Source organism: Rhinatrema bivittatum, chromosome 2 (genome assembly GCF_901001135.1).
Source record: "Rhinatrema bivittatum chromosome 2, aRhiBiv1.1, whole genome shotgun sequence".
Classification (NCBI taxonomy): domain Eukaryota; kingdom Metazoa; phylum Chordata; class Amphibia; order Gymnophiona; family Rhinatrematidae; genus Rhinatrema; species Rhinatrema bivittatum.
This window is the reverse complement of record NC_042616.1, coordinates 427,171,407-427,436,024: the sequence shown is the minus strand read 5'-3', so window position 1 is coordinate 427,436,024 and position 264,618 is coordinate 427,171,407. Positions and strand designations below refer to the sequence as shown.

Genomic DNA, 264,618 nt, shown 5'->3' with positions numbered 1-264,618 from the left:
CTGACAACAGCCTGCCAGTATTTCTGTACCAAGCTAACTGCGGACAACTTTAATTCAAACCAGTGAACAATAGAATATCAAAATCTTTTTTAAACCAGTGGACTATCAGAGGAAAATGGAAGGTGGACTATCAGAGGAAAAAGATAAGGTTTCAGCTAAAATAAAATTAGAAACTGGAGTCCCCCAGGGTTCTGCGCTTTCGGCTACCCTTTTTAATATTTATTTATTGCCCCTCTGCCATCTTTTAACGGGTCTTAATTTAATTTATTATGTCTATGCAGATGATATCCAGATTTTATTTCCAATTGAAGGGAGCCTAGAAGATACTTTTAAAACCGTTAAGATGTACTTGAATATTATTAGTCAATTATTAACCCAAATGAAATTAATTTTAAATTTAGAAAAATCAGTATTTATAGTTTTAGACAGAAAAAATGTATTTTCAGTACAAAAAAACTGTAGTGTTGGATGATGAAACCTGTTTTAAATTAGTTGATGTGGCAAGAAACTTAGGATTAATTATAGATTTTGAATTAAATCTAAAGACCCATATCAAAAAGAAAGTTAATGAAGGCTTCATGAAATTGAGGATGCTTAAACGTTTGAAACCGTTACTTTCCAGAGACAATTTTAGATATGTATTGCAGGTGATCCTATTTATAGGTACTGATTATTGCAATTCTACCATGTTGGGATTACCTAAATCATCAATTCACCCATTACAGATACTACAGAACGCTGCGGCACGGGTGTTGACAAACACCCGTGTTCTAAGAGAACATATCTCTCCTGTCCTACAAAGGTTACATTGGTTACCTATTGAATTTAAAATAAAACATAAAATGCTGTGTATTATTCATAAAATTTTATACGGTGAAAGGACTGATTGGCTAAATTCAGTTATAAGACTACATGTCCCACAGCGTGAATTAAGATCTGCAAATAAAGGGCTGCTTACTGTTCCTACAGTAAAATCTGCACATCTTAGCAAGGTTAGAGACCGTGCAATTTCTATCACTGGTCCAAAATTGTAGAACACCTTACCACCAGATCTGAGGACTACAGTCAAATCTGAAAATTTTCAAAAGGGAATTAAAAACCTGGTGTTTCCGGCAAGCTTTTTCATGAGAACTGCAGAGGGTGCGGTATGATTCCTGGACAGCGAGTTAATAATTCGGATCTAACACTTTTATCATTTTTATTCTGTCTTTTACAATTTTATTAATGATGCACTTTTAGTTATTTTTACCTTGTTTTATTTATATTGATTGATTAATGTAAGTTTTATTCTACACTGTGAAATTTAATTTATTGTTTTTTATATGTTTGTAAACCGTAGAGATAGAGACATAGTTCTCTCCACAACGGTATAGAAAAGCTACATAAATAAATAAATAAATAAGTTAAGGTAAAGCATCCTTACAATAAAAAATTACTCACCTACAGCGACAATTCTCAACATATGAGATTTCGCTCATTGTCCCCTAGGGAGACTCCTAGACTGGTCCAACTGGACTCCAGGAAAGGAAATTATCAGTAAGAAGTAATTTCACCTTCCTTTCTTCATCCAGTCAGACCAGTCCAGATAAGTGCAATGTACCCACAAGCTACTTCAGAATAGGGCAGGATGCTGCCCAAGCCCTCTCAAAATCTCCAAAGCAAAGGAGGCTTTCTCTCTGCACTGACATCAAAGCGGTAATGCTTAAAAGAGGTATACAAGGAAGACCATATTGCTGCCTTACAGATCTCAAAAGGGTAATACCATATGCAATTCTGCCAAAAGCGGTAGCCCAAGGTCACACTCACTGCCCTGCGGTAAAAAGATGGTCACCAGAGCCTCCTGTCGCTGAAAACTCAGCATTCCCAAGCTCCCCTCTGACTCCGGAAACCCTTGTGGCACTCCCAGCCTGGACCTTCCTAGAGTTGCAGGCCAAGCAAATGTGGCCTTTTTATAGTGCTCCCCTACTGACGCCATCTTATCACTCCAGCCCCTGCTATAAACTAACACATAGTCGTCCCCCCCCCCCCCCCCAAAAAAAAGACTGGTGACTCACTTGCACTGCCTCGCCAAGTATTAAACCTCTCCAAAAATCCCTAACTTAATCCTGTGATCACTGCAACAGTTCCTACTGTGCAAACTCTGCTGTCTTGTACTGTCAGTAGTAATAAAGTTTTTATATATATATATATATATATATATATATATATAAAAGTCTAATAATCTTGGCACTTATATTAATATATTACAAATGGGGAAACTGAAACAGATACACTCCCAATATATGGTGATTGAACCCTACTAAGTGTTTTTACAATATAACCTTTATTTCACCTTCAACAAAATCCTCGCATTATAAACGTGCCATATCTACAGCAGGCCCCATTCAATGGAATGCGCTCCCACCAGACATACGGCTTGAGCTCTGCCACTCTTCATTCAAAAAAAAACTTAAAACCTGGATCTTTAGCCAAGCTTTTCCAGGACCATGATCATCATTTTTTCCCCTCCAACCAGCAAGAGCATATCTTCTTCACAAACCCCCATTTTCCATACCACTACCTACTTCGGTATCTAATCTCTTGCTGCAGGACACTTGAGACTTTCTCACTTATACGTTATAATTTTTATGCTCAATAAGACCTGTCAACTTAATTGTTTAAGTCTTTTTCTTTTCTTTCCTTTATCTTTTGGTCATCAATGTTACAACGTTATTGTTAAATTTTGAACTTATGTACTCTGTTCCAAGTTTCATAACCTTGTTCTATGTAATGCCTTTTGGCAATTTTCATGTTCTGTTTCAATGTAAACCGATGTGATCTTTATTTCATATAGGAACACCGGTATATAAAAATCTAAAAATAAATAAATAAATAAATAAATAAATTTCAACATTCCTTATCTAAATCACTAACCACACATAAGCGCGGCTCCTGCACACGCACCTAAGGAGACGGCGTCCCAGAAGGGTTTCTCGGCGGCGTCCCTCCCATTGGGATGCCGCGAAACAGGCCACAGGCTCTCGGAGATGGAACGGGACCAAGGAGGTGAGGGCCGAGTCGCGACCGTCGCGACCGGGACCATAACAATTAAGTCAGAGAGTATACAGAAAAGCAGTTTTCTGTATACTTGCCCGGTGCCGTCTGAAATTAACTCTTGCCTTTGGCAGGAGTTAATTTCTGAAAGTAAAATGTGCGGCTTGGCCGCACATTTTGATTTCTGTATTGCGGGTGAATACTAATAGGCTCATTAACATGCATTTGCATGTGATGAGCGCTATTATTTTCGGGGGGGGGGGGGGGTTGGCTGCACATTTTCCATGTGCTATTACCCTTTACTGAATAAGGGGTAAAAATAGTGCTTCGACAACGCGCGGCCAAACGGGGGCTAACAGTGCACTCGGCCGAGTGCACCATACTGTATTGGCCTGAAAGGCAGGCTTAAAAAACAAAAAATGTGTGGTCCCTTGACACAGACCGGGTTTCGAGAACTGCAGTGGAAGGGACCAAGACATATCTAAAGTTTAGAAAAATATAAGACCTAAATAGTGGACAAATAAAGGCAAAGACAAGAAAGCAGCAGATAAGTTAGCAAAAATAGCTGGAGAAATAAAAAACAAAGAAAGTAATAAAGTATAAATTTATTTATTTATTTATTTTTAATTTTTATATACCGGAATTCCTGTATGCAATACAAATCAATCCGGTTTACAAGTAACGAAAAGGTTGCCCTGGTGGTTAGACCGGGGTTTTTTACATAGAACATTGAACAATAACAATCAACCATTAAACATTAATACAAGGAACATTGAAGGTAAAAACAACATTTAGCAAATAGCAATTAACATTATTTGTGTTTTGAAATAGAATGTGTGTGTACAACTTTTTACAAGGAACTTTAGTAGTGAAGATATTCTGCAAATGAACTGTTATATAGTATGTAAATAATGACAGTTAAATAAACATAACGAATAAGCAAGTATATATATGTAATTAAGTGTAAGGTGTTAGTGACATCCTGCAATGGTTGCAAAAAAAAAAAAAAAAATGAAGCAAAAGGAAAAACATAGGTCTCCCCACAGTTGAGAGGGGAACCTCACAGAACTCTAAATGAGAATAAGAACAGTAAAGGAAAATTTTTTTATTTGGAAAAAGATTTGTTAAAGGGTTTGGGAAATAAAGCTGAGGGGTTTAAAAAGAATATATGGCAAATGTTAAAAGCCTAAAAATGTAGAGTGCAGGAAGACTGAGGGTTAGAAAGGGAAAATATTAATGCAAAGAAAGGTCACCACAGTTTAAATAAGAAGAGTCTTGTATGGCACTTATCTGTAAAGAAAAGGGGTGGGGATACAGAGAAATAAAATTAATAATGGGATGATAAAAAAAAAATGTATTAGTAGAATAGTATCGCATAGACAGAAGGACTTGCCTCAGTGGAAGATGACAGTAACAATGAACAGCAAACGGAGAAGAAAAGGAATGGGGAAATTTAAACACTGAAAAAAGGCACCAAAAAAGGGGGCAACCTCTGTCAAAGGGACGATGTCATAAAGACCTAGAGGAGGTGTGGATAAAAAGTAAACATGAAAAAAGAAAGAAAGAAAGGGCACAATAAACCCCTTTGCTTTATTTCCCCAAACCCTTTAACAAATCCTTATGAACCAGATGATTCCCACACTCCTATAACACGCTAGAGAGCGACCCAGGCCAGGAGGCACAGTCATTCACCTGGGGGGAAGGGGGGGGGGGGGCGCAAAACAACATGGTCTCCATATAATGATCACTAGGATGCTAACGTCATCACAAAGAGTGGAGAAAAGGAAGCTTAACATGGAAGTGGCTGTTTTTGTGGAATGCTAGGAGGTATGCAGCAAAAATACAAAGATATCTCTCCAGATTGCTTGAGCCTTTATTGGGCAGATGGAATTCTTTTGTCTGATGTGGGCTTGGATATGTTCCTGTTAGCAATGTAAACGGCCATTTAAACTCTTATAGCTGCCTAAGAAAGATAAGGAACAAACTTTACGGGGGGGGGGGGGGGGGGGGGGGGGGGGGGGGGGGGGGGGTTTCAGGACCAAGAATCGGTTTACTGGCTCTTCCCATTGCATCTCCTTCCCAGCATAAGAAGGGGTGCAGCTTGAACAATTATGCTCAGGTGCCATTGGATAGGGAAGCACCTGGGTTGGTTATGGCCATGGGCAATTTAGCATCCCAGTTCCCTGATAAAAGGGGGAGAGGGGGGGCCTATGCAGTTAATGACAAGATTATAGGGTTTTCTCAGACCAGGGTAGGTGTGGTTTGGGGAAAGTTGTAAGGAGGCAAACAGCATAGAGCAACTGTTGTCGCAGGGCCTTAGCGGCAGAATTCACAGAACAGGATGCTGCTGGGCCACCCTCTTAATAGTTGAGGGTTGAGTTAGTAGGTTTCCAGTTGCACAAGGTATGTTCCCTATCCCTTACTGGAGGGGCTAGAATAAAGGGTTAGAGCATGTGCATGTTAAGAACATAAGAACATAAGAAAATGCCATACTGTGTCAGACCAAGGGTCCATCAAGCCCAGCATCCTGTTTCCAACAGTGGCCAATCCAGGCCATAAGAACCTGGCAAGTACCCAAAAACTAAGGGGTAGATTTTATAATTTAGCGCGAACGCGAACTTTTGTTTGTGCACCAGGCGAGAACAAGAGTACGCAGGATTTCAATAGATACGCGCGTATCCATTAAAATCCGGGATCGGCACGCGCAAGGCTGCCAATTCTGGGCAGCCTGTGCGTGTCGAGCCGCGCAGCCTGCCTCCGTTCCCTCCGAGGCCGCTCCGAAATCGGAGCGGCCTCGGAGGGAACTTTCTTTCGCCCTCCCCTCATCTTCCCCTGCCTAACCCACCCCCCTGGCCCTATCTAAACCCCCCCTACCTTTATCGCCGGATATACGCCTGCCAGAGGCAGACGTAAATCTGCGTGCGCCAGCGGGCTGCTGGCGCGCCATCACCCGACTCGGGGGCTGTTCCGGAGGGCGCTGCCATGCCCCCGGAACGCCCCCGGGCCGAAACCACGCCCGCAGTGCCGCCCCGAAACGTCGCGTCACCAGTGCCAAGCCCCCGAAACACCTCTCACAACCGCCACGCCGCCCGCCACGCCCCCGGCATGCCTCTCCATGCAAGCCCCGGGACTTACGTGCGTCCCGGGGCTTGCGCGCGCCGCCGAGCCTTTGCAAAATAGGCTCGGCGCGTGCAGGGGGGGTTTTGGGTAGGTTTTCGGGGGGTACGCGCATATCCTACGTGCGTACCCCTTTGAAAATCTACCCCTAAGTCTATTCCATGTTACCATTGCTAATGGCAGTGGCTATTCTCTAAGTGAACTTAATAGCAGGTAATGGACTTCTCCTCCAAGAACTTATCCAATCCTTTTTTAAACACAGCTATACTAACTGCACTAACCACATCCTCTGGCAACAAATTCCAGAGTTTAATTGTGCGTTGAGTAAAAAAGAACTTTCTCTGATTAGTTTTAAATGTGCCCCATGCTAACTTCATGGAGTGCCCCCTAGTCTTTCTACTATCCGAAAGAGTAAATAACCGATTCACATCTACCCGTTCTAGACCTCTCATGATTTTAAACACCTCTATCGTATCCCCCCTCAGTCGTCTCTTCTCCAAGCTGAAAAGTCCTAACCTCTTTAGTCTTTCCTCATAGGGGAGCTGTTCCATTCCCCTTATCATTTTGGTAGCCCTTCTCTGTACCTTCTCCATCGCAATTATATCTTTTTTGAGATGCGGCGACCAGAATTGTACACAGTATTCAAGGTGCGGTCTCACCATGGAGCGATACAGAGGCATTATGACATTTTCCGTTTTATTCACCATTCTCTTTCTAATAATTCCCAACATTCTGTTTGCTTTTTTGACTGCCGCAGCACACTCTTCGGACGATTTCAATGTGTTACCACTATGACACCTAGATCTCTTTCTTGGGTTGTAGCACCTAATATGGAACCCAACTTTGTGTAATTATAGCATGGGTTGTTTTTCCCAATATGCATCACCTTGCACTTATCCACATTAAATTTCATCTGCCATTTGGATGCCCAATTTTCCAGTCTCACAAGGTCTTCCTGCAATTTATCACAATCTGCTTGTGATTTAACTACTCTGAACAATTTTGTGTCATCTGCAAATTTGATTATCTCACTCGTCGTATTTCTTTCCAGATCATTTATAAATATATTGAAAAGTAAGAGTCCCAATACAGATCCCTGAGGCACTCCACTGTCCACTCCCTGCCACTGAGAAAATTGTCCATTTAATCCTACTCTCTCCTGTCTTTTAGCCAGTTTGCAATCCACGAAAGGACATCGCCACCTATCCCATGACGTTTTACTTTTCCTAGAAGCCTCTCATGAGGAACTTTGTCAAACGCCTTCTGAAAATCCAAGTATACTATATCTACCGATTCACCTTTATCCACATGTTTATTAACTCCTTCAAAAAAGTGAAGCAGATTTGTGAGGCAAGACTTGCCCTGGGTAAAGCCATGCTGACTTTGTTCCATTAAACCATGTCTTTCTATATGTTCTGTGATTTTGATGTTTAGAATACTTTCCATTATTTTTCCTGGCACTGAAGTCAGGCTAACCGGTCTGTAGTTTCCCGGATCGCCCCTGGAGCCCTTTTTAAATATTGGGGTTACATTTGCTATCCTCCAGTCTTCAGGTACAATGGATGATTTTAATGATAAGTTACAAATTTTTACTAATAGGTCTGAAATTTCATTTTTTAGTTCCTTCAGAACTCTGGAGTGTATACCATCCGGTCCGGGTGATTTACTACTCTTCAGTTTGTCAATCAGGCCTACCACATCTTCTAGGTTCACCGTGATTTGATTCAGTCCATCTGAATCATTACCCATGAAAACCTTCTCCATTACAGGTACCTCCCCAACATCCTCTTCAGTAAACACCAAAGCAAAGAAATCATTTAATCTTTCCGCGATGGCCTTATCTTCTCTAAGTGCCCCTTTAACCCCTCGATCATCTAACGGTCCAACTGACTCCCTCACAGGCTTTCTGCTTTGGATATATTTTTAAAAGTTTTTACTGTGAGTTTTTGCCTCTACAGCCAACTTCTTTTCAAATTCTCTCTTAGCCTGTCTTATCAATGTCTTACATTTAACTTGCCAATGTTTATGCTTTATCCTATTTTCTTCTGTTGGATCCTTCTTCCAATTTTTGAATGAAGATCTTTTGGCTAAAATAGCTTCTTTCACCTCCCATTTTAACCATGCCGGTAATCGTTTTGCCTTCTTTCCACCTTTCTTAATGTGTGGAATACATCTGGACTGTGCTTCTAGAATGGTATTTTTTAACAATGACCACGCCTCTTGGACATTTTTTACTTTTGTAGCTGCTTCTTTTAGTTTTTTTCTAACAATTTTTCTCATTTTATCAAAGTTTCCCTTTTGAAAGTTTAGCATGAGAGTCTTGGATTTGCACACTGTTCCTCTTCCAGTCATTAAATCAAATTTGATCATATTATGATTACTATTGCCAAGCGGCCCCACCACCATTACCTCTCTCACCAAGTCCTGTTCTCCACTGAGAATTAGATCTAAAATTGCTCCCTCTCTCGTCGGTTCCTGAACCAATTGCTCCATAAAGCTATCATTTATTCCATCCATGAATGTTATCTCTCTAGCGTGACCCGATGATACATTTACCCAGTCAATATTGGGGTAATTGAAGTCTCCCATTATTACCGCACTACCAATTTGGTTAGCGTCCCTAATTTCTCTTAGCATTTCACTGTCCGTCTCACCATCTTGACCAGGTGGACGGTAGTATACCCCTATCACTATAGTCTTCCCCGACACACAAGGGATTTCTACCCATAAAGATTCAATTTTGTATTTAGTCTCATGCAGGATGTTTATCCTATTGGACTCTATGCCATCCCGGACATAAAGCGCCACACCTCCTCCCGAGTGCTCCTCTCTGTCATTGCGATATAATTTGTACCCCGGTATAGCACTGTCCCATTGGTTATCCTCTTTCCACCATGTCTCTGAGATGCCAATTAAGTCTATGTCATCATTCACTGCTATACATTCTAATTCTCCCATCTTACTTCTTAGACTTCTGACATTAGCATACAAACATTTCAAAGTTTGTTTTTTGTTTGTATTTTCATTCTGCTTGTTAATTGATAGGGATAAGTTAGAATTTTTTTAGCTCAGGTGAGTTTTTAGTTACAGGCACTTGGACTACTTTTCTAATTATTGGAACCTCACTGTCGGAATGCCCTAATTCTAATGCATCATTAGTATCCTTTAAAGATACCTCTCTCCGAACCATGCGCTGCTGAGTGACTGTTGGCTTTCCCCTTTGTTCTAGTTTAAAAGCTGCTCTATCTCCTTTTTAAAGGTTAGCGCCAGCAGACTGGTTCCACCCTGGATAAGTTGGAGCCCATCCCTTCGGAAGAGACTCCCCCTTCCCCAAAAGGTTCCCCAGTTCCTAACAAAACTGAATCCCTCTTCCTTGCACCATCGTCTCATCCACGCATTGAGACTCCGGAGCCCTGCCTGCCTCTGGTGATCTGCGTGTGGAACAGTGTGCATTTCAGTGAATGCTACCCTAGAGGTTCTGGATTTAAGCTTTCTACCTAACAGCCTAAATTTGGCTTCCGGAACCTCCCTCCCACATTTTCCTTTGTCGTTGGTGCCCACATGTACCACGACAGCCGGCTCCTCCCCAGCACTGTCTAAAATCCTATTTAGGTGACGTGTGAGGTCCGCCACCTTCGCACCAGATAGGCATGTTACCAGGCGATCCTCACGCCCACCAGCCACCCAGCTATCTACATTCCTAATAATCGAATCACCAACTATGACGACCGACCTAACCCTTCCCTCCTGGGCAGTAGGCCTTGGGGAGATATCCTCAGTGCGAAAGGACAATGCATCACCTGGAGAGCAGGTCCTTGCTACAGGATTCTTTCCTGCTGCACCTGGTTGGTGCTCTCCCATCATGAGACCTTCTTCCTCCAAGGCAGCACCAGGGCTGCCAGTCTGAAATTGGGACTTGACTACTATGTCCCTGAAGGTCTCATCTATATACCTCTCTGTCTGCCTCAGCTCCTCCAGGTCTGCCACTCTAGCCTCCAGAGATCGGACTCGTTCTCTGAGAGCCAGGAGCTCTTTGCATCGCATGCACATGTACAACTTCTCACCGGTGGGTAAAAAATCATACATGTGACACTCGATGCAAAAGACTGAGAAGCCCCCCTCTTGCTGCTGGACTGCTGCCTTCATCTCAATTTTGATCAGTTCCTAGTTGTTTTAGGTTGCTATGGGAGTAGGAATGTGTCTAACGTCCTTTAAATGTATTAGTGAATTCACTATATGTCTGGTAGTGGCCTACCGGGGTCTGATCAAATTCTCAATAAAGTTTTTGTTGATTTTTTTTTTTTTTTTGTGAAAGTGGCACCTGCCTATAAATTAAGGGATGAGCGAGGGGTGGGTTGGGAAATACAAACAGTCTAACTTCAGTTAGTCAGCCTGAGTGACTCACTGCTCTCTTGATCAACAAATGTTGGTCCTATTCAAACCCAATCACACTACCTCAATTCCCGTCCAAGGTGAGTAACTGAGCTGAACTATTCAACTTTTTTACTTAGGTATACACTGCTCTTAGCTTATTTATATAGAAACATAGAAATTTCTAGCTTCTGGCTACTTTTTGGATTGGGGTTTGGGGTTTTTTTTTTGTGTTTTGTTTTTTTTCAATACAAGCCCTCAGTTAGTATTAAATACAAACACTCAGTTCTTTAAAAGTTTGGAGAACACTCAGTTCTGCAGACTTTTAAAAATAAACACACTACCTACTGCTACCTTATTGACTGACTAAAAATACAAACAGTCTAACTTGTTTATTCACTGCCTTTCTGACTATTAAAGGCACAAACACACTAAATAATATTCCCAAATAGTTAACTTTGCCCCAATACTTTTAAAAAGACAATGTCCCAAGCAAAAATTTACTGATTCCTTTCAGCCACCAGCAAGGTGATCCTCTCCTCTCAGTGTTCCCACTGGAATGTTGTTGGTTATTATGTTGTTCTTCTTCTTACATTTGCATTTTATGAATGTTAAACAAAGCTGCTGTGACAGTTTCATCTACTGAATAAAGAAATGAAAGAGGCTTAATCTGGATATGGAATGATGTGATTAATATGAAGGGGAAGGGGGGAGGGAGGGAGTTGTTCAGCCATACCGGGCAGATGGTACAGCATGCCCAGGTTATGGGGCTTATTGGGGCATGGAGAGGGGAGCAGCCGACTGAATCATCCCCACTGCACTCACTTTCCCCATTTAGATTCAAAGGGACAAGTGGGAAAATTAGTTTTTTTCAAGGGTGTTTCCTTCTATCCCTTGGACCCAATGATACATTTATTCAGAGTGTGGGGGATCACGTGGGTGTCTCTGTGGGTGAGAAGGAGAGAAGTGAGAGAGTGATTGGGCATGACAATTTAAGGAGGAGTGGAAATCACAAGTTCCCAGATATGCTAAGCATACCCTCAGGCACTGGTTGATGTAAACCAGGTCAGTAGCAAATAAATAACATACAGGTCAATACAGTAAAGTGTGGCCGCGGTTACCCTGCTCCTAACCCGCTTTCTACACACTTTTCGGCCGCGTTAGTCCAACCCGCGATACACTATCCCCTTTAACCCATTCTTACCGCCTCTTAAAATCACCGGGTAACCCCTTCCGCCCGCGACATGTATATGAGATGTAAACGATCGAATTAGCTATTCCCTCCCATACAGTAACGCGGGCCCCGACTATCGCTTTTTTAACCTGCCGTTTTGCCGCGCATTTAACCTGCTAACTTACGTCACATGCCGTCACGACGTTTGGCGTCATGGCACGCATAGGGGCCGCTTTCGCCCGTGCAGGCATCCATCTTCGCCGGCAGCTGCCTCCAGGAGGCAGGGGAGCCGCGGTCCGTCTCCACCGATATCCGTTTCTGGAGGGGGCTGCAACAAGAGTAAGTCGCTTCGTTGCTTTACACTGCCAGTCCTCTCTCCCCTCCTCCCGAAGCAAGGCTGCTTTACGCGCCTTGCTTCGGGAGGAGGGGAGAGAGGACTATCGAGTGGTAGGTGAGCCGGACTGTGCGTGCGGCAACCGCAGGTGCGCCCGGCACTAACGCAGCTCTTCCTACCGCTCCTTACTGTATCGGCCTGATAGTAATGACAGTAGAAAAAGACCAAATAATCCATCCAGTCTGCCCAGCAAGTTTCTTATGGTAGTAAGTGCCACTCCGTGCAGGATACCCCCAAGCCTTATCTTAAGGGTAGCAATATTCAACCCAAAAAAGATAGCTGGGGAAACTTTTACAAATGTACTGGATATATGCTGGTATCATTAATGTCTGCACATTGACACTCAACTGGTTGGGATTACCACCCTTAACCAATTAGCTTTGATGATTGTGACACAAGTGCAAAATCACTCTCTGCTTGGACAGTAGGGGAAGAAAGGGAAATTGGATTAAGAAGTTAAATCAATGCTGGGCCCTGACTTTTACAGTCCAGGATACTGATATGCAAACATTAGGGACAAAGCACAGGACTGCTTCTATGGCTAAGTCCAAACACAAAGAACGTTTAAGCAATATTGTCTGAATCATCATGAAGGCTGCTCACCCTATAAAAACTTTTCTAGCAATAATTTTGTAATGGGTTTGACAGTTGTTTGGTTTGAATTGTAAATATTTCTACCCTTAATATAAGACTTGGGAGTAACTGCACATAGTGGTAGTTACTACCTTGAGAAACATGCTGGGCAGATTGGTTGGATCATTTGTTTTTGGGGTTTTTTCTGCTATCATTAATATGGTACTATGTTTTCAACGAGGCTACAAGTTTCAAAACAAGTGAAAAGACAGGACCTCATGTACCAATTTAAATACAGAATTATTTTTTTTAATATTTTAGTTGTGGAATTAAAACATGGAACAGTCTTAGCCCAATGAACCCAGTGTAATTTCTCCACTTTGTTATGTATTTAATACTTAGCTTATCATCACTTCTGGAGTCTTCAATGTGGAAGAAAAAATGACTTGCAAAGTAATTCCAATGTCTTAAGAGACAATTTAATTCATAGGACCCCCAAAAATGATGACCAATGTCCACACCACCAAAAATCTTTTGCACCCATGTCTACTGCGCCCAACACTGACAGTGTTTTGGCAGATACTGCCTGCTTCAGAGGCTACGTTAATGTTCCAGTGGGCTTGTGCCTCAATCGATTTTGCCAGTGTTTCGGTACCTGGCAAGGGCTAACATATACTCCTTCCCACCATAGCCATTCCCACTTTTTATTTATAATTATTTTTTATTTAAAAAAATGTATATACTGCCCAACCAGTAAAATGTAAAATAGAAGTGGTTTACAGATTTAACAGACATAATACAATCCAATATAAAACCTACAATACAGCATTACATATACAAACTACCTTTGGCTGAACTTGTCCAGGCAACATGATTTTAGTGACATTTAGAGTTATGGCACCATCCAGTGGCAGCTGTCGCCGCATCTCATAAAAGATATAGTTGCGATGGAGAAGGTACAGAGAAGGGCAAACAAAATGATAAAGGGGATGGAACAGCTCCCCTATGAGGAAAGACTAAAGAGGTTAGGGTTGTTCAGCTTGGAGAAGAGACGGCTGAGGGGGGATATGATGATATGATAGAGGTCTTTAAGAGGTCTTGAAAGAGTAGATGTGAATTGGTTATTTACTCTTTCGGATAATAGAAGAACTAGGGGGCATTCCATGAAGTTAGCAAGTAGCACATTTAAGACTAATCGTAGAAAATATTTTTCACTCAACGCACAATTAAGCTCTGGAATTTGCTGCCAGAGGATGTGGTTAGTGCAGTTAGTGTAGCTAGGTTCAAAAAAGGTTTGGATATGTTCTTGGAGGAGAATTCCATTAACTGCTATTAATCAAGTTTACTTAGGGAACAGCCACTGCTATTAATTGCATCAGTAGCATGGGATCTTCTTGGTGTTTGGGTACTTGCCAGGTTCTTATGGCATGGATTGGTCACAGGAACCATCCTGGAAACAGGATGCTGGGCTTGATGGACCCTTGGTCTGACCCAGCATGGCAATTTCTTATGTTCTTAAGATATAGGCCCTTACAACTGCAAAGGTTTACTGACTCATCACATCTCTCATTCCCTCTTCCCTGCTTCCCTTTACTGAGCTATAATGGCACATGCAAGCAGCCGAAGTACAGATATGACTCTGTACTATTTAAACCTGGTATAACTGTGCTATTTTCTTGATGATTTATGTATTTAAAAGCTCTTCTCTATCGCTTTCCACCTCAACTCAGGCCACCTAAAGCAGGGTACAGTAATTGAAAATACTATCAATATCATAGCAAAATCAAAGCATTTATTTACTTCTGAAAGCTAATCACAGATGTATTGTTAGTACTTTCTTCCTCTCAAGCCTCTCCTCTTCCATGGACTGAGGTAATCAAATTTGCAGATGATACAAAATTGTTCGAATAGTTAAATTAGAAGCAGATTGTGATAAATTATAGGAAGACCTTGTGAGACTGAAAAATTGGGCATCAAAATGGCAGATGAAATTTAATGTGGATAAGTGCAAGGTGATGCATATAGGGAAAAATAACCCATGCTATAGTTACACAATGTTAGGTTCCATATTAGGTGCTACCACCCAAGAAAGAGATCTAGGCATCATAGTGGATAACACATTGAAATCGTCGGTTCGGTGTGCTGCGGCAGTCAAAAAGCAAACAGAAGGTTGGGAATTATTAGAAAGGAATGGTGAATAAAACGGAAAATGCCTCTGTATCGCTCTATGGTGAGACCGTACCTTGAATACTGAGTACATTTCTGGTCACTGCATCTCAAAAAGACATAATTGCGATGGAGAAGGTACAGAGAAGAGCGACCAAAATGATAAAGGGAATGGAACAGCTCCCCTATGAGGAAAGATTAAAGAGGTTAGGACTCTTCAGCTTGGAGAAGAGACGGCTGAGGGGGGATATGATAGAGGTGTTTAAAATCATGAGAGGTCTAGAACAGGTAGATGTGAATCGGTTATTTACTCTTTCAGATAATAGAAAGACTAGGGGGCACTCCATGAAGTTAGCATGTGGCACATTTAAAACTAATTGGAGAAAGTTCTTTTTCACTCAACGCACAAACTCTGGAATTTGTTGCCAGAGGATGTGGTTAGTGTAGTTAGTATAGCTGTGTTTAAAAAAGGACTGGATAAGTAAGTTCTTGGAAGAGAAGTCCATTACCTGCTATTAATTAAGTTGACTTAGAAATAGCCACTGCTATTACTAGCAACGGTAACATGGAATAGACTTAGTTTTTGGGTACTTTCCAGGTTCTTAAAGCCTGGATTGGCCACTGTTGGAAACAGGATGCTGGGCTTGATGGACCCTTGGTCTGACCCAGTATGGCATGTTCTTATGTTCTTATGGCCTTCCACAGCAGCCACTCTCCAACCTGCCTCTTTTCTCAATAGCTACTGCTACTCCTTTGTATAATGCGGATTGAATAAGTTGTTTTTCCATTTGTCTGAAAATTACTGTAATTACGTTTCCAGGCAATTAACAGAATTCTGATAAATGATGCGGACATGCCCATCAGCTAGAGTATAGTACAGGCAGACTGTGGATGACCCTATGCTAAAGTAAAAGAAGAAACAGGAGAAGGTCAACAGTTTGCTGTCCACAGTTCTGTGCTGTTCACAAGTAGTGTTTAATAAAGGGTAAGCAAATAAACCCAGGCTTACAGGAGCAAAAAATTAGCAGACCCTCAACATGGACCGTGTCTCGAGAACTGCATCAGGAGGGACCAAGTAATATCTAAAATTAGAAATGGGACGTAATAAAGACCAATGACGTCTTATGATGTTACTGATAGTACCGCAGGCAGGGGAGAAAGGAAGTACACAGGTAAAGGTATCAGAATCATCAGAGGAAGATCTGAGAAAAAGAAAATGCTGATTAATAAAAAGAGCAAATGTGAACGCACATTTAACAAATTTATATGGATAGTCTCAGGAGAGAAAATTGGTGAACGGAGCTCACCTGGGTAAGAAAATTATCTCAAGGAGATCAGAATCTGTGAAGTCTAAAAAACGCCAACTGGAATGTTATCTCTGAGGAAATGAGGGTGACAACTATGATAAGAGAGAAGCGTTTTTGTATCAATATTTTTTTATAGCGAAGTATGAAAACCATCAGAAGAAAGAGAAACAATGTCAAGAAATGATGGACTCTGGCACGTCCAGGTTAAAGCACCTTAAGCTTTAACCCATATTCTTTATTGTATTATGTTATAATTACCTCCTGCCTTTACCTTTCTTCCAGCTATTTAAGCTTCCAAGTTTTTACTCCTTGTTAAATGTAACTTTGCCTTATTCACCTCTATTGTTAATTACTTTATTTATTGCTTCAGTTATACCCTTGTTCTATGTAAACCGATCCGATATGGTTATTACTATGAAGGTTGGTATAAAAAAGTGTTAAATAAAATAAATAAATAAAATAAATAAATAAATGATACTTGATGAAAGTCAAAATAGGCAGAAAATTTAAGATTCACATTGTGGGTGTTCAGCCCATCCACAAAAGAAAAATGTTGTCTATGTAACGGTTGTTGCGGGCAGGCTCTTACCCCATGCGGCCAGTCGGGCCGCTAACACTGTTTTCTTCGCGGCAGGCCTGCCACCGCCGCCGGGTCCCTTCCTGGCTGCCTCCAGCCCTGCGCGGCAGGGTCGGGCCACCGGGAGCTCCTTTGGGCGGCTGGGCCAGCTGCCACCGCTCCGGTGTTCCCCGACGCGCTGCAGGCTTCCCGGGGTCTTCAGCCGGCAGGGAGGGCGTCCCTGCCGGTGCCTGCAGTCTCTCCGCTTCAGCCTACAGCCAGCCTCTGACTCCGGCCTGCTTCCGACTCCGCTTTAGCCTACAGCCTGCTTCAGACTCCGGTTTGCTTCTGACCCCGCTTCACCCACTGCCTGCCTCTGTCTCAGGTTGCTACAGACTCCTCAGCTGCCCGCTGCCCTGCCTTCAGCCGGCCCTCGGCCCTGTGCAGCCGGTTCCCTGCCTTCCTGCTTCAGTCTTCGTGGCTGGGAGCCGCTAGCAGCCTGCCTGACTCCCTTGGATTGTCCATGTGGTCGGGAGGACGCCGTCAGCTTCCAGCCTGTCTCTTCAGCTTCTTAGGGCGCGGGCGCGCGCCCCTCTACTCCACTTCAAGGGCCAGCTAGGTGTGGCCCCCTGCTGGCTCCTCCCAGGGCGTTGTCATCATCAGCCCTACTAAAGGGCCCAGCTTCCAGTCTAAAGTTGCCTTCGCAAGGAGTTGGTCACTCCTGAGATCCTCGTTCCAGGAGCTGCCTTGAGTTCCAGCCTTCTGCAATCTCCAGTGTTACTCGTTCTCTGTTGGAGCTCCTCGTCTCGTCTGATGTTTACCTGCTGTTCCAGTCCTGATGTCTGCTTGATGTACCAGCCCTGATGTTTGTCTGTTCCTGTTCCTGCCCTTGGTCTGTCTTCCAATCCGATCCCGTGTTCCAGTCCAGTTGATGCCTTGGCCTTGCCTTCGGCTGCCGGTGTGCAGCAATCCCTGCTTCAGGCTGCCGGTGTGCAGCATACTCTGCTTCAGGCTGCCGGTGTGCAGCAATCCCTGCTTCAGGCTGCCGGTGTGCAGCAAACCCTGCTATAGACTGCCTGGTGTGCAGCTACCTGCCTTACCCTGTTCCTGAATCTCCTGAAAGCTAGCACCTCGTTCCTGTTCTTCAAGATGTCCTGGTGCCTCGCGGCAAGCCATGTTGTGGTCCGTGACCAGCCCCATGGGTGGGCTGAGTAGGGCGCTTCGTGATGCAAGCCTTGCACATCGTTCCTGAGTCTGTGGGAAAGCCTTACCCTATTCCTGAACTCTCTGAAAGCCTGGTATCCTGCGGCAACCTCTGTCGTGGTCCGTGACCAGCCCCACGAGCGGGCTGTGTAGGGTGCTCCATGTTGCCAGTCTCGTACCTCGCCCTAGAGTCTCCTGTATGCATCATACCTCGTTCCTGACTCCACGTCTTCACCTTCAGTACCTTGCTTCTGAGTCTACGTCAGCTTGTCCAGTACCTTGTCTCTGAGTCCACGTCTACACTTCCAGTACCTTGCTCCTGAGTCTACGTCAGCACGTCCAGTACCTTGTCTCCGAGTCCACATCTGCACTTCCAGTACCTTGCTTCTGAGTCTACGTCAGCTCGTCCAGAACCTTGTCTCTGAGTCCATGTCTGCACTTCCAGTACCTTGCTTCTGAGTCTACGTCAGCTCGTCCAGTACCTTGTCTCTGAGTCCACGTCTACACTTCCAGTACCTTGCTCCTGAGTCTACGTCAGCACGTCCAGTACCTGTGCCTGAGTCTACGTCTGCACTTCCAGTATCTCGTTTCTGAGTCTTGTCTGCATCCATGTTCCAGTCCTCGCTGCCCTGGCCTCCATCCGGCCTGCCGCTTCATGTCGTACCCCTGCGGCAGGTCCGAAAGGGCTGGGGACGGTCGGAGGACTGTTCACAAGACCAACATAGTGTTGTTGGGTCTTCCGAAGCGTGCAGGCTCGGAGGAGGGCCTGTCTTCCAGTCTTCTCTCCAGCTTGATCCCGTCTAGCCCATGCTCGGGCATGCCACGCCTCCCACGGCACCTCTTCAGACTCTCTGGCGTCGAGCCGCGGCCCAAGGGCACACACCTCTCCCAGGAGTGGGATCGCTCTCCGAGCGCTCCGCAACAGTGGTGCCAGCAAAGAATAAAGGAAAGAAAGAGAAAGGATAAAGATAGATACATTCAAAATTGGATACATAGAGACATGTAATGTCGGGAGCTATAGTGGCCCCCTTTGCAGTACTTTTTATTTGTTGGACAAAATGGCCACTGAAAGAAAAAAAGTTCTTAGTTATAGTTAAAGCAATGCACGCAAGAGAGACCAAAAAATGAGTGAGAACCCAAAGGTGGTCCTGGCAATGTAGCAAAGCCTCTTGGACAATTTCAATTGCTTCAGATTGAGGAATGTTAAAATAAGGGATTTAATATCCAAAGTGACTAAGCGAATAGAGGTACAAGGGAGAATGACCTGTTGGAGAAGGGATAAAAAGTGGCTATGGTTGTATACATAAGAAGGAGCTAAAGGTATAAGAGGTTTAAGAAAACAATAAACAAAGCGAGAAAGGGGTTCAAGAAGAGAGCCAAGGCCAGAAACAATAGGTTTACCAGGTGGATTAATGAGGGTTTTATGAATCTTAGGAAGAATGTAGAAGATTGGAATATGCGGAAAAGATTCAAGGAGAAAATCTGCTTCACCTGGAGTAATGTACTGGGAGGTAAGGGCCTCTTCAACTAACAAGGAAATGGAAGTATGGAGTGAAGGAATAGGATCAGATGATAGGGGAATGTAGTACAAACAGTCAGATAATTGGCTCTCCACTTCTGAAACATAGACATGGCCGTCAAGGATGACAAGACCACTTCCTTTATCAGCAGGTTTGATAATGATTGAAGGGTCAGATTGAAAAAAAGAGAGCAAGATGATCAGTTTTAAAAAAAATGTAAAAAGAGGAATGGTGGGAGTCGAAAGAAACCATGTCAAAGAGAACCAAGTGTTCAAAAGAAAAAAGAAGGTCAATTGGGCCAGGAGGGACCCATGTAGATTTCCTACTAATAATAGAGGAACCAGACGAGGAGTTAGAAGAGGAAAAGAACATTTGATAAAAGTGGACAAAAAAGGGAGGGAACAAAAGAGAGACCTTGTTGAAGTACAGCTAGCTCAGAAGGGGAAAGGGAACGTGATGAGAGACTGACAATCTGAGAAGAAATTTGTTACATCCATGGATCCTTCGGTTCTTGATGGTGATGTGATCATGTCATTCTGGTAGAGCATGGTGGGTCTCTGTCTCAAGGATGGCTGGATGAGCATAATGTGCTCAGCTGCGGGTTGGGACATGAAGAAGTAGAGATAGAAGAACCAGTAGATGTGGAGATGGAGGGTGGTGCTGCTTGATTTTCATCCCCAGATGAGTTGTCAGAAGAAAAAGAAGAGGAGGCTGTTGCATCCATCAGGCTCAGATGACTTCGCCCAACATGCCTCACCTTTCTTTCAGCTTTATCCACCAGCCTCAAGAGTGTGGCATCTGTAGCATCTCCCTGCCGCACCCTCCGGCATCCCCAGAGCGGCTCTGGTGTGGTGTTCGGCCATCTTGACCCGAGGCCTCCTAGGGTGCATGCACGTGCGTGTCCCTACCTAAGTAGCAGTGTTGGCATGAACCTCGGGGACATCCCCCTCGAGTGACATCACTGCTTCCGCATATTTAAGGTTGCCCATTTGCTGACTCTCGCCGAGTTAGCAAGGATCAGAATGCCCTGGTCTGAAGCTACTCTGTCGCTTCTATCCACTGGAAGCTATCTCTACCCTTCAGGGTTCTCTAACCTGGGTACCTGCTCCTCGAGGGCCCTCTGCTTATTTACAGGTGCCTATCCGCTTACAGGTACTTGCTCCTCGAGCGCCTGTGTGTCTTTCCTGGTGCCTGCTCCATTCTTCAACCTGCTGGAAATCCATCTATCAGCAATAGAGAGTGAGTACAACTTCTACCAGTCTGTCTCTCATCAAACTCCTCGCTACCTCTCTGCATCAGGCCCCACACCACCATTGTGGAATGGGTCTCCTCTGCCGAGGATCACGAACTGCTAACACCTATTCTCTCTACTCTGCTATGGGAGTGTGTTTAACATCTGACAGTCTGTCTCTCCTACAGTGCCTTATTGGACGTCTGCATCGGGGCCTTACACCACCATTGTGGAATGGGTCTCTCTCGCCAAGGAGTACAGACTGCTACCAGCTAACCTGCTCTCTACTGCCACCTCTGGTGGTCATCCTAGCTGTACAATAAAAGAAACTATCTCTGTGTTTGTGCTATTGAGTCTAGCCCAGTGCATCAGTCTCCCTACGGGGCTCCTCCCCATAGGAGATAACATCACTGTTGCCCTTGAGAATCCAACAAACACCTCGATATCATAACAGATTGTTAACTCCATGGATTCGGCTCAGCTCACTGCATTACAAGCCATTCCGGACCTGGCCCAGTGTTATAATTAGTGAGGTTTGGGTGGACCCTTGAACACTGTGGCAGCTGACCATCCCCACAGGCAGCAGTCCCGTGAGGGGCCACAGGTCAGGCTCAGCTAAGGACACACAAACACAGAGATTGATCTTTTATTAAATAATGTGGTGTAGCCACCAGAGGTGGCAGTGGTGAGTAGTTGAAGTAGCTCGCTGAGCTAGTATCCCTCAGGCACTGGAACATCGACTCCTCTGGTAGCAGTACTGTAGTGGAAAGAACTGAGAATAATGAGTACAGTGGAGTATGCACAAGCCCCAATATGGAGAACCCCAGGAAAGGGAGAGCAGGTCCTCGAGGAGCGAGTACCGGATCCCTGAGAGCTGAGAGGCTTGAAGGTGATGCACTCACACAGTGGTTCCACGTAGAAGATGGCACCAGGGCTGGAACGAAGGCAGGCCCTCGAGGAGCGAGTACCTGGTTCCAGGGAACAGCTCTGAGGTGAAGATGGTAGTACTCACTGGTGTTGAAGATAGCGAATCCTTCCAGGCAGAAAAGAAGGTAGGGGCAGGCAGCGAGTCAGGGAACATGGACCCTCGTGGAGCGAGTACCGGTTTTCTGATAGCGGCCTGAAAAGCAAGTGAGGCCCCCGAGGAGCGGGTACCCCATTAGTGTTAAGAGTCCAATAGTAGATTGGAGGCAGAGTAGCTGGGTACGGAGAGCGAATCCTATCCGTAAGGATTTCCCAACCTTGCTAGCTCAAAGGCTAGGAAACAAAGTAGGCTTTAAATATCCGGGCAGCGTGACGTCATCACAGGGGGACGTCCCTGAGGTTCGCGCCAAGTAGGAAATAAGAGTGAGGGCCACGCAGCATGCACACCCTAAGGTACAGACGGAGCATGGCGGGAGGCAGCGCCCAAGCCGGTCCGGGGACACCGGAGAGGACGGCAGGCAGACGCCACGGCAGCGAGGCGTCAATCAACAGCAAGAGGAGGTGCAAGGAAAGAAAGGTAGGCAGAGTGAAGCTGTCGGAAAGGGACGGTTGCAACACCCAGCGAATTACTGAACAACAGAGTATGCTGGAAAGCTTGACTGTGGCCTTTAATCTACTGAACTCACAGATGAACGCTTCTACTACCTCAGGTAAAGAAGAAGAAAGACCGTCAGAGGTCACGATAAAAACTGTTGTACCCCTTTCCGCTCCTATTCGCTTCTCTGAAGAGGCATGGAAATGTAGGGGATTTCTCAATCAATGCTGTATGCATTTTGCACTTCAGCCTAACAATTTTCCCACAGTCTACGCCAAGACAACATACATTCTGTAGTATCTGGACGGAAGAGCACTAACTTGGGCTTCTCCGCTGTGAGAGCATGTTGACCCTATTTTGAAGGACCTTACTGGATTTTTGGAACTGTTCAAATCCGTATTCGATGATCCTGCCAGATACACAGTTACAAGATCTGCATTGGTCCATTTACAGCAAGGTAATAAGCCCTTGCCTGACTTCGCCATTGAGTTTAAGATGTTGGCTTCAGAGTTGAACTGGGACTCGAGATGCCTGAAGACCCTTTCTTTGAAGGCCTGCCCTCCCGATTGAAAGATGAGTTGGCGGCTTGAGAAATGCCTGAGACCTTAGAGGACCTGATGAAGTTAACCGCAAGAATTGATAAGCGGCTTCGGGACAAGGTTCAAGAGGTTAAAGGTTCCAAGAGGCCTTGCCAAGGAGTGATCCGACTCAAGACTCCACCCAAGCCTATTCCGTCTAAAGTGGTGTCGGGTGAAGAGGAACCTATGCAACTAGGCCGTAGTCACCTGACTTCAAAGGAGAGAAGAACACGAAGAAGATTAGGCCTTTGCATGTATTGTGGCCAAGCCGGCCATGTAGTACAAACATGCCCTATCTGTCTGGGAAAATGGGCAGACCTAAGTCCTGTGGAAGGACTCTTCTTAGGTCTAACTGCTCCTTCTCCTCCACTCTCTCTACCAGTCTCCTTGATTAACGGACCACTTGAATTCCAGATTCTTGCCCTTGTGGACTCCAGGGCAGGAGGGAATTTTATCCTGAGACGCCTAGTGGAACACCTTCGTATCCCCACTATGACTATGAAGCCACCGCTTCTGTTATCCTCTATTCATGGGGAGCCCTTACTGGGTGAAGTAACTCTACAAATGGAACCAGGCAGCTTAAGGACTGGAGCTCTTCATACGGAATCATTTTCTTCTTCGTGCTCGAGAAAGCTATGCATCCCTTAGTCCTCGGGTTACCATGGCTGCAAGAGCACATGCCTCAATTCAACTGGACTACACTGGAGCTGTCATGCTGGGGTCCAGATTGCCATGGCAAGTGTTTGAAGGAAGTCTCACCATTGCCCTGTATGCCTACAATTCCGTTGATGCCTGGGTTACCACCGCAATACGCGTCATTTCAAGACATATTTTCTAAGGAAGTTGCTGACATACTTCCTCCACATCGATCTTATGACTGCATGATTAACTTGAAACCAAACACTGAACCACCTAAGGGAAGAGTATACCCCCTCTCGGTGGTGGAAAATAAAGCAATGTCAGAATACATTCAAGAGAATCTACAAAAAGGTTTTTTAAGGGCATCCAAGTCCCCTGTGGGAGCAGGATTTTTCTTTGTAGGGAAGAAGGACGGAACCCTATGTCTATGCATTGATTATCGTGATCTAAATGAGATCACAGTCAAAGACCGCTACCCCTTACCACTCATATCTGAACTGTTTGATGACCATTTACAAGGGGCTAAGATTTTCTCCAAGCTGGATCTTAAAGGAGTGTATAACCTTATCCGCATTCGTTCAGGAGACGAATGGAAGATAGCTTTCAATACCAGGGATGGACACTTTGAGTATTTGGTGATGCCCTTCGGCTTATGCAACGCCCCAGCTGTCTTCCAGAACATGATGAACAACATCTTCGTGACCTACTCTACCAATGTGTCGTTGTCTATATGGATGATATCTTGATCTTTTCTCAGGATCTGAACACCCACATCATGAATGTCAAGAGAGTGTTACAAAGACTGCGGGAGAACCACCTGTATGCTAAACTGTCCAAATGTGAATTCCACAAGGAGTCTGTACTGTTTCTAGGGTACACTGTGTCTAACAAGGGGTTCCAAATGGACTCACAAAAGCTGGAGAGAATTCAGAAATGGTCCCAACCTACTGGTCTAAAAGCTCTCAGAAGGTTCCTGGGATTTACAAATTACTATAGGATCTTCATCAAAAATTACTCTTCACTAACTGTGCCTTTAACAGCTCTGACAAAGAAAGGTGCAAATGTTGCCAACTGGCCTACTGAGGCTGTGACCGCTTTTCAAAAGCTAAAGGATGCTTTTTCCAGCAAGCCATGTCTCCATCACCCGGATCCTACCTGCCCCTTTATTGTCGAGGTGGATGCCTCTGATGTCGGAGTGGGGGCTGTATTGAGTCAAACCAGCGACTCTAAGATCCTGCGGCCATGTTCCTTTTCTCCAGAAGATTCACACCGGCTAAAAGGAACTATGGAATCGGAGATAAAGAATTGTTGGCGATAAACATGGCATTTGAAGAGTGGAGACCCTGGCTTGAGGGTGCTCAACACCAAATTACGGTTTTTACTGACCATAAATACCTAGAATACCTTCATCACACCTAAGCCTCAACCACATATAGGCCAGGTGGTCCCTGTTTTTCAACAGGTTTGATTTCATCTTAAAGTACAGACCTGGAGACAAGAATGTCAGAGCAGATGCCCTTTCATGCTCATTTGTATCTGAAGATGTGCCTGACACTCCTCAACATATCATTGAACCTGAGAGAGTCATTCTATCCGCCATGCACCCAGTACCTGCGGGCAAGACGATAGTGCCTGCCAATCTCCAGAAGAAAGTACTAGCATGGGCTCATGACTCCAAGCTGTCTGGACATCCTGGTCAAAGGAGAACTCTAGCTAAGCTGCAAAAATTCTACTGGTGGCCGTCTATGAGAGAAGACGCCTTCACTTATGTTGCAGCCTATACCAACTGTGCTAAGCAAAAGTCTCCGCCCGGTCATCCTTGGGGTCAACTACAACCTCTGCCCATACCAGAAGAGCCCTGGACTCACATCGCCACAGATTTCGTGGTGGACTTACCCCTATCCGGGGGCAATAACACTATCTGGGTAACAGTGGACAGATTGTAAAAAATGGCTCACTTTGTGGCACTTCCTGGCTTACCAACTGCCAGTGAAGTTGCAAAGCTCTTCATCGGCCACATATTCCAGTTGTTCGGAGTACCCAAGCACATAGTCTCAGACAGAGGCGTACAGTTTACAGCCAGATTCTGGAAGGCTCTTTGCAAGAAGTTTGATATCACTCTCGACTTCACATCATCGTATCATCCGCAATCCAACGGACAAACAGAGCGGATGAACCGCCCCCTCAAACAGTTCCTCAGAGCCTATGTATCTTGTCGCCAGAATGATTGGTCTGAACTTCTACCGTGGGCCGAGTTTTCCATCAACTCTCATCCAGCAACATCTACTGGATCGTCACCATTCGAAATGGTATATGGACGATTACCTTCACCACCTTTGCCACTTCCGCTATCCGTGTCGTCCCTGGCAGCTCAAGCCACTGCTGATGAAATTCACACTCTTTGGAAGAAGACAAAGGAGATGCTCATCAAGACTGGAAAAATGAGACTATGGCATGCATCACAGCAAGGCTCCTGAACTAGCCTGGTGATAAGGTCTGGTTATCCAAATTTTGTAGGTGATATGGTGTGTGATTGGAAGCCAGTGTAGTTGTTGCAATATAGGTGTTATGTGTTCTGATCTTGGTAAGTTGAAGAGGGTTCTTGCTGTAGCATTTTGAACAAGCTGCAGTGGGTGTATTGTTGACAAAGGTAAGCCTAGGTATAAGGCCTAGGTATATTTAAATTAGGTCCTCCTTGCTAAAGAGAGCCGAGTGCATTGGCCGTCCGCCGGTTAGGAAAACTGATGCCGAGTTTATCGGCGTCAGTTTTCCTAAACGCCGCACAGCCAGGGGTTCAGGAAACAGACACTTGTCAATTGAGCATCCGTTTCCTGCACCCAACTGCCAGCGCTTTTTTAAAAACTTTTTTTATTGGTTAATTTACTTTAGTTTTCCTCCTGCTTAATATCAAAATGATATTAAGTAGGAGGCAGTACAGAAAAGCAGTTTTTTCTGCTTTTCTATACTAGCTCTTTGAGCGCATTGGGAGTGAATACCTAATAGCCTCATTCACATGCATTTGCATATGATGAGCACTATTAGATTCACTCTGCGTTGGACGCACGTTGTAGAGGCACTAATTCTTTTATTGCATAAGGGGATTAATTAGCGGTTATATAATCCGCGTCCAGCTGTGGGTTTATACAGTGCACATGGCGGAGTGTACTGTATTGCATTGGCCCCAAAATGTCTCTAGGGTAATCTACCTGTGCACATCACAGTGCAGCCCCCTGAGTTTCAGTCTCTTTAGTACATTACCTTGTCTCCAGACATTTGGGTTGCTCAATCATTTCACTGTAGCACTTTGAGTCCACACACTCAGGACGTGATGCCAGAAAGTTGTATCTCATTCTGGATTGTGTGATATTCTCATTTCATCACAATCTCATGCTATGCCTCTGATGCAAATCTTTGGTGCACAGCAGGACCCGCTACCTCATCCTGTTTTGTGCATTGAAATAAGTTGTATGTCTGGTCACAGCTGAAGTTTCCAGAATATTTTTTCACCTTTTTAGTGAAGGGGTCATCTTCTGACTCCTCTATCGGTTTGGTGGAATGGGGACCTTGAGAATATCATTGGGCTCCTATAACAGGAGTACTCAGACAGAGAGCCTCTTCAATGGGTTCCTGAATAAATTTAGTGCTGCCACTTTAAGAGAAGCTCCAAATAGTTGCTGCTGCCGGTCATATTACGAACTGCCTCTTTAAAAGGAAAACGTTTGAGTAAGTACCTGCTCCTTAGCACAAAAGTAGGGCTTGTTTCCCTAGCACGACTGAGTCCTGAGTTGCAGTCTTTCTTCTTTTAAATCCTGGCTCCTGACTGCTTCACTTCAGCAGCTCCAAGAATGAATCTCTGGAACTAGCAGACAGCTGCTCCTCCAACTCGGCAGAAACAGTGAAACAGCAGTTCAGGTGAGAAATGCTGGCTTCAGTTCTCTCAGCAGCGGTGCTGCTTTTCCCCTTTGACAGATTTTTTGCAGTCCCAGCTCTCTCCTGCTTCCACAGTAGACGATTTCTTGATGCTTTGGGGGTTTATTTTATTTGTGGGTTGAACACGCTCTGGGCTACAGAAAACCCCACAGTTCTCTTTCTCCTGCTGCAGTTGGTTTCGTTTTCTCAGCAGATGGGAAATTTTGTTGTGTATAGTAGTGGAGCAGATTCTGCCCATTTGCAGGGGCTCAGTTAAATGCAGGGAGGAAAAGGCAGCAGAAATTATGACGCGCAGACCCGGCACAGATGCCTCGGGCTATCCCCCCGATGTCACCCTGAGTTAAAGAAATTATTACTCATACAAATTAAATGGATGAAGAAGGTCCCAGCTTTATTGTTATTAACAGATTAATCAACCCTTGTGCGAGCCAAATACACTCCCGGCACCAAACCGGTGCCCCTCTGGGCTGCCAACCGTGTTTCCTAGCAAGGCAGCCCCCCCATCATGATTTCCAAGCAGGGGGGCCCCACCTGGCACGACAAGGTCACCTACCGGCTCGTTCACCCGCATAAATAGCTGCGACGATGTAATCGATGTACATTATTAACATAACTCCAACTAACATAACTCTGCTAACTGGGCCATATAAACATAAGAGTTCAATTAAAAGAACAAGATGCATTTGACTTCGTCGATGCTAACATGCAGAGGCATTAAACTCGCCTTGGGTAGAGTGGGTGGGAAATGCGCCCGCCGGGGAGGGGAAAAGGGCCAGCAAGCGTGTGCTGGTCATTTAAATCGTGCCGGCGATGACATCACCATGCGCCCGTCCCCGGCCGATGATTTCACTGCGCGATCGTGCACGGAGGGGGTTGGGGGTTGAGCGCACATTGTGCGTTGCTCTTCCCCTCCGGCACATCCTCCATTGCAAGGTCGGGAGGGGTCGGGTTTCCAAGCCCGGGTTGTCACATATGTCGGTGCGTGGCCCTGGGACTTCTCTGTAGTGGTAAGTTAAGGTCAGGGCAGTCTCCAGCAGCAAGTCACATCATCTCTGAGGATTCAGGCAGACAAAACTCCCTGGCAAACAAATAGAAACTTTATTCCCACTCCACTGAGTAATGAGGAAGAAAAGTTTCCTAATGCAATGGAAAAAGTCTTTTTTTCCACATATTTTATCCCATTTTTGTTTGTTATAATTAACACTGATAAATTCACAGTAAAAATAAACTAAACTGAAAATGAAGGTCCTAAACATAGTCAATATAACCAATAGTTCATCCTATCATGAAGAGTCATGCAGAAAATATCTACTTATAAGCAACTGAGACTTATGAAATTCTTAGAAATCTTTTTCCTTTTATTTTTATTTTTTTACCAGGGTATTAGGAAACTGCTAGGATTTAATCCATAGTTTAGTTATTTCTTAACTGTTGCTGTATCGTGTTAATCATTGAAGAACATTTTGGCATAGTGTTTCTTTTGTGAGGTCAGGAAGGTTTCTGGAAAAAGAGATCAGGTAGCATTATATATTCCAGGGTCTGGGCACAAGTGAGATGATCACTGCAGGCTACTGCTTTCTGTTTAACAGTTTTTGAAATTTGATAGAAATTACTTAGTGTAGAGGGAGCAGAAAGGGGACAGCATAGAAAACTTTCTATGACCAAAGCCCAATGCAGTAGCAACATTAATAACTTTTGCAGTGCCTAATCTTTTTTGATAGCCCATAGGTAAATCATTAGCATACAGTGTTAACATGAGATAATTTATTGCATTGAAATATATATTTCAATATAGTTTAGGATTCTATTGGCTGTCAGTTCTGTTTCCTTTTTCTGTATGCAGAATTGAAACAGGCAGCACAGTTCTAGACTGGATGACACTACCAAGCAGAGCCAAAATAACTCATTTTGTATGCTCCAAACAAAGCTGAGGGAATCTAACTTTCTCCAGGTAAAGTCAGACATTTGTATATGGATGACCTGTACAGAAGCTGGCTCACCATTCTTTATTCTAAAATTCTGTAACAAAGAGTAAATAGAAATCATCATCCATGGAACCTAGAGGTTCAAATTATTCTTTATAATTGCTACTTTGTAGTGCTGATGAAGACTGAACATTTTGGTTGGAAATTCTAAAAGAAAGCTTATGCTCCCTTGTCTGTCTTCATTGCCTTGTGATATAGCCATGATCACAGTTATAGGGAGAACAGTGCTATATGGTGGAAGACACTGCTGAAGAAAGTTACCAGCAATTTGTAGTTTTCCAAAAAGGTCTTATTTTCCTAATCTTGGTATGATGATGACTGCAGTATCTAGACCCATGTGGTTTCCAGTGTTCCAGTGCAATATATAAGGAGTGGATTAGAGTAAAATTACCTACAATAATTATAAAAGAAAACCTAACAAAGCGTCTGCATTTAAAAATGATTTGGAGCCAACCTTGCAGGAGATGGCCTCTCCATTTCTTCTCTTTCGGACTACTTTTGTTTTCTGTCGCAATGCTAAAATATGTTTTTCAACCCAGTGATCAGGTTGAATTACAAAATAAGGAAAATAATCTATGGAGTAGCTACAATAAAACTCAGTTCTTCACCGCAATGCAATTACCTTCCAGAGGTGAGATTAATTGCTCCAAAATTATAAAAGGAGATCAGCAAGAAGTGAAATGGGCACTTTTGCACCAATCAAATGCTAAGAATAAGAGGTTTCCTTCAAATGAAATGGACTACTTGAAGTTTACTAAAGATTGTAACCTTTACAAGAAAATCAGGAGGTTTATTCCTATTCCACTCAGTAAAGAGGAAGAGAATTTTCCCATTGCATATTCCATGGTCATCCATGAACAAATTGAAATGTTTGAAAGACTTTTAAGGGCAATTTACAACCCTCAGAATATATACTGTGTCCATATGGATGAAAAATCTCCTGAGAATTATAAGGAGGCTGTGCGAGCCATTATTTCCTGTTTTGAAAATGTATTTTTGGCATCTAAGCTAGAAAAAGTGGTTTACACATCCTGGTTTAGGCTTAAAGCTGATCTGAACTGCATGGAGGATCTGCTGAAAAGTAAAGTGCCCTGGAGATATCTGGTAAACACTTGTGGCACCGACTTACCAATAAAGACCAATGCTGAGATAGAGCCCTGAAGGTACTGAATGGCAAAAACAGTCTGGAGTCTAAAAAGCCACCAAAATATAAAACAAACCGCTAGCTGTTTTCTTATAAAACAGATACAATTATTCAGAGAACTAATATTAGGAAAATTCCACCACCAATCAGATCTCCAATGTTTACTGGAAGTGCTTACTTTGTGGTCACAAGAGAATTTGTGACATATGTCTTAGAAAATCCTGAAGTGCAGAAACTAATAGAATGGATAAAGGATCTAGGTCTTACTCCTTTTACTCCCACCCCCATGACAGCTACTCTCGAATCGACTTTTTTCTGGTGGATAAGCATCTGGGCAATCGGGTACGTAATGTTGACCTGGATGCTATCTCCTGGTCTGACCATGCACCTGTGGTTTTGGACTTGGACGTGAGTGATGGCGATAAGGGGGAATGCTTTTGGAGATTAAACGAGTCTCTCCTCCAGGATACTCCCTTTGTACAGACCCTTGAATCGCAGCTTTCTGAATACTTTAGGCTTAATGATACTCCTGATATTATCCCAGGTATTGTGTGGGATTGTTCCAAGGCGTTTGCCCGGGGCCTGCTCATCTCTAGGGCGGCAGCGTGTAAACGCCGTAAGCAGAAAGCCAGGGAGGATCTTATGCATACCATCCGCCTCCTCTCCAGGGAACATATGAGAACCCTCTCAGGCCGATGTTATCAAAAATTATTAGCTGCCAAATCTGAATTGTATAAATTAGATAATGCCCAGCTGCTCTACGCTCTGGAAATTACTAAACAAGCTTTTTATGAGGGAGGGGACAAAGCTGGGAGATTGCTGGCCCGCAGCTTGAAAGCTAAAATGGCTCGTAACAACATTTCCAAAATTAAAGGAGGGCAGGGTACAATGTTGACTGGCTCCAAGGAGATACGGGAAGCATTCTCTCAATTTTATGGCCAACTGTACCAACCGGACGATTAGATCTGTCCGGACAGTATTGTCAGGTATTTACAAGGGGTGTCTCTACCGAGCCTTACCTCGGCTCAACTGCAGGCCTTGGACGCTCCCATTCTGGAAGCGGAAATATTAGCCGTCATCAAGAATCTTAAAGCGGGTAAGGCCCCGGGGTTGGATGGCCTATCGGGTACTTACTACAAGAAGTGCGCTACTACTATAGTGGGCCCGTTGGCGCAATTCTTTAATAGCTTGCGAGCAGAGGGTTCCATTACCACTCAGGCCAATGTGGCCGGTATTACGATTCTACCCAAGCCAGAGCGGGATCCCACGCAATGCGCTTCGTATAGGCCAATATCCCTCATAAATGTCGATCTTAAGATTTTAGCCCGTATCCTGGCACTCCGCCTGAATAAATTCCTCCCCGCCCTTATCCATAATGACCAAGTGGGGTTTGTGCCACACCGCATGGCTGCGGATAATATTCGTAAGGTGCTGGATCTCCTGTGGTGGGCCCATAAGACCAAGACACCTGCAGTGTTGCTCTCACTAGACGCTGAGAAAGCGTTCGATTTGGTACATTGGCCCTTTCTATTCGCTACCTTACAAAATATGGCGTTTGGCCCTCATTTCCTACAATGGATACAAAAGTTATATGATCATCCTCATGCGAGGGTCAAGGTAAACAATGGGTATGGCCCCGCCTTTAGTATCGGTAGAGGTACCCGTCAGGGGTGCCCTCTGTCACCTTTATTATTTGCTTTGTACCTGGAGCCTCTTACTATTAGGATTCGCGAATCCCTGACAATTAAGGGGGTGGATCTTGGGGGAACCAGGTACAAATTGTCGTTATTTGCAGACGATATTCTGTTGTTCCTGACTGATCCTCTGTCGTCCCTTAGTGGGGTCAAGCAGGAGCTGGATGCTTATAGCGCTGTGTCCGGACTTAGGGTCAATCTTGACAAGTCCGAGTTGCTGAATATTAATTTGTCTCCAGAGGTTGTGCTACAGATCAAGGGTCGCTTCTCTTTCAAATGGGCTAAGTCACATATTAAATACTTAGGTGTGCGTATCTCTCCCCTAATTTCTGACTTATTTCGCCTGAATTACTTGCCATTGGTGGATAAAATTACTATTGATATGAGCCGATGGAATCGCGGCTCCTACTCCTGGTTAGGCAGAATTGCTATTGCAAAAATGAGTATTTTACCGAAATTTCTATACCTGTTCTCCTCGCTCCCTGTGTACATACCGGTGCACACCCTCCACCAGTGGCAACGCAAGATTTTTGACTTTATCTGGCGCAGGCGACCTCCCAGATTTTCTCGTAGTCTCCTTTTTTTACCTAAGCAACAGGGAGGTATGGGTGTACCCAATATTGCACATTACTACCACGCTGCCCAACTCCGAGCCCTACTAGATGTCCATCGCACTATTTCTCCTAAACAGTGGGTACAACTTGAGCAGGCAATGGTGGGCCCGATGGTGATCTCGGCTATGCCTTGACAGCCACGCGCTGTCTGGAGCCCTGTACACTGCATTCCATGGGCCCTGGAGACCACGTTACGCGTATGGGGGCTGACTCGTAAACACCTCCTAGGGGATTTTAAATATTTTTATCAATCCTCCCTGGCTTTCAATACCTGTTTTCCCCCTGGCAGGGATTCCCCTCAATTCCACTGTTGGAGGGCAAAGGGGATTTTCACCATTGGGCATTTCCTCTCCCAGGGGTCCATACTTCCTATGGATCAGATGGCGCTTAAATATAACTTACCTCCCCTCAGTTTTCTTGCCTATGCCCAGGTTACCCATTTTATTCATTCCTTGCAAAGGGGGTCTTTGCTTCGCCCAGGCAGGTCTATTCTAGAGTCCTACTTTCTATACAGCGATATTCTCAAGGGCGCCATCTCCAAGATTTACCAACTTTTTTTCCAACAGGGTATTGAGCAGTGCACCTTTGTTAAACAATGGGAGGCGGATTTACAATCCAAGTTAGGGACTCGCACATGGAGTGCTATTTTGAAACTGGCCGGTCAGTGCTCGATCTCTGCTAAAATCCAGGAAAACTGTTACAAAATGGTATATAGGTGGTATCTCACCCCTGACAAATTACATAAATTTTACCCCCAAATAGACGAGGGGTGCTGGCGTGACTGCGGAGCTGTGGGCACTTACCTGCATATTTGGTGGCACTGTCCTAAGCTGGTACCTCTCTGGCAGGAACTTTTTACCTGGCTGGGTGGCTTGCTGGCGATTGACCTTAGTCCCGATGTTACCATAGCGCTGTTACAGGCCTTTCCTGATACTGTGCCCAGTAAGTATCATCGAGTATGTGCCCAGGTGTTTGTAGCTACTCGAAGCCTTATAGCGACCCACTGGAAAACCGGGAATATCCCATCCCTCACAGAGATTAAGGGGAAACTTCATCTATATTATCGATTAGCCTATTTGACGGCCTCCAGGCATCACCGCCTCCCCTCCTTTATAGCTTCCTGGAAACCTGTTGTTGCTGCCTTGGGTATCACCTGAAGGTTTCTTAGTCTTTGGTGGCTTTATGGGGGGTTCTCATGCCCGTCCAGAGTTGGATAGCTTCCTATAATGCATATGTGTTTTGTTTCCATACCTGTATCCTGTGCCTGATGCTCTGTACCATTTCTGATTGTTGCTCTATACTTGAGCATAAGTTGGTGGTTGGCTAGGTATATCGTCTTCACGAACTGTGTTTGGTGATCTGTCGGACATTCTGTTGTTATATGCCATTCTGTCGGGGGGAAAGGGGGGGGTGGGGGGGTTTCTAAGGGACTGCCGAAGGGGTCGGCGTCAAAATCAGCTTTTGGATGGCTTTTCTGTATGCTTATGATGTTTGTTTACTCTGTTGCACAGTGATATATGTTATAAAATGAATAAAATTTGTCAAATTCAAGAATGGATAAAGGATACCATCATATCAGAAGAACAACTGTGGGCAACAATAAATCGAATGCCCGGAATACCTGGATCTTCTCCATATCATGCTAAGTATGAATTCTCAGACATGAATGTAATTGCAAGGTTGATGAAATGGGCCTGGAATGATGGAAATATAGATAAAGGGGCTGCTTATCCTTCATGCACAGGTATTTTTCGACGGTCTTAATGGAGCTGGAGATCTGCACTGGATGCACCAGCAGCATCATTTGTTTGCCAATAAGTTTGATCCTACTGTGGATGATTACGCCATTCAGTGCCTGGAGGAGTATCTGAGGCACAAAGCTCTTTATAAAAAAGAACCGTAAGACTTTTTCCTTTCCATCGTTTGCAATTATAAAAAGAAAATGCTATAATAGTAGTAGCATAGCCTACTGGTTAGAGCAGAGGCTGAAGGTTTGAATTCTGCTTCTCTCACAGATGTGCCTTTTGACCTTGGGCAAGTCACTTCATCCTCCATTCCCTCAGGTACAACTTAGATTGTAAATCCACTTGGATAGGGAAGTAACTAAAATACCTGAATTGTAACTTGCCTTGAGCTTGGAATTAGGAAAAGCAGGTAATGAAATCTAAAATCCAATTAAAGTTCAGGTTGCCTTTTCTTGATTATAATAACTTAATAGGTATAAACTTTTTCATGTGGCTTTTTTTTTTTAAATCTACTACTAAAATTTTGAAGCAGAAGAAAGAACTGAATTCATCACAGAGGCCTCCGACAGAGAGGCCATTGCCGCTGTGTCGGAAGATTGTATGCTGGCAGGCTACCGGCAGGCGCAAAAGTTAAAATAAAAATTTTGGGAGGTGTCAAAGTAGGGCTAAGGGGAGGAAAGGATAGGGGAAGGGGTGGGAAAGTCAGGTTAGAGGGGAGGGAACGGGCGAAGGCAGCGCGGCTCGGCGTGCCCAAGGTGCACAATTGTGTACCCTTTTGTTCGCGCCAACCCCTGATTTTATAACTTGCTCGCGCCTGAGTGCGCAAGTTATAAAATTGGGTGTACATGTGCGCGCGCATGCTCCTTTTAAAATCTACCCCTATATGCAGTAATGCTCATACTCTGGGAAATAAAGTCCCAGGCCTGGAGGCTATCATGGAAGAGGCCTACTTGGATATAATATTGGTTACAGAAATGTGATACATGGCGAAACATGACTGGGATATTAGGGATGTACATTCATTAGGAACAGATGGCTAAAATGGGATTAAGGAGCCCAGTCTTTTTTTTGCTTCAAACAAATGAGAAATAAGGAATACAAACACAAAAAAAGTTTGTTTACTCATTTTCAGCAAATAGTGACTGCTATTTGAATAAATGGATAGAGATTTAATTTAAGACTTTAACAAAATTACTATGAAAAGGAAGGTGCTATTTCTAGGTGATTTTCAATCTTCCAGAGGCTGATTGGGACATCCTGGTTGTGGTATTGTGTAAGAGCAAGGAGATCCTAGATTATATGTAGGAAGAATTTTTCCAGCAGCTGATAACAGAACCGATGTGTGAGGGGGTGATACTAGATCTGGTACTTACTAATGAGGAGAGGGTTTCTGATGTCATAGTGGGGGATCACTTGGCATCCAGTGATCACCGGATGGGTGTGATTCAGCAGTAGAACACAGAAAGTGGTGGTTCATTCCAAAGTGAGGGTCCTCAACTTCAGGAAAACTAATTTTGTTAAAATGGAGGCATGCATCAAGGAGTCAGTAACTGAATGGAATTAGCTGGGGGAAATAGAAGAGCAGTAGCCAAAACTGCAAGGAGAAATTGTAAGTAAAGTAAATAAAGGAAAGAGGAAAAAGAGGCCATTGTGATTTTCTTAAGTAACTGGAAAGATAAGAGAAAAAGGGTTAGCAACCAAAAGTAATCAGAAAAGTAAAGCACCAAATGGCAGAAAAACTATCAAATAGGATAAAAGGGGACGATGACTTTTTAGTTTTTAATAGATATTATGGTGACAGGAGATTGTAAGACTCAAAATGTAAAGGGAGGAATATGTAAAGGCTGACAAGGAGAAAATGGAATTGTGGGGAATCTGCTGATGCCTGCAAGAGCACAGACCAGGCCCTTGCAGGCATCAGCTGATACCCCACAACGCAGATACAGAAGTCAGGCAATGGTCAGGGCTGACAGAGAACTAGAAGAGTCAGAGTTTAGGCTGAAGTGGAAGCAGGCGAAGATCAAACAAGGTCAGCAATGAGGTCTGGGCAGGTGGAGAAATGGAACAGCAAGGGCAGACGCTGTTCTACTTGTAATCAGAAATTACATCCAGAATGTAAATGCCATGATGGTATCGGAAAAAGTTTCCTCTTTGAGAAGACTTGAGTCAATTGAAAATTATATGAGGCATTTAAATTTAAGATTTCTTAATTTCCCCATTGTTATGGGAGAAATACCCTTGTTAACTTTTAAGAAATATGTTTCGGAGACTTAAAAAATTCCCCAGGAGGAGATACCAGCAGTTAAGAAACTTTTTTTCTTCCTAAAAGAATCAACACTTCTTCTGGGTTTCCTAGTGTTCAAGGTGTAGACTTTCAAAATCTCACTGAATATTTAGAAAATTCTAATACAGAGGTTATAGATCGTGCTGTGCTCTTTGTAACTTTTTTTGATGAATCTGATGTCTCCAAAATTATGAAGAATTACTTCAACTATATAAATGTACTGTATTGTGGTGGTCTTGTACGCATATACCCTGATTTAGCTAAATCTACACAACAGCGCAGAAAAGAATTCTTACAGATGAGATCTGAGACCATAGCACAAGGGGGTAGCTTTGTATTGCGCTACCCATGTAAGTGCATTGTAAAACTGGCCAGGAATACTTATATTTTCTTTTTACCAGACCAGTTGAAGGGTTTTCTCTCTGGGAGGAGACTACCTAGAGAGGCTATACGGGAAGAAATAAATTAAATTTGGTGGGCAATTGGGTGCCAAATGTGTTTCTGTTTCTATTAATATACTCCGCTTATGTTTCCTTTCTCTCCTAAGTTTCCTATGTATTAAGAGTAATAAGGGGTATCAAATATAAACTCTTTAGGGTATAAAGGGTTATTTACTTATGTTTAAAATGTTTCCTTTTTTTGTGTCTCTGAAATTTCCAATGCAAAGTTTATTTTGTATATATGTTAAAAGATGATAAACAAATTAAAAAAAAAGTTTATTTTTCTTGATTGACTGCCATTTTAATTATTGGGTATTATGTGATGTGTCTGCTGTTTTGAAACATTTTATTGATATTTGGACAATTTTTAATAATTTGGATGTTATTCTGTTCATCAGCTGTTTTGTAACATTTTATTAGTATATAGTTTTACAATTATTTCTGGGTGGGGATCTATCTATAGCAGCTTGGCTTGCTTTGTTTTCCTAATAGGAGGTGTATTAGTGTTTACTTAGGGCCTAGTTAAATATTTGTAGTGGTAAATTACTGTATTTTCATAAGGAGTGGTATTGTGCCTGCCACTAAAGAGAGTTTGTTTTGCTTTTACTGAGATGTCATCAGAACCAGAATATCTTTTTTGTATGGCGAGTTGTACAGGATAATGCCCTAGTTCTGCTCTGCACCCATTTTTGGGGGTCAAGGGGGTTCCTGAGGATGCAGAATGTATATTTACATTTTGCCCCGTGATGGTCACATGTTTAGTGTGTCACACGTGTGAGAACCATCTGTCAGGTGTGTCCCGGCCGAAAAAAGATTGAGAACCACTGCTCTAGAATGTTATAAGAGTGTGGGAATCATCTGGTTTCAGTAATGTGTGTTTATATTTGTGAATGCTGCACTGGTAGGTTATCCTCATGCCTTCTTCTTTTAGGGTTGTCACCCTGCTCCTTGCAGGTTACCCCGGAGCTTTCTGTAAAAGTTTGCAACTGCTGCTTTGTGCAGTTAACCCTCATGCCAAAATATTACACCACAATGAGCACTTGTCATTTCTGTTCTTCATTCCTTTCTCCAGTCACTAAGGAGGGATACCCAAAGCTTCTCCCCCAGCTCCAGTTGGTGCTCTTTTCTTGGCCCATAATATAAAGGAATGACTCGCAGTCCACACCCTTCTTTGTCCCACACCATTTTCATTGATGTTCACATTCTGTCCTCTTTCCTGCTGTAATAAAAGAATACAGTTATTGCTCTATTGTTTGAAAGAGCCCTGCACTTATGGCCTTTCCTGAATGTGTAATTCCACTAGGGATGTGAATCGTTTTTTAACGATTTAAATGATCGTCAGATAATTTTAAAATCATCATTAATCCGTAAGGGACTCGATACAATAGGAATTCCACCGATTTATCGTGAAAAATCGGGTTTTTTGGTTAGTGCGCACTAACAGGCGTTAGTGCGCACTAACAGAAAATGATACAATTTGACACTTCAGGTCAAGTTCAGGTCAGTTAAGTCAGTTAGGAATGACTATGTATTCCTATGGGCTGGCTGCCCTCTTATTTATTGATGTTACCAAGGTTCCCACTGAGGTGATGGTTTAATATATGGGGGATGGGTGGAAACGGTTGGTAGCTTGACAAAAAAAGTAATGTGATCACTGATCAGTCAATGTGACTAGAACTTGTGCCCTATCCCTGATACAGGGAGTGTTGTGATCTTCCTGCACACAGTGCCCTATCCTGGTTACTGGGGGTTTTGTGATCTTCCTGCACGCAGTGCCCTATCCCTGATACCGGGAGTGTTGTGATCTTCCTGCACGCAGTGCCCTATCCCTGATACCGGGAGTGTTGTGATCTTCCTGCACGCAGTGCCCTATCCGTGATACTGGGATGTGTGCAGGAAGATCACAACACATCTTTCTCCCATTGCTCTCTTATGAAAAGTAATTAAGACTTTGTTTTTAAACATGCATCTATCCCATACCCAAATGGTGCTGCCTCCCCCCACCTTCCTGACCTTTTCTATGTCTCCAAGGACATCAGGGGTTTGGTCATCAGGGGTTGCTCATCAGGGGTTTGGTCAGTTCAAACTGCACAAGAGCCAGGATACTTGCTAGCCCTGCCCTAGTCCCCTGCCCTCCCCCTCCTCTCCCTTCTCACCTCTGCCCAGGACTACACTCCCGGCTAGCAGCCCTGGCCACATAGCCCATGTCCCTACAGAGGCTGGGCCTTCTCAATCTTTGGCCCTCCATCCTGGACACCCACTGAGACAGAGGTAGAAATAAAGCACAACAGTAGAATAAAAATGGGATTTACTAGATTAAACATCAACAGGGTTGACTACCTTTTCTACTTAATAATTACTTGATAACTCAGAAGGATAAATCACAATAGCATAAACTCTTAAAAAGGTAAGTAACTGACCTCAGATTATAGATACAATGAGGAAACTATAAGAGAGAAAACAGTAGAAGTCATTTATTCAAAACAGTCCAATAGGAGTTGTTAAATTATTAAAAAAAAAAAAACCCCCAAGAACTTTATTCTTCAGAATATTGCAAGGATAAAATTGCTCAAATTAATATTGTACAACACTCATTCATTGGGGGCCTATCTTAAAGACTATGGTCAATGGCATGAGCTGACTAAATCCTTGTAGAACTCAGATGGGCAGCAGTATTCATATCTCTGGGGAATAAAACAGTCAGTAGATGTTTAGGTTTCTGACTAATCTTTGAGCGGCTGGAACTGTTTCATTTTTTGGCCATAAAGTTTAACAAGAACACAACTGGCACACAAACTCACTGTACCCTGGATGAAAGATTTACATAAACCCAAGGTTTCTTCCTGCAGGTGGCAATACTGCATCTGTTCCTACACAGCCTGGTTCAGCTGCAACAGTTCTCACAGCAAAGAAGGGGGCAGGGAAATGTTCTTCTCCAGCTCCAACCCAAAACTGTCCCTCAGAGTCTGCTCTCCTCAGCCTCTCTCTTATTCTGTGTCCCAACAGCTTCTCCTGCAGGCTTCATGGTCTCTCTCCAAAACAGCTGAGCTCTGGATCTTTTTTGTCCCCATGAAATCATGCTTTGCCAACCAGTTCAGTGGGACAAGTTAAAAATAAAACAGGAAGTGCAGATTCCATTGTCTCTGCTGCCTACTTCCAAGCTTGACTGGCACAATGCAGGCTGAACATGCTTGCTGTCTTTCAATAGGTCACGTTCAGCCTGAAGATTTAACCCCGTAATTGCAGGACTGCAGCTATCTTAGTACTGTCTACTAATTTCAACCTCTGATTTTGAATGCAAGGCACAACATCAACAATTAGGTAATCTGAAATCCAAAAAATACTTTCCCACTAACAGTCATCACTTAACCAGTTAACTGTTCATATTGCAAAACCTGAGCATGGGTTAAAGTCCAGAGAGAGGTTAAGGGTGGATCAGTAATTTACACCGACCTCACGATCTCTCATTCTCCCTGTTTCAAACCCACCAGTTGCAGCAGCCTCCTTCTTCAGGCCTGCATGGGCCTTTGGGACTTCTCTTCCTTCTTTTGCCAATGTGAGATGATGGAACTCCTTCTTCTTACGACCTATGTGGGCTCATGGGATCTCCTTTTCCAAGGTCACTTCAGCGGCAACACTGCATCTAGAGTTTTCTGGTGTGTGCCCAAAGACCTGGCAATTCCTTTAGAATTCTGGAGTCTGGTCAAAAGCCAGAGCGTTCCCAGGTATGATGCTTAGTACAGGGCTTATTTAATTAATATATATTCCACCTTTCACCTTCGTGTCCATCCCTAATAACCTTGCCTTTGGTTCTATGCTAAGGGATTGCTATCAAGTTTTGTAGTCCAATTACCAACCTGTCCTCACAACTAACTTTGTCACCACAAGTCAGAAATCTAGGAGTTATACTAGATAACCAAATGAATTACAGATCTCTCATCAAGAACATCATAAAGGATGGATTCTTCAAATTACAAGTCTTAAAAAGACTGAGACCACTCCTCCACTTTCAAGACTTCCGATTAGTTCTACAAGCAATCATTCTCACAAAAATAGATTACTGCAACGCACTTCTACTAGGCCTCCCTGCTAACGCCTTAAAACCTCTTCAGATGTTGGAAAATGCTGCTGCAAGGATCCTAACCAAGACTAACAAAAGAGAACACATCTCACCCATCTTAAAAAGTCCACACTGGCTTCCCGTCAAATTCAGAATACTATTCAAAGTGCTTTCATCAATCCACAAGGCACTACATAACTTTGCCCCACTCGAGCTCAAAATCCCTCTCAAACTCCACACCTCTACCAGACCAGTGAGACAAGCCTACAGAAACAACCTTCAGATCCCACCGATTGGATCAACATTAAGTAAAAGAGCCTTCTCTACAGCCGGTCCCAAACTCTGGAACGCTCTCCCGTCAGACCTCAGATTAGTGCAATGCCCCATTATATTTAAAAAAAGACTTAAGACTTGGTTATTCAACCAAGCGTTCTCATAAGCACCAGCCTGCTGAACTATCCCTGCCAAGGACCCCTTCTTTGGTAACCCCCCCAGAGAACTATATAGATCATCTCCAGAACCCTCAGGCCTTATATGAATCCTTGGCAGACTACAATCTATTACCCAGCTTTATACCTTTCACCTTGGTTTTTAGCCTACATTAGGCTCTGTAGCATTTATATTTATGTTATGTTATTTACCCCATATATCTGTATCCAAGTTACATCTACCTGTTCATTGTAAGACATGAACTTGTCATTGTTTCTGTTGAGAATGTAAACCGAATTGATCAGTAACTCTGTTATTGGAAAGTCGGTATATAAAAGTGCTAAATAAATAAAAATAAATAAGGATTTTTCACCCATGGGTGCTGGGTTGGTCCACCTCAGGCCCTTGGAACTTGGTTTCTGAGCATGAGGAGCAGGAGTAGTTCTAAAATGAGGTAGGAAAGGTGGGGGCGACAGAAAGTTGCCCCTTCCCTAAAAAAAAAAAAACCCTTACAGTGGCTGCCTCACTAGGCCTTTTAGACTTCTAATGCCAGTGTCACACACACATTCTCCCACCATTCACAAGTCTCCCATATCCCCAGGGGGCAGATGCTGGAGAAGGGTGGGATAGGGTGTGAAGGAGTAGCCTACGGGTTAGACCAGCAAGCTGTAAACCAGGGAAGCCACTGCTACACCTTGTGACCTTGGGTAAGTCTCTTTGCCCTTCATTGCCTCAGGTACAAACTATTGTGAGCCCTTTGAGGACAGGGAGATATCTACAGTACCTGAATAATCAAAGTTGAAGGGCCTGAAAAGCAGAACAGAAATAAAACTAAATGTGGCAGACCCTCCCAGTCTGGCCACTAGATGCCACTATCCCTATACTTAGAACATACTTAGATAGGAGTTACCTATAACCTTCAGGCCCAACCATCAGGAGGCCCAACCATCTATAATCTTCAGGCCCAATCATCAGGAGGCTTTGGATTGGGTGACTCAATGTTATTTAGCCCAGTCTTACTCATGGGTTTCAGTTAGAGAGAGCAGTTGTAGAGTAAACATTTATTTTTTCCACAGTCTGGTAGGGCTTCCCGGCCTTGCCCAAAGGAATTTTCTTTTAGAAGACGTACTGCACGATGCACTCCCTGCCAGAGGGCAGAGGGTCCTTCTTTTAATTTACAGTGAGATAGACTTTTAAGCCTGATACCCTTTGGGGCCAGGGGCTCTCTTCATTGGACCAAAAACCTGTGAGCCTTCTGTACTCAATAGGTGGGCAAGTACCAGTGATGGATCCTGCTGCGAGAGACAGTGAGGGCAGAGAAGATTTCCAGATTAAGACAAAATATTTTTTTTTGGAACTTAAGAGTAGTGGGGAGTTTTTTGGATCCCCCTTCCTCATCGGGATTTCGGTGCTGTGAATAGCCTGGTCCCCAGATTTTTCCACAAGAGAAATCACCAGGATTAACAGCTATGGAAAATGAACAACTGAACCAAAGGAAGACAGTACAAGAGAAGGAGATCCCATCTGAATTTCCACCCAAGAAATCAGGACAGGCTGGGTGTCCATGGGAAAGAAGATCTCTAAAGGTGGCATTTTTACAGTTAAAAGAGAACCCTCTCAGTAGGATTCCCACAGCACAGCCGCTGGGAGACTATGCACTTTTAAAATCATCTTGGGCTTTCCCCAGAGGTCTGTAATAAGGACACCTACCTACACCGATGATGTACATCTGCCTGTATTACAGGCAGATGTACATCATCATTTTGGATAATGGACTTTATTTTGACTTTAGGAATCAGTAAACTTTATTTTGACACCCAGTCCTGGTCCTGTCTGAGTTCTTACAGCCTCTCACGCATGAGAAGCGCTTGAAGTACAGAACACACATTGGTGACCTTCTTTTATCATCTGGGACATAAGCAAGAGCTTCCCCCATAAAAAGGATTCCCCCCCCCCCAGGTATTAAGAGTCAGGGTGGGAGTGAATGGTTAGCCGGAACAGCCCCAGAAGATATAAATAAGATTGTGTGCCCTTGGGACTTAAAACACCCCACTAAGCATTACATAAATAAATAAAATAGGGTTCACAGGAGTGTGGCAAGATTGCTAGCTGCCCAGAAAGAGTGCCAGTTATAATATATCTGCCACTCCTTTGGGAACCCCGACTCCTGACCCCCCTTCCCCAGCATTACAAATCACCAAAAGGGCTAGATTCTAAGAGAGAGCCCCTCCCTGGCCCTCTCTGGTGATGACACCAGCACCGCACTATGGAGAAGGGGGGGCATCATTTCATTCCTTGCCTCAGAAGGTGCCCTTGAGCTGCCCCTGATTAGCAGTGTGGTTGGAGTAGTTTTATTTCAAGAAAGGAAGGAGGCTCGCTATTGGAGAGCCCAAATAAGCTCCCCTGCCTGCTATAGTGGGACATTTGAGATGATTTGGCCCTGTCAGTGCCCTCCTTATTTTGAGGGGTCACAGTCTGAGCAAGGAGAATCTGAAGTGTGGGTTTGTGTTTTGAAAAAAGAGTGGGTTCTGTGTTTGGTCTGCTCCCATTCTGGAGGAGCTCCCACGCCTGCCAATGAGGAGTGGGACGAGGTTGCTGGGCTTTGCACCCAGACAAGGCAGAGCTTCAGCTGCCTGTCGCTCTCTTTTCTCTATGCCCTAGGAAAGTGGGGTTAGCAGTGTCCCACACGTAGGAACTGCTTTTGGAGCACAGTTTTTTGGGGGTTTGCACCTGTGAGAGGAGGGAGATCTTTCCCACTCTTGGAGAAGTGTTTTCTTTTTTTTTCTTCCCCCCACCCCACTGGGATAAGATTCTGAACCCTGACTCGGAAGCTGAAGAAAAGGAACTTCCATCACACTGAGTTTTCATTACCCTTTCTGTTTTGATGCTTTTGTTATTTTTTGACCGTTCCTATTTTTTTTAAGGTACAGTAAATTTTGCTTGGATCATCCCTCCAAGCCTTCATTTATTTTTCCATTGTGAGATCCAGCTATCTGAGAACAACTTCCATGAATACTCTGGGAAAGGTTGACTGAGTGGTGAGACTGAAAGTGGCTTTCCCATCCCCTTACACCGTGTGGCCCAGGAGGTTAACCCTTCCCCCCATTAGACATGAACCCATAACCCGGGGCAAAAGGGCTGGCAACTGTACAACTGGACTTAGCACTGGCACTGAGTGTGGCCCAAGCAAAATTCAGCAAACAATTTTTTTTCCCATAGACAAAGAATGGGAGAACATATTTAGTAAAGAGACCCCCTACCTTTGTACCTGAGGCAATGAAGGGTGAAGTAACATGCCCAAGGTCACAAGGAACGGCTGTGAGAGCTGATCTCTGGCTTCCCTGGTTTGCAGCTCTCTGCTCTAACCATTAGGCTGCTCCTCCCTCCACACCCAACAGCCACTGTTGAGGGATGGAGCCAAAGAACAGTTTTAGAAACCGATGCTTTACTCAAGTGCTACACAGCAGAGAGGGTCCCCACAGTTGGCTAGCAGTGCCATTTTGATAATAAGGCCTCACAGAAGGAGCCACGCAGTTTACAGTGGTGGCAGTGGCAGTGCGGCATCTTCCCCCAGATCTGGCATCCTGGGATTCTGCCCTTCTTGCCTGAGCCTATAAAACTTTATTTAGGTATGTGGTAGTGGATTTTCCTTCTCTTGAAGATAAGAGCAGATTAGATAACTATCGGAAAAAACTTATATACAACAGCCTTATGTCAGGGAGTCAAAATTGAGATCCGAATAAGCTCTGACTTTCTACAATTCCATAATTTGTTATGAATGTTGTGCATAATATAGTCATAATTTTTAATTTTGTATCAACTTTATGCTCATATATGTAAACCCCCACCCCCCTCGAAGGGGGTACATGGAAATCAGGGGGGTCACATAGCTCTAGGACACTTCTTCTATATCGCGGCCGTCTCCTCGTCTTCAACAAACTGTACAGTAGGACAGCCACTGGGAGTGCCGGGTTCATCTGGCAGGGGTGGGGGGATGAACCTCCTGGGCCCCTGGTGCTGTTGTGGGCACAGTCCTGCTCGACTCAGTCACCCCACATTTCTCTTGCACTGGTTAAAACATTTGCACTCAACCCAGGCATCTGCTAGGCCGGGATATGGCTTGTATGGCATCACGGAGTCCCAAAAATGGTGTTCAAATAAAAGGTAACTTAGTGTTTGAAAAGTAGGATTCAAGCCAGTATGGTGAAAATTAAATATAACATCTGAAAAATCATAATCAAAAAAAGCAAGAGTTTCTTTATTCATGGCTCATCCTCAAGTTGTTGTTCTTGCAACAGAACCAGTGTCCAGCTCAAAAATACCTTCCCCCTGGAGGGAAGGGTAATCTTCTGTTGCAGCCAACATAGCCAAAGAGCTGTAATGAAAATAACCCCTTGCTTCAGGGGGGAAAACCCCTCCAAAACAGATATTGTGTGTCTCAAAAAATCACCACAGTTCTCACTCGTAGCTGTAAACTGAGAGCCAAGGAGAAAAACCCCCCCCCAAACAGGAACCCATCCTTTCAAGATACCAGGGGTTTGCCCTTCTCTCAAGTAACTGGCCCAAAATGTCAAAAAGGCAATAACTTCCAAAATCACTCTTCCAAACTCCTTGCTCCAAAAACGTTCACTCTCCTTGGGCATAATCCAGCAGGGAAGCAGAAAGAGCCCTCTGGTCAACTCTTTGAAAGAAGGAAAATGCCTCGTGCACAGGCTCAGGGAGAAATTGATATCACTGAGCCTTGGCTGACAAAAAGCAAGGGGAGGACCCCAAAATGCAGAACCCCTATATTTCAGGTATTCCTTCAGAGCAGAAGCAAGGCCCTGATGGATTATGTAGTAGTACATATGTAAAGCAAAGCAGGACAGACTACAAATCCTATGATGCTGTGAGGCAGGAATTTAAAAAGGAGGTCCAAAATCCTACAAGTGATTCAGTAGCATCTAGCACATATTTTTTATTCTCCAGAACCTGAAAGTAAATATAACTTTTTATTAAGGATCCTATCTAAAGCATAAAACAATAGTGAATAACCTATCCTGGTTTGTCTAAAGGATGTATACATATCTCTTAGGTTTTGCCTGCAGGCTTTTAAAGTAGTTGCAACTTGACAAGTGCTATTATAGAGTCATCAGTCTTCAGGTTAACCAGTCACAAAAGGAAATAATTAACCCAGAGTACTCAGAAACACCTTCGGGCCGATACAGTAAAAATCACTGGAGAGCGGGCAAGCGCTCGCTCTCCCGGCACGCACACAGGCCACTCTCCTGTGCACGCGATTCAGTAGATAGATTTATTTAAATTAGACCCAACGGTAAAAAGAGGCGCTAGGGACACTAGCGCATCCTTAGCGCCTTTTTTCGGACAGGAGTGGTGGCTGTCAGCGGGTTTGACAACTGACGCTCAATTTTGCCGGCGTCGGTTCTCGAGCCCGCTGACAGCCATGGATTCGGACACCGGACGCAGGCAAAATTGAGCGTCCGGTTTTCAACCCGCGAGCCGCAGGCCTATTTCAATTTTTTTTTTTTTTTTTTTTTACTTTTTTAAATTTTGGGGATCTCCAACTTAATATCGCCATGATATTGAGTCGGAGGGTGCACAGAAAAGCAGTTTTTACTGCTTTTCTGTGCACTTTCCCGGTGCCCGGAGAAATTAGCGCCTACCTTTGGGTAGGCGCTAATTTCTGAAAGTAAAATGTGCTGCTTGACTGCACATTTTACTTACTGAATCGCGCGGGAATACCTAATAGGGCCATCAACATGCATTTGCATGTTGCGGGTGCTATTAGGTTCGGGGGGGGGGGGGGTTTGAATGCGCATTTTGGATGCGCTATTACCCCTTACTGAATAAGGTGTAAAGCTAGCACGTCGAAAACGCGCGTCCAATTGCCGGCTAGTAGTGCGCTCCATCGGCCTGCTTGAAAGTAAAAAAAAAGAAAGAAAGAAAAGCTCAAGGGGCTGATCATTGTCAAAGATAAGTTAAACTTTAAGATAATCAATGAAACAAAATATATTCTGTGGCTGGCTGTGTAGACCTGTTGGAAAATAGTTGGAAGTGAGGAATGCAAAATTCAGTCTTCTTGGAAGATGGACAAAACAACTGCAATTTATCCATTAATTCTTATCAGGAAGCTTGGCTGGTTCTCACTAGAAAATAGTGCAAAAGAGCTTTGTTCTTTGCATAGACGCACAATAAAGGAGGAGTACATAGCTAGTTACTTGAGTATAAATGAATTGTAGACAGGGCCACAATGAAAACCTAAATTAGCTTTAGCTAATACAGTGGCCAAATTACCTAGCTCTAGGAGGGAGATTTTATGTCAGTCCTGGATTTCCAAGAACTCCATCCTGGTGTATTCTGGGATGTACAATGCTGATTTCGAAAAGCAAATTACCCTGATCTCCATTCAAAACTCAGGACTGGGCAAAAAAATCTCCCTCCTGGAATTTAACTTGGCAGGGCTGAGGTAAATTTTGGAAAAGCGGCCCACTTAAGTCTGCCTGATTCCTCTGGTTCCCTTTCCCTTCCCCTCTGTAACTTCTCCTATCTTCCTCAGCTCTGCTTGTCCTCCTGTTTCTTGCTCCTTTCTGCAGCTTCTCCTCCCAGCAGCCACAATGTCAGCATTTCTCCTACACAATCAGGGGCCAGATTTAAGTTTATGGTGTCCATAGGCAGAGGGCCGGAGTTGAGGTTTGCTCCCCAGAAATAAGAGAAGCAGCAGGAGATTCCCAGTTTGTGGGTGCCTTCAGAGGTTTGCACCTTTGGCACGCACCTATGTTGCCTGTGCTTAGCTGTGGCCTTGCAAATCCTTTTCAACTTTTCCCTCTCTTTCCCTAACCTTCCCCCTTTTTGCTCTCTTTTGAGAAATGCCTTGCAGTACTCTTAAAGAATGAATGCTAGAAGGAGATTTATGGAGTAACATGTAACCTGCAGTGTTAATCCTTATTGTGAAGATGGCATATTGTCATCGCCCTAGCTGGGGGCGACATTGGGAACATGTGCCAGCTGAATCACCTGTGAGAGTCAGACTTGAAAACTTGGGTTCATTTGATCTTTTTTCTCCTGTGTGGGAGTAGCCTTTAGAAGAAGCTTTCATGTGAGCGGAGCTCGCTAGCTCTATTTGTATATTTATGTCCAATGTCTTGAGAGAAAGCATGCACAACTGGAGAATTTTCAGATGCCTTACCTGTGTGACTTCTGTCATGGACCCTGCCCGCGGGTCCCCCCGCAAGCAGGCACTGCTCTCCTCTCTGCTGCTCCCGCTTCCCGGTGTGGCTGGACGCTGCTATCGGGCCTTCTGGTGCGGCCGGAGCCGCAGACTTTCCTGCTTCTGAGGCCCGGAAGCCGCCCCTTGTGCCTGCTCTTCACCGCGACCGAGCCGCGGACTCTATTTCCTTTTGCGACCTGGAAGCTGCGCTTCATGTCACTCTTCACGGCCGGAGCCGCCCCTGACGTCCACAACATCTTCGCGGCCGGAAGCTGCAAGCCCTGGCCTGGATTAGCGGCTGGAGCTGCCCCCCGGGGCCTCCTGCAGCAGCTGGAGCCGCTGCCGTCAGGGGCCTGCTTCACAGGCCCAGCCCTGCGTCTGTGTCTGAACGTCTGTGCAGGCCGCTATCCACGGTCCTGCACAGCCCTGCTTCCTTCTTCCTAGGTGCACGGCCGCGCCTCTCTTCTGAATTTAAAGGGCCAGACACAGGAAGTGTGCTGGCCCCACCTATGGACTGATTTCCTGTGCTAGCCCTATAAAAGGGCTGTCTTCACATTATGTCTTCACCTTGCATCGGAGTTACTTCACTCTGGAGGCTCCTGCCTGCCAGAGCTCCGTCAGGTCTTCTTCATGGAGCTCCTCATCGTTTCGTCTTCTCGTCATGTCATGTCTTAATGCCTGAGGTCCTTGTCCAGGTGTCCTGGTGTTTCGTCTCCTGGTGTTTCGCCTCCTGGTGTCCTGCCCTTCTTGGTGTTCGCTTCAGCACTCCTGAGCCTTCTGGTCCTGTCAGGTAACTCAGTCATATTTAGATTAGAATTTCTCTTAGGCAGAAAATAACAGAAACTTATTACAGGCAAATCCGTTTCAGAAAAACCCAGTATTTCCTTAAGAAATTTTTGAAGAGTTTCCATCGGTACATCCCCAGCAACTCTAGGGAAGTTAAGAAAACATAGGTTTAAATGTTTAGAATTATTCTCAAAAGTCTCAATATGCCTTAATAATAATTCTCTATCTTTCACCACTGCCGCATGAAATTCCAAGTTCCTTTTTCCCATTTCTTCTAGGGTGGAGTTGACTATTTTTTAAAAAATTAGCCGTGGTGATCTAAAAATGTTCTTACTGCACTTATGCAAACCATTCAAAGTACTATTAAATGCACATGTGGAAATCAAACCAGGAGCAAGAATCGATTATCTAAATAAAAAACATTATTTAAATAAACTTGTAGTGAGTATTATGACCAATTTGTGTGATCTCACTGGATGAAAATTATCAATTGAAAAAGCCAAATAAAGGAATAAAGTCAACAAAAAATGACTGTTCACAAGACTTTTAGTGGGTGTTAAAAAAGAAAATGCCCAATTTCTATATTCCATATATCAACATAATGGATAAAAATAAACAGATTAAAAATATTAAATATATATTAATTAAAATCTGTATATTCTAATTCCATTGTGATTCACAGAAAATAAATAAAAATAAAATTACGAAAATATAAAAATATAAAAAATAAAAATGATACAGGGGGATATATATAAAATATATAGCTGACAATTAACTGCATTAACCATGATATACTATAAAAAAACAGACAGATCAGTTTCATTGTTCAGAACATCAGGTGTCAACGTCTTAAAATCAAAAATGTATCTTTGTTCAAGTTGTAATAATAATAGATCAAAGTCACCTCCTCTTTGATTGTGTAATGGTTGTTGAACAACACAGAATTTATAATCGTCAAATCTGTGATTTTTCAGAATAGAATGCTCAACTAAAGGTTTGGCAGCAACTAATCGATTGATGTTACTCCTATGTTCAATTACTCTTTTATTCAATGCTCTCACAGTTTTCCCTATATATATCAGATTGCATGGACAGAATACAGCGTATATTACTCCTTTACTTTTGCAATTTGTAAATGAAGTTAATCTGAAATCCTTTTCTCTACCCGGTATTTTCAAAACAGAAGTTTTCATGTTTACATTACACACTGAGCACATTCCACAAGGGCGATGGCCCGGTGGTCTGATGTCTTTTTTATTTTTGACCGGTAGAGCCGACGGAGCTAGCATATCCTTCAGGTTCTTATCTCTTTTGTTTGTAATCAATAGATCTTTGTCTTTAAAAGCAGTTAAAACCTGTAATATGGGCCAATGTTTTCTTAAAATCGTGATGATTTTATGAGACATGGTGGTGTGAATCATAGGAAAGACAATAAGTGACACAGATTTTTTCTCCTTTTTCTTTAACAATTCTAAACGATCTTGACTGCGTGCCTTCAAATAATCTTTCTGAATGAATTTCTCTGGGTACTCCCTCTTGCTAAATCTTGTTGCCATCTCTGATGCTCTTTTTTCAAATGTAATGTTATCAGTGCACAATCTACGTAGTCTCAAAAATTGAGAATATGGAAGGTTCTTTCACAGAGATCTATTATGGCAACTATTAAAATGCAAAAGTTTATTGGAATCTGTCGGCTTCCTAAAAATATCTGTGATAAAAATCCCATCTTGCAATGTTATTTGGATGTCTAGGAACGAAATACTTCGTTTGTCATAAATAATTGTAAATTTCAGATTGGGGTCTAAAAGGTTCAACCACGTATAAAAATTTAAAAGGTTATTTGAAGGCACGCAGTCAAGATCGTTTAGAATTGTTAAAGAAAAAGGAGAAAAAATCTGTGTCACTTATTGTCTGTTCTATGATTCACACCACCATGTCTCATAAAATCATCACGATTTTAAGAAAACATTGGCCCATATTACAGGTTTTAACTGCTTTTAAAGACAAAGATCTATTGATTACAAACAAAAGAGATAAGAACCTGAAGGATATGCTAGCTCCGTCGGCTCTACCGGTCAAAAATAAAAAAGACATCAGACCACCGGGCCATCGCCCTTGTGGAATGTGATCAGTGTGTAATGTAAACATGAAAACTTCTGTTTTGAAAATACCGGGTAGAGAAAAGGATTTCAGATTAACTTCATTTACAAATAGCAAAAGTAAAGGAGTAATATACGCTGTATTCTGTCCATGCAATCTGATATATATAGGGAAAACTGTGAGAGCATTGAATAAAAGAGTAATTGAACATAGGAGTAACATCAATCGATTAGTTGCTGCCAAACCTTTAGTTGAGCATTCTATTCTGAAAAATCACAGATTTGACGATTATAAATTCTGTGTTGTTCAACAACCATTACACAATCAAAGAGGAGGTGACTTTGATCTATTATTATTACAACTTGAACAAAGATACATTTTTTATTTTAAGACGTTGACACCTGATGGTCTGAACAATGAAACTGATGTCTGTTTTTTTTATAGTATATCATGGTTAATGCAGTTAATGGTCAGCTATATATTTTATATATATCCCCCTGTATCATTTTTATTTTTTATATTTTTGCAATTTTATTTTTATTTTCTGTGAATCACAATGGAATTAGAATATACAGATTTTAATTAATATATATTTAATATGTTTATTTTTATCCATTATGTTGATATATGGAATATAGAAATTGGGCATTTTCTTTTTTAACACCCACTAAGGGGGTCATTTTCCAAGGTGTTATTGCGGGAGATAAATTCGCAAATCGCGCTAACAGCTGGTAACGCGATTTGCGAATGCAAATTCGTCATTTTATAGTCAGGGGCGGAGCAAATGTAAAACGGGAGAGAGAGAGAGAGAGAGAGAGAGAGGGAGGGCCACCTAGTAACTCGAGGTGGGGATTAGGTATGAGCGTAGGGGGTTGGGGGCCACTTTCACATTCAACATAAGAAAATGTTGCCCAAATCTCTTCTTGGAGTGAGTTTCCTCACTCCGACGGCCAGCAAATCTTCACTAGAGACCACTATTCTTTCCGTACATCTCATGTTGAATGTGAAAGTGTCCCCCAACCCCCTACGCTCATACCTAATCCCCACCTCGAGTTACTAGGTGGCCCTCCCATAGGGATACAAATACCTGTCTAGGGCATAGGCACTATAGCAAGTCTCTCTCTCTCTCTCTCTCTCTCTCTCTCTCTCTCTCCCTCCCCCCCCCCCCCCCCCCCCCCCGGTTCAGAATTGTCTTCAACACTTTTGTGTACTGCAAAGATTCCAGTTCCGCAAATGGCGAAAACATCGCGTGACGCGATGTTTCCCCGCTGCACAAAAAATGCCTTATTTGCATGGGACACGCCCCCTCATGCGTTACCACTGCGATATTGGAAAATGAGGCCCTAAAAGTCTTGTGAACAGTCATTTTTTGTTGACTTTATTCCTTTATTTGGCTTTTTCAATTGATAATTTTCATCCAGTGAGATCACACAAATTGGTCATAATACTCACTACAAGTTTATTTAAATAATGTTTTTTATTTAGATAATCGATTCTTGCTCCTGGTTTGATTTCCACATGTGCATTTAATAGTACTTTGAATGGTTTGCATAAGTGCAGTAAGAACATTTTTAGATCACCACGGCTAATTTTTTTAAAAATAGTCAACTCCACCCGGTATCCATGTCAATCATGGAACCCCCGCCTTCATGACACTTTTTTGGCGCCAATTTAGTTTTAAAGAGCGCTGTGCTTGGCATCTCCATTCTTTTGTTATTCGCTGAAAGGAGACGAACCGCATCGGCATACGTAGAATTGGTAAGTTGCTTTCATTCATTTGCATAGGCATCCACTATATGAAGATTTGCACGGCACTATATGTATACATAAACAACTCTTTTAATAGTTATACTTTGTAAGGCAGGTAAGCCGTTTTTCTAATCCTGCCCTGATCTAAGCTGCTGCGCTAAAATCAGAATGAAAGGGCGTTTTGGTTGGCGTCTACGTTCTCACCGATTTATTGATACGAGACATTCTGCATTTTAACTTATAGTATTTACAACCATAACACTCGCTGGCATGATTTGCTAAAGAAAATACATTTTCTATTTACCATTTTTCTATAGAACTATTATATAGTAGAGAGTTGCTCTGGAGTTGGCATGGCTATGCCGCTATTGTCTCTGAAATACAAATAATACCATGAGTGGGCACTTTTGAAAGCATAAATTAATGAGATATATATATATATAGTTGTTCTTGTTTTTATTTTCGCTTTTTTCTTAGTGTTCACCACTTCTAAAATTCAGATAGATACAGTTGAGTGGGGACAATCTGTCACCTGCACCACAATGGGAAGTTTTTCATTTAAATGTTGGTTTAAACATAAATTGCCTTTCAAGGGTTGAGTTATACAGTACATGGCAAGAATGTTCACATTGCTGCATAGCCCATTTATCAGATATATTTTTTCGCGTGGTATTTAATAATTAATGTTTCATCTATTCACCTAATTAATCATTTTTGAATTATCATTGACTTATTTTGGGTGTCTTTTGAGATGTGTTATTTAGAGTTTGATCAGGGTATTGTTCAAAAATCGATTTTATTTTGAAATGCTCGTTTCATACAAGCACATAAATAATTAAACAATTCATTTATCTTATTTTTTTCTTTTCTTTCTTTTTTTCATTCTGTTTTTTCTTATTTACAACATTAGAAAATTATTTGAAACATATTACCCTATATAGTTCATTACCAAATTTTCAATAGAAGGGGATTTTAAGGCATGAATACACTTGGTTTGTTTATTTATATATAGCTGACTATGATCTACTTGCTTTAAATAGATGTAGGTATACGATTGATCTTATCCGAACCATCACCTGAACACTGCTTTGTGATTTAAAAGGTATTTTTCTTTTTACTGTAATCTGTATGAAGTTCAAGTTAACTTGATGTTTTTAAAAACTTTTCCATTTTATCCTTTTGATGTTCATATTCCATTGTCATTATTATAGTTTTTATAATGTGTATGTTTTTGATGAGAGATCATGAAAAAATAATTTTTTATAATTTATGTTTTTAATTATTATGTTTTAATATTATTTATGATTTATTAAATATTTATATATGTTTGTTTGTAGCCCCTGAGGCAGCCACCCTTGGTGGCGAAACTCGGCCAGAGTCGGGCATATACATAAGATTTTGTACGTCTCCCTGAATAAATATTGAAAAAGACTATTGTGTGGCATCCACCATTTTGTCTTTTCCATAAAGCCTGGACAGACAGGTAGGCACAGCATTCGAGGATAGAGGTCAAGCCTCGTAGGGACGTAAAGCCTGGACGGACAGGCAGGCACAGCATCCATCCACATTGCTCACCTGTTCTTGTCTCTTACCTGGCCACCCCCACCCCCCCCCCCACCCATCCCTCTTCTCCACCCTCAGATAGATACCTGGTTTGACCTTGGCCTGGATCTCAGATACGCATGACTGCAGCCTGCCTCTGACCATTGCCTGGACCTTGAATTCAACTGACCACTGCCTGCTTCTGACCATTGCCTGGATCTTAGATACAAATGACCACCGTCTGCCTCTGAGCATTGCATGGACCTTGGATACGACCGATTGCCACCTGCCTACAACCCAGCTTACCATGGGTCTTCAGCAGAGACCCCAGCTGTCCTGCTGACCCCAGCACCCATAGGGTCAACCCAGAGGGAATGTGGGCTGGTATAGGTAAAGATCCTGACTGGTCTCTGCTTCACTTGGGTCTACCTGCCGATGGTGGAAACTTGCAGGGCTCCTCCTTGCAGGTAAAGCCAATCCTGCCTCAGCCCAAGGGTCCACAGATACGTGGTAAATATAGTGTAGTATCCAGCTCTTAAGTCCAGTTTAATCTCTACTGTCTCCACTCACATGGAACCTCAACCTGGACACAGGATCCTGGGTACAAGTCTCCCACATGCTGTACCTGGAAGAACACATGACCAAATAACACAGAAAGGGGCCAATGCAATAATTATGTGCAGAAAGCAGGTGCTGAACAATCAGTGCACGCTTTTTTAACATGATCCCAGCTCAAGTTTCCAGAATATTTTTTCACCTTTTTAGTGAAGGGGTCATCTTCTGACTCCTCTATCAGTTTGGTGGAATGGGGACCTTGAGAATATCATTGGGCTCCTATAACAGGAGTACTCAGACAGAGAGCCTCTTCAATGGGTTCCTGAATAAATTTAGTGCTGCCACTTTAAGAGAAGCTCCAAATAGTTGCTGCTGCCGGTCATATTACGAACTGCCTCTTTAAAAGGAAAACGTTTGAGTAAGTACCTGCTCCTTAGCACAAAAGTAGGGCTTGTTTCCCTAGCACGACTGAGTCCTGAGTTGCAGTCTTTCTTCTTTTAAATCCTGGCTCCTGACTGCTTCACTTCAGCAGCTCCAAGAATGAATCTCTGGAACTAGCAGACAGCTGCTCCTCCAACTCTGCAGAAACAGTGAAACAGCAGTTCAGGTGAGAAATGCTGGCTTCAGTTCTCTCAGCAGCGGTGCTGCTTTTCCCCTTTGACAGATTTTTGCAGTCCCAACTCTCTCCTGCTTCCACAGTAGACGATTTCTTGATGCTTTGGGGGTTTATTTTATTTGTGGGTTGAACACGCTCTAGGATACAGAAAACCCCACAGTTCTCTTTCTCCTGCTGCAGTTGGTTTCGTTTTCTCAGCAGATGGGAAATTTTGTTTTGTATAGTAGTGGAGCAGATTCTGCCCATTTGCAGGGGCTCAGTTAAATGCAGGGAGGAAAAGGCAGCAGAAATTATGACGCGCAGACCCGGCACAGATGCCTCGGGCTACCCCCCCTCCCCCCCCCCGATGTCACCCTGAGTTAAAGAAATTAATACTCATACAAATTAAATGGATGAAGAAGGTCCCAGCTTTATTGTTATTAACAGATTAATCAACCCTTGTGCGAGCCAAATACACTCCCGGCACCAAACCGGTGCCCCTCTGGGCTGCCAACCGTGTTTCCTAGCAAGGCAGCCCCTTTTGCTCGGCCCCCCGCGTGATTTCCAAGCAGGGGACCCCACTTGGGACAACAAGGTCACCTACTGGCTCGTTCACCCGCATAAATAGCTGCGACGATGTAATCGATGTACATTATTAACATAACTCCAACTAACATAACTCTGCTAACTGGGCCATATAAACATAAGAGTAAATTTAAAAGAACAAGATGCATTTGACTTCGTCGATGCTAACAAGCAGAGGCGTTAAACTCGCCTTGGGTAGAGTGGGTGGGAAATGCGCCCGCCGGGGAGGGGAAAAGGGCCAGCAAGCGTGTGCTGGTCATTTAAATCATGCCGGCGATGACATCACCATGCGCCCGTCCCCGGCCGATGATTTCACTGCGCGGTCGTGTGCAGAGGGAGTTAGGGGTTGAGTGCCCATCACGTGTCGCTCTTCCCCTCCCCTCCGGCACGTCCTCCATTGCAAGGTCGGGAGGGGTCGGGTTTCCAAGCCTGGGCCATCACGCGGCCCTGGGACTTCTCTGTAGTGGTAAGTTAAGGTCAGGGCAGTCCCCAGCAGCAAGTCACATCATCTCTGAGGATTCAGGCAGACAAAACTCCCTGGCAAACAAATAGAAACTTTATTCCCACTCCACTGAGCAAAGAGGAAGAAAAGTTTCCTAATGCAATGGAAAGATTCTTTTTTCAAAAAGCAAGAAGGGAGCACTACTGCATGCAAACCAATCAAATAAAGCAAGCAAATGTGCAGAAAATTATTCAATGTCCACACATCATTTTAAGTGAAAGAATTATATTTTTGTGATGGCAACTCCACAGGACGTTCAAAAATATAATTCTTTCACTTAAAATGATGTGTGGACATTGAATAATTTTCTGCACATTTGCTTGCTTTATTTGAAAGATTCTTTTTTCCATATATTTTATCCCATTTTTTGTTTGTTATAATTAACTGATAAATTTACAGTAAAAATAAACTAAACTGAAAATGAAGGTCCTAAACATAGTCAATATAACCAAGAGTTCATCCTATCATGAAGAGTCATGCAGAAAATATCTACATATAAGCAACTGAGACTTATGAAATTCTTAGAAATCTTTTTCCTTTTATTTTTTTTTTTACCAGGGTATTAGGAAACTGCTAGGATTTAATCCATAGTTTAGTTATTTCTTAAGTGTTGCTGTATCGTGTTAATCATTGAACAACATTTTGGCATAGTGTTTCTTTTGTGAGGTCAGGAAGGTTTCTGGAAAAAGAGATCAGGTAGCATTATATATTCCAGGGTCTGGGCACAAGCGAGATGATCCCTGCAAGCTACTGCTTTCTGTTTCACAGTTTTTGAAATTTGGTAGAAATTACTTTGTGCAGAGGGATCAAAAAGGAGACAGCATAGAAAACTTTCTATGACCAAAGATCACTTTTGCAGTGCTTAATCTTTTTTTTTATAGCCCATAGGTAAATCATTACCATACAGTGTTAACATGAGAATTTATTGCATTGAAATTTCAGTATAGTTTAGGATTCTGTTGACTGGCAGTTCTGTTTCCTTTTTCTGTATGCAGAATTGAAACAGGCAACACAGTTCTACACTGGACGACACTGCCAAGCAGAGCCAAAATAACTCATTTTGTATGCTCCAGAACAAAGCTGAGGGAATCTAACTTTCTCCAGGTGAAGTCAGACATTTGTATATGGATGACCTTTACTGAAGCTGGCTCACCATTCTTTATTCTACAATTCTGTAACAAAGAGTAAAAATAATTCATCATCCATGGAACAAAAAGGTTCAAATGGTTCTTTATAATTGCTGCTTTATAGTGCTGTAGAAGACTGAACATTTTGGTTGGATATTCTAAGAGAAAGCTTATGCTCCCTTGTCTGACTTCATTGCCTTGTGATATAGATATGATCACCGTTATAGGGAGAACAGTGCTATATGGTGGAAGGTATTGCTGAAGAAAGTTACCAGCAACTTGTGGTTTGCCAAAAAGGTCTTATTTTCCTAATCTTGGTATGATGATGACTGCAGTATCTAGACCCATGTGGTTTCCAGTGTTCCAGTGCAATATATAAGGAGTGGATTAGAGTAAAATTACCTACAATAAATATAAAACAAAACCTGATAAAGCATCTACATTTAAAAATGATTTGGAGCCAACTTTGCAGGAGATGGCCTCTCCAATTTTTGTATTTTGGACTCCTTTTGTTTTCTGTCGCAATGCTAAAATATGTTTTTCAACGCAGTGATCAGGTTGAATTACAAAATAAAGAAAATAATCTACGGAGTAGCTACAATAAAACTCAGTTCTTCACCATAATGCAATTTCCTTCCAGAGATGAGATTAATTGCTCCAAAATTATAAAAGGAGATCAGCAAGAAGTGAAAAGGGCACTTTTGCACCAATCAAATGCTAAGAATAAGAGGTTGCCTGCAAATGAAATGGACTACTTGAAGTTTACTAAAGATTGTAACCTTTACAAGAAAATCAGGAGGTTTATTTCTATTCCACTCAGTAAAGAGGAAGAGAATTTTCCCATTGCATATTCCATGGTCATCCATGAACAAATTGAAATGTTTGAAAGACTTTTAAGAGCAATTTATAACCCTCAGAATATATACTGTGTCCACGTGGATGAAAAATCTCCTGAGAGTTATAAGGAGGCTGTGAGAGCCATTATTTCCTGTTTTGAAAATGTATTTTTGGCATCTAAACTAGAAAAAGTAGTTTACACATCCTGGTTTAGGCTTAAAGCTGATCTGAACTGCATGGAAGATCTGCTGAAAAGTAACGTGCCCTGGAGATATCTTTTAAACACTTGTGGCACCGACTTACCAATAAAGACTAACGCTGAGATAGTCAGAGCCCTGAAGGTACTGAATGGCAAAAACAGTCTGGAGTCTAAAAAGCCACCAAAACATAAAAAAGTCCGCTGGTGGTTTTCTTATAAAACAGATACAACTATTCGGAGAACTTTTATTATGAAAGGTCCACCACCAATCAGTTCTCCAGTGTTTACTGGAAGTGCTTACTTTGTGGTCACAAGAGAATTTGTGACATATGTCTTAGAAAATCCTGACGTGCAGAAACTAATAGAATGGATAAAGGATACCCTCATACCAGAAGAACAACTGTGGGCAACAATAAATCGAATGCCCGGAGTACCTGGATCTTCTCCATACCATGATAAATATGAACTCTCAGACATGAATGCAATTGCAAGGTTGATGAAATGGGATGGACTTGGTGGAAATATAGATAAAGGGGCTGCTTATCCTTCATGCACAGGTATTTTTCGACGGTCTATCTGTATTAATGGAGCTGGAGATCTCCACTGGATGCTCCAGCAGCATCATCTGTTTGCCAATAAGTTTGATCCTACTGTGGATGATTACGCCATTCAGTGCCTGGAGGAGTATCTGAGACACAAAGCTCTTAATGAAAAAGAACCGTAAGACTTTTTCCATCGTTTGCAATTATAAAAAGGAAATGCTATACTAGTAGCAGTATAGTCTACTGGTTAGAGCAGCAGGCTGTAGGTTTGAATTCTGCTTCTCTCACAGATGTGCCTTTTGACCTTGGGCAAGTCACTTCATCCTCCATTCCCTCAGGTACAACTTAGATTGTAAATCCACTTGGATAGGGAAGTATCTAGGAGTACCTGAATTGTAACTTGCCTTGAGCTTGGAATTAGGAAAAGCAGGTAATGAAATCTAAAATCCAATTAAAGTTCAGGTTGCTTTTTCTTGATTATAATAACTTAATAGGTATAAACTTTTTCATGTGGCGTATTTAAAAATATACTACTAAAATTTAGAAGCAGAAGAAAGAACTGAATTAATCACATTAGGGTGGAAGAAAGCTGAATAATATCCAGTATCAGGAAAGACAAATTCCCTATGCACAGCTTTTTTGTCTGGCTCCTGCCCAGCATCACATCTTCATTACATGATCCTCATTATCCCTTAGCAAATTTCATAGCCGAATGCTCTTAGACCTTCTGTAACAGGGATGGCCAACTCCAGTCCTCAAGACCCACAAACAGACCTCATGCATATTCACTGTGAATATCCTGAGAACCTGACCTGTTTGTGGCATTATGGACCACAGTTGGATACCCCTATAAGGTAAAACTTTTTTTTTTCTATGAATATTCTGCAATAAGCTGGGTAACAATTAGGTTTTTGAAAATCTAATTGAGATTGAAAGAACCAAATTCACTCCCATTATCCATGTGTGAGAACATTTGCGCAAGCAGAAGTTTATTAAGCAAGGAGAACTTTAAGGGGATACATTTCAAAGCCATTTACTTGCATAAATCTTGGTTTTATGCACCTAAATGACTTACATATTTGGCCAGGCTCTGATTATATAAAAGTGATCGTGTAACCCAGTTTCACAAGTACATTTATACAAACTAAGCAGAGGTGTCCAAGGGGTGGAGTTGGCACTTGCATGCATACTTTGTAAATTTAGAAAGTAGAGGGGAAATATTCAGTCACCGACTGGATTGCAAAGTTAGCCAGAGAAAGTTATCTGGCTAACTTTGGAGGGATATTCAGTGGTGCTGCTGCACTACTGAACGTAGCTGGCTATCTTTAGGACTATTCTACGGCACGACTAGAATTAGCCAGATAAATATGAGAAAACTCCTTGATGAATCAGGCCCTTAGCCGGCTAACTTAACTCTGCCCCAGAATGCCCCCAGAACTCCTTTATGTAATCCAGCTAAATTTTATCTGGATAATGAGTTTAGCCAGATAAGGAAGGTGGGGGGAATTGAAATGTCAGCACCTAGCTGGATAAATTGTGAGTTAAATAAATATTGACCCCTATAGATGTAAAGGTACATGCATAAGTTATGTCTTCCAAAGAGGAGTTTAAATTTATTTGAGCGAACCTCTGCATAAAATCTGGGCTTTACGTGCATCGCTGGGCCTTGAGCCCGCTAAGCAAATTTTTGAAGGGGCCTGGCCACACACCTACAACCCGGTACGTGTACAAGGGCAGAGCTGCCTGGAAAGGATGGGCAGGGCTGTGTTCTGTATGGGGCGGAGGGCGGGCTGGGACAGCACCATTGAATGTTGTTCCGAAGACTGGCGCCCGCAACTTACTTCAGGTCGGGCCCTGAAGTAAGTTGTAAAACAAAGAAAAAATCCCTAAAAAGCTAGTGTGAGGGGATGGGGAGGAGAAGGGAAGAGGGATGGGGGGGGGGAGGAAACTGGGAAAGGCCAGAATGCATTGCTGCACATTTGCACATGGATTCTAAAATCCGGCATACATGTTTGCGCTGCCCATGGATTTTATAACATGCATGCTGAAGTGCACATGTTATAAAATCGGCACGTCCATTGTGCATGCCGGGTAGCATGGGCACAACATAATGTGCAGGCACGTGCACATTATAAAATCTACCCCAAAGTTTATTATACCTCCTCTCAGAATCAACTGTCTGGTGTTCAAAAAGGTGGTATTGATTTACTGGTTTCTTCTATAGATTAGATGAATCAGTGTTACTCAAATTCTCAAGAAGATATAGCAGCTAGAAAGACTCTGGGGCTGATGCACTACAGTGCGCTCAGCCGAGTACACTTTTTAACTGGCAGTTGGATGCGGGTTGTATAGGCGATGCCTAATCCCCTTAAGCAATAAAAGGATTAGCACCTCCACAATGCGTGTCCAATGTAGGACGAAACTAATAGCACTCATCATATGCAAATGCATGTGAAAGAGGCTATTTATTCACTCTGAATACAAAAAAGTCTAAGACTCACAGTTTTTGCGCTCCGAAAAGTACATCCTCCTACTTAACATTGTTGCAATATTAACTAGGAGAACAAATCTTTAAAAAAACTAAAAAAAAAAAAAAAAAAAAAGCGCCGGTGTTCAGGTTTAGTAAATGGACACTCAGTTAACAAGCGTTCATTTCCTGAAGCCCTGGCTGTGCGCCAATTAGGAAAATGGAAGCCGATAAATTTGGCAGCTGTTTCCTAACCAACAGCTCATGGGCTCCCATTCTCAAGGTGGCGCTAGGGGCATGCAAGTGACCCTAGCACCTCCTGTCTAATGTGACCCCTAATTTAAATATTGCATGGTGCCCCCAGGAGGGTTACCTGGGGGTCCTTTCACCTTTGTTTTGAAAATGGATAGGAATTTGGTTTTGAAACTTTTCTTTAGGAATCAATCTTTCCTCCTTAGACAGGAAAGTGAGTGTTTTTCCAGATCTTTACAGAGGAAATCTTTTTTGCAGTTAAGATCTCAAGTTTTGGGTTTGGGGGCTCATCTTTTTCTTTTTTTATGTATCTGAAAAAGTGTAGTGATATACCAAGGGAACAAGTTTATTTTCTATGATCCTATGTAGTTGACAAGGTTTCTTGATAAAGCTGTACTTAGGGCTTTTCTTAATCTATTCATATATGATTGGAGATAATCCGATGTCAATTTTGAATATTGCCAATCCTGTCTTCTGTCCCTCCATTTATGGACTTGACATTATCTTATGATATTATTACAATATAGATTATATTTCCTATTTTTTTTGCTATTTACTATTCATTTTGTATACTGCAATATGGTGGTTGTACGTATGAAAATTCTAAATAAAAAATTTAAAAAATAATGAATCTAATCAATTCTTTGATTGGGTGGCCAGAGAGTTAGATCAGGGAGAGCACTTGATTCAGTGTCCTAAGATTTCAGCAACACTTTTGACATGGTTCTGCATAAACAATTTAAAAACAGAGTGCCCTAGAAATGGGCCCTAACGTGATTGATTGGGTTTGAAACTGAGTGGGAGGCGACAAACGATAATGGTAAATGGAGGGGATTTTCAGTGGTGTGCCTCAAGGATTGGTCTTCATTCCAGTTCTCTTCAACACTTACATCAGCGATATTGTGTTAGGGCTGTTAAAGAAAGGTTTGCCTTTTTGCAAATGATACCAAAATCTTTAACAGGGTAGACACCCTGCAGGCTGTGGAATACATAAAGATGGATCTAGTGAAGTCTGATGAATGGTCTAGCTTTTGGCAATTAAAATTTAATGTTAAAAATGCAGCGCTATACATTTGATTGCAAAAACCGAAGGAAGCAGTACAATATAGAGTGTTCTTCATTGTACAAAAACATGCACAGACTCTGTGAGTGATCATATCTGATATCTGTTAGGGTGGCCTACAAGGTATCTGTGACAATGCACCTGTAAAAGATAGGTAAGAACAAAAGAACATAAGAAATTGCCATGCTGGGTCAGACCAAGGGTCCATCAAGCCCAGCATCCTGTTTCCAACAGAGGCCACACCACGCCACAAGAACCTGGCAATTACCCAAACACTAAGAAGATCCCATGCCACTGATGCAATTAATAGCAGTGGCTATTCCCTAAGGGGCGGATTTTAAAAGCCCTGCGAGCGTAAATCCTTCCGGATTTATGCACGCCGGCACACCTATTTTGCATAGGCCGCTGGCGCGCGTAAAGCCCCAGCACACGCGTAAGTCCCGGGCTTTCGAAAAGGGGCGGGAGGGGGCGTGTCCGGGGGCGTTCCTGAAAAGATGCGGCGTTTCGGGGGCGGGTCCTGGGGCGTGGCGCCGGCCCGGGGGCGTGGTTGAGGCCTCCGGACCAGCCCCCGGGACCGGAGGACGGAGCGGGGCTGCCGGCCGATGCGCGCAAAGTTACGCCTGCTTTCAGCGGGGTAGATTTTAAAAAATAGCGCGATCGCGTACTTTTGTTCGCGCACCAGGTGCAAACAAAAGTACGCTGGATTTTATAAGATACGCGTGTAGCCGCGCGTTTCTTATAAAATCCGGGATCGGCGCGCACAAGGCTGCCGATTTTGGGCAGCCTGCGCGCGCCAAGCCATGCAGCCTCCGAAATCGGAGCGGCCTCGGAGGGAATTCTCTTTCGCCCTCCCCTCACCTTCCCCTCCCTTCCCCTACCTAACCCACCCCCCTGGCCCTATCTAAACCCCCCCTACCTTTATCCATGGATTTACGCCTACCGGAGGCAGACGTAAATCCGTGCGCCAGCAGGCTGCTGACGCGCCAAGACCGACCCGGGGGCTGTTCCGGAGGGCGCGGCCATGTCGGGGGCGTCATTTGGCGACGCCCCCGACATGCCCATTTTTAAAAACCCCAGGACTTACGCACGTCCTGGGGCTCTGCGCGAGCCGGCGGCCTATGCAAAATAGGCGCTCAAGGGCCCTGCTCGCGTAAATCCGCCGGATTTACGCAGGCAGGGCATTTAAAATCCGCCCGAGCAGGCGTAACTTTGCCCACAAAGGTAGGGGTGGGGGTTTAGATAGGGCCGGGGGGTGGGTTAGGGAGGGGAAGGTGGGGGGAGGGCGAAGGAAAGTTCCCTCCGAGGCCGCTCCGAAATTGGAGCGGCCTCGGAGGGAACAGGCAGCGTGTGCTGGGCTCGGCGCGCGCAGGTTGCACAAATGTGCACCCCCTTGCGCGCGCCGACCCCGGATTTTATAAGATACGCGCGGCTACGCACGTATCTTATAAAATCCAGCGTACTCTCGGGCCATGGCTGTCATATGACAGGGCAAAGGTAGCGCCGGCGCCATTTTGCAATACGGCCAGCGCCAATACAGCAGGAGGTCGCTCCCGGACCCCCGCTGGACTTTTGGCAAGTCTTGTGGGGGTCAGGAGGCCCCCCCAAGCTGGCCAAAAGTCCCTGGGGGTCCAGCGGGGGTCCGGGAGTGATCTCCTCCGCTCCTGATGTCGGGACAGGAACCAAAATGGTGCCGGCGTTACCTTTGCCCTGTCATATGACAGGGCAAAGGTAACGCCAGCGCCATTTCTATTAACGCAGCCGTGGCCCGAGAGTGGAAGATCACACCGGGACCCCCCCACTGGACCCCAGGTAATTTAAAACATTTTGGGGGGGCTCGGAAGCGTGGGGGATTTATTTTAAAGGGTCAGGGTGGGTTTTAGGGTTGTTTTAGTGTGCCGGTTTTCCCGCCCTCCCCCGATTTACGATTTACACGATTTAAAAAAAAAAACCAAAACAAAACCGCGACGATCCGATTCCCTCCCCCCCCAGCCAAAATCGATCGTTAAGACGATCGATCACACGATTCACATCTCTATAGAGTAGGCAGAGTTCATGAATAGAACTAGATGACAAAACTCACGTAAGGACTCAAGGAAGCTCAGGAGCTGGAAAGGAATAGGCCCTCGAGGAGCGAGTACCTGGTCCCAGGGAAAGCTCTGAGAGAGTGATGGTCACTCACATTTGTTTGTAGCAGTGATAGCTTCCAGGCAGTAGAGAATCTTCAGAGTGTTCAGGAACATGGGCCCTCGAGGAGCGAATACCGGTTCCTATCTGTAATCTGAAAATAAAGAAAAGAGCGAGGCCCCCGAGGAGCGGGTACCTCTGGTAAGTCCGAGGAGGCAGAGTAGCTTGTGAGGTGTAGCCGAAGCAATCCCCTTACCCTTGCTAACTCAGTTTTTAGTGTTTTCAAAGACCTTTAAATATTGGAAGCAGATGACGTCATCTCAGGGGGACGCCCCCATGGTTCTCGTCCTTGCTGGTACAAGACTCGGGACACGCACGCGCGCGCCCTAGGCATCAGGACAAGATGGTGGAGTTGCAGCATCTTGCCAGTCTGGGGACGCCGGAGAGAGACGGCATGGAGACGCCGTGGTAGCCAGCCGTCCATCAGACCCGGAGGGAGTCGCCACAGAGGTAAAGGGGGCAGAGTGAGGGCATTGAGCAGCGACGGACGCAACACATGCGTCTCAGATGCAATTATCTTAAAGGCTATGGTCAATGACATGAGCTGACTAAATCCTTGTAGAATTCAGATGGGCAGCAGTATTCATATCTCTGGGGAATAAAACCGTCAGTAGATGTTTAGGTTTCTGACTAATCTTTGAGCGGCTGGAACTGTTTCATTTTTTTGGCCATAAAGTTTAACAAGAAACCAGCTGGCACACAAACTCACTGTATCCTGGATGAAAGATTTACATAAACCCAAGGTTTCTTCCTGCAGGTGGCAATACTGCATCTGTTCCTACACAGCCTGGTTCAGTTGCAACAGTTCTCACAGCAAAGAAGGGGGCAGGGAAAAGTTCTTCTCCAGTGTGAGAAATGACTTTAAATGTTGCCATCTCAGTAATTAAGCCAGATATTAAAAATCTTTTTCTTTAAAATGACCTTTAAACATTGCTAAAGAAAACGTCCCTTTCCAAATGCCTTTTGCCCAGAATATGCTGGAGAGCAGTTAGGGGCCTCTTCCTGACAAAGCATAAAGTGAAGGCCTGAGGTTAGAAGTAACATCCCTTCTCCCTTTAAAGTTCTGCTTCTGTGCAAATTGGCTTCTTGCAAGATAAGATATTGTAGCCCTGCCATTTAGCATGTACAAAGACCTGCCAGACACTGATAAGCATTAGGGGATGGAGGTAAGGGGCCCCCTCCCAGTTGCAAAGGAAGAGATAACTAAAAGGGGTGGAATAAGCAAGAAGGTGCTATCAGTGTGCTTCAGCCAGCAAAAAAGAGTATAAATAATACTCCACCCCATTTGCAAGAGGTCATATAAAGATCTTGTATATTTATTTATTTATTTATTTTTTTTTTTATTTATAACTTTTATATACCGGCATTCGTAAAAAAAACATCATGTCGGTTTACAGACAACTGAGAAAGGAAATTACAATGATAGATGGAGGAAGGATAGGAAGTTAAAAGGTGACAACTTTACTGTAGAGCCAACGGGCGCCACAGTTATTAAATGAGATTACATGTGGTTAACCAGGTTGGACATAAATTAATTATATACAAGAGGCGACAAAAGTGGGGGGTAGCGTGGGGGTGGGGGATGAAGCGCATAGGGGAGGCGGGGTGGGGTAGGAACTGTACAAGGGGGCAGGTGGAGGCGATGGGAAGGAGAGGTGGTGACTGAATATCAGGAAGCCATAAAAGTATAATGATTTCACTGAATTGTGCTCGTTAATAAATAACTATTCCGGGAAGGGAGTTGTTTCATTTTTGTTTTCCACATCCAGCACCAATCCGAAACTGTCCCTCAGGGTCTGCTCCCCTCAGCCTCTCCCTTATTCTGTGTCCCCTGCAGGCTTCCATGGTCTCTCTCCAGCTGAGCTCTGGATCTTTTTTGTCCCCATGAAATCATGCTTTGCCAACCAGTTCAGTGGGACAAGTTAAAAATAAAACAGGAAGTGCAGATTCCATTGTCTCTGCTGCCTACTTCCAAGCTTGACTGGCACAATGCAGGCTGAACATGCTTGCTGTCTTTCAATAGGTCACGTTCAGCCTGAAGATTTAACCCCGTAATTGCAGGGCTGCAGCTATCTTAGTACTGTCTACTAATTTCAACAAACAAACCACAGTACCTCTGCTTTTGAAGCAAGGCACATACATCATCAACAATTAGGTCATCTCAAATCCAAAAAATACTTTCCCACTAACAATCATCACTTAACCAGTTAACTGTTCATATTGCAAAACCTGAGCATGGATTAAAGTCCAGAGAGAGGTTAAGGGTGGATCAGTAATTTACACCGACCTCACGATCTCTCACATGCTCCCTCATTCTCCCTGTTTCAAACCCACCAGTTGCAGCAGCCTCCTTCTTCAGGCCTGCATGGGCCTATGGGACTTCTCTTCCTTCTTTTGCCAATGTGAGATGATGGAACTCCTTCTTCTTATGACCTATGTGGGCTCATGGGATCTCCTTTTCCAAGGTCACTTCAGCGGCAACACTGCATCTAGAGTTTTCTGGTGTGTGCCCAAAGACCTGGCAACTCCTTTAGAATTCTGGAGTCTGGTCAAAAGATACAGCGTTCCCAGGTATGATGCTTAGTACAGGGCTTATTTAATAAATATATTTTCCACCTTTCACCTTTGTGTCCATCCCTAATAACCTTGCCTTTGGTTCTACGCTAAGGGATAGCTATCAAGTTTTGGAGTCCATCACTAAGGATTTCCCACCCATGGGTGCTGAGATTGGTCCACCTCAGGCCCTTTGGACCTGGTTTCTGTAATGAGGTAGGGTGAGGTGGCCACTTAAGGTGGGAGCTACAGAAAGTTGCCCCTTCCCTCAAAAAAACCATTACAGTGGCCGCCTCACTAAGCCTTTAGAATTCTAATGCCAGTGTGGTTCCCACACTCCTAGGAATGTGTCACACACACAGCCTCCCACCATTCACAAATCTCCCATATCCCCAGGGGGCAGATGCTGGAGAAGGGTGGGATAGGGTGTGAAGGAGTAGCCTACTGGTTAGACCAGCAAGCTGTAAACCAGGGAAGCCACTGCTATACCTTGTGACCTTGGGTAAGTCTCTTTGCCCTTCATTGCCTCAGGTACAAACTATTGTGAGCCCTTTGAGGACAGGGAGATATCTACAGTACCTGAATAATCAACTTTGAAGGGCCTGAAAAGCAGAACAGAAATAAAACTAAATGTGGCAGCCCCTCCCAGTCTGGCCACTAGATGCCACTATCCCTATACTTAGAACATACTTAGATGGGAGTCATCTATAACCTTCCAGCCCAACAACCAGGAGGCTTTGGATCGGGTGACTCTGTGTTATTTAGCCCAGCCATTTTAAGACTCATGGGGTTCAGTTAGAGAGAGCTCCCCCCGTAAAAAGGATTCCTCCCCAGGGATTAAGAGTCAGAGCGGGAGTGAATGATTAGCTGGAGCAGCCCCAGAAGATATAAGTAAGATTATGTGCCCTTGGGACTTAAAACACCCCACTAAGGATTACACAAATAAATAAAATAGTGTTCACAGGAGTGTTGCAAGATTACCAGCTACCCAGAAAGAGTGCCAGTGATAATATATTGTTACGACTGTCGCTGCACGATGTCTCCACTCCGCCCACCTTACATTTTTTGTGACTCCTCCCGCGGTTGATGGACATCTGGCTGCCGCGGCGTCTGCCTGCCGTCTTCTCCAGTGTCCCCGGTCTGGCGTGGGCGCTGTATCCCACCATGTTGTCCAGGTACCATAGGATGCGCGCGCCGCTTGACCCTGCTTCTTATTCTGTCTTTGGCGTGAACCTCAGGGGCGCCCCCCTGTGATGACATCACGCATCCCGGATACAAAAGCCTACACTTTTTGCTAGCTAATCGAGTTAGCAAGGGATCTCCTTACGGATGGGATTCACTCTCCGTACCTAGCTACTCTGCCTCTCCAACTTTTGGAATTTATCCAAACGGGGTACCCGCTCCTCGGGGGCCTCTCTCATTTCTTTCAGGTCGCTATCAGGAACCGGTACTCGCTCCTCGAGGACCCATGTTCCCTGTCTCGCTGCCTGAACTTCTCGCTTCTGCTTGGAAGAAACCACTGCCTACATCATCAGTGAGTTACCAACTTTATTTCCTCAGAGCCGTTCCCTGGAACCAGGTACTTGCTTCTCGAGGGCCTGCCTCTATTCCAGCTTCTGTGTCACCTTCCGGGAGAAACTGCTGTGTGAGTAACTTTACCAACGAGGCTCTATACCAGAACTCTGTGTATGCTCCACTGTACTCACTATCTCCGTTTTCTCCACTACAGCACTACAGCATAGAGGGAATCGCTGTTCCAGTATCCTGAGGAACTCTAAGCCCAGCCGGGCTTCATCTCTACTCACTACTGCCACCTCTGGTGGCTTCTCAACTCTGTCTAATAAAAGATATAACTCTGTGTTGTGTGTCCCAAAGCTGAGCCTGACCTGTGGCCCCTCATGGGACTCCCCCCGTGGATGTGGTCAGCTGGGTCCACCCAAAACCTTACAAACAATAACAGTTTGCTAACTCCATGGATCCGGCACAGCTTAATGCCCTGCAGGCCATTCTGGGCCTGGCCCTGCGCATTTCTGAACAGCAAGAAGCATTGGAGAAGCTCACTTCAGCGTTCCATCAGCTGCACACACAGAAGACCCAAGGCGCTACTTCCAGTAATGAAGGTCAGTTACCTGAAGTAACTTTAAAGACTACTGTACCACTGGCTGCTCCAGTTCGTTTCTCGGGAGAGATCCAGAGAACCAGGGGCTTTCTAAACCAGTGCTGCATGCATTTTGCATTACAGCCGTCTCACTTCCCCACAGCTTTTACATTCTATCTTATCTTGATGGAAGGGCCTTGTCTTGGGCCTCTACACTGTGGGAATGCAAGGATCCTATTTTGCAGGATATTGAGGATTTTTGGACTTATTTAAATCCGTTTTTGACGACTCTGCCTGAGTGACCATTGCCAGTTCTGCACTGGTGGACCTGAAGCAAGGCATCCGACCACTGGCTGATTTTGCAATAGAGTTCAAGACTCTTGCTACAGAACTCTGCTGGGACCCCAAATGCCTGAAAACTCTCTTCTTCAGATGCCTGGATAATCGCTTGAAAGACAAGCTGGCCACTCGTGAAACACCTGACTCGCTGGATGAACTAGTGGCTTTGGCTACTAGAATCGATCACCAGCTTCGTGATAAGGTGAAAGAACTCTGGCCTAATAGAGGACCAGGTCAGAAGGAGGCTAGTGCTAAACCTGCATCTCGGATGGTTCCAGTAATTCCTGTTGCCAGTGGAGATGAACTGATGCAACTTGGTTGCAGCCATTTGACTTCTAAAGAGAGAAGATTTCGGAAGAGGCATTGTCTGTGTATGTATTGTGGACAGGCTGGTTACAATGTCCCAACAAGCCCAATTCGTCCGGGAAACGGACGGGCCTACGTCCTGCAGGAGGACTGTTCTTAGGCCTTACTACGCCCTCTCCTCCACTCTCTCTCCCAGTCTCCTTGATCTGCGGACCGTCTGAGTTTCAAACTCTTGCCCTGGTGGATTCAGGGGCAGGAGGAAAATGTATTCTTCGACGCCTAGTGGAACATTTGAGGATTCCCCTCTCATCACTTTGAAGGTTCCACTACTCCTATCTTCCATCCATGGGGAGCCCTTACCGTGACTTGCCAAACTGAACCGGTAACTCTTTGCACTGGAACTCTCCATACAGAGTCAATTCCCTTCTTTGTGTTAGAGAAGGCCATGCACCCTATCATCCTGGGATTACCCTGGTTGCAGTCGCACCAACCCCAATATGACTGGGCTTCCTTGGAACTCTCCCGCTGGGGCCCAGGTTGTCATGGAAAGTACCTTAAGGAGATTGCTCCTGTCATCTGCATGCCTACAACTCTAACGATGCCAGGACTGCCGCCTCAATTCGCATCTTTTCGTGATGTGCTTTCCAAAGAAGCTGCTGGCATTCTTCCTCCGCATAGGTCCTATGACTGTGCCATAAGACTGAAATCCAATACTGAATCTCCTAAAGGACGGGTCTATCCACTCTCAGTGATTGAGAACAAGGCTATGTCTGAATACATCGAGGAGAATTTACAGAAGGGGTTTATTAGACCATCGAAGTCTCCAGCCGGGGCAGGCTTCTTCTTTGTGGGGAAGAAGGACGGTACCTTACATCCTTGTATCGATTACTGAGGTCTGAACGAGATCACGATTAAAGACCGCTACTCCCTGCCTTTAATCTCGGAGTTGTTTGACCGGCTTCAGGGGGCCAAAATATTCTCAAAACTTGACCTTAAGGGGGTCTACAACTTAGTTCACATTCGCAGTGGTGACGAATGGAAAACAGCCTTCAACACTCGAGACGGCCATTTTGAGTACTTAGTAATGCCCTTCGGCCTGTGCAATGCACCCGCTGTATTTCAGAACATGATGAATGACATCTTGTGGGACCTGTTGTACAAGAGGGTCGTGGTATACCTGGATGATATCCTGATATTTTCTCAGGATTTGCCCACTCATCTAGAGGATGTCAAGCAAGTACTTCGCCGACTCCATGAGCACCGGCTCTACGCCAAACTATCCAAGTGTGAATTTCATAAAGACTCTGTGCCTTTTCATGGCTATATCGTGTCTAAAGATGGCTTCCAGATGGACCATCAAAAACTAGAGAGTATTAAGAATTGGTCCCAACCTACCAGCCTGAAGGCCCTGAGATGATTTTTGGGCACAAACTATTATAGAAGCTTTATAAAGAACTACTCTTCTTTAATAGTGCCCTTGACCGCAATGACCTGCAAGGGTGCAAACGCTTCAAAATGGTCTGTGGAGGCCATTTCCGCTTTTGAGAAATTAAAGACTGCCTTTTCACGGAACCATGCTTGCATTCATCCTGACCCCATAAGCCATTCATCATAGAAGTTAATAGGGATGTGAATCGTTTTTGAACGATTAAAATTATAGTCAGATAATTATCGTCAGATAATCGTCAGATAATTTTCGTCAGATTATCGTCAAATAATTTTAAAATAGTCACTCTTGTAAATACCTTTACGTTCCTTTACTTTCTCAGCTGCTATCCCTTCCTCCTTTTAACTTTCTCCCTCTCTCCCCCCCTTTTTTTTCGCTCCTGCTCCATCACCCGCTCCCTGTTTTTTGTAACCTTCCTCCTTTCTCAAGTTTATTGTAAACCAGCGCGATGTGCTCGCACGAACACCGGTATATTAAAAGCTGTTAAATAAATAAATAAATAAATCAATCGTTTGAGTGCACGATACAATACAAATGCCCCCGATTTATTGTCAGGGGCATTTGTATTGTATCGTTAAATAGGGCATGGGAATTATTTGGGGGAGGGCGGGAAAACCGGCACACCAAAACAACCCCTAAACCCACCCAGACCCTTTAAAACCAATTCCTTACCCTCCCCCACCCTCCCGAACCCCCCCCAAAATGTTAAAGTACCTGGTGGTTCAGTGGGGGGGGGGGGGGGGGGGGTCCAGGTGCAATCTCCCGCTCTCGGGCCATCGGCGCCATTTTGGCTGCCACTAATTAAAATGGCGCCGATGACCCAATAAAAAAAAAAACCAACCGACCCTTTAAATCGACCCCCCTTAGCCTCCCCCACCCTCCCGACCCTTTTTTTTAGGGAGGTCCGCGCCGCTAAAAAAACCCCAAAACACCCGACCCTTTAAATCGATCCCACCCTCCCGACCCCCCTAAAACCTTTTAAAATTACCTGGTGGTCCAGGGGGGCCTCGGGGAGAGATCCAGGGGGGCCTCGAGGAGAGATTTCCCATTCCCAGGCATCAGCTGTTCTAAAAAAAAATAGCGCCGATGCCCCTTTGCCCTTACCATGTGACAGGGTATCCATGCCATTGGCCAGCCCCTGTCACATGGTAGGAGCACTGGATGGCCGGCGCCATCTTTAAAGATGGCGCCGGCCATCTTTACTCATCAGCCCCTATTATACTATACTCTATAATTGGAAACGATTCCAATTCACATATCTTAACGATCAGATTTCCCCCCCCCCCCAGCCGAATCTGATCATTAAGACAATCTGGCACATGATTCACATCTCTAGAAGTTAACACTTCGGATGTCGGTGTGGGGGGCTGTATTGAGCCAAACTGGAGACTCCAAATCCCTACATCCCTGCTCTTTCTTCTCATGACGTTTCTCCCTGGAAGAGAAGTACTATGGGATCGGAAATAAAGAGCTCTTGGCTATTAAGCTAGCATCCGAGGAGTGGAGACCTTGGCTCGAAGGCACTCAATATCAAATAACCGTATTCACGGACCATAAAAATCTAGAGTATCTTCGCCATGTGCAATGTCTTAACTACAGACAAGCTAGATGGTCCTTATTCTTCAATCGCTTTGACTTTGTGCTTAAATATCACCCCGGAGACAGAAATACCAAAACCAATGCTTTTGTCATGCTCCTTTCTCTCGGAGGATGTGCCTGAAGAACCTCAGCACATAATTGACCTGAAGAAAGTCATCTTGGCGACTACACATTCTGTGCCCACTGGTAAGACCATCGTGCCTAAACACCTCAGGAAGAATTTGCTCTTTTGGGTGCACGATTCCAAGCTGGCTGGCCATCCTGGTCAACGCCGCACCCTTGCAAGATCCAGAAGTTCTATTGGTGGCCTACTATCAAAAAAGATACACTATCCTACGTGGCATCTTGTACCAACTGTGCCAAACAAACCTGCTTCTGGCCAACTGTGGGGATTGCTGCAACTGCTGCCAGCTCTGGAACAGCCCTCGTCACACATCGCTACTGACTTTGTAGTAGATTTACCCCTTTCTGGAGGAATGAATACCATCTGGGTAACAGTCAATCGCTTCAGCAAGATGGCCCATTTTGTGGCGCTGCCTGGCTTACCTTCAGCCTTGGAGCTTGCGAAGCTCTTCATATCGCATATTTTTCGCCTTCACGGCCTACCAAAACACATGGTCTCAGACAAGGATCTCAATTCACGGCAAGATTCTGGAGAGCCTTATGCAAGCTATTTGACATCTCTCTAGACTACACTTCAGCCTATCATCCGCAATCAAATGGCCAAACAGAAAGGATGAATAGAACCTTAAAACAGTTCATTCGAGCCTACGTGAGTTGACATCAGAATAACTGGGCTGAACTGTTAACTTGGGCTGAATTCACCATCAATTCTCATCCAGCAACATCAACTGGATCAACACCTTTTGAAGTGGTATATGGACGTTCACCAACACCGCCACTTCCACTGAAGCTCTCAGTGACGTCCCCAGCAGCTCAATCTACTGCTGATGAAATCCATAATTTGTGGACTCAGACGAAAGACATGTTAATTAAAGCGAGTGACCGTGCTAAGAAGTTTTATGACACTCACCATTCTCAAGCGCCTGTCTTCAAACCTGGTGACAAAGCCTGGTTATCCACCAAACATCTCAGACTGAAGTTACCCTCCACTCGATTTGCTCCTCGCTACGTTGGACCATTTCCAATCCTCCGATGTCTTGGCAACATCACTTACAGTCTGAAGCTACCACCCAGACTAAACATCCACAGCGCTTTCCACGTTTCACTCTTGAAACTTTTCATACTCGGTGAATTCTCTTCCAAGACTCAGAAACCACCTGCCATCAATGCAGAAGATGACCTAGAATATAAGGTCGAAGTTATTCCTGATGTCCGAAGACAAGGCAAAACATTTGAATACCTTCTTTCTTGGAAGGTTTTGGCACTGAAGTAAAGAAGTAAACTCTTGGGAGCCTCAGGCTAACATCCTTGATAAAGAAATGCTCCATCAATTTCACCGCACGCATCCTTTGAAACCAAAACCTGGTACCCGCAGAGGAGACCACCCTTTGAAGGGGGTAGTGTCACGACTGTCGCAGCCCGACGTCTCCACTCTGCCCACCTTATCTTTTTTGCGACTCCTTCCGTGGTTGATGGACTTCTGGCTGCCGCGTCGTCTATGTGCCATCCTCTCCGGCATCCCCGGTCCAGCTTGGGCACTGCATCCTGCCATTTAATGTGGATAAGTGCAAGGTGATGCATATAGGGAAAAATAACCCATGCTATAATTACACAATGTTGGGTTCCATATTAGGTGGTACAACCCAAGAAAGAGATTTAGGCGTCATAATGGATAACACATTGAAATCGTTGGTTCAGTGTGCTGCGGCAGTCAAAAAAGCAAACAGAATGTTGGGAATTATTAGAAAGGGAATGATGAATAAAATGGAAAATGTCATAATGCCCCTGTATCACTCCATGGTGAGACCGCACCTTGAATACTGTGTACAATTCTGGTCGCCGCATCTCAAAAAAGATATAATTGCAATGGAGAAGGTACAGAGAAAGGCCACCAAAATGATAAGGGGAATCGAACAGCTCCCCTATGAGGAAAGACTAAAGAGGTTAGGACTTTTCAGCTTGGAGAAGAGACGGCTGAGGGGGGATATGATAGAGATGTTTAAAATTATGAGAGTTCTAGAACGGGTAGATGTGAATCGGTTATTTACTCTTTCGGATAGTGGAAAGACTAGGGGCACTCCATGAAGTTAGCATGGGGCACATTTAAAACTAATTGGAGAAAGTTCTTTTTTACTCAACGCACAATTAAACTCTGGAATTTGTTGCCAGAGGATGTGGTTAGTGCAGTTAGTATAGTGGTGTTTAAAAAAGGATTGGATGAGTTCTTGGAGGAGAAGTCCATTATCTGCTATTAAGTTCACTTAGAGAATAGCCACTGCCATTAGCAGTGGCTATTCTCTAAGTGGTAACATGGAATAGACTTAGTTTTTGGGTACTTGCCAGGTTCTTATGGCCTGGATTGGCCACTGTTGGAAACAGGATGCTGGGCTTGATGGACCCTTGGTCTGACCCAGTATGGCATTTTCTTATGTTCTTATGTTGTCCAGGTACCAGAGGGCATGCATGCCGCGCGGCCCTGCTTCTTATTCTCTCTTTGGCATGAACCTCAGGGGCATCCCCCTGTGATGACATCATGCATCCCGGATACAAAAGCTAGCTAATCAGGTTAGCAAGGGATTTCCTTACAGATGGGATTCGCTCTCCATACTTAGCTATTCTGCCTCTCCAATTTTTGGACTTTATCCTAACGGGGTACCCGCTCCTCGGAGGCCTCTCTCATTTCTTTTAGGTCACTATTAGGAACTGGTACTCGCTGCTCGAGGGCCCATGTTCCCTGTCTCGCTGCCTGAACTTCTCGCTTCTGCTTGGAAGAAACCGCTGCCTACATCATCAGTGAGTTACCAACTTTATTTCCTCAGAGCCGTTTCCTGGAACCAGGTACTTGCTTCTCGATGGCCTGCCTCTATTCCAGCTTCTGTGTCACCTTCCGGGAGAAACTGCTGTGTGAGTAACTTTACCAACGAAGCTCTATACCAGAACTCTGTGTATGCTCCACTGTACTCACTATCTCAGTTTTCTCCACTTCAGCACAACCATAGAGGGAATCGCTGTTCCAGTATCCTGAGGAACCCTAAGCCCAGCCGGGCTTCATCTCTACTCACTACTGCCACCTCTGGTGGCTTCTCAACTCTGTCTAATAAAAGATATAACTGTGTTGTGTGTCCCAAAGGTGAGCCTGACCTGTGGCCCCTCACGGGACTTCCCCCCATGGGCATGGTCCAAGGGTCCACCCAAAACCTAACAAACAATAACATATATCTGCCTCTCCTTTGGGAACCCCGACTCCTGACCCCCCTTCCCCAGGATTACAAATCACCAAAAGGGCTAGATTCTAAGAGAGAGCCCCTCCCTGGCCCTCTCTGGTGATGACACCAGCACCGCACTATGGAGAAGGGGGGGCATCATTTCATTCCTTGCCTCAGAAGGTGCCCTTGAGCTGCCCCTGATTAGCAGTGTGGTTGGAGTAGTTTTATTTCAAGAAAGGAAGGAGGCTCGCTATTGGAGAGCCCAAATAAGCTCCCCTGCCTGCTATAGTGGGACATTTGAGATGATTTGGCCCTGTCAGTGCCCTCCTTATTTTGAGGGGCACAGTCTGAGCAAGGAGAATCTGAAGAGTGGGTTTGTGTTTTGAAAAAAGAATGGGTTCTGTGTTTTGTCTGCTCCCATTCTGGAAGAGCTCCTACCACTGCCGATGAGGAGTGGGACGAGGTTGCTGTGCTTTGCACCCAGACAAGTGATGTGTGCCTGAACAGAAAACCAACATGGAGAAGGAAATCCCCAGAATCCTTTGTTTTTCTTTAGCCTGCCTGGGCTGAATGAACTCTGTGACTTGCTGAGCATGACTTGCAGAATTTCCCTGGATATCTGTAAAGGCAGTCAAGCTGGCACCAGATAGGTGAGGCCTATTCATAGGGTCACAAAGAAGAAACCAATGGCGGGAACGTAACAAAGGAGAAACCAACGGCGGGAACTTCAGGCCATACGAACACTTCAGAGGCACTCTTTCTCAGGGGTTTTTTATAAACACAGCCATGTGTTAATTACCTTGACCAGTAAAATTTTAACAGAAGAAAGGACTATCTCAAGAGTGATGGCAAATGAGCCACACCTGGGGGGAAGTAATCAGGGCAGTTCAGAGATAGTCACATCATGCTGTTGCCATGACAACCTCTGTAAATGATTCTTTGGGCAGTCAGGCAAGTCTAGAATCTTCCACAATATTGTATGTTACCTATAAAAGAAGGAACACTTCCTATATATGATGAGATGCTGGTAGTCAGTGTGTAATTGTTCAATGCTGCTCCTCCAAGGGGAGGAGCTAGCAATTTATAATACTCTGTAGGCAGAGCTAATGGTCTGTAGTTGGCTCCCACAGAGTGGTGGTCTATAGCAGTGATTTTCAACCTTTTTTGAGCCGCGGCACACTTTTTACACTTAAAAAAATCCCGGGGCACACCACCAACCAAAATGGCACAAAATGACACTAAAACAGTACATATTATACATATGTTTAAAAATATAGATTCTAAATGTATCTATACTCATTCAGTGTGAAACCTGGGCCTGTTTCGATGAACACAAAAGGGATATCCTGGCAGGAATGGTGGAAAGACACACACGAAGCTCTTCCTCAACAGTTCTCAGTCTCTCCCTGTTTTTAGTTTTTATGGCAGTCAAGCTTGAGAAGCCCAGCTCACATAGATATGTGGTTGAAAATGGGAGCAATGTCAAAATAGCTTTGTTGGCCAGAATGGGGAACTCCTTGGCAACAGATAACCAAAAACTGTCTAAAGGAAGATCAGCAAAGTTTAGCTTTAAACCGCGATCTTGCTTCAGTTCAATGAGTTCCTCTTGCTCCTTTAAAGTCATGTCCTTTCCAGCAACGGATAATGAACTGTATGGGTCCCTAACCCAGTCAAGGCATTCTGTGAAGGCTGAAGAGAAATAAAACGACAATTTCTCCTCAAGAGTTTTCAAATGTCTGCCAATCACCTCGCACATTGCAGCAGTGTTGCCATCATTCAGTTTCTCGGTGAGCGGGAACATCTGAAGGTTGCCACCCTGAACATGTTGTTGCCAGAGCTGCACCTTTAAACGGAATCCGTTCATTTTATCAGTGCTTGTAAGCAGGTTTTCATTTCGGCCTTGCATCCGTGTGTTCAGTTCATTCAGATATTGAAATATATCAGCCAGGTATGCCAGCTTTGTACACCACTCATCACTTGCAAGCAGCTTTGAAAAATCGGACCTCTCGTTTGTCAGAAATATTTTAAGTTCCTCTCGCAACTCATACACACGGGCCAGCACTTTGCCGCGTGACAGCCACCGGACCTCCGTGTGGAGCAATAAGATTTTATGTTCCGCTTCCATTTCTGTACACAAAGACGCAAATAAGCGACATCGCAAAGGTCGCATCTTCACAAAGTTCACTATGCGCACAACATCATCCAACACATGAACTAGATCTGCTGGTAAGGTCTTTGCAACGAGGGCCTCACGGTGCAAGAAACAGTGGGTAACAAGAACATCTGGGTTTCTTTCTTTAACCCTACTTACAAAGCCTTTGATGCGCCCGACCATGGCTGCGGCTCCATCAGTGCAGACACCTGTGCAGTTTTCCCATGTAAGCCCACTTTTATCAAGATATTCCGATGTGACCTGGAATATTACCTCTCCTGTTGATTTTTCTGGCAGTGCCTTGCAAAATAGGAAGTTTTCTCTAATGGCTTCTCCATCCACAAAACGCACATTGGCCAACAGCTGACAATGTCCACTGATATCCGTCGACTCATCAAGTTGCAAGGCAAATTTCTTACTGATGCGCACCTTTTCCAAAACAACTGTTTCAATGTCAGCAGACATGTCATCAATCCGTCTGGAAATTGTGTTATCAGAGAGAGGCACTTTAGCTATCTCTTTGGCTGCGCCAAGCATCTCATTTACAATAGCTTTACAAGCTGGTAGTATTAATGTTTCTGCCACAGTGTGAGACTTTTTTGATTTAGCTATGAGTTCAGCAACAAGGTAGCTAGCTTTGAGGGCTCTCTCATTTACCTGTGTGCTTTTTCTCAAAAAAGTTGCTTCTTTCTCATTGTTTGTACGTAAGCGTACAAAATACTCCATCGGCTTGTTTTGAACGGAAGAGTGTTTCGTTTGGAGATGGCGTTTAAGCTTGCTTGGCACCATGGCACTATTGGATAGCTTCTCACCACACACCAAGCACAGTGGTGTTGGTGCTGTCGCATCCCCAGTGAAAGTAAATCCAAATGAAAGATAGCTTCCACTGTATTGCCTTGAGCTCACCGTCTTGTCTTTTTTCTTTTGTCGACCTCTCATACTAGGGCCTTCATCTAGGTCAGAATTGTGTCCAGGGTCCTGTTCGGCATTTGCCTTTTCCATTCTCAAATACTTCTCCATCACTGCTGAGATAGTGTGCGCAGCCACACACTAAAATAGAAGAGTATTACATTATCTGCCACACTTAAAGGACCTCTGCCAAGCATATACTGCAATATAAAGGGGTACAATGAGAAATACTATGGTCATGAGGCCAGAGTACAAGTACCAGCTCGGTGATGTCATTAAGTCGCGCGAGCGTTCAAAGCTCGCGCATGTGTTATTGTACACGGCTCCTACACTGTAGGAAGCGTGACTGCGCATCGTAGGGGAACAAAACACAGGGGCAGGGCCGGTGCAAGGGTATTAGGCGCCCTAGGCGAAACGTCAGCTATGCCGCCCCCCCCCCCCCCCGCCTCCACACACAATTAACTTACATTGTGCATTAATGAAAATAACGAAGTCTGTATTTATAACAGAACACTTATTTGACATTTTTATGCCATGTAAACCATTGAGATGATTTGTCTTATCGACGGTATAGAAACTCTTTTATAAATAAATAAATAAAAATATATAAAATAAACATAAACCAAAGCTATACTTGTTGCTCAAACAAAAAAAGCAGACACATCACATAATATTAAATAATTAAAATGGCAGTCAATCAAGAAAAATGAACTTAAAAAGCCATCTTTACTTACCCCCTCCAGCAGCTCTCTTACTCTTCTTCCATGCAGGCTGTAGTACACACCAGAAGCAGCAGTAGTGGCTAAGCTCTATACCAGGGGTCAGGAACCTTTTTGGCTGAGAGAGCCATAAACGCCACATATTTTAAAATGTAATTCCATGAGAGCCATACAATATGTTTAAAACTAAATACAAGTAAATGTGTGCATTTTATGTAAGATCACACTTTTAAAGTACAATAAGTCTCTGAAAATATTACACCAGGCCTTAAGACACCAATACATCTCCTATTAGGAAAACGGACCAAGTCAGGCTGCTATAGAGTCCTACACAGAAACAACACGCCAGCAGAAAACCTCACCTGAATCACGTGCTGTCCCTCACCTAACATAGAATAAAGAGACCAAAACGCATAACAAGAAGCATGCAGAAAAAACTGAATTGGAAACTGCAACAAGCCAGAGTCTCTGTATGCAGTGTAACAAAGGAAAAAAGAAACATCACCCATCCTTATAAAACAAATCAAGAAATATAAAATCATCAGCAGTAAAACTGTACTAACAAAAAGAACATATTTCGAAACAGCTGATGAGTGGAATATCCAATAATTAAAAACTCATATAAAACATTTCCAGATACCAACAAAATATTTAAAAATAGCAGACACAAAGACCCAGTAATGAAAAATAATAAGGATACAAAAATTTCTGCATACCTGGGAACATTTGATATCCAGGTGTCCTGAGATTGTTCTGAATTAGCAGGAGGTGGGGTGGTTTGCTTGGAACTTTCTCCTCTCTCAGTCACATACCAGCGCTCTCTCTCACACTGGCTCTCAATGACACACCTATACACACATGCTCTCAGTACTCACATATATACATGTTTTTTCTCTCTCATATAGGCTCTTAATTACACATTTACACACATGCTGTCTATCTTTTCACGCTTACACACACACACACACACACACACAGGCTTTCAATCACATAAATACATGCTGTCTTTTTCTCTCACACACAGACTCTCATTCACATGCTTACAAACATGTCCTCTCTTTCTCTCATTTACACACAGGCTCTCAATCACATACTCACATGCTCCATCACCTAAACCAGCTGTCAATCAGACACAGACACACATGATCTCTCTCTTACTTATACACACAGGCTCTTAATCATACATACACATGATTTCTCTCACACACAAAGGATCTCAATCATACACACATACTCTTTCACACAAACTTACACATACAGGTTCCCAATGGTAAACTTACATTCATGCTCTCTCTCTCACAGGCAGGCTCTCAATCACAGACATACTCTCTTTCACATACACAGGCTCTCAATCATTCACATACATGCAATCTCTCACTCACACACACAGGATCTCAAACACACGTGCTTGCTCGTTCATTCACTATCTCTCTCCCCCACCCCGGGAACTAGCAGCAGCAGCAGCCTCCTCCCAACGCTAACCTCTTCATTTTCAGCCCTCGCGGAGGCGGAGTCCCATCGGCCGCGGTTGAAACTCCATTTTCCTCCGAGCCGCGCTGCAGTCTTCTTCCCGTCGGACACTAGCGTGGCCTCTTCTTCCCGCGCAGGCACCGGCGTGCTCTCTTCTTCCCGCGGCCCGGAAGAGGAAGTGGAGAGCATCGGGTGCCTGCGCGGGAAGACTCCCGCGCAGGCACCCGATGACTCCCGCGCAGGCACCCGGCTGACTCCAGTCGTGCCCAGCGTGCTCTCTTCTCCTCCCCCCCCGGAAGAGGAAGTGGAGAGCATCGGGTGCCTGCGCGGAAGAAGAGACCACACTAGCGTGGTCTCTTCTTCCCGCGCAGGCACCCGATGCTCTCCACTTCCTCTTCCGGACCGCGGGGGGGGGGGGGGGGGGCGGGAAGAAGAGAGCACGCCCGGTGCCGCTGACTCCAGCTGTCCTGCCGTGTTCCGCCCGGGCTGACAGCAAAGGACTCACATGCTTGAAAGCGCGGCTCTCTTAATTTTACCGGGGCAGTGCCGCCCCCGGGAAGCTGGCGCCCTAGCCTAGGCGACCGCCTAGTTCGCCTAGTGCTTCCGCCGGCCCTGCACAGGGGGCACTATAGTTTGGGGAACTTTCCCCGCTGCACACCCGACCATGTGTCGCGGCACACTAGTGTACCGCAGCACACTGGTTGAAAATCACTGGTCTATAGGATACCGCTCATAATGGAATTTGAGAATCCCTGGGCCCCAATTTCATGGGGTTTTTCTATCGGTTTCGGGAAGCCCCCGATTTCTGACGAGTTTGAAAATATTGTACGATATTTTCAATTGTCAGAAAAACGATTCACATCCCTAGTTCTCACTACCATCAGAAATGTCTGCACAGGGAGCAGAATTGTGTGCTGTAGCATGGGTATTCATGAATTGTGCTCTGGTTCCCCTGACAGTTTTCACTGCTTCATATTATATATATTTTCATCTATTAATGAACACTTAAGAAAATGGAATAGTAAAGGCTTTGTCTCAGCTACTGGAGTACCTCTCTTACATTTACAGACTTTGCAGCACAAGAGATTACTAAATAAGATTGTCAATTAGCAGTTAAGGAATGTGTACAAACTAGAGCACAAAGGGAAGAAGTATTACAAACAGTGCAGAAGCTGCATGAATTTATAGGGAACTGGAAAGCTGCAGCTGTACCTTTAGCAAGAAGGCAGGCTGGGTACACCCAGCTGGTACTATTATGCTTTAAATGTTTTAAATTTGATATTACATGAGTTTCACTGGCCTATGCACAACAGTGCACAGCCCATGTACTAGCATGTGGGTTCCAAATTTACAAAAATTTTGTTCTTTGTGACCAGGGCTGGAAAATAAACTATGGTTAGAAATGTTTCTCAATATTTGTCATTATAGTGATTTGTATGCTAGAGAAAAGAGTAAAGGAGCTGAAGATTTAACTAAACTCCCAACTAAGTTATATTTTAAGAAGATGGAGGAATTAAATAAACGGAAAGAGGGAAAAGTGTTTCTAGATAGAATAGCTGCTGAAAAAGTATGTGGGGGAAATGGATTTTAGATGATGTGGAATATGGAACCAGTGGAAGTAATCCTTGGTGGATGTGAATCGGGCTTCGGACAATTGAAAATATCGGACGATATTTTCAAAATCGTCAGAAATCGGGGGCTCCCCCAAAACGATAGGAAAACCTCACGATATTGATCGTGGGGGTTCTCTTATCATTTTGAGGGAGGGCGGGAAAATCGGCACACAAAAATAACCCCTAAACCCACCCCGACCCTTTAAAACTAATCCCTTAGCTTCCCCCACTCCCCTGACCCCCCCAAAAAAACTTTTTACAGGTACTTGGTGGACCAGTGGGGGTCCCTGGAGCGATCTCCCGCTCCTGGGCCGTTGGCTGCCACTAATCAAGATGGCGCCGATGGCCCTTTGCCCTTACCATGTGACAGGGTATCCGTGCCACTGGCTGGCACCATCTTGTGCTCCTACCATGTGACAGGGGCTGACAATGGCACCGGTAGCCCTTGTGACATAGTAAGGGCAAAGGCTATCGGCGCCATTTTGAATACTGGCAGCCGACGGTTCGAGTGCAGGAGGTCGCTCCTGGACTCCCGCTGGACTTTTGGCAAGTCTTGTGGGGGTCAGGAGGGTCCCCCAAAACTTGCCAAAAGCCCCTGGTGGTCCAGCAGGGGTCCAGGGGGTCCGGCGCCATTTTCCTTACGGAAAAATGATTCAACTGCAGGAGGTCGTTCCGGACCCCCAGGGACTTTTGGCCAGCTTGGGGGGGCCTCCTGACCCCCACAAGACTTGCCAAAAGTCCAGCGGGGGTCCGGAACGACATCCTGCAGTCGAATCGTGTTGCCGTACGGCCGGCGCCATTTTCCGTACGGAAAAACGATTCGCGGTAGGAGATCGTTCCGGACCCCCGCTGGACTTTTGGCAAGTCTTGTGGGGGTCAGGAGGCCCCCCCAAGCTGGCCAAAAGTCCCTGGGGGTCCAGCGGGGGTCCGGGAGCGATCTCCTACGCTCCTGACGTCGGGGGCAAAAAAACAAAATTGCGCCGGCGCTACCTTTGACCTGTCATGACAGATCAAAGGTTGCGCCGGCGCCATTTCTACAACGCACGGAGGTCCGAGAGTAAAAGATCACACCGGGACCCTTCCTCTGGACCCCAGGTAATTTAAGGCATTTTGGGGGGGGGTTCGGGAGGGTGGGGGATTTATTTTAAAGGGTCGGGGTGGGTTTTAGGGTTGTTTTAGTGTGCCGGTTTTCCCGCCCTCCCCCTTCCCCCGATTTACGATTTTTTGATGATAAATCAGGGGAATTGTTATTGTATCGTGGCTCTAACGATTTTTGACGATTTAAAATATATCGGACGATATTTTAAATCGTCAAAAAACGATTCACATCCCTAGTGTGAACTTCCTTCTTGTCAATGTTTGTATAAGCAAACCTAATATAAATCCTGCACCTCCAGTTCTGTAAATAGATATACAGACCCCCTCCTCCAGCAAGCGGGCAGTGCAGGATATTTCCCCATACACCTCACTATACAAAAAAAAGTATTCAAATTCTGGTGTCATCTAAGTAACAGTAACTACCAGGCACATTGTGAATTAATACAAAAAGAAAACAAAATAAATACTCAGGACGACATAGGTAGCAAACCTCAAACCTGCCATACCATAGCAATACTAACTTTCAGGATTCCCACAGAAGCAACTCTACCTATGAAAGGGCAGTACTGCAAAGACTGCACCAAGTTGTACAACACATATACACCTCCTGTTGGGAAAACACAATGAACAAGACTGCTACAGACCTCTATGCACTAGCAGAATACTTCAGCTCGCCTCAATCACGCCAAATACAGAATAGTTGGCTACAAACTAAAATTACCTCCTCTCATCCAAACAGTCTGACCACTCTTTGCTTTCAGCCCCATTCTCCATAATCCACAAGCACACAGTTCCCCACTCCAACAAAACTATCAAATTCAGGAAACCTTGCAGTAGAGATGACCTTATTACAACCCTCTCCAACAGCCTAGATAAACTTGACCTATCAGACACAGAAACAGCCTTTTCATCCTGGAACAAGATCACCTCCAACATTGCCAACTTGCTTTTCCTTCTCACCACAAAAGCCCTAAACACTTCCAACAACACAAAAAAACCCTGGTACACGACCGAACTCAAGAAACTCAAACAAGCCCTAAGACTCCTGGAAATAAAATGGTGCAAAGACCCCACTCCTCCTTGCTTGTCCAATTACAAGTCCGCCCTACACAAATACCATACTGCTATACTTAAAACTATAAAAAGACTTCTATGCAATCAGAATTCATCATTTACAATTCAATGCGAAAGTCCTCTTCTCCTATGTATCTGAGCTCACCAAAGCTCCCACTCCCACCCCAACAACTGCAGACACACAAGCGAAATGCGATAAACTTGCCCTCTACTTTAGGGAAAAAGTTGATAAACTCATACAACGCTTTCCCCCCACAGCTCTTCCATCCACACCCCTTACCACTACCTCACAAACTCCCTTTAACACTTTTGAACTGACCACATCCTCTGAAATTGAAACAACACTCAAAAAAATGAAACCAGCCCAACACCACTCTGACACTATACCTACCAAAGCTCTACTATCTATCCCCAGCACCATAGCAAAACCTTTCGCTGACATCATAAACTGCTCTCTGTCCTCAGGAATTATACCTGACTCCCTTAAGCAAGTCACCATCAAACCCCTACTTAAGAAGCCTAATCTTGACCCCAATGACCTCGCCAATTTCCAACCCACCTCCAACCTTCCACTCTTATCCAAAGTACTTGAAAAAGTAGTAAACTCTCAGCTCTCTGATCACCTTGAGACACACAACATCCTCTTCCCTTCTCAATTTGGCTTCTGTAAACTCTACAATACAGAAACCCTCCTACTCTCCGTCACAGACACCATTCTGCAAGGCTTCGAAAAAGGTCACTCATACTTACTAGCACTACTTGACATCTCTGTAGCTTTTGACACGGTAAACCACAGCATACTCCTAACACGCCTCCAGGAAATTGGTATCTCTGACACCCCCCTCCTATGGTTCAAGTTGTACCTTACCATCAGGCTCTACAAACTGAAAACTGATGACTACGAATCTAAACCCGTCCACCTCCACAGAGGCGTACCCCAAGGATCCTCTCTTTCCTCAACCCTTTTCAATATATACCTTCTTCCCCTCTGCCAATTCCTCGCTAACCTTGACCTCCCCCACTATCTCTATGCGGATGATGTACAGATACTCATCCCCATCACAGATTCTCTAGCTTCCACACTTAAAAGATGGGAAAATGCACTTACATTGATAAACAGCCTCCTCACCAGCCTTAACCTAGCCCTCAATTCCTCCAAAACGGAACTCCTCATAATCTCACCAACTCACAACATTAGTAACATACCCCCCCCCCCACCCCCAAATCACTCCTTCTCACAGCAGGCACGAGACCTAGGTGTCATAATCTATAATCGCCTCAACCTCCAAAAATTCATCGGCTCAACTATGAAAGATTGTTACTTTAAACTTAACACCTTAAAAAAGCTCAGACCTCTACTCCATCTTTGCGACTTCCGGACAGTACTGCAAGCCACTATTCTTTCCAAAATAGACTATTGTAATTCCCTCCTACTTGGTCTACCCAAAGTCTCCATTAAACCTCTACAACTCCTTCAAAACGCAACAGTCAGAATACTTACCAACACACGCAAATTCGACCACATCACCCCCATTTTCAAAGATCTACATTGGCTCCCCATCCACCACCGTATAAAGCAAAATTGCTTACCTTGTAATAGGTGTTATCCCAGGACAGCAGGATGTAGTCCTCACATATGGGTGACATCGGTAATGGAGCCCTATGACGGAAAACTTTCTGTCAAAGTTTCTAAAAGCTTTGACTGACACTGGCACACTGAGTGCACTGAGCATGCTCAGCATGCTATAATCCCTGCGTCCACAGGGGTCTCCCTTCAGTCTCGTTTGTAGTATTATGCGTAAGCGAAAATATAAAAGAAAATAATAAAACGTATTGGACCCAATTCCGCGGGATGGCGGGTGGGTTCTGTGAGGACTACATCCTGCTGTCCTGGGATAACACCTATTACAAGGTAAGCAATTTTGCTTTATCCTAGGACAAGCAGGATGCTAGTCCTCAGATATGGGTGATTAGCAAGCTAGAGGCCGAGTCATTTTGTAGTGAAGCAACAGTGAAGAATTGTTGGTGAAAATGAGGCAGCCGAAGATCACAGCAGGTTGGATGTAGAAGGAGTTGGGAATATATTGGAAACAAGTTCTGTAAGACAGATTGTCTAAAGGCCGAATCTTGTCATTTTTCTTTGCCCTAGCAATAAAGAGCTGCAAAGGTGTGAAGGGAACTCCATGTTGCAGCTTTATATATGGTAATAATGGGCACTGAACGATAATGTACTACTGATGTAGACATCGCCGTTACTACGTGTGCTGTTATTCGCCCTTGGAGAGGAACGTTTGCTTTTTCATAACAGAATTCGATACAGACTGTTAGTCAGTCGGAGAGAGTCCGCCTTACTACCGCGACTCTTGGTTCATTTTATGTGAAAAGAAACAAAGAGTTGGTTGGATGTCCTATGGACTGCCGTGCAGTTCAGGGAAAAAACTAGTGCACGTTGTCAGTCTAAGGTGTATAAGACTCTCTCTCCCTGGCTAGAGAGAGAGGTCTTGAAAAGAAAGCAGGCAAGACTATTGACTGATTAAGTGAAACTCTGTTACTACTTTTGGTAGGAATTTGGGGTGAGTGCAAAGGACTACTGTGTCATGCAGGAACCTTATGTAGGGTGAGTATGTGACGAGAGGTTGCAACTCACTGACCCTCGTAGCCGATGGGATGGCTACTAGAAATACTTGTTAGGAAAGAAATTTCTTGTCGCAGGAATGTATAACACTAGATCCCATTTAATGAGCAGTGGTCAAATGGGGGGCTTAAGATGAAGTAAGCCTCTCATAAACCAACATACTAGAGATCACGCTGTTATTGGCACTAGGGATGTGCATCCGTTTTCCACGTATTTGTAATCCGCAACCTATTTTGTCCTATCTGTTAAATACGTGGGGAGGCGAAACGCATCGTGACCCCCACGTATTTAACAGATATCTGTTTTATTCAGCCTCCTAAATAAAAATTTAAACCCCCCACCCTCCTGACCCCCCCAAGACTTACCAAAACTCCCTGGTGGTCCAGCGGGGAGTCCAGAAGCCAGTAGATGTGAATCAGTTATTTACACTTTAAGATAACAGGAGGACCAGGGGGCATTCCATGAAGTTAGCAAGTAGCACATTTAAGACTAATCGGAGAAAATTCTTTTTCACTCAACACACAATTAAGCTCTGGAATTTGTTGCCAGAGGATATGGTTGGTGCAGTTAGTAGCTGGGTTCAAAAATGGTTTGGATAAGTTCTTGGAGAAGTCCATTAACTACTATTAATCAAGTTTACTTAGGTAATAGCTGCTGCTATTAATTGCATCAGTAGCATGGGATCTTATTGGTGTTTGGGTAATGGAGAAATTACTTACCTGATAATTTTGTTTTCCTTAGTGTAGACAGATGGACTCAGGACCAATGAGTATAGTGTACTCCTGTTAGCAGTTGGAGACGGATCAGATTTCAATCTGACGTCAGCCCCTAGTACATATACCCCTGCAGGAAGTGCAGCTCTCAGTATTCTTCCTTGCAAAGCATTGTGGATATATGTGTGACTGACTGATTAACTTAATATGATTAACTTAGATAACTTTTGTTAGAACGTTAAAAAAAAAAACAAAACTTGATTAACTTGAACTGGTTGGTTGACTATAGCTGGAGACCGCCAGTGTGCCCAACCGGAAAGCGTTGATACCCGGCAGGGTGGATGCCCTAGGGAAATGAAAGCATGGCTTACCCTTGAATCGTTGAAGGACCATGTATAGTGGCAGCCGAGGGTGGGCTGCTGAGTCCATCTGTCTACACTAAGGAAAACGAAATTATCAGGTAAGTAATTTCTCCATTTCCTAGCATGTAGCAGATGGACTCAGGACTAATGGGATGTATAAAAGCTACTCCCGAGCTGGGTGGGAGGCTGCCCGTGGTCCATTAAGGATTGCTCTTGCAAATGCTGTGTCCTCCCGAGCCTGAACATGCAGACGGTAGAATCTGGAGAAGGTATGGATGGAGGACCATGTTGCCGCCTGCAGATCTCGGCAGGTGACAGCATTCTAGTTTCTGCCCAGGAAACCGCCTGGGCTCTGGTGGAATGGGCTTTGACCTGTAGAGGTGGTGGTTTTCCCGCTTCTACGTAGGCCGCCTTGATGACTTCCTTGATCCAGCGGGCAATGGTTGCCCGCGAGGCCGCTTCCCCTTGCCTCTTTCCGCTGTGAAGGACGAAAAGGTGGTCCGTCTTTCGTACTGGTTCCGACATTTCCAGATATCTGGATAGGAGTCTGCCGATGTCGAGATGGCGCAGACTACGGGCTTCTTCCGACTTCTTCAAGCCGTCCATCGCAGGTAGTGAGATGGTTTGGTTAAGGTGGAAGTGAGAGACCACTTTGGGGAGGAAGGAGGGAACCGTGCGTAGCTGAATGGTCCCCGGGGTGAGTCTGAGGAATGGCTCACAGCAGAACAGGGCCTGTAGCTCTGAGATGCGGCAGGCCGAGCACACGGCCAGCCAGAACACCGTCTTCAAGGTTAACAGACGGAGGGACAGGCCTCGGAGGGGTCTGAAGGCGGATCCCACTAGGAATTCCAAGACGAAGTTGAGGTTCCACAGGGGCACTGGCCACTTTAGTGGTGGGCGAATGTGTTTGACTCCTTTCAGGAAGCGTGATACATCTGGGTGCGAGGCTAAGCTGTCGTCCTCGCTCCTGGAGCCGTAGCATGACAATGCGGCCACCTGTACCTTGATGGAGTTGAGGGACAGACCCTTCTGTAGTCTGTTCTGTAAGAATTCCAGGATCACTGGAACTTTAGAGGAACGTGGTTTGACATTGTGGTCTTCGCACCAGGCCTCAAAGACTCTCCAGATCCTTATGTATGTTAGAGATGTGGAGAACTTGCGAGCTTGGAGGAGAGTATCTATTACTGCCCCCGAGTATCCCCTCTTTCTCAGGGGGCCCTCTCAATGGCCAGACCGTAAGAAAGAATTGAGCTGGGTCCTCGTGGAGAATGGGACCTTGTTGTAGCAGGTCTCTGTGTGGAGGCAGGGGTAGTGGATTCCCTGCCAGTAGTCTTCTCATGTCTGCGTACCAGGGTCTTCTTGGCCAGTCCGGGGCCACCAGAATAACTAGTCCCCTGTGCCGCTGAATCTTGTGAATGATTGCATCCAGCAAGGGCCACGGCGGAAAGGCGTATAAGTAGGGTCCCCGGTGGCCAGGCCTGTACCAGGGCGTCGATCCCCTGGGACTGCGGATCCCGCCTGTGGCTGAAGTATCTGGGTACTTGAGCGTTGGATCTGTTTGCTAGAAGATCCATATCTGGAGTCCCCCACCGATTCACTATCATCTTGAAGGCTGTGGGTGACAGCTTCCATTCTCCTGGGTTTGGACTTTCCCTGCTGAGGAAGTCTGCCGTGGTGTTGTCCTTCCCGGTGATGTGGACGGCGGAGATGTCCTGGAGATTTGCTTCCGCCCAAGCCATCAGAGGGTCTATTTCTAAGGACATCTGTTGGCTTCTGGTTCCGCCCTGCCGGTTGATGTAGGCCACTGTCGTGGCGTTGTCCGACATCACTCTGACCGCTTTGTCTCGAAGTCTGTGGGCAAACCGCAGGCAGGCTAATCTGACCGCCCATGCTTCTAGGCGGTTGATGTTCCACCCCGCCTCTTCTTCATTCCACTGCCCTTGGGAGGTTAACTCTTCGCAGTGTGCTCCCCACCCGTGTAGGCTGGCATCTGTGGTGAGCAGGGTCCAGGTTGGGGAGGATAGTCTTGATCCCCCGCTCACGTGGCTGGTCTGTAGCCACCACCTTAGCTGGGTCCGGACTCTGCCTGGTAGTGGTAGACGTACGGAGTAGTTCTGGGATCGTGGGCTCCACCGTGATAGGAGTGAGCATTGCAGGGGCCTCATGTGGGCCCGCGCCCATGGCACCACTTCCAGTGTGGATGCCATTAGTCCGAGGACTTGCAGATAATCCCATGCTGGGGGACGAGGGGCGCTCAGCAAGGTCTGGAGCCGGTTCCACAGCTTTGATCTCCTCGTGGGGGTGAGGCTGACCTTGTCTTCCTTGGTGTCGAATCGGACTCCTAGGTATTCCAGCGACTGCGAGGGCTGTAGGGAGCTCTTGTTTGTGTTGACTACCCATCCCAGGCTTTCCAGTAGAGCTATGACTCTGCTGGTTGCTTGGTGGCTTTCCTCTGGTGATTTTGCTCTCATCAGCCAATCGCCCAGGTAAGGAAGAACGAGGATTCCTTCCTTCCTGAGTGTTGCCGCCGCCACTACTATTACCTAGGTGAATGTCCGGGGTGCAGTGGCTAACCCGAAGGGTAGTGCCCGGAACTGGTAGTGACGATTCAGGACCTTGAAGCGTAGGTAGCGCTGGTGATCCTGATGAATTGGGATGTGTAAGTAGGCCTCCGACAGGTCCAGGGATGTGAGGAACTCTCCTGGCTGTATTGCATGTATGACCGATCATAGGGTTTCCATGCGGAAGCGTGGGATCCTTAGGTGTTGGTTGACCGACTTGAGGTCCAGGATGGGCCTGAATGTACCCTCTTTCTTGGGTACAATAAAGTAAATGGAGTAATGTCCAGTATTTGTTTCCCGAGTAGGTACCGGGGTTATGGCCTCGAGATCCAGAAGTCAGGTCAGTGTAGCTTCCACTGCCGCCCTCTTGCGGGGGTCGTGGCAGGGAGATTCCACGAACTTGTCCGGAGGGGTTCGAAGGAAGTCCAGGTAGTACCCTTCTCGGATGATGGCTAGGACCCACTTGTCCGACGTTATCTCGACCCATCTGCGGTAGAATAGGGTTAGCCTGCCCCCTATGGCTTCTTCCCTTGGATGGGTCAGCTGAATCTCATTGTGGGGTGCGGCTGGGGCCTGGACCCGAGCTGGTTCCCCTCTTGTTGTGTTTGTTCTGAAAGGACTGGTTCCTGCCCATAGGACAGGGCGCTTGATAGTTATTCTTGTAAGGGTTGAAGCGCTGTGAGCTTCTGCCTCTGGTGGACCTGGGAAAGGGATGCTGGTTTCTCTTCGTCTTGTCTTCCGGCAGACGAGGTAATGGGGAGTCGCCCCATTTGTTAGCCAGTTTCTCTAGTTCGCTGCCAAACAGGAGGGATCCTTTGAAGGGCATTCTCGTGAGGCGTGTTTTGGAGGAGGCGTCAGCCGACCAATTTCGAAGCCAGAATTGTCTCCTGGCTGCCACTGTGGATGACACTCCTCTGGCTGCTGTGCACACTAGATCGGAAGCCGCGTCAGTGAGGAATGATAGTGCTGATTCCATGTCTTCTCCCGGGGTGTTGTTCCTGGCTTGGGATAAACAGGAACGTGTCACCACGGTGCAGCAGGCCGCAATTTGCAGGGACATGGCTGCCACCTCAAATGCTTGTTTCAGTATGGCTTCCAGGCGCCGGTCATGTGCATCCTTGAGCGCCGCTCCTCCCTCCACTGGGATGGTAGTGCGCTTAGCGTCCACTCTAGGGCACGCCAGAAGCTCCTTGGTTGCTGGGTCCCAGGGGGTACATGGCCGATAAGGCTCGATCCCCTTTGAATGTGGACTCCGGCGCATTCCACTCCAGGTCAATTAGCTGTTATGCCGCCTGTAAGAGAGGAAAATGGCGAGACGTCTGTCGAAGGCCCTCCATTCATTCTAGGTTCCCCCGGGGTGCCTTGGCCCGGGATGGCGAGTTCCGATAGGCATTGGGATACAAGGTCCGGAAGCTCATCCTTTGAGAAGAAGCGTCTCATGGTTCGGTGTGGCTCTGTCCCCGAGGGAAGTTCTCCCTCCTCAAAGGGCTCGACTTTTTCCTCGCAGAAATCCGTGTCCCCGTAGGTGGGGCTTCTGGGTGGTGGAGCTTGTGCCTAGGCCTCGAGGGTCCTGGGGCATGATGGTCCTCCGGTGTCGCATATGGCTGGTCCGCCCGGGGTTCAGTCTGCATCTTGACAAAGGCGTGAATCCCCTTAAATAACTCTACCCAGGAGATTGATGCTGGGGGTTCCCTGGTGGTCCCCGTCTGTGGGATGGACTCACTGGGGCCTGCTAGGTCTGGGGTGCCCCCTGAGGAGCTAGCACTGGGCCCTGGGTGGGACTGGCCCTGACCTGGATCTCCCAGGGCCTCCTCACAGTGTGCGCATAGGGCGTCTGCTTCCTCGCTCTGTCCGGCTCTGATGTGGCATGCTGGGCAGAGGCCTTGAGCTTTTATTCATATTTCTGGAGGTGCCATTTCTGTGGACACGTAAGCTCTTATGCGCTCCATTGCGACTGATATGTGCGCGCAGGTGTGCTATAGATATACGCCTTGTACTGTGCGCATAACTTATGCGATGTGCGCCTAAGAATATGTGCACAAATAATTTTGTGCGCTTAGCTCAATTTGTGCGCTCGGATCGGACGGCGGGCGGCGTGGCGAACAAGGCCAAGATGGCGACGGCGAGCGTGCGGGCAATATGGCGACCTCCTTGGAGGGTCTCCATGTGGGCAGACCCTGGAACAGCCAGGGCCTGGCCCTGCTAGGGCCGATCAACCCGGTGGCACAGATTCCGATCGCCGATCTGTGCTCCTCGATCTTCGGAGACCGGATTAAGTAGAAGATTTACACCTTACCTTGTCTTCGGCGCTTCCCGGTTTTGCTCCGGGCGGTCTCCGGCTGCGGGGGGAGAGGGCAAATACCTTCACCACCGCGCTCGAGGGGGTGCACCCGCTGCCTCTCAGCCGTGCCCGAGATCGGGGGCTAAGTCCTCGCCGCGATTCGGCCGCTGGACCGAGGCTGCCTCTACGCCGCGCCCGAGGATTCGGGGGCTAGGTCCCTGCCGCAAATCGGCCACCAGACCGAGGCTCACCTCCGAGGGACCACGGAAATCACCTTGGGAAACTCAACTGGAGGAGGGACCCGAGGGTATCACCGCAGGAGTGCAGGGCTCGTCTTCAGGTAGGTTTCTTCTTTAAATTTCGGTTTTGTTCTTTAAATTTTGGTCTAACGCTCTGAGAAAGTGCAGATAGTCCCTAACTGCTATGGAGACGGAAACTACTGAGGAGCTGCACTTCCTGCAGGGGTATATGTACTAGGGGCTGACGTCAGATTGAAATCTGATCCGTCTCCAACTGCTAACAGGAGTACACTATACCCATTGGTCCTGAGTCCATCTGCTACACGCTAGGAAATTGCCAGGTACTTCTAGCCTGGATTGGCCACTGTTGGAAACTGGATGCTGGGCTCGGTGGACTCTTGGTCTGACCCAGTATGGCAATTTCTTATGGTCTGCTATTGATGGAATGCAGCCATAGCCTTTTCAGGCTGTGTGTCACATATTTTGGCTTTTCTACAGAAAGGTTCTGGTCAAGGGACTGGCCTTTTAACTCTGAGAGTCCAGTTAATGACATTGGGTTGTCTCCAGGGTAAGGTGCAAAGGTATCCTCTGTCCACACATCCAGATGTTATATAGTTCCCTCAGGAAGCTAAGAACTTGCGTCCTCAGGTATGGAACATTTGTCCGTCTTGGAATTTGAATCTAATCCTTAGAGGATTGTATGAGGCTCAGTTTGAACCACTAGAGATCTATGATTAAGGACTTGACTCTTAAAGTGGTTTCCTTGGCAGCTATTTGTTTAGCCAGGAGAAATTCAGAGCTCCAAGTGCTGTTCTGTCGAGATCCCTTTCTACAGATTTCAGATTCAGGGGTATCTTTATGCATGGTGCCTTTTCTGCCTAAAGTAGTCTCAGCATTCAATCTTAAGACAGTGGAGCTTCCAGCTTTGAATTCCTCTACACCTCACACAAGGGGAGCTTAGGCTCTTAGATGGGAGGCGTGCATTATTGAGCTATCTAAAGGTTACTTATGATTTCTGAAGATCGTCTCACCTCTTTGAACTGTGGAATGATCAAAAGAAGGAAAGTAAGGCTTATAAGGCTACAATTATGCAGTTGGAAGCGAGCTGACTTCCATTTTTAAAGGGCGTCTGCTGCCAGGGGGGTTTAAGGACACATGGCGCTTCCTCAGGCATCTTCCTGGGTTGTCATAACAACAAAAACATAAATTTCATGTGTCTCCACATGAAATTTACTGGGCGGCTACTAGCACATTTCTGATAGGCATTATTGCTTGGATAGCGGGGCTCTGGCTTCCATGTGCTTTGATGAGCGTTCTACGAGCGAAACTCTCCAGGTCCTACCTGGTCTAGGGGTGCTTAGGAATATCCCAGGAGTCTGGACTGATCTGTGTATGCACAGGGAAAGGAAAATCTATTCTTACCTGTTAATTTTTGATCCTGAGTACCTCAGATCAGTCCAGAGAGTGCCAATTTACTAAGGGGTGTGTGTGTGTGTGTATGTATTGAGTCCACAGCTCATACTGTTGCTTTGGATATAGTGCAGAGTTGTTGGAGGTTTTCAATACTAATTGCTTATGTTAAATTTGGGAAACAAGGCTTCCATTGTCTTTTTGGGCAACTTCACCTTCTTCTGGCTCATTGGAGGGAAGGGAGTTTGCTTAGAAAGTTATGGTTGTTGCTGTTATCTTGGCTTGGGTACAGGTCAATACTGCAGGTAGCACAGATTGTTTACCGTGTCAATGAAACTTTCTCAGTCTCCAGCTGCTGGCAGGGAGGCAAAATTCAGGAGTCCCGACTGATCTGTGGTACTACAGAAATGAAAATTAGCAGTTAAGAACCAATGTTCCTATAGTGTGGTTCAGTATTAGAACACAAGCAGTAGTGGGTCAGAAAAATTAAGTTGAAGGAGATCATCAATGAGTTAATAACTGGATGGGATAGCCTAGGTCAATATTTCTGCTGGACTGTGAACTAGATGTGACTGCAGGAGGATGAAAAGGAAGCAAGACCTGTCCTGCAGCTGCATATACTCCACTGCACCCTGTACTAGTCAGAGTTCTAATTGCCCTCCTGCCCTGTGGAGGACTTTTTTGTTGTTGTTGGTTTTTTGTTTTTTAGAAAACAAATTCTCTTAAACCAGTTAGTTACCTTCCGAAAACTACACAGACCAGTTGCAGGGCTGATCTATACAATTAAAGACTGGATGGAGGAGTGAGTACATTCCCCCCCTCCCCCCTTATTTTTAGTCTTCAACCAGTCTACATAATTTAAGAAAGTTAGCTAGCCAATCCCTGGCATACAAAAGGCTGAGAAACACTGAGCTAGGGGAGGTAGAAAAGCCATGGGCAAAACCGAATACATACTGTATGTTAGTGTTTTGAGGTGTTGAAGTGGATTCTAGGGTACTGCGGAGATGGCTACTCCCATGGGGAGGAGCCCCATGAGGAACCACAGTACTAGGCTAGACTCTATACACACAGACACAGAGAATTTGTATTTATTATACAGCTTGATGGTACTGCCCAGGGTGGACAGTAGTAAGGCAACCCAGTAGAAGCAGTCCAGGAGTTATTGGCAGATGAGACCAGTCCCACTCTTGAGTAGATAAAAGGCAGCACAGGGTAGCAGAAGCAGGACCCAGATGTAGACTCCAAGCGCTGAAGCTGAAGGTGGAACAGGCTGAGAGAGTTAATACTCACTGAGAAGTTAGCTGAATTGATAGAGATCCTGGCAGGCAGGAGCAAAGCAGTTGCAGGCACCAGTTTAGGGAGCGCAGGCCCCTGAGGAGCAGGTACCCAGGTTAGCGATGAATTATCCCGAAGGGCAGAGAGAGCTTCCTGCGGCTGCTGGGAAGCGGCAGAGCAGCTTAGAGCGGAAGCAATCCAATCCTTGCTAACTCAGTTTGTTAGCAAACAAAGGGCAGACTAAATACCAGGATGTGCTGACGTCACTCGGAGGGGACGCCTCCGAGGTTCCCGCCCTGACGTGAATAAAGACGTGGGTGGCATTTACGCGCGCACCTTAGGAGGCCCTTAGGAGAAACATGGTGAACGCCGTCTCCAATCCGGGGACGCCGGAGAGAGCAGCATGAAGATGCAGTGGCAGCCAACCTCCCAAGACTTGAGGAGAGAGAAGGAAGAAAGGTGAGGCACAAAGGTCGAAACCATCTGAGACAGATGGACGTAACACTGATTCGGCAACAAATCTGTTATGTATGTAAATAAAGATAAGAGGAAAAAGAGGCCACTATGGTTTTCTAAAGAAGCAGGTAAAATGTTTAGAGTAAAAAAGATTAGCATTCATAAACTGCAAGAGCTTGCAGAAAGAGAAAGATAGGCAAAAATATCTGGAGAAGCTAAAGAAAAGCTGGGAAAGTAGTGAGGAAAGCAAAGATGCAAACAGAAAAAAATAGCTACTACTGGTAAGTGAGAGCAACAAGACTTTTCGGGGTTTTTTTGTTTTAAGATTGTAGGACTCAAAGGTGAAGGGAGTGAGAATATATAAAAGCTGACAAGGAGACAGTGGAATTGCTTAACAAATATTTCTGTTTCGTGTTCACTAAGGAAGGGCTTTGAACAGGACTACAGATAACTGCCAGAGTAGAAAGGGAAGGGAGGTAGTCCTCAATTTTCATAAGAATGTGTTCACGAGGACTAGCAAAACTAAAAGTAGCTAAAGCAATGAGATAGATGGGATACATCCAAAGGATTTAAGGGAACTTAAGGAAATTCTGGCATCTCCAATGTCTAGACCTTTGTAATGCTTTAGAATTGCGCGGGACAGGCAGATGTGGTGGTTCCTCTTCACAAAAATAGAAGCAAGGAGTCTGATAACTATGGTGAAGGACTAATAAGAAAGGTTTGCCTTTTAACAGATGAGACTAAAATCTGCAACAGAACACAAACCCTGGAAAGCATGGAAAACATGAGGGATCTAGTGAAGCTTGAGAAATAGTCTAGATTTTGGAAGCTAAATAATGCTAAAAAATACAAGGTTATGCAAAACCCCAAGGAAGAAGTATAGTGGATGAAGTCCTTCTGTGCACAAGAGAGGGTGATTATATCCACTGATCTTAAACAATGGCCAAAGTTAGGCAAGCCAACAACAAAAGCTAAAAGGATTCTTGGATGCCTGGGGGGAGAGCCAGCAGGGACAAGGAAGTGCTCTTGCCTCAGTGCAGGTCTCGGGTGAGATCTCATTTGGAGGACTCTGTACAGTCCTGGAGACTGCCCCCTTCAGAAAGACATGAACTGCATAGAGTCAGACCAGAGGGCAGCTACTAACATTGGCAACCGTCATCATAAAGCATACGGGGACAGACAAAGATCTACACAAGTATATCCTAGAGAACAGGAGGGAAAGGGGCGACATAAGATATCTAAATGCTTCCAAGAAATCAATGGAAAGGAAGCTCTAGAAAGAGGGGTTATGGAAGTAGGATGAAAGGGATAAAAAAGGGTAATCTAAGGAAATATTTCTTTAAAGAAAAAAAAAGCAGTGGATGCATGGAACGACCTCCTTGTGGAGGTGGTGGTGGATTCCAGGGCCATAATCAGAATTTTTGAAAACATGGGACAAGCACACAGGATTATCCAAGGGATAGGAAGGAACTATAAAGCTGAGCAGAATGGCCTGCATGGACTTTATGCATCTATGCCTACATGCAATTCCGATAAGGTTCAGAGCAGTTTTGACTGTGAAAAGGGAGAAAGAGGAAGCATTCTCAAATTCATTTTTCTTTCAAAATTAAAATAATCATAAGGTAAAGCGGAATAAAAAAATTGTAACTCATAAAAAATGTCCCAGTACTTCTGCTTTGGGAAGTTTGACAGAGTCCCGATCTCCCTGAATACTCTCTCTCTCTCTCTTTAAACTCTGCTTCACAAAAGATTGACCCAGGTGATTTTCCATGGTTGAGGGCAAGAGGGGGAAGTCCCTACCAAGACTGAGCCCATCTGCACCACTCTTCTAACCAACACAGCTTGCTCCTGTAGCAGCACCCCAAATACCCATTGTCCCCTCCAGCTCCCCCCACCTACAAAGCACATCCACTGAATTATGCCCCAAGTCAACATCAATAGCCAGGAGGCACAAAACAGTCTCCTGAACTACAGTACTATGGCCAAATCATGGATCTGGTTTGCATAACCTGATTTTACCTTCGGCTTGACCTTCCCTACTCTCCTACTGTAAATAATTAGAAAGACAGAATTGTGAATGCTGGTATATTAACATTGCTAGCTTGCTAGCGCAGTAACAGCTGCATGTTTTTACATCACAAACAATTCAAAGCATAAAAAAGTGAGAAAAATGCCCATTTCACCATCAAAATAACCAGATAAATCTGTCAGCAAATTGTTCTACTGCCACTTTCATTCTGATAAAGACTTTCCTAAATAGAAAGAAAACCTTACATATTGATATTTACATAATATAGTTGACATCCTTAGTACTGATGACACAGCATATGTATAAATAACACTATGTATAAATACAAATATGACAGACTTGAAATAAAATCAATAGTTAAAGGAAAATTTTGCCGCAACTGAGAAAAAAATGGCAGCCAGCTTAAATTCCAATGGCCAGAGTACTACGGAGTCTCTCCCTTTGTGTCTTCATGGGCAAAAAAAAAATAAAATTGAGAAAATGTTCCAAAGTCCGCTTAATGTTGGGCTTCATTGTGCAAATCTTCTCTCAATATAATATACTATACATGTTCTCCAACACAAAAAGAGAGCAGGATAAATCAGCCACACAAGTAAGGTGACATCAGACAACGCAGAGATGGAAAAGCATTTAGACCAGAACACCTAATGTTGTTTGAGCACGAGCAGGTGATCCTGTGCAGTCACTGATGCGAGTCTCCTCATAACAAGCTAACCTTAGAAGGGCAGGAAGGTGGGATTGGGTGCCTAATTTGTCCCACTATCCACAAAAAACACCTGTTATAGGCAAGCAACTTTGCTTTCTCCATGGATAAGCAGGATAAAAAGTCAGTCAGACAAGTGGAGCCTCCCAAGCTAAGGGATTGCATGAAAATATTTGTTAAGATCTTTATCAGTAGTGAAACCATGCAAACCATTCTGTTAAAGGTTAGGGAGAGTTCTGAAAGAATTAAGAGATCAATATTCAGCAGTGCGATGAATGGACAATTTATCTGGCTCTTGAGAACTGCTTGGCCAAAACAACTGGCTTTAATGAAGCATTCTCTAAGTAGTAATAAGCTGCAAAGGTATAGGCAGAAGACCAGGTAGCAACTTTGCAGATACATTTTATGGAAACAAAGATGGGCTAAGGAAGCTCCCATAGCTCTGACTTACTTTGAAGTTGTTGTCCTGATTGATTATAACAATAAAAGATGTAATCTGAAATCTATGTGGAAAGAGTTCTTTTTGTATCGAATACCCTGTCTCACTGGGATGAAAGAGATGAATAGTTGTGAAGGCTTTCTGGTAAGACATGGATGTCTCCAAATACAAAAATAAAGCTCTTCCGCAGTCCAACGTATGAAGAGCCTGTTCACCCCTTATGGGTGTATGGTTTCAGAAAAAATGTTGGCAAAACAGATCAGTGGTTCTCAGCCCAGTCCTCGAAGCACACCTAGCCCGTCAGGTTGTCAGGATATCCACAATGAATATGCATGAGATAGATTTGCATGCATCAATTCCATTGTAGCAAATCTATCTCATGCATATTCATTGTGTATAGCCTGACAATCTGACTGGCTAGGTATGGTCGGAGGACTGGGTTGAAAACCCCTGCATTAGATTGATTTAAGTGAGCTTGAGACCACTTTTGGAAGAAATTTAGGATGCATTTTCAAAACTACTCTGTTGTGGAAAAACCGGGCACATAGAAAGTGAGACTAGCATTTACAACTCATTTACCCTTCATGCAGAAGTTACTCCAAACAAAACCAAAACCCAAGAAAGAAATTTTAGTTCTGTTGTTGCTAAAGGGTGGACAGAGATAGGTCCCAAGGAGTAGGAGGAGGATCCTTAACCTAAGATTGAAGATGAGTTAAGGCCTCTCATGAATTTGGCAACTATAAGTTGCTGGGAAACAGGAATTCCTCCCAAATTCTCGTAGTACGCTTCTATAGTGCTAAGATGAACTCTGAGTTAGTTTTCAATCCAGAGTAAGATAGGTTTAAGAAGTATTTAAATAAGAGGGGAACTGGACTCTTAGAGGGGTCCTGATTAAATTGCAAACATCAGATAGAAAATCTTTTCCATTTAATTTATAAGATCTAATAAAGCATTTTCTTGATGCTCGAATATGCAATCACTTCAGTAGGCAACTACATGGAAGAGACTAGTTTACTTTTAACATCTATGCAGTCAGCGCCAAAGATTAAAGATTGGGAAGATGATCCCTGTTGCACTGTGTGATCAATTTTATTGGCTACTAAACAGCTAGGCTTTGAAGTCAAAGGAAACCAAATTTGAGCGTGGCCAAAAAAGGGGCTCTCAAAATCCTTAGACCTTTTCTTTTTTTAATTTTGTAATTGTTTTGGCTGTAAGTAGAATCCGGGGGAAGGGGGAACAGAGAAAATCTGGATTCCTGAGAAATAAAAAAGCACCCGCTGCTACACTGTCCATTGATGGTCTCCTGGAGCAACAGGTAGGAACTTTGTTATTCACTGACACTGCAAAAAGATCTATTTGGGGAGTGCCCCAAAACTGAAACAGTTCCCGAGCTATATGAGGGTCCAACAGCCATTCACATGGTTTAAATTGGCAACTTAACACATCCGCTATCTGATTTTGGTTTCTGGGGAGATAATCAGCTATCACGTTTCTTTTTTTTTAGAGAGTCTATTTCCAGGTCCTTTGACAAAGATTTAAAACTTGTAACTTCATTTATTATTATTATTATTATAGAACATTGCTTCTTCGCTGTCTGTTTGGCTCAACACCACATTCTTTTTTAACCAGAGATTGAATACTTTTAGAGCACTAGAGATTGCTCTCGGCTCTAGATGTATGTGGACTAATCTTTCCTGTGGAGACAGAGTTCTTTGAGAGTAAAGGTTGCTCAGATGCACTTCCCATCTTTCACTGAAGTATATGTGGTTATTGTAATCTGAAATTTTAAATTAGTTCCATATTTTCACCATCAATAGATCTGAAGGATCTAGCCACCATGTCAGAGAATGGAGGAGTAATGAGCATTTTCACTTTGCTCAAAAGTGGTTGTATGTGCTGGTTCCACTGAAACTTCAGAGGCTACTGAGCCTGTTTCATGTTGAAACGTGCAAAAGGTGCAACATGGACTTTGGAAGAAACCTGTTTCTGATCTGAAAGTTAAGATTATTTTGGTCAATGTGTGTACACTCTCTGTTGAAGGAGGAATGCTTTTCCTTATATGAAATCTGTAGTATGAGTCAGTTTTATACTGGATTTTGAGAAACTAATGATGAATCCTAGGAACTGAATAGTGTTCATCGTATGGAGTATGAAAGAACCAACTTCTTGAAGGGTATGGCTGGATATGAGCCAGTCATTGAAATATGGAAAAACAAATGCATTAGTCTTTCCTAGATGAGCAACCACTGTGAGGCATTTTATAAACACCCTGGGTGCTGCAGAGAGGCCAAAAGGGAAAACACAATACTGGTAATGATTACTGACTATGGCAGAAATATAGAAATTTCCTTAAGTGAATCAGAATGTGTGTGTAGGCACGAGTTCTAGAATAGCTAGCCAGTCAATGTCCAATTGAAGGAAGATGGTCCTTAGAGTTTGTCATGAACTCTTCTTTCTGCAAATCATTTTTTATATCTCCAAGGTCTAAGTTGGGATGGAGACCTCCTGTTTTCTTGGGAATGAGGAAGTATTTGGAGTAGAATTCTGTGTTTTTGTGGCATTGGGATTAGTTGTACTGTATTTGCAGCAAGGAGGCTGGACAGCTCATGCTGAAGGAGTTGGAGCCGTTCTCCATTTAGGGAGTGATTCTTTGGAGAACATTTTGGGGAAAATGATTTGAAATTCAAATGATATCCCTGTAGTCTGATCTATAAAACCCAATGGTGTGCAGTAATCAAGTACCATAATGGGCTGAATTTTAAAGTTCTTTCCCACTAGAAAACTGTTTCATTCTAACTGGGAAGTTTTTTTGATTGTAGTCGAAAGCTAGGATTAGATTTTGATTGTACTGATTAGAGAGGTTTGGGATCTGTCGCTAGTATGTGGCTTTCTCCTCTGCTGGTGCAGGTGAGACCACTAAAAAAAAAAGTAGCTTTTGTACTTCTTTTCTTGAATAGTACTGTGTCCTGAGGTTCTGAGTTTGACCTTTCCTGCTTGTAGAGAGCTACTTGGTTGTAATTACTGATAGCGTTAAGGAAGTGGGGCAATGACATTTAATATTCATTGTTTCTTTTACTTGCTGTCTGATGAGATTATCCCTGTGCACAAAGCATTAACAAGTTTCATGTAAGCATATTCACAAAGACACAAAGCCTGCAGCTATGCTATTCTTCTGGATCCACTGGCTACTGTAGATGTCCTTGTAGTATTGTATGCATTATAAACTGATCAAATTAGATATTTCCCACATTCTTCTGCTTCTTGCGGCACAGGAGCGAAATGACCCAGAGTCTGAAAAAAGCTGCTGGATCACTTCTTGGCAGTTTTTAAAAGAAGTTATATATGTATTCTATCACATATAGTTGGTTAGCAGCTTTCCTAAATATTAACGTAGCTGATTGGAAAATCTTTTTTCTACAGTGTCCATTAACTTGGGATCTTTTTACAAAGGGGTACTATAAAGTATTTTGGAACGCTTTGTTTTTTTTCAAAGGTGATTCCACTATAACAGATTCATAAGGAAGCTGTACCTTCTGATGACCAGGGCAAAGTTGAATTTTGTTTTTAAGATCTAATTTCCTTATTACTTGAAATGCAGACAAGGACATCTGCCACATTCTTGTTATAGAGCTCCTGAAGTACTCTGTGAATCAGAACAACTATTACTTGTTTTGCAGCTTGAATATATTTTAGTACACCCAATATTGCGGCTTAAATATATTTTAGTACACCAAATATAGCTTCTTTAGATTCTGCCTTTTCCTGTAAAGTATATGGAATTACTCTGGCCAATTCTTTGGACAGAAACAGGTTATAACAAATCCCAGAAATACATCTCTGATAGAGGCAGAGATGTACTTCTGGGAAGCTGTGCAGAGAGGTCCTATGGAAGATCAGTGGATTCATCATCAGAATGATTATGATGGAAGTATATGATTATTGTGATCCCTCTGCTGAGGTTATCCTATTTTTGCACAAAGGTGAATCCGGAGACCATGACTCAGGTTGCATGACTTCTTGCTGGCTTGATGTAGTGGAAAAATAGATTGAGTTATAAATTTAGGGACGTTAGATAAAAAGAAGGGGGACGATTATTCTAGCTGTGATGGAGGAGGTGGAAAATCTGGAATATCAGAAAAAAAAAGTTTTTGATGATCCTGTTTGGAAGGAGGAATCCCAAGAGATCTACTGGATTCTAGAACTAGAATCTGCAGATTGTTTGGCAGGAGTAGATTCAGAATAAATTAACTTTTTTGTCTGATTGGAGTCCATATCTGAATCTTAGCACTGAGAAATTGTTGGTGCTGACAAGGATTATGGTACCTTTATTTGTTGATGGCACCAGCAAAACATCTGCACCAAAGAGTGATGGTGCCAAAGGCATCCTTCTGTGCACCGATGTGCTGCCTGGCTCCTGTATGCTTCAGTGTTGAAAAGCACAATTTCTCTTTTTTGCTAGAGGGTGAATGGCATCTGAACTTAGACTTTGAATCATGGTGCCTAGCATGAGAGGAATCTGCCTTTTACGATTTAGGCAATGGTTTTCCTCTTTGCTGACTTGGAGACCTGAGCTTCTCGATCTTAGGGTCCTGAGAAATATTCAGGCATAGGTAGGACAGTTAAATATATCATGCAATGGGGCTCAGCAGTGAATATAGTGGTCCTGCTGATCAGATCAAGTCATCTTGTAAGATCAGCAGGGACATCTTTTAAAGCCTGGTTTGCTGTCCGCTATCATAAAGAGCTTAGGTCAAACTCAATCTTGGAAAGAATTTAGAACATTTTTTGGGGGAGACTTGAGGAAAAAAAAAAAACAAACCTTGACAAAGGAAAGAGAAATAATAAAACAAAAAAAAATGTAAAAGAATATCCGAGCGGCTGAATGAAAGCAAAAATAATTCCTTTCACATGAGCAGAAGAAAAACTTAGGAGACTCATGTGGTGGCAGCTGGGCATGAAGACCTGTGCTTGAGGTTTTGCTTTTTGGTGCTGCTGGATGACATCATGCCACTTATGTGGCTGATTATTGTCCTGCTTTTCCATGGAGAATATCACATATTGCCAGGTGGCCCAGTATGAATTTCCACTCGTTTCAGACCTTCCATAGGTCACCTACTCCTAAACAACATCTGCAATATGACCTCGTCCTTCTATATGCATACATAACTTCTATTAGTCTGTCAAAACTACATAATTAATGCATTAGACATGAAACATTACAATATGGAACATTACAATATGGAACAGTTTTTTTTTGAAGGGCTGAGATTATTAGTTGCCACTGATAGTATGACAGGTACTTTATATTCACGAGCAAAATGGATTTAGATATATAGTCCCTGAATGCAGTTAACATTTTCTTTGCAAGTCTTACACTCATGGAGGAAAGCAGACATCTTCTAATTAAAATACTGTTTCCTATGGATTTCATGTCCTCCTCAAAGAGATAAAGTCAGTGAGATTTTGCCCACTTGTACTTTTCCAGCAGTTGAGGTAGCGAGAAAAAAACCAAAAAAAAACTAAACAGAAATACCTAAATTTCCCATGAAGTATCCAAACGTTAGATCAAACTGCTCTTGTGACTTCAAATGATGATCAAAAAGGTGCCTAAGGCTGCAGACAAAAAGGATATTGGGGAACATGCATCACATCGGCACCCAAATTGATAGCTGCAAAATGGATGTATGTGAATCAGACTTTTCAGGTTGTTCTTGTGGGTGCGCTGTCATTTCCAGGTTCATACCTATTCTTTCTCCTAATTAAACATGATCATTTTCAAGTCCATTACTGCAGCAGCTCTATACTCAGAACCTCATTACACAGCAAGTGTTTGGATGATGCCATGAGCCGGGAGAACCCAGTGTGATTACTTTTAACTGGCACTCTAAGTTGAAGTCAAAGAGCAGTCACACATCTGGGAAATATTATTTTAAGTCACGTTCACCCACAGTGCAACAACTGTAATGGCCTTTGAAAATCCCTTCTCAAATTTTTATCTTAGTGCAACCTGATTTTTCACTGTAGCAACATGGTGAGTAATGCAAACTCTGAATGAACAAGGCAGCCCAACATCAATATGGACAATTCAATAAGCAAAGAAAGCCAAAAGGGCAGAGGAAACTGGTGCCAGCTCAGCTTTTATGGTGGCCAACGAAGGGCAAAAGGTCCTTTTGAAATTTGTGGATGAGTTGCTACTTTAAAAAAAAAAAAAATTGAGTAGCTGAATTGTTTCTGCCATCTAAACAATAGCCCAAAATAGTTTGCTGTTACATGCTCAAAGGGTGACAGGTTACAGCATACCCTAACCTAGTATGTGATGACTGCACGGCCCTCTATGAAGAACCAATCAGAGGTGACTGGGACACCAATTTCTGCCCATGCTCGAGCAGAAGTCACTTCAGGAGCACCTGGACCCACCAATCCATAACAGGCCTATGTCTACAGAATTGTATCAAGTCCACCATCTGCTGAAGACAGAGAGCTCTGGCAGGCTGATGTCAGTACAGCAAGTCTGCTGATCTCTGTCTCCATCTGCTGGTTGCCTTGCGTAACCCATTTATAAAGAACTGGCTTGTCTGGATGAACAGGAGCTCCAGCTTATAGCGAATGCAGGCTCACAGCAACAGACCCCAGTCCTGGTTCTGAATGAGCTGGAAGTACAAAGGAGTGGCAGGAAATTGCTGGATCCAAAAAAAAAACAAAAAAAACCTGTTTCACCCAACCCATGTTAAATAAACCATGAGATATGGTCCTCGACAACAAATTCAAGGTCTGAGTGTATGTAATCACAAAAAAAGAGTAAAGAGTCTATTTGAAAACTCTCCTGCTCAGACTGGCTAACAGGTGCACAGCAAAAAAGGGGGGTATTTATGCCAAGGGCAAAAACCCTTGGCATTTTCAAAAGCACGCACACCATTTTACCTCTCCTCTCCTGCCCACACAGAAAGCAGGCACAAAGCGCATGGGCCTTTTTAGCATTAATTACCTTAGGCTAGACAAAGTTCCAAAGGAAAGTGCCCAAGTGGTTCCCTTTCAAAATTAGCTCTGAAGTTACCTGTGTACTCTGCAACGATGCAGGCTACGCAAAACAACCTTCACAAATTGTGGAACGATCACTTATGCATATGGGCGGCCCATTAACCAAAACCTGGGTTTGCTGGCTCTGTCCCATAATAAGATTTCCTCATAGTAAAGGGGAACAGACATTTCTGTAGCAAAAAATGTATGCCAGTCCTACAGAAACAGACTGTGCTGCTGTTTTGATCTGGAGCTCTGTACATGCCTTGGTGCGTATTGTATAAATGCATTAAGTACCATTTACTCAACATTAAAGGTGAAATATTCCTACTGCTGTGGAGAGAGGGGTCAACTAAGGAAGCAATCAGTTATGAAACCATGCACCGCTCCGACTTCTAGGCCACCACTACTCAAGGGCCCAAGGGCCATCAGCCCTTGGGCCCTTGAGTAGTGCCCAAGGGCCCAAGGGCCATCAGCCACATGCAAAGAGCAATTAGAAAATACACCACATTGAACTTACTTAAAAAATGACTAAATATTCAAAATGTGCTTGACCAAAAAAATACTTTTTTTGTTAATAGGAATTTAGATCCTCTGGATGTTGGGACTATCCATAGACAACCAGAACTCTGTGGAAAAGCCAGAGAGAAATCAATAAACCACCACATATACTTTTGTCACTGGTCCCACTTAAGAGGTGTCCAAAGCTGCTGAGGCAGTCTTCAAAACACTTGTAGCCCACAACCCTTCCCTGGATTGGGCAAATCATTACGAAAAACATCAGTATTTATGTGGTCATTTTTTTTTTTTTTTATTTTAGGTACTCAATTGCAGATGTCCGATTCTAGCTGCCATTATATATTTCAAGCAGCTCCTGCAAAAAGCCAGGATTCTAGAAAGACTGGCAAGACAAGTCCTGATGCATTTTAACTGCAGTATGTAAATTACTCCCACCCTAGTTCCAGAGGGGTCAGTAAGATATTCACCAGAACCTTCTGACCCATTCTTTTGGACTGGCTTCTGAGAAGTCAACCAATACAAGTTTTGGTCTACCTTAAGAAAATAAGAACTGCCATAATGGGTCCATCAAGCCCAGTATCCTGTCTCCAACAATGGCCAATCCAGATCACAAGTACCTGGCAGTAAGCAGATCCATATTGCCAACACTCAGCAATATGTAGTGGCCTTCTTTATGATGTCATAAGCGCCAACAAATCCAGAAACAGAACACACTGCTCTCTCTAAACCACACTACTTTCAACAAAGGTTTTCCCTAGCTAAAAAGCCTATTTAAACTACAAGATTAAACAAACAAGACCCAGATCCCAACATAAACATGGAGACATAAGGAACACACCCTGGCTAAAAACTCAGATTTCTACTGACTAGCAGAGCGTGCTGTGAACATTGATGCAATCTGGCACTGGAGCAAGAGCTCCTAATCGGGGACTGAAAGGGCAGCTCCTATTAACAGGAGAAGCACAGGAGGCTCAGAGAAGACTTCACTTCTGGCCCTTGGCCAGTCCTGAGATCTTGATTGCATGGAATAAATATCCAGGGAGACCAAGGAGTCAAAGAGAGAAAAAAACAAAACACAAAGTTAAAGCAGCTGACTTTTATAAAAGCTCTCTTTCCTCCCCTTCGTCCCCCAATCTGCACCCCTCCAAATATTGTCCCATCATATTGTCCACAAATAAATCCACTGGGACTTCTTGGCCTCAAAAGGTCATGATAGGACAGGGGAGGCTCAGTCACTCCTAATTACAAAACGGCAATTGCTGTGCCGCTGCTGAGCTTCACCAACATCTGTTGGCAGTCATTGTAGGACCGCCGGTCTCCCACTTTCTCCAGAGTCCTGGCAGCTTCAGCCAGCATGACTGCCCGCTGCCCCGGGGATGAGAGAAAGGACATGGGGAGGTGGCGGCAGGCCAGCAGGATGGCTGTAGCACGCTCTCGCTGTCCCGGCAGAGCATCCAGCTCACCTGTGAGGAGTAAAAGAAAGTCGTTGAAAAGGGTATTAGAAAAAAAGAATAAAGCATGCCAAGAGAATACAAGATCTAGAGACCAGAAAAAAAATATAAAGTTGCTCATCTCTAGGTTGCCACCCAACTCATGCTGCTTCTGGCACAACTAAGTTTTCAAAGGACAGGTACCCACATCACTAAAATCACCAGCACAACTAGCGTAGCTACCTTGTTGCTAGCCTCAGAGAGGGCATGCACAGAACAGGTAGCCTTTCACACCTACAGAACTGAGTAGAGTCAAATTAGCCAGATGTGTGTGTGTATAGGGAAACTGGCACGGATGTTTGTTCATGCCATACTAAAGACTGGCTATCGCTGATGTCTGTCTACCTCGCTTTCTCTCAACTAACCTTTACTACCCTTAACAAAACGCATGGTGGTAACCTGCACAGAGTGGCAGTTACTCCCATAAATAAATTACTGGGCAGACTGGATGGACCATGTGGTCTTTATCTGCCATCATTACTATGTAATTCCCTCCCTCCCTCCCCAAACACACTCAGAAGCACAAGTCAACAGCTTAACTCATAGGGCTGCTTCTTTAGCATGGAAAAGTGCACACAACAGGGGAAGTGGTGTAAAATTCTAGTAGTTCCACGCTAAATAAGGAAGTAAAATGGACCCTGCTTTGTCCACGCAGCATCTAGACAGAAGTAGCACCAAGGCTTAAAATTTGGACTTTCTGTTCCATGCCCAAGAGTAAAGCTGGCATGCTGTCACTTGTGTGAGGGACCTCAGCAAAATGTTTTATGGGTGACCCAGCAGGGCAAAGAGGGCGCGACAGGATTCATCTTAGGAGGCTGCAGTTTCCCATTAAGGCCTCCCCCGTTTGCTCAATGAGACTGCTGGGAGAGGAAGAAAGAAAATAAAAAAAAACTGGAAGAAAACAGCAACGACAAGAGAACACCAGGAAACACGGAAATCCTGAGACCGTCAAGTAATGAAAGGCGAAAGAGTTTGGAGCTGCACTGCAGGCAAAGAGATAGCAACTCGCATGCTCGTGCTGGCTGACCTTGCTTGTTGCTCTGGGTCACGCGTCTCCTCAGGCTGTGCTCCAGCAGCTGGTGTGTGCGGGTGGGACTCGCGCCTGCCATGAGCCGCACAGAGGCCTCGTGCAGGAACACCTGTAGGGAGAACAGACCATAAGCCATTTTGCTTCTGTACCACCCCACCCTACACACATCAACGTGGAATAGCATAGATACACAGATACATATACATCGGTACTAGCAAGGGTGTGCCCATATAACCAGGAGCAGACACAAGAAAAACCATGTGCACACAAAATGGAAAAGCAGACATGGAAGCAGTGACATATTCATAACACCACCACACATGGACACACACACACAGAGAAGAGAACACAAACAACTGATCTGTACCTTATATGGCACAGGCAAAACACTGATGTCTTAATATAGTAAATGGTTATGGTGATCTTTATTTGTAACCCACCTATGCGAAAGCCCTAGGCAGCTAACAACAAAACATACACTATGGTTAAAACCGCACAAGCGAGTACCACAGAACTAATTACATAAAAAACATCCAAAACATGAAATGGGGGAGGGAGGTGTCATAAAATAATTTTTTTAAAACCCCTAAAACTAGTTAAAATATACACCTCTAAAACTGCAGAAGATCCAATATGTCTAAAAGAAAGTAAATACTGGCAGATAAAGACACAAGTGGTCCATCCAGTCTATCCAGCAAATTTTTGGATTTTTTTTTTCCTTAAGTGACTGCCGCTCCATGCAGGTTACCCCCACCCGTTTGCCTTCTGTTTAGGGATAGAAACTGCTGATTTGTGCAGGTTACACCAGTTAATACGTTATCCCTTTTCTTCCTTTTTATCCTCCAGTCACCAGGGATCCTCTGTGTTTATCCTAAACCCTTATGAATGCCATTACCATTCTTGTCTTCACCACATCTTCCAGGAGGGCATTCCAGGCATCCACTACACTTCAGGGAAAAAAATACTTCCCGGCATTGTTCCCCTCCGGAGTTCCATATCATTACCTCAAGTTCCACAGCTTTCTTTTTACATTGGAAAAGGTTTGATTCTTGGGCATCATTAATATCTTTAAGGTATTTAAAAGTAACAGATCTCCCCTGTCTCTTCTCTCCTCCAGGATATACATATTGAGGTCCTTCAGTCATCTCATATGACTTTTGATGCAACCCCACACCATTTTGGGTTCTTCTCTCTGGACCGCTTCCATCCTTGCCTGTCCTTTTTGAGGTATGGTCTCCAGAACTGAACACAGTACTCCAGGGGAGACGTCACCAAAGACCCGTACAAGGGCATTATCACCTCCTTTTTTCTGCTGGTTCTGTCTCTCTATGCAGCCCAACACCCCTCTGCCCCTAGCCACTGCCTTGTTGCATTGTTTCACCATCTTCAGATCATCATTCACTATCACTCCAAGATCTCTTTCATGGTTCAAGCACATCAGTCTCTTGCCCCCCCCCCCCCCCCCCCCCCCATCACATACATCTTCTTTGGATTTCTGCATCCCAAATGCATGATTCTCCACTTCTAGGCACTGAATCCCAGCTGCCAAACCTTCGACCATTCCTCAAGCTTTCTTAGATTGCTTCTCATTTCTATGCTCCTTCAGGTGTGTGTACATTCTGTTGCAGATCTTCGTGTCATCCACAAAAAGACAAACTTTTCCTTCTAACCCTTCTACAATATTGCTCACAAAAGATACTGAACAGAACTGGCCCCAGAACCGATCCTTGAGGCTAGTCACTTATTTCTCTTCTCTCCTCAGAATAGGATCCATTTACCAACACTCGCTGTCCTGCCAGTCAACCATTCCACCACCTTGGGACTCACTCCCAGGCTTCTTAATTTGTGCATGAGCTTCCGATGTGGGACAATATCAGTAGCTTTGCTGAAATCCAGATAAATCATGCCAGATGCTCATCCTTGATTTAATTCTTTGGTCACCCAATCAAAAAAAAAAAATCTCAGATGTTTGCCTCGGATTTAGTAACCCAACAGACCGTATAAAGCTCACGATCCTTTTCACCCACCAGCCCAAGCAACCAATCAGCGAGGGAGAGGGACATTTAAACTAACCTGAGCTCCGGCGCTGCTCATCTCCTGCTCAAACCGCTGATACTGCTGCTTCTGCTTCCACTTGTGCATCAGGGAGGGGAGGCCTGCGCGATCGGCGCCCAGACCCGTCGGGGTAAGGCCTCAATTTTTTCCCTTCCCCCCGGCGAGCCTGAGCTCCGATCCCACAGGCAGCGGCAAAAAGACCCGCCCACCAGCCCAAGCAACCAATCAGCGAGGGAGAGGGACATTTAAACTAACCTGAGCTCCGGCGCTGCTCATCTCCTGCTCAAACCGCTGATACTGCTGCTTCTGCTTCCACTTGTGCATCAGGGAGGGGAGGCCTGCGCGATCGGCGCCCAGACCCGTCGGGGTAAGGCCTCAATTTTTTCCCTTCCCCCCGGCGAGCCTGAGCTCCGATCCCACAGGCAGCGGCAAAAAGACCCGCCCACCAGCCCAAGCAACCAATCAGCGAGGGAGAGGGACATTTAAACTAACCTGAGCTCCGGCGCTGCTCATCTCCTGCTCAAACCGCTGATACTGCTGCTTCTGCTTCCACTTGTGCATCAGGGAGGGGAGGCCTGCGCGATCGGCGCCCAGACCCGTCGGGGTAAGGCCTCAATTTTTTCCCTTCCCCCCGGCGAGCCTGAGCTCCGATCCCACAGGCAGCGGCAAAAAGACCCGCCCACCAGCCCAAGCAACCAATCAGCGAGGGAGAGGGACATTTAAACTAACCTGAGCTCAGGCGCCGCGCGTCTGCGCCGCGCGTCTAAGGGGCACGACAAAGGGGCCTGCCCCTTTGTGAGCCTCTTAGCAGCCCCCCCCTTTCAACTCCACACGCCCGCGGCTCAAATAACCCTTTTCAACTTTCTTATTGAAAAGCAAGGCCTGAAAACGACATTTGCCCAGGACCTTTAATCAAGTCTCATCTTTGCACTCACAACAATTCCAGAGTAACACAAATATGATGACCCAACATATTCCCATCAGATATCACCGTCACCCCTTCAACATTCTTCCAGCTCAATCCTCTCCAGCAAGAATTCCCAGATCTCTCATCCCTATCCTGATCACTCCCCTGACTCAGCTCCTAGGTCTAACTCTTCTCTCAGTGACCCTATTCAATTCTCAATCCCTGACAAAAAAGACTCATATCCTCAACGACTATCTCTTAGACTGTAATCCTGACATCTGCGCCATCACAGAAACCTGGCTAAAAAACTCGGACATAGCGTTAATCAATCAATTGCCTACCCACAAATACGACTTTTTCTCTATCCACAGACACAAAAAACGAGGGGGCGGCCTGTTACTAGCCACCAAGAAGAACTCAGACTAACATCTCATACAATCAAGACAGAATCCAAACTAGAACTAGGTTTATTCAAATCTAATCATCTGCAAGTCTTACTAGTTTATGCCCCCCCAGGAGTATTGGAAGCAGACGCCTCCCCCCTTATTGAATCCATCGTTAAACATATCAACACTGACTCTCCTACCATAATCCTGGGAGACTTTAACATACACTTTGAAGCCACTCACCATGCACCCAACTGTGAAGCCCTCCTCACCGCCCTCAATGCTATGGGATTCACCCAGATCGTCAACGGACCCACACATAAAGCAGGACACACCTTGGACCTTATCTTTATCAACTCTAACTTCTCCATCACCAAGGATCCGGTTTGTACCCCCATCCCCTGGTCAGACCACTATCTGATAACAACCACCTTCACCTCAAATAAACAGACACCTACCACCCAACACCTCTCCTCCATTCACTTCAGGAAATCATGTGCTTCCGACACACTCAACGAACAGCTCACTAACGATCTCAAAAATATAGATCTATCCAATCCCAACACAGCGGTGCTCTCCTGGCACAATATCACAGAAGCTGTAGCAAATAAACACTGCCCATCTATCTCGAAAAGAATTAATCCTTTAAAAAAAGGAAATCAACCTTGGTTCTCCAATGAACTCAAACAGATAAAACAAGAACTACGTCACAAGGAAAACAAATGGCGTAAAGCCCCTTCCTCCTCCACGCTTTCTTCTTACAAAGGAACCTTACATCATTACAGGTCTTTAATTTTAAAATCAAAAAAAGTTTTTTACGCCTATAAAATCCATGATCTCCAATATGACGCGAAGGCTCTCTTCTCATATGTGTCTCAAATCACAAAGTCACTACCACCACCGATCCCAGACGAACAAGCTCAATCCAAGGCAAACAAGCTAGCCATTTTCTTTCAGCAGAAGATATCAAACACGCTCTCACTCCTCCCACCCAATAACAACACCCTCGCTTCATTTACCAATACCCATATGCTTAAGGGAGCCAAATTAGACAACTTCGAATTAACTTCATCTAAAGAGATTGAATCCATTCTCAAGAAGCAGAAACCATCCAGCCACCCCTCAGACAACCTACCAACCAAGTTACTCCTACTCATACCAAACACAATTTCTGGACCTCTGGCCAACATCATAAACTGCTGCTTAACCCAAGGTTTGTACCCAAACATCCTAAAAAACGCCTCTCTCAAACCCCTCCTTAAGAAACACAACTTAGACCCTAGTGAACTAGCTAATTTTCGCCCTATATCGAATCTTCCATTCTTAGCCAAAATCACAGAAAAGGTGGTTAACACCCAGCTCTCAGAGTATTTAGAAGATTACAATATACTATATCCTTCACAGTATGGTTTCCGCAAATCACGCAGTACAGAAACCCTGCTCATCTCCCTAACTGACCATATTATTATGGGACTTGACAAAGGACACTCTTTTCTGCTAATCCTCTTAGACATATCAGCGGCGTTCGATACTGTCAACCACGCCATTCTCCTGAATCGTCTATTAGACATAGGCATCTCAGGACAAGTCTACAACTGGTTCAAGTCTTTCCTTAGTGATAGAAGCTTCAAGGTCAGAATAAATAATAAAGAATCACCACCAACAAATTCATCACTAGGAGTACCTCAAGGATCCTCCCTGTCCCCCACACTTTTCAATATCTACCTCCTCCCCTTGTGCCAATTGTTAACAAGTCTCAACCTTATTCACTACATTTACGCAGATGATGTGCAGATCCTGATCCCCATAACGGAATCCATTACCAAATCACTCTCGATCTGGAACAACTGTCTACAATCTATCACTAGTCTCCTCAACAGTTTAAATTTGGTCCTCAATGCTAACAAGACTGAACTCCTTCTCATTTCCGCCAACCAAGACAACATCCAATCACAGACCCATCATAACCATGCCCTCACTCATACTCAGGTTAGAGACCTGGGGGTAATACTCGATAACCGTCTTAACCTAAAGAGTATGATTAACACTATCACCAAAGACTGCTTCTTCAGACTACAGGTATTAAAAAGACTCAAACCTCTCTTATATTTCCACGACTTTAGGACAGTTCTTCAATCCTTGATATTTGCCAAAATAGACTACTGCAGCGCTCTCCTCACAGGTCTACCCAGCTCAACCATTAAGCCACTTCAGATGATACAAAATGCTGCTGCCAGAATCCTAACAAGCACCAAGCGGAGTGATCATATTACACCCATCCTCCGAAATCTACACTGGTTACCAATCAACCACAGAGTCCTTCACAAATCTTTATCATTAATACATAAATCCATCTACGATCTCCTTTATCTCGACCTTGAAATTCCATTAAAACTCCATACTTCTAATAGGCCAATGAGAGAAATATCCAAAGGAACACTACAAGCCCCTCCAACCAAAGCCACGCGACTCATTGCATCCAGGGACCGAGCATTTTCAACAGCAGCCCCAGCTATCTGGAACAACCTCCCTGCTGAACTCAGGTTGGAACCTTGCCTGCTAACTTTTAAAAAAAAACTCAAAACGTGGTTGTTCCGCCTAGCCTTCCCAGAACCCTGGGATACACATTAGACTTTATCTACTCACGAACAATTATACGAACAATTATACCTCCCCTCATCTGATTCCTGGACAGCATGGATACCAACTCTAACATGTGGACTAATTCTATTCTGAACTATCTCTAGTCCGGAATTTGTTATTTCTCTTTTCTTTACTTAACTTTATCTCTTTTCTTCCAGCTACCTAAGCTTTCAAGTTCACGGTCCTCGTTTAATGTAACTTTGTCTCTTCCTTTACCTAATTATTTTTATCCCTGTTCGATGTAAACCGTCCTGATATGGTATTTAACCATGAAGGTCGGTATAGAAAAAATGTTAAATAAATAAATAAATAAATAAATTCTTCAGCAGTCTCTTCATTAAATTTTCCCATCACCAAAGTAAAGTTAACTTGCCTATAGTTTTCACCCTCCTCTCTGCTTCCACTTATGTGAAGCAGGACCACAACCACCCTTTTCCAACCTTGCAGTACCACTCTCATCTCCAAGGATCTATTTAACAGGTCCTTCAGAGGACCTGCCAAGACATCTCTGAGCTCCTTTAGTATCCTGGGATGCAATTCATCTGGCCCCACGGGCTTGTCCACTTTCATAAGAACATAAGAAGTTGCCATACTGGGTCAGACCGAGGGTCCATCAAGCCTGTTTCCAACAGTGGCCAATCCAGGATACAAGTACCTGGCAAGTACCCAAACATTAAATAGATCCCATGCTACTAATGCTGATAATAAGCAGTGGCTATTTTCTAAGTCAACTAGACAAATATTTTATGGACTTCTCCAGGAACTTGTCCAAACCTTAAGCCCTGATAAGCTAACTGCCTTAACCACATCCTCTGGCAACAAATTCCAGAGCTTAATTATGCACCGAATGAAAAATAATTTTCTTCAATTTGTTTTAAATGTGCTACTTGCTAACTTCATGTAATGCTCCTTAGTCCTTGCATTATCTGACAGAGTAAACTGATTTAACTTGTTCTAGTCTTCTCGTGATTTTATAGACCTCCATCATATCCCCCCCTCAGCCATCTTTTCTCCAAGCTGAACAGCTCTAACATATTTAGCCTTTCCTCATAGGAGAGCCGTTCTATCCTTTAAGGCAGATGCCAGTGACTGTAAAAGCAAGATGTGCATCATGAACTTTAAGGCCTACTACTGCACATAGACTGACCAAAGTATAGGTCTGAAGAGCAAGACAAAATAGAGTTTTGGGGCCATGTGATATTTTTGGCAGAATTTTTAAAAGACTTTTTCACACAGAGGAGAAAATGCTGTTTGTTTCTTCATATCAGAGAGTTGTCAACATCTCCCAAATGAGAGGAAGAAGCTTTGGATCAGAACTGAGAATATATCCTGGGTAAACTTTGCTTCCAGCTTGGAGACCAGCTATGAAGCAGGTATTGTTGTAACACCTGTTTTTGCTGATGGACTCTGAGCATGAGAATATTCATAGGTAACATTTGCATTTCACCAATCCTATGTCTATAAGAGGTAGAAACAATCAGTCCCAGCTCAGCATTGGAACCCTAAGGAGCTGGATATCCAAGAGAGACACTGAGTTACAAAGACAGATGATCGTGGTTGTTTGATATCGTTTAAATAAACGTTATGCAGATTTTAACCTTGGCCAAGGGGTTTTTCCCATGATTTCCTTCACAGACTTCTGGAAGCGGTCTGAGAGCCGTGCTTCTAGAACTGATTGTGTCAGTCACTACCATTGTGACTTGCAAGCTAAAACTAAGTTTTACTCAGCACAGTTGCTCATTAAAGCGCATACAACTGTTTGCCAAATCTACCCAGAAAGTTAATTTGGCTAACTAATAATGCTTATCCTTTTTCTGCCTCACGAAGATGTTTGTGAAACTTTTGGATTTTATCTGTCATCCACTAAAAGGGGATATGGATCCATCCCTTGGATGTCAGACCACATCCTGTTACAGGAGTAACCCTGGAAGGACACAGTACTTTGAAGGGTGAAAACACTGGTTCAAATTATGCATAATTTTAAATGCAAGTTAAGCTCAGATAACATTTATTCTCTGCTTATCATATATGATAGTGCTCACACTGTAAAACTAAAACACAAACTAACAAAACAAAAAACAAAAATTGTATCGTATAATCCTTGTTTTCATGTATGCTGCTAATAAACTAATTGACTACCTCATAAGTGTTTTGAATCAGCTCCTTAAAACTCTTTAATTAGTATCGTAAGATTGTTGATTAAATCTGATAATCTACTGTAAGATCTCCAGCTTGAGATATCCTTACAATCCCCTTTTATCAGTTTTGGTCACCCTTCTCTGTTCCTTCTTCTAGTGCATCAATACCTTTTTTGAGATGTGGCGACCAGAACTGAAAACCGTTCTCAAGGTGCAGTCTCACCCATGGAATGATACAGAGGCATTACGACATTCTCCATTATATTCACTATTCCCTTCCTAATAATTCCTAATATTGTTTGCTTTTTTAACCACCGCAGCACACGATGATTTCAATATATTGTCCACTATGATGCCTACCGTAGATCTCTTTCCTGGGTGATAATTCCCAATACAGAATCTAACCGTGTAACTACAGCAAGGGTTATTTTCCCTATATGCATCACCTTGCACTTGTCCACATTAAATTTCCTAATAGAAAGAATATCTTAAGCCACAGGGTTCAGGACGTCTACCCTTGCCTTTGTTGTCCCGCCAGGTCAGGAAAGAGTCCCAGGTGGAATGAAACTTCAAGGTGTTATGCTTGATAGCCGTCATTTTATACAGGGTACATACATTGTCCAGGCGCATGATAACAGCGCTCAGAGCAGGGCATTGGGGCATTTTCCAGGCTCTAGCTATTTCCATTCTAGCTGCTAGACAGACTTGCGCTAACAAGGGAGGATAGTTCACCGGTGCTCGTCCACAATCACTATGTAGCAGAGCTAGTGACATAGTCAAAGTAACGGGCGTCTGTAAGATCCATGAGCACAGATTTTCAATTGCTTTCCAGAGTGGGTTGATACAGTCACCTGACCACCACATATGGTCATAAGTCCCCAAAGAGGCACAGCCCTTCCAGCACAGTCCAGAACCGCTCCACATTAAATTTCATCCGCCATTTGGATGCCCAATCTTCCAGTTTTGCAAGGTTCTCCTGAAATGTATCGCTATTCACCTGTGATTTAACTACTCTGAATAATTTTGTGTCATCTGCAAATCTGATCACCTCACTCATCGTTCCTCTTTCCAGATCATTTATATATATATTAAAAAGCACCGGTCCAAGTACAGATCCCTGAGGCACTCCACTGTTTACCCCTTGCCAATTAGAAACCTGACCATTTAACCCTACTCTGTTTCCTGTATTTTAACCAGTTTGCAATCCACAAGAGTACATTGCCTCTTATCCTATGACTTTTTTTTTTTAAATAATTTTTTCTTTATTGAATTTTTGCACAATAACACAAGTAATACTTGTACCAGTAATTTAAGACAAAATTTGTAATATACTAACAATGAAATATCACAAAAAGAAATTTCCCCAGATACCTTTGTCTTATTAATTATCAGAAAACAGGGGAGAACAAAATTTGAACAAGAGCGATTAAATAGGGAATAATCCTGATCCTACATCCCCCCAAACAATATTAAACCAAATCTGATCCTACATCCCCCCAAACAATATTAAACCAAGCCAGTACATGGGGAACTTTAGGAATGAAAATCCAGGAATACCTGTAGTTAGGATGGTTCAAAAAACAGATACTTAGAATTTTGATGACTTATCAAACATTTACATGGGAATCTCAAATCAAATTTTACACCTTTACTTAAAGCTTCAAGGTAAGAAATTTCCTCCTACGTTGTGTTATCCTAATAATGTCTGGCAAAATCCATACTTTTTGACCATAAAACAACTGATGGCGATTCCGCAGAAAAAACATCAACACTGAATTTCTCTCAGATAAGAATACAAAAGTTATTAACAAAGTAGCTCTATTCTGAATAACCATCTCTTGGGACAATTCTAGTAACTCAGATATATTTGTAGGAGAAGCAAATTCTGGAGCCTTGGGTATGTCTCCTTCTGATTTAAACAGAAAGGCAGCCTTAGTTATCACTGGAACAGCTTCAGGTGGAAATTTAAGAATGAATCTGTGTTAAATAGCTCTTAAATAATTCCTTAGGAGGGAGCATCTTTATGTAAGGAAAATTCAAAATCTTTAAATTTAAGCTTCTTAAGGTATTTTCCACATTTTCCATTTTCTTTGGGAAAACAATATCTGAGTGAACCAGCTTATGCTGTACCGTTTCCATATTAGAAATTCTTGTAACCAACTCCATGACTTTAGTAGCCAGCTGACCAACTTGATTTTCTGTTGCGAGAACTCGCGAGTTATTATCCATAATAACAATAGATAAAGATGTTATAGCTTTCTCAACAGCAATTAGCGCAGACCATACAGTCTCTAAGGTTATCTCTTTAGATTTCTCGAATAGTGGAATTAGCATTGGACATACCTGGGCGTTCTCATCTCCTTCACCCATAGTACTGCTTCCACTTTCAACAGTCCCAAGCAGTTTTGAGGCAAGGGGGAGGCCTGTGGAATCCGTTCCAGACGGATTCACCGAAGGGAAAATTGAAAAGGTTTCCCTTCTTGGGGCTTCAGAAATAACAATGCCTCTCACATCAGGAATTTCCAACATCAAGGAAGCTGGAAGTGGAGGTATGCTCGGTTCGCTGGGACTTAATGATATTACCTCAGCCAATGTGTACGGCGATTGCTCGGCGTCAGTCTACATAGCGGCTCTCCCCTCCAGCATTGCGGTTAGGGGTGCCACGAAGGAGGTTTCAATCAGAGGTTGTGAATGCTCAGGCATGTGGGAAGAGCTTGATATCTCCCTCAGCCACGCACTTTCCTCTTTGTGTGAGGCATTTTGATCACAAATAAAAAGTATCAGGAATAGAGTCTGTGAGCTCTTCTTCAGCGAGCGGGTCTATCCTATGACTTTTTAGCTTTCTTAGAAACCTCTCATGAGGGACTTTGTCAAACGCTTTCTGAAAATCCAAATATACCACATCTACCGGCTCACCTTTATCCACATATATATTTATTAACCACTTCAAAAAGATGTTGCAGATTTGTGAGGCAAGACTTGCCTTGGGTAAATCCATGCTGGCTGTGTCACAATAAACCATGTCTATCAACATGCTCTGTGATTTTGTTTTTTTAGAATAGTTTCCATGATTTTTCACGGCACTGAAGTCAGGCTCTGCCAAGATGCCTGGGCATACTGTCTAGAGGCGGTTTTGGAAGTGGCAGCACAGGCTGCCCATGGGAGAAAATGAGAGAAAAGGACAGCCAATTGTACTACTACTTAGTGGTCTGTTTGTTGAGCAAAGTCCTTAATGAAAAAGAAAATTATAGATTTAAATATCCTGATATCTGTATACACTGATTAGTCTATAATATAGACTAATCAGTGGAGGAGTAGCCTAGTGGTTAGAGCAGTGGGCTATGAACCAGGAGACCAGGGTTCGAGTCCTGCTGTCTCTCCTTGTGACCTTGGGCAAGTCACTTTACCCTCCATTGCCTCAGGTACAAACTTAGATTGTAAGCCCTCTGGGGATAGGGAAATACCTACAGTACCTGAATGTAAAGCGCTGAAGTGTGAAAAGTGGAATGTAAATAAAATAAATATGAAATATAGTCCCTAGAATTAACATGTAATAATGCATGGACTTCTGGCCACTGGTGCACCTCCTCAACTTCTGCTTTTTTATAAAGAACAATTATTTCAGTTTTGTTAGTTCAACCCAAATACTCTTCTCCATCTAATCGTGCAGAAAGAGTAACAAGGGAGGCTAGCCAGCTCAACTAAAAGGAGAGAGGACAAAAACAGTAATGCAAGGGAGAGGCAATAACATCAACAAAAGAGGAAGGAAGGGAAAGTTGAGAAGCTGAAACAGAAAAGCATGTGAATGGTCACAAGACCAACTTTTCACATTCCTCATACATTTGTATTTGTGCAAAGGACAGGAGACACATCAGTGACTTATGCATCTTCTCAAATACTCACCTTGCGGTAGGCTGGTTTGAAGCTATGCGCCAATTTGCGTAGACTACTGAGGTCCCTTTGGAATCCTGTCAGTTCTGCCGGCGAGGCATGATAGGTGTCACCAGCAGCTTGCCCAGAGCTAGCCTGCTTCTGCCACAATACAGTGCGAAGGGAGAGCAGCAAGTCGCAGATTAATAGTTGTACCACCTGCACGGAGAACACATACCCAGATCAACATTTGGAGGCTGCAGACAGGGGAGAACAAAGGCAGCCCCATATCCTCCAGATTCTCAGCATCCGTCACGGAGAGGGTGAGATGACTCTATAATGCACTGAAGAAACATTGCACAGGATCTGCAGTGACATGCAATGCAACTACAATGCACCACAGCGGACACCCAGACACGGAATAAGCTGGTCACCAGTGCATCCTGATGCTGCAGGACTGAAATTTGTCTTTTTGTGAAGGGAGATGTTGGACCACCACTTTTACCTGGCTCAGTCCTGCACCTGATTCCCCTTGCTATGTGTTAGGTACAGAAACTGCATGAATGAAGTCTAGACCACTGAGTCATGCTAAGCACAAAGCAAAAGCCGGTTGGAGCATGACAGGCAAATATATGAAAACCGTCAAATAAATAAATATGCCTCTCTAAAATGAATATGTATAGGCATCAAATGGATGAGGCCAAATGCACCTTTTTCCTCAATCAAGATTAATTCTGCTATTAATCGTCGCCTTTAACTTTTCAATATTATTACAAATGTAATCATGTGAAGGGAACCTGATTGTGTAAAACATCCTTTAGATTTAGATAAAATAAGACAATTCTTTATTGATAAAGTTGATTTACTAACCTCTGTCCTACTATCGGTTAATGAATAATCCAATGGTCTGGTTCAGGAAACCAAAGCTCCCTCCTGATAAATTTAACAACTATAGACCCATCTCATATCTATCTTTGATAACTAAGGTCCTCAAAAAAATTGTCTTAAAACAACTGGTAGAGATTTTAGATTTACACTCGTGTAAATCTTATTATTGTCTTTGATGTCTTCAGACGTAGATTTGGCTCAGGCACTGATTTTTTCTGGTCCTCGATTTATCAGCAGCATTTGAGACAATTGATCATACATAGTATGCTACAATGTTTAAGAGAAATTGGAGTAGGTGATGTAATTTTAAAATGGTTTAAACCAAAATAACAAATGGTATAGCGCTAAGAAGTTAGCGGAAACTTGTACTGGATTACTCAAAAGATGAAGCATAAAAAGGAGTTAGATTCAGCATTTCCATCTTTATTCATGAGTGGCTGAAGGAAAGTTTCGGTCCCCCGACACGGACCGTGTTTTGCCACATGGGCTGCGTCGGGAGGGACAGAAGCCCAAGAAATCAACAGTCAGAGAAGTCGTCTTAGTGTTGTGTGAAGCACCCTGCGGAGGATGATCCAAAATGGGACTGAGCTTGCAGGCGTGAAGGACAAAAACAAAATGGCAATTTTTAATTTATATTAAGTACAATTCAGACGTTCGGAACACAGAAGGACAAGTGAAGCTTTGGAGTAGACCTGAAAGCATAAGTTCCGATGCAGCCCATTTGGCGAAACACGGTCCGTGTTGGAGGACTGAAACTTTCCTTCAATCACTCATGAATAAAGATGGAAATGCTGAATCTTTTACGCTTCATCTTTTGAGTCATCCAGTTCAAGGTTCAGCGAACTTCTTAGCGCTAACCGTTTGTTATTGTGATTTATACCAATTGTGTATACCGCTCATCATCTCCACTTCCCATTGGTTTTAAAATGGTTTACATCTTTTCTAGAAGATCACAGAATCTCTAGTTCCTTCAAACTGGAAAGTGGTGTTCCTCAAGAATCCTCTCTATTGCCAATTTTATTTAATATTTAGCCGCTACTGGTCACGCCCTCACTGATCTGGAAGTTGGATATCAAATTTTTGCTGATGACATACAGTTCTTTGTACCCATGAATGGGATCAAAGACGAAGCCCTGTAGAAAATTTCTGTTTGCTTAAAGAATTTGAATCAGTGGTTGACAAAGAACAAACTTGTCTTGAATATGTCAAAAACAGATATTTTGTACCTTGCAAGATATCCCATATGGGATTTTCCAAGGAATTTAGATGTTGATGGAACATCACTTACTATTAGTGATAAAGTCAAAAATCTGGATTTTATAATGGATACCAAGCTATTTCTTCGCCCTCAGATAAAAAAAAAGGTAGTACAAACCTCATACTTTAAACTACGAATACTTAGAAGAATTCGACCATTTTTGGATGTTTCCGACTTAAAAATGGCGATTCACTCAATAGCCTTGCCCACCACTGATCATTGTAGTGCTCTTTATTTGGGTATTCCAAAAAATGCCATTCAAGCTTTACAATACGCACAAAATTCTGCCATGAAAATAACAAAGCAAATTCCATCTTATTTTCACATTACTTCATAGCTATTAAAGCATCATTGGCTTCCTGTGTTCTGGCGGATTCAATTTAGAGTTTTGATGATAGTATACAAAGGAGTGAAAGGCATTGCATCTCATAGTATGAATACTGCTCTTAAGATGTATTGCCCAAACAGAACACTTTGGTCAGGATCCTAATTGAACCTAGATTTTCCTTCTTTTAAAGTGTTCGTCTTTTTTGTATTCAGGGACCAAAATTGTGGAATGGTTTATCTAACTAGTTAAAAAAAAAAATAAACAGTCTTAATTGATTTTAGGAAGATGCTAAAGGCCTATTTATTTACACAGACTTATCAGTTATAACATTTAAATACCACTCATGATTAATTTAATATATTACATAAGTTTATATGTCCTTTTAATTTCTGCAGTTTTTATTTTATTATTGTTGCTTATTTGACTATGTATGTTTATTGTAAATCGCCTAGAAAGAAAACTGGTTCTTATCTGCTAATTTTAATTCCTTTGGTACCTCAGATCAGTCCAGACTCCTGGGATTTGCCTCCCCCTCCAGCAGATGGAGACAGAGAAAGTTCATGCTCCAGGTCTCAAAAACTCTCCATACCCTCACATATGCTAAGGAGGTGGAAGTCTACCTAGACTGTAAGAGAGTAGCAAAGACCCCTTCCGAGTAAATCCTTCTCTCTCAAACGCTGCCTCTCAAAAGCCAAGCCACTATAGAAAAGCGAGCCACCTGATCTGAAAATATGGGACCTTGGCGCAGGAGATTGGGCAGATGAGCTAGCCACTGATAGGTTGATTAAGTCTGCAAACCACGAATGCCTCGGCCACTCTGGAGCCATGAGGATCAATTTGCCTGGATGGATCTCTATGTGTCGCAAGACCTTGCTCACCAGCGGCCAAGGCGGAAACACATACAACAGGACATCTGACGGCCAAGGTAGAACTAAGGCATCTACTCCCTCTGCTCCTCATTCTCTTTTTCGACTGAAGAACCACGGGGCCTTGGCATTTCGGCAAATCGCCATTAGACCCATGCATGACGTGCCCCATCTGCGTCTGTTGAGGGACATTGCTTCCTCTGACAGCTCCCATTCTCTGGGGTCCAGCTGCTGTCGGCTCAGAAAATTCATGTGCATCTTTGTCTGTGCCCGCTATGTGAGAGGCTGTTAAAAGGGCCAGATGCTGTTCTGCCCAGCTGATTAGATCCCAGGCTTCCTGAGCCACTGCCTGATTCTTGGTGCCACCCTGTCGGTTTATGTAAGCGTTGTCAGACAACACTCTCATTGGCTTTCCCTTCTCCAAGGGCAGAAACGCCTGTACAGCCAAATGTACAGCTCTCGTCTCTAAGCAACTGATGGACCATAGGGCTTTCTCCATTGACCACTGGCCCTGAACAGGCTGGTTCTGACACATCGCTCCCCAACCAGAGAGACTGGCGTCAGTGGTGACGATAGTCCAGACTGGGATATCGAGATCCATCCCTCGTTTCAACTTCTCCGGAAGGAACTACGACAAGAGACTGGACCTGGCAACCTCCATAAGTGGAAGAGGCAGCTGAAACTGTTCCGACAACAGGTCCCAGCAGGATAGTAAGGCGGCCTCATATAAGCAAACGCCCATGAAACCAATTCCAAAGTAGAAGCCATAAACCTGAGAACTTGTAAGTAATCCCAGACCTTGGGCACTCGCTTCCTCAACAATCCGCGAACCTAAGCTTGCAATTTGGAAGTCCGCTCTTCGGTGAGGAATACCTTGCCTGCCTTGGTATCAAAATGCACCCCCAGGAATTCCAAAATCTGGGAAGGGAAGAGACAACTTTTGGACAAATTGTCTATCCATCCTAACAATCATAGACGCCAGAGGACCAAATCCACTGCCTCCCAGCAAATAGATTCTGACATCGCTCAGATCAACCAGTCATCCAGACAGGGGTGAACCAAGACCCGGTCCCTCTGGAGGGCTGCAGCCACCATGACCAACACTTTGATGAAGGTCCTGGGCACTATTGCCAGACCGAAGGGCAGAGTGCAAAACTGAAAATGTTCTGATGGTCTGGCTGGATGAATATGTGTAAGTACACTTTGATCAAATCCAGAGACGCCAGGTACGCCCCCTTGTGCACCGAGGCAATCACCATGCACAGAGTCTCCATTCTAAAACGAGGAACCTTTTAGAGCTACGTTCACCTTTTTTAAATCAATAATTGGGCAGAAGGTGCCCTCTTTCTTGGGAACTATGAAATAAATGGAAGTGTGGCCTGTCCCCTACTCTTCCATAAGGATAGGAATAATGGCTCCCAGCATGCGAAGGCGACAAAAGTTCTCTCGTATTGCAATTTTCTTTTCCTTTTAAGTACACGGGGAGACCAAGAACAAATCTCTTAGCAGCCGAGCAAATTCTAAAGTGTAACCTTGTTTTATCACACTTCAGACCCACTGGTCTGACGTGATTCTGGCCTATTCCTCGCAGAACAGAGCCAACTGGCCCCCTATGACTGGCACAAAGGAGTGGACCAGCCTAGCATCATTGGGCGGACTTGGCTCCACCACTGCCCTGGGACGAATCAACTCTTCCCGGCCTTCTCCCTCAAAAGGACTGGTTCCAGGATGGCTGCCTTCCCGAGGACTGTCACAGAGTTCCCTGACACACTGGTAGGCCAAAAACGCCTATTTCCTCTGAAACAGGAACGCGACGGAAAAGATCCTCTCCTTTGGGTTATCTTCAGGCAACTTATGAACCTTATTGTCCCCAAGAAGCTTGATCATCTCCTCCAAGTCCCGACCAAAGAGCAATTTCCCTTTGAAAGGCAAGGCTCCAAACTGAGACTTGGATGAGACGTCGGCAGACCAAGTCCTTAACCAAAGGAGCATGCTGGCCAAAACTGCCAACATCATTGTCCTGGAGGAGGTCCTAATAAGATCACAGAATGCATCAGTGCCATAGGCCGCCACAGTTTCCAGCTGCTCTGCCCTCTGTGTCTCAGGTTTAGACAAGACCTGTTGGTTTGCATCTGCTGATCCTAGCGCAAGCCCGCCCTAAACATGAAACTGCTACACACAGCCGCTTGAATGCCAAGAGCAGATACCTCAAAAATCTTCTTGAGGTGCACCTCCAACTTCCTATCCTGAAAGTCCTTCAGGGCTGTAGAACTGGCAACTGGAATAGTCATCTTATTGGTACCCGCCGAAATGGATGCATCCACCTTTGGGACCTTCAGGAGCTCCAGTGTATCCCCTGGCAAAGGATACAACTTATCCATGGCTCTGCTGACCTTCAGGCCTTTATCGGGAGTATCCCACTCCCTAAACACCAACATGCTGACCGACTGGCGAAAAGGAAAAGACCTTGTTGGACCCGAGGCCAGTCATGACCGGGTTCACTTCTTCCAGACCCAATTCTTCCCATGGGATCTTTATATCTAGGTTCCTCCAGAACCATGGGAATCAAGGGATCTTGCTCCTCTCTGTGGATCAGCCATACCATTTTGAGATCATCCCCTTCCACCTCTGGGCTTTTGGCCAATGCTTGATCTGGATCCTGGTCCGCGAAACCCGTATCCGACCCAGATGGGCCCTGCACCCGTGGATCCTCCACATCTGAAGCTTCTGAGGAGATATCCACGGCAGTAGTTAGTGCTGAGACCCCTGGGTCCCGCTGGAACCTTGTAGCCCCGGCAGCTCGAGATGTCCTGGCCCTCTTTGCCGGTCTTGAACGTGCCGAAGTCCCCTGCACAGCTTTAGCCTTCCTGGCCTTATAAGCTTTATATAATAGAATAAATTCCGATGAAAAGGTAGAAAACTCTGAATCCTCCTGGGGATCATCCTCGCCTGCTGCATGATTCTCTTCTGCCTCCTGACCTCCCCTGGGGGCCCTAACCACAGGACACAATGGAGGAGGGAAAGCCCCCTCCCCAGCTTGTGAGGCAGCTGAGAACGTGGACAAAATGGCCGCTGTTCCTGCGCTCAGCGAGAAGAGGTCATCCACTGACTGCCTCGCTGAAGAGAGCCTCCCAGGCTTGTGGCGCCTGACCAAAGTAAGTTTCACCCTCGACGAGATGTCCTCTCCTCCGGAGAGACACCAGGAGCATCGGCCCTCAAGGGAGAGACACATGCGCATCTCCACAAACTGAGCAGCACAACCCGCACGGCATGAAAATGTGGTGCCGAGCCGCGGCAAAGTAAAACACCTCCGGAGGAACAGGAAAATAAGAGTAGAGCCACCCGATCACCTGTGAGCAAGAATCAGGGCAAAGCTTGCTGTCCCACAGCAACCCCTTCCTTTCCTTAGTCTTTTCTTTTTTTAAACTAACTTTAAATAAGGAATCAAAGAAAAATGAACACTTTCCCTGAAAGAAGACTGGCACAGGATCTGTTCCTCCTTCAGGGTGAGGGGAACTGGAACCTCCAAGCTTTCTACCCTGTCCGGCGACAAAGGACCGAGCAACAAAGGGTCCCCAACCCCCTGCTGGTCTGCTCACAAACCAAGGGGGATGACCCCCACCAGGACCCTAACGCCCCACTGGGAGGCAATAAAACCTGGTTGTTTGAGGTTTCTTTCTTTTTAATTCTCAGACTGCAGGTTTTGCACCTCCACCATCTGCTGGAGACAGAGCAATACAGAGTGACTGCAGGTGGCACCTCGTGTTAAGTGTCAGTAAACCTCTCTGTCTCTATCTGCTGGAAGGGAGGCAAAACCCAGGAGTCTGGACTGATCTGGGTACGTACAGGGAACTGTAGATAGGCGATAACTAAATCTTAAAAATAAATATGAAAGCATCTGGTGGCAAGAGGAGGGTTCTGTCTCAGGTTCTGGAATTCATCATGCCCAACCCGTGTAAGTTATGGATCGATCCCCATAGGTTTACCTTGCTGAGGCTGGTGTTGGAATGACCACTACTCATATTCAGGCTGTTCCAAAGATGCCCGCTAGCTCTTTCACAGTGATAGAAAGAGCCTTGCTGCCCATCCAGTTTCCCCAGCAGAGATGCTTGCATGGCCTTGCATACATGGAATACAGCTTTCACCAGGGGGTTCCTAAAAGATAAAGAGCACTTTAGAAGAAGAGTATTTATTTACTTTATATTTATATACTGTTGTTCTGCAAAACAATCACGGCAGTTCACAATAAAAAAACATCACAACATTTACAAGATATCAGAAGGTGCATTGCAGGGGTGCTGCACATAGGCCCAGAGAGGAAGGGAATAAGGCTGCTGTCTCTGCTGAGAGTTCCTGAAGGTGCCTCTTGAAGTAAGCTCCACTCCAGCCTTCAGGCCAGAGAGGATACACAGCTTCCTGGGCATTCTGTCTGGGGGCAGATTGGAGGTGGCAGCACAGACTGCCCATGGGAGAAAGTGAGAGAAAAGGTCAGCTAGTTGTGCTACTTCTTAGTGGTTGTTTGTTGAGCAAAGTCCTTAATCAAAAAAAAAATAAATTATAGATTTTAATATCATGATGTCTGTATGCACTGATACTTCTATGGTAATAATGCATGAACTTATGGTCACTGGTGAACCTTCTCAGTGCCTGGTCTTTTATAAAGAACAATTAACACAGTTGATAGAATCAAGCTCTTTACTTTTCTACTTGATATCTTATTTTCTCAATACCTCAATTTCGTTACAATGGAAAAAAATTGGTTCTTACCTGCTAATTTTCTTTTTTCTAGCTCCACCAGACCAGTCCATACTGGTGGATTTTCTTTTCTACCAGCAGATGGAGACAAAGGTTCACTGTACACTATTGTACTTAGGGCATTATGCCACCTGCAGCCTACCCGTAACTCTGTAATAAAGCTAACACATCCCCTAACAAGTACACAAAACTGTGAACCCAAAATCTGCTCCACACCCTTTATTGTGAGAAGGCCAAACCAATATTAAGTTATCATTTCAGTCTGAATATTTACACCGACAGAACAAAGTGGAAAATTAGTAGACTATTTATTCTACTTATATTCCACAATTCTTCATAAATCAGCTAGATTACAAGATTAAAAAAAAAATGTTTCCTTCCTCTTTGTCCACCAGACCAGTCCAGACTGATGGGATGTACTCAAGACACCCTAGTCTGGAAGGAAAGCTGAAAGACCTGCTTGCAAGGCACTTGACCCAAAAACAGCCGCTTCAGACACCTGAACATCCAATCTGGAATGTCTGGAAAAAGTACTCAAAAATGACCAAGTCACCTCCTTACAGATGTCCACTGGTGACACCAATTGGCATTCTGTCCAAGAGGACACATGACTTTTCATGGCATGAGCCTTTAGGCCATCCGGAACTACTAAAGGTTTGGGAATGTAAGCCGAGGCAATCACCTAGCTATCTATGCCTTCTCACCTTTTCTAGGACCACTGAAGAACACAAAAAGATGGGCTGACCGATGAAAAACATTTGTCACTTTTAAATAATGCATCAATACCCTCTGAACATCCAAGACAGAGATCCTTCACCTGAAAGGAAAATTAGTTTCTTACTTGATAATTTTCGTTCCTGTAGTACCACAGATCAGTCCAGACTCCTGGGTTTGCCTCCCCTCCAGCAGATGGAGACAGAGACGTTTTTTCAAATAACCCTGTCATATATACTAGGGTGCTACCACAGTCCCTTAGTCTTTCTCTGTCTCCAGCAAATGGCAGGGCTGCAAAACCCACAGTCTATTCTGATCTTTAAGTTTGGAGTGATTCCTTGTTTAGGGAGTTTAGCACTAGTTAGGGGCTTCCGTGCTTTTATTGTTTTGTTTAAAAAAAAAAAAAAAAAAAAAGAAAGGGGAGAGAATCACAATTTTTTTGGAATGCCTGTCAGTCTCCCAGAGGTTTGGCAGGTCCTGAGGGGACCATCCTCCCTGGTCGAGGCAGCTGCTCAACAGGGTCGAGGGCCCTGGTCCATGGAATTAGCAGCTCTGAAGTGATACCGGGAAGCCCAGCTTTCTCACTTCAGCTACAGTGGCAGGAGCAGGGGCTGTCCAGAACCAAGGACAGCGTAAAGGTTTGACACTATAAAAAAAACAAAACTGTTCGTGTTTTAACTTGCGCCGACTCTCCGACACTTCTTCCCACCTCCCTCCCCCCCTCCTTCACGCCGGCGTTTCGCACAGGGAACTCAACTTTCTGAAGGAAGGCAACTCCACTGCCTGATACATATGAAAGGAGTAGACTACCTTTGGCAAAAAGAAAGGCTGACTAGACACTTTGTGTTCCGAGAACTTAAGAAATAAGGCAAGGCCTGCAACTCCGAAATATGCTGTGCCAAACAAATGGCCACCAAAAACAGCCTTCAGCATTAAATCCTTCAAGGACACATCTCTAAGAGGCTCAAATGGAGAGAAACAAACAGCCTTCAATACCAGATTAAGGTTCTATGGAGGCAGTGATTCCTTGACTGGAGGAAGCAAATGCTTTACACCTCTTAAAAACTGAGTTCATCGGATGCACTGCACTTCAAGCACTGGAAAGAAGAGCTGCCACCTGAACCTTGAGAGAATTTGGCACTAGGCCTTTCTATAACCTTTTCTGAAAAAAAATAGAGAATGGCTGGCACCGAAACTGCAAACTGAGACAACACTTACCCCTGACACCAAGACTCAAAAATCTTCCACATCCACACAAGCTAAAGAAGCTTGGGCTTGAAACATGGTAATCATTTCATTTGAACAGCCTTTGCCTCTCTGCTTTTTCCTATCAAGAGCCAAGCTGTGACACAAAAGCGATCCACTTGTTCTAGGGAATTGGACCCTGACAGACCAGCGCAGGCGTGTGGTTGAATCTCAAAGGAACTTCTACCTTGAGTCTTATCAGATCAACAAGCCAAGGCTTCTTAGGCCAATCTGGAGCCACCCGACTTGGATATCTCTTTATCCAATGAATCACTCTAATTAATGGTCACAGCAGGAATGTAGGGATTTATTGCCTAAGCTTATTACCCCACTATATCTTTTTAACAAAAATGCCATAATTACACAAGTCCATTTGTCTTAGATAATGAAAATCATTTTATGAGAGATAAGGTTGATTCCCAGGAGTTACCATAACAACTTTAGCAATCAGATATAGGATTTCTTACTAAAAGACATGACAACAGAAAATCCTTGGTGGCAAGAAATTAGAAGATATTGGAAAATTCACAAGACAATATCATACCACCTTACCCTGGACTTGCATCTAGAAGGTCCCACTGATAAGAGCTGGGAATAAAGCTCTCTGGTCCAGAGGAGTCTCTGGTGCTGGGTTTTATGCTCTGATATCTCTGCAATCTGCTTATCTCAAAGTGTGCTTAACTAGAAGAGAGATTCACTGTGTCCTCAGAGAGACAGAATAAGTTTGACCCTTACGCTAAACGAGTAGCAGGGAAGTGAGACTTCAGAATGGTGCCATGCTTTTTAGTTCTAACATCTCTCTCTTTCAGCCTGGTGCAAGGAGGGAATGCCAGCACACTGTTCAGGGTTGTTCTCGATGGTCACTGACCTTGGTGCTTTCTTTCTCTGCTGTTTTAATGGTGAGCTATAGCATATTAAAGGGAATCCCCAATTAAAGGTGTGATTGGTTGTTTTTCCCACTCTTGGGACAGTTCCTTTTGTCCTCTCTCTCGATTTATCTCCAGGCAATAGTAACATTGACCAGGTTTATGAGACTTGCAGTTACCTGATAACTCTTCTGATGTGGACTGGTTGCTTCTGGCCAGGGGTCCATGAACCCAGGGGCCCAGTTGTCTGTTTTTACCACAAACACACAACCAATATCCATTGTCCTCTGTATTCTGGGTTCATATAGAATAGTTTCTTTATTTGCAGAGCTTTGCAAATCAGATAAACTGTACACGTATGCTGCCTGGTCAGAAAATAAAATACAGGCCAAGTCAGAGAATCCATTTTGGCTGATTGTTCAGTAGTGAAAATTCACAATTCACCCATACAGAAATACATATAGACCTAATGAGGCAACTGCTGTGCTAGAGTGTTGAAACCTTTTGCTCCTGGTTCTCTTCTATGATTGAAGAATCTTGATGCCTTAAGAGCTATATGTGGTCACCATCAAGTCCACCTGAGAAATAACCCTCTTTGACATGAGTGAGAATGCCTCTTGTGCAAGCTTCCATTCTCTGGGATCCAACATATACCTGCTTAGAAAATCTTCTTGCACATTCTCTATCCTGGTGATATGAGAAGCCAACAGAGTCAAAAGATGCTACTCCACCCACCAGAATAAATTCACTTCCAATGACTCTGGGTCTCTTGGCCCTCCTGGTTTATGTAAGCCACAGCTGTGGCATTGTCAGACAATACTCTCATGACACTTCCCATAACTAGAGGAAGAAAGTTTACCAATGTTCTTCTGGTGGCCCTCAATTCAAATGATTAGTGGACCAAGTCGCTTCAATCACCTTCCAAAGGCCTGCAACAGCTGACCCTAACATAGGGCCCCCCAGCCTGGCATCTGTAGTGACTATCCAATCTAGAATCTCCAAGCGCCTGCCCTTGGATAAACTGATCTCCAACAGCTATCAAGATAAGACTGTCTGGCCTTCGCTAACAGAGGCAATCTAGCCCAAGCACCTGCAAATAGTCCCACAGTATTGGCACAGTGTTCCACAACAGCTTGCAGACTTGACCCTGGAGTTTCAATTTCCTTTCCTCCATCAGATATACCATGCCTTCTCATAAAGCAAGGACCCAAATACTTCAAGAGACACAGCTTGCTCTTTGTGAAATTGCTGACCCAACCTGGGGTCTGCAATAGCTGAACCACTCTGGTAATCACTCAATTGCTGATCCTCTCTCTGAATATGAATGTGCAGATTTGCCAGACAGATCCAAAGAATGCCAAGAATTTCTCTGACTTTACTTCTGCAATTACCGAATGGAGTATTTCCATATGAAATTGCAATACCCTGAAAGACACATTCACCTTCTTTAAATCCAAAATGGGATGACATGAGCTTTCCTTTTTTGGCACCACAATGTAGATGGAATAACAACCCAAGCTCCGTTCTGCCTGTGGCACCAGAATTACCACTGCCAAACTAAGAAGATGGTCTACAGAGTGTCCCTGACCACTTCCCTTTTTGCCTTGGAAGAACGGAGAGAAACCATGAACAGATCCTCCAATAGACATGGAAACTAGCACATAACCGGTCCTTTACAATAGAAATTGGTCCATAGTTATCTTTGAAGAACTGAGCTAAATGCCCCCATTTGCATGACTGAAGAATGGATCTTCTGAACTTAATTGAGAACTCAAATGCTCCTGAGCTGCCAACAGCAGCATTGCTTGCCATTCTGCAACTTCTACAAAAGGACTGTTTGTTCATAGAAAACTGCCTCTAAGTAGAAGTATTTTTCCCATGGGTGATAGCTTCTAGATTCCTAAAACTTAGGCAAAGTAGGAAAAGACTTAAGAACTTTTTGGTTTATCCTCGGTTTGTACTAGTGCTAAAGTCACTCTCTCAGTAACGCTAAAACAAACTTCCCCTATTTTGAGCAGGGAATGAGAATCCATAGGTGAAGTTCCTAAACTATACTGGACAACCCCTTCACTGAGAGGATTTAAATCCCAGAAAACACCACAAGAACTGCTCACTAACTGTATATACACACAGAAGAGCAGTCTTCAAACAAAAAGGGTGGGACTGTGGACTGGTGTGAAAGGATTCCAGGAAAGAAAATTAGCAAGTAAGAACTAATTTTACCTTCCTTATCCATCAGACCAGTCCAGATGAGTGGGATGTACTCAAGCCACCATATATTGGACCAAAAAGAGACCCATTCTCAGAACACTATCACCAAATGCTGAAGAGTCTGGAGTCCGAGCATTCAATCTGTAATGTTTGGAGAAAGTGTGAAAAGACAACCAAGTCACCGCCTTACAAATTTTCTTCAGTAAAACCAACAGATACACGGCCCAAGAAGCTGCTTGAGCACTAGTAGAATGAGCTCTTAGATCTATGGGCACCTCTAACCCCTTGCAAATTCAATTGTTTATTTAATCCATCTAGTAATAGAGGCCTTAGACATTTTTCCCCTTTTTTGGGATCACTGAAAAATACAAAAAGATTTGATTTCTGAAATCCATTTCATAGTCTCTGTTACCCAATCTAGAATTTCCAGTTCCATTCCTTTGGACAAATTGTCCTGCAAAGCAATAGGAAAGACTTAATCTGGCCTCCCCCTGCAGGGGTAAACTTATCTCAAAATACTGCGACTGAGAGCTCCACCATGAGAGAAGGGCTTTCTGCAATGGCTGCCTATGAGCAGATGCCCAAGGAACCAGGTCCAGCGTAAATACCTTGGATCCCATCACCTGAAGCTAATCCTAGACCCTAGGAATTTTCATACATGACATCTGACGGACCATGTCCTTGAAGTTTCAATGTCCCTTCCACTGTAAGAAACTCCTCGCCTACACATGTTGAGACAAGTACCCAGGTATTCCACGTTCTGTGATGGAACCAGCTTGCTCATTGTAAAGATAATTACCCAACCTAAAGACTGCAAGAGGAAAGTCACTTTGTGGACTGAACAATGACCACCTTCCTTCAATTTCACTTGAATCAGCCAATCGTCTAAGTACAGATGCACTAGGATTCCTATTCTGCATAAACTCATGATCACAGCCATCATCATCTTGCAAAACATGTGCGGAGCCATCACTAGTCCAAAGAGGAACTCCTGAAACTGGAAATACTCCCCTTGCACTGCCAACCGGAGGAACCTTTGATCATTCCAAATAGGAATGTGCAGATAAGCCTTTGACAGATCCTAAAACATCAGAAATTCTCCTTTCTGACCACCGCAATTACAGACAGGAGAGTTTCCGTTGAAGAGTAGGGCACCCTCAAGGATGCATTCATCTTCTTTAGATCCAAAATAGGCCGAAACATTCCCTCCTTTTTAGGAAGCAAAAGTAAATGAAGTACTAACACATCTCTACGGTATACGACGAACTAGCATCCAAAAGGAGAAGCCAATCCAATCTTTGTATCCATGCAGGACACTTGAGACTTTCTCACTTATACGTTATAATTTTTATGCTCAATAAGACCTGTCAACTTAATTGTTTAAGTCTTTTTTTTTTTTTTTTTTTTCTCCTTTATCTTTTGGTCATCAATGTTACAACGTTATTGTTAAATTTTGAACTTATGTACACTGTTCCAAGTTTCATAACCTTGTTCTATGTAATGCCTTTTGGCAATTTTCATGTTCTGTTTCAATGTAAACCGATGTGATCTTTATTTCATATAGGAACACCGGTATATAAAAATCTAAAAATAAATAATAAATAATGAAGAAGAGAGAGAGACCATGAAAGTGTCATTTACTGGGTGTGTAAAATCTAAGGCATAGCTTTTTTTTTTTTTTTTTTTTTTTAACTGAAAGGACTCGCTAATCCATCATTATCCTGGTCCAACTTCATAAAAATGGGAGAACCATCCCCCTATGCACACTACTGCAGAATGGACAGACTGAACTTTATGGATTACTCTTACATCCTCCTGAACTGAGACCTATATTCTTGAATTTTCCTTCAGCGCCCCCCCCCAGACTGAGATTTCACTGAATACTAGCATGGGAACGAAGAAACTCTTCCCAGGCCAATAATGCCTGGCATCCCAAAACCTCTGCTTATAGGGGAAAGTTTCTCCAAGTTTCCTTTATGCTTTCTCCCACCCATCACACCCATTCGTAAACAACTGAACACCTCTGTTCAGCTCCCTCTCTTCTCATCCTATCGGGATAATTACTCTAAAAGCTGGCAAGAAATGAAAGACATATTTGAAGGGAGAAGAGTCTGAAAAGAGCTCACTCTGACATCTCCAGGGGTTTTGGTATCCTCTCCACTTCCGTGAACTGTGCCCGCACGGCTGCATCATCTCCTTGAAGCCAGCTTATTGCCATCGTGCACACAGATGTCCACCATCGGCAGACAACATCAGATCCTGAGGGGGAAACAAACACATTAACTCAGACACGCCGCTGGGAGGAAGCATGCATGGCACAATAGAGGTCAATACATGCCCATTCTCCAACAAACATCAGAATTCTCTATTTTTCTTTCCAAGAATCCTACTAAACCAGTCCAGATCAATCCCAACAGGTGGGTTATGTTCCCCTACCAGCAGATGGAAGCAGATTTCTCCACGACATCATTGCAACTATGTATAGGTGGTGCAGCACCGAGAAACAACCAATACTCCTATGACAAAGCCCTGAAAAACTTCATTGTTCAAATCTAAAATAAACTTCAACAAGACTGCAGAGAAAGCCCTCTTTGATCCACTCATCTGTCCCCAAACTGCATAGACCACAAAAGAAAAACAAAGGCAGAAGGACAGGATGTAAAAACATCAACCGAAAGGCCAAACTTTTTTCCTCCCTGAAATATATACAAGTACAAAACAGAAATGCTTCTACCATTCAAAAAGGCAAAGCTTCCGAGGAGGGTCATGGCCTGGTGTAGCAGTAAAACTTTATCTTATTTCATCCTGCTTCACCTGTCCAGACCAGTCTCAACAGGTGGGAAGTACGCAAGCCCAACTACTTAGGGAGGAAGTAAGGGCCACCTTGGGAACCCCCAAGCTCCATAAGTCAAGGCCTCCTTAGCGAGAACATCCAATCTGTAAATAACCGCCTTACAAAGGTCGACCTGCGCAATGCCAATCACTTCTGCCCAGGAAGAAGACAGTGTCTTGCCCCTTGAGCAAATATGCTGAAATATCCTTGAACTACCTAGCTATAGTAGCCTTAGAGGCCACCTCTCCCTTATGTGGTCTTGCGAAAAGAATTAGATACCTCTAAATATCTGATGATCACTCGAATGTCCAGAAATTTTAAAAAGACAGTTAACTACCCTGGCACTCCTTTTTCAAAAGTACTGGCAGAGTAATAGCCTGATATGAAATACAGACATCACCTTCAATAAGAAGGAAAGTACTAGATGAAAGAAAACAGAATGGAACATGACTATGAAAGAGTCCCTACACAATAGAGCCTGTATCAAGGTACTATCATTAGTACCTTCTTCTTTAAGGTAAGATCCTTACACAAAATCTGTTTAAGACTCAAAAGGGAGGCAAAACCAATGTTTTTAAGACCAGAGAGAGGGACACAGAGGACTCACAGGCCTAAAAGATGGATGAAATCTCTTGACCCCTCAAAGAAAACATGAGGGACACCACTGATATACCATAAATTCTACCTCTATAACAGGAGATGACTACAACATGACCTTCAGGGATTTCAAGGCTTTCAGCACTGAACTCTCTGAGATGGCTAAAGAACGGACTGATTTTGGTGTTCCTGCAATTTGCCATCAGATCCATGCGAGACTAGCTCCATCTGAGCACTATGTTATGGAAAGCCTCTTGGCCAAGTTCCCATTTGCCCGGATCCAGAGGAATCCTCCTGCCCCACAATGTGAGCTGCTGACAACAGCTGCAGATTCTTCTCTGCCCAAGATTAGTCTCCTCTGACACTCCCAGACTTCTGGTGCCACCCTGTCTGTTCACATATGCTATCGCTGTAGAATTGTTGAATAGCACTCTGACTGCTTTTCCCTTGATTAAAGGAAGAAAATGACACAGAACTAGCCTGATAGCCCTGGTTTCCAATCTGTTGATGGTCCAGGACACCTCCTCTGGAGACCAAAGAACTGGATTACCAGGTCTTGACAATGAGCTTTCCAACCAGACAGATTCACATCCATTGTGATCAGAACTCAGGAGGGAGCTAATAGACTGACACCCCACACGAGATTCTGAGAAATCATAAACCACAGAAAACTGTCTTTCACCGACAGGGGCAAGGAAAGGAGGACTTCATTATCTTGAGACTGGAACAACAGTCAGGAGAGGTCTCATGTGAATCATAAGAACATGCCATACTGGGTCAGACCAAGGGTTCATCAAGCCCAGCATCCTGTTTCCAACAGTGGCCAATCCAGGCCATAAGAACCTGGCAAGTACCCAAACACTAATTCTATTCCATGTTACTGTTGCTAGTAATAGCAGTGGCTATTTTCTAAGTCAACTTAATTAATAGCAGGTAATGGACTTCTCCTCCAAGAACTTATCCAATCCTTTTTTAAACACAGCTATACTAAATGCATTAACCACATCCTCTGGCAACAAATTCCAGAGTTTAATTGTGCGTTGAGTGAAAAAGAACTTTCTCTGATTAGTTTTAAATGTGCCACATGCTAACTTCATGGAGTGCCCCCTAGTCTTGCTATTATCTGAAAGAGTAAATAACCGATTCACATCTACCCGTTCTAGACCTCTCATGATTTTAAACACCTCTGTCATATCCCCCCTCAGCCGCCTCTTCTCCAAGTTGAAAAGTCCAAACCTCTTTAGTCTTTCCTCATAGGGGAGCTTTTCCATTCCCCTTATCATTTTGGTCGCCCTTCTCTGTACCTTCTCCATCGCAACAATATCTTTTTTGCGATGCGGCGACCAGAATTGTACACAGTATTCAAGGTGTGCTCTCACCATGGAGCGATACAGAGGCATTATGACATTTTCCGTTTTATTCACCATTCCCTTTCTAATAATTCCCAACATTCTGTTTGCTTTTTTGACTGCCGCAGCACACTGAACCGATGATTTCAATGTGTTATCCACTATGATGCCTAGATCTCCTTCTTGGTTGGTAGCACTTAATATGGAACCTAACATTGTGTAACTATAGCATGGTTTATTTTTCCCTATATGCATCACCTTCCACTTATCCACATTAAATTTCATCTGCCATTTCGATGCCCAATTTTCCAGTCTCACAAGGTCTTTCTGCAATTTATCACAATCTGCTTGTGATTTAACTACTCTGAACAATTTTGTATCATCTGCAAATTTGATGACCTCACTCGTATTTCTTTCCAGATCATTTATAAATATATTGAAAAGTAAGGGTCCCAATACAGATACCTGAGGCACTCCACTGCCTACTCCCTTCCACTGAGAAAATTGTCCATTTAATCCTACTCTGTTTCCTGTCTTTTAGCCAGTTTGTAATCCATGAAAGGACATTGCCTCCTATCCCATGACTTTTTACTTTTCCTAGAAGCCTCATGAGGAACTTTGTCAAACGCCTTCTGAAAATCCAAGTACACTACATCTACCGGTTCACCTTTATCCACATGTTTATTAACTCCTTCAAAAAAGTGGCCCAGGAAACTAGATTCAAAGCAAACACCATGGAACTGAGTAGCTGAAGGTAATCCCAAGTCATCAGGACCTGTTGAATGATGAACTTCCATACCTGTCAGATCAACTTGTCCATCCTGTCCGCCATCAAGGACATTTGAATTATCTTGGTGTCCAAGCATGCCCCCAAGTATTCCAAAGCCTGAGAAGGAACAAGTTTGCTCTTTGAAAAATCAATCATCCAGCCCAAGGTTTCTAAAACTCAAATCATTCTGTCAGATGCATGAAGACCCTCTTGATAAGAGTTGGTTCTGATCGACCAGTTGTCCATATAAGAGTAAACCATAAAACCACTTCACCTCAAAAATGCCACCAGCACCACCACAACCTTGGTGATATCTGTGGGGCCGTCATCAAACCAAAGAGGAGCACCCTGAACTGAAAATGCTCTTGCAGGATATAAAACTGGAGATGTTTCTGATCTTCCTGTTGGATGGGAATATGAAAACAAGCCTCAAAGATATCTAGACAGGACAGAAACTTGCCCCTTCCAACTGCCATGAGCACCGAATGAAGAACTTCCATTATGAAATGAAAGACCTGGAGACTGCCGTTTACCCCTTTGTGATCTAGGATGGGCCTGAAAGCCCTATCCTATTTGGGAAACCACAAAATTAATTGAATAGCAACTGGAGCCCCTCTCCAAGTGGGGCACTGGAACTATAGCTTGCAACAACTGATGCTTGGCAGCCAAAGTACACAGCGATATCAAAGAAGTATCAGGAATATAACAGAGATGGATCACTTCTAATACCCACTAATCTGAAATTATTACTCCTAGTAAAACTGCTTTAAGCGACCACCCACCAACAGAGCTAGGAGTGAACCTGCCACACCTCATGATCAGCCTGACTGATTCCCATGGAGGAAGCTGAATCCAACCTTGGCTTATGGAAGCCCTTAATGGACTGATTTTTCCCTCTCAAACTCTGAGATCCTCAAAAGGAATAAATGAACTGTTACCCAGGCTTATACTGCCTAGTGTCCTGAAGCTGACCACGACATCTGCCAAAAAGAGAGAATGCTCAAGTTTGGTTCTTGGGAAGCCACTGGAGTTTTGGATCACCCCGATTCTTGACTAACTGCTCTAGATCTTCCACAAACAGACGCCTCCCACAAGAAAGGAAGCTTTTGCTAAGACTTCAACCAGGAATCTTCCACTCATTTGCAAAGCCAAAAGAAGTCTCTGAGCTACTATAGCTAATGTTACAGACTTAGAGGAGAACCAGAGAAGATCATCCAATACATCTGCTAAGAATGCTGCAGCCAATTCCATTCTTGCAGCATCCTAACTTTCTGGGAGTTGAATCCAGCGCAAAAGCGCTCTAACCACGAAACCCCTGCAAACAGAAATCTTCACAGCCAAAGCCAAAGACGTGAACAGATGTTTCAAAGGAAGCTCAGTCTTCCTATCATGTGGATCTCAGAGAAGTGCTATTTAGTGGGATAGTAGTATGCCTGGTCACTGTAACGACTAGTACATCAACCTAAGGAGTTTAAAACAAACGTTGAACGGCTGAAGGAAGGGGATACAACTTAAGAATTTTCATCCCCTTGAGACCGCTCTCAGGAGTCTGCCATTCCACCAGCACCATATCATCTACCTCAGAATGAAAAGGGAAGGCGTTAGTAGATTTGAGGACTCCCTTGATAATAGGGTCCCAAACCGGAGCTTCCTCAACCTTGAAATTTGTTATCCTGAGTCAGGATACCATCTGGTCAATCAGGGCCGCAATTTCATTCCTATGAAATAGGCACATAACAGAATCATCCTCTTTATCAGAGGACACCTCTCCTTCTTCCATGGAAGCACATCAGGCCGAGTACATTTGATCCTCAAGCTCCTCAGCCACCTCTACGATGTCTGGAAAAGGATCCACTTACGAGGAATAGGGTTCTCAAGGATTGGCCAACTGGTCCTAGTAAAGGTTCTGTACTTCCACTTGGGCTTCTCTACTGCACAGAAAACCTGATGTAGGAAAAACAAAATTATTCCTGTTCCTGTAGTACCAAGGATCAGTCCAGACAGTGGGTTATGACCCCCATCCAGCAGATGGAGTCAGAATAAAAACCTCTGGGGAAGGTGTTATATAAGCCCACCTCCCTTGCCTCAATCCTCAGTAACTAGACTAACAAAGCCATGAAACAAGAGAAGAGATGGAGGAATAAAGTAAGTAAACGCACACAAGACAATCTTAAGTCAAAACTGTAACTGAACTAGAACCCCAACTGGAACTTGCGAACAGAACTGTAAGAAAACTCCCTAGGTCACCAGAGAGTTCAGAGATGAGTATGAGATAAGAGTCGAGCAGGCCTTACCAAATAAATCCCCAAAAGATATAGGGAGGGCATCTGGACTGATCCTTGGTACTACAGGAATGAAAATTAGCAGGTAAGGCATAGTTTTCTTTTCCCTGTACGTACCAGGATCAGTCCAGACGGTGGGATGACCAAAGCTTCCCTACTATGGGTGGGCCATAGACAGCCCTGCTCTAATGACTCTGTCCCCAAAAGAACTCAAAGCTAACCCCTTTACTTTGCAATTTTTTTTTTTTTTTTTTTAAACTTGAGCCCTCAACAAAAGAGACAGAATAAAAGCCTACAGAACACTAAGCTACTGTGCTGGGGAACTGATGGTCCCCTGCTCCCATCTGCTGGACTCAGAAAGATACTGAGTATTGAGACAAGGGAGATGGGCTTATATAGCACCTCCCCCAGAGGTTTTTATTCTGACTCCATCTGCTGGACAGGGGACATATCCCACCGTCTGGTCTGATCCTGGTACGTACAGGGAATGAAAAAATTCTGGAGAAAGTTCCTCAAAATCCAGAAGTTGCCAGTGGAGCCTGGTTTTGAATAACTTTCATGGGGTCCAAAATCAGGGAATCCTGAAACTCCAATGCTGAGTCTGAACACGGATGCTGAAAACATGAGGCCCCCCTCCCTCAGGAGTTCAACTCAAAACGGCTGATGGTCCTGCCAACAATGCTGTACCAGAGGCCTCAGTCGGCGTGAGATCAGACCACAGATTTGCCAGGGGAAACTTTTCTGACAACAGAGGGGAACAGCGGCTGAATTATTGGAGGCAGCAGAACACTCTCCCAGAATTTTCCCGGTGTGCAGAGCAGAGCAGTGCCACGCCCAAAGCAGCTCTCCTACAGCCATATACTCCATAGCAGCGGCTGAGTTCCAGCTTTTCCATGCGGTCCCCCTTAAGTCCTCCTGGCACAGCCCCGAAGAAGAAATCAGATGTCAAGCCTCTACCTTGAACTTACCCCACCAGATCAAGGATTACAAGGTAGCATGTCAGCCTCTCAACACAATGTGTCTCCAGTATGCAACAGGCTGATTTAAGTGGGAGGTGGGGGACAGAGTGAAGTATTCTTTCAAAGGCCCTTGTAAACAAACTGCACAGGATTTTTTTTTGTTAGGTACAAGGAGGAACCCTCCCCCCCTAGGCCCCCTCTGGGTCTGGGAGCACCTTCCAAACGGGCTCACTCTCCTGGGAATCCCAAGGGCCTGGCCCTATGCCACTTCTGAGCCTGCCAAGAAATTCTGCTGCACCATCAAAAAGTCAAACCATCTGCTGCAGGCAGAATATACTGGATTTCTCTCAGTGCTGTACCACCTACATATAGCGGCAATGATGTCATGGAGAAAATCTGTGCGCTTTGCCTCCATCTGCTGGTAGGGGGACATAATCTACCTGTTGGTATTGATCTTGACTAGTGTAGCAGGATGAAATGGAAATCTTATTTTATGCCCATAAATGTTTTTGAAAATTAGCCCGTCTATAAGCAACATTTTTTAGTATTATGCATCTGTTGCAAGGTATAATCACATGCACAGCTTAAAAAGTTAACTTTCTAAGAGTGTACAGGGTTAAAAAAAAAAAATGCCCGAGATGTTGATGATCCTCTGCACAATCTGTGTAACAACCCTTTTGATTGGATACTCCGAAAGCAGAAAACATTGTCCACACATCCTAAAATGTGAACCACCACTGGGATCTCCTACTAGTACTGTGACCAGCAGGTCCACAGGCCACAACACACCTAGCCACTCACCCATGGAGGACTGAATAGAAGAGCAGGCAGCAAATGGGGAGGCTACAGTTCCACCACAGTCAGCAAACATCTTAAGTAACTTCAGATACTCCTGAGCGCTTGAGAACTCACTGGAAAAAGACAAAAACACAAGGCAATGACATTGGTGAGGATGCCCAGCTAAGCAGGGAGATTGGATTCCAAACAATTGCAAGATCACAGGCCTGCTACAGTGAGACCCCACATCGCTCACTCAGACACCAGTTAGAATCACAGGGCTCTGCTAAGGGATGCCAGGAAGGAAGGCAGGAGAAAAAGAACTAATAGCTGGATATGGCGTCTGCACTTTTTTGAATCTGCAGCCAGACTAGCACACTTCCAGTTTTGTAAACTGGTCGGGCATGTAAAATGATTTCAGTAGAAAGCTTCTACATACTTTCTGGATATTTATGTAAGAACATGAAATAATTTGTCTCCGAGAGAGGGTCAAATTGAAGTTGTAATAGTTACTGTTAAAAGTTTCACACATCTGTTTCCACTTTTTCAATATGATTACTAAGAGTACACAAAGGAGCCAATGCAATAATTGTGCGCAGTAGTGTTGAGTCCCCGGTGATTTGGACGTGCTAATCCCCTAGTAGTGTTGAGTCCAATGCAGTACCATACACGTGTTAAGCCGTGTATGGTACTGCATCGGACCCAAAGTGTGTACGCAAACACTGTATATCTCAAAAAGACAAGATGACTTTACATAGAAAAAGTTGTTTACCTGTAACCAGTGATCTTTGTGGACAGCAGGATTAGCAGTCCCCTATGTAACAATATTCTCTTTAATGTGCACTGTGTGCGCAAAAAAGGTCTCGTGCAACAGTGGACAAATGTGTGTGCAGTGTTCTCAAAAACACCATTCTACTTTCCTTTTCTTGTGCGTGCTATTTGTCTGTGTGCACTTGTTTCATAACCTGTGCGCCCAAGAGCACACTTACAGGGAACATTGGTGGGTAGCATCATCACATAGTACCATATACAGAGTGTCAGCTCATTGTCTAGAATGGCCTAGAAAGTTTTGCACACATGCACAAGGTGCAGCACCAAACAGCCCTCACAATGAAGCACCCTCAGTTTAAGTGAAAGTTAATGGCATGCAGAACAAAGAGATGATTGAACTCTATGAAGAGGTGGGAGAGTACATGGGACTGTTCACCTTTCTATCTCCTAGTTACAGATAAGCAATTTGTTTTTTTCTATGGACAAGCAGGATGAACAGTCCCATATGTGGGGATTCCCAAGCTAAGATTTATCTTGATGTCCCCTACCATTCTGTCTCTGCAAGACAATCACGTATTGGCCATTTGCAGGAGTTTAATTACCAAAGTTCTGAATATATTTCTGAGAAATGACTGTCCAAATTTGCTATCTTGGTGAGATTCAGCCTCAAGGCAGCAATGGGATGGAAAGGTGTGCAAGGCACTGAACACCATGTGGCCACCTTGAAAAGATGTTGATACAATTTGAGATGTGAAGAAGTCATTGTTCTGACTTGGTGAGTGTTTACCTGGCCCTGCAATAAGAGAACTGCTTCAGGCATCAAATTAGTTATTCTATGTTTGTTCGTAGGTCTCCCTCATCTATTTGGAGCTGCATGGATGCCCTATTAACAAATCTAGTATGCAATGCTGTCTCTACTGACAGATGTGTGGTTTAGGATAGAAAGTAAGCAGTACAATTTCCTGATTCAAATGGAATTTTGATACCACCTTATATAAAAATTGTTTCTTGGCTGCTAATTATCCCTTCTTGAGTCCAGCCAATTGTGTGTTTCTCCCTACCAGCAAATGGAGTCAGAAGAAAAGCTTTGCTTTACTATTGGTACATAAGACAGTGAGCCACCTGCAGACGCTCAGTACAAACTGTAACCAAGCTAAGATTGAACTATTCCCCTTATGTTCGAGCAGGGAAAGGTAAAACTGCAATTCCAACTGGAGATCTCCCTCCAACATGAGAAATTTGAATGCCAAACCAAAACAATCTTATATACACACAGCATCAAGAGTGACCTTCAGAAATTCATGGCGCGATTTGGACTGATCTGTGAGACTCAAGGAAAGAAAGTTAGCAGGTAAGAACCATTTTTTCATTCCTTGTCTCCCAGTTCAGTCCAGATGATTGGGATATACCAAAGTTTCCCTAAACTGGAAGGGAACTTGAAAGACTTGCTCGCAGCACACTCAAATATCACGGTGTCTGGGGCCCGAATATTCAGCCTATGTCTGGGAAAAGTGTGCAAAGAAGATTGTTTGCCGGATGTTGTTCTATACACCTGAGCACCTTGCCTATCAGAGGCCAGGGAGGAAAAATATACAGTAGTACATTGGTTGGCCAGGGAAGAGCTAGGGCATCCACCCCCTCCACTCCTGTCTCTCATCTTCGACTGAAGAAGCGAGGTGCCTTGGCATTCCTGAACGTCGCCATCAGATCCATGCTGGGCTGATAGGCTTCATCGTCTAATTCCCACTCGCCGAGATCGAGACGGTGGCGACTGAGAAAATCTGCGTGTACGTTGTCGACCCCGGCGATATGAGACGCACCTATGCAGACCAGGTGTTTCTCCGCCCAGCTGATCAGCTGTTGAGCTTCCGCTGCCACTGGCTGACTCTTGGTTCCCCCTTGGCGATTGATGTAAGCCACAGTCATCGTGTTGTTGGACAGAACCCTGACCGACCTTCCCTGGAGGAGAGGAAGGAAGGACTGTAACGCAAGGTGGACTGCCCTGGTCTCCAAATGACTGATCGACCAATCTGCCTCTTCTCTGGACCAGCGTCCTTGAATGGACTTTCCTAGACATACTGCTCCCCATCCAGACAGGCTGGCATCCGTGGTCAACACTGTCCACGCGGGAATCATCAGAGGGACTCCTCGGCTCAACCGCCAATCCAGACTGGACCTTGCCAAATCGGACAGCAGCAGGGGCAGATGAAATTGCTCGGACATCGGGCTCCACCGTGAGAGTAAGGCTGACTGTAAAGGGTGCATATGCGCAAAGGCCCATTGTACTAATTCTAGAGTGGAAGTCATGGACCCGAGAACCCACAAGTAGTCCCAGACTATTGGACAACAAGTCCTGAATGTGTCCTTGAAGCTTAACCATGTGCTCGGTAGTGTTTCCTTGCTGTGTGTCGAAAAATGCCCCAAGGAATTCCAAGGACTGCGGAAGGGATCAGGGGACTCTTGGCCTTGTTGACCACCCAACCTAAGGCCTGCAACAACTGCAACACGACAACTTGCCCCTGATTTCGCACGGATCAGCCAATCGTCCAAGTATGGATGCACCAGGAATCCTTCACTGAGCAGCTGTGCCGCCACCACCACCATAATCTTGGTGAACGTCCTGGGAGCAGTCGCCAGGCCGAACAGAAGCGCTTGGAATGGATAATGGTGTCCCAGGACGGAAAACTGGAGAAACCTCTGGTGGTCGGACCGGATCCTGATATGCAAATATGCCTCTGTCAGATCCAGGGAGGCAAGAAACTCCCCCTCCCGCACCGATGATATGACGGAGCGTAAGGTCTCCATGAGGAAGTGGGGGATTTGTAAACATTGGTTGATGCACTTCAAGTCCAAAATGGGCCAGAACGTCCATGCTTTCTCTGGCACAACGAAGTAGATGGAATAACAGTCCTTTCGCCGCTCTGCTGACGGAATGGGCGTAATGGCCCCGAGCTGCAAAAGGCGTTGTAATGTGTCTTTCACCGCCTGACGCTTTGTCGCATAATCGCAGGGAGAGACCATGAACCAGTGTCGGAGACGCCGTACAAAATCTAAAGCGTAACCTTGTCTTATTACCGATAATACCCACTGGTCCGACGTGATCTTGGCCCACTCCTCGTAAAACAGGGACAGCCTGCCCCCTACTACCTGCACCGAGGAGTGGACCGGCCGCGTGTCATTGGGAAGAGTTATCTCCCTGCGCAGACTGGGTATTAACTGGTCTGCCAAAGCGGCACCTTCGAAAGGACTGGGACCATGATTGCTGATGGGCCGAATTCTGCCAAAAGGAGGACATGGACGCTCGGGAGCCCCGAGATCTCCGATTCCCACAAAATCAAGACCTGGAAGAAAACGACCCCCCCCCCAAGACCTAGGTCTATCCTCTGGGAGCCGATGAAACTTATTTTCTCCAAGAGACTGAATCATATGCTCCAGGTCTTTGCTGAACAGCAATTTACCCTTGAAAGGCAAAGAGCCCAACTGAGCCTTAGACGAAACATCTGCCGACCAGTTTCGCAACCAAAGCAACCTATGTGCCGAAACAGCCGACACCATAGACCGGGCGGAAGTCTGCAACAAATCATAAAGAGCATCCACGCTATACGCGATCACTGCTTCCAGTCGACCCGCCTGTATGGCTTCCCCCTCTGATAGGGATTCATTAACCTGCAGCTGTTGTACCCAGCGAAGACCCGCTCTTAAGGCGAAATTACTGCACATCGCTGCCTGAATGGCCAGAGCGGACACCTCAAAAATCTTTTTGAGCTGAACCTCGAGTTTATGGTCCTGCAAATCCTTGAGCGCTGTGGACACAGTAACTGGGATAGTGATCTTCTTTGTGACCGCTGACACCGCTGCATCAACCTTAGGAACCAGAAGCATATCAAAGGCATCTTCCGGGAGAGGATATAGCCTGTCCATGGCCTTCGTGACCTTTAGACCGAGATCCGGTGTGTCCCATTCCCTGAACAAATCTGTTGCCGAAAAATGGAAGGGAAAAGAGGTAGGCGGACCTCTCAGGCCAAAAGTACTGGATGCATAGCCCCCAACCGGGTTTCTTCCTGTGGCGTCTCTATCCCTAATTCCCCTAAAATAGCAGGAATTAGAGGCGGGAGCTCCTCTTTTCTGAAAAGCTGGACTACCTTTGGATCGTCTCCATCTACCACCTGGGCCCCACGCACTGCACCCTGCTGCGGGTCCCCATCCGCCTCAACCCCCCTCGGGGGCAGGGAAGGTAGATTCTGGTCCTCCTCCATATCCACCATCTCCGAAGAGGAGGAGCTTTCAGAGGAATCATCGGGGTCATCCCCCCGAGGAGTAGGATCCAGGGGCCCTTCAACATCTGGGAAATGAGGCGTTTTGTCCCCCGGAGCCGGCCACTGTGGAGATAAGGGAAGCAGGAAACTCTCCTCCCCTGCCGCAACTCGTGGTGCCGCTGCAAGAGGATCCAAAATGGCGCCCGTTCTCGCGCTCAGCGGGAACGGGAGAGTAAATGGCGGCTGCAAGTCCCCAAAAGCCTGCATCGTCTAGGTGACCCGCTGTAACACCCCCCCCCCCCCCCCCCCGGGGGCCACGGAGGGTGCCTCTCCTCCTGGGAGGCAGGAGGAGCAGAGACAGTCTCGAGAAAGGTGTGCCAAGCCGCATGCCCGGCAGGCTGACTGGCACAGCATAACCAGCTAAACAGAGAAGAAAGAAAACCATGAAAATGCCGCAAAAACCCCCGGACTGCCCGGCAGAGAAGGGAGAGAGAGAGAGCACACAAGTCCCCCCGCTCGGCTCCACTGAATCTAGTAAAACTTGTTAATTTTTTCTTTTTTTTAAATAAATAAAACTTTGTCAACTTTAGAAAGACTGTAGAAAGATTTGCCTCTGGTGGATCCTGATCCCTCTAGGGTGAGTGAGCCGGGCTCCCCGGTAATCACCCCAGTCGCTGCAGAGCAGAGGCTAATAGGGCTCTCAACCCCTAGCCACAGTGGCCTCCAACATCAGGGGGGATGGTCCCATCAGGACCTGGCAACCCCCTGGGAGGCTAAAGGATCTTTCCTGCACCAGGCAAATTTTCTCTTGGATAGGGATGTTCTCAGAAATAACACCCTTCTGATATAAATCCTATCTGTCTACACCTTATGACAGAAAAGACCAACTAAGCCACTAACACCAGTCTGAGAGTTTTGCCCCTCTTCCATCTGCTGGAGATACTGACAGACTGTAGATGGTAGCTCATGGTATATGGCAGAGCCTGTCAAAACTTTCTCTGTCTCCATCTGCTGGAGGGGAGGCAAAATCTAGCTGTCTTGGACTGATCCTGGTACGTACAGGGAACAGGCCAATGCCGCTACCTATACTTTAAGAGAGCTCAGGGCTAGACCCTTCTGCAACTTTTTTTCAAAAAGAAAAGGATCTGCAGAATGGAAGCCTGAAGTGGAGAAACCCCCACCTCCTTACATAGAGTTAACAACCTTCCACATCTGCATATATGCCAAGGAAGTATAGGCCTTTCCTGCCTGAAGCAAGACTTTAATGACCTCCTTCGAATAACCTTTAACTCTCAACCTTTTTATCTGAAGAGCCAGGTCATGAAACAAAAGTGATCCACCTGAGTACCTTGGCTATCAGAGGCCACTGAGGAAAGACAAAGCAGGATCTCCTGAGGCTACAGTTGGTGAAAAGTGTCGAGAAGTAATTCTGGAGTAGCTTTTCATTACAAATGCATGGTGTAGGGGGCAAAGTATTTGCAGAAAGAGATCAAGTGTTATATCCCGAATCACAATTTGCATTCCCAAAATGATATCTTGTTCATTGTTCCCTCCAGAAAAGAAGAAATAAAGATAGCATTCAGGAAAAGCATGTTTATAACTTGGGGCCTGGAGTTGTGGAATTCCATGCTGCTGGATTTAAAAGTGGAATCAAATTATCTATACTTTAGGAAGAAGATTAAGACATGGTTATTCTCGTTTGGGTAGACCTAGTGTTTTGGGTGATTTTCACCCTTTTATTAAGGAAGATTGTTTAAGTTTTTAATGAAATTTTGTTTCATGATGTGCATTTGATTGTGTTGTATTTTTTAAAATTTGTATGCTGCTCTGGTCAGATTTTGTCTGATTTAGCGAATTATAAGAACTGAATTGATAAATAAAAATAACCGCTTCTTTCTTTGACTGAAGAAGCACAGGGCCACTACATTCCGCCATGCCACCATTAAATCCAACCGGGGAACTCCCATACATGGCTTCAATAAGTGACATCGCCTCTCTGGAATCTAGCTTGGGCCTGCTGAGAAAATTCACTTCTATATTCTCCACCCCAGCCATGTATGACACCGACAAGGCCCTCAAATGCTGCTCCATCCAACAGAACAAAATCCCCAAGGAAACCGCTGGGCTCTTGGTGTCTCCCTGTCTATTTATGTATGCCACCAATGCCATGTCTGACAATACTCTCACCACCTTGCTTTGAACTAGCAGAAGAAAGAACATTAAGGCTAGCCTGACTGCCCTTGTTTTCAATCACTTGATGGCCCATGAAGCTTCCAACATCGACCATAAGCCTTGTGCCATCTGCCCCCGACAATGGCTCCTCATCCTTTCAGGCTGGCATTCATAGCTATCGTGACCCCCCATCAGGAATCTCCAAATCCCGTTCTTTGGATAAATTGGCCTTCATGAGTTTCCAAGAGAGACTCAATCTGGCTTCCCCACACCAAGGCAACCCGAGCACAAAATCCTCTGACTCAGGACTCCAACACGACAAAAGGGCCCTGAGCAAATGCCCAAGGAACAGGTCTAGCATAGATGCTATGGAACCCAGGACCTGAAGATAATCCCATACCCTGAGGCTTCTCTGGCACAACAGATGCCATAAGAAATACCTTGCCTATACCCGCCTCGAAATGCAACCCCACGTATTTCAAAAATTAAGATGGAAACAGCTTGATCTTTGTAAAGTGGATGATCTATCCCAAAGATTGAAAGAACCAACCTTTGAATCTACCACTGGCCATTGTCCCTGGACTTTGCCTAAATAAGCCAGTCATTCAAATAGGGGTGAACCAGGACACCTTTCTGCAAAGTCCAGCCAATACCACCATTATCTTGGAAATTGTGCAAGTGGCTATCCCCAGTTGAAATGGAAGTGTTTGAAACTGAAAATTCCACCCCCCTCTCGTATCACAAACCAGAGGCACGATTTCTCCAAGAACTCCAGGAATTCTCCAGATAAAACTGCAATGATCACCAAACAAAAGTGGACACCAGAAAGGATGTACTCGCCTTCAGAATGGTGTTTTGTTTTTTTTCTATCATGAAGTAAATGTAATACCTTCCCTAAGGCTTGTCTCTGGGATCAGAACCACTATCCCCAACAAGAGAAACCAATCCCATTTGGACTTTACCGCGTTCTTCGTAACTTTTGAAGCACATGGAGAGACCATGAAAGCTTAGATCACCTTCTGAGCATAAGCTATGGCGTAATCCTCTCTTACAAATGAAAGGACCCTCTGATCGGTTGTTATCTTAGCTCACTCTTCCTAAAAGTGAGCCAAACAGCCTCTTAAGTGTACATACAGAGTGGACCAACTGAACTTCCTTGTGTTCCTTCAAGTCCTCCCGAACTGAGTTTTGACCTCTCACAAGGACCTACATTTCTCCTGAAAGGACTAGGATTTACTTGTAGTTGCAAAGAGCTTTCCCTAGACAACAACATCTGGCCTCTCTGAAACTTCTCCCTTGTGGGGAAGGTCTTCCTGCCCCGCAGGGCTTAATTTCCAGCAACGTTTGAGACTTCATTTTTCCAAGCTGTTTAACTAACTGCTGCAAATTGTCTCCAAAAAGTTTCCCAATTGAGATTTGGCCCAAACAGCTCCTACTCAACAAGGAGGAGTCTGAAGTCCCCTCGGGGCTTTCCTCCGCCGAAATCGTTGCTCCATCAGTTGGCCCACCCCACCCCCAGTGGCAGCCTGCTGCAGGGATAAGGGCGGAGGGGAAATCCCATCACCCTGTGCTGATTGCGCCACAGCAGGAAAAACTGACAAAATGGCATCTATCCCCGCGCTGAGTGGGAACAGACTAGGAGAAGCGTACCACGCCCGACTGAGCCTCAAAGGCTCTCGGTGTTTCTTTAAAGCATCACCCCCCGGCGGCTCCTGAAGTGCCTTCCCCCCCGGAGAGGCAAGCGGAGCAGAGACCAACCTGGGAAATGCGCACGCGAGCGCGTCCCAGTGCACAAGGCAGGCCACGCCGCATGACATTTAGCAAACAGCAGGGGGACCGGCAAAGGCTAAGGGAATCTACCAGCAACGGCTGCAGTTGCTCCGATGGGGGGGGGGGGGGGGGGGGGGAGAGACAGAGAATCAGGCCCAGACAGAAAGGGAACAGAAAACAGGTGACTTTTTTTTTTTTTCAAACCTGAAGTACCCACAACAGGTCCTGTTCCTCACAGGGTGAGTGAACCGGGTTCCCCGGTAGCACCCCGAGCGCTAACAGCAGGGAGGGCAACAAGGTCCCCGACCTCAGTTCCACCAGCCTCGAATATCAGGGGGGGTGGTCCCACCAGGACCTTCCAACCCCCTGGGAGGCTCAGGAAAACTGTTCTGTCCTTGAAAAAGCAATCTAACTTCTAAAACTTTATTTATTTATTTATTTTTTAAAGTTAACTATCTAGAGACTGTAGGATTTTGCACCTCCACCATCTGCTGGAGACAGAGAAATTCTGACAGGCATCAAGTCGATAATGTCTCGCGAAAGTATGCGTAGATTTCCAAGTAGCCGCTCCACAAAGAGGCGCCACCTATTGGCATTCAGCCCACGAAGTTGATTGCGAGCGCACTGAATGAGCCTTAAGCCCGACCGGAATCGGACGACCCTGTACAAGGTATACCGAAACAATAGCCTCCTTCAGCCAACGTGCGATAGTGGCCTCGGAAGCTTTATGACCCCCTCCTGGGTCCTCTCCATAAGACAAACAGATGGTCCAAAAGACGAAAATTGTTTGTAACCTCCAGGTAATGCAACAATACCCTCTTTACATCCAGCTTCCGCAAATCTCTGGCCTCCGGCGTAGAGGAATCCAGACCCGCGAAGGAAGGAAGTTCCACTGACTGATTCAAATGAAAAGCAGAGACCACTTTCGGGAGAAAAGAGGGAACCGTTCTTAATGAAACACCTGCTTCATAAATCCGTAAGAAAGGCTCTCTACAAGATAAAGCCTGAAGCTCTGAAATATGCCTCGCCGATGAAATAGCTATTAGAATCACGACCTTCAATGAGAGGTCCTTCAGAGACGCCCGTTTCAATGGTTCAAAAGGGGCATCACAAAGGGCGCGGAGAACCAAATTAAGTTTCCATGAAGGACAGGGATTCCGGACCGGAGGGCGCAAGTGTTTAACCCCTCTTAGAAACCGAGCCACATCCGGATGATAGGCTAGCGTAACCCCCTGCACCTTACCTTGAAACCAACCTAATGCCGCCACCTGAACTCGCAGGGAATTAAAGGCCAAACCTTTGGACAATCCCGCCTGCAGAAATTCCAGAACCTCTGGAATTGAGGCCCTGGAAAGACGAACGTTACGATCCAAACACCAGGATTCAAACATTCCCCAAGCTCTAACGTAGGCTCTGGAGGTAGACGTTTTACGGGAGTGCAAGAGCATGGCAATAACCGCAGGGGAGTAACCCCTCGTTTTCAACCTCTGCTTTTCAAAAGCCATACCGCTAGACAGAAGCGATCTACCCTGATGCAGAAGAGTCGGAGACGGACAAAACCTCAGCGGACCATCGACTGCTAGATTCAGGAGATCTGCAAACCACGGATGCTGCGGCCACTCCAGAGCCACTAGAATCACCTTGCCTGGATGAACTTTGATTTAGCGCAGCACTTTTCCGACCAACGGCCACAGCGGAAAGACGAACAACAGAACGTCCCTTAGCCAGGGCAGGACCAGAGTATCTACTCCTTCCGCTCCTGGCTCTCGTCGCAGACTGAAGAATCGAGGAGCCTTGGCATTGCGGTACGTCACCATGAGATCCATGGAGGGCATGGTCCAATGCTTGCATAGAAGACAAAAGGCCTCGTTAGAGAGTTCCCACTCCCCTGGAGCCAACTGTTGCTGACTGAGAAAATTGGCCTGCACATTGTCCACCCCGGCGATGTGGGAGGCCGCAATCTTGTAAAGGTGTTGCTTCACCCAGGTAATCAACAGCAGTGCTTCGCTGCCACTGGACGGCTTCTGGTTCCTCCCTGACGATTGATGTAAGCCATCGTTGTGGCATTGTCGGACAGTATCCTCACCGACCGACCCTCTACTAAGGGTAGAAGGGCCTGTAGTGCCAACCAAACCGCCCTGGTCTCCAGACGATTGATCGACCAGGAGGATTCTGTCCTCGTCCACTGACCTTGCACCGGCGATCCCAGACACACTGCTCCACATCTGGAGAGGCTGGCGTTGGTAGTAACCACTATCCATGTGGAAATCTCCAAGTCCACTGCCCGATGCAAGTGTTCCGGACAAAGCCACCAGTGGAGACTGGAATGTGCCGAGTCCGTCAGCAGTAAGCGAAGTTGAAACTGCTGGGAAAGTGGACTCCAGCAGGAGAGCAATGCTGATTGAAGAGGACGCATATGCGCAAACGCCCACGGGACCAGCTCGAGTGTGGAAGCCATCGACCCCAGAACCTGTAAGTAATCCCAGGCCCTGGGTCAAAGCATGGACCTGAAAAACTCCACCTGGGTAACCAACTTGGATAGTCTCTTCTGTAAGAAAAACCTTGCCCAAGACCGTATCGAACCTGGCACCCAGAAACTCCGACGACTGGGAAGGAACCAGATGACTCTTGTAGGGATTGACCACCCAGCCCAAGGAGGTCAGCCTCTGTAGTATCCTCTGGACTGCAGCTTTGCATAGGTCCAGAGGTAGCCAATCGTCCAGGTAGGGATGCACCAGTATGCCCTCCCGTCGCAGAGCCGCTGCCACTACTACCATCACCTTGGTGAAAACCCTGGGTGCCGTTGCTAGGCACAGGCCGCACCACGTGGCATGAGCAGCGGACTAAATTTAGACCATCAGGAGAAAAGAGCGGCGAAAACAAAGCAACTAATTGATCGGGAGCTGTCTGCGGTCTGAAGCCGATCGGCCGCTAAACACCCGCGGAGAGAAGGCTAGGCCAGCAGAGCATAAGAAATTAAAGAAACGGTACCCCCCCCCCCTTTTTTTTTTTTTAAACCTATGAAAGGTCATACTGAGGGTGAGCGACCCGAGCCTCCCGGTATCACCCTCAGTGGGAAGTTACAGGGTCCTCAACCCTCTGCTCCGAAGCCTCTATTACCAGGGGGTTGTCAGGTCCTGGTGGGGATGGCCCCACCAGGACCTGACCAACCCCCTGGGAGGCTGAAAAAAGGGGATTCCTAGCCTGAAGACTAAAACTACCCTTCTTGTCACCAAACCAATATCCTAAATCCTGACACAAGCTACCAGACTAAAGGAGAGCACCTCTTCCACCTGCTGGAGTCAGAGAAATACTGACACTCTAGGTGGCACCTCAGGGGTATACGACAGAGTCCACAAAAACTTCTTTGTCTCTGCCTGCTGGAGGGGAGGTAAAACCCAGGAGTCTGGGCTGATCCGGGTACGTACAGGGAACACGGGATGCTCGCCTGCCATCTGCTGGAGACAAGGAACACTGGCAGGCTGAGGTCAGCACAGGAGACTTTAAGGGCAAACCTGTTAAATCTCTGTCTCCATCTACTGGTTGGTGGGCATAACTCATGTGAAGGAAAATACATTTCAACCATGCTGAGACCAGCAAGGAACCAGGAAGAGTAGGAGTGGTGGTCTCAGTCCCACAATATAGTGTGCTATAACCTCATGAGACTTTGTGCTCTTGCCATTCTTGAACCTTCAGCACAAGATAAAATAGCTACAGAAAAAAAAAAACCAAACAGAAAAAAAACAAACAAACCAACCAACCAAAGTCCAGCAAGATGATGCTCCTCAAACTACAGACAAAATCAAAACTGACGGTAATTGGTTCGGGCTCACAAGGGCTCCTTATTGCATACGGCCAAAAGTTTTATTGGAAATTACTAGATGATTCTCCAACATACAGAATGCTGATCAATGACCATGTGTTTTGTTTTAAGAGAAATGATGGCTGCTGAAACAAAGTGGACTGGATGGATTAGCAGCAGGAAATAAACCTGAGGGTGGTTCCAAGAAGAACCAAAAATGAGAGCAAGAAAAAAAAAAAAAAAAAAAAAAAGACACATACCAAGTGTCATCCTCCGTTGCTGTTTTACTGGCCTCCGGCTTTACCACGGAGTACATGGCTCTCTCCAGTAGGGTCTCGCAGAAAGCTCGATGAACCTGTACAATAGGATCCGCTGTAGGAGACAGGAGGAGCAGAGTCAGCCTGCCTAGATGCAGATATCTGAGAACACACACTCTAAACTATAAAACTGCTTCACCTCAAATACAGAGAAAACATCCTACACCCCCCCCCCCCCACCACACACACACACGTGTCCAGAAAGCAGAGTTGCTTACCAGTAACAGGTGTTCTCCAAGGACAGCAGGATGTTAGTCCTCACACATGGGTGACATCAGTTGGAGCCCCGATGCGGAAATCTTATGTCAAAGTTTCTAGAATTTTGACTAGGCACACTGAGCATGCCCAGCATACCCCATACCACGCGTCCATGCGGGGTCCCCTCTCCAGGCTTGAATATAAAATTATGATAAAAATAAACAGGAGAAACCCAACTCTGCAGGATGGCGGGCTGGTTTCGCGAGGAACTACATCTTGCTGTCCTCTGAAAACACCCATTACAGGTAAGCAACTCTGAGTTCTCAGAGGACAAGCAGGATGGTAGTCCCCACACAAGGGTGAATCCCTAGCTACAGGCTGCTCCCCAACACAAAAGGGGACTAACAGACACCCAACTAGTTGCCAACAGGCACAACACCACCAGTGCTGTTGGTAACAGAGGAGGAGACAGCCTTAACCCAAACAATGGGCCCGAGGCAGGAGAGTTGGGTTCTACAGCTCAAACAGGTTTTGAAGTTCAGACTGGCCGAACCTACTGTCACACTGGCCATCCCTATCCAGACAAATTGTGAATGTGAGACGAGAACTCCACATCATAGCCCTGCAGATCTCCACCATGGGAACTGCTCGCAAATGGGCCACTAATGCTGCCATGGTTCTGACAGAATGAGCTTTGACCCCCAAAATGCAGTCCCGCCTGGGTATAACAGAAGGAGATGCAATCTGCCAGCCAACTGGATAGTGTCTGTTTGGCAATGGCAATGCCCAACCTACTCTTTCAAAAGAAAAAAGTTGGGTGGACTGTCTATAGGTTTCTATCCACTCTAGATAGAAGGCTAAGGCTTGCTCGTTCACCCTGGTGCAAAAGGGGCCTGGGAAAGAATAATGGCAGGACAATTGAGTGGTTAAGATGGAAATCCTTCACCACATTAGGCAGGAACTTAGAGTGCATACGCAAAACCACCTTATGATAAAACTTAGTATAAGGAGAATAAGTTACTAAGGCCTGGAGCTCGCTGACCCTGCGCGCTGAAGTGATCACCATCAAAAATATGACCTTCCAGGTCAGCTATTTCAGGTCACAGGTGTGCAGTGGCTCAAAAGGAGCTTTCATCAGCTGAGCTAACACCACGTTGAAGTCCCAAGGCACAGCAGGAGGCCTTAAGGGAGGCTTCAATTGAAGCAGGCCCTGCATGAAGCATACAACTATAGGCTGTAGAGACATGGGCGTACCATCTGCACCTGTAAGCACCAATCACACTGAGATGTGCTCTAACAGAGTTGGTCTTTAAGTCAGCCTCTAATAGGTGTAGGAGGTAGTCAAGTAGTTTTTGTGTAGGACAGGAGAACAGATCTAGGGCCTTCTGCTCACACCACATGGAAAACACCTCCACTTCAGTCCATAAGACTTTCTAGTGGAAGGCTTTCTAGAAGACATCAGCACCAGAGATACATCCTCTGAAAGATCAAGTGGCTGCAGGAATAACCTCTCAACATCCAGGCTGTGAGCGACAGGGCCAGGAGGTTGGGATGCCGCAGCCTGCCCTGATCTTGCGTGATGAGGTCTGGGGAAGTCCCCAGACTGATCGGTCTCCAGATGGATAACTCTCATAGGAGTGGAAACCAGACCTGTCTCTGCCAATGAGAGGCTATGAGGATCATAGGCCTCCGGTTCTCACGAAGCTTCAAGAGAGTCTTCGCCACTAAGGGAATCAGAGGATACGCGTACAGAAGTATCTTGCCCCAATGCCAGACGAGGGCATCAGAGGTTGGTTTGCTATCTGACCTGTACAGGGAACAGAATCAAGGCACCTTCCTGTTGCAGGGGGATGCGCCAGGTTCCCCTAGAGGTGGAATATTAGATTTGCTACCCCATGATCCAAGGACCACTCATGGGGTCTGAAGGCTCGATTCAGCCTGTTCGCTACCACATTCTCCGACCCGGCCAGGTACATGGCCCTGAGCACCGTCCCTTGGGACAGGGTTCTTGACCAAATCTGGACCACTTCATGACAGAGGAGGTATGATCTAGTGCCTCCCTGCTTGCTGACATACCATACAGCTACTTGGTTGTCAATGTGGATCAGGACAACTTTGTTGGATAGCCGATCTCTGAAAGGCCATAGTGCATACCTGAGCGCCCAAAGCTCCAGGAAGTTGATCTGAAGAGAATTCCTAAGCGTACCAGAGACTCTGAATGCTGAGCTCATTTACATGGAGCTCCCCACCACAGGGTGGAAGCATCCATGGTTAGGACAATTTGGGTAGAGGGACTTCAAAACGAGATTCCTTGTTCCAGATCTGAAAGTACCTGCCACCAGGACAATGAGTCCCGGAGAGACGGGGTGATTCGGATGCAATTCTGGAGGCTCTGAGTGGCTTGGCGCCACTGCAACTTCAGGATGCACTGGGCTCTGCACATATGTAAATGTGCCAAAGGAATGACATGGACGGTTGCGACCATATGGCCAACCACCTCAACATTTATTTATTTTATTTATTTAACAGCTTTTTTATACCGATATTCGTAGCAACATCATATCGGTTTACAATGAACTTAATGGAAAATACAAAAAACAGGGGAGGGTATAATTGGGGTGCAGGAGAAGGGAGGAAAGGTGATTACTTATGTACAGGAGTTCTTAAGAGGGGGAGTGCCAGGCTGATATCTGCTGGCTCTATTGGATCTCTGCCGCAATGGTTGTCAAGGTGATGGCCCTCTGGCGAGGCAGGAAGGCCTTGGCCTGAGCTGTGTCTAGCAGGACTCCTATGAAGTCCAATTGAAGTAACGGGCTGAGATGGGACTTTGGGTAGTTGAGAACGAACCCTAGTAACTCCAACACCCGGATGGTCAAGCGCATGGACCTGATGGCCCCTGCCTGAGACGTGCTCTTCACCAGCCAATTGTCCAAATATGGGAAAACATGCACACCCAGCCCGAGGAGCTGCGCTGCCACCACGGCTAGGCATTTTGCAAAGACCCGTGAGGATGACGGGAGCCTGAACGGCAACACCCAGTACTGGAAGTGCTGTTTCCCAATGACAAATTGGAGATATTTCCTGTGACCGGGGAAGATCTCGATATAAGTGTATGCATCCTTTAGGATGAGGGAACATAGTCACTCCCCTTTTTGCAAAAGGAGGGGGGGTTCAAGGTGCCCAGGGAAACCATCTTAAACTTTTCTTAGGAACTTGTTCAAGGCCCTTAGATCTAGGATGGGACGGAGTCCTCCTGTTCTCTTTGGAATCAGGAAGTACCTGAAATAGAATCCCCATCCTCTTTGCCCTGGTAGTATTTTATTTTATTTATTTATTTTTAATTTTTATATACCGAAGTTCTTGTAGGGACTACAAATCACTCCGGTTTACATAAAACAAAGAACTGCTCAACAGAGAGTGGAGCTTTACATGGAACCGTAGAACATATGGAACAGTATAAATGGATGACAATTTAACATAGTGATAAATAAAAATAATAGTTTAACTGGTAATAAATAAAGAATTATATTATTTAATATAAGCAGTATAACTGTTTAACATAGAAATAAATAAAATAAAATAAATATTAACAATGCTAAATATATATATGAAATAAAGTGAATTTTTGAACTCGAAGATAGTTGTCCAGTTGCAGTTGGTAGTATGGGCCTGACCACTCTGACCGTTAAGAGGGAGGTCAACTCTGCTAGTATTACCTTCTGATATGCTACCGGCCCCCAAAACGGGCACGGGGAGCAATTTGGCGGGACACCCAATAGGTTCAATTGGTACTCCTGATGGACAGAACCCACTCGTCCGAGGTAATACTGGGCCACTGGTTCGCAAAGAACCACAGTCTTCCCCAACCCGAGGGCCCATCGAACTGGATATGGGCAACTGGCGTACACTCCCTACTACCCAAACAAAACCCCGTCCCCGGAGTTGACAGAGGAGATGGCTGGAGCCTGGGGACTCTCTGCTGCCTAGGGCAGCAGAAGGAGCCCTGATGGTGTTGACTGGAGCAAGAGAGCGGAGGTTGGTACTTTCTTTGGTGAAATAAAGACTTCCTTGGCCCTGGTCTCATCGGCCTCCTAGAAGAGGAGAACGCGTCCGGAGTACTGGTGGAGAGTTGTTAGAGGGTTTCATGGAGGTCCCAAAGCTGGGCCACAGTGTCCCTCGCCCTATCTCCGAAGAGATTCTCTCCAGTACATGGCACGTCAGTGAGTCGTTCCTTTACATCTGGTTGGAGATCCGAGGCGCACAGCCATGCCATGCTGAGGGCACCGATTCCCACTGCAGACACACTTGATCCCGTCTCAAAAACATTGTAGGACACACAGACCTCGTGTTTTCTGCACTCCAGGCCTTTATTCACCAGCAACATGAGGGTGTCCTGCTGCTGTTGAGGCAGCTGCTCAGCCACCTCATGTACCTACTTCCAGATATTAGAGTATTGGAACATGCAGAGCTAGTAAGCAGCGATGCAGGCAATACGAATGGAGCTTTGAAACATCTTCCTCGCAAGAGCGTCCATCACTCTGTGGTCCTCCCCTAAGGCACAAAGGAATGAGTCTGAGAGCGCTTGGCCCTCGAGGGCGGATTCGACCACCATCCAGCTGGGTCGGTAATGCACCGATGAGCATACTGAGCTTCTCTAGAAGCAGTTTGAGGACAGGCAACACTGGGTCTGGTACCAACTGTGCCACAGGACCGAAGCCCTGCAGCACCCATCCCACCGCTAGCTGGACTCTATGCTCCAGCTCCTTGAACACTGCCGATGCCAACACTGACTGGGAGGAAGGAGGGGTGGCCAGATCCTCTTTGGACCCTGAAGGTGGATTGGTGACTGGCATCAGGACCGGTGGAGACCATTGCGGACCCTGGCACCATTGGCACTCCTTGCCACAGGGTTGTTTCAGGGGGCATCGCGGCAAAAGCCAATGCATCCCCATACCCAGCACTATGCAGACTGAGATGGCACCAATGTTCTTCAGTTTCCCCGATCTTTCCCCGGTGCCGAGGCAGATGATGAGGAACCCAAAGTCCTTGGCCTGGAGGAGACAGAAGATGGTCGGTCTCCAGCTCCCCTGTTCGCCATCAGCATTGATAGAACAGACAGTCCCACCGATGCTGATGGCTCTGTGTTCATCAGTGCGACTCCTTGGTCCTTTGATGCCACCAATGTAGATGTCGATGGCTTGGCCGTCTGACTAGAAGAGCTGCTCCTTCTTGTTGAGTCGAAGTCGACATCCCTTCAGGGTTATCTGGGCACTTAAGTGGCAACCCCGGATGTCATATGATGCCCCCAGGCAGAGGACACATATCTCATGTGGATCTGTGATGGACATGGCCCTCAGGCCCTGGGGGCTTCGCCAAAAACAGGACGTGGCCATGACGGGCGAAACAAAGGGTCAAAAACGCGGGAATCAACCACAAAAGGAAACTTACCTGAATCGCCAAAAACTCTTAAATAGGAGGCGCTTCAGGAGGGCACTGAGAGGGACCCAGTGACGGAACAGTGAGAAAAAAACCTCAAGAAAAACCAAAAGGTTTCCACAAAGCCAAAATGAGCTCACTCACACCGTGAGGCTTACAGCTCCACGGAGAGACTAGAAAGGGACCCTGCGTGGATGCGTGGTATAGGGCATGCTCAGTGTGCCTAGTCAAAGTTCTAGAAACTTTGACATAGGTTTTCTGCATTGGGGCTCCATCTGATGATGTCACCCATGTGTGAGGACTACCATCCTGCTTGTCCTCAGAGAATTAAAACTAGCCCCTGTTGGCCAGTCCCCAAGGCATACAATATATGTGCTGTACACTTTACAAAAGAATAACCTTTGTAACAATACTTTTATTTATGTTCCATTCAAAAAGACTGATAAAATATAGTAGTCTTAAGTTTATTTATTTATTTTTAATTTTTCTATACCGAAGTTCCTGTACGAATACAAATCACACCGGTTTATATAACAACAAAATTCGCTTAGGAGCGTTACATAGAACAAGGAAGGCATAAAAATATGAAATGAATTTTAACTTAACATATTGTAAACTGTAACATATCCTATCATATCAATTAACTTCTCATAAATATATGTCTCAGAGGAGAGCTTTGGGGAGGTGATGCTAAACACATTTATAACAGACAAAAAACAAAGCGGTTGATATTCAATGGGTGGGTGAATCGGAAAGTTACCTGGACATTTATTCAGTGGTATCTATCCAGTCTTCTGCTGAATATACCTGGCTAAAATGTTACCCCAATAAAGTTATCATATAAAACTTCAGGACATGTATTTTTCTGACCAACCTTAACCAGGTAATTAGCTGGGGACACTGAATATCAGCGCTCCCCAGCTAAAAACTTTAGCCACGCCCCTGGAATTACTTCCCTCATTGCCTCTTTATTCACCTAAGTTTTTCCTGGGGGGTAATGTAGTAAATGATAGCAGAAAAGACCCAAGCAGTCCATTCAGTGTTACCAGCAAGCTTTATTTATTCTGTTAATGTAGTAACTGCCACTCCGTGCAGGTTGCCCCCATGCCTTCTGTCAAGACATGTTACCCCAGCCAAACTATAGCCAGGTAGTGGGGATACATTTTCAACCTCCTATCTGTCAGAAGAGTAAAGAATGAGGAATCAGGAGTTAACAGACATGAAACCGTATCAGTCACCAACAGCAAAAATAAGAAGGAAAGAGAGAGGGCAGAAAGGTAAAAACAAGAAAAAAGCCATTTCAGAGGATGGTTATCCACTTTGATGAATACCATGTATATTCTATGCACAACGAACATGTTCCTGGCCTAGATCACTAGCCACATGGATGCTATGAAGCACAGGAGGACTGCAGCATATGAGGTCGGGGTAGCTCTCACCTGGGTTCCTGGGGGCACTATATAGGCTCTCTTTCGCTGCTCCCTTTATCGACCAATTGCAGTCCAGAAAGAAACGACGTCCAAGCGGATGGGTGAGCCAGCGGAGAGAATCAGGGAGAGCGCTGCTCTCCAAGCCAGGATACAAGCTCTGTGCTCTATTCAGGAAATAACTCTGCAAGAGGAAAAACAGTGTATGAGAGCAGGGCTAGGACAAAGCTCTGTCCACTAGTCTACCTCTCAGAACTCTAGTACTGGTCAAGTATGCAAGCCTCTTCAGTCCATTACAACTAGCTTCTGTCCATCCATGATGATGAACACTATATTTTGTTACATTATGTGGGAATAGGAAAGGAGAAGTAGGAGGGTGGGAGATATTACAGAAGGAAGGGTATGAGGGAGGAAAAATAGTAAAGATTAGCAATGCATTTGATGCTGTAAATCAGGGGTGGTCAACTCCAGTCCTGGAGTACCACAAAGACTTGGTTTGCAGGATAACCACAATAAATATGCATAGATAGAGTTGAATGCACTGCCTCCATTATATGGAAACCTCTCTCATGCATATTTATTTTGGATATCCTGAAAACCAGGTCGGTTTGTGAATCATGAGCACCAGAGTTAGCCACTCTTGCTACAAATAATTTTTTTTATTTAAATATTTAAACAGACTTGTGATCGTTTGAAGTAAGGTAGTACGAGTTTAATAAATACAATATTTTAACACTGTCTTAGTAAAATGTTAGTAGATTGGGAGTCTATAACCAAATAGTTAGGATATGAACAGTTTTGTTCCAACACTGAACAAAGAAGAACTGAAATCTGTCACAGAAGCCTATCTGAAGCTGGCATTGTATCAGAAAACATTAAGCAGAAGTGTTTTATGAGACAGAAGGCTTCAACAGAACTACTACAGCCAGACAGTTCAAAACATCTCACATACAGGCCAATTCTCTATGGTCCGAGGGAAAACAGGCGTCAGTGTTGAGCATCCGCTCTCCCAACACGCGCCCAGCCACCTCTCCTGGGCGTGCAATCCGGAGCGCCCGCGGGTCATCCCCCTCCGGCGGGCCATCCGCTTGCCCCAAGTCCGGGGTCTCCGGGCCATGCCCCTCCGGGGCTGAGGCCGCCCCCACCGCTACGCGGGTCAAACTGACCCGGGTGGGCACCTGGGAGGCCCCCGCACCCGAACCTGATCCCACCGGGTCAGGGGGGGCCTGTGGTGTAGCTGTAATCCGTGGAATCTTGGCGAGGGGAGGTCCCGCGGGAGCTTCCAAACCCTGCAAGTAAGCCGTGTGCATGAGCAAAATAAATTCCGGGGAAAACCCCGGCCTGCTCGGGGGGGGCCCCGGAGGAAGAAAAATCTGCTGGTCCTGGGGCCTGAGAGCCTTGCTCTGGGGACAAAATCGGCGGGGAAACCTCGCTAAAATCATTGTCCTCCTGCGCTGCCTGAGTCTCCTCAGCGCGCTGTGTATGTAAAATGGCCGCCGTTCCCGCCAAAAATGGCGGAGTGGCCGGCCCGCGCCACCTGGGCAAAGTTGACAAAAAAAAAAAAAAAACCGCTGAGGGACTGCGAGGTGCCTTCCCCCCTGGGAAGGCATCGCGCGCAGATGCCCTCGCGAGAAATCCGGGACCCCGGTTCGCCGCAGGCCAAACAGCGCAACGGCCGCGGCATCGGTACTGCCGGCAAAAATAAAAACATGAAGCCTCGGGGGGGGGGGGGCAAGCGCAAAAAGAATCGCCGCGGGGGAGCCTGGTCGGCCTGCACTGCCCGCCGTCCAAAGTGAAAATAGGTGCCGCAGGGGGGCCTCCTCGGCCACGCTACCCGCCCGGGGAGTCCCTCCCTTCCTGCCTCAGCAGCCCACGAGGAGCTCCAAAACTGACCGCGGGCGAGGTCTGCTCTGTTCCATTTTTATCTTCACTTTTTTTTTTTTTTTTAACTTTGTTCAACAAAAAACAATTCAGGCCCCAAAGCTACCCCAGGGTGAGTGAGCTAGGACTCCCGGTATCGCCCTGGTGGCTGAGCTGACAGGGTCACCGACACACTGCTCGCCTGCCTCGAATACCAGGGAGGATGGCCTCACCAGGACCTGCCAACCCCCTGGGAGGCTAAGAAAAAAAACTCTTCTTATGCTGTTTCAGCTGTCTTCTATTTTCCTTTGTTTCTCTTCATTTTTCTTTAATGTTATATTCTAGCTCAGACTGCAGGATTTTGCATCTCCACCATCTGCTGGAGCAAGAGAAATACTGACAGACTGCAGGTGACACGTCAGGCTATAGGGCATGTCAGTCAAAACTTCTCGGTCTCCATGTGCTGGAGGGGAGGCAAAACCCAGGAGTCTGGACTGATCCGGGTACATACAGGGAACAGGTATGATTACACATGTTCTGAGAAAGGAGCTAATACATGTTTAAGAGTCATCGCTGGTGTCTGTTGCTGCTATGACATGCTGAGAGTAGAGTCTATGTATTGGCCTGAACCTGAGCATCAAGCTGAGGTGACTTTTCCATGGCACACCTGATCTGGTCTGAAAGCACACTAGTTGGGGAAACACTGCACTAGCTGCTGTTTCCGAGTAGATGTGCAGATGCTACCTGGGTGATGCACGGACTTCAAAACAGGGCAGCCACTGTCTGATGTCAGCAATTCAGTGATGATATCGGCAAAGGTAATACATCCAGAGCTTCAAACTCAGTACAGTAACTGACTAGACAAAAAAATTTGTGACTAAAATTATAGTAAGTTCAGAGAATGTAACAGAGAAGCCACTTTAAGGACTCATGTTTATATAGTGACTTATTACATAAGCAGCCTTGAAGCTCGATAGTCAGGTGGCTCTGGGGTTAGTATTCTTCCATCGGCTCCCTCCCCATATCTGCCCATTTCATGTACCTCTTATCTGAGGAGATGGACCTCCCATCCTACTCACCGCCAGGAAGCCCACTTTCCCCCTGCACCAGCTTTTCATGCCGACAGCTGCAGTTAGGTGAATCTCTGCCAGCAAGCTTGTGGAGACCTTCTCACTGGCACATTCCGCCAGATTCACCGCACACAGGGCCATGTTCAAACAGGAAAATGGTGAAGTATCTGCAAGCTTTCCTATGTAGGTCAGAAAAAACACAATTAGAGATTAATATCCATCATCATTAGTTGATGACATTCTCAGTCTAGGTCACCAATCTCCCCTTTAGGATACAGAGGACTGCTTACTTGAAGTGCAACATGAAACAAACCACTGGTTTTATTTTCCCCGGGTGGCTAAAAATTATACTAAGCAGATGCAAGGGCACATACAAAACAGATGACCTGCAGATTTTATTTTTAGAAAGCAACTTTGCTCCAGAGGCTGAAGTTGCCATAGCCAAAAGGGCAACTTCTTTATAAAAGTCATATGCTGTCCTAAAACTTTGTAAAGCAACATTACTAGAAAGTGGCATGGAAAAGAAAGTTATTCCTTACCTGCTAATTTTTGTTCCTGTAGTACCATGGATCAGTCCAGACAGTGGACTATGTCCCCCTTCCAGCAGATGGAGTCAGAGAAAACTTTGAAGGGTGCTCCCATATAAACACTCTATCATCCTTCAGTATTAAGAATATCAAAGCCTGAAGAGACAAGATGGATGGATCAAGGTATAAAACCCTTTCAACTTTAACAACTGTATAGTGTGTACTAAACTTTAAGAGTCAACTAAACTTGCAAAATGAACCATGAAACAGCCACTAAACACGTGGTATACGGAAAACAGTTTGAGCAGAGAGACAATCCCAATCCCATAAATCCTTAGGGTGGGCATCTGGACTGATCCGTGGTACTCCAGGAACGAAAATTAGCAGGTAAGGAATAATTTTCTTTTCCCTGTACGTACCCGAATCGGTCCAGACAGTGGGATGTACCAAAGCTTTCCTACTTAGGGTGGGCCCGGGATAGCCCTGCTCGAATGACCAGATTGCCAAAGGAGCCGAAAATCGATGGCTGTAGATTCAAACGATAGTGCCGAGCAAAGGTATGTAAAGTCTTCCAGGTGGCTGCTCGGCATATCTCCTGAGGCGAAACGGATTTACTCTGCGCCCAGGAACCGCGAGAACTCGGAGGGAATGGGCCTTGATGCCCACCGGAGGCTGTCGACCAGCACCAATATATGCTGAGGCGATGGCCTCTTTTAGCCAGCGAGCAATGGTGGGTTTCGAAGCTTTGGCCCCCCCCTTCTTTGGGCCACTCCAAAGTACAAAAAGATGATCTGACAAGCGAAAGTAATTTGTGGCCTCCAGATAGCAAATGAGGATGCGCTTAACATCAAGCTTGTGTAGCTCATGGGAATCTTCAGTTGAGAGAGACAGGAGTTTCACCGACTAATTGATATAGAACGTGGAAACAACCTTGGGCAGGAAAGAGGGCACCATGCACAAGGAAACTCCTGAATCCATGAAACAGAGATAGGGCTCCCTGCACGATAGCGCCGGAAGCTCCGAAATCATGCGGGCAGAGCAAATAGCCACCAGGAAGACTGTCTTGAGCGTAGGATCCTTGAGGGTAGCGGCTCATAGCGGTTCGAAAGGTGGGCCGCCTAGAATTCGAAGAACTAAGTTGAGGCTCCATGAGGGACACAGAGCGTGTACAGGAGGCTTAACGTGTTTCACTCCCTTGAGAAATTGGACGATGTCCGGGTGAGAGAAAAGGGGGGTTCCCTCCCTGTACGTACCCTCCCGGTGCTGGATCAGGGAACCGAGGGCAGCCACCTGCACCCTCAGGGAATTGTAGGCCAATCCCTTCTCCAGGCCCTGTTGCAGGAATGACAGTATTTGAGCCACTGAGGTGCTCTGCGGCGAGACAGGTACGGAGCCACACCAGATCTCAAAGACCTTCCAAACTCTGATATAGGCAATGGATGTAGAGGTGTTCCTAGCCTTGAGGAGGGTCAAGATCATGGCCTCCGGGTATCCTCGTCTTCTCAGCTGGCGCCTCTCAAAAGCCAGGCCGCAAGACAGAAGCGATCGGCCTGGTCAAAAAATACCGGACCCTGGTGCAGTAAGCGTGGTAGGTGTCCCAGGTGAAGAGGGACGTTCACTGCGAGGTTGACCAAGTCCGTGAACCACGGCCGACGTGGCCATTCTGGCGCCACCAGAATTACTGGACCGTGGTGACTCTCTACTCTTCGGATTACCTTTCCCACCAGGGGCCATGGTGGAAACACAGAGGAGAATGTGCTGCGGTTAGGGAAGGACTAAGGCATCCACTCCCTCCGCGCCATGCTCTCTTCTGCGGCTGAAGAATCGCGGAGCTTTGGCGTTCCGTGGAGTGGCCATCAGGTCCAGGTGGGGAGACCGCCACCAATTGAATAAAAGTGCCACTGCTTCCTCGGAGAGTTCCCACTCTCTGGGATCTATGCATTGACGACTCAAGAAGTCGGCTTGAACGTTGTCCACTCCTGTGATGTGAGAGGCCACTAGGTGGGAAAGGTGGACCTCCGCCCAGGCCAGCAACTTGTCAATCTCCTGAGAAACGTGACGACTCTTTGTTCCCCCTTGACGATTGATGTACGCTAATGTTGTTGCGTTGTCTGACAGAATCCGAACTGCCTGACGCTGGTCCCCAAGAAAGAGGGCTCCTTCCATCCGATCCTGGATCTCAAAATGGTCAACAAAATCCAGGAGAAAACGCTTCAACACCAGGCGTACCGCTCTGGTCGCCAAGCGATTGATTGGCCAGGATGCTTGCAACTCCGTCCACGACCCAAGTGCTGATTTCGTCTGACAGCCCGTTCTCCAACCGGAGAGACTGGCGTCTGTGGTGACCATCACCCACTGAGGGACTGCCAAGGTTACTCCCTTTAACAAATGATCCAGGGTGAGCCACCAGGCCAGACTGTCCTTGGTCCTCTCTGGCAACTGGAGGATGGCCATAGAACTCCCGAGAAACCGGTTTCCAGTGGGAAAGCAAGGCTCTCTGCAGAGGATGCATATGCGCAAAATCCCACCAGATCGATAGTGGATGCCATAGTGCCCAGAACCTGAAGATAATCCCAGGCTATGGGAAGAGAGAGTGAAATGAACGCTGTACCTGGGAGATGAGAGCCTGGGCCCGATCCGGACGCAGCAGTACCTTGCCCACAACTGTATCGAAGTGTGCTCCTAGGAAGTCCAGGGACTGAGATGGAGTAAGGCTGCTCTGGGAGAAATTGACCATCCGAGGGACTGAAGGAGATGCAACACTCTATCGCTCATTGACACTGGACCAGGGACTTTGCCTGGATTAGCCAATCGTCCAAATAGGGGTGGACCAGGATTCCCTCCCTCCTGAGGGCTGCCGCCACTACTACCATTACTTTGGTGAATGTACAGGGAGCTGTCGCCAGTCCAAAGGGCAGGGCTTGGAATTGAAAATGCTGTCCCAGAATCTTGAAGCAAAGGAAGCACTGATGCGCTTTGAGGATGGGAATGTGGAAATAAGCTTCCGTCAGATCCAAGGAGGCCAGAAATTCTCCACTGTGTACAGACGCTATCACTGAGCGTAAGGTCTCCATCCTGAAGTGTGGGACCCTGAGGACTTTGTTGACCATCTTGAGATCCAGGATCGGAAGGAAGGAGCCCTCCTTCTTGGGGACTACAAAGTAGACGGAGTAATGGCCGGCTCCCACTTCCGGAGGAACCGGGCGAATTGCTCAGAGGGCCAGGAGCCTGTCGAGTGTCTGGTGTACTATGAGTTGTTTCTGTGGTGGTCCGCAGGGAGAGAAGAGGAACCTGTCTCTTACAGGACGAGCAAAATCTAAAGTGTAACCATGCTTTTGAATATCCAGGACCCACTGATCTGAGATAATCTTGACCCACTCCTCGTGGAAGAGGGAGAGACGGCCCCCTATCCTGGGGACCGAGGAGTGGGCTGGCACGGCCTCATTGCGAAGATTTGGGAGCTGCCCCCTGGGAAGATATATCCCGGGCCGATCTTCGGCCACAAAAGGAATGAGACCAGGACTGGGAACACAAAGAGGGCGGACGAGAGGCAGCTGTTCTTGGTTGACGGAAACGTCTTTGGCTCCGGAAATGGCTTTTATTGGAACTGAAGGCCCTAGCAGCCCGCGACCGATCCTCCGGCAGCTTGTAGACCTTATTCTCGCCGAGTGTCTTGATAATCTGGTCCAGAGCATCTCCAAAGATTAATTTCCCTTTGAAGGGTAGGGAGCCCAGTGGGTCTTGGAGGAGGAATCCACCAACCAGTTGCAGAGCCACAGGAGGCATCTGGCCGAGACTGTTGAAACCACAGACCTGGCCAGAACTCGGAGCAGGTCATTTAGCGCATCTACCCATATGCTATCATGGCCTCAAGGCGGTCAGCCTGCTGCGCTTTGGCAGGAGACAGCTTGTATACTGAGGAGCTGTTGGACCCATCGGAGTCCTGCCCGTTGCGTGAGGGAACTACAGATCGCCGCTCTGACGCCCAGAGCAGACACCTCGAATACTCTCTTGAGATACACCTCGAGCTTTCTATCCTGCATATACCGTAGGGCAGCACCTCCCATCACCGGAATGGTAGTTCGTTTCGTCACTGCAGATACCGATGGTCCACTTTGGGAACCTTGAGGAGCTCCAGAAATCGTCTGGGAGGGCTCTACTCACCCTGAGGGAGGCTTCAGGGGAATCCCATTCCCGGGACAGCAATTGCAGTAGCGTAGGATGGGACGGAAAAGACCTCGACGGTGGACGTAAACCTGAGAGCACGGGGTCCCCCTTCTTAGCTGGTGGAGAAGGCCCTGTGAACCTTGATCCATCTTAAGATAGGAAGGAAGCTAAGAAATAGAGAAAAGAGCACTAAATTTAGCTTTTCAGAAGTCTTAGTGGGGAACTAGAGTTCAGCCACTCTCATCTGCTGGAGTCAGAATAATACTGAAGGATGACAGAGGGTGCACTGGTTTATATGGGAGCACCCTTCGAAGTTTTCTCTGACTCCATCTGCTGAAAGGGGGACATAACCCACTGTCTGGACTGATCTGGGTACATACAGGGAACTATTACCTGTGAGATGGAGCTGGTGAAGCCTATGATACACCAGGGCAGCATCCCGAGTGCTGGTCCTAGCCTCATCCTGCAGCTCAGTCTTCCATCGGTGCCCCAGAGTACGCCTCAGCAGCCAGCGCACCAGTACCAGCTTCTGCAAGCTGTAGCGGATCACGTTCCAGGACAAGCTGCAGCCCAAATCAAAACGAGATGCAGGCAACGGGCGCCTGAGGACGGACAGGCATGTCTGCAGATTCAGAGAGGCAGCAGCAAAATCACCCTGCAGAAAAAGAGAGGGGAAAATCTCAGCAGAGTCATTAACTGCAGAAGAATTGACAGACTGGGAATCAAAAGACATTAAGGACACTGACGGGTTCAGTGATGCACCAACCGAGCAAAGTTTAAAAGGTTATGATATCTGAAATCTTCAGGTGTAACCTATCACCTTGTTTTACTATGCAGCTACTACTCTATATAGAAGTGGGAGCAGACATTCAGAACTGCCCACAGATTTGTAACCATGAGCTTTCAGAGTGTAAGGACTGCTCTTATCTTATTGGATTCTGTCCCTACATCCCCACATTGAGTGACCTACACTTCATGCAAGGATCTTTTGCCCAGTAAGCTGCATACAAGGGTCTGGCTTGATCCACCAAAACTGGCAAGATTGAAGAAATGTTAGATGCCAATTTAACAGTCTTCCTATTCTAAATTTACTAGGCATACCTTGCTGCATTTACAAGATCAATCATATGGTCACTGCTTGAAACTCAAGCCATGCTCTGCTGGGGTGGAGTTTAGGGATGGTATATTACAGTGGCACACTGCATTGCTAAGCAGGTGACCAAGCTTGGCTTCAGTTCTGAGTGAGATACTGAACACAGTGAGCAGTTAGCCTGGCTCTTATGGTGAGAATGGATGGCTGATCAGAAAACAGCATTGATGGTAGTTCCCAAGGGAGAGGAATCATCATCATCTCTGCTGGTCACAAAAATACACTACAAAGATGGAGAACATGGAAAACATGCAAAGCCACCTGTGATGATGCTCTGATGAGAGACAGATAGAAAAGAGAAAAACAAACACTTGCAGAGGAAACCAGCAAACAATGCAATCTGTACTGAGGCACTCATGAAGCCCAGGCTAAAAACAGCTAGAATGGAAAAGCCAGCCCTTCCCTTATGGTTTAATTTTACTGTCCTTTTATTAATTATATTTTGTTTTTACATTGAAAACGTTTTTGTAAATTTTCTTCTGAGATATACCATGGTTGCTTTCTTTATGATGTTTTACACGTAAACCATTGTGATGTTTTTCGAACGACGGTATACAAAACTTTTTAAATAAATAAAATACATAAAAGGAGGAGAGGAGACGTGAGAGAAGGCCTTTACCCGAGCAAGGTCCATGTCTGCCTGCTTGCGGTGTCGCCAGAACTTTACAGAGGAGCGCGAGTGCAGGCGTGTGATGGGCTCCCCATGGATCAGCAGTTTCACAAATACACTCAGCATGATCATGACGTTCACAAGAAAGAGGAAAAGGGTGGGCAGCATCCAACTGAGCCAGCTTCCAGCACCTGTTGGAACAAGGTGGCACATAAAAGGAGGAGCCACAGACAAGACTAGCACCCAAAATGTCAGGGAGATTCTGAAACTGCAATCAGAACTGCCCAATCAGTCCAGAAAATATATAAAATACATTTAAAAATATATATATATTCACCAAGTGTAGTAGATATGCAAAGAATATAATCTAGCGTGTTTTTTCTTTTTGGATATTCTTCTTACACTATTTTTGCATGACTGCCATTTGTGTGTTTTTCTATACATATAGTTCCCTGTACGTACCAGGATCAGTCCAGGACACCTGGGTTGTGACTCCGCACCAGTAGATGGAGACAGATTAAAACTTGTGGGCGGAGCCATATATAAGCCCCTGTGCCAGTCACAGCCCCTCAGTCTTACTCTGTCTCCAGTAGATGGTGCATGTCCAGTCACAGCCCTGCCTGACCTGATTCTGGTGTTGGTGTTAGTCAGGTTTGAATTTTTTGGGCTAGGCTTTTTTGTTAGGCATAGCTGTTTATATACCAAATTGGGGTTTTTTTCTTTTAATCCCTTAGTCTCGGGTGCCCTGCCTCCCAGGGGAGTTGAGAGGTCCTGAGGGGACTACCCTCCCCCGGTTGAGGCCGCTGCCAGGGTTGAGGACCCGGCTGAGCTAGTGGCAGCGTCAGGGGTGACACCAGGGAGCCTGGTTCACTCACCCCTGCAGGAATAAGGGCTTTTCAGTACCAGGGACAGCGTTTTTGTTTGTAAAAAAAAAAAGTTTTTACTTTTGTTTTTGCGGCTCTCTGTTACCTGGCGTCGCCGCTCCGTTTTTGTCGGTGGGGGGGGCGTCATTGGCAGGGGGGAGGTCGCCGAATTGCGCTATTTGTTTATTTTTAATTTTTTAATTTTTGTGGTAATTTTTGCGCCGCGGCCCCGTTTTCTCCCGCGTTTTCGCCGGCATGCCGCGTGCTGCACAGTGCAGGGCCTGCGGCTCGGCGCGCGCGCGTCTTTCAAGGGACAGCCTTTGTTCAGCTTGCGTCCCGGGTGATGAGGGACCCTCGGCAGCGCCGTGGGGGGCTCGTTCCCGGGTCGCGCGTTCGCCGTCGCGCGGTGGTAGCTCCGCTGACAGGCCTCAGGATCTTTTCCCGGTTAGTGCGGGAGTGGCGGCCATCTTGGCCACCGGCCGGGAAATTTCGCGGGAAACGGTGGGGGCCTCTTCCTTTCCTCCTGCGCTTTCCCCACAGCGTGTCGCGGCGGGGGAGGTTCCCTCGGAGGGGCTTCGGTCCCGGGAGGCTTCCGAGAGTGATTCTTCGGATTCTGGTGATTTTTCTGAGGATTTTGTGCTGTTGCTGCGCAAAGTTCTCAAATGCAAGCGCATCCGGGGGAATGGCTCGCGTGCGGCCGACCACTGGTCCCCTCCACGGAAAAAGAAGTCTAGGAAGGGCGCGGAGATCGCCCACGGTGCGTCCCGGGGGAAGCGGCCTCCCAGGGGGGTGCCGCAGGAATCGGATCCCGAGGATTCCCCTGAGGATGATACGGAGTCCGCCGAGGAGCCCCTGACGGGGGCCGGGAAGGCAGCAGTGGATGGTACTGCACAGCCCATTGCAGAGAAAGCTGCACAGGCTGCAGAAGGGGATGACCCCAAGGTGGTACGGCTATTCCGCAGAGAGGAACTGGCACCTCTCATCCCGGCCATTCTCCATGAATTGGGAATTGAAGCTCCTCCGGTGGTGGTCCGCCAGGAGGCGAATATGGATCCTGTTCTTCTCGGCCTCACAGGACCGGCGGTTGCCTTCCCTTTTCATTTCTCGTCCACCGATATCCTTTTCAAAGAATGGGATACTCCGGAGTTAGGTTTGAAAGTCAGCAAGGCCATGGATAAACTCTATCCTTTACCGGAGGAGGCGCTGGAGCTCCTCCGACTTCCAAAAGTGGATTCGGCGGTGTCCGCTGTCACGAAGAGGTCTACCATCCCTGTCACGGGAGCGACGGCCCTCCGGGATATTCAAGACCGAAAGTTGGAGGTACAGCTCAAAAAGATTTTTGAGGTTTCCGCCTTGGGAGTTCGAGCTGCCATTTGCACGAACTTCGCTATGCGAGCTAGTCTGCGCTGGGCCCAGGTACTGCAGGCGAATGCAGATCTCTCTCCGGAGGAGGCTTACCAAGCAGATAGGTTGGAAGCAGCTATCGCATATGGGGCCGATGCGCTCCATGATCTTCTACGCACTTCAGCTAGATCCATGGTGGCAGCGGTGTCGGCACGCCGCCTCCTTTGGCTGCGCAACTGGGCGGCGGATGGTTTGTCCAAGGCTCACCTCGGGGCATTGCCCTTCAAAGGGAAATTGCTGTTTGGTAAGGAATTAGATGACTTGATGGTTTCCCTGGGTGAGAACCGAGCGTTTAGGCTGCCAGAGGATAGGACCCGGTCGCGCTCTTCGTTTTCTGGCAGAGCCCGTTTCCGGGGTCCCCGGAAGTCCAGGCCGCAAAGATCCACCGGACCTTCGTACAGGCCGGCCTCTTCTCGAAACACTCACTGGCAGCACTCCTTTCGGGGCAAACGCTTTGGCAGGCAAGGAGGAGCCCCGTCGGGTACGGGTTCCAAACCTTCGCAATGAAGTTCGGCCGGCCCATTCCTCGTCGCGCCCTCAGCACGCTGTCCCAAACGTGGGGGCGTGTCTATCCTTATTTCTCGAGGTATGGGCCAGCATGACGTCAGATCAGTGGGTCCTCGACGTGATAAGACACGGTTACGAGTTAGATTTTGCTCGCATCCCAGCGGACAAGTTCCTGGTCTCGCCTTGCAAGGATCCCAAGAAGAAGGCGGCAGTGCTAGACACCATCCGAAGACTAGAAAGCTTGGGGGCCATCTCTCCAGTTCCGGCCGATCAGTACGGCAAGGGCCGGTACTCCATTTACTTCATAGTTCCCAAGAAGGACGGCACTTTCCGACCCATACTGGATCTGAAAGGAGTCAACAGATGTCTTCGGGTCCCTCACTTCAAGATGGAAACCATTCGTTCGGTGATCGCGTCAGTGCGGCCAGGCGAATTCCTTGCGTCACTAGATCTCACAGAAGCATACCTTCATGTGGGCATCCAGCCAGCCTTCCAGCGGTTTCTGCGGTTTTGCATTCTGGGCAGACACTTCCAGTTCCGGGCTCTTCCGTTCGGCCTGGCGACAGCGCCTCGGACATTCACGAAAGTGATGGTGGTAGTGGCGGCGCACTTACGTCGGGAAGGCCTACTGGTTCACCCTTACCTCGACGACTGGCTGATTCGGGCGAAGTCAGAGAGCCTGTGTCGGCAAGCGGTATCCAGGGTGCTACAATTCTTGCAGTCCCTCGGCTGGGTGGTCAACTACAACAAGAGTCATCTGGAACCCACTCAGTCCTTGGAGTACCTTGGAGCCGTTTTCGACACAAAACGGGGCAGAGTGATTCTCTCTCAGGATCGGATATGCAAACTACAGTCTCAGGTACGACGACTTTTGTCTCAACACCGTCCGCGAGTCTGCGATTACCTGACAGTTCTCGGATCTATGGCCTCAACGCTGGCGTTAGTCCCTTGGGCGTTCGCTCACCTGCGGCCACTGCAGTCTTCATTGTTGTCCCGCTGGAAACCGATCTCAGAGGAATATTATCTTCCACTGCCTCTCGAGAATCAGGTGCGCTCCAGCCTGGGCTGGTGGCTGGATTCCAAACATCTCTCCTGTGGAGTATCTCTTCTTCTTCCCAACTGGACAGTGGTGACCACGGATGCCAGTCTTTCCGGTTGGGGTGCAGTTTGCCAAGAGAAATCGGTTCAGGGTCTATGGTCAGAAGATCAGACCCGGTGGTCTATCAACCGCCTAGAGTTCAGGGCGGTCCGTTTGGCATTGCAAGCTTTTCTACCCCTTGTACGAGGAAAGGCAATCCGAGTATTGTCGGACAACGCGACCACCGTGGCTTACATCAATCGCCAGGGAGGGACGAAAAGTCCTCAAGTAGCGGAGGAAGCATGTTCCTTGATGGCCTGGGCAGAGCGGCATCTCAGCGATCTCGCTGCGTCTCACATAGCAGGAGCCGACAATGTCCAGGCGGACTTCCTCAGCCGACACCACCTGGATCCCGGAGAGTGGGAGCTAGCGGAAGAAGCGTTTCTTCTCATTTGCAGGACTTGGGGAACGCCCCACATGGATCTCATGGCCACGTGGAACAACGCAAAGGCTCCGAGATTTTTCAGTCGACGCCGAGAAAGAGGAGCAGAAGGGGTCGACGTGTTAGCACTTCCCTGGCCGGCGGAGGTGCTACTGTATGTGTTCCCACCATGGCCCATGATCGGCAAGATACTGCGGCGCATAGAATTGCACCCGTCCAACGTGATCATGGTGGCGCCGGAGTGGCCGCGCCGTCCGTGGTTTGCGGACCTGGTCCAGTTGTCGGTAGCGGCACCCCTTCGTCTACAGGGGTTTCCGGGGCTCCTTCGTCAGGGTCCCGTCTGTTTGGAGGATGCGGATCACTACTGTCTCGCGGCATGGCTTTTGAGAGGTATCGGTTGAAGCAAAAAGGTTACTCGGACGCGGTAGTTGCTACGTTGCTGAGATCCAGAAAACAATCCACGTCTCTGGCTTATGTTCGAGTCTGGGTAGTCTTTGAGGAGTGGTGCGTGGAGCGGGGTCTTAGTCCCACTTCCACTGCTATTCCCGATATTTTGGCTTTTCTCCAGGCTGGGCTGGCCAAAGGCTTAGCGTGCAGTTCCCTACGGGTCCAAGTTGCGGCGCTTGGTTGTTTGCGTGGTAAGATTCGGGGAGTCTCCCTGGCTCTCCACCCGGATATCTCCCGTTTCCTTCGGGGGGCGAAACACCTCCGTCCTCCTTTGCGGCTCCCTTGTCCTTCTTGGAACCTCAACTGGGTGCTCTCGTCCTTATGCTCAGCTCCTTTTGAGCCTCTGAAGCATTCTACGATCAAAGATCTCACGTTAAAGACTGTATTCCTGGTAGCCATTGCTTCGGCTCGCCGGATTTCTGAGTTGCAAGCTCTATCCTGCAGAGAGCCCTTTTTGCGCTTTTCCGATTCAGGGGTTTCCTTGCGGACCGTTCCCTCTTTCTTGCCTAAGGTCGTATCGGCTTTTCATTTGAATCAATCGATTGAACTTCCCGCTTTCGCGGTTGGTGATTCTTCCAACCCGAAGTTGAGGGATTTGAGAAAACTAGATGTGCGAAGGTCTCTTCTTCGCTATCTAGACGTCACAAATTCTTTTCGTTTAACAGATCATCTGTTTGTGTTGACGTCGGGTCCGAAGAAAGGTTCTGCGGCGTCCCGCACAACGATCGCCCGTTGGCTCAAGGAGGCCATTGCTTCCGCGTACATTCTGCGCGGTAAAACACCGCCAGTGGGTCTTCGAGCTCATTCGACAAGATCTCATGCGGCGTCCTGGGCGGAATCTTCTCAGGTTTCGCCTCAAGAGATTTGCAGGGCGGCTACCTGGAAATCGTTGCATACCTTCATTAAACATTACCGATTGGATGTTCAAGCTACTGATGCTGGGGGATTTGGAGAGAGGGTACTCCGAGCGGGACTCTCTGCTTCCCACCCTCGATAACTTAGCTCTGGTACATCCCAGGTGTCCTGGACTGATCCTGGTACGTACAGGGAAAGGAAAATTAGTTTCTTACCTGATAATTTTCGTTCCTGTAGTACCAAGGATCAGTCCAGGATCCCGCCCGCAGTGTGGCGCTATAGTAATGGAGAGTCCGCTCATTGTTGTTTTTTAATACGCTGACCCCTTCTTTTGTTCGCTCTCCCGGTTGGAGAGTCTGTTTTCCTGTAGGGGTGTTGGAGTTATTTTACTTAGTAAGTTTCTATGGTTAGCTATGTTGGCTTTTGGATTTTTCTACTTTGACATTACGTATGACTGAGGGGCTGTGACTGGCACAGGGGCTTATATATGGCTCCGCCCACAAGTTTTAATCTGTCTCCATCTACTGGTGCGGAGTCACAACCCAGGTGTCCTGGACTGATCCTTGGTACTACAGGAACGAAAATTATCAGGTAAGAAACTAATTTTCCTAAACATTACAAAGAATGATCCAATTGTTACAAATTGGATCATTCTTCATAATGTTGACATTCTGTTGTTAAAAAGTGTTGTGAATGGATTGGTCTTTTAATTTATGTATTGCTATTTAATATATTTAAGTAACATTTTTGTAAAAAAACATTTTAAAATAATGTACTGTGTGAAAATTTTTTTTCTATATATTTATAATTTGGGAGTTGGCATATATGCAAAGAATATAATCTAGCATAAGTGTTTTCTTTTTGTACACCCCCCCACCCCCCAAAGATTTGATAACAAGTGGTGACTGTACTCTGTGGCCTGTCAGTGCTACTGCAGCTTAATACCCAAATACAGCTACTGTGAAAAATCTAAACAGACCAGGCCAGAGGGCAACCAGCAGGAGGGAGGGAAGCAGCAGCAAGGGATCAGCTCAACTGAAAGGATGAGTGAGACAGAATGACACGTTTGGCCACAAGATGCTAATTATAAATGGAGTTGAGTGTTTTTCTTCTCAAGTTCCTTTATATAGGAAAATTGGTTCTTACCTGCTAATTTTCGTTCCTGTAATACAGCAGATCATTCCAGACCATCTGCTGGTAGGGAAACACAACCCACTGGTCTGGAATGATCTGAGTATGTACAGGAAACATGGTTTTCAGATCCAGACCTAGACAAGCCCAACAGGTCTGGCTTTTAGGTTGCCCACAATGAATATTCATAAGAATCTTGGGAAAGAGAGAAAGTAAGAACTGGGGATTGGACCTTCGGAAATGCTGCGTGCTCCCAGAACATTTCCAATCCTGTTGACAGGAAATGGACCACATGTTTCCTACACTGTGAAGTTTTCATATTATTAAAACCTGTCATTAACAATAGGCATTCCTCTAGCTAGCATATATTGGTGAGCCCAAGAAACAGATCCATTTGGGGCAAGGACCAGATTTAAAAACAAAGGCTTTTAAAAGTTTCAATGAACACTGCACAACCAATAATCAGCCCCGGTGCCCTACACCACTCACACAGAGCACCTTGCGTAGCCTCTCATCCTAAAATCAAGCACTTGCTCTTCTCCAAACCCTTCTGTTTTTGTCAGTTTCCATACCTGGCATTTCAAGTCCTAGTATGGTCCTTCCAGAACTATGCCGGGCGGGGATCTCGGGGTGAGGATCCCTCCCCCCCTGCAGGAGGGAGGTTAAGGGATTGAAGGACAGGCAGAGAAACGTGAGGAAGCACAGCAGTATTCGGGAGCGGTCCAGCATGCCCAAGGTTGCAGGCGAGTCAGGCTCATCTTTCACCTTCAGGGAGGGAGGGAGGGAGGGAGGGGGAGGAGTTAGATTAAGAAAAAGAATCATCATAAGAAAGACTCATCCATTTTAATGTTAAATTAAAGCCGCATAATATGTTCTGAACAAATAAGCTTAACTGACACACAGTTTTTGACACTAAATTGTTACCTTTCTATGATGGCACATGGTTAATTTGTAATCTATACCACTCATATTTTTCGTTAACGTGCCTTTTTGTAAACCGTTGTGATGGTTATCTAACTCAACGACGGTACAGAAGAGTTCTCAAATAAATAAATAAATAAATACAATTCAAGTGAATAAGAGGATGCAGGCAAAAATAAGTGCAACCCTCCACCCCCACCCCACCCCCCCAATACACACAAAGAATAGCATACCCCAATGCAGCCCTTAGGCCAAAACTTTTACTCACCCTTGATCTGGGGTTTCCCCCATAAGCACAAAATGGGAGAAAGCCCTTGTTAAAGCAGAACTCATACCTTCTCATCATCTAGAAGGGGGCTTGCTGGCTCTGAATCGATGGAGTAAGGGGAGAAGCCTGCTGGGGACCCAGGGTCCGAGGAGGGCGGAGACATGATCAGCACGTTTTGGTGGAAATCATTCATCTTCATATCAATTTCTGGGTCCACCAGGCTGCTGAGGTCTATCCCCTTGAGGAGTTCTGTAACAGACATCATAACAGCATGAGAAGAGGTGCTCCGCTTCAGGGGCTCTCTTCCCCATACTCTGCTGTAAAAGAACGCTGGCTACAGAGCCTCTGGCAGCAAACTTTCACACAAAAATAGCAGAAAACGCCACTTTTAACCATGTTTTAGAAAGAAACTGAAGAAAACATCAGATAGTACAGGGTAACCAGTGATGACACCACCACATAGGGTATAGCAAAAGTAAAGAAAATGGTAAGAAACAGGCAATCGCTTCCAAACCAAAAGAAAAGAAATGTCGGTGAAACAAAGATAAGACAAGGAAACAATTAAGAAGATCCACAGGCAGGACGTGTGCGGTGCTGCCATGTTAAGATTCCGGGTCAGCTCCAGAAATAGACTCCTGCTTCACTCGAGCAGCAGACAGCGCCAAGCAACAATTCCACTTCTTGATCATTTGGGCGCACGTGGCTCCAGGCCCCATAAAAAGCCAAGATCCATGTCCCCTGGGCAAGGGTTTCTATGACTGCTGCTCCAATGCTAAGGCTAAAAGCAGGAAAGGGGAAAAGAAGGAAGAAGAAAATACTGAATCACCATGAACAATGCTCATGGTGCCTTGGGAAAGGAAATTTGGTTCTTTCCTGCTAATTTTCGTTCCTGTAGTACCACGGATCAGTCCAGACTCCTGGGTTTTGCTCCCCTTCCAGCAGATGGAGACTGAGAAAGTTTCACAGACACTGCTTGATAAGCCCTGGTGCCATCTGCAGTTCCTCAGTATTGATCTGTACCCAAGCAAAAAAAATCACTTGCAAAAACTTGTAAAACTTTGAATAAAAATATGTATTTCTTAACTTCAGAAGGGTGCCAAAAAGATCACAGCTAAGCAGGGGACTCTCTGGGCGGGTTCTGAATTGATCCGTGGTACTACAGGAATGAAAATTAGCAGGTAAGAACCAATTTTCCTTTTCCTGTACATACCCGGATTAGTCCAGACTCCTGGGATGTACCAAAACTCCCTAGTCAGGATGGGACCTGGAGAGTCCTGCTCGCCAAACACTCTCGCTGAAAGAATGAGTCTCCGGATCCTGGATGTCTATGCAGTAACGTCGGGAAAAAGTATGGAGTGCCTTCCAAGTGGCCGCCCGACATAATTCTTGTGGTGATACCAACTGAGCCTCCGCCCACGAGGCTGCACGTGACAGAGTAGAATGAGCTCTTAAACCGAAGAATATCATGGGGGGGCAAGATGGCGGCGTGAGCCAGGTCCGTTTAGAAGCACTCTCCCTTTTGCTGTTTCCTTAAAGATGCCTCCTAAAAGAAAAGGGAAGGTTCGTGTCTACCCCCCCCCCGATACCTCTTTCCCTACCAGGCAGCACTTAATAACATCTTATACACCTGGAATGGCAACGTTTGAGGGGGTATGCGGCCCCGGTGCGATTGACGATGAGGGAGCGGCGCAGAATGGTGTCATTGTTGCAACCACGGGAGGTGGGGGCCAGAGTGGAGGGATGCCGCTGTTGTCTTCGCTCCCTCCTTGCTCACCGGAGGCTTCTGGATCCTGCTGTTCTTGTCCCCGTGTCTACACAGACAGAGTTTGGGAGCCTGTGGGGGAGCCGTGGCAGTGCAGGTGAGAGCCATTCCAGAAGCAGTTTCTTCTCTTTCTGGATATGTAGGTGAGCCTTTTCATCTCCCATCCAAGCCAGCTGTAGTTACTCTTGAGGCATTGTGGGACCTAGTAGTGGGATTTGGTTGTTCCCTGAGATACCATCATACTAAATTGGAAAATCTTATTACCAAGCTACAATCACTTGAAGCTAAAGTTGACGGTCAAATTAACGTGTTTAAATCTCAACTAGAGACTATGGAGTCTTCTGTTTCTAAGACTCAAGCTTGTAATACGAAAGTGATTAAATGTCTTGGCAATGTCTCTTACAAGATAGAACATGTGGAGAGCTATACAAAGCATCTAAACCTACGCTTCTTGAATTTTCCTAAGGTGGTGGGGGAAGACCCCTACCATATCTTGAAAAATTATTTCCTGGACATACTTAAATTTGAAGCTGGGAAAACTCCTTGTAATAGTAAAATGTTTTTCTTGCCGGTTTCAGCTAAGGAGAGATCTCTTCAAGAAAATCGTCCTGAGATGATGGAAAATTTGACTCAATTCCTAGAAGATTCTTCGGCTGAGATTTATGAATGTGCTACTCTTTCAGTCTCATTTGTTTCTGAACAGGAATTAAGTGAGGTTATGAAAAAATATTTTAAGAATATTGCAGCCCTTTTTCATAGTCAGGAAGTCCGTATTTATCCGGACTTTGCTCGTATTACATAGGAAAGGAGACGTGATTTTCTTGCGCTAAGGCCGCAGATAATATCTCTGGGGTTCTCCTTTGTATTAAGATACCCATGAAAATTTATCATACGTTCTCAGAGTGAATGTTTGATTTTGTTTCACCACCTCCGTCTGCTGGAGACAGAGAAATACTGAAGGGATGCAGGAGGCACACCAGGTTAAGTGAGGTTGCCTTTCAAGTTTTTCTCTGTCTCCACCTGCTGGAAGGGAGGTATAATCCATGGTTTGGGTACTGATCTGGGTACGTACAGGGAATTGGTTTTGTTTTCTTCCTGAACATCTTAAATCCCTTATTAATTCCAGGAACATAACTATTTTGTCTCCTGGTAGTATCTAGGTTGGAAGATCCTTAAGGAATGTGTTGCCATGTCCACGTTAAGCCTGTTTCTTTTAAGGTACTATCTTGTTTATTTATTTAAAATCTTTTCTATACTGTCACTAAGTTAAATACCATTGAAACGGTTTACAAGTTGGCACATAAATTAAGGTGATTGAGTGCGTACTATAGTACATTCTAACAGGTGCCGCAAAAAGGTTCGGTTACAATATATCAAAAGAACAAGCAATCAATTGAAAAGTGAAGTAGGTCATGTCCAGGTGTGCCTTTATGGTACTAATCACTGGTAAAATTCTTATTCTCTGTATTTTACAATTATGTTTGTGGTGATATAGCATTGCAAATTCTGAGAGTAGTGCAGTGTGTTGGTGCTCTTCTGCCTATTCCTGTATTTTTTCTATTCTCCGGTCTCTTTATAGTATGCTTATTTAAAAAGCCATGTGTTTAAACTTTTCTTAAAGGTTTTGAGATCGTTTTGTAATCTGATCTCTACCGGCATTGCGTTCCAGAGGGTGGGGCCTGCAAAGGATAGAGCCCTCTCTCTCACTTGTGTTAGTCTTGCTGTCTTTACTGAAGGAATGGTTAAGAGTGCTTTATTCGTTGAACGAAGGTTTCTGTGTGGGACGTGTACTCTTAGTGCTGTGTTTAACCAGTCAGCTTTTTCATCATGCATTAGTTTATGTATGGTACATAAGGCTTTGTATTTTATTCTTTGCTCAATGGGTAACCAACGTAACTCTGCTAGGGTTTCAGTTATATGGTCTCTCCTTTTTCCGGTTAGTATTCTAGCTGCTGTGTTTTGAAGTATTTGTAGGGGTTTTAGAGTTGTACTTGGGAGTCCTAGTAAAAGTGCATTACAGTAGTCCGTGCTGGACAAAACTAGAGCCTGAAGTACTGTTCTGAAATTAGTTGGTGTTAGTAGTGGTTTTAGTTTTCTGAGGATCATGAGTTTTGCATAGCCTTCTTTTACTTTTAGCGATATGTGTTTTAGATTTATTTCTGGGTCCATTATTATTCCAAGGTTCCGTACTTTTATCTCCTTTATGTCTGCCGCCCCCCCCCCCCACCCAAGGTATTACCTATTTGGAAAAATGTTATATCAGGAATGGATTTCCTTTTTGATTATTTCTTTCTTTTCTGGATATGTCATTGTTGTTTTCTATAAGTAAGGGTTTTCCTGCTTGTATTTGTTGAAAATTAATAAAAATAAAATAAAAAAAAGAATGAGCCCTTAAACAGTCAGACACCTGATGGCCCTTGAGAATATAGGCTGACCCAATAGATAACGCAGCCACTTCAGAGCTACCAATATGACATCCCCAGATGCTGCTCTATCCTGTGCAAGATCTTCTCCACCAGAGGCCACGAGGGAAATACGTAAAGGAGAACCCCCCAAGGCCAAGGAACCACTGGAGCGTTGACTCCCTTGGCTCTGTAGTCTCATCTGCAGCAGAAAAAGCACGGCGCCTTTGTATTGTGGCGAGACGCCAACAAATCTACGTGGGCAACCCCACCTCTCATGAATGAGCTGCATCGCCGACTCTGACAATTCCCATTCGCCCGGATCTAAAAGACTGCGACTTAGAAAATCCACCTGGATATTTTCGCTTCCTGCAATATGAGAGGCCGCTATCTGGATCAAGTGGGCCTCCGCCTAGAGAATTAACTCCAGAGCCTCCTGGGCTACAAGTTGGCTCTTGGTTCTGCCAAGATTGATATAATCCACGGTTGTCGCATTGTCTGACAAGATTCTGACTGAGTGACCTTGGACCAACTGAAGAAAGGGCAGCAACGCTAATCGCACTGCCCCGGTTTCCAAGCGATTGATCGACCAGGAGAGTTTCTCAGCCGACCAAATACCCTGAGCTAACTGATGCTGGCAAACTGCCCCCCAACCAGATAGACTGGTGTCGATAGTGATGATTCAATTCGGTACCTATAGGTCGACCCCCCCGAAGAAGGTGAGAGGCTTCGAGCCACCAAGAGACACTGTCTCACGTAGGGGCATCCAGCGATATTGGCTGATGAAAGGCTTCCGACAGCGGATTCCGTTGTGTTAACAGAGCCTTCTGTAACAGTCTCATATGCGCAAAGGACCAAGGAACCAACTCGAGGGTGGAGGCCATGGATCCCAGAACCTGTAAAAAACAAACAAAAAAAAAAAAACAAAAAACCCCAGGCTCTAGGTACCCGCAATGTCAAGAAGCTGCGAACCTGCGCTTGCAATATGCACGCTCTCTCTTCCGTCAGGTACACCTTGCCCACACCCGTGTCGAACCGGGTTCCCAAATACTCAAGACTCTGTGACAGGTTGAGATGGCGAAATTCACCACCCAGCCTAGAGATTGTAGGAGCTGAATCACCTTCCGGACCACTACGTGACAACTGGACTCCAACTTTGCCCTTATGAGCCAATCGTCCAGATAAGGATGAACCATGAATCTCAGATAATGCTGATGGTCCCGACACCTCAGTCAGATCCAATGAAGCTAGAAACTCCCAACTGCGAACCACCAACAACTGATTCTTAACGTCCCCCAAGAACTGGAGGATGGTGACCCCTTTAGAAGTTTAAAGCAAAACCAATAGCTTGAATCCAACTGACAACTCTGTATTCCATGCCAAGAACAGAACAAGCTGGTGACTCTCCTTCCTCACATATTGGGTAGGTTCTGGACTGATCTGTGGTACTACAGGAATGAAAATTAGCAGGTAAGAACCAAATTTTCCTTTCCCTTTACATATCCAGATCAGTCCAGGCTCCTGGGATGTACCTAAGCTCCCTATCAGGGTGGGATCTGAAAAGTTTCGCTCGCAGAAAATTCAAAGGTGTTGGAAGCTGGATCCCCAACATCCTGGTGAAAGTGTGCAGCGACTTCCAAATCGCTGCCCTGCAAATCTCCTGTGGAGAAACCTGCTGAGCCTCAGCCCACGAGGCTGCCTGAGATTGCGTTGAGTGGGCTCTTAAACCTTTAGACACCGTCGACCCTTAGCTATATAAGTTGAAACCACTAGTCTGTGGTAATTTTGGTCCATTACCTATAAAAAAAAATTGAAAAAAAGAAAAAAAGCAGCGCTGAAACTGGGAAGAGATGATGAATTTGAAAAGAGTAAAAGGTCTGAGGGACCCGCCCCTCCCCCGACGTCATCGCTCACGGAACTGATCCGTTAAAAGCGCCAAGCCAGCAGGCGCCACACGCCATGCACCGCACACCGAAGGGGCGCGACAAAGGGGCATTCCCCTTTGTGCACCCCTTCGTGCATCCCCTAGTTTTAAATATTCCCCTTGTTATCTTTTATCCCTTGTTAACAATTTCTTCTTTATAATTGTTTTACATTTCTGGCAAAGGTAATGTATGCTTTTTAGTATAATTTGTTGATTGTTCTATGTAACACTCACAGGCGAAGTTATGTTTTATTGTAAACCGGTGTGATTTGTATTTTATACAGGAATGTCGGTATATAAAAGTTAAAAATAAATAAAATAAATAAATAAAACCATGCCAGGCGCCCTCCTAAGGCTAGAACGGAAGAATGGACCATCCTCGCTTCATTGCAAGAACTTTGCTGCAACTGTCTCTCCCCTTGCGGTGTCTCAGGAAGGTCTCTGACCTCCTCAAAATGACTGTCCCCAGGACTGACCTCTGGGGGCATATTGCCTCCGAGGCCCTGAAGAACCCCTTGCCGGGTGAAACGTTCTATTATCTCGAAAACTGGACCGAGCCTGAAAGAATCTTCTGCCCTTAGGCTTATCTTCCAGCAACCTGTGCTTCATTATCTGCTCAAGGTACTCACCAATGTAGAGATTACTTACCTGATAATCTCCTTTTCCTTAGTGTATGCAGATGGACTCAGAACAAGTGGGTATAGTGTGCTCGTGCTAGCAGTTGGAGACGGATCTGACGTCAGCACGGGTACATATACCCCCACAGGAAGTGAAGCAACTTAGTAATCTTCCTTACAAAAGCTGTTATGGATATATGTGTACTGACCGATCAATTAATTAATGAAACAGGATTCCCCTGACCGATTGATAGTAGCTGGAGACCGCCAGCGTTCCCAACCAGGAGGCGTCGACACCTGGTAGAGTGGACGCTCTCGTGTAAGAAATGACATGCCTTACCTTGAATCGGTGAAACCCATGTATACTGGCAGCCGGGCGGGATGCTGAGTCCATCTGCATACACTAAGGTAAAGGAGATTATCAGGTAAGTAATCTCTACATTTCCTAGCGTGTAGCAGATGGACTCAGAACAAGTGGGATGTACAAAAGCTACTCCCGAACTGGGTGGGAGGCTGCCTGAGGACCGCGTAGGACTGCCCTCGCAAATGCTGTGTCCTCCCTGGCCTGGACGTCCAGACGGTAAAATCTGGAGAAGGTATGGAGGGAGGACCACGTCGCCGCCTTACATATCTCCGCGGGCGACAGCATCCTAGATTCTGCCCAAGAGGTCGCCTGCGCTCTGGTGGAATGAGCCTTGACCTGCAGAGGCGGTGACTTCCCGGACTCTACGTAGGCCGCTCCGATAACTTCTTTGATCCAGCGGGCGATTGTGGGCCGAGAGGCCGCCTCCCCTTGCTTCTTCCCGCTGTGAAGGACAAACAGATGGTCCGTCTTACGTATTGTTTCTGTCATTTCCAGGTATCTGGACAGCAATCTGCCGATGTAGAGATGGCGGTGCAAGCGCCCTTCTTCAGACTTCTGCAAACCTTCCGTGGTAGGCAAGGATATGGTTTGGTTGAGGTGAAACTGTGAGACTACTTTGGGTAAGAAGGAGGGAACCGTGCGAAAATGGATCGCCTCAGGAGTGATTCTGAGAAAGGGATCACGGCAGGACAGCGCTTGTAGCTCTGAGATGCGGCATGCTGAACACACAGCCACAAAGAACACCATCTTCAAAGTTAGAGAACGGAGAGACAGGCCCCGGAGGGGTCTGAAGGTGGATCCCGCGGCCTCTGGTATCTTCTTAGAAATTTAGAAAGTAGAAAGTAGTATTGGAAAACACGCTAAGCGAGCGTGCAGGCGCTCCAAACTGCTTTGGAGACGGAAATTACTAAGTTGCTTCACTTCCTGTGGGAGTATATGTACCCGTGCTGACGTCAGATCCGTCTCCAACTGCTAGCACGAGCACACTATACCCACTTGTTCTGAGTCCATCTGCTACACGCTAGGAAATAAGAGCTTTCCCTTAAAAGGAAGAGACCCTAGCTGAGTCTTGGACCCCACTCCTCGAGGAAGAGGGATAGTTGTCCTCCGATCCGGGGGGGGGGGGGGGGGGGGGGGGGGGGGGTTAGCATGGCATCATTGGGGGGATTTGGAGAAAACCCCTTGCGGAGCCCCCCTCCCTGGGTGGTCTGCGTCCACGAAAGGAACGGGGCCACGACTGTGTTCTGGTGGATAGAGCCCGGGGCACTGTCTGCCGGGGGCTGCGATAGCGGCGTTGAGCGTGGGACCGACTCCGGAAAGAAGTGAACGATCGATTAGGCCGCTGAAGGTCCTTGGGCAGACGATGGACCACATTTTCCCCCAAAGACTTAATGATCTGGTTGAGATCATCTCCGAAGAGAAACTTGCCCTTGAAAGGAAGAGATCCCAGGCTGGATTTGGAAGAGGAATCTGCCGACCAGTTGCGAAGCCAGAGGAGGCGCATTGCCGAGATCACGGAGACAATGGACCTTGCTAAGACCCGGAGCAGATCGTACAGAGCATCCGCTCCGTAGGCTATGACGCCCTCCAGGCGGTCCGCTTGGACTGCGTCCTCCGGCGGTAGTCCCTGGGAGGTGAGAAGTTGTTGGAGCCAACGGAGTCCAGCCCTCTGCGCGAAAGAACTACAAATGGCAGCGCGAACTCCCAGGGCACCACCAGCATCCACCGCCCTAACACTACAAAGGCTAGAACCTGTAAAAGGAAACAGGAGAAAAATAACAGAAAAGTCCGAACGAGCCACTTACCCCACCGAAGGAGGGAAGGGGGAAGGGAAGGTGCCCACACAGCACTGCTTGCAAGAGATGAGAAAACTCCCACGCAGAGCTTCTAACTTACTTAAAACTCTTTTTTTTTTTTTTTTTTAAACCAAACTTGATCCAACCTTGAGAACAGAAGCAGAAAAAAAAAATAGAACTATGGAGAAAAGTCCACGAAACAGGGGAAGCACACGGTTCCCCTACTCCTATCTGCTGGAGTCAGAAAGATACTGAGGATCTAGGGAGGGTGCACTGGTTGATATGTCAGCACCCTCCGAAGCTTTGTCTAACTCCATCTGCTGGACTGGGGACATAACCCACCGTCTGGACTGATCCTGGTACGTACAGGGAAAGCTCAAATTATATTAGTAACTTCAAGGAGAAGGACCTCCTCCCACTAACACTCAACTTAAGTCTTCCTCGCTCGCCCCTCCATCAATTCCTTCCTATCCTCTCATCCCCATGGCAACAATAGCTCTTGTCCTTCGATTGGTGAACAGATGACCCAAATGTTTAACACTGGTGCCATACTGACTAATTCCAGGGCGCCAGACTGGAAAGGAGAGAGAAGGCCTGAAGCCAAGGAATGCCCCCTCCCCATTTTCACAACTGGACTCTTTCTTTTGGGGGATCAGGAAGTAGAATCCCGGGGCCTAACACAATCTCTCAATCTCTTACCTTTCTTTGTCTCTACTCTGCACTACCAATGAACAGTGCACATGACTCAAGCTCTAGCTAGCCTCCCTTACAGTGTCATGTGTATGCACAATAAGTGTCACACAGCATACATGCAGGGAGCAGGGGACCTGTCCTGCACCAAAGTCCGACACAGAGGCAGAACTGAAGCACTGTGCCTCCTACTGGCTAAGCCAAGCAGCAGTGGAAGATGATGCTCTTAAGCTCAATATGACTGGGCTGCTACATCACAGCCTAGTGCATACAGTTGCAGAATGGGGCAACTTCATAGGAAACCTCCCTTGCACCAACCCAGATACATAAAAAAAAATTAACAATAAGCCTGCATCATGGGACAGTGAGGATGGTAGAGAATCCAAATTATTTATTCCAGAAAAAGAACCAAAAGAAGAGACCCATACTGAAAGGCCATAACTGAACACAAGTATACAAGAGACAGATAAAGGGAGGCAAGCAAGCCACTAGCCACTCCAGACACTTACTGTTTTTCTGGGTAGTCAGTTTTAGGGCCATATTTTCCTGCCTCAGTTTGTGGTTCACCTGCTGCAGATACTTAATGTAATCAATCGCCTTCCTCAGCACCCCAGACTTGTGCATCTGCAAACAAGAAAACCAAAGATGGCTCTGATTTACAGCGACCTAGTAAAGGGAACCCTTCAGAAAACATCTCATCCACTTCTCATCAGGGACTGAAATAACACTGACTGAAATATGCCTATGTTTTCCCTTTCATGCCCAGTTCTGCAGTGGCAGCTTGTGTCAGAGAGCAGGGCAGCTCTCACAGAGACACTTCCAAAGCTAGTGGTCACTTGGTCATCAGCTGCCCTTATCCTGGCTATTCTCAGCTCGCTTCTCGCCACTACGGTCAAGAGTGGGACTGCAACATTACCCCAGCTTCAGCTGAAAATTACCCTCATCTCTAGCTGGCCACTGCAGCATATAAACACTGAAAGCCCTGGATAGCACTTTACTGAGCGAGTCCCCTTTACCTTGGAATCTGTTCCCATGACCAAGTCTTTCAGTTCTAGGATCTTGTCATTGATGGATGACCGGTACCGCTTCTCAATAATGTTATGAGTCGTTCTTCTCTCGCCTTCCTTTGGGACTTCTAATTGTTTCAGATTTCCAGGAACCTGTTTGATGGGCATTTTCTCCTGCCCCATCATTACTGGCATGGTGGTCAAAATGGTACCACTGCTGCCAACCAATGTCTGAAAGATACAAAAGAAAGAAAAATCAAAACAGAGAACCAGGGTAATCCAGTCACCTTACTTAGGACACGGCTAGTGGGCCTGACAACTGACCATTGGGTATAAGCATGCGGTTATCAGCTCTGAATTTTAGAAACCTGTATAATGAGGACTGACTCACCTCATGATTATTTAGATGAATCCAGTACAGCTCAGTAGGGACTGAAAGCCACTGCACTCTTCATCACTAGTCGTCCTTCACCCTAACCCGGTCTGGCATTTATACTCATGAACAATGGACTCAGACACTTCCAGGTTAAAGCACCTTTTAAGCTTCAACCCGTACGCTATATGGTAACATTGTATATTTATCTCCTGCCTTATCTTCTTTCCAGCTTGTTGCAAGCTTCCAAGTTCTCTTTCCCTGTTGATTGTAACTGACTTATTCCTACCTATTGTTTAGCTTTCGTTCACTTGAATTGTTACTCCAGTTATACCCTTGTTAAATGTAAACCGATCCGATATGGTTATTTACTATGAAGGTCGGTATAAAAAACTGTTAAATAAATAAATAAAATAAATATGATCTGATGGTCTTAGCCCTGTTCCCACTGTACAGTTGTCAATTAGCAAGAACAGAGTATCTCACTGGCAAGGCTAAGGAATGAACAAATTCTCTCCCATCCCATAAACTAAATGCAAAATGAGCCACAGGACAGCAATTTGCTATTTAAAACACAGCCCAAAGGCGCCGTGTGCCTTGCGCCGCGCTCCAAAGGGGCGCGACCAAAGGGGTCTGCCCCTTGTGCGCCCCTTTGTGCTCCCTTGTCTGCACTCTCTACTCTGCCGTCTCCACCAAGCCAACACCGCCTGCTGAACACTGGACTACTAAAGCCTACAACAACACCGTTTCCACCATTCACGCTGACTGCATATCCTCCTGCTACCTGCTCAGCACCACTGTATGTATTTTATTCATTGTCTTATCCTGCACATGAACCTAGCATCCATTATACAACTTAATTCTCCATAATATTTGCAACACACTACCCTTTCCCTCTTCCCTTTCCTTGCACCTTGCTCTAATACCTGCATCTCCCAAAACCCTCAGCACCCCCCTTCCCTGCTGCTCCACACCCCCTCTGCTGTTAAACCCTACATACATCCTATCTCTTCCCTCTGCCACCCACCCCCACCTACCCTACAATGACTAGCTACACAAGCTTCCCAATCTCGTGCATCCACTACCCATTACCGCAGACCACCCCGCCCCTTCCTCCACCCCCAGCATGCTCCCACTCATCACAAGTCCCTTCTCACCATCCTCATCTCTCCGTTTACACAACTCATTGGACTCGCAACCCTCTTCATAATCTTCTTTAATGCACAATCACTATCCAAAAAAACCACCATCCTTGATGACCTTCTAACTGATTGCAAGCCAGACATATGTGCCATCACAGAGACCTGGCTCAAGGCCTCCGACATTGCCCTTCTCAATCAGCTCCCTACCCACACCTACGACCTCTTCAACACCCCCAGACCCAAAAATCGAGGCGGAGGCCTCCTCCTAGCAGTTAAGAAACATTTAAACCTCAAGCCTATCAAGATTGAACCCCCCCACCCCAGACTAGAGATAGGGATCTATAAATCACTAGAATTACAAGTCTGCCTTGTCTATGCCCCCCCCCCAGCCTACTAGAACTTAACCCTTCCCCCCTTATCGAACTCATCAACGACAACATCAATATTGACATCCCAGCTATTATTTAGGAGACTTTAACCTCCACGTCGATGCCTCCCCCTCTCCTCCTCTTGCGAGGCCTTCCTCAACTCACTTGACGCCATTGGTTACAAACAAATCATCACTTCCCCCACCCACAAAGCAGGTCACACCCTCGACCTGCTATTCATTAACTCCTTAATCCACTCCTCCAACACCCCATCATGCACCCCTGTTCCATGGTCAGATCACACCCTAATCAAAACCTTCCTCTCCATCAAGCCACCCTTATCACACCCTCCAGCCACCACCAACAAAGTCTTCAGAAAATCCTGCCCCAGTGAGGACCTAAGCTCGGCCCTAACCTCAACTGCTCTAATCCTGAAGACGCCATAAACTCATGGAGCACCCTCACCCTCGATATTGAAAACAAATTATGCCCCATCATCACACGCGATGTTAACTCTTCCACCAAAAATCTAAAAACTTGGTACACAGCTGACCTAAAACGCTTGAAAAACAACCTCAGACAAAAGGAGAGAGCCTGGCGTAAAGATCCTTCGCCGCACAAGACATCCTCTTTTAAATCAGCATTGCATGACTACAGAACCTCCACCCTCAATGCCAAACGAGACTTCCATGCAAAGAAAATTCACGATTACATATACAACCCAAAAGCCCTCTTCTCCTATGTCACCAAACTCACAAAGCCAATCCCACCAATCATCCTGATAAAGAGGCAGGCAGTAAATGCGAAGAACTGGCACAATACTTCCATAACAAAATAGCAAACATCCTTCTCAGATTCACCCCAGACCCCCAACCCCCCTCCACAGGCTCACGCCCATCTCCTGCATCCCTCAATTCCCTTGACCTTACCTCCTCCCTTGAAATAACCTCAATCCTCAAAAAGATTAGACCAGCCACCCACCCCTCTGACACGGTCCCCACCAAAGCCCTCCTTGCAATTCTTGACACCATTGCCAAACCACTAGCCGACATTATAAATTGCTCCCTATCCTCAGGCATTGTCCCTGATTGCCTAAAACATGCTGCAGTCAAACCCCTCCTAAAAATACCATCCTTAGACCCGAAGGATCCAGCCAACTTTCGTCCCATTTCCAATCTCCCATTCATTTCGAAAATAATGGAAAAGATAGTCAACACTCAACTAACAGACTATCTGGAAGAAAACAAGATCTTGCATTCTTCCCAATTTGGCTTCCGCAAGCACCTCAATACAGAAACCCTCCTCCTCTCCCTCACCGATTTCCTTCTCAGAGGCATGGACCAAGGACACTGCTACATACTAGCCCTCCTAGACATCTCCGCCTTTGACACCATAAGCCACAAGCTCCTCCTCACCCGCCTCGCTAACATTGGCCTCCTGGCACTGTACTCCTATGGTTCACATCATATCTCTCTAACAGAAAATTCTCAGTTAAAATAGGCAACTCTGAGTCTGCCCACAACGCTCTTTCCCAGGGAGTCCCCAGGGCTCCTCCCTCTCATCCACCCTCTTTAACATATACATCACCCCCTATGCCAATTTCTATCTGACCTCTGCCTCAAATTCTTCCTCTATGCAGATGATGTGCAAATAATCATTCCAATCCAGGATACCCTGACAAATGCATTGGATCTCTGGAAAAATTGTCTAGATTCCATCAATTCCCTCCTCTCTGACCTCCACCTAGCCCTAAACACTTCCAAAATGGAACTACTCCTCATCTCACAACACTCACCCCCCAAACCTACCATTTCAAATGATCCCTCCTATGACATCTTCACTAAGCAGAACTGTGCACGCAACCTCGGGGTCCAGATTGACCAACAATTGAATCTAAAAAATCATATCAATCTAGCCCTCAAGGAAGGTTTTTTCAAACTCAACATCATGAAAAAACTTAAACCCTTACTTCATGCCAGTGACTTTCGCTCCGTCATTCAGGCCACCCTATCAGCAAAAATGGACTACTGCAACTCCCTTTACCTAGGCCTCCCCTACTCCTCAATAAAACCCCTCCAAAATGCTGCAAAATGCAGTAGCGAGAACAATTTCTAACGCCCGTAGATATGACCATGGCACACCCCTCCTCCAAAACTTGCACTGGCTCCCTATCCCCTCTTGCATCTTATTTAAAACCCTAACATTGACCCACAAAGCTATACACACACACACACACACAATTCAAACTGGCTCGTTGAGCCTTTCTGCCCCAAACGATCTAACAAATCCACCAGAGCATCCAACAATGGGACCCTCCATGTGCCTTCTCTAAAAGAGGCTCACCTAACCTCCACAGGGGACCGAGCCCTTTCGATTGCTGGTCCGACGCACTGGAATTCGCTACCCCCCAACCTCCGGCTAGAGACTTGCCCCTCCAAATTCAGAGCCAAATTAAAAACTTGGCTATTCAAACAAGCCTATCAGCAATAATTCCCCCCCCCCACCCCCCTTCTCAGCTAACACACCCTCAACCCACTGTACAAAGTTCTTAGGCATATATGTTATACAAATTGTTAAATTTCCATCGGCTCTCAGCTTGTTCCCATGAGTAGCTGCACTCATGTACTTTTTCTCACCTTTAATCTTGTAGTTCCTATCATTCCCCACCCCTTACCCTGTTCTATGTATTTTCCATTCTATACATTGTTGATGTAAACAGATATGATGTCCCCACTAATATCGGTATAAAATGTTATTAAATAAATAAATAAATAAATTTGCTAGTTCTTCATGCAGTCCCTTCTTAGACAGCGGGGTGTGGATAAACACTAGTGCACCCTTACCCTTCTTGAACTATTAGCGAAGCACCAAGAACACAACACTTATAAAAGCAAAAGGGAAAAACATCAGAGGAAGGTACATACAGGGACTTGCAGAGCTGTGGTCTGAATCGGGGTGGTCAGGGTTGTGATTCCTGGATTCTGTACCGCTGCCATCACTGGGCTGCCATCAGCCTTCAGCGTTGTTAGAACTAGGGAGTCTGTTTTTATTATCTGAGGCTGTACAAGCACCTAGAGAAGTTAGGAAACATTTCGGGGATATTAAAAGACAGATACAGACAACAACAACAAAAATCCCAACCCCTGTGCCTTTATTTACTTATTAGAGCTTAAATAAATATCAATCACAAGAAAATGTATTCCAAACCAGAATTTACAATCTCTGAATGTCTGACCATTCAGAACTTAAAAAAAAAAAAAAAAAGAATTGGCCATTACAAGCCCAATGAGGCATCAAATCTACACTTTAAGAACCAAGGATATAAACAGGATGCAGTTAGTCCAGAGGGGGCCTACTAAAATGGTCAATGGTCTTTGTTCTAAAGCATATGGGAATAGACAAAGATCTAAACATGTATACCCTAGAGGAAAGGTGAGATATAAGAGAGACATTCAAATATCTCAAAGGTTTCCATGCAAAGGAAGTGAGCCTTTTTCATTGGAAAAGAGGCTCTCGAACAAGGGGACACAAGATAAGGTTGAAAAGGAGTAGACTCAAGAGTAATCTTAGGAAATATTTCTTTACAGAGAGGGTGATGTATGTGTGACTCAGCCTCCCAGTGGAAGTGGTGGAGAAATACATAGGAGAAATACAGGGAATCTCTAGGGAAGTAATAAGAAGTATAGGAAAATTGGATCTTATCTGCTAATTGTCATTCCTGTAATACCACAGATCAGTCCAGACCAGTGGGTTATGCACTCCTACCAGCAGATGGAGGCAGAGAACAAAACTTTGAGGTACTGCTATTTACCAAGTGTGCCACCTGCAGCTCCTTAGTATTGATTAATCCCCAAGCCAAGATACAGTAGAAAACTTTTAAACCCAACAAGGGCGAACAAAAAACCCCAAGGGTTGGATTCCCCAGAACCTGGATAACCCAGCTCCAGACCTCAACTCATAATAACATGCAACATGAAAAGAGAATATCCCTTATAGACTTCTTATATTCAGCGGATAACTAACAGGCAATCAGTCTTTTACCAGGGCGGGTCTCTGGACTGATCTGTGGTACTAAGGGAATGAAAATTAGCAGGTAAGACCCAATTTTCCTTTCCTGGACATACCCAGATCAGTCCAGACCAGTGGGATGTACCAAAGCCACACTACACCGGGCGGGAACCCGAAAGACCCGCTTTTAGAACGCTTTCCCCAAAAACAGCGTCCTCCAGTGCCCGTACATCCAAACGGTAATGTCTTCTAAAGATATGCCTAGAGGATCAGACTATGGCCCTACATATTTCTTCAGAAGATACCAACTGACACTCCGCCCAGGAAGCTGCCTGCGCTCTAGTAGAATGCGCTTTCAAACCAGCTGGAATGGGGTGACCCTTGCCAAACAAATGGTCTCTTTCAACCAGCAGGCCAAAGTAGCCTTGGACGCCTTCCCTCCTTTCTTTGGTCCCCCAAACAATACAAAAAGGTGGTCTGACTTCCGAAAGGAATTAGTGACTTTCAAATAACATAGCAGGACCCGGCGAATGTCCAACAGGTGAAGGTCTCTACCCAACGAAGAATCTCGAGACCAATCCGGAAAACCGGACAACTCCACGGATTGATTCACATGAAAGGCAGACACCACTTTCGGAAAAAAGAAAGGCACCATACGCAAAGACACCTTATCAGTAGAAATGCGTAGTAAAGGATCCCGACAGGAAAGAGCTGCAGTACTGAAATCCATCTGGCAGAGGAAATGGCCATCAGAAAAACCATCTTCAAAGTAAGGTCTTTTAGGGAGGCCTGTCCCAATGGTTCAACAGGCGGATCACAAAGTGCCCGCAAAGCCAGGTTAAGATTCCAGTCTGGACACAACTTACGAACTGGAGGACGTAGATGCTTTACCCCTTTCAGGAAGTGGATAACATCTGGATGGCTGGCCATGGGCTTGCAGAGTACCAGTCCTGGAGACATCCCAGGGCTGAAACCTGGACCCGGAGGGAATTATAAGCCAAGCCTTTTGACAAGCCCTGCTGCAGAAAGGCCAAAATGTGAAGAATGATCACCGAAAGTGGCACTATGCCTTGCTGATCACACCAGGATTCAAACACGTTCCACACCCTGACATATGGCATTGAAGTAGAAGGACATCTAGCCTGAAGGAGGGTGGAAATCATTGGTTCCGAGTAACACTTCATGCATAATTGCCGCCTTTCAAAAGCCAAGCCACGAGAGAGAAGTGATCCTCCCAAACTGAAAAGATAGGTCCTTGACGTAAGAGATCTGGAAGATGGGCCTGGTATAACAGACCATCCAATACCAACTGAATGATATCTGCAAACAAAGGACTCTGTGGCCACTCTGGAGCCACCAGGACCACTGAACCCGGATGTTCCTCTATACGCCGAAGAACCCGACCGATGAGTGGCCAAGAGGGAAAGGCATACAGGAGAATCCCGGTCAGCCACTTGCACACTAGGGAGTCCAGTCTTACTGACCTGACCACCTTCTTGCAACTGAAGAGCCTTATTGTCTTTGAGTTGGCTCGGATCGCCATGAGATCCAGCTGGGGGACCCTCCATCTGGCACAAATGTGATTCCAGGCCTCCCAGGATAGCTCCCACTCCCCGGGATCTAGATGTTGACTGAGGAAGTCCGCCTGACATTGTCTACACCCGCCATGTGAGGCTGCGATTCCATCCAGATGACACTCGGCCTTAGCAAATAGAAGATGAGCCTCCTGAGCTACGGCCGGGCTCTTGGTTCCTTCCCTGCTGGTTGAGGTAAGCCACAGTGACTGGCGTTGTCCAAGAAGATGCGAGCCATTTTCCCATGTCCTGAGGCTGAAATGCGACAAATGCCCTGCGGACTGCTCTTGTCTTGAGGTGATTGATGGACCAGGACCATTCCGCCAATGACTAGGCACCCTGGGCAGCATGATCCAGGAACACTGCCACCCTCCCCCCAACCCTGGATAAATGTGCCCGTCGACATGACCACCCAATCCGGGACTTCGAGGGGCATGCCCTTCTGTAAGTTGGTCTCAGATAACCACTACTCCAGGCTGGCAATGGCAGCTGGTACTGTTCCGACACTGGGTTCCATTGGGAACGGCTGCATGTGAGTGAAGGCCCATGGCACCAACTCCAACGTCGACGACATGGAGCCCAGAATCTGCAGATAGTCCCAAACTATGGGGATCTGAACATGTAGGAGGTGAAGCACTTGCTGCTGTAATTTGCGCATCCTGTTCATTTTGAGGAACACCTTGCCCATCTAAGTGTCGAAGCAAGTGCCCTGATACTCCAGGGACTGCGATGGGTTTAGCTGATTTTTCGCTCAATTGATCACCCAGCCTAGTGGCTAGAGGAACTGCATCACCCAGTGGACCTAACACAAGCAGTCGTCCTCTGACTTTGCTTGAATCAGCCAATCGTCGAGGTACGGGTGAACTAACATTCCCTCCTTCTGGAGGGCCTCCGCCACCACCATCACCTTGGTAAAGATGCATGGAGCCATAGCCAAGCTGAAGGGAAGAGCCCGGAACTGAAAATGTTGACCCAGAATCTGGAAGCACAAGAACTTCTGATGATTGATCCGGATCGGAATGTGGAGGTAGGCCTCAGTGAGATCCAAGGAGGCGAGGAATTCTCTTTTGCGGACGGCCGCGATGACCGTTCTTAGAGTCTCCATCTGAAAACGCAGCACCCTCAAGTTCAAGTTTACTTGTTGCAGGTACAATATGGGACGGAAGGTACCCTCTTTCTTTGGAACCACAAAGTAAATGGAGTACCTTCCTCGTCCCTGCTTGTCCAGCAGGACAGGGACAATTGCATCCAGTCCTAGCAACCTTTGCAGGGTATCTTCCACTGTGGCCTGCTTGTTGTGGGAAATGCAGCGCAATTCCAGGAAGGCATCCTTGAGAGGGTGAGAAAATTCTAAGGCTTAGCCATCCTTTATCACCTCCAGGACCCACTGATCTGAGGTGATTTTGACCCACTCCTTGTAAAAAAATGGGACAACCTGCCCTAGCTCCCTGGCTGGAGCCACCTCTTGCATACCTGCTGAAGCCCCGAAAGGACTGCTGTCGAGCTGTGGACTGTTTGGAACCAGAGGAGGGGGCACCCTCCCAGACCTGAATCTTGGAACCAGAGGAGGGGCACCCCTCCCAGACCTGAATCTCCAAGAATACGGAAACCGGGCACGCGGAGAAAAGGACTTGAAAGGCTTCATGTCTTCGGGCAGCTTGTTACCTTTGGTTCCCCCAGAGACGTCATAAGCTGGTCGAGATTTTCTCCAAACAGAAGCTTCCCTCAAAAGGGAAGGTTACATAACTGAGATTTAGAGGATGCGCCGCTGCCCAATTACAAAGCCACAGCAGCCGCCTAGCCGCTACCAATGAAACCATATTTCAGGCTGCGATGCACACCAGATCGTACAAAGCATCTGCTACATAAGCGACCCCCACCTCCAGGCGGGCTGCTTGGGAAGGGGTCATGACCCCGGAGGAAGCCAGATCCTGAGGTTTTTGAATCCAACACAAACAGGCACACTCCATCATACTCGCACAGACCGCCGCTCGAAGACTCAAAGATGAAACCTCAAACAGGCGCTTAAGCTAAAGCTCCAACTTGCGTTCCTACACATCCCTCAGAGCGGCAGCCCTTGCCACCGGGATGGTAGTCTTCTTAGTGACCGCTGATACTGCTGTATCCACCTTAGATGTCTTAAGGCGTTCTAAATTTTCTTCGAGCACCAGAAACAGCTTTGCCATAGCCTGGCCGACCTTCAAGCCCGCCTCCGGAGAGTCCCATTCCCGACTAATAAGCTTCTGGATTTGCTTCGGGATAGGGAAGGCGCTAGGAGGGCCCCGGAGACCTCCAAGACCGGGTTAACACCCTCACTATCGGACTCCTCCTGGGTGAGCTTTAACCCCAACTCCTCCAACACCTGGGGGATAAGGAGCTGCAACTCCTCCTTTTTAAAACAAACAAACCACGCACGGATCGTCCCCTTCCAATCCGGTCTCCACCAGAAGCTGATCATCCCTGCCGGTATCCAAATCCGGTGCCAGGGTCTTATCCAGGTCAGTGGCGGTGTCGCCCTGTGAAGAGGGAACCTCCTCCCCTCGCGGGTCCTCTGAGACGTCCAAATCTCCACAGGCCATGGGATGAACGCAAGTCCCAAGATTCTTCATGAAGCCCCAACCCCCATCCAGGGGTTTACGTTTTGCTGACTTCCTGGCCAAAAAGGCCTCATGCATCAGGAATATGAACTCTGGCAAGAAACCACAGGGGCCTACCTCCTCGCCACCGGAATCAGACTCTGTGTCCCGTGTGTCTCCCTGAACAGGCTCCTGGACCGAGGGAGAAAGCGGAAGAGGATTGTCCTGGGACTCCTTCCTGGAAGTCGCATTGGAGGCAGCAGGAGCTCTGCCCCTGGTACCAGCCCCCGAAGCTACCAAATGCGTGGCCTTCTTGAGCTTAAGACCCTTACCAGAAGAGCCCTCTCCCCCTGAAGCACAGGAAGAGGGAATCCAAATATGCAAACCAAATTCCACAGGCCTTGCAGGCCTCCACAAGTGGCTTGACTGCCATTAAAATGATTGCAGCGAGATTCCAAGTGACCCCTGGGCTGGGAAACAGCGCTGGCGTGGAAAAAATAGCCACTACACCAAAATGATGCACGCATACCAAAAATAACTTGGGTCAACTAAGCAGATGTGCGGGAGAGCAGCCGGCAGCAGGGAAATGGCCCCCGCACTAAAATTAGCTCGGCACCACTGAGTGAACACAGGCAGGAAAACACCTCACCCCGCCGGGGAAGGGAAATCCCACGGCCCTGTACAAACACAGCCCACTTCCCCCCTCCAGGAACACCCCAGTACCTGTCGGGCTCAGCGCTGCTGAGCAGACCAAATCACCCGGCAGTGCCGCTGCGCTCAGAAAAATAAAAGGGATAGCCTCTCTTTTTTTTTTTTTTCTAATAAACTTAATGAAAATCAAAAATAGGAAAACAAAAATTCTCCAACGGGGATACTTCCCTGAGCCAGTGGTCACCTGGAGGCAGCTTCAGAGCCTCCGAGGGAGCCATTCCCCTGGCTATCGGGGGTCCCGGGACGCTCGGGCTATCACTGCCAGGGGTAGCCAACTCCCCTTTTGCCTGGTTCCACCCAAAGAAGGAACCTGGCACCTCAGGGAGCAAATGCAACTCCAGATAACACAGCTAAGAGCTGCAGGTATGCACCACCACCATCTGCTGGAGATATAGAAATCCTGAGGAACTGCAGGTGGCACACTTGGTATATAGCAGTGCCTCAAAGTTTTGTTCTCTGCCTCCATCTGCTGGTGGGAGTGCATAACCCATTGGTCTGGACTGATCTGGGTATGTCCAGGAAAATGCTAAATTAATTGGATGGATGGACAGACTGGATGGGCCGCACAATCTTTTGCTGCTAGCATGTTTCTCTGTTTCTAACATCCTGACGCAAAAGTCTCTCTTGGGTGAGATCCAGATAGAGTAGAGAAACACCTATTAAGCAAAGCAATACTGTAACTAGCAATGCTCTGATAGGTATTTATCAGTAATGTCTGAATTTGACATGCAAGTAATGCAACCCATTCTCTGTGCTCAACTCCAGCCTGAATTGTAAGGTGCCTAGCCAAGATTCAAATTTTGAATAAGTAATTAACAGTAGCTAAAAGCACAAACATGAGCCACTCCTTCCTCACTAGTAATTTACTATAGATGCTTACCGGGACCTGGACTTGGGAAGCCATGGTCTGAACTGTTGCTGGCCCCAGTGTCTGGATCGTCCCTGCCGCAGTGGGCGCCAGTGTCTGGATGGCACCACTGGCAGTCTGGGTCAATAGGCGCTGTGTCTGGATACTCTGCACCTGCTGCTGAATTGTGACTGGCTGGACCTGGGATGAAGTCACAAGGTTTTGGACCTGGGGCTGAAGCACTATATATACACACACATTAAAAAAAAAAGTATTACATTTTGGCAACATGAAAAAAGAACACAAGAGTCCACAGGAAGAATTAGAAATCACATGAAAAATAAAAAAAAATAGGCTAATCTGCTTGTATTGGTCTGCAACAGTTTTTCCCAACCCTCTCCTGGAGGCACACCTAACCAGTCAGGTTTTCAGGAATACCATAATGAATACGCAGGAGACAGACATTGGAGACATACCCTGGGTCTCCAATGTCTGCAAATCTCTCATGCATATTCATTATGGTAATCCTGAAAACCTCACTGGTTAGGTGTGCCTCCAGGGAAAGGTTGGGAAATACTGGTCTATTTATTTTAAAATCTTATATTCTGCTATATTTCCAAAAAAAACTGTTCAATGCAGATTATATATGTACAATCATAAAACTTCAACATAATATACACTCAGCTTCTCACCATTATACACATTGACCAAATACAGATTAAAAAGAGACAACTTGCACGGTATTCACCTAACAGAAAATATTTAATACTCAAGTATTTAAAGCTTCAGTGAAAAATAGGGTTTGCAATCCCTTCCTAAAATTTTATCTTTTCTTCTTGTAGTTCAATAGACAAAGTATTCCATAGCAAGGGTGTTGCATAAGAAAATATGAGACCTTGTCACCTCACATTTATAAGCCTATGTAGCTGGTACACTGAGCAACTTCTTATTACAAGACCACAAAGTGCTTGGCAGCCCATACCACTGCAATCTCTGCGGCACTGAGCATTCATATTCCAAATAAAGCAATCTGCGAGTTAAAACAGAAGCTCTTACTGGAAGCCAATGCAACTCTTAATGCCTCAGTAATGTGATCACTTTTATGCAAAATATGTTTATTGACAACTTGAAATAACATCAATCAGAAATGCAAATATATACAGTTTCATTTTTCAACCCCATCACCCCTGCAACATAGAAAGAGAGAGAGCAGGCTTGATGTCCTACTCTGGTACACCAAGCCTAAGTGAATTACAACAAACATCACACCCCCCAGCCCCCCAACTCTATTCCCCCCCCCCCCCCAGAGATAAGGAAATACCTGATGGGTAGACAGCAAAAAGAAAAACAGATTTTGACCAACAGAGAGCTACAGGGTATTTCAAATGTAACTTCTCGTTCTACTAGTAAGATTGCATATGTATGGGTCCCAGATTGTAAGGAATTTCATCTTGATGGGAAAAGAGGAGCGAGCTGCTAAAGATTCCATCGTCGTCCTAGTATGAATGGCATTCCGCCACTGCCGAAAGGAAGGTGGGTGAGTCCCTCCAAACTACTAATATTGAGCATATACCTTGAATTATACATTTCCTTACCAAAGTTCTTTGGCCTTCTTTCCACACATATTTGGCCAAATCCAAATTAAATAAAATAAGTTCTGGGATCATATGGATAGAGATCTCAATTAAATGATTGATAAATTTAAGAATTTTATGCCAAAATTGAGATACAATTGCACAATGCCAAATAGCATGGAAGAGAGAGCCTTTCTCCAAACATTTAGAGCAAAGGTCCAAAGATACAATCTGCACTTTAAATGCAAGGATTTGAGAAAAGAACGTCTATTCAAAAATATGAACTGCATTTCCTGTAGATAAAACGGTTATCAGTAAACAGCTATTTCCCCATAACAAGAGAGACAGGGTTTGTAGGGTACCACAAAGCCTTCCTCTAGTCTCCACCTTTCCAGAATAATAGATACCCAATTATGCACCTCCAGGACCTGCCATTCTTTATAAAACATAGAAATGGAGACCTTTCGATTATCACAATGCAAAAAATCATCTAATTTGTTCACCGTATCCAAAACTAAATGTGTGATCATTTTTAAACAAAGCAAAACACGCGTGCAGCTGCATGCTGTACCAATTGCAGCACGACCTCTGGAAGCCCATTACATAGGCTGCTGCAGTGATCCAAATACCCCAACACTAGAGATTACAAAGCAGTACGAAATAAATCTGTTGATATCAAATCTCAGTAGCTTGAGCATTTTCAACTTTAAAAAAAAAAGCCAACTTTGCTACCAAACTCCAAGTTGAAATTACTACTTACCTGATAAGTTCCTCTTTGAATATAGTCAGACCAGTCTGGACAAGTGGATTATGATCTCCAACCAGCAGATGGAGACAGAACAGGCTGCTTATATTATTCCTCATATACCTCTGTGCTGCTACCAGCCTACCAGTATTCCTGTAACAAGCCAACTGATGCTGCTCTAAAGATCTCTAAGAAGAGACCAATTGCAACTCCATCCAGGAAGAAACCGGAACCCTCATGGAACAATCCCCAATCCAGTTTGATAATGGAGTATCAGACTCCACATAAACCTCTAAATACCTCTTCAAATCAGTGAGCCACTGTAAAACTAAATGGGTGCCCCACTTCTCCACATTCCACAATACAAAACAAAAATAGATCAGATCTCCCCCCCCCCCCAAAAAAAGCTAGAGGTCCTGAGATTTTGTAAAGGATGTCTCCTTACATCCAAAGTTTGAAAAAGCACACATTCTTCCAAAAGTGTCAACCTGCTAAACTAAAAGTGGGAACTTAACTGGTAAAAATGATTCCGAAACTGCTTTCGGTAGAAAAGAAGGAAAATTAAACTCTGGAACAAATTCCAGAGCTTAATTTTTTTCACTCAGTGCACAATAAAGCTCTGGAATTTGTTGCCAGAGGATGTGGTTAGTGCAGTTAGTGTAGCTGGGTTCAAAAAAGATTTGGATAAGTTCTTGGAGGAGAAGTCCATTAACTGCTATTAAGTTCACTTAGGGAATAGCCACTGCTATTAATTGCATCAGTAGCATGGGATCTTCTTAGTGTTTGGGTAATTGCCAGGTTCGGCCTCTGTTGGAAACAGGATGCTGGGCTTAATGGACCCTTGGTCTGACCCAGCATGGCAATTTCTTATGTTCTTAGTGAAACATTGGAACCTGTGATAGGAGTACCCTATGAGGCAGAAGCCCAGAAGATTGGCTTTCCAGGGAGTTGTATGGCAATGTGTGAGAGGACTGAAAATTGGTTTTGGAAACAGAATGACAATGCGTCCCAAACCCAGCAACAACTGGACTGCTCGCTGAAAAGTGGAAAACTCTCCTGAAAAGACTTTGTTCTAATCAACCAATCGTCCAAAGGAGGATACAGCAAAACCCTTCTTTGTGCAGTATTTCAGCCAATAGCACTATCACCTTGGAGAAGATGCTCGGTTCTGTCACTAGCTCAAAGGGACATGCCTCCAACTGAAAAAGGCGACCTAACACCGCAAATTTTAGCGATCTCCAGTGATCCTTCCAGACTGCAAAATGAAAATAAACACCTGTTAGATCCAAAGTGGTCCGACACTCGCCTTTGTGAACCACCGAGAGTACTAATCTTAAGGTTTCCATTCTGAAGTGGGCTTCCTTCAAGAAATCAGGGATCATATCAAGTCCAGGATGGGACAAAAGGACCCCACCACCCCCTTTAGGACCACCATGAAAATAAAGTAAATGAAGAAAGAAAAAAGTAGCATCCTTGCCCTTCCTGGAACGGGAAACACAGCCTTCAATTCAAGGAGCTACTGCAGAATAGCTCTACTACCTGTCTTCCTAGGGCGGAAAGACATAGGAAGCCATAAAAGCAGTGGAATTAGAACAGGCGAACTGTACAATTTAACCATTTCTTAACAACTCCTGAATCCATTCATCTGTTGTAATTTGGGTCTACTTCTGAAAAACACAAACAAAAAAAAAAAAAAAAAAAAACCAGACAGAACAGCCAACTAGCTCTGTAACCCAAGATAGGACCCCTAAGCACTCTTTAAGCTGCCTTCCCTCCCTTATCTCCTTTCATAGATGGAAAGGATATAAGGGTAGTAAGTAAATCAGTGTTACTATAATAGTGAGCTGTGTCTGAGTGACAAACTCAATGCACCGTATTGTATTTTTGCTTTGTCTTATGTTATTTTAATGATGGAATTTGTTTTATTGAATTATGTATGTTTGATTCTGTACATCACACCTAGGGCCTAGTGCATAGGTGATTAAGAAATTTTAACAAACAAAGGAAAATGATTTCCTGGCGGAACCTTAGTTCAATCCTCCATGCCTTTGCCAACTTGTCCAGCTCTTCCCCCAAGAGCTGACCCTGAAAGGGCTACCTAGTCAAATCCATCATAGAAATAGAGAGTGCTGATCAGAGGCGACTCCAGATAAAACACTGTACCGCTATCATGGATGCTACCCCTCTGGTCTAGAAGCACACCAGAGCGTATCCAACCCAGCTAGACACACAATCCCTAATTCTAAAGGTGGAAAATATTGCCCCAACTCATGTCTATTGCAGAATGCCCAACAAATTTCAGATCTTTCACAATAATGCCACATATCTTTTCTATTTTTTTTGTATGACATTAAGTGCCACCAAGATGTCCACCCCAGGAAAACGAAATTCTTCATTCTCCTGTAAATCTAAACAGATCCTTCACAAACTTAATGGAATCTAATGGGAACTAGGGAGGTTCCGCACCAGAGTGCTTGTTTAGGTCTGCTAGCAATGGCTGAAAATTAAAGATGCTAAGCCTTTCCCACAGAAAAGACCATAGAAGCAACATTCACCTCGTTCTGGTAATCTGCTGAAACCAGCCAGGTATGCAGCTGACCCAGAACTAGGGACTGCATGTTATGCGGTGGTATTCTGTACAGACAGGCACATCAGGGATTGCAATTATTGACCCTTTCAACAATTGGAACAGTCTTGACAAAGACATCTATAGTGCTGGAAATTCTTTTGCAGTCCTTCACAACACTGAAATAATGCAGGGACTGGGAGAGCACTAGGCCAGATCTCCTCTCCGGAAGAGACATCATGCTCATCCTCAGATGATCCTCTCCTCTCAGTGGGAACACTGAGAGGAGAGGATCACCTTGCTGGTGGCTGAAAGGAATCAGTAAGTTTTTGCTTGGGACATTGTCTTTCTTAATAGTATTGGGGCAAAGTTAACTATTTGGGAATATTATTTAGTGTGTGTGTTTGTGCTTTTAATAGTCAGTAAGACAGTGAATAAACAAGTTAGACTGTTTGTATTTTTAAATAGTCAGTCAATAAGGCAGCTAGAAAGCAGTAGGTAGTGTGCTTATTTTTAAAAGCCTGTTAGGCAGCTAGTAAGCAGAACTGAGTTTTTTTTTAATACAAAGTAGCCAGGAGCAGTGTATACCTAAGTAAAAAGGTTGAAAAGTTCAGTCCAGTTACTCACCTTTGAAAGGTGTTGAGGTAGTGTGACTTGGTTTCAATAGGTACTAACATTTCTTACTCAAGTGAGCAGTCTCTGGCTGACTAACTAAAGTTAGACTGTTTGGATTTCCCAACCCTCCCCCACCCACCCCTACCTCATCCTTTAATTTATAGGCAGGTGCCACTTTCATTAAAAAAAAACCAAAAAAAACCCCAACAACAACAACAACAAAAACTTTATTGAGAATTTGATCAGACCCCTGAAGGCCACTACCAGACATATAGTGAATTCACTAATACATCTGAAGGACGTTAGACACATTCCTACTCCCATAGCAACCTAAAACTTAACTAGGAACTGATTAAATTTGAGATGAAGGCAGCAGTCCAGCAGCAAGAGGGGGGCTTCCCAGTCTTTTGCATCGAGTGTCACATGTATGAATTTTTACCCACCGGTGAGAAGTTGTACATGTGCATGCGATGCAAAGAGCTCCTGGCTCTCAGAGAACAAATCCGATGTCTGGAGGTTAGAGTGGCAGACCTGGAGGAGCTGAGGCAGACAGAGAGGTATATAGCTGAGACCTTCAGGGACATAGTAGCCAAGTCCCAACTTCAGACTGGCAGCCCTGGTGTTGCCTTGGAGGAAGAAGGTCTCATGATTGGAGAGCATCAACCTGGTGTAGCAGGAAAGGATCCTGTAGCAAGGACCTGCTCTCCAGGTGATGCATTATCCTTTCGTACCGAGGATATCTCCCCAAGGCCTACTGCCCAGGAGGGAAGGGTTAGGTCAGCCATCATAGTTGGTGATTCAATTATTAGGAATGTAGACAGCTGGGTGGCTGGTGGGCGTGAGGATCGCCTGGTAACATGCCTACCTGGTGCGAAGGTGGCGGACCTCACGCGTCACCTAGATAGGATTTTAGACAGTGCTGGGGAGGAGCCGGCTGTCGTGGTACATGGGGGCACCAACAACATAGGAAAATGTGGGAGGGAGGTTCTGGAAGCCAAATTTAGACTCTTAGGTAGAAAACTTAAATCCAGAACCTCCAGGGTAGCATTCTCTGAAATGCTCCCTGTTCCACGTGCAGGTCACCAGAGGCAAGCTGTTACCTGCAAAAGAACTCCTGGGCGCCGGCGTTCCTTCCCGGGACTGACTTCCTGTTTGGCGTGGCTCCGCGCGAATCGGGACGCGGCCACGCCCCCTTATGACGTCAGACGCCGACAGGAGCATCGTCCTGCGCAGGAAAGCTTGGGGATTTAAAGAGAGCTCTCTCTCTTTCTTTCTCCGCTTCGGCCACAAGTAGTGCTTGGTTGCTGCTTGCTGCATTCTCGATTCCCTGCTGTTTGCCTAACCCGGACTGCCTTGTTGGATTCGTTGCCTGCTGCCTGCCCTGGACTGCCTTGTTGGATTTGTTGTCTGCTGCCTGCCCTGACCTGGACTGCTTGAGGAACTACTCTGCCTGCTGACTCCAGATTCCCGTCCTCCGTGTCTGGAGAGATAAGGTAAGCGGTCATCAGCCTAGGTTCCACATATTTCCATAACACAAGCAGAGCTCTGGAGTCTCAATGCATGGATGAGACGATGGTGTAAGGACGAGGGATTCAGTTTTGTAAGGAATTGGGAAACCTTTTGGGGAAGGTGGAGTCTCTTCCGAAGGGATGGGCTCCTCCTTAACCAGAGTGGAACCAAACTGCTGGCGCTAACCTTTAAAAAGGAGATTGTTCTAGTTTAAAAGCTGCTCTAAGGAGAAAGCAGACAGTCGCTCAGCATGGTTCGGAGAGAGGTATCTTCAAAGGATACTAATGATGCATTAGAATTAGGGCATCCCGACAGTGAGGTTCCAATAATTAGAAAAGTAGTCCAAGTGCCTGTAACTAAAAACTCACCTGAGCTAAAAAATTCTAACTTATCCCTATCAATTAAAAAAGCAGAATGAAAATACAAAACAAAAAACAAACTTTGAAATGTTTGTATGCTAATGCCAGAAGTCTAAGAAGATGGGAGAATTAGAATGTATAGCAGTGAATGATGACAGACTTAATTGGTATCTCAGAGACATGGTGGAAGGAGGACAACCAATGGGACAGTGCTATACCAGGGTACAAATTATATCGCAATGATAGAGAGGAGCACCCGGGAGGCGGTGTGGCGCTTTATGTCCGGGATGGCATAGAGTCCAACAGGATAAACATCCTGCATGAGACTAAATGCACAATTGAATCTTTATGGGTAGAAATCCCTTGTGTGTCGGGGAAGACTATAGTGATAGGAGTATACTACCGTCCACCTGTTCAAGATGGTGAGACTGACAGTGAAATGCTAAGAGAAATTAGGGAAGCTAACCAAATTGGTAGTGCGGTAATAAAGGGAGACTTCAATTACCCCAATATTGATTGGGTAAATGTAGCATCGGGACATGCTACAGAGATAAAGTTCCTGGATGGAATAAATGATAGCTTTATGGAGCAATTGGCTCAGGAACCAACAAGAGAGGGAGCAATTTTAGACCTAATCCTGAGTGGAGCACAGGATTTGGTGAGAGAGGTAACGGTGGTGGGGCCGCTTGGCAATAGTGATCATAATATGATCAAATTTGAATTAATGACTAGAAGGGGGACAGTAAGCAAATCCACAGCTCTCGTGCTAAACTTTGATAAAATGAGAAAAATAGTTAGAAAAAAACTGAAAGGAGCAGCTACAAAAGTAAAAAGTGTGAAAGAGGCGTGGTCATTGTTAAACGATACCATCCTAGAAGCACAATCCAGATGTATTCCACATATTAAGAAAGGTGGAAAGCAGGCAAAACGATTACCGGCATGGTTAAAAGGGGAGGTGAAAGAAGCTATTTTAGCCAAAAGATCTTCATTCAAAAATTGGAAGAAGGATCCAAAAGAAGAAAATAGGATAATGCATAAACATTGGCATGTTAAATGTAAGACATTGATAAGACAGGCTAAGAGAGAATTTGAAAAGAAGTTGGCCATAGAGGCAAAAACTCACAGTAAAAACCTTTTTAAATATATCTGAAGCAGAAAGCCTGTGAGAGAGTCAGTTGGACCGTTAGATGATCAAGGGGTTAAAGGGGCACTTAGAGAAGATAAGGCAATTGCGGAAAGATTAAATGATTTCTTTTCTCCTTACTGAAGAGGATTGTTGGGGAGGTACCCGTACTGGAGAAGGTTTTCATGGGTAATGATTCAGATGGACTGAACCAAATCACGGTGAACCTAGAAGATGTGGTAGACCTGATTGATAAACTGAAGAGAAGTAAATCACCTGGACCGGATGGTATACACCCCAGAGTTCTGAAGGAACTAAAAAATGAAATTTCAGACATATTAGTAAAAATTTGTAACCTATCATTAAAATCATCCATTGTACCTGAAGACTGGAAGATAGCTAATGTAACCCCCATATTTAAAAAGGGCTCCAGGGGAGATCCGGGAAATTACAGACCGGTTAGCCTGACTTCAGTGCCAGGAAAAATAGTGGAAAGCATTCTAAACATCAAAATCACAGAACATATAGAAAGACATGTTTAATGGAACAAATTCAGCATGGCTTTACCCAAGGCAAGTCTTGCCTCACAAATCTGCTTCACTTTTTTGAAGGAGTTAATAAACATGTGGATAAAGGTGAACCGGTAGATGTAGTGTACTTGGATTTTCAGAAGGCATTTGACAAAGTTCCTCATGAGAGGCTTCTTGGAAAAGTAAAAAGTCACGGGATAGGTGGTGATGTCCTTTCGTGAATTGCAAGCTGGCTAAAAGACAGGAAACAGAGAGTAGGATTAAATGGACAATTTTCTCAGTGGAAGGGAGTGGGCAGTGGAGTGCCTCAGGGATCTGCACTGGGACCCTTAGGCACATCTCCTACAAAAACACGGCCACGCAGAGACTCCGTTCCCGGAGGGGGGGTAGAGAGTGAAGATGGCAGCAAGGAGTCAAGGGAGCCGGCCAGTGCAGCTACGCATCCCCCGATAGCGGCGGCGGCAGATCTGCCTCTCTCAAGAGGCGATTTCCAAATGTGGTTTGGTGATCTAAAAGCGGACATGGGTTCACTGAAGGAAGAAATCAGATCCATGGTGTCGGATCTCCAGAGGGACCTTGAAGCACCTGCAGGCTGATAATTTGGCTTTACGTGAGTGGCTGGATGACCTGGAAAATAGGTCAAGAAGGGGCAATTTCAGATTCTGGGGTGTGCCTAAGGAAGCTGCGTATGCGGACTGCAGTGTCTTGATCAAGGATATTTGCAATCTTCTTCTCTTTAATAACAACCCACCAGAAGGTAGTGCTGAAATACTCTTGGACAGAGCACATAGAGGGTTAGCTAAGCCCCGTGGAAACCAGCCTAGGGACATAGTGGTGTGTTTCCACTCTTATCACATCAAAGAAAGAGTGATGGCACAAGCGCGTAAGACAAAGAACATTATGTGACAGGGGTATAACATTGACGTCTTTCATTTATACTGTCAGGAAGAGGCGAGACTTTAAGGACATTGTTACCACATTACGCCAAGGTGAACACCGCTACAAATGGCTCTTTCCATTAGGACTGTCTTTCACTATTCGGGGAGTATTATCCCGAGTTAAGACTGTGGATGAAGCATGGGCTATTTACTAGCTGTAGGCTTGGAAATGACACCACTTCAGTGACAGTGAGCTCGGAGCAGAAGGGGACGAATCAAAGATGGCAGAGAGTCACTTCTGGAGGAAAACGGCTGAGACGACAGTCTGGGGGATCCGCCTCATCTAAAGACACTAATGGTTGAAGCCGGACTTATGCAGAATTCACTACTTGTGTTTCCTAGTTTTTTCTGGCGGTTCAGGACAGTGGGGTAATCCCCTCATGTATTAATATGATTTACTACATTTTCATTAAGGGTATGAGTTGATTTCAGTGGGGACTTAATGTGCGTTCTGTTTTACGTAGTTATACTATAAGGGTCGGGTGGCAGGCACCTGGGTGCGATTGGTCATTCCTCAAGAAGGAGATGGGCGCTGGGGAACCAGGGAAGGGTGAGGGGGTTAGGCTGGTTTCTCTAAGAGTATCTAACAGGGAGCATGGGAGGACTAGGGACTGGTATCCTGGGAGGGGGAGTTCAATTCCTGGTTTAAGGTTTGGGGATGACTTTGATGGTTTTGCAGGGGAGAGAGATCTGAGATTTTTGCTTTAGGACAGGGCTTAAAGTTCTCTCATGGAATGTGAAGGGACTTAACACTTATCTCAAGAGGAAAAAATTAATGTCTGATGCCAATAGCATGCATGTGGATATTATCCACTGCCAGGAGACTCATGACAGAAAAAGACATGAACGCTTGTAATGTCCCAGCAATTTTCATGTCAATTCTTTGCAGCATCTAACAAGCTAAATAAATATTGCGGGGTGGAAGTGATGTTTGCTAAGTCACTGGTAGTGGAGGTATTGTTGGTTATCCAAGATATTAATGGTCGAAATATAATAGTGAAGTTTAAATTAGACATCCAGTATACATTAGGAAATGTGTATTGTCCTAACCAAGGGCAGGGGAAGTTCTTGGAAACCTTCTCAGACATATTACATCAGTGGGCAAAAGATTATCTAATTATAGGGGGCGATTTTAACCTGACCCGTTACCCTTATCTAGATCAGAGTGGAGGGGGGGGGGGGGATTCTTCTATGGCTAATAGAGCGGGCCTCAAGAATTTAATGACTGACTGGGGACTAATTGATATTTGGAGGTTTCTACATCCTACAGAACGGAATTATACATGCTTCTCCAAGGTACATCAAGTATCACTCGCATTGATTTTATATTGATAGATAAAGCTCTGGTTAGCAAGGTTCTGCACACCAATATCGATCCTATAACATGGTCCGACCATGCTTCGGTGTGGATTAAATTAAAAAGGGAGTTCAGACCAGGAACTACAGGACCATGGAAGCTTAATGAAAGCCTCCTAGATGATACCCTCTTCTGTAAGAAGTTGAAGGAAGAGATGGGTCATTATCTGGAGGACAATGATACAGGAGAGGTATCCAAGGGAACAATCTGGAATTGCCTTAAATCGGTAGCGAGAGGGCGATTGATATCTCAGGCTTCATATTTACATAAAGAACGAGAAAAGACAAGGGAGACACTAATGTATAAAATTGGGAGGTTAGAACTACAGCATAAAAGGAATTTAAACTGTAATCTTGACAGGCAATTGGAACGGCTTCGCCAGGAACTTCATAAATTGGATGCGTAAAAAACTGCGTTCCAACTGGACAGGATATGACAGGACAATTTTGAAGGAGATAATTGTTGAGTATGGAGGCATCAAACACACTTGAGGCAGCTTTCATCGCAGGCAGGAAGAGAGAAGGGCAAAGGGCTGAGCCCTCACGAGGCTCTTCCTTTTATTGTACATTCATACAAAGGCAGATGATGTGTCATTACATGATTGGCTACTTTCCCATAGCAACAGACGAGTCCCTACACTATTGGCTTTGGCTCAGGGGGTGTGCACGGATCATTTCATTGGCTGCTGAAATCTATACCTCCTGACTTTGTCCTGCCTCTGACTAGGGAACACCCAGCCCCTCTTTCAGGCTATCAGGATTAATTATAAGCCAGAGAAACACATGAAGTCAGGTATCCTTTCCTTGGCAGAGACTTAAGCACAAGTGATGCTTTTATTCAGGCAAATGTCAGGGAGAAGGGAAGTTAGTGTTTAACCCTGATGAAATGGCTTGCTGGCAAGCGCATATTTCCCACGGATAATAATGCGAGTAAACTACTGGCGAGGTCGCTTAAGGCTAGGGCTCAGCAGGATCAGATTTTGAAAATTAAAGATAGACAGAGACAAATAGTAACGGATAATGATCTGATCCGAGATTGCTTCTCTCAATTTTACGAAGAACTGTATGCACCTCGACTCGATATTACCCAAGTTAAAATTGATGCCTATCTAGAGGGGGTCAACTTTCCCAAACTAGACGACCATAGTCAGGATAGCTTAAATAAAAGTATAATGGTAAAGGAGGTAATTCATGCCATATGGGATTTAAAGATAGGAAAGTTGCCAGGATTGGATGGCTTCACGGCAGGCTTTTATAAACAGTTGGTTGATGTGGTCGCCCCTCCCCTGGCGGATGCCTTCAATGAATTGCTTAGAGAGGGTAATATAGCTAACGATTCAAATAGAGCAGGAATAACAGTGTTACTTAAGCCTGGACGAGATGCCACCCTCTGTGGGTCGTATAGACCTATCTCACTCCTGAACGTAGATTTAAAACTTCTGGCCCAGCGACTGAGTAGACTGGCAGGGCAGCTGATCCACCGGGATCAAACAGGGTTTATACCCGGGAGACTGGCTGCAGATAATGTGAGGCAGGTGTGGCGGGCTAGAGAATCTAAGATCCCAATGGGGCTTCTTGCGATAGACTCGGAAAAAGCTTTCGATCTCGTTCACTGGGATTATTTGTTTTCAGTGTTAAAGAAATTCGGGAGGAGAATTTTCTTATATGGATTAGAAAGCTCTACGCTCAGCTTAATGGGGGGTACTCGCCAGTTTTCCCCATATGTCACGGGACTTGACAGGGGTGCCCGCTCTCACCACTCCTGTTTGCTTTATACCTTGAACCCCTGGCAATTAAAATGCGAGCAAACAGAGATATTCAGGGTTTATGTATCAGACAGGATGAATATAAGTTGTCGATGTTTGCAGACGACGTCCTGTTTACGGTGGTAAACCCTGTGGATTCACTTCCATACCTCATGGCTGAACTTATTCAGTTTGGGAAAATATCAGGTTACTGGCTGAATGCGGAGAAATCCGAATTCCTGAGTATTATTTTGACCCCAGACCAGACGACAACCATTAGTCATCAATTCCCCTTTAAGATAGTGACCACAGGTGTCAAATATTTGGGCGTAATGGTGGGTAATCGATTAGAGGACTTATTTCGCCTAAATTATGAGAAAGTCTGGGGGCCATACAGAAAGATTTGCGAATTTGGGAGAGAAAGCCCTTGTCCTAGCTGGGGCGAATATTCGTGGTGAAAATGAATATCCTACCCAGATTAAGCTACCTATTCCAGACATCACCCATTCCAGTCCCTGAATATAAGTTTATTCAATGGCAGCAGCGTCTGTTCCACTATATCTGGAAAAGGAGACCACCTAGGGTGAATAGAAGGATTATGCTACTACCAAAGGATGGAGGAGGACCGGGGGTCCCCTGCCTAAAGCGCTACTATTTAGGGTCACAATTACGGGCAGTCATTAGCTGGCACCTTAGCGGTTCTGAGAAAAGATGGGTAGGTCTGGATGAGAGGCTCATGGATTATAGACCCCTGGCTCCTTTGGTATGATTGCTCAGATCTAATCGCACGTTACCGGGGGCTAGTTCCACCGACCATGGCTCTTACCTTAAAGTTATGGGATATATGGAAGGAAACACTAATGGGGAGGCAAAATTTCTTTTACAAATCACCTATATTCTATAATACTGGCTTTATTCCAGGCTGCTCCCTCACTAGGGAGAAAAGATGGGGCAAAATGGGATGTGTACGGCTGGAGCAGGTGTGGGATGGCACTCGCCCCAAACACTTTTTGGATCTTGAGATTGAATTTCCTTTTGATAGAACAGATTACTACTTTTATTTGCAGTTAAGAATTTATTTCTGGTAGGGAGGTTAGATCAGACTTAAACAAGGGGAAAAACGCTGTTTGAGGGCTTTTGTGAAAAAGCACGAGTTGTAACTAAGGGCATCCCAAAAATGTATAATTTGTTACTTGTGAAGCCAAAGGAACCCTTTCCATATATGACAGCATGGGAGAGGGATCTGCAACGTCAAATTGCAACAAGTGACTGGGAAGCCTGTTATGCCACCATTAGGAGAAGTTCTATCTCTGCCGCCATTATTGAACAAGGATATAAACTATTATTCAGGTGGCATCTCACTCCCACTCGACTTGCTAAAAGCTCTGGTGTAAGGAATGGGAAATGTTGGAGAAGTTGTGGCCTTGCCGGTACCTATTTTCACATGTGGTGGGAATACCCAAAGGTGGTAGAATTTTGGGATAATATTAAGGATTTGATTACAACACTGGTAGGTGCTAATAGAGAGCTAGATCCTGCAGATGTGCTTTTGGGAATTTCTCCGTTAGGGGCCGGAGCCCCTGTACCATTCATAGGAAGACAGGTGTTGATAGCAGCCAGGGGAGCTTTGGCTTACTCGTGGAAAGAGCCACTTGGCCTGAAGCTTCATACGGTTACACAACAGCTACAGAAGGTTTATTATTTGAACCACTTAACCGCTGTAAGACATAAATGGATACATAGATTCAACAAAATGTGGCAGCCCTATGTGCAGTGGCGGAATACCATAACCCAGAGTACAGATGTGAAGGAGTCCTCAGTGGCGAGAGTGGTGCAGAAATAAGAGGTATTGCTTAATATATTTGTATTCAGCCTAAGCTCCAACATACAACATGTTTGTGAGGGGAAACAGAGGGGGGGGGGGGGGGGAAGAGATCATTGGTATACATGAGTGGTGTATACCCACTCTTTACCATGTATTATAGTCTCTTGTACATTGTCTTGCTATTTTGTGCATGATACCCTGCATTATATCTCTTCAAATCTATATTTAATTTGTTCTCTTGTAGCTGTTTATGATACTCCATTATATAGTCCCTGTTATTTATACATACTTATCCCATATATCTTTGCTTCATTGTTTGCTATTGTTCTGTGTAAGGGCCACGCCCAACAGTTCTTAGTTGTATGTAAATCCACACGATGTGCAAACGGCTATCGATATAGAAGAAACTCCAAATAAAATAAAATACCCAGTTATTTTCAGATTTGCGCAGTAGATGATGGTAACTTTATTAGTATGCAGTTTTTTTCCCGATATCTATATTTCCGTCATGTTAAGCCATGATACATTACGATATGCTATGTATGTTCCAACAATTCATCTGTTAAGTTTCAACACCTGTTTAATAAAATAAAAATCATTTATTTAAAAAAAAAAAAAAAAGAATGCACCTTTGTGGTGTTTGTTTGTTTTTTTTAAACTTTACTGCTGCAGCAAGAAACAGATTCAAGACTTTAAAGGGGAAGCAGCAAACATATCCCGCAAGCAAGGAAAGTAGGAAGAGGAGAAAAAGTTTTTCCATTCTATCAGTCCCCCTGGAATACCCAGTGAAGAGGAAGCTCAAGGCTTTGGATCTGAATTGGCTCTGACTACTCAAGGAGAGTAGAGCAGAAGATGAGGGGTAGCCCTCTGGTATTGTTCCACTGAGAGAGCCTGAAGCTGCCACCTCAGGAAGTTTGTCCACCATCTGCTGGAGTCAGAGAATATGGGCAGGCTGGTGTTGGTACAGCAAGCCTGTTGATCTTTCTCCATCTGCTGGTTGGCATGCAAAACCTACTTGTCTGGACTGGTCTGTCTGGCTTCTAAATAGCTTACCAGCCACAGACTGCCCCTATTCAATTCATAAATAAAAAATATTCCATTAGGGACAAAACATTACCTTAAGCACTTAAAAATAAAGCAAATATATTTATAATGCACAGACACACAAACACTTTATGGTTGATGTATATAGTAAGATACATGCTACTGCCTGTTTTTAGAGGTTCATAATTTCATCTGCTGAAGTTTAGTACTCAAAGAAACTATTCAAAAGTAAAGTCACATCACTTAAAATAAAAACATGTAGTACCAAGAAAATCTAAATGTTTGTGGATCAATGGATGAGATAAACAGGCCCCTTAGACTGAGAAGGTTAGAAGAGGACATTGAGAGGGACTGGAGGAGAGGACTGTATCTGGAAGGGGTGGGGAAAAAAGAAAGATGCACAGGGTAGAATGGGGATGTGCAATCAGCAGGGGCAAAAAAAACAAACCCCAAAACAAAACACATGCTCCCCTATGAGAAAAGGCTAAAGAGGATAGGGCTGTTCAACTTGGAGAAAAGATGGCAACGCACAAAATTAAGCTCTGGAATTTGTTGCACAGGATATGGTGACGGCAGTTAGTGTAGCTGGGTTTACAAAAAGGTTGGATAAGTTCCTGGAGGAGAAATCCATAAACTATTAGTCAACAGGAATAGCCACTGCTTTTCACCAACATTAGTACCTTGGGATCTATTTAATATTTGGTACTTGCCAGGTGCTTGTAGCCTGGATTAGCCACTGTTGGAAACAGGATGCTGGGCTTAATGGACCCTTGGTCTGACCCCGTATGGCATTTTCTTATGTTACATAGGCTAGGGTGTGCAAGTAGTACGTAGTGAATGCATTTCTTCCCAGACAAGCACATCCTGGAGGAGTGTTCAAATCCCTTTATTTAGATCACTTCCTTTAATTGGTAGCTGAAGGTGAGTTAGGTACTTCCCAGAGAGCTCACAATCCAAGTCTGTACCTGAGGCAATAGAGGGTGAAATATCAGCAGGATTTAAAACCAGAGCCTCCCTGATTCTCAGCCTGCTGCTCTAATTATTAGCCAGGGGTGAGTAAACTTTGAGAAACGACCCCCACCCCCCACCGATCCATACAATTTGTTGGGCTCTCCTATTCAAAAGTTGAAATATATATACAAAAAATTCTAGTGGAATAGAAGAAGAGAGCATCAATGTGAATAATATAGTGTTGATTAAAAGCAAATCTTTATTAACATACTTTGAAACAATTAAAATAAATGAGTACCTATACACTTAAAGAACTGATGTGACACAAACAAGTACACCTAACATATCAAAGTTAACCATAAATAGAAACTGGTCCCTTGCCTATACAAATCTTATTAGATGAATAACATCACAATGTTATAATGTAAGGTAATGTTTACACATTGAGAGAACGCCAATTCTCCATGGGCGAAGTGTCTCATTACACAATACATCTTAGGTAAGTTTGCAAAAGAATTGTGGAAATGTTTACAAAATTATGAAATTGTTCTGTACATAAAGAGTAAAAAAACAAAACAAAACACAATACCCTATCATTTACAATAACAGACTCAAAGGAAATGTAGAAACCACTCAAACCCACAGATTCTTGCAGTAATTAATGCTCCATAAGAAACGTGGTATATCTTGATTTGAAAAACAATTTTTTTTAAACTAAATTTAGAACTGAAACAGTATGGCGTTTCTCCTGGGTGTGATGTCAATTCCCCAACAGGCCCTTGTTTCACAGTTGCTGGCTTCCTCAGAGGGAACCCCGACACAAAGAACACAAAAAAAAAAAGTCAAAATCAAAAAAATTATGTAAAGAAAACAAATGTAACAACTCTGGCCATATAGCTGTCTATGAAAAATATATAAGGAAACATAAAAAATGCCATCAAAAAGTCCAAATCAAACTATAAATTATACAAGGCGTAGATGGCAAAATACCCTTAGTGGGTTCCTCACATTAAAAAGTGGGAGACAAAAGGGCAGATGAATTCCAAGCATCAATTAACGTATCAGGAAGCAACAACTAGAAAAACTGAGAAACGTGTTAATAGAAATGTCATTTACAACACAATTAGAACCCCAGTAAAATGTCAAAAAAGGTGACATTAAAGAATGACATCACAGAACATGATCACAAGCTGATCCCAATCAGGGATGCACATTAAATCGCAGCAGAGAAAAGACAAAACAAACAAAAATAAATGCAAACACACACTTATACAAATGAAAATGAAAGTGAATATAAATGTGAGAACAAAACTGAACATATCCAAGAAGCAGTATTATACATGTCCAAGAGTGAGGACAAGTGTGCCTAAAATGGACCACCGGGGCCATCCACTAGGTTACTACTTAGAACACTTAGTCATGACAAACTCACTTACTTGGCTTTGAACATGGAAACCAAGGGACTGCTATGAAAGAGGACCAGGTGTACTACCCAGCCGAGCTCCTGCAACAAGGAGAAACCAAAATGGGATTCTTCTTTGGCTCAGACATGGAATCTGTTCAGGGATGCCCAGTATTTTCAAGGGCTGGGAAATTAGGGCTGGCAATTCAATCTCTAAAGAAGAACTATAGCATAGTCCTACACCAGGGGTCAGGAACCTTTTTGGCTGAGAGAGCCATAAACGCCACATTTTAAAATGTAATTCCATGAGAGCCATACAATATGTTTAAAACTAAATACAAGTAAATATGTGCATTTTATGTAAGATCACACTTTTAAAGTACAATAAGTCTCTGAAAATATTACACCAGGCCTTAAGACACCAATACATCTCCTATTAGGAAAACGGACCAAGTCAGGCTGCTATAGAGTCCTACACAGAAACTACACGCCAGCAGAAAACCTCACCTGAATCACGTGCTGTCCCTCACCTAACATAGAATAAAGAGACCAAAACGCATAACAAGAAGCATGCAGACAAAAACTGAATTGGAAACTGCAACAAGCCAGAGTCTCTGTATGCAGTGTAACAAAGGAAAAAAGAAACATCACCCATCCTTATAAAACAAATCAAGAAATATAAAATCATCAGCAGTAAAACTGTACTAACAAAAAGAACATATTTTGAAACAGCTGATGAGTGGAATATCCAATAATTAAAAACTCATATAAAACATTTCCAGATACCAACAAAATATTTCAAAATAGCAGACACAAAGACCCAGTAATGAAAAATTATAAGGATACAAAATTTTTTTTGCTCTGCATACCTGGGAACGTTTGATATCCAGGTGTCCTGAGATTGTTCTGAATTAGCAGGAGGTGGGGTGGTTTGCTTGGAACTTTCTCCTCTCTCAGTCACATACCAGCGCTCTCTCTCACACACCTATACACACATGCTCTCAGTACTCACATATACACGTTTTTTCTATCTCACTTATATAGGCTCTTAATTACACATTTACACACATGCTGTCTATCTTTTCACGCTTACACACACACAGGCTTTCAATCACATAAATACATGCTGTCTTTTTCTCTCACATACAGACTCTCATTCACATGCTTACAAACATGTCCTCTCTTTCTCTCATTTACACACAGGCTCTCAATCACATACTTACATGCTCCATCACCTAAACCAGCTCTCAGTCACACACAGACACACATGATCTCTCTCTTACTTATACACACAGGCTCTTAATCATACATACATATGATTTCTCTCACACACAAAGGATCTCAATCATACACACATACCCTTTCACACAAACAGGTTTTCAATCACAAACTTACACATACAGGTTCCCAATGGTAAACTTACATTCATGCTCTCTCTCTCACAGGCAGGCTCTCAATCACAGACATACTCTCTTTCACATGTACAGGCTCTCAATCATTCACATACATGCAATCTCTCACTCTCTCACACACACACAGCCCCCCCCCCCCGCGGCCCGGAAGAGGAAGTGGAGCGTATCTGGTGCGTGCGCGGCAAGAAGAGGCCACTAGTGCGCTCGGCATCGGCCCGAAGAAAAGAAGACTGCAGCGCGGCTCGGAGGAAAAGGAAGAGGTTCAGCCGCGGCCGATGGGACTCCGCCTCCGCGAGGGCTGAAAATGAAGAGGTTAGCGTTGGGAGGAGGCTGCTGCTGCCGCGAGTTCCCGGGGTGGGGGAGAGAGCTCTCTCTCTCCCCCACCCCGGGAACTCGCGGCAGCAGCAGCCTCCTCCCAACGCTAACCTCTTCATTTTCAGCCCTCGCGGAGGCGGAGTCCCATCGGCCGCGGCTGAACCTCTTCCTTTTCCTCCGAGCCGCGCTGCAGTCTTCTTTTCTTCGGGCCGATGCCGAGCGCACTAGTGGCCTCTTCTTGCCGCGCACGCACCAGATACGCTCCACTTCCTCTTCCGGGCTGCGGGGGGTTGGGGGGGGGGAAGAAGAGAGCACGCCGGTGCCACTGACTCCAGCTGTCCTGCCGCGTTCCGCCCGGGCTGACAGCATTTTAAGCCCGGGCGGAGGAGGACCGGGCAGCAGCTGGGTCAGCGGGAAAGTGTGGCGAAACTTGTCTGCGAGCCAGATGCAGCCCTCAAAAGAGCCATATCTGGCTCGCGAGCCATGGGTTCCCGACCCCTGTCCTACACGGTTCTAATTCTGGAGGAATTTCACTATCCTCAAGAGAATCCGGATCGGTGTCATCATATGTGCCATTCGGATCTCTATCAAATAATCCCGCTACTAGTCTAGGAGTATTCTTACGCTTACCAGTAGGTCCAGGCAAGGTTTACACCTGCAAATGACCTGTGACCATTGGATGGGGCCGAGCACTGCACCTGTAGAAAAGGATTGCAATCTCTGGAAAAAAATTCTACCTATGAAAATATAGAAGTATCCAGATCAGGAGGCACCTGAGGCATATTCACTGAGCTGCCTTCCCCTGCTGAAGAACCAGTTAGGGGGCTTCCAAAATCAGGCGCCCCACCTAAAACGTCTTTACTCAGCTTACATCTGGTTGGATAGAACGAAGCTTAGTGAAATCTGAGGAAGATAATTCTCCCTGAGCCTTCAAACAGCGCTGGCACAAGTGTTACAACTGTCGCTGCCCGACGTCTCCACTCCGCCCTCCTTACCTCTCTGGCGACTCCTCATGAGGTTGACGGACATTTGGCTACTGCGGCGTCTGCCTGCAGTCCTCTCCGGCGTCCCCGGTCCGGCTTGGGCGCTGCCTCCTGCCATGCTGTCCAGTTGCCTTAGGGCACACATACCGCGCGGCCCTGCTTAAAGTACCTTCTTTGGCGCCAACCTCAGGGGCACCCCCCCTGTGATGGCGTCACGCATCCTGGATACAAATAGCCTACTCAATTGCTAACCGTCGAGTTAGCAAAGGTTTCCTAACGGATGGGATTCGCTCTCCATACCTAGTTACTCTGCCTCCACTATTGGACTACTCTATTTGGGGTACCCGCTCCTCGGGGGCCTCTCTCTCTTCTCTTTCAGGTCGCAGGCTGGAACCGCTCGAAGGCCCATGTTCCTGGACTTGCTACCTGGACTTCTCTTCTGCCTGGAAGACAATGCTGCCTATACCATCAGTGAGTTACCATCTACTTCTCTCAGAGCGGTTCCCTGGAACCAGGTACTCGCTCCTCGAGGGCCTGGCTTTACTTCAACTCCTGTGCTCCATACCGAGAGACCGCTGGGTGAGTACTATACCAACGAGGCTCTATTCCTTAACCTTGCATGTATTGCTTGTACTCCTGATCTCAGTTTCTCTCCACTACAGCACAGCCGTTGTGGGATCGCTGTTCCAGAGCCTAAGGGACTACAAGCCCAGCTGGGCTACATTCCTGCTCACTACTGCCAACTCTGATGGCTCCTCAATACTGTTTAATAAAAGATCTAACTGTGTGTGTGTCCTAAAGCTGAGCCTGACCTGTGGCCCCTCACGGGACTTCCCCCCCCCCGTGGGCGTAGTCAGCAGCCACAGAGTCCAGGGGTCCACCCAAATCCTTACAAACAAGGACAAGTCAGCAGGTACTCCTAGTTGAGATGCCTGAATATGACAGGCAGTGCAAAGAGAAAGGCACTTAGGTTTCTTAGATATAGGTGCCATTAGACCGACAGTGTGCTGATCGCAGCTGGAAGCATGCATCTAGCTTTTTGGGGCTTTTTTTTTTTTGGGCATCCAACCTAGACATCCTTAGGAAAGGCACCGTAAAATATTAAGTACACAACGTTCAATTTGTGCACACAGGTAAGCGGACAGCCCCTTAAGGCGCCAGTTAATATGGACAGAGACTACCAGACCTGCCTAAGGTCCAAAAACTGGATGCACAACTTGGACACACACACCGAACAGACAATCCTGTTGAAGGCAGCTTAAAGAAAGCACGTGAAATGCCGTTGAGGCCCACCACACGGCACGCTTTGAAAAAGCCTCAGAGCAGGGCCTAGCCTAAAGAGGCTGCTCAACCTGCCTGGCTGCCCACATCCCTCAACATCCCACGGAGCAGGACAAACATCGGAACAGAGCACTGAGCAAGGAGACCGGGGGATGGAGGATGCCCTACAGAAAAAAAACCACCCCTCCACCTCTCTCTCTCTATTTTTATCTCATTAACAAAAAAAACCCCACTTACCAGAGCTCAGCCTTACCTGGCTGAGTACAGAGAGTCTCCGTCTGCAGGGAGAAAGGGCATTTCCGTCACTGCTGCACTCGGCTTCCTGCACCCACTGCCTTTCAGACTAATAAAGCAGGAGGGAAGGCTATCTAAAAAAGCCGTTTGGGCAACAATGTAGGTTAGACGCCAGTTATAGTCCAAGTGTAAGCTTTATTTGGATGGAGACAAATTCATACAAATGCCTGACTCAGGCCGAGTTTCACCCCAACTGGGGCTGCCTCAGCGGCTGTGTAAAATGAGTCTCTCTGTATATATCAAAGAGCAGTCTTGAAATAAATACACCAAATACATTAATATTCTGGTGGTTTTAATGTTGAAACAGTGGCAAATAGTCTCAGTGGTTTTTAGACAGTCCTCGCTGTATTGGAACCGAGACTATTTGTCACTGTTTCAACATTAAAACCACCAGAATATTAATGTATTTGGTGTATTTATTTCAAGACTGCTCTTTTGATATATCCAGAGAGACTCATTTTACACAGCCCCTGAGGCAGCATTTGTATGAATTTATGTCTCCATCCAAATAAAGCTTACATGACTATAATTGGCGTCTAATCCACTGCCTTTCAGCTATTTAACAACTAAGTCCATGCCGGCTGAAAAAAAACAGCTATCTGACAAAGGCACTCATCTGAGGTACCACGGAAATCACCTCAGGAAATCTATTGGGGAAGGGCCCTTTTGGTATCACCACAGGAGAGCAGGGCGAATTTTTCTTATTTCTCCTTTTTATTTAAATTTAAGCTATCCCCAAGTAGAGAGATGCACATTGTATAATTCTGACCGCTGGACTGCTGACCTAGGCCTTACTAAGTTTGTGCCAGCACATGTCAAATACGTGCTGTAAGGAAAACAGCTGCAGGATATGGACCCAAGTCAGCAAGAAGTGAAGGACATGGGGATGGTTCACATATGATGTGTGTGTGGTCTGCCTGGAAACCAACTACAAACGGAAAGTACACACATTGATAAGAGGATAGATGTCTTCCTACAAGCTGTGGGAAGATAGTACGGAAGGAGAGCAAAAATTTGGACACGAGACAAAGAACGAATGTTTGGGTGCAGGTAATCTAAGGAAAGGAAGCCAGACCAGAATGGCGTATTTAGAAATGAAACAAAGAGTGTAGATCTCTTATGGATAAGAAACGTTGAGACTCCAATACTTGAAGTCTCTAACCTTTCCACCTCCTGATCACCATCTTTCTTTATAATTCTCTTGGGAAAATAAAAAATCTTAGAAATTGCTGGTATTTCTTTATCCTCATATTGCATTATTTCCCTAAGATACTTTATAAACATTTCTTTAGGTGAAAGAAGTCTAGTTTGTGGGAAATTAACTAGACGAAGATTCTTACATCTCATCATATTTTTTCTAATTCTATATGAATAGAAAAACTATCCTTAATATGGATAGTCTCTGTATTCTGAAGCAATTTTACCTTAGATGTTAGTTTTCCCATTTCCAGTTCCAAACTAGTTACTTTCTTTCTTGTTCATCTATCTGCACTCTATTTGCATTCACAATGGCTGATAAAGATACATTCTTTTGAGAGACATTCATTCACATGATCAATACTTGGTAAAGGTAACTAGAAAAAAAATTATATAAGCCTTGTAAGATCGTGACATAGGCAAGGTGGGATCTTATGTATTACTCCTTCCCAGACATTCATATTGTGATTGACAATCATTTATTTCCTATAATAAACATTTTACTAAATTTCTAAAATAGCTGAGTCTCATGTCTGGAATATGGGGGCTAAAATCATACAACGTCCACCATCTGCTGGCAATGGAGAATACTGGCAGGCTGATGTCACTGCAGGGATATATAGCAGATGGTGGACGTTGCATGTGTACATAAACACACACTATGTCATCAGTTTACTCTGTCTCCATCGGCTGGTAGAGGTACATAACCCACTTCTGGATTCATCTGACTGGATGCCAAGAAAGAATAATTTTTGAAGGGAGGCAAGATGGCTGCCTGCTGAGAGATTTAGTACTGAGCTCTCTCCTTGCTGGACCTTTTTCCTTTACTACGCTGTCACACACCAAGCATAAGGGTAAGACCAGGGAGATTTCCCCAGCTGCTCCTAGGGTGGACCCTACACAGCAACGGATCGATGGGTTCTTTACCTAAACATCGCAAATATCTCCAGGCATAGGAGCAGTTGTGGAGGATGTCACTGAGCAAGCGACATCTGTGCTGGCCAAGGAGATCTCGGAGTCTTGGAGCACCAAGGACCCTCCCCTCCCTTTCAGATGACATCAGCAGGAATAAACCTACTGCTGGGAGGTCCCATATTATGCAGGGATTCAGTGGTGCCTAGGGAGTTTTCTCATCCTGCCTTTACAGGTCATGAACCTGCAATGGCGCTAGAGTCTTTGTTTACTCCAGGGGACTCCAATTCTTTGCCGGAGGAAGGTGTTGCACAAGAAAGTCCCAGGCTTCAGGCTTCAACTCCGATCTATGAAGGTGGAAGTTGCTGGATTCAGTGCTGCTGTGCAGGAACCCAGCCATGGAAGTCAGGTGTGTTACCTTAACCAAACCTCCTGTAATTTCTTTAGATTCTGTCTGGAATGCTTTAGTTTTTATTGAAAAGTCAATTTCCTGTTTAATGTTATTTTGAACACTAATCATTGAGATCAAGTTACTGAGGTTTTGGTTGCTTCACATAAAAAAAAAAAAATGTAGAAGATTTGGATAAAACATTGTAAAGATTGAGAATAGTCAAGGAAATTTGATTCAAAGTGAAAATATCCAGGCAAAGAAATTGTAAGATAGGGAAAATTCTATTCAAAGTTCAAATCTTAGAATAAAGTATGTTTCAAGAAATATATTGTTGAGACTAAAAATTCCTGTGGAAGAGATTATTGGCAGAGCTTGTTACCTCTCTTCGGGAAGTAGAGAAGGTGGACCATCTGCACAGGATGATGGTCTCTAACTTATTTTTTGGAAACAGAGAAGAAGTCCAAGTGCTTGACAGAGGGACACTTGTGGCTTCCTTTACTTTTTCCTAATGACAGATTCTGTATGAAGATTTCTTACATAATAGATTAGCATTGTTTTATGGTCAGAAAGTTTGGGTACATCCCAACATTACTATAATTGCTCAGGAACGTAGTAAAAAAAAAAAAAGAAAAAAAAGTTAGGACCCTGCGCTAGACCCGCAACTTATTTTGGTATCCTTGCAAGTGCATTATAAAGTATTCAAATGTTAAGTACGTATACATTGAACCATCACAACTGAGAATTTTTCTGGTTTCCCCAGCAATGTCTTGCTCATGTACTTGACCTCGTCATTAGGAGTATTGTGATGTTCTCTCAGTTTTTTCTTCTTTTTTTTTTTTATTGCCATGGTGACTTTTGCTGAGTTTAGTCTTGTACCCCCCTCCCCTCCTTTTTCCTGTCAAAATGAGGACTGTATTTTGGTTTTTTGTTCTATACTTGAATTTTGTACGATAACCGTATACTGTTAAATAAACAAATAAATACTATCTCAATTTTCTGTTACAAGACTTGTGTTATATTTCAATAAAATACAAAAATAACTTTTTAACCTTTATAAGTAGCAAACCCCAAAATAAAAACTAAACAAAACAAAGTTTACTGCCATAAACCTTACTTATCTACAGTGGTAGCACGGAGGAAATCATCCATGGTACTGGAAGTTTTCCGGCCTGTTAGTACAACTGGATATTTCAAGTGCTTTTGATACAATAAGACATAATAATCTTGGTGACCTGCTTGCGATCCGTGGGGATTGCAGAAAGTTTTAATGTGGTTTGCATCTTTTTTTAATCTAATAGATGCCAGCATGTGTAGACTGGGAATCAATGTTCTTCTTGGTGATCCTTAACAACGTGGTCAGCCCTGTCGGCTGTACTTTTTAAATTTGTACCTAGCACCTTTGGGGCAAGTATGAAATAATCTGGGGATTTTACACTTTGTGTGTGCCGATGACATACACCTGTATATATTCAGAGTCAATGGCAAGGGTCCAAAACTGAGATTCAAGCAGGGTTTGGGCAAGGTGAAAAGCTGGCTTGCTGCTAATGGGATGGTTTTAAATATTTTAAAAACCAAGCTTCACCGGGTAGGAAAGTATCCCCTAACAGAAGCAGCTGTAAGTAGGAAGGAGAAAATGTGCCCATTTTGTCTGAGATAAAAAGTTTAGGAGTATTTGTAGATTCACAGCTTATGCTGAAACCACATATTAAATATTTGGCTAAAGGTAGCATTTTTTAAATCGAAGATGTTCAGACCGCTGAAGTCTTATTCCCGTATAAATGTTTCAGACAGATCTTCAGGCTTTAACGTTGTACCATTTGTATAGATACTTTGTTATACATGTTGCAATTAATTCAACATACAGCAGCATGTATTATCTAGAAGAGATTTTTCACATATTTTGAGAAACCTTCAATGGCTACCAATAAAGTTTAGAATAAACCTTTGCTTGTTAATTATTACATTTAAACTCCTTCACTCGGAACTGCCATATGTGGCTCAAAGGAAAGACTGGTATTATCCTGCCCAATCACTGTTCAGAAGTGCACCTGCTATGGTGAACACCACTTTCTAAAGATTATAGATGACAATTATGTCGAAAGAGCATTTTCGCATGAAGCACCCACCTAGAATGCCCTAGCACTGTTTTTAAGGCAGGAATTAGAAATAAAAAAGTTCAGGAAAGGTATCAAGACATTGTTCTTTCAGGAAGCATAAGGCTGATATTAATCACATTGCAGAGGCATGTCATGCTTGATACTGGAATAGTATGTTAATGGTTTTGTGTGTTTTGAGATGAGTGTTATTTTAATGTATTTGTTATTTTGTGTGACACAATGAATATAGTTTTAAAGGAGATTGAGGAATACACATTTTTTATATATATATCTCAATCATCCTCAGAGTGCTGTGAGTTAAGTGAAAGTGTTGCATACAGGCTACCTTGTTGTGTCTGCCATGACAGAGTGTTTTCAGAAAGAAATCTCTGTTGTACAATGCTCAATGCTCTGGACAGCTGAAAGATTTTCACACTGGAGCAATAAGTGAGTAACTGCAAGCAGTAATTTGGTCCAGACCTACCTTGAAAGCTGGTGGCGGCATTCTGGTACATGACAGGCTGCTGGATGATACGGGTCTGAGGGGTGGTGCTGAAAGTGGGCGTGAGCATCACCGTCTGCTGCTGGAGCTGGACTGGGGGGCGAGGTTGAAGTATGGGGGCAGTTCTTTGGGGTGCTGGAGGTGTGGAAGCCTGAGGCACTTTCAGTGGCAGGGGTTGAGGAGAGGATGACTGGTGGGGCTGGGGTGGCAGCTGGCTGTAAGCCCTCTGCAGGGTCTGCTCCAGACCATTGTTGCCTTGGTACAGCTGTTCCTCAAAGAGATCCGGGAATTCACCAACCTGGTTACTGACGAACTGTAGCATTTCTGGCAAAGGTAAAAAAAAAAAAAAAAAAGGGAGAAACAAGTCAGGACCACAGCTAGCAGAAAGACAAAACATTCTACCAAGGGGCTGATGCAATTAAAATGTGCTGAAAGTGGGCACTGAGTGTTCACTCACTTTCCTAATATGCCCCCAGGCACCCCTCCTGCTCTAGACAAGTGTTAATTTTTGAGCGCAAAAATGTGCACATTTTCTTTTTGCATTGCGGACGATTCCTTAATAGCCTCCTCAACATGCATGCAGATTAAACAGTGCGCTCGGCTGAGTGCACTGTATTGCATCAGCCCCAAGATCTGAGGCAAACAGTCATTTTTACCAATCTGCAGGTTGACAGCATTTGCACACAGCTACTAGTGACCCTGTCCAGCTTCAAATCCTTGGCCCAGAAATAGAGGTAAAGCTGCTTTATACATACCCACACCTCTTTTGAGGTATGCTGGTGCCAGAGGAGAGGCACACAAAGTATTACACAAAACATACCAGGAAAAACAGCAACTCATTTAATAAACAAGATAGGAAAATTGGTTCTTACCAGCTAATTTTCTTTCCTATAGTAGCATAGATCAGTCCAGAGGCAGAGAACAAACCTTTGAAGCTCTGCTACATAACCAAGAATGCCACTTGCAGACCCTCAGTATTGACCTGTACTCAGCGAAGAATTAGAACCTAAAACCCTCTCCAGGGCAAACAGGTAAAGCAGGGCTGGAACCCCCTGCACTGGAGCCTCTGTCATCTCCAAACATTCTAAAAAGCTATGTACAAAAAACTTCAGAATATAATACATCCACCATCAAGAAACAGTCTTCTGGCAGTGAAAGGGAAGGTCTCTGGACTGATCTGTGGTATTACAGGAACAAACATTAGCAGGTAAGAACCAATTTTCTTTTCCTGTACATACCCAGATCAGTCCAGACAAGTGGGATGTACCCAAGCCACATTACACCAGGCGGGAACCCGAAAGACCCACGCACACACTCTCACCAAAAGATGCATCCTGCTGCGCACAGACGCCCAAACGGTAATGTCTGGTGAAAGTGTGAAGCGAAGACCACACTGCCGCTCTACAAATCCCCCGAGGAGAAAGCAACTGACACTCTGCCCAAGAAGTCGCTTGTGCTCTTGTAGAATGTGCTTTCAGCCCCACTGGAACCTTGCGACCCTTACAAACATAAGCAGAACAAATGGTCTCCCTCAGCCACCACACAATCATGGCCTTCGAAACCCTATCACCTTTCTTCTCACCCCCAAATACCACAAAAATATGATCTGACCGCCAAAACAAATTAGTGACTTCCAGATAGCACAGTATAATCCGGCGTACATCCAAAAGATGCAGCTCCTCCTGCTGAGAATCCCTAGACCGCTCTAGAAAAGCCAGAAAATCCACCATATAATTAACATGGAAAGAGGACACCACCTTCGGTAAGAAAGAGGGGACTGTCCGCAATGTCATTAGAAATATGCAGAAAAGGATCCCTGCACGAAAAGATCCTGCAACTCCAAAATCTGCCTTGCTGAACAAACTGCCACCAGAAACACTGTCTTTAAATGTCAGGTCCTTCAACGTCATCCTTTTCAAAGGCTCAAAGGGCACACCACAGAGTACCCGAACCACCAAATTGAGGCTCCAATCCATACACAGTTTCAAAACTGGTAGTCACAAATGCTTCACTCCTTTCAGGAACCGAACCACCTCCCCTGCACCTTGCCCCCTAAGGGAACCTAAAGTGGATATCTGCTTGAGGAGCCCTTGACAAGCCCTCCTGCAAAAAGGATAAAATCTAGGGCACATCCACAGACAGGGGGATCTAATTGACGTGGCAGACACCAGGACTCAAAGATCTTCCAGACCCTAACATACGCCTCAGAGGTAGAGGGTCTCCGAGCCTGGAGAAGGATAGAAATCACTTGTTCCAAATAGCCCTTCAGACGCAATCACCGCCTCTCAAAAGCCAAGCCACGAGATAAAACTGATCCTTGCGATCCAAAAATATGGGTCTGTCTCAGTAAGTGGGGCAGATGGCTAACCAGAGAGGTCCCTCTACCGCGAGATACACTAGATCTGGAAACCAAGGGTGTCATGGCCACTGGCACCACCGATCCCGGATGCAACTGTATGCACCACACAACTTGCCCGATGAGAGGTCATGGGGGAACATGTACAGCAGGATACCCGTCAGCCAAGGACACACCAGAGCATCCAGGCCTACTGTGCAGACTCTCTTCCGCAACGGAAAAAAAAACAGGTCTTTGCGTTGGTCTGCATCACCATAAGATCCAACTGGGGGATGCCTTGTCTGGCTCAGATGCAATAACAAGCTTCCAGGGACAACTCCCATTCCTCTGGATCCAACTGCTGCCTGCTGAGGAAATCCGCCCGCACATTGTCGGCACCCGTGACATGAGATGCCGCTATTCCCTTGAGATGGAGCTCCACCCAAACAACTGTTGAGCTTCCAGAGCTAACGCATAACTCTTCGTCCAACCTTGGCGGTTGACGTATGCCACTGTCATTGCATTGTCCAGGAATACTCAGACCACCTTGCCTTTGATCCAGGGAAGAAAGATCTCCAGTGCCCGAATCACCCTTGTTTCCAAGTGATTGATGGACCAGGTCCTCTCCTCCGTTGACCAAAGTCCCTGGGTAGATCCCCCAGGCACACTGCTCCCCAAGCTTTGAAACTGTGTCCGTGGTCACTATCACCCAATCCAGTCTCCAGATCCCCACCCTTTTTCATGTTGGGACGTGACAGACACCACGATAGAATGGATCTAGTCTCTTGAAGAAGAGGCAAAGGCAGGTGACACTCCTCAGACATGGGATTCCACCTGGATAAGAACACGTTCAACAGTCTCATGTGCATGAAGGCCCATGGAACCAAATTCAACGTGGAAGCCATGGACCCCAAAACCTGTAAATAGTCCAAGACCGCTGGCACTGATAGCCGAAGCAGACGAGACACTTGTGCCTGCAATTTTGTCACCCTATCCAAGGTCAAAAACACCCTGCTCTGCTGGATGTCAAAGAGCACCCCCCCAGATATTCCAATGACTAGGAAGGCACTAAGTAGCTCTTTGCCACATTTAGCCAACCCAGCAAGGTATCCATAACTCGCTGAAGAGACCTCTGGTACTCCTCTTCTGTCTTCGCACGAATCAACCAATCGTCCAAATACAGATGCACCAACACCCCTTCTCTTCGAAGGGTTGCCACCACTACCACCATCTCCTTTGTGAAGGTCTGAGGTGCCATGGCCAGCCCGAAGAGCCCGAAACTGGAAGTGTTGACCTAACACCATGAAACACAGAAACCCGATGGTCTTGTCAAATGGGAATATGGAGGTATTCCTCCGTCAGGTCCAACAACGCCAAGAACTCTCCTCTGTGGTCCCTCATTACCATTAACGTCCCCATCCGAAAGCACAGAACCCTTAGGGCCCTGTTTATCTTCTGCAAGTTGAGAATGGGCCAAAAAACCTGCCTTCCTTCTTGGGAACCACAAATTAAATGGAGTACCTTCTTTGTCCTTGCTCCTCCCTCAGGACAGGAACGATTGCGTTGAGGCTCAACAGCCTCTGCAGAGTCCCCTGCACTGCTTCTCGCTTTCTTCGAGACACAATGTGGGTCTCCAGAAAGGCTTCCCTGATAGGATGAGAAAATTCTAGTGCTTAGCCATCCCGCACCACCTCTAAAACCCAGCAGTCCGAGGTAATCTTGGCCCACTCCTCATAAAAGCTGGATAATCTGCCCCCTACTGCTTCTACAGAAGAATGGGCGATGCTGGCTGGCTTCATTGAGAGGATTTTCCACCACCGACCCCTTGGCTGGCACCATCCCTGGCGGGTCTGCAGGCGCCTTGAAAAGATTGCTGTTGCCCCGCCTACTGCTTTGCTCCAGCACCCGAGGAGGGCTTACCTGATCGGAATCTATGCGAATCCCAAAACCAAGACGAGGCACCTTCTTGCTGGTTTTCTGATCCTCAGGCAACCTATTCTCTTTGGTCTCTCCCAAAGTCTTCATCAGCTGATCAAATCCTCCCCAAAACAGGAGCTTCCCCTTAAAAGAGAAGATTACACACTGTGCCTTGGACCACAAGTTTGCAACCACAAAAGCCTGCAAGCCACTACCACCGAGACCATGCTCCTGGCCAAAGTATGCACCAAGTCATAAAGCGCATCCGCAACATAAGTCACTCCGGCCTCCAAGCGCACCGAATGCAGAGAATCCACATCCCCCAATGAGGCTTGCTCTCGTGTCTTCAGCACCCAGCATAAATAAGCTACCACAAATCGTGGCTCGAGACTCAAAGCAGATACTTCAAACAACCGCTTCAATTGAAACTCAAACTTGCAGATCTGAACATCCTTCAAGACAGCAGCCTCCACCACTGGGATGGTAGTCTTCCTTGTCACAGATGAAACCACCACATCCACCTTCAGTACCCACAGGAGCACCAAGGTCTCCTCCATCAGGGGGTAAAGCTTAGCCATTGCCCTTCCGATCTTCAGACCTGCTTCCAGGAAGTCCCGCTCCCGGTTCACCAGCTTGCAAGGGAGGGAACTAATCCGGGTCCAAATCATCCTTATTTGCATCCGGGGTCGCGTCCTCATTGGGATTGGCCCCCTGCAAATCCAAAGGATTCTCCGGCATACCATCAGTCTTCCCCGGCATACCATCAGTCTTCCCCATCCCTGAGGTCAGCCTCCAGACCTGCTCGACCCAAACCCAGACGTCGCAGCAGGTCCCTGGATCCCCTGGCATGGACTATCTTAGGGCTCTTGGCAGCACGATGGGGCAGCCTCCCCTTCGGATGCTTGATCCCTGCCCCCTTCCTTGCTAGGAAGGCCTTATGGAGGAGCAGAGCGAACTCTGGCGAAATATCTTCGGGGTCCTCAGCCCCGTTCGGGAAGGTTGCTCTCCAAATCTCCACCCCCATCCAGATTTTCCTGCACCACAGGTGACCGGGGGGGGAAGAGTTTCTGTTGACTGCAGACCCCTGACTGTGGTCCCCTGCGGGAATGGCTGACTCTCTAGATCTCCCCAGGGCAACAGTCAGGGTCCCTAACAACCAAAGAGCCCTCTTCTCCAAGGACCGCCCCCCCCATCGAGGTCCCTTCATCTTCTGCCTTGCAGCTAGAACACAGGGATATACTGCTCAGCTAAGCAGACCAGATCCCAAAGGCCGCCACATATGGCCTTGATACCATTAGGCAGTAGGCACACTGCACCACAGGCCACATACGCGGCTGCAACCACCTTGTCGCATACACAAACAGGCCCAGCAGGCCGCACATTGCAAACTGCTCTCTTCAAGGCACAAGCACTGGTGGCCCGGGCCTACCCAAACCAAACCAATGCCCTGAGGCTTCTCCTGCAGCCTGGTTAAGGGACATGTTCTGGAATCGCCAGCATGGCTATGCACTGGCTGGCATTGCACGGCTTCAGGTCATCGCAGGGGACTTGGATCTGGCAGGATTCTCACTGTGTGTGCAGGTTATGCTGTCTTTGGTCTCATGATTTTGCGGTGGCTTGTATTATATCTGTACTTTTTTTTTTACTTTTTGCATTGTGTGGGTTTTGTCTGGGATCCGCATAGTCTGTTTCTGACCTGGTGATGGTTTTTTGATCAACGCCATGGAGCTTCAGAAGGCTTCTTTTTTATGTTTGCTTGGGAGATGTGCACTTGGATGAATTGTAATTCTACTTCAATCCTCAAAAAAGGTCTTTTTCTGGGACCCAAATGATGGACTTTAGATTAAATAGATTGATAATTCCTGATTTTGAAGTGCCAGACCTTTCTTCTTTCCTTTAACCTAAGAATGCCTGAAGCTGTATGCCATTAGGGACTGGCTAAGTCGCTCCTGGTTTCATACCATTGCCTCTCTAGACTTTCACAACCCTGCCTTTCTGGGAGAAGTTGGAACCATAAAGTCTCAAGATGCAGGGGGGAGGTAAAAAGCAGGACTCACTCAACTTATCCTTGGCGACCTGGAGCTGTTTGGCAGCCTCGTTTTAACGCACTCTGTGTTTTGCAAGCAGCAGGCAAAGCACAGAGGGGTTTTCAGGATATCAGCGCAGTACGTAATCAAAAAGACTATTAGGTAGGAAAAAATCCACAAACCACTTTTCAGACTCGCAAACATTCCCTTTCAAGGACTCGCCTCTATTATCCATGAGGAGGCAAAATGGAGGATGAAGAGGAAACCAACACTCAAGTTCAGACTTGCTGCATGGATTGATATTTTCTGATCTTATTCTGTTTTTTTCCGCACAGTTTGGGAAATCTGTGGCTAACCTTGGCAGGAAGCAGTCAATGCCTGGTATTATGCATTTATTTTCACTTGGCAGTCTCTTCCTGCTCCTCAGGGCTTCCAGCTCAATCAGACTCAGGACTGGGATCTGGTGACAAGTTTCAACTACCTGAGGATCCGTCCCCTATTTTATATCCCCTCCCAACTTACATTAGCCAATTCACCATGGCTCCTTCCAGAATCCTAAGCCACCCACTAGACATCACCCCCGAGCAACAACCATGACTCCCTTCCCCAGCCAACCCAAGGAGAAGACGACCTGAGCTAGGAATCAAACCTAGGTCCCTTCACATGGAATGCAGTGCACAAGCCATCGAGCTGGCCCTGGTAATGCTGTTTCTGAACAATCTGGGGGAATGACATTAACTGCCAATGTTGCGTCCTGAACGTTTATTTTCAAACCACTTTGCAACACAGATAACCAAACCCTAAATGTGCACAGCTAAAATGTACAATGTTCCCGCCACAGCTCTTCTCGAATAGGCAGACTGATTGCAAGTACAGATAACGTTCAGGAGACGGAAAGACCTGTGCTACAGAAATCAAAAGAAATCCCCACTGTTCATGGTACCTGCCTTTTTGCTCTCCTCGTGTACCTCGCGGCTCTGCAAACGGCAGCATACCTCCCATGTCCATACAAAAGACAGTTGTTTCAGAGGCAGGAATTGGATAGGTTAAATATCCTGCACCTCCCTAATCCTGCAAGGCTTTACTGCTTTCCCCATTGGGGCCAAACTGACACCAGCTCAGAGAGCACAGCAGGTGTCAAGTGTCAGTGTGTGTGGGTTGGGGGGGAGCGGCACTCTCTCCAGATACATAGTAGAAATGAAAGCTACAAAGAAAAAAAGGCTGAAAAAAAGAAGAGGTTGCAAGAATATACACTGTCTCTGAATAAAATGAACTCTTCACATACCTTTTTATTAAACCTGGCAATTTTCGTAGACACCTTTGGGATTCCATCTCAACTGGAATTGGGTCTGGGATCTGGCACCACGAGTCTTCCTTTGCAACTATTTGCAGGTTTTTCCTCTATGTTACATCTCAATCCCTCCTTTAAAGCTGACCACTGCAGTGACAGTCTGCGCCAGGGATCACGCATGATTGCTTCAGTGTGCAATCATGGGTCCTATATCTGACCACTAGGTGTCATCACTGTGCAATAACTGGGAATGCCCGCCCACCACCACTAGGGGCTGGGAGTTGCTGCCTCTGCAGCATAAGCCCTGCCACATGGATCCCTTAGAAACCTTTTTAAAATACTTAGTGCTCAGTCCACAGGAATGTTGTTTTGCTGGCTTTTAGTCTGGAAAAGTGGGCCTCTACTCTATGGGGTCTGTCAGATCAGGACACTTACTGTTGTTCCTCAGTGCAAAGATTATACACCTTATTAAGCTTTGCTTACAGCAATATTAATGTTATCTGGCAGGCTGCAGATAGAAATATTTTATACCTGTTAGCAGACAGGAAGAAATTCTAAGAACCTAACACTGGGGAGAGCTGTCATTCAATAAGCTACAAAATGTATACAATTATTCTATATCACCTCTCACTATATACTAACTAGCTGTATATCTAGATCTAGCTATAAATATATCTATACGCATGCACACAGGTATATATACACAATAATAAAAGCCCACCCAAGGATGAGAAAATACTGTGAAGTACAGGAAGTGCGTAATTGAAATGTGTGGTAGTAGAGCATGCAGGCTAAGCTCAGATGTACTGTGTGGTTGCAGAATGGACTGACTGTTCAGCAAGAGAGGGGTGGAACAGAGAGTAACCAGAGAAAGAGGCGGAGCTCAATTGCCATATGTGGTAGCAGACGGTGGATCGGACAATACAGAGAGAGAGGTGCGGAGCTGGAGAGGACAGGGAGGGAATGGGGTATTATTTTCGCCTGTATTACATTAGAATCCGCTGAAATTTATGGATCAGAGGAATATAATTTTTTTTAAATAAGCACACAATCTGCATGCTGACTAGGCAACTTTCCTCTTTATTATAGTTAGATATACATAAATACACTGAATTATTCATATATATATATATATATATATATATATATATATATATATAATAATTCAGAATAGGCATGCTTACATATAAAAAACCAAGACCCTACTTTTCTTGCATACTCTTTAAAATTATACATACTATCTTTCCCATTTTAAAAGGAGGAAAAGTAGTTTTGAGAAGTACCTGCTGCAGAGATTTCAATTTATGCCATTTATTTTCTTTCAAAGTTTTCCTCCCCTCAAAAACCCTTCCTTCAGCTTTTCTGGAAAATCGCACACCTTCAACAACCTAAACAGTTATGAAGACAGCAACTCCTAAATGCCCCCGCCCAACAAACCTATATTTTTGCCTCCACAAAGATACGCAGCACAGCTTCTGTGCGCACTTCCACACAGACAGAGCTCACGTTTCACATTTTGAAATAGATTTAAACAAAAGTTGTTCTCCTCCCTTCCTGGGGTAATCAGAACCACAGAGAACATTAGTAAGGATTACATCATAAAATGGAAGCAATCAGAACTGGTGAACGCTTAGCTGGCTCTATTCACACCCCCAGGTATATTCAACTCTTGTAACCATAATACACACCCAGTGTGAGGTCTACCTGGCATTTAGTTCAGTAAGAATTAAATTTATAGACACACATGGATTACTCAGGTCTAGAAACGGCACCACAGCCTTTGTACATCTCTTCACCCTCTGGCAGCACCCGAGCTATTTCAGACTGGAGTAGGAAAAGAGCAGGCTAGAAGAGGCTTTTCCTTTAACCACCAGTTCATAATAGTTTGCATTTACAGTAGAAACTAGCTCATAAGAAGCTTCCCGTATGAGATCCAATAAAATGTTTTAATAGTTGCTGTTGCTAATGGAACTTGAACTTGCTAGAAAAGGTGTCTTCTGATTTTTTTTTTTCCAGTAAGCAACAGAATCTAATGAATTGAATTAAATTATTGCTGCACTCACTCTGTCCCCAATCTCTTATTCCTAAAGCCAGTAGGAGCGGGGGTCTGCAGAGTCCCCACTTTTGACAATGCGGTGACACTTGTCAGTCAGCCCAAGAGTGCACTTGTACCAGGCTCTGGAGGGAAGTGCAATGTGGGTCCCGTGACTTACAAAACTGCCATGACTGGGCTACTGAGGGAGCTGGGCAAGTCAATAGGGGAGAACCCCCAATCACAACTACTGCAAATTAGGGTCCAGCTTCAGCATTCCCTGCCCCCCACCATAATGGCAACGAGTGGGGTTGAAGCAGATAACCAACTGGGCAGGAAGCTAGCAGGATCACCACCACCCACTTTTTGATACTGCTAATATGCACTATGAGCTGATATTAAAAATGATAAATGTAATAACCCCCAAAACGACATGCTATTATGTCCTAACCACATCAGTACCTGATCCAGGCTAGAAGTTAAAGCAGTGCCTCACCACAACTGATGCAAAGGTCAGCTATGTAGGACTATCCCATGCTCACAGCATGCACCCAAGTTTTCTATAATTAAGAGATAGAATTCCCTCCCATGTGGCAAATTCCTGGGTCTACATGGAGAAGGGAAGAGATGGCTCTAGTAGCCTGAACCCTGCATAAAGGTCCAGCACTGACCTACAGGTTCTTTACAAAGAGTGATTTTCTTTTACAAACCTCCTAAGGAAATTTTGAACCAAAACATTGTGGGTGGAAGTGCTTCAGCAAGTCATGTTTTTTTAAGATGGCTTTGCTGAACAGTTGCTTTACGAAATGATGCTTGCTTGAAGCTACTTGATTGGGTTTATCTATGAGTTATGGTCCAATGAAGGCCAAAATGAAGCCGAGGCATTCATATCAATCCAGCACTTGCTTTATATGAGTAAATCACAGACCAAACACTATTTCTATTAAGAAGTCCCACATTTGGGTTAAAGCCAAAACTAATGTGGATTAAGTAACTGAAATGTGAAATTACGGCTGCTCCTGAGACAGCTTGTGAACACAGCCAATAAGAATAAGCAAAGGGCAAGTACAAAATCCTTATTTAAAGAGCACAGGCAGAGTCAAGAGAACAGCTCAATATTTTAGATGAGGGACTGGTCCATTTGGACTGGATCTCAAGTTTTATGAAGAAATACATCTGAATGCATGGCACCTTTGATCCCAACAGGGATTCCAAAGCACAGAGCAATAACACTTCAGATTCACATAAACAAGTATCACCAGAGTGCTTTCTGCTCAAAGGCATAGCCCAACAGCTTCTGAAGAGCAGAAGGATCAATAATTATCAATAGCTTAGTCTCTTGTTTGTCTAATGGCTTCAATTTCATATGTAAAGCATATCCAAGAAATCCCGGAGTGTGTTAGGTAGCCAATCACACAGTATACGTGCATGTGCCAGGAATATGACTGAAATCAGATGCACCATGTGTCACAAAGTTAAAGCCTGAATGCCTTCAGTACTCTGACAGCAAGTAAAACCATACATGCTGCACCATGTCACTGCACTTCCAAAGTGTCCTGAAGCCAATAATTTTGCACATAGAAGTGATGGCAAATATCATGAGACAACTGCCAACATGGACAGATGTTCAAATTGTTGATACTATTAAAGGAACAAAAGTATGCCCTCCTTTCTACTGTAAGACTAATATGAAATATCAGAAGTCCTAGGGGAAATATAAGCAGCCATGCAGTTGGGTCTATCTGATAAGCTAAGGTGGTGAACATAAAATTAAACTAGCAGCTGGATCTATCTGGCAGGCTGTGCAGGAGACCTAAGAGGCCAGATGTCTGGGCACCAGTCATGTTAATATTGGTAGCTATTTAGATTATTACAAAAACTTTGCAGTTAGACAGGTGAAGGCAGGGATACTGGGCATAAACTAAATGGGGAATCATCTACCTAAGATGGTGAAACACAAATAAGGAAGGGAATAAAATCCATCCTGATAAAGAGATCCTACAGATGGGTCATGTTCTATAACTGGCAGCTAGAACATATATATTCTTGCACAGCAGACAGAGATAATTGGGTAAACAGGCCAGGCGGATTTTTCTACTGCCATTTACTATGTTACATCATCACTATAGAACAGTTCATCTACTGTCCAGTCACAAAGCCTGAAACATTTTTTTTTATGTAACAAGTTCTCCGAGAAAACATTGGGTGTTTTATCTGGCTATAAACAAGACTATAGTGTGAGTTGTAAAGCTGAATAACTCATCCATGCTCTAATGAACTTTAGAGCTATTACAACAAACTACGTTCTAATGATGTCATCATCATACCTAACAGCTATGCTGTCATATAAACAAAATATGACTGCAGAGGAGGATTAGAAGTCTCATCTAGTCTTCCAGATTTAATTTCCAGTGCAGTGCTATAGTGGCTAGTTGATCCCTGGCTTTTCCCTTCACAAGTACTGGAGCCGACATATTATGACCCTTTCTTCTAGACCAAGTTGAATTCCATTGAAAAAGATTTACTTCTTGTGCATTTATACTTGTGAGCTATTCGAATGTCTCTATCATATCACACACCCCCTCCCCCCTCTGTTTCCTCTTTTCTTGGGTTTTCATATTTAGATCCCCAAGTCTCATTTCCTAGAGGCTATGGTGGAGATCCCGCCACTCCATTCTGATTGCCCTTCTGTGGCCCGCTCCAGGTGAGGCACTATCACCCCCAGCACTCCAGCCTTTCTTTGGGCACTGCTCTGCCACAATGTTGTGTCCCCCGAGGACACTCTCTGCCATGTGCTACACGTTAGAATCGCTCCCTTGGCTTTCACTGAGGTAACAGGCGTTAGACTGCAACCCCAACAGCCAATGCGCCACTATTTTACGCTCTTCCCTTACTGGGCAGTGACGTATAACCCTGGAGTGCAGGGCAGCGCCCGTGACGTTCACACCGGCGGTTCAGAACGCGGCCGCTGGGGGTACAGAGGGGAGGAAGGAGAGCTCTCACCATCGATATCGCCCAGCGTGAGCTCATCGCCCAGTTCCGTCAGGGTTTCCATGCTCTCTAGGGCCAGATCCGCCGAGGTCTCCATGGCTGAATTCTGGGCTTCAAGGATAATTTAATCACATGTCATTGCATCCCAGCCATCTCACAGATCACACTCCAGCCGCCACCGCGTCCACCGCTGCCGCCATCTTGGCTTCTCATGCTGCTTTTCCAACTTCCAATGACATCACTAATTTGGCGACGCCCACGCTTTGACGCAGGGCTCGGCAACCCTCGCCCACCCAGGCTTTTCGCCGGCCAATCGCTTCACAGGAATTCAGGGGTAGAACGAGGCTTGAAAACGCACGCCACGCCCTAGTTACGCGAGTTTTCCGACACGATACTCCCTTGGTCGCGTGGTTCATGTTTTGTTTTCAGTGAGACCAGTTCCCGCCGGCGTATCAGAATGCGCGGTGGCTCGTGGTGTGATGGCACGTCACCGATCAGCAGCTAGGGAGATTTGCATAGCGTCCCGCCCTATCATTCTGGGACGGGTCGAGGCGCCGAATTATTCATGGAGCAAGGGGCGGGTCTCTGCAGTTTAAGATCGCATACGTCAGGTGCCCATATTTTAGCAAAGCTGTTAATGTTGTTTTTCTGTTGATGGCTCATGAGGTTTTTCTATCCAGGCACTTAGTAGGTCCATATAAAAATAAGATCTAGCCTGACATTGTTAGGGAAAGCAAGTGGCTGATGACATCAAACTAGTAACGACGGCAGACAAAGACCAAACGCTCCCTCCAGTCTGCCCAGCAAGCATCTTATCGTAGTATGTGCTGCGCTACAAGTTACTCTGATGTTTCTCTTAAGGGTAGTCAATGCCCCTCAGTGAAGTTATTCTCAAGCTGCTAGTAATATTTACAATCAAATCAATGCAACTGTCAAACCCATAAAAAGTTACTACTACGGTAGCAACATTTTTACTGGGTGAGGAGCCTTCTTGAAAATGTAAACCATGCTCCTTGACATGGACTTGGCTGTAGCAGCAGTCCAGTGCGTTTTCCCTTATGTCTGCATATCATTACCCCACACCATAAATCAGGCCCAAGGGGAGTTGTCATCTGAATCCAATTCTTCCCCCCACTGCTGTCAAAAGAGAGTGATGGTGTAGGTGCCTCAAATCATAAAAGCTTATTGGTTAAGGGTAGTAATCCCTTGCCTTCTGTTAAAGGTAGTAATTGCTGCTCTGTGCGGTTAAGGGTAGTAATCCCTTGCCTTCTGTTAAGGGTAGTAATTGCTGCTCTGTGCAGGTATCATGTCTCCCCGACTGTAAAACTCTGGGCCATCTTTGGTTGCTGTCTGAGTTTTAATTCTCCTTTTTGCCCTGCTGTTGAAGTGGAGAGCAATGTTGCATCAAGGCTTATTGGTTAAGGGTAATAACTGGCATACCAACAAATTACTCCCATGCACTCTTTTCTTCATTTCTATCCTCTACCCTTTAGGGATCCCTAGTATTTATCCCATGCCACTCTGAATTCTGATTGTTTTCGTCTTTACCACCTCCTCCGCAAGGGCATTCCTGACATCCACACCCTTTCTGTGAAGAAAGATTTTCTGGGATTGGTTCTGATTAGTGCCGCCTGGCTTTTCATTTTGTGACACCTAATTCTACTGCTTTCTTTCCAACAGCAAAGGTTTGAAGGTCATGCATCATTAAAACCTTTCAGGTGGCTGGGGTCTCTATCATATCTCCCCTGCACCTCCTCTCTTCCACAGTATGGGGCGGATTTTAAAAGGCGCGCGAATAGCCTACTTTTGTTTGCGCTCCAGGCGCAAACAAAAGTACGCTGGATTTTAGCAGATACGCGCGGAGCCGCGCGTATCTGCTAAAAACCTGGATCGGCGCGCGCAAGGCTATGGATTTGTATAGCCGGCGCACGCCGAGCCGCGCAGCCTACCCCCGTTCCCTCCAAGGCCGCTCCGAAATCGGAGCGGCCTCGGAGGGAACTTTCCTTTGCCCTCCCCTCACCTTCCCCTCCCTTCTCCTACATAACCCACCCACCCGGCCCTGTCTAAAACCCCCCCTTACCTTTCTCCGGGGATTTACGCCTCCCGGAGGGAGGAGTAAATCCCCGCGCGCGAGCGGGCCTCCTGCGCGCCGGGCCGCGACCTGGGGGCGGGTACAGAGGGCGCGGCCACGCCCCAGACCGCCCCGGGCCGTAGCCACGCCCCCCGTACCCGCCCCCAAAACGCTGCCGACACGCCCCCGAAACGCCGCGACGACCGGGCCCGCCCCCGACACGCCCCCCTCGGAGAACCCCGGGACTTACGCGAGTCCCGGGGCTCTGCGCACGCCGGGAGGCCTATGTAAAATAGGCTTCCCGGCGCGCAGGGCCCTGCTCGCGTAAATCTGCCCGGTTTTGGGCGGATTTACGCGAGCAGGGCTCTGAAAATCCGCCCCTATGTATTTAGATCCTTCAGCCTCTAATCATGTCTTCCAATACTGACTCCACAGCATCTTGGACACCCTTCATCCTGTCTCTATCCTTTTTGAATAAGGCTCCAGTATTGAACCCAATACTGCAGGTGAGGCCTCACCAGGGACCTGTAGAAGGGAATTATCAACTCTGTTTTCTTACTGGTTATTCCTCTCTCTAGGCAGGCAAGCGTCACCCTGTCACATTGCTTTGCCACCTTCAGAAGAAAAGATACTATCAGGCCAAGATCCTTCTCTTGGTTCGTGCACATCAGTCTTTCACTCCCCTCCCCCCCATCACATACAGCTCTTTTGGATTATGGCATCCCCGATGCATGACTCTGCACTTCTTGGCATTGAATCGCAGCTACCAACTCTTCGACCACTGGTTAAGCTTTCTTAAATCACTTTTCATTCCCTCTATTCCTTCAGGCATGTCCACGCTGTTGCAGATCTTAGTATCATCCAGAAATAGACAAACTTCCCCTTCCGCAATGTTGCTCATAAAGATACTGAACAGAGCCAGTCCCAATACCGATCCTTGTGGCACTCCAATTAATACCGTTTTCTCTTCAGAGTAGGTTCCATTTACCATTACCTGCTGTCTCCTCTCAGTCAAGCAGTTTGTAATCCACTCCACCACCTTGGCAGCCAAAGCCCAAGCTTCTCACTTTACTCTGAAGCCGTCTATGTGGGACCATATCAAAAGCTTTGCTGAAATCCAAGTAAATCACATCAAGCGCTCTTCCATCCAATTCTCTAGTCACCCAATCCAAAAAATCAATCAGATTTGTCTAACAGAACTGTCCCCTGGTGAATTCATGCTGCCGCGGGTCCAGCAACCCACCCCCATATAGATAGTTCACTATCCTTGCCTTCAGCAGTGTCTCCATTAGTTTTCCCACCATTGAGATAAGGCTAACTGGCCTGTAGTTTCCAGCCTCCTCTTTGCTCCCACTCTTCTGAAGCGGGACCACCACCACTCTTCTCCAATCTCAGACACCGCTCCTGTTTCTAGGAATCTATTGAACAGGTCTTTCAACTGACCCGCCAGCACATCTCTATGTTCCTATAGTATCTTGGGATGTACCTCATCCAGCCCCATGGCTTTGCCCACTTTCACTTTTCATAGCTTTTCCCATACATTCTCTTCTATACAAGGAGTTGGGTCTACCTCATTTCCAACTACAGTCTTGTCAACCAGCAACGGTCCTGCTCCAAGGTCTTCTTTAGTGAACACAGAACTGAAGTATTTGTTTAATATTTCTGCTATTTCTTCATCTGTCTCTATACCTTGCCCCTTGTCATCTTTCAATTTCACTATACCACTTCAGACCTTCCTTCTTTCTCTGATTTAAGAACATAAGAATATAAGAAATTGTCATGCTGGGTTTGATAAACCATGGATGCTGGCTTGATAAACCAGCATCCATGGTTTATCAAACCAAGGTCAAACCAGGCACAAGAACCTGGCAAGTACCCAAATACCAAGAAGATCCCATGCTACTGCTGCCAGTAATAGCAGAGGCCATTCCTCAAGTCAACTTGATTAATAGCAGTAAATGGACTTCTCCTTCAAGAACTTATCCAAACCATTTTTAAACCCAGCTACACTAACTGCATTAACCACATCCTCTGGCAACACATTCCAGAGCTTAATTGTGCGTTGAGTGAAAAAGAATTTTCTACGATTAGTTTTACATGTGCTACATGCTAACTTCATGGAGTGCCCCCTAGACCTTCTATTATCCGAAAGAGTAAATAACCGATTCACATTTACCAGTTCTAGACCTCTCATGATTTTAAAGACCTCTATCATATCCCCCCACAGCCATCTCTTCTCCAAGCTGAACAGCCCTAACCTCTGTAGTCTTTCCTCATTGGGGAGCAGTTCCATCCCCTTTATCATTTTGGTCGTCCTTCTCTGTTCCTTCTCCATCGCAACTATATCTTTTTTTAGATGTGGCAACCAGAAATGTACACAGTATTCAAGGTGCGGTCTCACCATGGAGTGAGACAGAGGCATTATGATATTTTCCATTTTATTAACCATTCCCTTCCTAATAATTCCTAACATTCTGTTTGCTTTTCTGACAGCTGCAGCACACTGAGCAGACTGTTTCAATGTATTATCCACTATGCTGCCTAGATCTTTTTCCTGGGTGGTAGCTCCTAAGATGGAACCTAACATTGTGTAACTACAGCAAGGGTTATTTTTCCCTATATGCATCACCTTGCACTTGTCCACATTAAATTTCATCTGCCATTTGGATGCCCAATCTTCCAGTCTTACAAGGTCCTCCTGTAATGTATCACAATCTGCTTGTGATTTAACTACTCTGAATAATTTTGTATCATCTGCAAATTTGATAACCTCACTCGTCCTATTCCTTTCCAGATCATTTATAAATATATTGAAAAGCACTGGTCCAAGTACAGATCCCTGAGGCACTCCACTGTTTACCCTTTTCCACTGAGAAAATTGACCATTTAATCCTACTCTCTGTTTCCTGTCTTTTATCCAGCTTGTAATCTACAAAAGGACATCACCTCCTATCCCTTGACTTTTTATCTAAAAAATGTTTTGTCACCTCACTTTACCTCTTTGGCAATCCTTTCTTCTGCTTGACTTTTTGCTTTATTTCTTTCTTTGTCTTGCTCGGTTTCTCCAGGTATTCTTCCCTGTATTCCTTTTGTTGGGATCCTTTATACTTCCTTAAAGCTTTCTTTCTGCCTTTATTTTTTCAGCCACTTCCTTTCAGAACCAAATCAGTTACTTTTTCCTTGTACATTTGTTTACTTATCTGACATATAAATTTGTTGCCTTTGTAATAGCTCAAAATCTATGTTATGATGTCAAGTTAGTAGAAAATAAAATTTTTAGCATCACAGCTTGTCTCTCGGCTTCGTTTTGGATAAGATCAAATGAACGATGATGTATCATGACTTTACCTATCATTAACAATTTTCCCTAGTGTTTTCAGCGTAGATAGTGGGAGTGGGTTTTCTATAATTTGGCCTCCTTCTCTAACTTTAATCCCATTTTTTGTGGGAGGCATCTATGGGCTATAAATGATCCTTTAAGCATTGTGAACCCTTCAGGCTGTGATGAGATTTGGAGCAGCCTATGGGGCTAACCCTGTAGGCCCTCAGTGACAGTTGGTGGAGGCTGGTTGGCAAAAGACTTCACATTTACATTTACTTCTACGGCTTCACATTTACCAGCCCCTTTCCCCACAGGTTGAGCTCTTGGGTTCCAGGGGCCGGAAGGACTTAGGCGATGGTCTCTTGAGGTAGGGCCCAGGCGAAGGCCCAGGGCCAGACAAGGATCAGATGTAGGCGGCAATCAGAATAGACCAAGCAGAGTAGGGCAGGCTGGAGAAATAAGGCAAAGCTGAACGAGGTAGGGCAGGCTGGAGAGGCGAGGCAAGACTGGACAAGACAAGGAAGGCTAGAGAGACAAGGCAAGGCTGTTCGAGGGAAAGCACGCTTGAGTGACGATGAAGGATGCTGGCAAATCGTACTACTAGAAGTAGCAGGACCTATTGCTGAGGCAAGGTAGGGAAGTCCAGGAAGCCCATAAGTAGGACAAGCTTGCTGACATCTGAGGGTGATGCAGGCTTTTACCACAGTGGGCCCTTTAAATACAGGCAAGGCAGGCACGCGTGTGCCTAGGAAGAGTAGGTGGTGGCAAGGCGGTGTTCCAGGCCACTCTCAGAGGCAGTTAATGGTGGGCAGCATCCAGGCCACAACAAGGCGCTGGGGTGAGTGCAGTGGCTTGCGGGTCTCTCCCGTTTCTTGGGAAAGTGACGATGAAACTCTCTAACCAATAGGGGAACTTAAAGTTCAGTTGCAGGTTCCCAGTTCTCTTGCGAGTGGCAAGTTTCTCGAGCAGCCCTGTAACTTGGTTGATAACCCCCTATTGCTCCTGGATGCATTGGGCCAGGCCAGGAATGGCCTGGAGCAAAGCCGGATCCGCAGGGTTCATGACCTCAGCAATCTGTAAGTGTTGTGAACCCTTGTGGCTGTGATGAGGTTGGTGCAAGTTATGAGGCGAACCCTATAGGCCTTCAGCGTTGCCAACCAACGCTGAAGACTGAAGGTTGGTTGGCAAGAAACTGGTCTAGGGCTTCACCTATACCAACTCCTTCCTCCACATTTTGAGCCCTTGGGTTCCGGAGGCCGGCAGTACTGAAACGATGATCTCTTGAGGTAGGGCACAGGCGAAGGGCCAGGGCCAGACAAGGATCAGAGGCAGTCGATAATCAGAATAGACAGAGTCCAGGTAGGCAGCAATAAGAGCAGTTGAGTCCAGGCTAGGAATCAGAACCATTTGTCAGTCTAAAAAAAGAAGATGAGGAGGTGGTAGGGAGGAATGACATGGAAAGACTGACAGGCAGATGAGAGAAGATACAATGATGCTAGCTAGACAGGAGAGACGAGGCAAGGCTGGATGAAGTAGGGAAGGTTGAGGATGTAAGGCAAGGCTGGACAAGGCAGGGCAGGCTGGAGAAAGGCAAGGCAGGGCAGGCTGGAGAAAGGCAAGGCAAGCTGGAGAAATATGAATGACACTGACAACTTACACTACTAGAAGTAGCAGGACCTGTTGCTGAGACAAAGATGAGAATTGCAGGAAGCCCTTAAGTAGGGCGTTTGCCGATATCATCTCAGGGTGTCGTGGGCTTTTCCTGCCACAGGCCCTTTAAATGCCGGTAAGTCGAGCGCGCGCACACCTAGGAAAAGGAGATAGCGCAGTGCAATGGTGTTCCAGCCCACTCTTGGTGGCAATCAATGGAGGGCAGCGTCCAGGTCGCAACAAGGCACTGGAGTGAGTGCAGCAGCTTGCGGGACCCTCCTGTGAGCCACCAAACTTAACAGGTCCCTGGAGCTTGCTCAGGTATCAGAGGGATGGAGATACAGGTAGAAGTAAGGAGCTTCTGTGACAGAGTCCTTCTGCATCCCTGGCAGATTGATCTAGGAGTAGGAATTGAGAGGACATTTTTGTTGGGTCTCTGCTCACCGATTCCAGAAGAGTTTGTAGAGCTTTGACTGGTCTTTCCCTCATGGCTGGAGGGAGAAAGTTGTTTTTTTTATCTTGATCAACCTGCTGAGAGACTGCTCAAGAAGAGAGAAGGATTTTTCTAGTAAGAACTTTGGATTTTAACTAGTCTGGAAGGAAGGGCATCCCCCCTGGTATCCAGAAAGGCTGGATCATTGATTCTTTTTGCCCAAGCATAAAGCAAATAGTAAGGGTAAGGAGAAGGAAGAGATTCTTTGCAGTTCAGTGGGATTATCTGCAGTTGCATTGGAGTCTGAAGCTTCTTTTGGGATTTTTGAGAACTGTTTTGACTTTAAGTACTGTGCTGTTGTATTTGGGGATTTTTTCTAACTTTTTGACCAGGTTATGCTGGATCTACATTCAAGCCACCATTCCCTTCATGGGGGAAGGACTTTTGAGTATGGATGGTGGTGCAGAGGCGCAAAGACCAACTCGAAGGAACAAAATGGACACGGAAACCACTATCTTTCTGATTATCTTTTTTTATGCGGTTTCTTATTTTTAAATTGCAGTAAATATTTTGTTTTGGAACACCATTTGGACTCTGTTTGGTTTCTTTTTTCTGCTCTGCACTTGCTGAATGGACGGTGAGTGGGCTGATTGTTATTGGACCCTTTTGTTGCTTTCTTCCTCCTTGGTCCTTTTGCACATGTGCTCTACCCGTAGCCACGCTTTCTCCTCTGAATATGTTGCCACCACTAATGCTTTAGTCCACGGTTGACGTAAATAAAAGCAGAGCTTCAGTAATGGTGGAGTTCGGGTGTCAGGGCTTAGAGAAACTTTAAGCACAAGAGGGGAACCAATCTTACAGAAATGGTGACCCCTCCAAAAGGTATCCAGAACAGAATCTAACACCATAGATGCACTCACAGAGGCAGCAAATCGTCTGACAACTGGCATCACGGGCTCAGAAGGATAGGCTCCCACCTTCTTAAAATACAGAAAGGGAATCATGGCTTCAGGAGCTCAGCAGACTGGCAGGCAATGAGTGAATATCATACAAGATCATCGCTATCAACTTTGAAAGTTTTTAATGATTTTATATGTATTCTTCAAGTTCTAGTTACTGAATGTGCATTAGAGAGCTTCTTCTAAGCAGCTGGATTGTGCCAGCCCTAAGGTGGAAAGAATAGCAAAAGCACCTGCTGCTGCTGCTGCCACTACCTCCCCCTCTTACCACTCAAACTATGAATAAAGGCAGTAACAGAGACTCCTTTCTATTGCTTGACTAATCATAGCTTATCTGCCCCTCCTTAATATGCTTCCCATTCCCGTTTCCCTATGCATATGGTAAACAGAGTCACAAATGTAGCAGGAAGTTAACCATAAATTTGATTGCAATCCAAACTGAGACAGGCGTGGTAAAGCTGAAAATGTTTATTTATAAATAAATAAATGCTCCTCCAATTCCTCACTCCTGCCCCCCCCCCCCCCCCCCCCCCCCCCCTTGCTTCTGCGGCTCTCTAGTTCCTCTTTGGCATGATAAGTCAGTCAGCCATGGATCAGGATGTGGGCCGTAGCAGACTCACAATCTCTGCAATGATGTGGCCCAACCTTCTACGCAGCCGCTCCTGCCCCCCCCCCCCCCCCTCCAAAATAAGGTTGGGAGGGAGAGGTAAGGTCACGTAGCTTCTCACCGTCCATGCAATTAGCTACCTAGCAACAACCCTGGCGAGAGGGACAGAGAAAACAGCATCCAGTTTTGAAGTCAAGGCAGCCACAACTCTTGCACCAGCCCTGGATAGCTGCAGCTGGTTTTTTTTTTTTTTTCCCCTTCAGTTTGCACTTCTTGTTCAAAAAGGCAGGAGGAGAGGCAGAATTCCAGCAGCAGCACCTCCTCCTTCACTCTTTGGCAGCTACTGAAATACTCTGTGCATGAGCCACACATCTCCTCCATCGCAGACAGAATGAGAAATTACTACTTAACTGATAATTTCCTTTTCTTTAGGTCAGGCAGATGAATCCAGAACCAGTGGGTTATGCACCTCTACCAGCAGATGGAGACGGAGCAAACTGAAGGCACAGCATATACACCCCTGCAATGACATCAGCCTGCCAGTATTCTCTTAAAAAGCAACTGTGGACAGACTAGCAAAAAAGCGTAATAACAGATAACCATTTCAATACTTGGCCAATAGGTAACATTGCACTCAGATAAGAATGTAGTAACATTAGTCTAAGGACCAGAGGCACACTTACCAGTAATCCCTGTAACACATAGGCACACACGAGGACCATAATGCAATCATTCAGCAGCCAAGGGAAGGAAACTGGATTCTTCTGACTATCCTTAAAAAAAAAAGGAAAGTATCAGGTAAGTAGTAATTTCTCATTTCTTAGCCTCCAGTCAGATGAATCCAGAGCAAGTAGGATGTACTCAAGCTATTCGCGAATAGAGCGGGAGGCTGCCCGTGGTCCAGTCAAAACCCACATGCAAAGGCCGCATCCTTCCAGGACTGCACATCCAGATGATAATTCCACTCGTCATGCTTGTTCAACTATAACCCTATTCGCATACAATTTTGTTAATTATGTTCATATAGTTTTGCTGTACAATCTTTTGTTAAATTAAGTTCATATTGTTTGATGTAATTTCCAAATGTTGGTTCACTGTAAACCGAACCGATATGTACTTGTACATGATCTTCGGTATAGAAAAGTATTTAAATAAATAAATAAATAATACCAGGAAAAGTGTGCAATGAAGACCACGTTGTAGCTCGGCAAATGTTGATGGGAAACAACCATTTCACTTCCGCCCATGACACTGCTTGAGCCCTAGTGGAATGAGCTTCCCAGAATCAATGTATGCAGCCATGACTACCTCCTTAATCCTGTGAGCTATGGTAGCTCGCAAGGCCAGCTCTCCCTGCCTAGTACTACCGTGAAGGACAAGCAGGCGATCCGTCTTCCGTAAAGGCTCAGTAACCTCCAGATACCGGACAATATGCCTCTTGACATCCAAGCATCGCAACAGGCTATACTCCTCTACATCTCTTTCTCTGTTCAGACATGGCAGGGAGATGGACTGATTCAAGTGAAAGTCAGTGACCACTTTCAGTAAAAAAGAAGGAATACTACGCAACTGTACTATCCCTGAAGTCACCCGGAGGAATGGCTCCTGGCAAGACAAGGCCTGCAGATTGGAAATCCTATGCACAGAACAAATTGCCACAAGAAACACCATTTTCAAGGTCAGTAACTGCAAGGTCAGGCTATGCATAAGTCTAAACGTAGGGCCCGCTAAGAAATCTAATACCAAATTAAGACTCCATAAGGGTACCGGAAACCGCAAAGGAGTGCGAAGATGTTTCACTCCTTTCAGGAAACGGGCCACATCAAGATGAGCCAACAATAATCCACCATTCACCTGACCTCTGAAACAGGCGAGAGCCACTACTGGTACCTTTAAGAAATTAAAGTGCCAAGCCATCCTGCAAAAAATTCCAAAATGAGCGGAATCTTGACCAAATAAAGAAGAGTACCTCGATCCTCACACCAGGCCTCAAACACCCGCCAAACCCTTACATAAGCCAAGGACATGGAGAACTTTCTAGCTCTTAGGAAGGTGGAAATTACTGCCGCAGAGTATCCACATTTTAGCAAGGGAGCCCTTTCAAGGGCCATACCATAAGACAAAATCGAGTTGGATCTTCGTGAAGAACAGGACCTTGCTGCAACAGATCCCTGTGCTCTGGAATCCAAAGGGGCGATTTTTCCAGGTCTCCTGGGTCAATCTGGAGCAACCAAGAGCACCATCCCTCTGTGACGCTTGATCCTTCGGACTAATCTGCCCAACATGGCCATGGAGGAAAGGCGTAGAGCAACTTTTCTTCCAGCCACTCCTGCACCAAGGCATCAATCTCTGACTTTGGATCTCTCCTGCAACTGAAGAATTGCGGAACCTTCGCAGAATAAGCTGAAATGCCTCGTTTGATAGCATCCATTCTCCTGGAACCACTCTTTCCCTGCTGAGAAAGTCTGCTCTTATATTGTCTTTTCCTGCTATATGAGAGGCCGAGATCATCTGAAGATGTAGTTCGGCCCATTCCATAAGTTGATCTATTTCCTGCGATACTTGTTAGCTCTTGGTTCATCCCTGCCAATTTATGTAAGCCACAGTCATTGTGTTGTCTATCATCTGTACCGCTCAACCCTATAGCCTGTCGCCGAACTGCAAACATGCCAGCTGGACTGCCCTGCCTTCCAAGCGATTGAGGTTCCAGAGAGACTCTTCTGCATCCCAGCGCCCTTGCACTGTCAGCTCCTGTCAGTGAGCTCCAAAACCATGGAGGCTCACATCTATTAGTACTAGCCAGTCCAGTGGTGCTAGGGAAATTCCCTTCCTTAGATGATCCGGCTGTAGCCACCACTGCAGCTGGGAAGAGACCTCCATCTGCAGGTGAAGTCGAATCAAATAGTGCAGAGACTGTGGGTTCCACCGAGACAACAGGGAGCACTGAAAAGAGCATATATGTGTTCTCACCCACAGTACCACTTCCAGAGTTGCTGCCATTAAACCAAGTACCTGCAGGTAGGACCATATACAGTCAGGCGCATAGTGTTCAACAATAGACTTAGCTGTGACATCAACTTCTAATTACGAGCTTCCGGCAGGAAAACCTTGCCCTGCTTCATGTCGAACCAAACCCCAAAGTATTCCAATGATTGAGCAGGCTGAAGACTGCTCTTGGCCAGGTTCACCACCCAGCCGAGCTCCTGCAACAGGGAGATCACCTTGTGGGTCACCAGGCGGCTCTCTTCTAATGACTTGGCTCGAATCATCCAGTCATCCAAATACTGGTGTACTAGGATCCCATCCCTTCTCAATTCTGCCACAACTACCACATTATCTTGGAAAAGGTCCCGGGAGTGGTGGCCAGACCAAAAGGTAGTGCCTGAAACTGATAATGGTATCTCAGAACTGCGAATCGCAGAAAGCATTGATTTTCTAATCGAATGGGAATGTGAAGATATGTTTCGGACAGGTCCAAAGGGGTCATAAATTCCCCCAACTGCACAGCCATCACCATCAAGCCCAAGGTCTCCATGCGAAAATTCGTCACCTGCAGATGACGGCTGACACCTTTGAGACCCAGGATGGGACAAAAGGATCCCTTTTTCTTGGACACAAGGAAATAAATTGAATATCGCCCCATATTTTCTTGATACGTAGGACCAGAATCAGGAGCCGTGTCAATGTATCCTCCACTGCCTGCCTCTTCTGCAAGGAATGGCAGAGAGACCATGAACACATCCCAAGGAATACTGCAAAACTCCAATGCATATCCTTCTCGTATCACCTCTAGGACCCATTGATCTGATGTGATCTCGACCCACTTCTGATAAAAGAGAGAGGCATCCCCCTATCTCCTGTTCCTGGGGGTGGGTCAGCAAACTTTCATTGGGATGCTCGGGAGGATCCACTGCCTAAGCCCGCACCCTGTTTAGGCTATCTGGGACAAAAGAACCGAGACCTACCAAAAGGTCAAGTCTTCTGATAGGTCACTCCTCTATAGGATCGAAAAAGCTTGGATACCTCTAGCATGACATATCATGCTAAAGAAGCGTGATATCTGCTTCTTATCCTCTACTAATCGAGGAATCTGTGATTCACCCCACTTACTGGCCAGTTTCTCCAACTCGTACCCAAGTAAGAGTGAGCCTTTAAAGGGCAATTTTGTGAGGTTAGCCTTGGAGGTTGCATCAGCCAACTAATTTCTCAACTATAACTGGTGCTTGGCCACTGTTACCGAAGCCACCCCTCTGGCTGAAGTGCAAACCAAATTGCAGCCTGCATCTGCAAGAAGGCAGCTGCTGGCTCCAGAACTGCCTTGGAATTCACCCCAGAATCTTCAACCTCTTCAGAGAGAAGTAAACAAGAGCAAGCCACCAGGGAACAACAAGAAGCTATTTGTAAAGTCATTGCCACTGCTTTAAATGCCTGCTTAAAAAATAGTTTCAATCCTCCTATTGTGTACATCCTTTAAGGCTACTTCTCCCTCTACAGGGATAGCTGTCCACTTGGAGACTGCACATACAACTGCATCCACCTTTGGAAAACATAAACGCTCTCTCACCACCATATCCAGAGGGTACAAGCCTTCCAAAACCTGACCTCCTTTGAAATTAGCCTCTGGGGTGCCCCACTCAAGATCAATCAATTCTTGAATGGCCTCCATCACAGGAAAAAAACAGCAGAGAAACCAAAATGGGATTTTTCTTTGGTTCAGACATGGAATCTGCCCCAGGCACTCTCAGCATATTCAAGGTCTGAGAAATCAGGGCTGGCAGTTCATCCCTATAGAAGAACCGTAGCATAGTCTTATACGGTTCTAATCCTGGAGGAATTTCACCATCCTCAAGAAAGTCAGGATTGGCGTCATCCATGCCATCCGGATCTCTATCGGGCAGTCCTGCTGCCACTTTAGGAGTACTCCGGCGCTTAACAGTAGGTCCAGGCAAGGTTTGGACCTGCAGCTCTGCCCTGGGAGCATTGGATGGGGCTCAGGACAGAGACTGAAGAAAGGATTGCAATCCCTGGAAATATTCTACTCATGAAAATGTAGAAGTATCCAGACCAGGAGGCACCTGAGGCATACTCATTGAGCAACCTTCCCCTGCTGAAGAACCAGTTAGGGGAATTTCAAAATCAGCCGCCCCCACCTGAAACGTCTTAACCCAGATGTACTTCCGACTGGGAAGAAACAGGCTTAATGAAATCAGAGAAAGATAATTCTCCCTGAGCCTCCAAACAGCTGGCACAAGTCAGCGGGCACACCTGGTTGAGATGCCTGAATCTGACAGGCAGTGCAAAGAGAAAGGTGCTTATGTTTCTTAGATATAGGCGCCATTAGACTGGCAGCGCGCTGATCGGTGGCCAGAGGCTTGCATCTAGCTTTTTTTTTTTTTAGGCGTCCAAAATTAGGCATCCAACAACTAGGCATCTCACACCTAGGCATCCCAATGCCTAGGCACCCAAGAACTTAGGTGTCCCTAAGATAGGTGCCATAAAATATTAAGAACATAGCAATTTTCAACTTGTCACACAGGTAAACGGATGGCCCCTTAAGGCGCTGCTTAACAAGGACGCACAGACTAACAGACTGCCTAAGCATCCAAAAACTGGATACACAACTTAGACGCATAGCTAGACTCACACACCGAACCAACACTCCTGTAGAGGGCAGCCTATAGAAAGCGCAGGAAATGCCGTTGAGGCCAAACATGCGCCGCGCAGTAAAAGAGCCTCAGCGCGGGACCTAGCCTACAGAGGCTGTTCAACCCGCCAGGCTGCCCATGGAATGGGACGAACGTTGGAGCAGTGCAAATGTCAGAACAGCATGCCGAGCACAGAGACCAGGGGAAGGTGGAAGCCTTACAGTAAAAACCTCCTTCTCTGTATCTGTATATTTTATTTATTTATTTTAAAATTTACCTGACCTCAGTCTTACCTGGCTGAGTACAGAGATGGTCTCCAGATGAGGGGGGAAGAGGGCGCTTGGCTTCCTGCACCCACTGCCTTTCAGCTGTTTAACAGCTAAGTCCATGCCAGCTGAAAAACCAGCTTCCGGACCAAGGAACTCATCTGAGGGACCATAGAAATCACCTCAGGAATGCTCAACTAGGGGAGGGACCTTTTGATATCACCACAGGAGAGTGGGGTGAATTTATTTTCCTTATTTCTCCTTTTTCAAATCGAATAAATCTTCAGTAGAAAGAAATACATCCACTATCTGCTGGAGACGGAGAATACTAGCAGGCTGATGTCACTGCAGGAGTATATGTACTGTGACATCAGTTTGCTCCATCTCCATCTGCTGGTAGAGATGCATAACCCACTTGTTCTGGATTCATCTGACTGGATGCTAAGAAAGTGGCTTTTACATCAGCAGCTGTGTGAGCAGATATTCTGATAACTGATACCCCCTCTCCCCCAACAGTGTGTACCACTGGCCTAGGATAGTGATGCCATCCACTGTGATACATAAGAGGCAATGGAACAAAGGAATGCGTTAGAAATATGAAGATCTCCATTTCTGAGGTTTTACTTATTTATGAATATTTGATATTCTGCCTTTTCCTCAGATAATTTTTATTGTAATGGGCTGGGCATTAAGTCAAACTTAGTATTACAGTAGCATTACAAGTTATAATTGAAACAAAAGAATATTGGACATGAAAGAGATATGCATACTGATAAGGTTAAAAAGTGAGATAGATAGTGAGTAGTCATCTAGGTTGTAATAGTGCAAATAGCTAAGGTTGTTTGAGATGGAGCAAAGAAGACCATAAAGAGACAGTCAAACCCCAGACAGGAGGGAGAGAGAGATAGAAGAGAGAGTGTTACACAAAAAGACTAGATGAGAAAGCATGCAAAGCATAAAACAGAGCAGTCCTACAAATGAGGCCAGAAGCTTCAACAAGTAGCGATGAGGAGGATCTAGTGATGGGAGAGGGCACCAAAGAAGAATCAATATTGTGCAAAATTGCAAAGCTCAAACTACTGGAGGCTTCAAAGGTGGTCAGCTGTGTCCAAGGCAGATGTCAGGGGGATTGAAAAGAAGGTGAGACAAGTGGCTCTCACATTTCTTATGAAGCAAGGACTGTTATGGCAGACTGCATCATGGAAGCCAGATAGAAGAGAATCAAGAGAAGAGGGAGGAGAGAAAACTGTGAGTGCAGCAGTAGACAAAAATAATGATGGTAAAAATGAAACTGGTCAATAGTTAGGAAGGCAAGAGGAGTTTGTTGGAGTTCCCCTCCCCCCAAAATTAGATTGACAAGAGAATGTATAAAGGCAAAAGTATAGGAAGAAGTTGATGAGGAGGATCTGGGGATGAGTAAATAAGAGCACAGAGAGCCTGAAAATGGAGACCACCTTCAATAATAGGACTGAAGAAAGTAAAGAGAGAAGATTTAGGAAGAGCAGGGGAAATGGAGGGTAGCTTTATTTTCTTGGTAGACTGTCAATTGGGCAGACAATTGAGACTAGACTAAGTCCTGAGCAATGAAGGAAGTTGAGAAGACATTTAAAGATTGAAAATTACATGTCAAGGATTGGATAAACAGATATTAGGGGGAAAGCTGTGGTGTTTGGTAATAAGCAGAGCCAGAACAGGTAGCAGAGGAAGTCACGGTGAGAATGATACTTTCTCCTGTGATGTTCAGAGGTACAAGTGCAAGATTGCAAGAGGCACCCTGAGGTACTCAGAGAAAGTGGGACAGAGAAGGCAAGGTGCATGACTGAGGGTAGGAAACAGGATAAACCTAAGTGCCTAACTGGAACTCTTTCCAAGTAGGGAAGAAAAGGAGTTACTGTCTGTTTCCCACTCCTTTTCTTGATTATGCCTCACTCTGCATGAGACATTGCTTGTACTACCTCATGGAGTGAAACAGTGACATCAGAATGCATGACGATGATACAGTTCAGTTTATACCATATACTGTCTGAAGACCATGCCCATTTCTTAATCCAAGTATCACTTAACCCCATGCTTTGTTGTCCACACAATATGCAGGGATTAAAACCCATTAAAATAAATTATTCTAAAGGTAACAATCTAGATGGTGTCAAACTGACTAGCATAGCCAAGTTTAAAAGAGGATTGGCCAAATACCTGGAGGAAAAGTCTATAACATATTTATTATCTAGGCAGACTAAGGAAAGCCATTGCTATCTCCAGGAGCGAGTAACAAGAAATGTCTACTTTATGGGATCTTCCACATTGCCATGACCCAGACTAGCCACAGTCAGACAGGATGCTGGGCTTGATGGATCTTGGTCTGACTTGGCATGGCATTTCTTATGTTACATACATGCTGATATACAGAAAAATCTCACTGTTCCTCACTATGTCAGAGAGCAGAGGTGATGCAAGATCACTGCTGTACATGTTATGCATTAGGATTGTGGGGAAAGTCCAGGAATTTTATAGGCACAAATATTTTTCATACATGCACACATCCTTTCTTTGCAGCATACTTGAGTCCTGGCACTCTCTTTGAGCGAGGGTGAATGCTAATAGTCATGGAACAAAAATGTCTCCACTTCCAGGAAAATGAAGAGACTTTATGTTGGTGCAGACACGGATGCACCAACACACTCTCTCCTTTTGCAATGTGGCTGCCCCCACCACCATCACCTTGGTGAAGGTACATGCAGCCATTGCCAGCCGAATGCAAGGGCTCGAAACCAAAAATGTTCCATTAGGACCATCAACCTCAGGAATCTCGGGTGCTCCAGCCTGATGGCTATGTGCAGATATACCTCTGTCAAGGCGACAGATGCCAAGAACTCTCCCTTACATACCGCCGCTATGACAGACTTCAGAATCGGACCTCAGAGTTTCCATGCCAAAACAGGGAACCTTGAGAGCCGCATTTACCTTCTTTAAATCCAGTTTCTCTTGAATTAGTTACGGGAGAAAGAAACAGGATGCTTAACTTAAAACTGACCTCTGAGCACACTAAAGTGTGTTCAGGGTCTGAGCCAACAAACTCAGCAAGACATTTCTGTGAAAAAAAAAGACAAAAATCTGAGCAGAGTCCAAAGCCGCTCTCAATCATATGCAATTTCTCCCTTTTCTAGAGGTGAGAAAGCCAATTCTCCATCAGAATCCTTCGATGTCTCATGATCCACATCACCTTGAACATTACCAGGGA

The 264,618-nt window shown here is 45.3% G+C and overlaps 2 protein-coding genes and 1 pseudogene across 3 annotated transcripts; 2 read left to right on the top strand and 1 right to left on the bottom strand.

Annotated features, from left to right (window-relative positions):
* The first annotated feature begins 27,158 nt into the window (after positions 1 to 27,158).
* On the top strand, positions 27,159 to 32,918 carry LOC115084886 (annotated as a pseudogene).
* LOC115084885 (beta-1,3-galactosyl-O-glycosyl-glycoprotein beta-1,6-N-acetylglucosaminyltransferase 3-like) lies at positions 27,226 to 62,635 on the top strand. 2 transcript variants are annotated; one of them, XM_029590274.1, is made up of 2 exons: positions 27,226 to 27,293; positions 58,323 to 62,635. In XM_029590274.1, exon 2 carries the CDS (start codon positions 58,904 to 58,906, stop codon positions 60,212 to 60,214), a length of 1,311 nt encoding a protein of 436 aa, XP_029446134.1. In that variant the 5' UTR covers positions 27,226 to 27,293; positions 58,323 to 58,903; the 3' UTR covers positions 60,215 to 62,635. The 2 variants fall into 2 exon arrangements, with proteins under 2 accessions (XP_029446134.1, XP_029446133.1); XM_029590273.1 differs by lacking the exon at positions 27,226 to 27,293 and adding an exon at positions 56,025 to 56,252.
* A 42,196-nt stretch (positions 62,636 to 104,831) lies between these two features.
* SREBF2 (sterol regulatory element binding transcription factor 2) lies at positions 104,832 to 246,682 on the bottom strand. Its single transcript, XM_029590272.1, has 19 exons — positions 246,440 to 246,682; positions 233,817 to 234,158; positions 206,203 to 206,411; positions 199,378 to 199,524; positions 194,580 to 194,801; positions 194,073 to 194,187; positions 184,076 to 184,257; positions 183,392 to 183,584; positions 176,102 to 176,283; positions 174,726 to 174,987; positions 169,648 to 169,817; positions 166,721 to 166,892; positions 159,591 to 159,702; positions 146,584 to 146,693; positions 139,120 to 139,252; positions 131,189 to 131,357; positions 123,896 to 124,081; positions 111,861 to 111,972; positions 104,832 to 110,806 (listed from the first exon to the last, which is right to left on the bottom strand). Exons 1-19 carry the CDS (start codon positions 246,522 to 246,524, stop codon positions 110,586 to 110,588), a joined length of 3,324 nt encoding a protein of 1,107 aa, XP_029446132.1. The 5' UTR covers positions 246,525 to 246,682; the 3' UTR covers positions 104,832 to 110,585.
* Positions 246,683 to 264,618: the final 17,936 nt, after the last annotated feature.

Coding starts and splice junctions, on each gene's coding strand:
- LOC115084885 (XM_029590274.1), top strand. CDS start 58,904: ATGATTTGGAGCCAACTTTGCAGGAGATGGCCTCTCCAATTTTTGTAT.
- SREBF2 (XM_029590272.1), bottom strand. CDS start 246,524: ATGGAGACCTCGGCGGATCTGGCCCTAGAGAGCATGGAAACCCTGACG. Junction 206,412..233,816: donor TGCCGCCACCAGCTTTCAAG/GTAGGTCTGGAC, acceptor GTGTATATATAG/TGCTTCAGCCCCAGGTCCAA. Junction 176,284..183,391: donor ACTAGGACTTGAAATGCCAG/GTATGGAAACTG, acceptor TTGTTCCAACAG/GTGCTGGAAGCTGGCTCAGT.